Source organism: Rhinolophus hipposideros (assembly GCF_964194185.1).
Source record: "Rhinolophus hipposideros genome assembly, chromosome: 4".
Classification (NCBI taxonomy): Eukaryota; Metazoa; Chordata; class Mammalia; order Chiroptera; family Rhinolophidae; genus Rhinolophus; species Rhinolophus hipposideros.
In genome coordinates, this window is record NC_138050.1 from 48,633,072 (window position 1) to 48,874,116 (window position 241,045).

Genomic DNA, 241,045 nt, shown 5'->3' on the forward strand with positions numbered 1-241,045 from the left:
CTGGTCAGCTCTTCCCGGCTGAGAGATGCACCCTGATGATGGCAAACATTTGAGATCCATGAGACAAGCTGGACTGCAGGACCTTTTAGCTTCCTTCCTGGCCAATCCCCAAAGTCACATCTTGTGGCAGGAAATGCCGAGAGATGGTCTATGTTTTGTTATGTAGAGATTTGGCTGTATAGATTATTTTAAAAAGCCAATAGCTGACGATTGGAAAGCTTTTTTGTGAGATTGTCACTGACAAAATTTGCTGTAAAGGTTTTGACACCTTTTTATTGACATTAACAACAGCCCCAAACATGAATTTAGAGTGGCTCAACCACTGAGTACGGAACCAGAGCTCCCAGCTCAGAGGCAAGTCTGAGAAAGGGAAAAAATCTGGCTAGTAAAATGTTTTTATGACTAAACACTAGTTGGAACTAGTCCTTGGCCCTGCCCTTATGCAGGCCAGTGCTGCTGGCTTCTTTTCCATTAATATTTCGTGTGACATGTTAACAGGAGAAGGGCTTTTGAAGTGAGGATTGCTAGTGAGTTCAGCTAAGCATTTTGATGTTTTCAAACATGTTTAAATCCCATTTAAAAATGTTTTTTAAATGTAATGTTTTAAACCTGCTGCAAGTTTTCTCTGTTGTGGTTTGGAGTTCCTTTTCTGTTCTGGTGTTGGGGGTGGCAGCTGCGGCGTCAGGGGACCTGGAAGGGGAACAGGAAGCTGGAGAGCAGAAAACAAACATGACTGTCCTGCCCAGTTGGTAAGTATTAACGTAGGGGTTTTCTGGAGAGTGGCCCATTCTCCAGCATGTTCACAGTTTTCTAGAACATGAGTCACATCAAGTCTATCTGCATTTTACACATGCAAAATTCAAGTCCACTTTCAAGGTTAAACAGGAGGCTTTTGTTTCCCTTGGGGCTTTACCTCTAGCCTTTGTTAATTCTCCCTTACTCTGCTTCCCTCGTTCATATTCGTTCCACTCTGTTGTTAAGACTTTGGCGGGGAAGTTGGAATCATCATCGAGTTTCCTGCACTCCGCGAGTTTACTTGCGGTGATTTTGAGTCAAGTACATTAAACTATGGGAAAGGAGTGACTTGCTGTGCAGTTTCCATGATAGCAACTGGGTGGGGGGTGGGGTGACGCGAAGGGAATGAGATTGGCCTAAAGGAGTTACACGGGGCATTTGGACCACCATCCAGCAGGGACTGCACCACCTGTAGGTATAACTAGGCAGCAGGAGACCAGGGGAAGGTGGTCGGGAGGCTGTCTCCCCTGAGAGTAAGGGTGGAGACCTGACGCTTCCAGAATGGAGGATCTGGTGATTGTAAAGAGCTAGGACAGTGTGTTTACTTCTCTTGACCCCCTTACGGCTCCCAAAATACATTTTCATTGCACTTGAACTCCTTCACATATTGCAGACTCAGCTCTGAATGGCTGAAAATGAGGTCAAGGGAAGGTTAGCTGGTGCTGTCCCATGTGATCCCATCTGGAGTTTTAGGCCAAGATATTCTTCAGTGCTCTGTGCTCCCTCCCGCCCTGGTTTGGTGTCTGGACAGACATTTGCCTCCCTCGCTGAGGAGCGGCTCTGCAGGACTGGCCAGGGAAGGTGCCCCATGTCTCGGGGCCCCTGGTTTCTGCTGCTGTGGCACTAGTTTCAGGGAAAGGCCTTTTGGGGTCCCTGGTTCCTGCTGCTGTGGCAGGGGGCTCGGGGAAGGGCTGCTTGCAACTCAGATTGATCCACCAGCTGTGATTTGTCATTTCTCCGAGGCAGGCGCTGTTTTCTCTTGCTTCAGAAGGCCCCTTCGACACCTGCTTTATTTTTCTTCCTGCGCTGACGTGACGGGAGACAGGTGTTAAACTACTTAATCACTTTAAAATTGTTTTAATTTTCTGTTTTTTATTGATCTCTCCAGCACCAATTAATCAGCTCACTGGACCAGGCAGTTAGTACATTAAAAATTGTCAGAGAGGCCGTGCATCTTGCAAAATGTCTAAAAAATATTCAGCTAGCAAATTTCGCCTTTCTTTGGCAAGCAACAGTCCTCGGCCCACAGAACTCCCACTTGAAAAAGGGCCTCTGTGTCTGAGGTTTGCGTCCAGGCATATTCAGGGTACAGGAGGGACTCTGGCCAGAGAGGCTTCCTGTGGGAAAAATGGAAGCAGAAATCCTTCTCATCACAGTTTTGCCATCTTTCCTTCTAATTTTTGTTCCCTGCTTCCCACACAACCTTGGGTCTCCTTTTCCCAAGAGTGTTGGGAGTGTTTGAAGAAACGTGTGCTTGCTCTGGCCCAGGGGTGGGACTAGGTGCCCACAAGGGCAGAACTTCACCGTCTGTCACAGCCCTTGGGGCCATGCACCCAGACGGCAGCCAGATCCCCTCACCCTGGACATTGGCACTTTTGACTTCTGCAGATGGAGAGCCACCTCCCCAGGTTAGGAGCCCGCTCAACCTGGTAACTGATGGCAGGTGGCTGTGCGTCACACAGCCTCGTCCCTGGCACAGTGATAAGCCTGAAGCCCTTCCATGGAAGGTTCTGAACCACCCCATCCCACGGTCACCTGGTCCTGTGCTTTTGTCACCCCTCTTGAAAATGATTTATTGACAGCTTGACCGTACATTCTGAATTAAATAAAACATGGATAGAATAACCAGGGGCTTCCATATCATTTCTTGGGGGTAGAAATTTGGTTTCCAGTTTGCCTAATTTTCTGTCAATTCCCAACAGCAAGCCCCTTCATTTTTTTCTATGGCAAATTAAGTGTCAAGTAGCCTGTCTGCCTGGTCTGAGTTGTCTGTTCCTTTCCAGTGGGTACCACCCTCCCACCTTGCCCTTCTTCCTTCTGCTCCCAGCTGCCTACAGGACTGAGGGGAAGCTCCTTTTATCCTCCTTCCCTCTTGCTTCACATTCACACAGGTGCCCCCCACAGAGGCCCCAGACACTACAGGCCCTTTAGAATCAGGGAGAGCATTGTGGGGAAGTAGGGGGACAGATAGGTCAGTCCCCCCCATGCAGGCTGGATTTACCTTCCCCCGGCACCCAGCCCCACCTGCTCTGTATTAATTGGTATATGATTGAGCAAGGACATACAATCTAGTATTGATTTTCTCTCTGGACGCCACAGCTTTATTTGCTCACATCTGCCTTGTGTTTAATTGGTGCTTGCTCGGGAAACGAGAGATCTTATCGGCCTGTTTGGTTTCTTTTCCTGGGGCACACAGGCACGCACACACCCTCACACTCTCAAGTTGGTTGGCCCAGCCCTGCCTCTCCCTAACCCTCTTGCTGGGAGGCATTCCTGGGGGGCGGGGTGGGGGGGATGGAGAATGACTCAGAAGGGCTTTCTCAGAGACTTCCTGTCCTTACATTTGACCTCACGTGCTGTGATCCTAGTGTGGAAGTGTGTGTGTGATGATTATTGGGGGAAACGCCAGCTTTGGAGTCAGACTGGGTTCAAATCCACCTCTCCCTGTGTGTGGCCTTGAGGCTAACCTATTGAATTTTCCTGCATTGCAGTGTCTTCATTATCTGAGAAAAAGGCAAAATGCCTGCTTTGAAGGATTCTTAGAGAATATCAGTCAGCACACATGTGCCTGGCACTTAGTGGGCACTCAGTAAGCAGCAGCTCCTTGGTCAGTAACGCTCACTGCCCCTTCAGCCTGAGCAGCGCCATGCACTGCCTGCGAGTGTAAGAGATCGTAGCCTCGTAGCCTCGTGCATGGGAAAGAAAAAGGAGCCCCTGTGGCCAATGCTGCCAGTGGGGGAGCGTTGGGGGAGGGTGGGGGAGCATGTCTCCCTAGGGCTCACAGTCCAGTGAGAACCTCTGACCGCAAGGCACTGCTGTCACCACTCCCACTGTCTGAGGCCAGGGATGGCTCCTGCCCTTTCCCTGCACCAGGGAATTCACTCTCAGCAAGGCCTTTCCTGTCACCTGGCATCCCATCCCCAGAATAGTTCCGGCGAGCACCCACGTTGGGGAGTTCTATTTTTCTCTCTTCTGCTTATGGCTCTGCATTGGGGTTGGTCTGGGCTTTCTATAACAAAGGGAAGATGTAAAGGCCAGAGGTAAACACTAATTTCCTATTGACACAACATTAATTCTCTTGCCTGGACAGGTGAATGTGCTTTCACTCACTTTACCAAGATTAATGATATTTGTTTGCCTGCATAGAGAGGCCTAATGAGGGGCTTTTGAATGCATGCCCTGTGGGTTGGCTATGAGGAAACAGGCTGGCAAAGCCTCTTCTGCAGGAAAACCAGCCGTCTCCATCACTTCCAACATCATTATCCCCATTCAGGTGCAGATGCATTCACCCTGGAAGAAACGGGATGAAAGAAATATTGGTAAAAGAATGAAAGTTATCTGTGTCCTGTCCTTTCCTGGGGTTATTACTGACAAGGAGACCTTTTCCACAGACCTACACATGGGGATCTGGAGGGCAGCCTGCCCCTCCCCCTGCCTGATACCTGAAGCTCTCTTCCCACCTGTGCAACTGGGCTTCTCACCACATTTGTACCTAGTGCTGTTGCCAAAGGAAGAGTCAGTCTTTGCTTCATTGCTCTGAAGAGTGACAAACAGTAATGGAGGGGACAGATCGGGGCTTCCAAAGTGGGGTGCTGGTAGAGGAGCATCAGGGCAACAAAGGGTGCCCCAGGACCTCAGGATAGGAGACTCCAGGATCTGTGGGTGACATAACAAGATTGGATCTGTAAAGCTTCTGTTGTGTGACTCCACAGGTTCAGCACAGCTTAAATAGTGCAAGAAGGAACCAGCCCTACCACAGACTCTCTTCAGAACAGCCCAGGCAGATGGTAGAGGAGGTGCCAGGGGGTGGAGTCGCTCCAGCCCAAGGCCCTTCCACATCCATGGACTGTCAGTGTCTCTTGAGGCTTTCCTCGCCCCTGGGGGTGGGATCGGGAGACCAGGCCATCTCCCATAAGGCAGCGGGAGTTGGCAGTTCCCCCAAGGAACTGCAGGCTCACTCCCCATGCGAGCCAGCCACAGCTCTTATTAGGAATTTGACCAAGACTCAACTTGGAGATGGGAGGAATCCTTGAATCCAGTTCCTTTCTGTCATGTCTCTAAGGATGGTCCACTGTAACCTGGCCATCTAAGCTGAGAATAGAGAGCTGGGGAATAAACAGAGAGAGAAAGGGTAGGACCCAGCTCTCAGGTCATGGTTGCAAGGGAAGGAATGCTGGGGAATTCTAACCCAAGGCAGCTCTGCATGTTGGGGGCTCCCTGCCAGGGCCAACCTATAATAAACAGCAGGCTTAAATTTTTTTTTTTTTTACTCTGTTAGTGTTCTTTCTGTTATAAATTATACCAAACCAGACTCAAGACAAAGGGTTATTATTATCTCAGGCCTGGCTGAACTGGGGCCTGAAACAATGTTACCAATTCACTCTTGCTCTCCCTCCATCTTTCAGATCTACTTTTCTCTGGTTTGTCTCCCCTTCTCCAGTGGGTGTCCCTGACAGAGGCAAGATGGCTGCAGCAGCCAAAAAGAGCTCCAGGTAGAGAGGTAAAGGAGGCACTCCTGAGAACTACCTGGGTCCTTTGTTCATTGGCTGGAATTGAGCCTGGGCCCATCCATGGACCAATCCACCACATGACCAGAGAGTTGGCATTCAATGATTGGCTTAAGATTGTGTCACTCATCTATACCTGTGGATAGGGTTGGGGTCAGCCTGATCACATTAGATCAATCAAACACTGCAGGAGGGTTGCTTCTCCTTAGAAAAATCAAAGTGGCATTACCAGAAGAAGGCAAGGATCAGTGCCAGGCAAGCCCAAACCACAGAAGCACACTGCACCCTTTTACTACTTTTAAGGTAGAAGCAGCCATTCACTGAGCAATGCAGTCTACTTTACAGTTATCCTGCAGCTTGGCCACAGACCCCTCTGTCATGCAGGGTGTCATGTGGGGTCTCTAGTCCCGCTACCTGCACAAGAATGAAGGATATGGTGAGGCCAAAAAGGAACCCCAACTGAGCCATGGATAGGGGAGTCATACCACTATATTCTCGCTGGCGGCTGATTGGAGACACAGGAAGCAGGAGCCACACAATCCGCAATCTGCTGTCTGCTTCTGTGCCAACCGATCCCACTTGCTAACTGCAATTCGTGCTTGCTAGCTTAGCCATGGCAGTTATACCAGTGGCTAATGGCTAACCGGTAACAGCTGATGGCCAACTAGTCACAGCTGATGGCCATCTAATAACCGAGCCAGCACCTTTCCATGTGAGGCCGAGAGCCTGGAAACTGCTCTCTGGGACTCTGTCCCCACACCCTCTGCCCTGTTTCCACCTTGGCATGTGACAGTCCCAGCAAAACAGTACTAGAACTGCAAGCCCAATGTTGCTTTTTTTTCCAGAACAGAGCAGCAGTGGTTTAGCAAATTTGTTAGAGAAGGGTCTCTCCCAAGAGCACTTGGAAGTTTTATTATATTTGAACTTCCTATAAGAATCACAGTCACAGGGCTGATGAAAGTGGCAGCAAGAAACCTCAAAGGTCCTGCCACCACTCCCTCTTTCACTGGGAAGATTCAGACATTTTGTAGCTTTGCTTCCACCCCTCTTGCCTTCCCTGACTTCAAATCATTGTCACCTGGGGAAGAAGAAAAAGCTATAGAACTCAACGTGTCTTTATGAACAACTGCAGAGCAAGCAGAGAGCGTGGGTTTAAATTGAGTTGGGCTGGGCCAGCGCAGTGGCTCAGGCTGTTGGAGCTCCATGCTCCTAATGATGAAGGCTGCCGGTTCAATTCCCACATGGGCCAGTGGGCTCTCAACCACAAGGTTGCGGGTTTGATTCCTCGACTCCCGCAAGGGATGGTGGGCTCTGCCCCCTGCAACTAACAATGGCAACTGGATCTGGAGTTGAGCTGTGCCCTCCACAACTAAGATCGAAAGGACAACAACTTGACTTGGAAAAAGTCCTGGAAGTAAACACTGTCCCCCAACAAACTCCTGTTCCCCTTCTCCAATAAAATCTTTAAAAAAATAAAAAATGAAAAAAAATTGAGTTGGGCTTCGAAAATCACTATTTGCCAAATTTGTCCACTTCCAGGAACACTGTCCAACTAAGTCAGAATATCCAGGAAGGGCCCTGGGAATCTGTATGTCTGACAAGTCCTGTTGTCAGGCAAGCTTGGGAAAGTGCCTAAATAACCATCTTCTCTGGCGGTGGTATGTCTGCTCCATCCAGGGACACCGGCAGTCAATTACAAAACAGCAGAAACCACACCAAAAAAAATGATGCTTGCTGTAATCGTGCATTACAACGCATTTGATCAGTGTGTGGGCTTGTGCCCTCTGTAGCTTTGATCAGAGGACTTGTGCCCTCTGTAGCTTTCAGGTTTTCATACACCCAGGGAAGAGACACAGCTCTGGATTTAGAGTTGGAAAACAGGGAGTTTTGACCTTGGATAGGTGTCCTCAATGCTCCAAGCTTCAGTTTCCTCATATGCTTGTTGGGGATAAAACCTAATGGCCAGTCTGAGAATCAAATGGACTAATGTACATGGGAGTGGATAGAATGCCATGGTGAGCACAGTGTTATTGCTTTAAATAGGGATTTGGTTATTGCTTTCCATTCAATCTATAAATTCTCAACGTTAGGTGGTGTGGACACAGTGACTCTTACTGATGAAAGTTGCCTTTATTCTAGTGCTCCTTCTTATATGTTAATGGATTGTAATACTTTTGATGAGACATGGTGCTGTGTGGATCAACTGTGAATCGCATTGTTGTTAATATGCTTGTTCATTAACTAGATTCTCTCTTATTGTTAACCACTGCCTCCGGTGGGTCCTCTGTTCCCTGTGAAGACATCCTTCAGAGCACTAATAGCACTGCATTCCCTTTTCTTCTTGTCAGGCACTCTCCTTCTAGACTCTGAGCAGCAGGAGGCTAGGGAGCTTGTCCTATGTTTGTATTCTCAGCAATGAGCAGTGCCGGGCATAAAGCAGACCTCTAATGTTGATCGCATGGAGTTTCATTTATAACACATATAAATCTAATTTTCTTTTTAAACAGTTCACACCCAGGCTTACTTCAAATGGGCCTTTTCTCTTTCCCCTTTGATGGTGGTTAGAAGTGGAAGCTCCAGTGTCAATCTGACTTGGGTAAGCTGTGTGACCTAGGGCAACTTACTTAACTTCTCTGTGCCCCAGTGTCGTTGGCTATAAAATAGGTATAACAATTACCCATTTTATTTAGTGGGTTTTAAAAGTGCTCATTTTACCCATTTTAAAAGTGCTTATTTTATGTGGCTTTTTGTGGGTTTTTTTGTGTGTTTTTTTTTTTTTAGTTAAATGAGCTAAGTGAAGTCCCTAGAACAGCGCATGGCACTGTGAACGTTTAATAAAAACTGGTGGGAAGTAACAGCAGGGGTGGTGGTAGATATGGTCATTGCAACAGCAGTGTGGTGAGAGGACAGAGCATGGGCTGTGAAGTTGAGCAGAATCATTACTGACTATTCGTGGGTCTGGGGTTCATCAGTTCATTTCTCTGCCTTAGTTTCCTCATGTGGAAAATGGGGCTACCAAATGACACATAGCTGTTGGAAGACAAATGACTGGATGTGAGTAAAGTATTCAGGAGTCCCCTTTTGAGAAGTCTTCCCTATACCATGGACCTCCTGCCTTACAGGGAACAAAGAAATGCCTCTTAGGTATCCTAGCCTGAGGCCAGGTGGATCCTGCTGGAGCTCTGGGCCCTGGGGACAAGGTGACCTCAGGGAATCCATTAGCCTCATTCCCACGACCTCTGCCTCCTGAATGATGGAAATCCTTTCCACTGCAGGTTTGTATGAGATTCCTCCATAAACTCCCAACCCAACTTCTGAACCAGGTTGAAAGGACATGATCCAACAATTGGAACAGCAGATTTTTATTTGGTACAATTTTGTTCATCTGAACATCATCAGGGAGTGAATTGCTATAAGCAAAATAATTTCCCAATGAAAAATCTTTCTCAAATAGTATATTCTTCTGGCCAACTCATGCAGAAGACAAAGGTCAAAGTTTAATCTTTCTGATAACTCTGGGACATCGTTATAACATAACCTTCACTGCCGTCTGCAAAGACGTCTGCCCTAATCTGGCTTGTCAGTCCTACTACCAAATGCCCACAAAGGGTTGTGCTCCTGAAACTCCTCCTTCTCTTTTGTTGGCTGCTGCCAGCAGTTCCCTCTCTGAACCTTGGCTCCAGGCCTGTTGTACCTGAGGCAGCTTCAGCCTTGCCTGTGAGAGTCAGATGCGTGCCCTGTGGCCGCTACTTTCTTGTCCTCAGAATTTTCTCCCCCCCTCACAATCAGGCTCCAACTGTGTTTTACATGGTCACAAATGCTAGGACTCTACCTACATCCATCTATAACTGCCTAGAAATTTTTTACTGAACACCACATTTGGGCACGGCTCTGGGCTCTGGGAGAGGAATGTTATCCAGACTCACCCACACAGGCACACCCACTCTCCATCTTCTCACACCGTGCTGTGCATGCCAACCACTGGACAGCTCGTGAAAATGCAGCTTCCGATTCGATTCGGGAGGTCTGAGATGGGGCCCGAGAGCCCGCATTCCTAACAAGTTCCCAGGTGCGGCCACTGCTGCTGGTGCTGCTGGTCCATGTGTTACAGTATCAAGGCTCTAGCAGCATATGCAGACCCAAATGTCTTCAAGGCCCAGGCAGGTGACTTAACGTGTGCAAGTGCCAGGGAAGTGGTGGCGGTCGCTCACTGGACCAGGCTTGCCCTGCCTAAAGACTAGCTGAAACTTTCATAAAAGCACCGTTACGTCCCTGGAGAAACACACCTGCAAGCTGAATTCAGCCCTCCGCATCTGGTTTAGCTCCTTGCCCCAGAGTCCAGAATCTCAGGCATTTTGCAAGTTAACTAATTTGGTCACACACACATCCTTCCATGACCTCCTACGTAGCAGTTGACCTGTGGTTCCTGAAGACGTACAGGAGTAGGTAGTTTGTCCTCTCGTTGAGAAGACCTGTTTAGAACTGGCTTTGACGCTTCCCAGGAATTTGAGGTGGAAAGAGAGGATGTAAGTGCACTAATGTGTAAGTGCCCACACCATTCTGGCATTGTACATGATTTCATGTAATGTCCTCAGTCTTGCAGAGTTGGTCATTGGCTTCACTTTACAGATGAAGAAACTAGATTTCAAGAGGTTAACTGACTTGGTCACAATGACCCAGTTACTACTCGGTGGAGTGGGGACTCAAACTCAGGATTATGGGCCTCCGAAGCCCTCTCTGAATATATAACAGCTGAGTTTCTGTATATGCCAGGCACACTCATTAGATCTAATCTTACAGAGACCCTGCAAGGTATGTATAATTATTCCTGTCTTACAGTTGAGCAAACTGAGGCTCAGAGGCTTAACTCAGCCATGGACATGGTGGCAGAGCCAGGATGTGAGCCCTGCTCTAAAGGTCCTATTACACTATGCCCTGCTGCACACAGAGACTCGGGTTAGCTGGTTTCTGGGCTCAAATCCTAGGGGTGGCCTGAGTATGAAAAGGGGTTGCAAAGGTGGGATTTCAGTGCCCCATCTCCTTCTGGATAATTGACATCAGGATATGGCCTTTCTGAACCTGGTAAGACATTGCCATTCCTTACCTTCACCCCTGATCTGCTGGGCACATATCCAGGTCCTTCTAACATCCGAAGTCACAAATGTGAGGGCTGTGAGAGGTGAGGCAGGGTCTGTGGCTGCCTGTTGGAGCTTACCGGGCTGCCTGTCAGAGCAGGACTCGATGGCTATTGAGAGCACAGGACTGAGTTTCTTTCTTCATGTCTCATCCCTGAAAAGTTTGCAATGTGGTAGGAAAGGAGTTGCAAGAAGCATGAATATCTAAAATGTGTTGGTTTTTTTGTTGTTGTTTATCTCAGCATGTAAAAGGAGTCCCTTTTATGACCAGACATAAAAAAGGGAGAAGTGGTCTATGGCTTATGATTTTTTAAAAGAATTAGTTTCATGTATGATTTCTTTATGATGGATGAAATGAGAGAGCCTTGAGTTCTCCACAGCAACACACATGTGCACACACGCACATCTGTAGAGGGCAGGACTTGTAGAATCTGGACCATTCACTTTGGGCTCTTCTCTTCCTTCGCACTCTGAATCTAGCTTCCTGACTGGACCTGAGCAGGATAATGAGTGAAATGGGTGTTAAGTCACCTCCCTGGCTTGTGCCTGTGCTCAGGACAGGAGCGAGGGAGAGAGGACGCCGGGAAGGCGATGTCTTTGAGCCAGAAGGTCCAGTGGCAGGTGTGCCAGAACTTAGATTGGAGAAGGTTTTGTTTAGTTCAGCAAATGTCTCTGTCATAAGGGGTCTCCTGCAGGGTCTCAGCTCCCGCTCCCCACATAAGAACGCAGGATATAGTGAGGCCGAAAAGGAACACCCACGGAGCCATCGGTAGGGGACTCATATCACCATATTCTCGCTGGCGGCATCTGCCTCTCTGCAATCCGCCCTTGCTAGCTCAGCCAGCATCTTCTTGCTAGCCCCCATTTGCTGCTAGCGTAGCCACGGCAGTTATATTAGTGGCCAATGGCTCACTGGTAACAGTTGATGGCCAACTAGTCACAGCTGATGGCCATCTACTACCCGAGCCAGCACCTTTCCATGTGAGGCCGAGAGCCTGGAAACTGCTCTCTGGGACTGTCTCCACACCTGCTTCATGACTTCACACCTGAATCATGTCAACAGACCCCTCCACCCTGCAGGCCCCGGCTTCCCTGCAAAGTGCTCCGGAAATCCTGTGCATTGCCTGCCTCCCACAGCCACCAGAGGGTTTTGGTCTTTGTGGCTGTGCTGAGTGAGTCGTTGGGTCTTCCCAGGCTGCTGTCCTGCCTGCTACAGCAAGGCTGCTGAGTCTCTGTCAGGACACCCCCATCAGTAGAGGACTCCTCAATGGAGCTTGTGGCTAGGAGCACACAGAGATGGGACTCGATTCTTAGAAGCTGCCTTATTTCCTTCCCACTTTACATGGAGAAAGACCAAGTGTAAGCATCATCGCAGATTGAGGGTTACAGCTTAAAAGCAGTCTACGTTTTCTTGTCACGTCACCCTGTCTTCTAGGTTCCCTAGAGTTATTTGTGAAAGGTTGGTGCCTCAGTTTCTGAGCTGGGGTCTTCCTCCCACTGTCATTCCCACTTGGGCTGACTCCACCCATCAGATTCTCCCATCCTGGGGGTCCAAGGGACAAGCTGAAGGACTTGTTGGGACAGCAAATGCGGCAGGGCAGGCTGCTTACAGCTACTAAGGCCTTGTTGATGTTTGCAGAGATCATTAAAACTGGAAGGGTCTTGGAAGCTCATCTCATTCTAGCCTCTCATTTTATAGAAAAGCTCCGAGGGGCTGCCCCCTGCACCTAGGGAAAGTAGACATGAGGACCTTGGAATCAGCCCTCGGGTTGCCTCGTCCCATTTCTGTGACTTGGTACAGGCGCTTTCTGAGCCTGTTTTCTCAGCTATATAACAAGGATAATACTTACCTCCTGGGTTTCTTGTGGGGTCAAGTAGGATAATCCAGACCTTCTACATGGCAGGAATCAGTAGGTGTTCAGATAATGTTAGTACTTCTAGCCTCTCCCCAATCCTCTTTTCTGTGTGATACCTAGTCCCCAAATAGATAGTTTCCCACACTAGGCTATGAATTCCTGGAGGTCAGGGACCCCAATAAATACTTCTCAGGTTCCTCAGCACCTACGACAGTGCCGGCCATATACCAGTGAAATTTCAAGTTGACCAATGTCATGCATGACTTCCCCACTCCCAGAGCACTGACTGCCCCATGGGAGCAGAGAGACCGGCCCCCATGGACAACTGCTCACAGCCGGCATGTCTGGGACTTCACAGCCCGTTTCACAGAAGCACAGGAGCCATGGGGAGTTTTCTGGGACTTTTATTCTTACTCTTTATTTTTTAAAAGCCTGTAAAGATGGGCAAATGCTTGGTCCCCTTTGGGCTGCTCCCCTCTGGCCAGCCCCCACCCGCCTCCCCGAGCCCCTCCCACACGCCAGTAGCTCAGAATCACCTGCAGTGAAAAACACTGCCCTGCTGGCCAGGGCTCCCCAAGCAGCAGCACCAGTGCCAGGCCACAGGGCATCCCAGGAAAGGAAGGGCCGTAGGTCCCATGCAAGCCTTTGGTGCAGCCCCTCCCTGTCGGGGCCTCTCCCTTCCTGTGTGGATACCCCAGTTGGAGGAGCAGGGGGTTCTGAGATCCCTTCCAGCCCTTTCTGTGGGTGGTTTTGTCTTGCATCAGCCCCGAGGAAAGCCCAGGGGGGTGGCTTTGGGGTGCAGCATCGGCTGCTAGGATTCTCTCATCTTTTCTGTGCCTCTGTCTACAACCTGCCCCTTTCCCAGCAAGAGGGGTTCCTTGTCTCTTCCTGTCTCGGGGGAGTGCCCTCTGAGTGCAAAGTGGAGGAAGGAGGCCAGGAGGACTTCTCCCTCCAGGGGCGTGATCCTTGACTTTGAGTGTACCGGGTGTTTCTTATTCGGTGGGACCCACCTCCCCTCCCTGAGGTGGATGTCCTCCATCCTGGGTTATATATTTGGTTCTGGCCCCTCAAGTGGGATCCTTCCCATGCCAGGGTCTGAGGAGAGTACCTGGACATACCATCCCATGTCAGTCAGTAGCTGCCCTGGGCCCCGGACCCTGGTGTCCCAACTCCCAGAGCAGAGGGGACCCCCTTGCCAGGGCCAGCTGCCTCCCTGGGGCAAGGCCTCCCACAGCAGGATCACAGTGGCATGTCTGAGACCCCACAAGCAGTTTCCTGGCTGCAGAACTTGGTCGTTTTCATCTACCTGTGCACTTAGGAATCTGCAGAGCTGGCAGGGCACGGCCTGGGCCCTCAGAGGTGCAAGATGGCACAGAAGGGACTAGGCCCCAGGACGCGATGGTGGCTGTCTCTCTGCTCCCTCCTCCCTTAGCCAGGCGAGCCTCCTCCAGCACCATCTCTGCTCCCGCCTCCTCCCTCCCCTCCCCTCCCTCCTCCTCTTCCTCCTCCTCCGCAGCCCTCAGGCTTGCGTTCTGGCCCCTGTCCCCCCCAAGCAGCGTGGGGAGGGAAGGGGGCTGAAGGCAGGCCCTTCTGAGATGCGGACCCTGGGCGGCCGGGGCTGGCGGGGCGGGTGTCAGACGCCGTGCGCGCCCAGGCTGAGCACCGAGAAGGCGGCGCGGTGCTTGCGGAGCAGCAGCCGGATCTTCTCGTCGTCCGAGTCCGGGTCCAGCGGCTTGTTGTATTCGTCGTCCTCGTTCTCCGAGGCCGCGCGGTCCCCGCCCAAGCCCGCGCCGCCGGGGGCCCGCGGCGTGGAGGATGAGGGCTCCAGGGCGCTCTTCTTCCGCCACTTGGTCCTTCGGTTCTGGAACCACACCTGGGATGACAGAGACGGAGGGTCAGACACACACAGCACAGCCAGCGCCCCCTGTTTTTGTGGAGGGTGACTCCACTTGGTGGCAAGAACACTCAACCCTTATTTTGATAGTAAAATGAATGGCTCGGTAATAGAGTAAGCTGTAATATCCACGCTACTTTTTTTGTTTTTTTTTTCAGAGGCGCAATAAACTAAAAAGAAATGTTGTGAGTGTGGCAGTCCTATGGGCTTAGCTGTAACCTTCTCCGTGTGTCTTCCTTCTCCTTTTGCCGTCTGGGGCGCTTGTATGGAAGATGCTGAGCCGGCTCCCCGTGGGAGGGTTTAGCCCAGGTGAGGGCGTGTCAGCAGGTGCTTGAGGGCGGCCCCTGCTTTTAGCCCTACCGCCCCTCACTGAACTTCATGAAAAAAATTCCCCCTTAATTATAAAAATAATATATTCTCATTGCTTGAGATAGTTGAAGAGCACAGAAAAGTACCTAAAGCAGAAAAATATATGAGAGCCAAATCGTTTCCTTCCACTTCAATTCGGCAGCTCTCTCTCCAGTGGAGTGAATCCTGGGCTGAGCAGGAGGCTGCAGAGGTCAGAGGGTGGATATCCAGGGCCCTGAGCAGACCCCAGACCTGGGGGTCTCAACCTGGGTCTCAACCTGCCCTTCTATTTCCCGCTCTCCTCAAACCTGTTGCCATGTCACAGCACTGGGCAGTTCTGGCATAGCTCAAAGCTTTCTTCTTTGGTGCTGCCCACCCAAAGCCCCTCAGGAGAGATCGAACATTAAAGCTGCCAAAGTTGTGCCAGGGAACCTGAGGAGGCCTGTTTACCGATTTCAGGCTCTGGTGTGAGCATGAGAGGGACCTTTGCATGGGGCAGAGAAGCTTCCTACCTCTGGTATGCCATTGGAACTTCATTTGGATGGGTGTGGGTAGGAGAAGATGTTATCTTCGCTTTCAAGTTTGGTAAACCAAACTTTAGGCCAGCTCTGTCTGCTACCTAAGAGAACAAGCCTAAATCTAGTTCTAAACTGGCCCTGTGGCTGACTCCTGATCTGAGCCAGACGCTGTCATCAGCTCTTAAAATTTCTGGCCGAGACTATGCAGAGGAAGGGAAAGCATGAGGTTGGAGTCCCACAAATCTGGGTTTCACTCCCAACTGTACGCTTACCAGCTGGGTGACCTTGGGCAAGAGGCTCAGCTAACATTGTTTTTCCATCTGTAAAATAGGTAATAATCCCCACCTCGAGGTTGCTGTGAGGGTTAAATGAGGTATTCCACAAAAGGCTCTCAAAATAGGGCTCCGTCTTGACAGCCATTTTTTGGCTACAGTAATTATCAGGATCTCTAGGGCTGGCTGGGCAGGCAGTGCCCAACCAGCAGGAGTCCTCCCACTGAGAGCTGGGAATTACTAGGAGAGTGCAGCTACCTCGCTCCCACGTGCTGGCATCCAGTCCTGCAGGCTCTTCACAGCCAGGCAGACCCCTTCTCCTGCACAGGCTTACCTTGACCTGCGACTCGGTCATTCCCAGTGAGTACGCCAGTCTTGCCCTCTCAGGGCCAGCCAAGTACTTGGTCTGCTCAAAGGTCTTCTCCAGGGCAAAGATCTGGTGCCCCGTGAAGGTGGGCCGGGTGTGCTTTTTCTTGTGGATGCTGTCACTCAAGGGGTCTGGGGCTGGCAGGAGCAAGGAAGTGTGTGGTTAGCAGGATGAGTGGGGTGCCAGCCCTGCCCTGCCTCTCCCCCACGGTTAGCTCTCCACTACAGAGAAGCCACTGAAGTGGCAGGGGTTGCGACACCTCTTACATGAGCAGCATTCCTGACGTTCCAATAATAATGACTTTGACCTCTGCATGTCTGGGTGAGCAGGCACCTGCTGAGAAGGCACCTGCTGAGAAGGCACATACCCCAGGTTACAGCTACTTAGGGGCAGAGGGAGCTGAGAACCTGCCCAGGTCTCATGCCTCTCTGTGTAATGTTCTTACTCAATGATTCCGCCTTACCCAAAGCAGCAAGAAGAGTTTCCTCTCAGTCTCAGGGACATCAAGAAATGGATTACGCACCTTCCACCAACATCAGGGCTCTAGGGGCATAGGAATTCCTCCCCTTTTGACTTCCTTGTTCTTGGGATCCCATTTTCTAGATCACCAGAAACCAGAGTCTGGACACAAAGGCTCAAGACCCAACCATCTGCCCAGTTAGGGCAGCCTCCTCAGGAAGTTGCCGGGCCAGAGGGTGGCTGGGCTCAGGGTAAGCAGAATGTCCACGTGTTGGGTCTTGTTCGGTGCAGCCCAATGGCCCATGTCCAGTCTCCTCATGTTACAGATGAGGAAACTGAGGACCAGACAGGGGGAAGTGACATCCCGAGAGACCGTCACTTTCAGTCCTCCCTCCTTTTGTTAATCTACCCACTGACTCTCTTAGTTGTTTTCCTGTGTGGACATGCACCAGGATTGAAGAGCAGAGGTATAGAGAGGATGTGTGTTTGGTGTGTGTGTGGGGGGGGGGGAGAGGGAGAGACAGCTTGAGACCTAAAGCACCCCCAAAAGTGGGTTATAAAATAGGTTTCAAGAGATGAGACCTCCCCCCCTCCCCAGGAGCCCACTGTGTTTTCAGGTTGAGTGAGGGGTGGGCTACCAGGTAATGTGATCACCTGGAGTGTTGCAGTGGAAGATGGGAGGCAGTTGTGCTTCAGGGTTTCCTTGGCTGGCCCTACTGCAGTGGGCAGCCCCAAGTTCAGACAGAAATGGAGGCTCCCTCTGCCCTTGCCCCCGCCTAATCTAAGCAGGACCTTCGAGGCTCAGGAATGGCGCCTGCAGCTACTGTCACTCTCCCTGCCTCCCAGGTGAGCCTCACCTGCTTGTGCATGTCCTGCCATCTCCTCCACTCCCTGACAGGCCTCATGGGGACCCTGGATCAGTTCTTTTTTAAAAAAAAATTTTATAAGAGTTTATTTGAGCCAAACTGACGACATATGCTGGGAAGCAAGATCTCAAATGCTTTCTAGTTCTTTGGAAACAGTTTTGGGGATGGGTAGGGTGAGGAGAGCCCCCCTTCCCCCCACCGCTACAGCCAATCCGACCTGGCTCATCAGCTGCTCCTGGAGGCTGGGCAGTTGTCCCTGGGGAGGATGGTGGGAAACAGGGTCCCTTTTTCAAAGGTGGGAACTCAATAAGGTCAGTGTGCATTCTGTATCCTTGAATGGTGCCAAGGCATGAGTGGGCTCTCTGGGAAGGTGATGCTGTGGCAACTTCTCGCTATGGACAGCATTTGCCCACTTTGGTGAAGAAGTGGTAACATGGTTTCTGAATAGAAGTAAGGTGAGCTGCCAGATGGACCCTACACTGAGAGGGTGTGGGCTATGTGGTCTTCCTCAGACCTAGAGACTCCCAGGTCCCCTAGGAGGGCAGCTGAGATGGCAGCTAGTAAGTGTTGGGGGTGAGGAGCAAGACACCCCATCCAAACAAAGCTGGGCAGGATGGAGGGGAGAACCCAGTCCTGCACCAAGCTCAGATATAAATCCAGGTGTCTGAGCTGGGCTGTGTGATGGTAGCTGAGGAGACGTGGGCAGCAGGTGCGGGCCCCACCGCGGCGTCCCCTTCCCATGCTTCCTCCTCCCTGATCTGGGGGTGCCCGGTACTCACTGTTGTTGCACTGCCTCCCGCCTCGCCAGTCTTGGCCTGTGTCTGCCCAGCAGTTCCGGGTCCGGGTGACGTACTCGTTCCCAGTCTTGGAAAAATTCCCCACCTGGGGGCCATAGTAGACCCCCTGGGAGCCGAGTCCACCAAAACCTGCCACATGGGGGTAGCTGGAGAGCAGGCTGTTGTTTGGTGTGGCCACAGGCCTGCTCAGGATGTCTGTGATGCCGTGGGGGGTCCCGGCGGCCAGCTGGGGGCCCAGCCCCGGGGGGCTGAGCTTGTAGAAGGAGTTCTGCATGGAGTACTGGCACACGGGGGCCTTCATCTCCGAGAACTGAGCCAGCGGCGTGTTGTTCAGCAGGAACGTCCCTTGCAGGTTGGACTCCATGTTCCCTAGGTCAGGGTGAGGGAAAGCAGGAAGCCCAAATCCAGGCTCCTACACCCTGAGACCCTGTGCTCTGGCCCAGAATCCCATGGCAGGTTTGGAGGGTCAAAAGCGGCCCGGAGCCCCAGCCAGCCCTCCAATCTAAGGCATCTGCCTAGCCCCTGCCCAGGGACTGGCACCCACGTCAGCTGCTAGGAAGTCGTGCTCCTGGACAGGTGAGAGGCCCGCGCCCCTTCCCTGTCTCCCTGCCAGGCCTTGAGAAAGGCGGCTCCCAAGCCTCAGCTCAGACTCTCCTCTGCCTCTGAGTCTGGGGACCCTCCATGAGAAGTTTTAAGTTCAGAGAAGCAACATTTCCCTGATAAAGATATGGCCCCATTAGAATACAGACCGGAGACTGGCTGAGGAGCGCCAGCTGCGTCGCCATTGGTCGAAATCCACACGGGCCTCACATTGGCTTTCCCTAGACAAATTGCACTTTGAAAGATTGACTGTAAAATCAGCCAGGGTGTGTGTGTGCGCGCCCGCGCGTGCATGCGTGTGTGTGTGTGTGTGTGTGTGTGTGTGTGTGTGTGTGAAAGAGAGAGAGAGAGAGACAGAGAGCGAGAGAGGGAGCGAAAGAGAGAGAATGAGCTCTGGAAGCTCAGTTCATTCTCAGAGAGTCCACCTGCTCCTAGTCCCCCAACACAAGCATCTAGGAAAAGGTGGGTGCCTGGGGGGCCTCTGGAGAAGGCTCCTGAGGCAGCTGACAGTCACAGTTCCTCTAGCTGCTCCCCCCTGAGGGGAAGGCTCAGGGTTCGCTGTCCTGGGGTGCTCAGGCCCCTTATGTGCAGATACCCAAGACTCTAGGGGCGTGTGCAGTCTGAGCGTGGATGCTTGCCTTCCCTCCTCGTGCTGGGATGGGTAAGTGGGGAGGCTGGGCTTTGGGGTGGGGGATGCAAATCCCTGTGCCTGGCCTGAGAGCCTGGGGTGGGAGCCTGCCTGGCAGACTGGGGCAGCTCTGGGCCGACCGGGTGTGTGCTCCTCCTGTCCTGCCTCTGGGCAGCCTTCCCTGATCAATTCTGTCCTCCCTTTCTCGGAGGAGGAGGAATCACTTGTGTCTCTGCTGGAGCAATTGCCATGTTCTTTCTGCCTGTCTTGGCACCTGGGTTGGAAATCGTTGATGACTGAGATGGCTGTTGATGCAGCAGTGGGTCCCTGTGCCTTGCACTTGGTTGGTGCTCAGTAAGTATTTGATGGATGAAACTAGATTGAATCACAGAGCACCACATGACTTCTTTTTTCCTTTTTCGAATAAATTTTTAAAACATACAAAGTTCTACTAGAGGCTATCTCTCATATTACAAATGGGGAAACCACGGTAAAAATCTTGAGTTATTTTTCTTTTGGCCAGTGTCCTTTCTTGAAGTTGTTTGTTTGTTTGTTTGTTTGTTTGTTTGTTTGTTTTTAATGGAAACTAGCATGCCACTGGTCTGAACAGGCAAAATGACAGGAAAAATACTGACTGCCAGACGATGGGTTTCTGTCTCTCCTCTGTCTCTCCTCTCCCAAAGCCTCTCCTGACCATGCTGTAGGCTCCTTGGCCGTCTCACCACCCCATGGATGCTCTTCAGCAGGTGAGAGATAAAAAGAGCTCTTCGCTGGCCTTCTCCTTGGTTTCCAGTGGGAGGCCCAGGGCCAGGACTCAGGAGGGCTCCCCTCTCCCTCAGAGCGCGGCCCCTCACACTGCTATTATCTGTTCATGGTGGAATTGGTTTCTGAGCCATGCTCTCTGTAGAGTAAATGATGGAGTTTAATGCAAAAAAGACCTCACAAAGGCTGCACGTGGAGATTGTTTTTCTAAAATTTGGATTAAAAATAAGAAAAAGTTTTCTTATCCATTAGAGTTAGCTATGCTACCAAGCTGCACTTAATCTGAATCCCAGTGCTGTAGCCTGGCCCCACACAGGCAATGGTGATTCCGGACCTCTGTTCAAAAGCAGAGGGTTTTCTGTTGAAAACCCTCTGGGCTATTTGTTTGCACAGCTCTGACTGGCCCTTTGGCCTGGGTGGTTCTTCCGATACTGAGAAAGAAGCTTCAGAGTGAGGGCTAGGAGTGCTTCTAAGATCCTGTGACTGTGACTTGGTCACCCTTTAATGATGGGAACTGATGAGGAAGAAAAGCTGCAGCAAATGATTTGGCTCTTATTTGATGCCAAGCGTGACAAAGGCATTCATGTTTATGAATCTCAGGATGACAAACTGAAGAGATCTTAGCAAGTGCTTAATCCAGTTTCCCATTTGACAGATGAGGAAATTGAGGCCAGCTTGATGGCCAGCCTTGTATGCAACAGTAGGAATTAGTTGTTAGGAACAGGGTGATTTTCTAGAAAGTTCTTCAACTTTGAATGGCATAAAGTGCAGGGTCCAGACAGCTTCACAGGGAGCACTAGGGGTTCCCCTAAGTGTATGCCAGCCGTGGGCTCAGGCATGTACCCTGGTGGTTTATAGTGCCTCCCTCCCACCCACCTTAGACTTGTCCCCATCTCGTGGCAGTCATTAGGTGGGACAGAAATCTGCTCTACTATCTTAGGGGCTGGGGCCGCTTCTCCCAAAGTGAGTGGTCCTGACTGAAGGGCTGTCCAGGTTTCCAGGAGGTGGATACCTCCCGGGGGGCAGGTCTCTCTGCTCCCTGATCCCACCCCAGGCTTCACTCCTGCCCCCCCCCACCTCAAATTCCCCAAGGACAAGCCAGAAAGGACAGATCGAGCCCTGTGCCATGAGTCAATTTCTTTAATTTTGACATTTGTTCAGCTGGTGTAGGGAGAATGGTCGGTCTATACATCAGAGTGGGTACGGGGGATTCTCTCCCGATTACAGATCATGGTGGGAGAGAGTCAAGAAAAGATTCATTTCATAACAATTAGAAAAATCAAGGTAATTCCAAAACTTCTAAAAAGCGTCTAATGTGCAGACTGCAGCATTCTCTAGGCATCGTGTGGAGACCCCAAACTCCTCCCCTAACAGCTCCTACTAGCAACCGGAGCAGGCAGCCATGCCGCCGAGGACCCGGGGCTCCCCGGCCAAGCAGCCATGCCGGACGGAGCGGAAGGTGCCAAAGCATAGCCTGGGGCCGCGGGTCCACGCGGGGCTCCGAGGGGGGCTACGGGGGACGGCCGCAGCGGCGGACTGGGGCAGGAAGGTACAGGACCGAGGCGGGAGGCCGGCCCCGCGTGTCTTCCCTGGGCCAGCCGGCGGGGCCGAGGAGCCCGGGGAGGGGCGCGCGCCCCAGCCGAGCCGCCCCGCCCGCCGCGAGGAAGCCCCGCGCCGCGGCCCCGCAGGGAGGGCGGGGGCTGCGCTTGCCGGGTCACGGCCCTGGGGGCCTGAGGCCGCGAGCTTGGCCTTTCCCTCCCGGGCCTGCCCCTCTGAAAGCAAAAGCGAAACTGCCCGGATCGACCGGAGCGCCTCGGCCAGGCCGGCGAGGGCGCCGCGGAGCCTGGGTCCCCCACGCCGCGCGGCCGCCCCACGGCGCCCGCTCCGCCGGGACCTGTGCGGCCGGCACCAGGCCCCAGGCCCGTGGGGGCTCGGACACTGAGGGAGCTTCTGTGCTACTTGGAAGGTGTGAATGTGTTCCGAGGACACGTCCGAAGAGCGGCAGGGAGGAAGGTGACGACACCCACAAGCAGCGGCTCCGTGACAGCCAGCAGAGCCTGCCAGCCTTCCAGGCCCAGGAGGGCGCCCGCCGCGCAGGGCGGGGCCGGATTGTGCTGATTCGGGCCTCCCTCTGCCGGGGGCTCTAGTGTAACTTTAAGGCTCTTCCCTGGTGGCACCGAGGCGAGGAACAACCAGCCGTCTGTTTCCTTCCTGCCCTGACCGGGGGGCCTGGCCTACGAGGGTCTCTTTCTTAGCCCAGGGCCTCCTGCTGGTCAGCTGCTCCCCCGTCCTCCTGCTCAGGCTCTCCTCCCTTGGGCTTGTGATCAGGAGTAGGCCCTTCCCCCACCTGTCCAGGTGGGGCTGGGGGGTTGGTCAGAGTGGGGGCTCTGAGGCTGTCCAGCTCAGGCCCCCCATCCTGCGGGCTGCCAGGACTTAGAGCACCAAGTTCGCTCTGGGAGACCTTGGGGGGTGGTGGCTGACTTCTGAGAGCCCGCAGATACATTCACCAGCCCTATTCCCTTCCTTCCTCTTTCACTGAAAGACAGGCTGTAGCTCCTTCTCCTGCAGCCTGGAGAAGTCCTCAGGAGCTGAGCTGTTAGTGCTTTGCACATACTGCTAAAGTGTTTCTATTGGTTTGCATAGTATTTATTATTTTTCATATACACAAGGCTGATTACTGTACAGTTTACACTTTGAACACAGACTATGATATAAGTGCTTCAAGATATAGAAAACCTCTTCTCTATTGAACATGCTGGTGCAATCCTGGCACAGCCACCAACTGAGAGAGAAGACCCTTTCAGATGGGGCACTGGCTCCCTTTGAGCCCTGTAGCTAAGCCTGGGGTCCTCACCTCAGATTCTTAAGTCCCTAACACAAGGAACCCCGAATGCACTCTAAAGGTAATGATTTTCCATTGGAAGATGATTAATACTGAAACTGGGAAAGAGAGAGAGAGACAGAGAGAGAGAGAGAGAGGGAGAGACAGAGAGGGAGAGACAGAGAGGGAGAGACAGAGAGAGAGAGAGAGAGACAGACACACAGAGAGAGAGAGAGACAGAGAGAGAGAGAAAACATAAAAAATTCCAGTTTATCCACAGGAGATTCTATACAGCTTCAGACATCACAGTAAAATCTGTGTGTATACTGAGTAGAGGGGAGAGGTGTGTGTGTGTCCTGAATGTCATGTAGAGCGTTCTGGGGGGAGCAGTCCACTGGGGGGAGAGAGGGTACTATCACAAATGGAATGGAGATGTGTGTGGGTAGGGAAGGCTGGCAGATGAGGACACGGGAGTTAGAGGTGCTGAACTGATTTCATGCCTAGTTCTTTCCAGGAAGCCCACATTTTCTTTTGTTTTTCCTTTCCAGGAAGCCCACAAGGATTTCTTACAGATGAGGTTGAAAAAAAATAAGTACCCTGTAAGAAGTTGAAATTAAAAGGATTTAAAAATATATATCATCTCCAGCCACAAAGAGCCCTTGTTCACGTCTGCATTCATGCGCTCACTTGCATTTGTTTTTCTATCCCTCTCTCTCTCCCCACTTCTTGCTGCTTTTGTCCTGATTCCCGACAGAGATCCGTCGTCGTCGCTAGAGGCAGGATTGAGGACTGTAGGTCATGCGTCTACAGTCAGTCTTTCATGCGAATAGGAGACTAAAGGAAGTCCCTTACGGAGACCATGCCGTTAGCCTAGAGGAACACATGTGCCGCTTGTGGAGCCCTCCGGTTCCAGCTCTCCTCCTGTGTGCATGGCAGAGTGTGTGGAGTTCAAGGGTTGGGTGTTGAGGTGTGATCCTGAGGGACACAAAGAGAGAAGGAGACACTTAGAATTCAAAGGTACAGCTCCCAGCAAAACCCCCAAACACCGAGTTTTGGGCTGGTTGCTCAGGCTGTGTCTGATTCGGAAAAAGCAGCCTCCCCAAGCAAGGTGATGAGCTGAAGGGTGTTGAGCTCTGAGTCCCTGACCTTCCTGAAATACCAGCTATCCTTCCCCTGCTCCCCAACCCAAAGGTTGCCTCTCAGAGGTGGCTGCCTTGGCCCACATTATTTCCCTGCTGAGTGGATGAGCCCTCCAGAAAACTCTCCTGTGTGGGTGCTCTGTGCCTCAGGAGACAGGAGTTTCCCAAGCCCTTGCAGTCACCTGGGGAGAAATCTCCATGAGTAGATCTTGTACCTACAAAAGGGGCCAAGTTCATGAGCCAGGGCTTGTGCCAAGACAGGGGCTAGGCTAGGCAGCAGTACCCTCTGCTTTTTCAGTGCAGTCCAGCCAACATGCACAGATGTCTGCTATGTGCCAGCCCCGGGATCCCAGAGGTAGAGCAGACATGATTGTAGCCTCAGGAGCTCATCATGGCTTCAAGGGATGACAGCACTTCTTCAGCTCTGGTCCACAGCTCCTACTGTCAGATGCCTCTAGCACCTCTCCCCATGTCTCATGGATAGACAAGCTCTGTTATGGCCAAGAGATCTTTGGAAGACAGGTGCATTCTCCCTAGGATATTGTGTAGCTCACGCTGGAAGACAGTGCTTTGCCTGCAGAATCAATTCCAAATTCTGCAGCCTGGGATTCACAGCAAGACACCTCTCCTGCCACCCCTGGTGCCTCATCCTCTAACCTGGGGTGAAATTCTGTTTCCAAGACCAGCCACTGGGGGTTCTGTCCACAGAGACCTAGGGACCAACTGGAAAAGGAGGACACTTAAATAAAGAGGAAATGACTGACAATCTTCTGGGTGTAGTAGGAAGTGACACAGAAAGGGAGAAACCCTTTCTGAGGCAGAGCTCTCCCCACAGGGAGCTGTCTTGGGCCCTTTGGGAACAGGCTTGGGGAGGAAGCTGGCGATGACTAACTCTTTCTATTTGAGTGTTTTTCCAAGGATGAGAGGGTGGTGCTAAACTTGCCAAAGGCTGTGATAAAGCGAAAAACCAAGTCTTCTACTGCTATAGCTTGAAGGAGCTGTCACCTGGAGGGCAGACTCTTCCATCACTGCCTGGACCGCTCTGCCTTCAGAACCCCCAAGGCCTGCCTGTTCCCTGCCTTTGTTTGTGGCTGTCCTATCAAGAATGCCATCCAGTCTCCTCTGTGCTGAAGTTCTGCCCACCACCCTCAAGACCTCTGCTCCACGAAGCCTTCCTGATAATTCCAGCTCACTCTTGTTTCTCTCCTCACAACTCTAGAAGCTTTTCCCGTCTGTCACTCCCTTTTATTTAGAGTGGTCATAGAGTGTAGCAGTTAAAGACCATGAACTCTGAAGCCAGACTGCCTGAGTTCATATCCTATCTCTGCCAAGTTCCTGCTGTGTGACCTTGATCAAGTTAGTTACGCTCTCTTTACTCAGTTTCCTTTGTTGTAAAATCAGGGCAATAAGAGGTGGCACCTCATCAGATTGTTTTGATGTTTAGAAGAGCTAAGATATATAAAGTGCTTAGAAAAGTAAGTAGTACTTATGTGAATGTGACTGTAACTGGCTGTCTGGAAATGTGACTGTCCTGCTTATCTTTCCTTTTGCATGTCTGCATTCTTCCTCTGGCTACAGTATAAATTCTCGGAGGGCAAGAGCCGGGCCTTCCCTTCCCTGTGGTCTCCACATTGCTTACCCCAGTGCTAAGCATACCTGAAATAAGAAACCTTATAAAATCTTGGCCCCGGGGAAGGAGGCTATAATCTCTCACACACTTTTCTGCCCAGGCAGGGAGCAGAGAAGGAAGTTCAAGGCCAAGAGATCATTCTATGGTAACTGCTCGTTTCATCTTTGGGTAAAGTAATAGTCCAGGAGAAGCGACAGGTCCAGTGGGGGCACCCAGGCAGGGGTAGGACTAGAATGCAAGTCTCTTGGCTGTGTCCAGTATGTGCCTCTGTCCTGCACCTCTGCTACTGGGTGCCCTTCGAGAAAGGTCTTACCCTAATAAAAAGCTTAAACAATAGTCCCCTGCCATTCCTAGTGGTTATACTGCTGAGGTTCTTTTCCTCTTTTCATCTCTCTGAGCTGTGTCACCTGTTCCCACCCCCTACCCAGTGTCTGTGGCGCTTTCCTCTCCCCAGCCCCAGACTCCAACAACACCTGCCATGTCAGAGGAGTGAGGATGGACCAAAGCTTAAAACAGCCAAATAAAACAGGACCCGTTGCCTCCCTGCCTCTTTCCAATGAGATTATTGATTCAGTTTTAAACTCACTAAAATATTCTATTTTCAGAGCTAACGTAAGTCTTGCAATCATAGGGTCTGAATGGAAAGTGTCTCTTAAAAAAGAAAACAAAACAAAACCCCCAGCAGTCTTTAATACTGCAGCTTTCTCAGAGTCCCAGGAGGTTGAGTGACATAGATGCAAAGGATTGTTGAGAACCAGAGGGCTGCCCTGGCTCCTGGTACTGGGCGGCCCCTGTCCCCAGCCCTCTAGCTGCCCTGCTCCATGCTGTCATTCTAGTAGCACTGACACCCTAATTCTTGGACCTAAATACTTGGCACAAAGCAAAACCCACTAGCTGCTACAGTCTGCCCCAAATAATCAGACATTGACTAAACAGCAATTTTTTAGTTTCTTAGAAACTACTGGAAAGCATCCTTCCCCAACCTGCCAGACCTTAAATGCAAAATCCTTCCCAAGGTGGGCGTGATTGCGGGAGCATCAGAACGGGTGACTGGGATCTATTCAGTCCTCACCTGTGATGGGGGTATTCTGCCCTTTGGGGGTGTTCCGTAGCTCTGAACAAACTACAACCATTATTCTTTTCAGCTCACCTTTTAAACCTAAAGTCTACAACTGTGCTGTGTCACCTCTAGGAGGTTTGTAAGGGAAAACTCAAATCAGTCATCATAGCTCACTCTTCCTTATGCATACAAGTCACTTGAGGAGCTTGAGGCAGAAGCTTGAGTTCCAGAATTTTAATTCAGTAGGTCTGGGAGAGGCACCAGGAATCTGCACTTTAACCAGACTCTTGGAGGACTGACGTGCAGGGATGCAGTGACTCTTTGTGAAACAGTAGATTAGAACTTGGCAATTTCTAAAGCCCTTTAACAAACATAAACTCATCGATCACCACAGCCACCCTACAAGGGAAATATCGGCATCATTGCTATTGGATGGCTAAGGAATCTGAGGCTTTGAGAGGTCAACTGACTTGCCCCTGTCACACTCCAAATCAAATCGTCAACAGGTTGAGCACCAGAATACATATGTTCTCCTTGGCTCTTCACAATGGCCCTCACAGCTACCGTGATTATTTTTATGGAAGTGTAACACACATTCAGAAGGAACTATTTTCATCCTTGCTTGAGGAGACAGAAGCTCAGGGTAGTTAAACGACTCGCGTAAGATAACACAACCTGTAAATCAGGGGCAGCTGGGCCTTGAATCTAGACTCCCAAGCCCCAGGGTTCCCCCTCTGAAACATATACAATCGATTCTTGTTATCTGCAGTAGTTATGTTCATGAACACTGGATTAGCCAATACTGAACCACTGCTCCTAAGGAAAACACGGCATTAGGTTCCTACAAGCTTCTGTTCACAACATTTTTGTCAACCAAATACTACATAACCTTGTTTTACGTGTGTTTCTGTCTAAAGACACCTGATTTAATATATATGGTTCATTAACATTGAATTCATGGCCACCAACACTCCAACTCAGGCCTGAAGGAAGCTTATCGAACACATGTATTTTCTCCATAAGGCACATCACAGCCTTCCTGCACTTAAGAACACTACACAGCTCTTCAACTAGTCTTGAAACCCATTTTAAACAGCAAAATCACCAACAAATAGCCCCAAAATGCAAAACAAAAAAACATGGCATTAAATAGACTGCAAAAAAAGACATTTCTAATATGAGAGCAGAAACAAGAGGGCAGAGCCCAGCCTTGTTTGACTTCACCTGAGAGTGTGCACGAAAGGCAACTCAAATTTTTCATCACTGTGCACGTACGTGTCTGTGGATGACCACGAAAGTGCAATGAGTATAGGTTTTGGGGTTAAAATAAATTTGAGTCAGTAAGAGAATTTGCAAGTATAGAATCCACGAATAATGAGGGCTGACTGTACATGCTTTCGAGTGGGTGGTCGGGTGGTCGTTACGTATTAAGGACCAGAGAGGCTTCAGCCTCTTCACCGCCGTCTCTGTATCTGTCTTACTGGGAGGGTAAAGCATTGTAGGCCACCCGCCAGGCTTTCTGGGACCACGCTGGCTCCCTCACCACGGACCCCACCACACACTTCCCCGGCCTCTTCTGGGCAGAGGCCCCAGCACTGTGCTGGAGCCAGGCTGCTCTGTGTTCCTGACACTCACGCTCTGTGGTCTGGACTCACATCCCTGCGGAGGGTTCAGCCACTTTGCAGAAAAATCATCTATAGAAAATTTAAAAACAAAACAAAACTCCAGGGTTCTACCGTTCCCCCATAGCCTGGCTTCTGGCCGCCTCGCTCCTGTTCAGGAACGTCAATAGAACCCTAGCCAAACAAAAGCTCAAATTTAAAGCCCCTGCTACTGCTGCTGCTGCTGCTGCTGCTGCTGCTGCTGCTGCTGCAGACGCCACAAGGAAAACAGGACAGAAAAGTATACCTTTGCTTCCCCTCTGCTTTCTCAAATTATTGGTACCTTTGGATTATCTTCAGGACTGTTCACAGCGAATCTCCTAAACCAGCAGCCTGGTGGGACCTTCTGGCAGTGCCAGGGTTAACACTGTGACCTCCTTAAGCTGCTGAGGAGTCAGGTCTAATTTTATCCTATAACTGGATCCGCCAGTCCTCTTTTTTGCCCAAGTGCTGAGGTATGTTAGGAAGCCCCAAGTCAGCACTTCTGCTGGTTCGGGAGCAGACGCAGCGGCCCTGCTTTTTGCCCAAAGCAGAAAGTCGAAGCCAGCTTGCTGCTCGGCCCAGAGCCAGGCCCTGGGGGTTTAGATGGCAACCACCTGGTTAGTGCCACGCTGGGGACACAGTGCTTCCTTCTTTCCTGCCGACTCCCACCCCGACGCATCCTGTACTGAGCTGCCCCGAGCCGGCACCGTGAAGAGCCTCGGGGCAGCTCAGTACAGGACCCCTCAGGGAGGACGAGGCCAGAGCTGGCCGCTGAAGCCCCCAGCACTGCGCGACCTGCTGGAGAGCCTGCGCCGCCGTCGTCACAGCCCTCCCTCACTGCACAGCACCGCACACCCCATGCTCACACGCCATGCTCGGAGGCCCGGCAGCCCTCCTGACGCGTAGGGAAAACACCATCCACCCCGTGGGCTTGTTAACTTTACCCTTTCCTAGAAAGCAAGGGAGCGACAGGTTTCAAGAAACACCAGGGAGAATGGAAGCCTTGGGTTCGTGGGGACTTTTGTCGGGTTCCAGGTTCAAGCGACAGTTCAGTTCTAAGTCTGTCACTGTGGGAGCTCTTCCTGGGGTTGTGGATGGAAACAGCACAGCCTAGACAGACTCGGCTGCCCTCTCCGATGCCCTGTCCCCATTGCTTTGTTTCCGGGAAAGTAATATTACTGAGATGACCAAGCACTTTGCACTCATCAAAGCATGTTTTTCAAATCTGTATTTTTGCACTGCCTGAAACGTAGGTCAACAGATATTGTTGATTTTGCTTTCTTGACCAAGGAAATCAAGACTCAGAGACGCAGTTGAAAGGTGGGGAAATGAGAATCTGTGTCTCGAGACCACAGCAATGCTGTTCATCCTGCATCATGCTGGGGAGAGGGGACGGGAGTGGGCACATGAACAGCTCTTTCCAGGACCCACCATTCCACAAGGACCAAACCATGCAGAAAGCATGCAGAAAGACCTGTTACCTCCAAAGAGGCCATTCGAGGGCGGGGGTTTGCTCGAGATCACTGTTTCCCCCTTTTCAGGCTGGCCCGCTTCACTATCTGAGCCCCCTTCCTGCCCTCTATCAGGTCCGGAGGCTGCAGGCTCCTCCCTCTCAGCTCCACCTGGAGACAGCAGCAGAGACAGAATGCAGAACAGATGGCACAGAGAGACCGGCAACGATAGGCAAGAGAACGAAAGGCATCATACGGAGGTATGGAAAACACTGCCTTCTTCGGGGTAAGGGAGGTTCAAGTGAGAGCCCAGAGAGGTGGGCACGGTGCAGTCTGAAACCCAAGGAGGGCTGGCACAGAGGTGAGCAGCAGGAAGCGGTGCCGCCAGGCCCCTCGGAAGAGCGAGTGCCTCGGGGGACTGCGGCCACTGCAGTACCTTGGCGTGTTTCATAAAGTCATCAATATCAGCTTCCATCTCCCTAGGGTCCTCTGGGGGCCCCTCAATAATCACCTCCTCATGCTCCTGGGTGTCATCGGCACCAGACGAGTCTATCTGCCGAACAATTTTGCGAACGATCTAGAAAAGAGAGGGAAGGGAGAAATAGCTGGTGAAGGTGTCAAGACAAAGCTTGAGAAGGACAGGTCCCCAGGAATGACGTCGGGGAAGAGGCAATCTTTGTCCTAAAGTGCTCCTTCTTGAGAGGCAAAAATAGGGACAGGTCTCTCACTCCCATCACTGTATGGAAACAATTGCATTGAACAGCCTCAGAGGGACTAGAATTTACAGAGGGGTCTTAGCAGAGGTTTTTAATGACCAAGGTTGGACCACATGCAACTTCTATCTCTTATCCACAGCATTTCCTTCTGCCTCTTGGTATTGATGGACATTTACACTGTCTTTACTGTATGCCTATAAGCTGCTGAGGGCATTTCTTTCTCATCTATAGTAATTCGATGCAATCCAGCCATCCCTTATTCATTCCTCCAAATATCCTAACAACCATTTACTCTGTACCTACCATGTCTTAGGATGGGAGATGAAAACATAACTAAGACATGTTCCCTCCTGCACGTAGCTCACCATACAGAGGGAAAGATGGACATAAGGGTTCTACTCCAAGGTACTGTGAGCAGCACCACAGGGGAGAACATAGGAGTTTTTCCCTTTGTTCCTTCTTCTCCCTTCTGCCCAAACTCTTGACAGGCAACTTCATGTCTATTGAATTAAAATCTGCTACCGATTCAATGCCTTTCCACATTTTTTCTATTTTAGGAGGCGGTGGTAGTCTAGGGACCACCACACTGCTGTCTTACAGTTCTTTGCAGAGCTAGGCATCACGGGACAAGGTTTCTGGGCTGTCCTATGGGGCTTCGTTCGTCAGGAACAGAGTAGCAGGAGCCCAATTCAGGTTGAATCAGGCAATGCGGCTATGAAAAATGTCCAAATGTCATGTCCACATTGTGGAAGATAAGGGCTCCTGGCACCTGAACCGTCCTGTCTGAGCCCTGCTTATCCCTCTGTTAGGGCAGCAACGAGAAGCTGGGAGGTGGGTCCACCACCTTTTAGCCTCTGGTCCACCTGCCTCTCCCCAACTTGGGAGACTCCTTACACTCACCTTCTTGGTGACGATGTTGCCCTGATCATCTGTGAATTGTTCCTCAGTCACTTGCTCCCCTGGAATATTCTGAAGCTCACTTCCCTGCAATTAGAGAAAGGGAGGAAACTTGAGGTTGATTAAGTGGGAGATTAGGACTAAGAATCGAGGATGAAGAAATAGAAGAGCAGCAGCAACGACAGAGACAAATCCCCACCCCAGCAGGAAACTCCAACTCAGCAAGTAGCAGCAGCCAAACCACCAGCTCCAAGTACAAGAGGTGCCCCGTCGGGCCATGGGGCCCAAGGACAGGATGGAGCCCAGAGCTTGCAAGAGCTTTGTGTGCTGGGTTCCCGCGTAGCACCGGGAGCAGGCAAAACAGGGACAATTATGCAAGTTTTATGAAGGAGGCCCTGAGAGAAGAAGTGAGGCACCTAATTTATATTTCTACCGCACTTTATAGTGTAGAAAGCCCTTCCACAGACATCATCACACTGAGTGTGACTTGAGGACAGAAGCAAAATGAGAACAGGCCTGCTAAGTCCCAGAGCTGAGCTATCTCTGCCATCACACAGCGATGGTCCAAATGGGGGCCGCACACAGCTCTGGCTCCCAGTGCAGAGTCAGTCCCCCGAAGCCTTCCTGGCCCTTCTCTTCCAACATGTCTCCTGACCTGGAGTCTGGCGCCGTCCCCCAGCTCCTCCCCATTCACTTCACAGCACTGTGCCCGCAGCCCTGCCTCCTGCCTGGTGGTTACCTTCAAGAGGACCCGACGCCGGACCACCCTGGTAGAGATGGTCTCTTCGTCGTCACTCAGGCCCTCGTTCTCCCCCAGCTCCTTGTCCAGTTCCTGGTGGATGTGCTTCAGCACAAAGCACAGGGAGCCCCTGACAATGTGCATCACGTTCTGACAGCTGACCAGGAAGAAACCCAGCAGCACTAGGGTGACCAGGAGCTGGGTGATGAAAGTCCACATCCTCACCTCCTCACCAGCCGGGCCCTCCGGGGACCAGTGGAGCCAGGGCTCTGGCTGCTGCAGGGGTCCAACCTCTCATTCTCCTCTCGGACTCCAGAGTCCCCTGAGGACCCCTTTCATTGTTGCTCCTCAGTCTCCCACTCTTTTTCTCCAGGCAGGAGGCTGACCGGCCCCTCACTAGAACTGTCTGCCTGAGTGTCCTCCTCCTGCGGAGCAGCCCTAGGCTCTGCCCTCATGCCTGGGTGACGTCGGCCTTCGATAATTTTAGCTCCCAAACCAGCTGCTGAGGCTGTCCAACTGGGCTAGAAGGAAGCTGGCAGGTGCGCGTGCTCTGGGCTCTGAAATTCCATGTCAAAGTCACTGTGCGCGACTTCCACCCTGCCCCACAATGAGAGTCTGAAGAGGGGCTTGGCTTCTCTCCTTTTCTGCCTGCCTGCTGCTATGCAAGCTAAAGGCGGCTCTGCCCAGGGAAATCTTGTTCAGGAGCTCCAGAAAATAAGGCATCTGAAGAATGTGGCTACTTGCATTTCCCTGCGCTGCTATTGCAGTGATCAGACTGATGTTTACCCTCTCCCATGGGGACGGGACTGGCTAACAACCTGGAGAGTTAGGGTTTATTTCAAAACTAGCCCTGGGATGAGTGATTTGCTCAGGTCCCGCGCAGCAGTGTCCAGCATAGGTGGCGGTGCAGTGCAATTCCCGTCAGCCCCTTTAACGGGCACAACAACCCTAAACGTAAGCGTGGAACTGGTGTTGTCTATTTAAGGCCTGTCCTCAAAGGCTCTCTTCCCAGGCTGGCTGTCAACAGCCGCCCACGAGGAGCAGGAACCACGCACATTATACTCGCCTTTGCAGAGCTGATTCACAAATGCAGCTGTGGCTGAAAGGAATTTTACTTTCGGGATCAGGCTGTTCCTCTTTGAGTAGCAGCTCACATGGCGGAGAGAACAAAGACCTGGGATGGCACACTGACCCCGGATGGCACACTGACCCTGCAACGAGCTCACTGTGGGGGCTTGGGAAAGCTGGGTACCTTGTCTGGGTCTCAGTTTCCTCACCCCAAAACAGGGTAGATTAATGTGCTCTTCCCGCCCCATTCTCGAGAGTGCCGTGCAGACCCTAGGGTTCATGAGTACTACCACTATGAGTAATCATAGGAAACACTGACCACAGTGCACACTGTTCTGCAGGCCTTGTTCCATGTGCATTTCACGTATTAACTCAGTTAATAAGCCTTCCCACAATCCTACCATGCAGGTTCTATCATTTCCCACCAAGGAAAAGGAAGCACAAATAAACTTGCCTACGTGAAGGAGTAACTAAGTCAAAGAGTCAGATTTCAAATTCCTATCACGACACAACACGGCCTCATTTCAACAAGAAAGCACTTGGAAAACTAGAAGCCACAGCACATTCAGTTTCAGCCCAGCCAAGGAGAGTTCAACTTCAGATATTTTTCCCCAGGTCCTCAGAGAGGGACTGGCTGGCTTATAGTCATTTCAGGCCTGTTTTTGAAGCCCTAAATTACAAGGCATCCCTCTATCTCTCTATTACTGTTTCCAGAGACTCACTGGAAATACTAGCAAATGGGTGCTTTGCTAACCGGCACCTTAAATGATCACCGCCCCCCCTCTCCCCCACCGGCCCCTGCCTCCCAACCGGGGTTCTGTCAGATGTTTCGGACAACAGCTCATCCATGCCATCCAATCTTGTCCTAGGCTGGGGAGGTGTTAGTTGTACTGCTTGCCCCACACCCCACACACACACACTCCTACTGGAAAACAGGACATCTGGACTCTCCTGGCTCTGACGCTGGTTCACTGTGTGACCCTGAAGAAGCTGTCGGCTCTGTAGACCTCAGTTTCCTCCTGTATAAATGATGCAGGAGGACCATATGACCTAGAAGGTTTCTCCCTTAATTCCCTGGGGCGGTCTTGCTTCCTCCCCAGTTCTCCCTTCATCAGAGGCTGACTGCAGAGGACTGGTGGGAAATATTGCTCCTGGCATCCTTCTCTTTCCCCAGGAGTCAGGAGTCCAGACCTGGTTAAGAACTCCTGTGCTCTGGGCCAAGCACTTGCTACTGAGAGCAGTAGAAGTGGGCAACAAGAAATAGCCCGATGGCAAATAATGCATGGGGTGGGCTAGGGTTAAAAATGGACACAGCCGCCTGTCCTGTGTGAGGCACATACTTGGCAAGGACGCATTCTAAATAAAACCGTATTTAATTCCTAGCAGCTCTCGACAGCCAGCATCACAGGACCACTGTGGAGCTAGTTGAGTCCTGGGGTCCTCAAAGATGCCTGCTAGGCCTAATTTCAGATAGAAGTGAGGGGAGAAAAAGGAAGAAAGAAGCAGAGGAGAAAGAGAGGAGGAAAGTGGTTCCCGGATGAGGAAACGGTGCTGACTGAACAGTAAGAAACCAAACGAGACACAGAACACACTGTTAATGCACATAATTAAAAATACATATGCACATAACAGCAATGAACATCTTATAAAAACACATAAATTAAAAAGACACATTAATAAGATGTCTGCGATTTGCTTCACAATAATATGGAGGTGAGGTGGAAGAGAGCAGAGGGGGGTACAGATGAAACAAGATTGGCCATGAGTGCTCCCCCAGTGGTGCGGCGGTAGAATTCTCGCCCGCCAAGCGCGCAACCCAAGATTGGCCATGAGTGGGGAATTGTACATCCTTGGTGGTGTGTGCATGGAAAATTAATATGCTATACTGTCTGTTTTGCTGTTTATTTGCAATTTTTTTACAATAAAATTTTTTTGCAAAAAAACCACATTTAAATGGATGTCTATGGGAATGGGGAGGGGCAAGAGAATGGGAATGGGGCATGAAGATAAAAGTGAATAAATAAAAAAAGTAAAGTAGGGCAAACTGAAATGGAGGGAGGGAGGACTGAGAGAGGAAGAGGTCGAGGAAACTGGGAGGAGAGAGGAAAGCGGGAGGTGGCGAGAACATTCTCCCCATCCCTCTCCTGTTCCACTTGGTGAGCCTACCCACAGAATCACAGAATTCTCAAACTGTATGGACCTTGGTGATAATCCATTCACTCCTCCTCTACTAGTGAGGAAACTGAGTTGCCAAGAAGAAAGTGGCTTGTCTTACGGCCATGCAGCCCACGGTAGGACCAGAGTTAGCACAACACCCAGCTCTCTTGGCTCTAAGCTCTTCCTAAAATATGATGGAAAAAGAAAAGAAACAAAAAACCATGGCTTTGGAGTCAGCTAGACCTAGCCCACCTCTGACCCCGTGACCTTGGGCAAGTTGCTTAACCATCTGTTGTCAGATGGGAATAACCTCTTGTGAGGATGATAACACCACAGGCTGTGCCTGGAATACTCAGGAGCCCCATGCATGTCAGCCCCTCCCTTTCCTCAATAAGGATCAAGGAAGCAGACGAAGACCAAGGTAGACCAAGACCTTGTATCCTTCCTTCTAGAGAAAGTGAAGTCACCGCCAAAACGTTTAAAGAAAGCAAACATGCTCAGCTCTGGGCTGAGTGAACAAGAGGCTGCCTAGACATCAGGCCCCTTCTGGCACTGGTGCAGGCATCAGCAGGCTCCTTCCTACGGTTCTCACCTTCACCACCTGGGAGAATGTGCTCTTGGACTCCTGCACCCACTCTCGGTGTCCTTGTTGTCTCTGTTCCCTGTCAGCCTGTAGGCTGTCAGCCTCGGGCTGCTCTGGCTGCATGTGCTCAGTCGCAGACACCAGGACCTTCTCATACTCCCGAGACCCACTGGGTTCCAGCCCTTTGATGGTGGTGACTGTTCTCTGGAATGAGTGTGGGCCTTGCGTGACCTCCTCTTGCCAGGAACCTTGTGCAGCATCTTGCAGGTACGAGACAATGGAACCTTCTCCATCCCAGTCCTGCAGTCTTGGGTCCAGGAAGAGAGAAAGGACACCTGGTCACTCTTCAATCTCTGCTCTGTCTCAAATGCCCTGTCCTGGTTCACTCAAAACACATCCTGTACTGCCCATCCAAGGGGCAGGAGAGTGTGAGCAAATCACACAGTTGACTGCCCTGTCCAGAGAGGTACAAATAGGCCATCCGTGCTGTCCAGGTGGAGAGGGCCAAGGATACCAGTGCCATTGGTTGCTTCCCTGGAGTGGACAGCTTCACTCTGGGCTCCCGAGGCGCTTGGCTCACACCTGTGATACAGTCTACACCCATCACCACACCCACCTCCCCTCCAGCCCCCCAGGCTACCTGCCCTCCATAGACCTCATCTCAGTGCTCATCTGACGAGGTGATCACTGTCCCCCTTTGGAAACATGCTCTTCTGTGGCTTCTAGGACACCACATTTGTCTGCACCGCCTACCCCCCACTTCCCTGGCCACCACTGCTTGGTGTCCTTGGTTGGTTCCTCCTAATTTTCCCCTGACTTCTGAACATTGGAGCGCCCCAGGGCTCAGTTCTCAGACCTCAGCTCTATCTACATCCACTTCCTAAGGGAGCGCATTCAGTCTATGGCTTTTCACCCTATCCGAATGCTCTGAATGCTCAGATGTATGTCTCCAGCATCCATGAGCTGCAGGTGTGTAGCTGCCTCCGCAACATCTCTGCCTTTTCTAATGGGCATCTTGAGGATAGCATGGTCAAATCCACACTAACGATCTTCTCCCCAAACCTGTTCCACCCAGTCTTGCCCGCTGCAGTAAATCAGTTGACCTTTCAATTGCCAGGTCAAGGATACCAGTGAGCTCTTTGACTTCTCTGTTCCGCTCACACTCCACATCTTATTTCTCAGAAAACCCCTTTGGTTCAACTTTCAAAAATAAATCCCGAACACAACCACTTCTCGCCACCACCACTGCTACCATCTTGGTCCCTATCGCGATGAACGCTGGTCTCCTAGCTCATCTCCCCATCTACCTCTGGCCATGTCAGGCTGTTCTCAAAGCATTTGCCAGGTCATCTCACTTCCCTGCTCAGAACCCTCCAATGGTCCTCCATCCCACCCAGTAAATGCCCAAGTCTTTCTAGGACTCAAGGCCTGACATGTGTGGCCCCATGACCTTCCTGACCTCATCTTCCTTGGCCACCTTATCTATAATTTCCACCCCCACTCCACATACATACACACCACCTGCTCCCCTTCCTTGCTTTATTTTTCATTTTAGAACTTAATATCTAGCATTTCTCTTTTAATTACCTTTAATTTTATTTACTTTCTCTTGTTTACTGTCAGTTTCCGCACTAGTCTGCTGACAGAGACTTTTGTCTCTTGTTCAATGCCACATCCCCAGCACCTAGGTGCCCACCATATCGTGGGCACTCAACACATATTGTTGAGTGAGTAAATGAAATTCGTCTGTCCCCATCAGAAGATTGACCAAGGTCACAGAGCCAAAGTGTAACATACTGAAGCTCAGCACTCAGGCCTTCTGGTTCCCGTGCTGTTGCAATGGTGCAGTGGTCAGCGCATAGGTAAGTATTCAATCAATGCTTGTGGAACGAATGGCCATCACAGGTTGTTGGAAGATGGCCTCTCTCCACGGAAGGCCAGTATTTTACTTTGAATCCTCACAGGCTCAGTCTGTCCAATTCTCCCCACTAATCAAAGGATTTGTTTGGAAACTAACTAAATCCTTGCTGTCTTATTTTTTAAATGACTTTCCTTTCCTGCCTACTATGGTATTTGGGCCACGCTGAATGGACCCTAGGGAATGGCCAGTCAGCCTAGGCTTTTGAGTGGAGCAATGTGGGTGGGAAGAGGACATGAGAACAGATATCCCATAGCCTAGCCAGACCTGAGCTCTTTGGGTGGCCATAGCCTTCTGGGAGCACATAAACTGTGTTCCAACTTTAGGGAAAATTTAGGAAGCACAGCCATATGGAAGAAAGGGTCACTGTCACTTGCTTCCTGTGCCAGTTCAGGAAGGCCAAAGTGATACCTGCCACATGTCTGTCTCCTCTCTTTCTCACCCCACGCCCTCCTCCACACTCGGCCCCGTGATAAGAGTGTGTGGTGTCCAGTGCAGGACTACAGCGGGCCCATGGCCTGAGGGCTTTCAGAGTCTGCCTAACTGCCACTGCTGCCTCCCTCCTGCTGGTATAGCGCCAAGCCTTCTCATCACGGGGGCTGGCTGAGGACCGACCCACGAGAATATCCATCTCTTAACAGTTGAAAGCTCTGTTCTGCCCCAGATAAGCCCACCAGCCTCACTCTTTCAGAGGGGTAAAGCAGAAAGGGCACCATTATCAGCTCTGTCACACTCAGGCTGTGTGACCACACAAATAACTCCCCAGGCCCTGATGTTTGTAGGTTTCTAAATATGGTCTTCAACGATAAGCACACAACAGTGATAGGGGCCTAGAACACCTAGCCCCAGTTGCACTTTGGAGACATGGTTCCTCCAAGCCTTATAATCTCTCTCCTAAGTACGCTCCAACTTGTCATGACACCCCAAGCCTCTCTCCTGCTGGCCACACCCAGGGGGTGTCTTGCGGAGGGGCTGGCCTTTGCAGACCACAGCTCCATTCATATAAAACACGACAGAGGCGCAAGTGAGGGCTGGACGGCTTCAAATGCAAGGTGGAGCCTCCAGAATGTACTTTTGCTCCAGGGCATTTAGAACACAGGGGCAGGGTTGGCAGCAGCACCTAAGAATTCCCTCCGTACTCACTGCCAGGCAGCCTCACCCGGAAGCCCCGGAAGACGAAAGGCACCCCCCACGGCTGCCCAGCCCTTACCTGTCCTGGCTGGTGTCCATCACCCGACTCACGGTGGGGGATTCTGTGATGTGGGCTTGCACCCTCTGCTGGCCTGAAACAAGAGACACTTCATTCTCTGAGTCCTGCCCTGCCCCTGTCGAGTCTTCCTGCCTGTTATGACTTGGCTGCTTCTCTTCTGACCTCTGACCTTCCTCCTGGTCAAGCAAATCGATAAGGCCATTTGTGGCATCTGAATCCACTGTGTCGTCCTCCACAAGGTCCAGAGAGCCCAGCGTGGGGCCCTGGGGTCCCTCGGAGGATGCCCCCTCCAGCTTCCACTCGTGGCCGGTGGCATCAGAGTCCTCGGCCTTGCTGCACTCCAGAGAGGAGTCCTCAGCAGTGACCAGAGAGGGTGTGAGGCCCGCGGACCACACCTGCATGTCAGACATCTCCAGCATGGCGTCATGCTCCGTGGCCGCCAAGGGGATGGCGTCTATGACGGCCACCTCGTTCCAGTACTGGTCTGCACGCAGCGGAGAGGGAAGCGCGTAGTGCAGGGAGGCAGGGGACAGCAGCTCGTCCTGCAGCGAGGAGTAACCTGGATGGGCAGACAGAGGGCAACATGCTCCAGAAGCGATTTTTGTCACACACGCTTACGTGCAAGTCCACACACACACACACACACACACACACACACACACACACACACACGGGCACAGCCACAGATAGGCATGCACATTCCGGGCGAGGGGCTTTCCAAGCTTCAAGTCCATTGCTCAGGCCTTGTGGCTGCTGCCCAGGGCGCCTGGGCAAGAGAAACAAGGCTCTAGGTTGGGTGATGGGCAGCCAGGGAGTGGGGGCAGAGAGGAAAGCTCCTTTGCTGGACGGCAAAGAGAAGAGATTAGAATTCTTTCTTATCCAGTTCAGAGCACTAGATCAAGAAGCCTTGATCCAAAGGACTTGTGCTCCAATCTGTCTCCAGTGAGAGGAAAGCCCCACTTCTCAATGGCTGGGCAGAAAGAAATATTGCTCTTTCTTTGCTCAAAACTTCCCTTTAGCACAGTCCTCAGGTTATCTGCTAGGAATGTGTGTTAAAGGGAGGGAACAATCCACCCGGATCCAGGGTCAGAAACTGAACTGCCTTGGAGGGGTCTAACGGGGTACACTGAATACCCACAGACCTCAGGGCGGTGGTCAAATGGGAAACAATTTGGTTTGGGATGAAGTAACTTTTCCTCAAGTTGCAGATTAGTTCTAGAAACTCTGAATGGGCTAATGTGGCACAAGTAAGGGCTGTAAGCATTCAAAACAGGGGCCAGGTCAAAGGACACCAGGAGGGGCAGGTGCATTGGCTGCCACGTCAGCACTCTGCCCTGACGCCCCTCCCCCACAGGCCCTGAGCTATTCATGCCAGCTCCCAGTCAGCAGTGAGCCAGCGGGAGTGGAGCCAGCTAGCTCCGGCCCCAGTGCACAGCGTCGTGGTCAGTACAGTCTGTTCATACGTCTGTTCCTGGCTGAGTCCCTGCTGGCTTTCTGCTGGGCTCTGGTATTGGCTCCCTGCTGTTTAGAAGTGACTAGGAACCTGAGTGAGTGGCACGTGCAAGTGTGTAAGGAATTTGTGTGCCAGTTGAGCAAGCAGTGTCCTGTCAGGTGGCTCCTCTGCTCTCCGCTGGCCAGGAGTGGGGGTACCTGTGACAGGGGCAAGAGGGCCTCTACTCCCCTTCAGAGCAGGTGCCAACCTGTGGGTGGGAGAATGGACTAGAAGACAAAATTCTCCATTTGGCTAAGCTTGTCTGAGGAACTAGGGAGCAGGTGTATGCGTACAACCTCTGAAGACCCAGCAGAGCCCAAGGAGGGCCCTGGGTATGAGTGGGGCTGCCTCAGGCGAGGTCTATAAGGACTTTCCTGTGTCCAGAGAGGTACCTACCCTAGTGTCCAGGTTCTTCATTCTGTCATTCATCCCCCTCCTTTTGTCACCTCCTCCCTGGGTGTGGCTTTTCTTAAGCCAAATGGGTCCTACTCATTCACAGCTCTAAGCCTCAACTCTTCTCATCTCTTCTCTACTTCTGACAACACCATCTCCAGCTAACCTCATCCACTCACTTGTTCAACCAAAAATTATTCATTGAGGTCCAGTTACATGCCAGGTACCATGCTAAAGGGTTGGGAATTACAAACATACAACACACACAAACAAGACAGGTTCGCTTTGTCCTCTTTTTTCATGATGTTTCCCCAGCAACTTCCGCTCACCTGGATTTCCCCCATCTTTGAACCTGTCCTAGGTTCCCTCACTAAGCTGCTCATGAACTGTACACTCTTTGAGGGAAGGGATGGTGTTTACCTTTTCCTTCCACTTGCCTAGAACAGGACTGGGAATTCACTGGCCCCAGTGACTACTGCAGAGCTCTCCAGGTGGGTAAGGGGGACACAGGAGCCAGACAGGTGACTTCATCCATATTTAGTAAAACCACAGTTGCTAATGTTTACATTGTGACAGGAACCATGCTATGTGATTGACATACTCGTACATCCTCTCATAATCTTCCCAGGAGAGTTTTCTTCCTGACTGAACTCTACAAGTCTATGTAGTTCCAGATCCCAAAATTAGGAGGGAGACCATGAAGTGATAGGGTGGCTGGCAGGTAGGGCTATGCAGTGACAGAAACTACGGTAATCCTCTTTCTGCTCTGACCAAACTACGAACAAAGAGGAGGTGGGAGAGTAGGAGAAATGGGTGGGTCAAATTTTACTACAATGTTAACTCCAAGTCATTGTATGTGAAACTATGACCTAAGGAATTGGGAAACCAGGGGCAATGGCCTTCAAACCCTTCATAGACATCTCTCCAGATATATGCAAGCAGAACATTTTAGAGTCAAGTGATATTTTTCTTCTTGTTACTCTTGAAAGTGTTATTACATTAGTTCCATTACTAATTGAGCATCTATTTTGTATAAAACATATTTAACATATTATTTTAAATTATCATAGCAATCCTGCAAGGACTGACATTATTCCTACTTTAAAAATTAGGAAACTAGAGGTTTAGCAACTTGCTTAAGGCACACAGAGTGGTCTTTTCACTAGATTCTGCCATTAATATCTTTTTTTCTTTTCTTTTTTTTTTTTTATTGGGGAAGAGGAACAGGACTTTATTGGGAACAGTGTGTACTTGCAGGACTTTTTCCAAGTCAAGTTGTTGTCCTTTCAGTCTTAGCTGTGGAGGGTGCCGTTCAGCTTCAAGTTGTTGTCCTTTCAATCCTAGTTGTGGATGGCGCAGCTCAGCTCCAGGTCCAGTTGCCGTTGCTAGTTGCAGGGGGCACAGCCCACCATCCCTTGCGGGAGTTGAACTGGTAACCTTGTGGTTGAGAGGACGCGCTCCAACCAACTGAGCCATCCAGGAGCTTAGCGGCAGCTCAGCTCAAGGTGCCATGTTCAATCTTAATTGCAGGGGGCACAGCCCACCATTCCTTGCAGGACTCGAGGAGTCGAACCTGCAACCTTGTGGTTGAGAGCCCACTGGCCCATGTGGGAATCGAACCGGCAGCCTTCGGAGTTAGGAGCACGGAGTTCTAACTGCCTGAGCCACCTGGCCGGTCCCCATTAATATCTTTTGAAGATAGCTTTATTGAGATATAGTCGACATACAGTAAATGCACATATTTAAAGTAGATAATTCGATAGGTTCTAACATAGGTATACACCCATGGAACCATCAACACAATGAGAGATATGCATCATTCCTGAAAGGATTCCTTATGCTTTGTAATCCTTCTTTCTGCTACCCCATTCCCAGGTAACTGCTAATCTTCTTTTCATCACGATACATTAGTTTGAATTTCCTAGAATTTTACATAAATGAAACTAGTCAGAGTGTACTCTTTTTTGTCTGGCTTCTTTCACTCAGCTTAAACATTTGGTATCATCCATATTGTTGCATGTATTGATGATTTATGCATTCTTATTTTTGAGCTGTATTCCATTGGATGGATAGACCACAGTTTGTTTATCCATTTACCTGCTAATGGACATTTGGGGCTTCCAGTTTGGGGCTATTACAAATAAAGATGCTTATCAGTGCAGACACACACTTTCTTTTCTTTGGGTAAATACCTAGGAGTGGAATAGCTGGATCATATGGTAAGTATATGTTTAACTTTTTAAGAAACAACCAAAGTGTTCTCCCAAGTAGTTGTCCATTTTAGGTTCCCACCAGCAGTGTATGAGTCCCAGTTTTTCATATTCTTGTCAACACTTGGTATGGTCAGCCTTTTTCATTTCATTCTTATGTGTAATGGGATCTCCTTATAGTTTAAATTTTTATTTCCCTAATAGTAACTGATGATGTTGAGGGTCTTCTCATGTGCTTATTTGCCATCTGTACATCTTCTGGGTTAAGTGTCTGTTCAAATCCATTCTAAAAACTGGTTTGTTTGTTTTCCTATTATTGAGTTTTGAGAGTTCTTTATATATTTTGGATACAAGCCCTATATCAGATTTGCCAATATTTTCTCCCAATCTGTTGCTTGTTGTTTTCATTTTCTTCACAGTGTATTTTGAAGAGCAGAAGTTTTTAATTTTGATAAAATCCAACTTATCAACTTGTTCTTTTATAGATTGTGCTTTTGGTGTTGTATGTAAGAAATCTTTGCCTTACCCCAGATCTCTATGGTTTTCTTTTATGTTTTCTTCTAGAAGTTTTATAGTTTTATGTTTACTTCTAGAAGTTTTTATATTAGGTTTTACATTTAATTTATGATCCATTTTGGGTTAATTTTTGTATGTGGTACAAAGTATGAATCCAAATTCATTTTTGCACATGGATGTCCAATTGTTCCAGTACCACTTGTTGCAAACGTTATCCTTTCTCCACTGACTTGTCTTTGCACCTTTGTTGAAAATCAGTTGTTCATACATATGTGGTTCTATTTCTGGACTCTATTCTGTTCCACTCATTTATGTACCTTTATGACAATCCCACACTTTATTGATTACTATAGCTTTATAACAAATCTTGAAGTCAGATATTGTAAGTCCTCCAAGTTTGTTCATTTTCTAGGTCCTTTTCATATGAATTTTAGAAACACTTTGTTGATTTTTACAAAATGCCTTCTGGGATTTTGATTGGGATTGCATGAAATATATAGATCATTAAGGGAGTATTTACAACAATATCAAGTCTTCTGACCCATCAACAAGGTGAATCTCTACCTTTATTTATGTCTTCTTTAATTCCTCTCAGAAATGTTCTGTAGTTTTCAATGTATAAGTCTTTCATCAGACTTATCTCCAAGTATTTCAAATTTTTCAATGCTATTGTAAATGTACATTTACAACTAACATAAGTCCACTTTTAATTTCAATGTACAATTGATTATTATATATTGCAGTTGTATCTTGCAACCTTCCTAAATTCATTTGTTAATCACTTTCTGTAGATTCCTTTGGATTTTTTATATAGGTGATCTTGTGTCTGTGAATAAAGACAGTTTACTTCTTCCTTTCCAATCTGGCTGCCTTTTACTTGTCTTATTGTACTGGCTAGCGCTCCTAATGCAATGTTGAAAAGAGGCAGCGAGAGTAGACATCATTGTCTTGTCACTGAACTTAGAGGGAAAGCATTCTGTCTTTCACCATTAAGTTAATGTTAGCTTTAGGGTTTTTTTGTAGATGCCCTTTATCAGGTTGAATACATTCCTTCCTATTCCTACTTTGCTAAGAATTTTTAACAGGAATGGATGTTGGATTTGTCAAATACATTTCCTGCATCTACTGCGATGATCATATGGTTTTTCTTTTTTAGTTTGTTAATGTGATGAATTATGTTGATTTATTTTACGATTTCTATTCTTTTACATTTGTTAAGGTGTTTTTTATGTCCCAGAATGTCATCTATCTTGCTAAACATTCCATGTGAGCTTGAGAAGAATGTGTATTCTGCTGTTGTTGGAAGATGTAGTTTGTAGATGTCACTTGTATCTAGTTGATTAATGGTATTGTTTAGTTCAACTATGTCCTGATTTTCAGCCTGCTGGATCTGTCCATTTCTGATATAGGGGTGTTGAAGTTTCCAATTATGAGACTGGAGTCATCTGTGTCTCCTTGCAGTTCTATCAGTTTTTGTCTCATATAGTTTGACGCTCTGTTAGGTGCATACACATTAAGGATCAGTTTGTTTTCTTGAAAAATTGACCTCTATCATTATGTAATGCCCTTCTTTATCCCTAACTTTACTTGCTTTGAAGTCTGCTCTGTCTGAAATTAATATAGCTAATTCTGCTTTTTTATCAATTATTAGTTTCAGGTGTAATCCTGTTTTCTTTTGATTAGTGTTAGCATGGTATATTTTTCTCAATCCATGTACTTTTAATCTATAGGTATCTTTATATTTACAGTGGGTTTCATGCAGGCAATATACAGTCGGGTTGTATTGTTTGATCTACTCGAAATATCTCTATCTTTTAACTGGTACATTTAGACATTGATGTTCAAAGTAATCATTGACATAGTAGTTGGATTAATATATACCATATTTGTTACTGTTCTCTATTTGTTGCCCTTGTTCTTTGTTCCTATTTTTATCTTCTACTTTTTCTGCCTTTTGTGGTTTCAATTGGGCATTTTATAGGATCCCATTTTTTCTCCTTTCTCAGCATATTGATTATGCTTTTTTAAAACTTTTATTAGTGGTTGCCCTAGATAGTTTGCAATATACATTTACAACTAATGCAAGTTCACTTTTAAATGAAACGATACCACTTCGCAGGTAGTGTATCTTATAACATAACAATCTTAATTTCTCCTTCCTGTCCTTTCTACATAGCTGTTTGCTGTCATTCATCATTCATTTCATTTACATAGAAGCATACATAAGCAAATGTGTGTGTATGTGTAGGATATACATAAACATACATAATCAAATACATTGTTGCTATTATTATTTTGAAAAACTTATAGATCAACTAAGAATAAAATAAAGTTTTTATCTTCACTTAATCCTTCTTTGATATTCTTCCTTACTCTATGTAGATCCAAATTTCTGACTTATATTATTTTAAAACTTCTTTTAACAGTTCTTTCAAAGCAGTTCTGCTGGCAACAATTTCCCTCAATTTTTGTTTGTCTGAGAAAGTCTTTATTTTCCCTTTACCTATGAAGGATAACTTTTCAAGATACAGACTTCTTGGTTGGTGGGTTTGCTTTCTCTCAATACTTTAAATAATTCACTCCACGTTCTTCTTGTTTGCAGGGCTTCTGAAGAGAAGTCTAATTAGAAAATCATGTATATATCCATGCGGTTAACATTTTTGGCATTGTTCATTCCTTTATGTTGTTTCATAAACGAGAACGAGACCCTTATAGCATGGGTCTCGTTCAGCCTTTTTATGTCTGATGAATTCGTTCAGACTTTGTATATCGAAAAAAGTTATTCGCCTTCATTTTTTAGTTATTTTTGTTGAGTATAAAATTCTAGGTTTCGAGATGTTCTTTTTTTTTAATTTATTTATTGGGGTGACAATTGTTAATGAAATTACATAATTTCAGGTGTACAATTCCGTATTACATCATCAATAAATCCCAGAGATGTTCTTTAAAGATGTGGTCTGCTTTAAAGGTGTTGCTCCACTGTCTTCTCACTTGCATTGTTCCCAACAAGAAATCTGATGTCATCCTTATCTTTGTTCCTTTATACATACTTTTTTTCTTTGGCTGCTTTTAAGACTTTATCACTGGTTTTGACCATTTTTGTTTAAAACATGCTTTGGCATAGTTGCTTTCATGTTTCCTGTGCATGTGGTTCGTTGAACTTCTTGGATCTGTCTATATCGTTTTCATCAAATTTAGAAAAATTTCAGCCATTATTTATTTAAATACTTTTTCCCCCTGTGTTCTGTTGGAAACTCTAATTTCACAAATATAAGACCACTTCAAATTGTCACACAGTTCACTGATATTTTTTAAAACGTTCTTTTCTTTTTGTGTTTCATTTCAGAGTTTCTACTGCTATGTCATCCAGTTCATTAATCTTTTCTTCTGTAACATCTAATGTCTAATCCCATCCAGTGCATTTTTCGTCTTACATATTATAGTTTCATCTCTAGAAGATTGGTTAGAGTCTTTTAAAAATATCTTCCATGTCTCTACTTAACATTTTGAATTTCTGAAATACAATTATAATAACTGTTTTACCATTTAAAAAAATAGGTTGTTTTACCACTCTTGTCTGCTAATTCTAATATCTGTACCAGTTTTAGGTCAGTTTCAATTGACTGGTTTTTCTCCTCATTATGGGTTATGCTTTCCTGCCTCTTTGTATGTCTGATAATCTTTAATTGGATGTCAGACATTGTGAATTTTTTCTTGTTTGGTGCTGGATATTTCTGTATTCTTATAAATATTCCTGAGATTTGTTTCGTTATGCAGTTACTTTGAAATACTTTGATCTTTTTAAGTTTTGCTTTCAAGGTTGATTAGGCAGGGCTGCAGCACTGCTCAATTTAGGGCTAGTTATTCTCCATTTCTGAGATAGAACTTTTCGTTGTTCCCTGTGCAATATCTGTGAATGTTCAGTCTGACTGTTGGGAATAATTGATTAATACTGATCCAAAACTTGCAGGAGACCCTATGAGGATCTCTATCCAGAGTTCTCTGTCTGTGCAGCTGTCTCTTCCATAGTACTCTATCTTGGTACATCTAGCTGCCCCTAGAGTCTCAGCAACTTCTCAAACCAGGGAGTCTTCTTGGATTTCTCTTCCCTATGCCACTATCCAGGAACTAGCAATGGGATTCACCTCATGCATTTCCTATGTCTCATGGATCACTGCCCTTTGTTATCAGATGTCCAATGTCTTGAAACTGTTGTTTCATATATTTTGTCTACTTTTTGGCTGTTTTGAGAAGGGAGGCATATTTAGTACCTATTGTCTCTTCTTGGCCAGAAGTGAAATGCATCTTAAACAGCCCCTCAGATGCGGCCAGATGAATATTCTGACTCTGGGGAATCTTGATAAGAATTGGGAGAGGGTAGCTGTATTGGACACAGAATACCTGAGGCTCATTTTTGGGTATTCTTTGTGACTTTTCCACCTTGAAACTTCCATGGTGTTCATTTTAATGGAATTTCACCCTAATGAAAATATGCCCGTGAAGAGAACTCATGCACACTCTCTCCTACCTTGTGTTTATCCTGAAGCCGCTTCCCTGGTAACAGTATTTAGTGTCTACACCTCACTGCTCCCTCTCAGTCTCCAGTGGACTCCACTGATCCACCCACATCCCACAAGTTCGTATCTGAGGCTGTAGGTGTCCATACTAGTGCTGGTGGGGATTACTATTAAGTCAGAGCAATGCTCACTAAAGCCTGAGCACATCATGCTCAGAAACATCTCACAGAGGGGGACGAGACCAAAATAAGGTCTGCTGAGTCTTCTAGGTTGAATTTCAGAAGTATCTGTCTCTCTAGGAGTTTCACGTGGCCTTATCTGGGTCACCAGCCCAATCTCTCAGTCTAGAGGTCTCCCCTCTGGGGTTGCATTTCAAGGAAATCAGGTAAAAGGCAACCATACATACTGCTTTGGGGAAGAGAACAGTCCAGTTCTCCCCAGGTCTCTTGGGTAATCCAGACATAATGATTATCCTGTTAGCTCAATGTCAGTAGCAAGCTAGACAGGGAATGACAGACATCCTGGCCTCAGACAGGAGCCACATTCACCAGTTGTAGTCATTAACAGTTGATAGAAATAAAACACATTTTATTTCTAAGTAGATATTAATATGTGTTCTATTTATCAAACCAAATGGAGCTGACAAGTGTAGGTGTGAGATGTCCACTTTTTCCTTTCATATAAGAAATCTGTTTTACTTTTAGGAACATGTTACTTTTTTCTCCTTTTATGTAATATTTTCCCCTACACATTTATTACCCAAGGGCCTGGGGTAGGCTCCTCTTGTGTAGGAGAAGCAAAGTGGCCTTTTGACTTAAGCCCCCTTCTACTCTGGCCAGTCCAAGAGCATACAGCAAGAGGACTCAGGAAGGAAGGAAAAGAGACCTCATGTTTCTATTGCCCTGAAACCACGGAGCATCCAATCCCTGCCCTGAGTTGCCATGGCTTCACAAGGAGGCTCAGACAAGCAGAGAGATGAGATAAAGCACAGACCGTGACCATCAGCGCAGGGGGCTAGGCTGGCTCCAGGGCAAACCATCATTGTTCCTGCCCAGAAGAAAGCCAGAGAAATTGCAGGAGGCTGCTGTCTCCTACCCTTCGACCTCTGACTCCTCCTCCTCCTTCTTTCCAGGCGAGAGGGCACCCAGACTTGGGATGCTCTTCCTGGGACAGGGAAGAGGGCAGGAAAAACAAACAAAAGACAATTCTGGTGCCCATAAATGTAGAATGGACCAAGCGTGGCATCTGTTTCTGAGTGCCTGCTCAGGCTGTGGCGGGAGCGAGCACGCAGGACACACAACCTGTGTCTACCCAGAGAGCGGGGGGTTCGGAGGGGCTGACAAGGCTGGACAGAGAGGCCAGGAAGCACAGCAGCATTCAATCTGTCACTGTCTATAATCAACAAAGAGGAAATGGGATCCTTTGAAAACTCAAGTTAGATCATGTTCCTGTGTTGCTCCGAAGCCTCCATCTCACTGCAGGTGAGATGTCCTCAGGATAGTCTGTAAGAGCTGGCCTCCTGTCGCCCTTTGACCTCCACTGCTGCCCTTTCTTCTTCCCTCCCTCTGCCCCGCCTCGCTGGCCCCTCATTGTTCTGCGAGCACAAGACGCACCCCTCACAGGGCCACTGCTTGGTGTGCTTGTCTAGGAGCTCTTTCTCCACGTTTCCTTGACTCAGTCGGTCTCCTTCCATCCTTCATTCAATGTTACCTGCTCCCACCATTTGTTTATGCCCTTAACCCCAGCATGCCCATAACTCGTTACTCCAGTCTATTTACTTTCTACACCACTTATTGTTACCTGCCAGCACATTATATTACTCACTTTTCTGTCAAGTTATGGTGTGACTCTCCAAACAGAAGGTAATCTCCATGAAGACAGAGTTTTGGGGTTTGGGGTGGGGCATCTGTTCGAAAACTGATTTATTTCCCCTACCTAGAACAGCACGGGGCATGTGGTAGGTGTTCAAAAAATACTTGCCAAATCAGCTGACCAACTGAAACAGAGACTCTTCCACCAGTCATGGAGCACAGAGAGACCCAGCCCCACATAGGAATTTAGAGTTCAGGCATTAGAGTGTCTAGGCTGGACTGGGGCTAAGAGTGCTATGTCCAACAGGAGACATTTAGAAATACCTGGGTCTGTTACTCTATTTTATTATTTTATTTTATATTTTATTTTATTGTGGTAAGAACACTTACCATGGGATCTATCCTCTTAACAGATTCTTAATTATTGTAACTGCCTTGTTTATAGTCTGGTAATTCTATGGGCCCGTTGTCCTATAGGTACATAGTTGGGGCACAAAAAACCGAACCCTTGCTGACTTGAGTTGACTGAAACAGTATTGGGGTTGTTAAGAAACCCAACCAAGTGATGGCTTATCACATAGACAAGGAGAAGTGCTTTGTTAGTTGCATTTCCCGAAGATGGCCACATTCCTCAACCACCTTCCCATCTTTCCTCTGTGAAAGGGAGTGGATCTACTTAACGGTCCTGCAACGCTCCAACCAGGTCCCCTGAGGAACACGGGAGTGGATCGCTATCTTGGAGCCATTTATGCCGGATGTGAGCAGTGTGCAGCTTCCACCGAGAGCCAGAGATAAGCCCCTGTGCACGCATACACACATGCCCTCGCACACAGTCATGAGATGCGGGGCAGGGAAGGGCTAGGAGTCCCCCAGGACGTGCATCTGTGGAGGCTGATGGCTCCTGAACACCTGGCCAAGGTGGAGACAGTGGAGACAGGCAGTGGAGGAGAATGAGCGGACTAGAGGTCCAGATGAGGTCAGAGGCAGAAGAGAAAGGAGACAAGATGTGATCAACAGAATCTGAGCCCTGCACTCAGGGCTGTTAGGTGGCATGTTTCAGGAGATACAGGACAGGGGAGAAACATTTGAGGGGCTCAGCATGCACAGGCTAAACCTGGCAGAAGGAGGCCCTGTGCCCAGCCCAGCCTAGAACTTCCCCACTCGTGGCCTGTGCCTGGTGCCACAGGTGCCCATATAGGGAGCACGCTTGTGAATGGCCAGGGATATCCATTAAGCTAGGAGCTTGGGGAGCATAAACAGCGGGATGCAGCTGTCCAGGGTGACATGTTTGGCACCAGAGGATGATCGCGCACAGAATTAAAAATAGTTTTTCTAGGTTTGTAAGGAACCTTGGGGATGTAACTCAACTTGCTGATTTTAAAGCACAGAAGATGACTCAGCTGCACATGGAGTCAGAAGGAAAGAGGGCCTAGAACCCTGGCCTCCTGGCTCCCACCACAGAGTGGGGTTCTGCTCTGTTTCTGTGTCGACTGGTTAGAGACAGGGCAGACAAAGAAGAGGGAATGGGGGTCCCTGGCCGGCTCCTTCATGGGGTTAGCTACTTCCACTGCTGCTGCAACAATAGCGGTCCTCAAGAGGCAGCAGTGGGGGCACTGGGAGCACAGGTCAGCACCCACCAGGGGCCTGGTCACATTTGGAACTCCCAATCATGCTGAACCACATCAAAAAGAATGAGGGGAAAGAGATGGGGTGAGAAAAAAAGGGACAGAGAGGAAAGGAGAAACTGGACTCAAAGAAAAGTAGCCCACTTAGCGTCACAGAAGGGGCCCGATAGGACTTTTAAACAAGCACCCACATCAGATCCACATCAGATCTTCGGCCAAAGGCTCCATGCCCTTTGTTCCTCAACCACTGACTGTTTTACAGATGGGGACACTGAAGCCCAAAAGGGCTCCTGCCTGGCACAGAGCTACACAGAGCATTTGTGACCTGTAGGGGCAGGAATTCAGTGGCTGCCTGAGACTAGATTCTGGATTCCAGCTACTCCACCAGGGAGCCTGTCCCTGGGAGCCTGTGGCTGATGGGAGCTGCAGGGAGCCTCTCTGTAGAGAAGGGCACACATGTCTTTCTCACCAGTGCTCTCCCTGCCCTCAGGGAGGGAGTTTGTAGAGACAGACCTCCCACCACCGGAGGAGATGGTTTCATAGTCTTCTGCAGGCACCTGGAAGACTAGGCTTGGCTCAGCCTCACTTCCCTCCAGGAGACACTCACCATTCATCTGGGAGGGTGAGGACGAGTAGTCCCGCTCCGTGCGCCGCCGGTCTGGTTTCAGGTTGCGGCTTTGTCTGCCAGAGCTTTCCAACATGTTCACAATCTCACTGCGGTCAATGTTCCTCAGGGCGGCGTACAGGTTCTCCACTGCCGGGAGAAGAGAAGAAGGTGCTTGCAGAGGGAATTCTCATTACTGTAGGGCAGGGTGGGAATGTCACTGGGGCTCTGAAAATTATGCCAAGAGGAAATGGGAGAAAGAAGGGAGATGACTTATTTTTTTCAGAACATGGAGGCATTGCTCTTTGGTCAGAATCAAAACAAACTTCCTCTTTAGAGAAGATTTCATTACCCTTCAACAGATCTTTTCCAAACTCTAACAGTGGTCAATTTCAAAGCATGGAAAGACTTTTTTTTTCTGTCATCTAAGAGGAATACTACAGAAAAGGAGACTGAGAATGACTGGATTCTATCCTTTTGAAATCCTTGGTCCTTGCCAGTTGATTTCAGATGCAAATGTAAACACTCAATTTCCTCTTGGTGTTTGTTACTATGGGACTTTGATTGAGGAGGATCTGAAAAGAGTGAGACAAATCTTCCCTCCAGATTGGAGAAAAAGATGTTGCTGAGAACGAGAACAGGCTTTGCTCACCCATGCGCTGCCCTGAGAGCACATTTCTCATTTGTTTGAGAAATTCAACAGGAAGTCACACACCCTACACACATGCTGTCATGTAGGGGTCCTGGTGCAATCGTTATATTATTCTGAGGATGGGAAAAGATGGAGGGCAAGATTCTCTGGTATTGTCTTCTGGCAGGATTGCCTAGAAAACTCAGTGACCCTGATAGGGGTGTGTGTGAAAGAGACGGAGACAGTGCAAAAGAGATTGGTTCCAAAGGTCACAGCACAAATGGAATTTGGAGAAAGAACTACTTTGGTGAAGACTATTTCCTGGCACAGACTTTGGAAAGAGAAGTCTTCTTCAGCTTAATGGTACTGACTGTTTGCATTTTTGCCTTCACGGATGACCCAGAGGTTCAACAAGGCTGCGCTCTGCTCCAACAGTGAGTTGGGGTTTTCTACGCGGATCCTGTTGATGTCTTCCACACTGAACTGAAGCTCCCGGGCCAGCTCTGCAAGCAAAGAACCAAGACCAGGTGTGAGCTAAGCCAGAGCTCGGCTCCAGCTCCCAAATGGGCTCTGTGGACTGGAACATCTGTAGGGGAGCACTGGAAGTCTCCCTTTGGATTTGGTCTTCCTGTTTACCAAGAAATACCCAGTGAAATGCAGACAGCTACATTTTTATATCTTCAGAAAATGGGGCAGGAGTAAGGGTGCTCAATAAATAGGTATTGAATGAATGAATGAATGAATGAATGCCCTTTCTTCCATCACTTCAAATATGAGATGAGGAGACAGCTTCTCAGCAAAGTTAGCAACTGATCCAAGGTCACAGAGCAAGCTGGTGCCAGACCGGAAAGTGAGGTTGAACCTGTTAATGCCTGCTCCAGTGCTGTCTGGGCTGTACCAGGATGTCACTGACTTTCCACTCAGAAGCAGTTATAATAGAAATGCATTTCTGTATTTATGTTTCTTCGGGGAAAGGCATTATTTACATTTAAAATGAAAATACAAGTTCCCATCTCAATGCAAGGCAATAACACAGAATGTTTCATTTTCCCCTCCCATTATTTTTTATTTTTCACAGGTGCTTTAGAAGGGAGAACAGCATCAACGTCTAATTTCAAGGATGAGGAAGGCCAGAGGGAGATTGATAATGAGATAAGAATGTGCATGTAACACACACACACACACACACACACACGTGCCTTCCCACCCAAGAAGTAGCAGTAGACCTTCTTTTTTGCCTTCAAATATGAACATTACTCTGAATTTCTGTTGTTGTGAACTTTTGTCACACTGCCTTTCAGAAAGCCATTGCTAAGATTTCTGAGTTTGTCTGAAGCCCTCTCTGCAGGGTGACTGAGTGATGGGAGTTCATTCATATAAAAGCTACCAGAAAAGAGGGGGAGGACAGAATCAAGTTATAGGATCTGTGATTGAGTAAAGCACATTTTGAGCTTTCTCTTTATTTTGCCCATTGCCTTTAAATAAGAGCAACCATTTTTTTTGACAAGACATCTGGTAGACTTCAGCTATTACCGGAGATTATAAATGAAAAATATTGAAACTTGCTCTTTAATTCCCCTTTTCCCTCAGCAATGCCATCCTGTGAGGAAAGGCATGTGTACAGTGTAGGGGGCAGTAGATGGGCCGCCAGATGACAGGTATTTTATTGAGTGTTTGTTATTTGTTTGCTGGCTTTTCTGGGTTCTGTCACTAACTAGCTACATAATTAAAGTCATGTTATTTATCTGGATCTCAGTTTTCCCATCTGTAAAATGAAGTGAACTAGATCAATTCTAAGGTCTCTTGTAATATCAAATGTTGATTCTTTCTTAACAAAGGAAAGCCAGACAGAAGTGTAGGATGGAGCGAGCTTCCCCCTTTCCATTGGCCCCCAAAGGCACTGCTTGGGCAACAGACCTATCTAAGCCAATCAGAACAGATACACAATGGATAGTAAAAAGAGGTTCAGAAATGCTTTCATCAGTTGCTCATTAGAGGGAAGGAGGAGTATGGGTAGGTAGGTGTAGACAGGCAAAGTGCTTTTCTACCTCAAATTCTCCAACTCACCTGCCCAACTGAAGCCAAGGTGTTCTGATATAATAGCCATCTTCATATCTGCTCGGTCTGTCCCACTGAGAAAACCTGGGGAGAAGCATTGGATTTCACTCAGTAGCCTCACTGGACACAAACTAGACAGGGGTGAGTAATGACCTCCGAATGGATGCTCAAGTCAGGTGGGGGACCTCACAGTACACCAGGTAGATTGCTAAACCTGTAATGGTCAGGTGGAGATACAAGCCAAAGGCTCCACCTGCTGTATTCATAACACATTGAGTCCATCGTGTCACATGGAGCTCTTGTCAGGGTGAGGGGAAGCGAGCGAGCTCACAAGCTCCTTGGGAAGGGAGTGAGCACATCTCATCACAAAGAGGTTTATACCCTGTGTCGATTCACTGAGTATGCTGTATCTCAGGGCCAGCGGTGTCAAAGTCCTTCTCCTGTCATCGGCTCCGCTCCCCTGCAGAAGGAAGACAAAGAAAGGGTGCTTGGTGTTTTGGGCTATACTCCTTCGTGGAGGTGATTCAAGCTTATAGACGGTGGGGTATGGAATGATGTCTGATCCTGGCAAACAGTAAGTACTCACTTCTTTGGAGCCTGAACACAAAGAGTAGAAGTGTGGGAGGAGGTAGGAATGACAGGGAGTTGATGAGGCTCATGTACTTTATTAATAATAATAATAATAATGGGAAAATCATGTGGCTCTGATCATGTGCCAATCCCTGTTTAATTTTTTTTTTTTAAAATATGGAATGCTTCACGAATTTGCGTGTCATCCTTGCACAGGGGCCATGCTAATCTTCTCTGTGTCATTCCAATTTTAGTATATGTGCTGCCGAATCAAATTAAACAATCCCTGTTTAATTTGATGCTCACAACTTCCTATATGTCAGGTACTATTATTATTCCCATCTCATTGATGTGGAAACTGAGGCATAGAAGGGTTAAACAACTTGCCCAAGGTCACTCAGCTAATAACTGGGGGAGCTGGGGTTTGAACTTAAAAAACCAAGCTTTTCTTTCTGGATTCTTTTCTGCTCAAAAGGCCTGTTTTTTTATACTGGCCTGAGATTTAACACGCTGGCCTTGTGGCAAAGCACCCAGATGCAGAAAAATCCTATTTAGAAAGAGAACTTGATTCACCCTGGTTCCCAAACAGAAGAGAAATTGAGCTGCAGATGTATGAACAGAACCTTGCTTCTTTTCTAGTTTGGCATGGAAGGCTGATAATTAAAATGACAATAGCAAAACAACACCAACAAAAATATGGAGACATATGATCTCTTCAAAGTCCATACAATAGGCACTGACTGATACTCCTACAGGTATCGATAAATAAACATACTTGGTCAAGACACCTTTGTTGAGCTCAAAAACCTGGGTGTTTGCAAGGGCTGAGACACCAGGGTTCCCTTCTCTGAGAGCCTGGGTCCCTGGGGAAGATAAGCAAATACATGAAAAAGAGGCTCAAAAAAAAAAAAAAGCTATCAAATAGTTGGGTGGCCTTGAGCGTTATATATGCATGTGTACCAGGTACTATTAAAAGTGTTTGACCTGATGCCCACTTCTAAGTCTCGGAAGCCTCAGACAGAGGGTTCCAGGGTGGATGCCTTTCAGACTCCTTTGAACCTTCTAGAAAGAACATCCTAGACAGCTCAGGCCCCCCAGTGAACATGAATATGAACACACATATTGCCATCTGACACTGATGTTTTGTTCTGAGCTTTGCAGAAAGGGCTAGGGCAGGCTCTCCCTGCCAGGTAACAGCCAAATGTCCAGAGGAGACCAAAGAGCCTTTCTGTGCGTCGGGGAGTTCAAAGGCATCTTTTCAACAGAAGGAAATGCTCGACTTAGAGTCTGTTTTGGAACCTCCTCCAGGACCCCATCTCTGGCTGAGGGTCCTCCTCAGGTGGCAGCTCACCTTGGTGCAGGGGGGCATGGTGATGTTCAGGTGGCAGAGGATGTGCTGGGTGTCCTCATACTTCATCGCCTTGCGCAGAAATGACAAAGCCCCTCCCGGTTCTCGACTGCTGTCCCTCACCTAAATGCAATCACACAAAAAGAAGATTCAGAGGGCTGTCCTATAGACCACCAGACTGGCTGAGAGATTTCTGCCTCCCAAACTTTCGAGACCCAGACGAAAGATCGGCACCTTTACAGGAATGGCCAAACGGTTCTCCCGAAATGACTGGAAGTGGAAACTCCGCTGCTGCGCAGCTTTTTTGACGGGTACCAGGTTCCCAGAGAGCTCTGCAAACAGGGACATTCCTTCTAAAACCTGTAGGAAGGGCAAAACAAATACAGCTTGGCAGGCAGAAGTGGCCAGATGGCATGTCCTGCCTTTCAGCCTTGGTCTTTCCTTCTCCACACACCCCCTTTCTACAGCGTGAGGCACAGTGGGTGTGCTCTGAGAAATCTCCCTAGTTGTATCGGAAAAGGTTGTTTCCCAGGTTATGCTTCCTCACTGAAAAGAGTTTATAATAAGCAGGACCCTCCATATATCTTTGTGTAGTTGATGAGGATCGCTGTCAGAGTATTCCAGAACTCCGCCAGGATATCAGCGCTTATTATCTCACATCACTGGGCCCACAGTGGTTCCTCACCTTAGGTGAAACTTCCTTAGGATGCTTCTCAAGAGGGGATCAAAGAGACACAACCTGGGACCCTCCGCCAACCCCTTTGCCCCCCACAGGAGGATTTTCTGACTGCTTTGGATCACAGTATCCTGGAGAAAACAAACCACGCGTGCCCTGTCCTGGCTCCAGGAGCTTTGCCTCACTGTGAGACAGGAAGGCCTGCGAGGGCTCAGCGTAAAGGGATCCAGGTGCTGTACCTCTATGTCCCTGCTCCGGGCCACCTCAACAAAGTTCTCGTGCTGCTCGAGGGTCTTGTCCACTTTATCATCTGTCATGCAGTAGCAGCGCAGCCGCCCTTCTCGAGGGTCATTCATCTTGGCGAAAATGACAAACTTGGCCATATAGGGCACTGCAGTGAGCTCCTTGTACAGCAGAGTGGCAAAGTTCACAGCTTCAGCAGTCCGAGGACAGTCTGACAGCCAAAACCTGGGAAGAGGGGATAATTGTAATCATGTTCCTAAATGCCCGATGGACAGCTTCATTTCCATCCAAACAGGAGCAACGTGTGACCCAGCATTGGCCCCTCTAACACTCCTGGTGGTCACGGCGGGGCTTTTAAGCGGAGAGGAGCCGCGGAGGGTGCTCAGGTCCCAGCCTGGGCTGGGCAGGGCAGGGCAGGGCCCTGGAGCCCCTGGGGCTGGGCGGGGCTGCATGTCACCTGGCAGAGACGTTGGTGGTGAAGGTGGCACACTCGTTGGCATACACGAGCTTGGTTGTTCCTGTTATATCTTCCCATTGGGCTTGATCTGTTCCTCCTGCAACGAGAGCAGAAACGGGCTGAGGACAGTCTTCAGAATGTAGGCACAGAGCTTGCTAAATAGTGAAGGCTAAGCGGGCAACAGCAGAGATGGGCACATCTTGATGCAGCCTTGAGCACACCTATGCTCCCATACTCTCCTCCTCCTAGCAACCTGGAGCACTCCTCCTCTAGGGAGCAGAGGGCTCTGCCACAGAGTGCGTGGACTCTACCGAGATGCATCCCCCTTCCGTCCATTTGAAGAGCCCATCACCAGGAGAGGCCAACAAAACCCGGGGTGATTGTTAGCTTTCCCTTCTTTCATCTCCCCCTAGTGTGGCCAGGAGGAGGACAGAAGATATGACAGAGGCAAAAGGGCACCTCTCACCAATGACACTGCAGAGCAGGCGCAGGCTGGTGGTGTCTCCCTCCCCACTGTCCCGTGGATTGTCCGTCCAGGAAGGAGGGAGCGGGATCCGAAGCCCGATGGGGCGGTGGAACTTCCGGCGCCGTGGCTCCACAGTGACAATGGGGCTGAACGTGGCTTGGTTGCCCAGGAGTTTGGTGACTAGTTCATCTGGTACAGGCTGGGCCTGCAAAGTGCCAAACGGGGGACACTCATCCCCAGAACAACTCAGCTCATGAACAGGAGATGGCACTATCCTCTAAAGGAGAGCGGGCTGTCTATGCAGAGTGAAAAAGCTCCTGGAGTAGGGGGGTGTCCCATGACAGTTGACCACAGAGCCTGCTCCAGGTCTGACGTCACTGCTTGGCCCTCGTTTCTGAGCACTTTCTCCCTGTTCCCCCACTGCTCCTCATTCCAGGATGGTACCATCTTTACTCAGCATTAGGTACCCATCCAGAAAGCCATGTGGATTAATGCATTATCTGGGGTTTTCTGAAACCCACCCAACTTTCTTTTGAGCTTTAAGATCAAATCTCTCCCTCAACTTTTCAGGCATTGGACAAAAATGGGGATGTCCAGCGGACAACGGTCCTTTTCCTGAGGCCCTGAACTCCTTGCACCTTCCATGAACTGCCTGAGTGGTGGTAGGGGCACCCCAACTGGTGAGGAGAGGAGGGCTGTGTCACCTGCAGAGCCAGCTTCACTTTCTTGGTGACAGCATTTTCTGGGAATGTCGCCTGCACCAGGGGGACCAGCTTGCTCTTCAGAGAGCCTCCTTCAGGGCCAATGGTGTCATAGTCCTGACAGAGCCGTGACATGATCACGAAGTACAGGGGGAAGTCCGTGGTGATGATGCGGCAGACCCTCTTCTTCTCCAGCTCTTCGAGACTCCCGAGCTCTGGAAGCACACGGCATGGTGGTGCCAGCCGGTCATGCTGCGTGCAGGCTCAGCCACCTCTCTGTCCCAGAGACCCCTCAAGCCCAGCTTCCAGGGCATGCCCCCTCCCCAGGCACCCAACAATGGGGCTGAGCTGCCTGGAGGGAGAAATCTCTGGATCCAAAAGGTCCAGCAGAAGGAGATGCAGATGGCAGTCAGGGGCCAGGTGCTCACTCAGATGCCCTAAGGACTGGGAACTGGACCTAATGGGGCCATCTCTAGTCTCTCAGGGCTCCCCAAACTCCAGGTGGCCCTGGTGGCCCACCCCAAAAGTGCAACCTCAAATCCCATCTTCCAGAAGGAGGGCACCTGCTCTGGGATCCCGGGGTCTCCGTTACCTTCGTCCATCCCGTTGAGGATCTGATCCAGGTAGCTTTCTCCATAGCGGCTCTTGTGTTCTTTCCACACAGAGCCATTTTCACTCCGCAGCACCACGAGCTCACGGTCCCCGCGGCCGTGGGAGGCAAAATGGGGGATCTCCACAATCACAGGGCTGAGGGGACAGAGCGAATGGTGGAGAGGGGTCTGCATGTGGGTGTTCACAACTTGCGGGCAGATGGCCAGTGGCAAAGGGAGAGAAGAGCAGGTGGGGCAGGGCAGTTGGTTCCTGCCTGGAGCAGGAAGGGGTACCGTAGCCACAGTAGGGGCCCCAGCTGTGGGCAGGTCCCAATAGTGGAACAGATCTCTGCAGTTTTCCTGTCGCTCACCACCAGGCCCCCATCTCATTCCTCAAGGCTGAGGCTCAGCCAAATAACCTTGCCCTTGGACCCGATCCTTGGAACTGGCCTGAAGTCTCTAGACAGGGGCCTGAAGCTCTCTGAGCCTCAGCCTCCTCTTCTATCAGTCAGCGGTAATGGCATGTCCTTTGCGGGCAGGCTTTGAGGAGTACATTTAAAATGGAAGATTAACCCGAAAGCCTTCTGCAGGCTGCTTTACAAATGGTAGATGAAAGCTCGGAGGTGGGGACAGGCAGTGCATAGAGATGGGAAAGCAGGGCCTCCAGGGTAAGAGCTGTCCCGACATGATAGCCATGGTGCCTGAAGAATAACAAAGCTCCTAGTAGAAGCCCAGCCTGCCTCAGACAGGGTGAGGAACGGGACTCTGAAGCCCATTGATCTTGCCGTCCTTGGGGGCAATGCTGTAAAGCTGTCCTCTATAAGACCGTTTCAGAGCTGGAATAATTAAACCCTTGGTGGCCCCCAAAGTAGCCCTGTCTTCTCCGTCCCTTCTCTGGTGTCATACAAGATTTGAGGGTATTAAGCTCCACCTGGCCTATGGACTCTTTGGTGTGCCGAAGAAAAGGCAGTGAAAAGGGGAATGAGAGCGCTGGGTTCTGTTCCTGTCAGGACAGTAACGAGGTGAGAGGGGCTCTAGCGCTTGCCTCACCCTCTGCCCTGTGCCTAGATGGTTCTGGGTAGTTGCTGCTGAGGTGGCAGTAATGGACCAGCAGGGCAGGGACAGGTTAGGGACACGCTGCACACGCACACCCAGAGAAAGAGAGAGCCCTCTTACCTCAAGAACTGGGCCCCTGTGGGCCCCAGTGCAATGATCCTGCTGGCCAGGCCTTCTTCCTCGGCTAGTGGGGGTGGTGTGCTCAGCTTCTGCGGCTTGACCAGGCGGCAGGTGATGCGAGTGGGTGCCGCACATGTCCGAGGTGGGATCACCACCCTCAGGCCGTTGTGACGGCTCCCCCTCATAGAGCCTCCCCGGGCGTCCACCATGAAGCTCACCAGAAACCTAGGGCACAGGCAGATCCATGTTGGGCTTCTGTGCACTCTCTTTGAGACAGGGAAGGTGTGGTCCTGGAATCCCTGTCACAGGGGTCACTCACCCTGTGTGGACGGGGCTGGCCACCGGGCTGATGTTATCTGAGGTCTCTGTGGCTGGGCTGCTGGGGATGAGCGAGTCTTCATCATACTCTTTAGATGCCTGAGGAGGAGACAAAGGCCAACTGTCCTACTACCTCCCAGGCCACAGGTGCTGGTCCAAGGCCAGCTGACATTGTGCCAGGCGGGGGAGGCTCAGGAGCTCTTCACTGCCAGAAACCATGTGGACCAATGGAGGCAGTTCTCACACACACTCACTACTGACCCTTTTGGGACAAGGCATGCCTGAAGTCTAAAAGGAAGCATGGGCTTTTGCCTGCCGTCATGGCTGCTCCTTGGCTCAAGACCCTGGGATAGAGTTTTGGAACACATGGAGCAAGTCCTCACTCCACTCTGGCTTCAGTCCTAGGTCCTACACCCACTGCTGACCTCCCCACCCTGCTCTCCAGCTACATACCTCAGCGTGAAACCTCTGCTCTCGGTGGCCTGCTTTTCACACTAGAACTGGCAATGGACTCTGCACCATAACCTACTTGCTGTTTAGTTTTGGGCGAGCTACTTGTCCTAGAGGCACCTGAGGTACAGGAGGTGAATGGAATAGATCCTCGCCCTTGGGGAGTTTCCTGTTTCCTCATCTGCAAATGAGATGGTACCCTGTCCCACAGTAGCATCGCAATTATCGGTCATGGGGCCGCCTCACACAGGGTTTTATACATTGCAGGGACGCGTGAAAATTAGCAGGGTCTGAATCTGGCCCGGGTCCCCTCCAGGTTTTTTCTTAACTCTGCTCTTACTCATCCTTTCCCATCGGTGCAGATGCCCTTCCCTCTCCTTCGCTTGTCCAATTCCATTCACTTTTTCCACATCTCTCTTCTTCCATGAATCTTTCCTGTTGAGTCTAATCTGGATAAACTCACACCACACAGTTGAACACTGATATTTATCCTTCCTGCATTCTGTGTTAACTGGTTTCTCATATCTGAGTACACCACTTGGACCATACGCCCCTAGGAGGCAGGTATGGGTCTCATGGGCCACATAGTAGGACTCCAGTAAACACCTGCTGAGTTGAGTTCATGATGTAAGTGAGGAGTCAAAGAGAATGGGTTGGTCAAAGGACAGCAGGACCGGTCCACGTGGCTGCTTTCTCATCTCTGTCTTTGGCAGCATTCAGGGAGTGTGCCTCTGCAGTACTGGGGCTGTACCTGACCATGTCTGCCAGATGCCACTCAGTGAGTCACACCAACATCCATCGCTATGCTACGCCCAGCACGGAGTAGCTGGCTGGACAGCTTCATAGCCGGCTTATCCCTGGACGCCATTTGGGTCCGGGTTATGGCTGCTGAGTTCCAACATACACCCTTTCGAGTGGCAGAGGAAGAGGTCAGCCTTTGCTGGGACACAGACACACTTATGTCAGTTATCAGGGCTTGGGCAGTCATTTCCAGCCTCCAAACACCACACTGCTTTCTTTTTATCCTAGAAAGCCCCCTCGCCCTGGAAAAAAGTGCCAAATGGCATAAAATTAAAATATGGGGAATTAATCTTTTTAAATCTCTTTTTGGGACAAATTCAGGTGGCATCCAGGGAAGCCACAAAATAGGATACTATAATGAATAACAGCCCCCACTGGGAACATTTTCTCTGACACCCTTTTCTTTCTGTATTAGCATTTTAAGCTTCCAATAATCCTTTGAGGAAGATGAGGCAGAAACTGTTCCCCTTTTTACAGATGTAAAAGAAAATGAGTGCATAGTTCCATGACTTGCCATAGTTTCTGGTAGGTACAGGCTACAGTCTCCAGCTCCCTCTCCAGCACTGCGACTCACTGCCCTCATGGGTACAGACCGTGTGGGTACAGGGGTGGTGGCCATGAGAACATGGGCTGTGAAGCCAAACTTCTAGTGTCAGTTCTCAGTCTCACTCGTTACTGGGCCAGTGTAGTGATGTTTCACAAGCCGTGGGCTACAAGCCGTGGCCTCGCTGAGACTCCTGTCAGTCATATCTGGGATAATGAGAATACTGACAGCACAGGGACTACAAAAAGCACATGAAATCACAGATCTGCAAGGCTTGGTAAATGTTACAAGCTTTACAACTCTTAGCTCCTATCATTCTGCAGATCTTCTCAAAGTAATTGTTGTCCGGGGGTCTCCATTCTCTACAAAAAGGAAAATAAGAGAAATTATGCTTCTTACTTGTTCTTGCTCTTCCGATCTGATCACCACTGTCTCGGGTGTGACACACGGAATCCTGGGGATGGCTGGAGATTCTACCCTGTGTGCCAAGAATATTGGGAAATCAAAGAGATGATCCTTCTAAGTAGCCCCCCATCTTCTATGGGAGGCCTACCTCTGTACCCCTGTAATAATCTACCCAATCTGCCCCTCTCACTGTAGCACATGCAATACAACTCAATCTCTACACACTGACTAACCTCTGCCCTTCATCTCAAAGCCTGTCCCCAGAGAGCCCTGTTCTTCACAACCTCGCCAAAGGACCTGCCTCCACCACAAATCTTCCCCAGCATTCATCACCCCAATTCTTATCCTGCCTTGCTATTCTGTAATCACCTCTTGGTGTTTGTTTGATCCTACCAAATAAATCTGCAGGTTCTTTATGGTCAGGAGCCAAGTCTCATATTTCTTTCTAATTGATGTTCAATAAATACTAATTGATTACATACTCTGGTCATTTCACCTCCCGCTTGTTCCACTGTCCTGTTTTGTATAAGCCATGGGACTAAGCTGGCACATATCTGTATTTTCAGAAAACATTGAGGTTCAGTGTTTCTACACAGTTGTCAATTTTAGATTTATGTGCAAAACATCCCTGTGTACTAATGTACCTATAGCAGAATAACTCACAGCATCACAGGGAAGAATGAGAAATATGTTCCAGGCAGATACAGACCCTTTGTGGGTTTCCCCTAATGGACTGTACTGACAGGGAGATGTGGTCAGTGATTGAATTTAGTGTGACAATGTGTATTTTAGAGTTCCTAATGTGTATTTTCCTCAGTGGATTTTTCTGGTGAGTAGCTGAGACTGCATGGAAGGGAGAGGAGGTGTGCATATGAGACGGTGGATGAGGGGAGGAAGGAAGTTGGGAGGCAAGGATACCGGAAGAGGTAGGGAGACATTCCCAGACAGCATGCTGTAGGGAAGGCCTCCATGTCCCCTCTTGGTGGTCAAGGACAGAGCTAATTTATCCTAAGGTGCTGGACCCACAGTCCAACCCGCAGCATTCTATCCTTGTCAGTGGCACACACAGGGTGGGGCCTTCTTGTGGCTTTTCCTGGCTCTGGAATCCTCCTACTCTGAGTTCCAGGGCTGGACCTCAGCCATTCACGCTGTGAGCACTTCTTACACTTGGTCTAGCTTCGGCACAAAATCCAGCAGCTCTTTCTCTTCATCTATATCCCTGGATTCCTGCTTCTCAGCCTTGGAGCCAACAAGTTCTTCCCCTGAAACCACACAAGTTTAAGTGAGTGACAGGATGGAGATTTCCTCTTTCTTTTTAAAAAGCTTTGCCTGGTCCTCTCAATGCTGAGGAGTAGAGGAAGGTCTCTGATGCTTGAGGGAGATCATTAGCAACGTCTTTGACTAGCCCTGCTCCTCTAGTCCTGGCATACAGAGCAGGGCAACCAGTTCCTAATATCTTAGTCTGTACCAGGTTTTGTAGAAGAAAAAAAATACAACCAGAAAGAACTGTCTTTGCTTGACATGTTCCAGTTCCAAACAGCCATTGAGGAGTATGCAATGACACCGAAGAAAGGATTGTTTTCATTCTTTTCCACACCACACACTACAAAAAAATAAGCTACAAAGGAACTGAACCCGTTCATTTTGAAGGGTTGTAGGGTTCTTTGTAACCATGGCAGGTAGAAGTTCATTATTTCCTAAGCCCGTTACCAAGAAGTTCAAACTATGTCTGCATCCCAGACTGCCTCTTTGTTTCTCTCTCCTTGCTTGAACTGGAGTGGGAGCCCTCGACCTCGCAGTGTCATTTACTGTCACTTAGCAGTGAGTGTCCTGGATTTGTGATCTGGAGCTGACAGAATGGAATAACAACAGCTCATGCAGTTATGATCACAAACACAGTGGCATGGGCACAGACACAGAGATGGACAGGCAGGAGCTACCCGCCAGGGCATGGATCTTATGGGTGTACATTTCCTGTTTTAGTCAAGCTCCTGGCTCCAGATTGTTAGCCGTCAGAGGAGGGTGGAAAGCAGGAATGGATTAGTGAGAGCTTGGATTGCTTAGGGTGAAATGCACTTGTGAGAAAGGACCACAGGGAACAGAAAGTGTTTCATACCCATTATAGTTATATGAGCAGTTCCTGGAAAGCAAAGAAGAGTCAAGTTTAAGAAAGGACAGAATTGAAGTCAATTAAAGCAAGAGGCATATTACTAAAGGGGACACAAGCAGAGCTTTAATCATCTAGTTGACAAAGTTATTAAACCAACAGCCAGAGAGACAACCCAGTCCAACCGCACCACTTACACACTAAGAATTTCATTTAAACTTAAGTGAGGAGATAGGCTTCTCAGGGGCAGGAAAACTACTACCAGCACTCTGTGGTTCACAGAAGTTGAAACTATAGTAATTTCATAATAATGGATATGCCCCCAAACTTAATGACCCATTATGTGGTCAGAAAAGCAGCTTATTAAAAGGAATTCATACAAATTTTAAGCAAATAGCTTGTTATTCATTCAAAGCAGAAGGAAAGCATCAGGCAGAATTTTATGACAGTTCTTTACAGCGCTGAGAGTTGATCTAAGTAGAATCATATTCAATGCATAATATATGCAAACACATATATATTTATGAAGCATCATAAGATTTTTGTATGTTAATCTCCAAGCTATAGATTTTCCTTTTCCTAGAATTACATTAAAGGAGTAATTTTGGTAACAGACAACATCTTTAAAAAACAATTCTCTCTGGTTTTAATTCAGACCTGCAGACTTGGTTGTGCTGTAAGGACCCTTGAGTACAACATGGCAGCTGACAGAAAGCACTCAGGAGTGCTCAAAGCACCATTATGTCCCCTGACTTTACCCGGACTTCTGTTCATTCCCAGACTTTACCTTCATCTTCAGAGACATCCAGGATCTCATCTACTGTCTCAGGGAAACTCATCCGGTGCTTGTCACTGACCAACTAAAATAAGAAAAAGCAGAGATTTCAACCCAATTAGAGCAGTGGGCCCTTTCCCCAATTGGCAGTTACCTGGTCAAGACTGTGGAGACAGGAAGGAGGTGGGAAAGGAGGTTTGTCCCAAATGAAGACAATTGGAGCTAAGAGACTCTCAGCCTGGAAGCTGAGGCCGGACAGGAACCATAGGAGGGATGAACAGGAAATGCCAGCTTCCCATTGCCTAGTCCCTGCCCTAACCCCATCTTGCCCTCTGGGTTTAGTCACAACCCAAATTTCTTCTACCACTAGGTGGCAGTAAAATTCCTTCTGATGGAGGAAACACCCGCACAATTTTTGGTGTGGCTCTTTCTACCTGGTGTCCTCAGTAGAACCCCAGAAAACCTCTACTTTTAACTGAGAAACACATAGGGGCACCCTGTCTGTTAGGCTGTGTTTCGGGGTGAGGGTGTTGGGGGAAAAGCAGACATACCACGACACTGGGTTCATCCGTGACAACCTTGAGCACATCCGTTACAGAAATGTAGCCCAAACGCTTGGCTATTGCAAGAGGTGTGGTTCCATTCTAGGAAAATAGCAGAGAGAGGTGAGATCATGAAAATGGAGTCTAGAAGAAAAGCCTGCCCCCTTTACAGAATCCGAGCTCACATTCTAATTGTTCAGAAGGGTCTAAGTGGACAAACTGCACCTTGGAACCCAGAGCAGGACCCCTGCACATGAGCCCAGATGTGTGTTAGGTGTTAAATGGGGTATGGGAGAGAGAAAGGCAGTGATACTTTAAATCTGTATCATTGAGTGTGGGAGCCTTGAAATGAGAGCATAGAAATCTTGCCAGGACATGTCAAAAACTGCCAAGAGGGAACCAGCTGGGAAGGAATGGGTCAGCAAAGTACCATATGCAATTTAGTGGGGAGGACAGGGCAACACTGTTCCCGGCTCTCAATGCCAGCTCTTTGGGTATCAGTAACTCAGCATTAAAATTATTAAAGTCATCCATATACTTCAATGAACTCTTTTCAGGCCAATCAGAAATCACAAATCACCAGAAAGAGGGGAGGGATATATTTTCTAGCCTGATTTTAAGAGAAAGAGCGAAGTGAAAATAAACTGATATTGAGGCTTTGTTTTTCTTTTAAATCCTCTAGTTCTAGGATGTGCCCCAGACCCCATACAGGTTCAGCCCCATCCACCATTACAATTTTAGAAACCACATCTATAATCAAAGGCCCACACACTTTCTGAGCTGGAAGCAGCCACGGAGATAATCTAGTAAAACCTGCACATTGTCCGATATGGAAGTTCATACTCAATGATCACAGATGCTGCTAAAAACAACCCCGAGGCCCTGAAACATCGTGAGCCACCCAAGACATTTGGTTTTGTTCACTTGTACCATACAAAGCAGCTTCACATATTTTAGAAATGGTTTCAACAATATTTAAACAAAAATAAAAGGGGGAGATAAATGGCGCTTAAAAGGATAGCCTCCAGTTCACCAGAAAGAGAGACGAACCACAACACCCCATGTTACGGGCTGTTACCCAGGCAGCTGCGCCCTTACGGTACTGCGTCACGTCTAGGCCAACAGGTGCAGCAAGGGTCAAGTGGGCCTCTGTGCTTATGGGATGTCTCACAGGCCTTCCCAAAAGAGTGGTTTTCCGAAATCAGGAGATGGGGGGGTACTCACCGAGCTGACTTCGTTTGGGGAAGCCCCATTTTTGAGGAGCAGTGTCACAACGTCCGTATGTCCTTGTTGGGCTGCCTGGTGCAAAGGGCTGTATCCCAGCTATAAAGCGAGGTAGACATTTTGGCAGGATTAGCTAGCTCCAAGATAACTGCCCACACACTACAGAGCCTATCCATCATCTACGTGCAACATAAAAAAATGCATTTTCCCCATGTCCTCCTCCAGGGTCAAAGCTTACAATTGTGGCAGAGCCCCAGGTATGTGCAGAGCCACTCTGGCTGCATCCTAATTTGGCATTTAAGTAGTGTCAGTATAGAAGTCAGGTCTTAGGCATCCCGGTACCTTAGTCTTGGCATTGACGTCCGCATGGTGCTGTAGCAGAAACTTCACCAGCTTGATATTTCCGTAATGACTGGCCACGTGGAGGGGAGTGTAACCCATCTGAAAAGCAAGAGATGAGAGTGGGTGACTAGCAGGGCTTCCGGGAACACCAAGAGCCACTATGAGCTGCACATGAATGAAATGGCTCACTAAAAGAGAGAAGGGATGGGGAAACCCTGTGGAAGTTTGACAGCTACGAAGCTGTAAGCTATACCGCCGTGGCCAGTCAGATACGATGGGCCTGGAAAGGAACAGGGCTCAGTGTCAGACAAGTGAAGTTCAAGATGCCTAGGAGAGATCCAAGTAGAGCAGGTGACGAGAAAACTGACGCTGAGCCCTGTGAAGAGCTTTAGGTGAGGATGCCTATAGAAAACTGAAAGCCTTGGAGATGAGCGAGGTCACCGAGGAAAAACACAGAGAGAAACAGGTGGGCCCCACATACTGAGCAACACCTGGAGGGAAATCAGAGACAAGGCACTGTGAGGGAACAGCCACGAGGTAGGAGGAAAACCAGGGGGTCCGTGCTACGGACGCCAAGAATGATTTGTCCAAGGAAGGAACAGTCATCAAGCCCTTTGCTGGGAAAGGGGCTCAGATGAGGACGGATGGTGGCATGGAGATCCCTGCCGACCCCTACAAGAGCAGACTTATTTCTACTAGAAAGGTGAGAGTCCATTGTAAACCCCCCCAAAAGGCTGTCTGAGTTGCTGAGTTGTAGTGTAATGGAATTTATAGGAACTGGTCATTGCTTGAAATGAGTGGGCTTTGGGTATTTATTCATTTGTTTTTTGGCTGCAGAGTAGATGATTTTCAAGGAATCTGTCCTGCTGAACATTTTGGTGCTCCCTCCAAAGGCCGACTAGCCAAGGCTCTCTGAACCATTTGGTCCTAAGTGTCCTAGGGGAGCTGGTGCCAGATTCCAGACCTTGCGGGCTGAACCTCAAAGTAATGACATGGCTTTGGGACCCCCAAGTTCTAACCCGCAGTATACAGTCTCTTAGGGCAGGACCCCAAAAGACTAAACTGGGCCTAAAAACGAAGTCTTAAAGATCCAGAACATTCTTGGTTTTCAAACAGATTCCTGTTGAAGCTGCAGGCAGTTGGGGGATAAAATACAGTTTCTAGACCTTTCTCAGAGAGACTTCAACATCATGTTGTTGATTGGTGTTCCTGGAGGGGGTTGGGGTTAGAGGGGGTGTCACTTTGTCCTTTCCTTTTAATGCAGTTGCCTTGTGGTGAAAAGGAACAAAATGCCACTCCTTCTCCCACCAAATGGAAACACTCTCCTCTCTTCGTGCTCCATTTGCTTCTCCGGAGCCCCTCTCACACCAGAAATCACACTGGGCTGCCTCTTCCAGCTCTGACAATCACCTCCTCGCAAATGCCTCGAGCAGATTCCACTGCCTGTGCTGTGCCCTCGGTTCTCCTCAGCCACCTCACAGAGCTCCTTGCACACCAGAGAGGTTCAAAGAAAGCGGAACTGAATTTAACTAAATGTTAGAATAAAACGGGCTGAATTTTCAAGTGAATTCTGGGAAGCCTGACATCTTGACACCCTCATATAAGACAGGACTTGGAATCATGATTAAACATTCCTCTCAGTTTCTCGCTATAGAGGCCCAAACAAAGGTCCAGCAAACTTCAAAATTCCCCACCGGAAAGGAAGGTAATTAGGATCGGTGCCTTCAAAACTCTGCTGCCACCCCTAGGAAGTGGCAGAGACGAATGTGCCAGTGGGTCCTTGGGGTTTCAAGCACCGTGGAGGAGCCAGTTCTGAAGCATGGGGACAGGCACTGGGCAGGACGAGGGGTGCGCACAGGGAGGGAGGGTAGGGGAGCCCATGAGGACAGAGCAGCGGCTGCCTGCCTTACCCGGGTGGTGGCATCCACCGTGACACCGTGTTTCATCAGCACGTCTGCCACTGGAACGTGGCCTTCTTGTGCTACCAGATGGAGAGGAGTGAGTCCACTCTGGAAAGAAAAAGAAGTTCATCATCTTGTAGCCAGTAAAGAATTCCAGACCACAGTGAAAGAGCACTGATGTCTGGGAGCTGAACCTGGCTCTGCAGCCACCAACCAGCTATTTGACCTTGGACAAAGCTCTTCCAGCTCTGGACCTCCATATCGTTATCTAAAAAAATGAGGTGGTTGTTATTACTAAAAAAAAATAAATAAATACATAAAAAAATAAAAAAAATTAAAAATGAGGTGGTTAAACTAAATCACAGGTCAGCAACATTTTCTATTAAGGGCCAGATAGTCAATGTTTCAGGCTCGTGTCTATTGCAACTACACAACTCTGCAGGTTATAGTGAGAAAGCAGCTATGGCCAACACATAAACAGTTGGGGCATGGCTGTGCTCCAACAAAACTTTATTTACACAAACAAGTGGTGAGCCAGATTTGGCCCCAGGCTCTATGACCTCTGAACTACATGAGCTTTATGGTGCTCTCCAATTGTAACATTCCCTATTTCCAAGATTCAAGATGAGCTTCAGAGCCTTGGTTTCATTACTTAGAAAATAGGAATCATCATTGACTTATTTCAAGGGCAAAGTAGGGATCACTTGAGAAAACACTGATGAAAACACGTTGAAAAGCATGGTGTGCCATTGAAATGCAGCATGTGATTCGATCACAGTCAGTGCTGTATTATAAAAAGGATGGAGGATCTCCCTGGTACTAAAAACATAGTATTCTTGGAGTTCTCATCAGTGCTGTCTCATGAAGATGGAAGTGCCCCAGAGATGCTGTTTGATATGTACGTACTCCCACAAAAATATCAGCAAAGTCTTCTGTCCTCTGTATCCCGCCTCAATCCACTTTACTAACTGTGGGACAAACAGACCTGCAATTCCTCAGCAGTCAGAGGCAGTGGACAGGGCCTGTCCTGTCTTCAGGGACTCTACCTGCCCTCCTCTGCCTCCTGCACTTTCCCCCAGGCTGACCGAAGGCCCACCAGCATACCCCTCCCCAACTGAAGCTTGAGCCGGCAAGGCATCTCCCTCAGGCCTGGGGGGTTGGCCGAAGCGTGAAGCAGTTCCCAGGTCATCCCAAGTCTCTGGGTGCCCTGACTGATTCTTGGGATAACACAGTAATCTGCCTTGTGAGGGCTGTGAGAGGATGAGTGAGGATGTCCCCAGAGAATCGCTAGCATTCTTAAGGCTCCTTACAGACCCCACTTTAAATGGCACATGGAAGAAACCAAGAATCCCATCCAATGTAGGGGTCCTACCATAACACTTCTCTCCTGGGGGTCACCTGTCCAAATCTGTACAAAAAGAGCCAATGGATCCACAGGTTTTTAAGAAATCTTAAGTTACCCTTAAGATTTCTGACACTGTGTTGTGTTCATTTATCATCTAAAGAAGTGGCTCTTCATATTGTATGATTCCGTTTATATGAAATGTCCAGAATGAGCAAATTCATAGTGACAGGAAGCAGATTAGTGGTTGCCAGGGGCTGGAGGGTTTGGGGAAAATGGGAAGTGACTGCTAATGGGTATGAGGTTTCCTTTTGGGGTGAAGAAAATGTTCTGAGATAGTGGTGATGGTTGCCACTGAATAGTACAAAAACCACTGAATAGTATAATTCAAAAGGGCGAAATTTACAGTATGTGAATTATATTTCAATAAAACTATTTAAAAAAAGAAGTGATTCTTAGTCTTTCTTGGGTCATCTATTCCTTTGAGAAAATGATGAGAATGATGAAGACTTCACCTAGAAAAATGCTCACCTGCCTGTGTGCAACCTTGAAAGGTTTCAGACTCATATGCTAATAGTTCCTGGATTGAGAACTCCTAATTTAATGTATGGGGTGACATTTAAAAAAATATCTTCCCCAGAGAAAAAGAATATTTAGTACCAAATTACTTAATACATTCTTGAAAGTAACACTGGCCTATATTTGAAAAAGAAGTGTACTATGGATTTTAATATTGACTTTCTGTAGATTCTATTTAGAAAGATCTATTTAGAAAGAATCAGCAAAGGCTTTGGCATCAGACAGACTCAGGGTCATGCAACCTTGCAACCTTGGGAATAAGCAACCTCTTTGAATCTGTTATTTTTTTAATTTATGAAACTAAAATACAACCTACACAGGGCTGCTGTAAGAATTACAAACACACACACACACACCACCTAATTCGGAACCTCGGCACACAGTGGGTACTCAATATTCAGACATAATCTAGTTAGCTAACACTAAACCATTATTGAGACCACAGGACCAATCCAAAGATGCTGTGTGTACCTTGTTCCCCAGGTTGCCATTGGCTTGTTTGGAGAGTAGCAGGGCCACCATTTCTGCATGACCCTCCTGGGCAGCCAGGTGAAGGGGTGTCACGCCTTGCGCTGACTCTGTATTAGCCGATGCCCCATACTGCAGCAAACTGCGGGCCACCTCGATTTGGTTCTGCTTGGCAGCAATGTGCAAAGGGGTGTAGCCATTCTGAAACAGAAGAATAGTTCCAGGAATGTTGAGTTGACAATATGAGTGCATGTCTTAAATTTTAAATCCTCTGAGGCAGGTCTAGACCTTGTTCTTGGCCTACTAGACACTCACTGAACAGAGCTGTTGTCATCCAGGAGGGCCACTTAAGTAAACAAACAAACAAACAAACAAACCAAGTTCATGTAATTTGGAAAGGCACCCACACAAGTCAGCCAATGTCCTGTTTTCTCACCATCTATTTTCTGTTATCACGCTCTGACAAACTGCTGTGCAAGAAGTGCTGTCACCAACAGATGCTAGGATGCAATTAGGCTGCTTCTAGAGCAACTAGAAGGCTAGGTAAGCAAGAAAATAAAGGGTTCCCATTTCCTCCTTCCTGCATTAAGAACCAACCGCCCAACATTTCATAAAGGAAAAGGAACAGAGCCCGTTTTTTTTTCCCCTGTGCAATTGGGCCACGTGCTCCCCTGGGCTTGCCAGCTTTAGGCAGGTGGTATAAGAGGACATGCACCTAGTAAGGGACTTGGGGACGAGGCGAGGCGTCAGTCCTTGTTCCACTCTAACTAGCCATGCGATGGGAGCAAGATATTCAGCAACCTCTAGACTTCCGTTTGTATTTTGTAAGCCACTGAAAGTGGATAGTAAGACGCATCTTGTTCTTAAAGTTGTTGAACAGATCAAATCTATTAGGTGGAGGTGCTTTCCAAATTTAAGACATACACGTAATAAACCTTTGTATAGTTTTGCAGGGCACTGGTTCACAAGCTGTTTTAAGTCCATGATGATAGATAAAGGAGCTGGCCCCAAACTTAATCAGCTGTGTTACTGTTTATGTAGCTGGCTTTTCTTTTTCCTTTTAGTTTTGGTAGGAAGACTCTCTCCATGAGGGAAAGTGATGCATGGGTTTACATTCTGAAGCAAGCTCCTTATCCCACTGTAGACAGGTGACAGTGACTTTGGTCATCACTGCTAGAAACCATTTTCACTGACATTATCCATTTTGAGCTTCACTGCAACCATGTACAGCAAATAAGGCAGGCGTTTTTATTATGACCCCCCTTGGTAGGTAAAGAGGCCAATTCTTGGAGAGCCTAAGTGCCTTATCGAATGTCACATAGTAAAGGAAATAACAGATGACCCAAGCCTGGCCTTCCGACTCCAGATCCCAGGTTCTATCAGCTGGAACAGCGCTTCTCAAACGTCAGTGTGTCTAAAATCACTTGGGATCTGGTTCAAATGAAGATTCTGACTCACAAGCGCTAGGGAGGCCCGAGATTCTGCATTTCTGACAAGTGCCCCTGTAATGATGACGCGGCTGGCCTAGGGGCCACATTTTGAGTAGCTAGGACCCAAAGCATTCCGGGCTAAGGGGGATGCCAAGCTGCGGACCTCCGAGCAGGACCCAGGACTTTTTAAGCATATGCCCCCCAGCCCCAGAGCAGATGGCAGATAGCATATGGTTCCCCCACACTGGCCAGCATTCTTCTGGCTGTCCCAGAGAAATGAGTCTCCCTTGCCAGCCATTGTCTTATTGGGGAAACTATCATTTCTGATTCTGCCAGAATCACTGATCAGGAACAAGAAAGAGAAAAAGGGGGCTGACCAATATAGTAAAATCCCAGTTTTAGAGCACTGGGGGCACATCTGCAAAGTGGACTTTATGGGGAAATGAAAAATTTTCATATACCCAAAGAATGAAACCGAATTGAAACATCATTCCCTTTAAATAATTATGCAAGATAATTTGTTTGAGTGTTCCTCCTTTTTAATTTGATGTTATGAGAAAACATTAAATTTTTTGTAGAGTGTGTTCCCATAACAAGATTGGCATTTTGATTATAATAAAATTAATTAAACAAAATGATTTTTGCACTATATCAGAACAGAGCAAAGAAGAGAGGTGTGGGTCAGTGGATCAGGCCTGAGATTTGGAGCCATCCCCAAACGAAGATCCTTCTCTCTTAGTATCGGAGAATATCTCCTTCACAGTGCAGCTGTCAGGATGAAATAGGATGAGGCAGCTGAACACCGAGCTGCTCTCTGGCCCATAGCAGGCATTCGGGGCATAAAAGCAACGATTACTAGGACTTATTTTAATGTACAAAAGACTGTAGTAACTCGAGCAATTTGAAATATATTCATGGAAGTATAATCAGTAGTCCCAGGCCACTTGGGCAGCTGTGGATGTCCACGCTGGCAAGGATAGCACCCTGTCCCGCCAAAGGGCAAGCTGGCCCTGGGGGTGGCTGAGGTTGCCAGTTGACTCCGGTTGAAGTTCAGATATAACACCACCTGTCAGTACCCAAACCAGGACCTAAATGGAATGAATGACCTTCTGTAGGTGACAAAAACAAGGAGCAAGGAGGCAGGAGGGTCAGGGAGAGGTTAGAGAGGGCTAGGTGCCAGTTCAAGGCTCTGCTTTCCCCAGGAAATGAGCTCATCCAAAGGCATGCACACTGGAGAGAGATCTGCCTAAATGTTAAAACATTAGCATCCAAATTAGAAAGGGGAGGGTTTGGTTTGGGTGCAGAGAGATTTGCATGTGAAATTCTACAAAATTGCCAGACGACTTGGTAAACTATTTTTTGCCATGGAAACAAAACCCATCTGTACAGCATTTGTGCTTGGATAAAGCTCTCTTTAAATGCCATGGACCTGGCTCTGATTTCTTTTATATAAGGATGGGTGTGAGGAGGGGGGGAGTCCAGCTTTTTATTTTTAGAGGCAGGAGTAAGTCACATCTTAGCAGGGCCCATGCTCCATCTACACTGTGACGGTGACGGATGACAACGTGGGCTTTGCTACAACAGCAGCAGGGACAGGAGCCCACGGAGACAGGCGTCTGGGAGACGCTGCGTCTGCAGGAAAAGTGAGGCTGTAAAATTCAGATGAGCATTCATTCTGAGGAGGGAAGACACACTGAAGGCCCTCACTGATTTTCCCTGACTTGGCTGCGTCCCCATGAAGTCAGCAAGAGCTTGCTGCCTGTCTGAGCACTGGTGTTTGCTGTCCCAGAAATTAGCCAGTTTCTTCTGAGTCGTGGCTGCCCTACTGGATGGTGCACTCCCCAGTGCAGGGACCTCCGGTGTCCTTTGTGTCCAAGCCCCGCTCCCTCCCCTCACCCCTCTTCCTATGCCCACAGTGCCCCTAACCTCCCAGACAAACACTGCACACCCTCTCTTCCCACGGGGCAGCCTGTCCCCCAAAATGATTCTCTGTCTTGCTTTACCCCTACACCTTGTATTACCTTGCCCCTCCCCAGTCTGGTCTTACATAAGCAAGCCTGGTCATCTCCTTTTACTCGGGTTCCCTTAAGAGGCTATGAACCTGCTGCTCTGAGCAGCACATTTCAGAGGCCGGCACACTGGGCATATGTTTACCGTGTAGTATACATGCGTGTGCCTCACTGAAAAACACAACAATCTAAAAGTCTGAACTTATAAGAGGAATAGATTTGGGGACTATGGTTCGCATTCAGAAGAGGTTCCTTGATTCAAGGTTCTGGCAAGTTCATCCCCAGCCCTGAATATTTCTCAATGCGTGGCCACAGTGCTGGAAGCCGAGAATGAGACTGACCACTTGTGGAGATTCCTATACTTGCTGATCTTGAACAGCCAGTGTACAAAACTCAGCTGACATGCAGTGGTTTGGGGAACACGTTTGTTGCGTAAAAAGAATCCATCTCTGTGAGGTAACCTGTTGCTAAGAAGTGTTGCCCACTTCTTCCTACCCCACTCTTGATCCCCAAATGATACTACCGCAGATAACATTTGTGAAAGTGCAGTGAGGGTTCTGAGGTAAAAAGAAAAGCAAAACACAAAAAAACTCTTTGGCTTCTTTTGGAATAGCCGTCTCCGGAGGAGTGGCAGGTGTCCTGCTCTCTGGGAGCCCAGGCTGTGAGATGTCTCGGTCTGGCGCTCCTGGTGTATGGGCCAGGGCAAGCTTACCGAAGCGGGGCTGTGCGGGGAGCCGCCCCGGGGAAGCAGCAGCTTGACGATGTCCAGGTGGTTGTGATGGACGGCCACGTGCAGGGGAGTCAAGCCATTCTGCAGGGGGCAGGGGGGAGACGGACAAATAGAACAGCCTTCACTCATGTGATTTTCTATTAGTCATCCCTTTAGCTATAGGCAGCACCATTCTGAGATCTGTGTCACTTCTTTTATACAGGTAAAATCTGGTTAAAAATCATTCCCAAACCAATCTTGATTGGGAGTCACTCAAAAGCAGTACCAGCTAGACCCAGGGCCACCTCCTCATTCCTGAGGGGCCCGATGGGAGGGAACGATCAGCCTACTTGCTCAGAGTAGGCCACCCGTCTTTTTAGAAGGTCAAGGCCTGTGTCAGAAATATCAGTCTGCCCAAAGGCCACTATCGCTAGATGGCTGCCCATTCCAAAGATGGACAAAACAGACTTGTGTAGGCAAGAGATGCCCTTCACAAGCAGTAAAATTGACCCTTCTAAACGGACATAGGTAGAGAAAGTCAAACTCACTTTTCCTGCAGCATTTGGATGTGCGTCTCGTTCCAGCAGCAGCTCCGCTACCCTAACCTTCCCGTACTTGGCCGCCACATGGAGAGGGGTAAATCCTTTCTGAGGAGAAACACAGGCCATCAGAACCATGGGGAGTCACAGCCATTCTCCCAGGAGAAAGGGCCCATGGCAAAGAGGGATCCACCTTCATGGGCATGGAAACCCCAAACTAATAAAGGGCACAGGATTTCTGAGCCCTCCAAGAGCACAAGACCTCAGGAATCAGCAGGCTTCCTCTACCACCTGCTCCCTGCACCTCTTGTGATGAGCATAAAACCGTCTTGTACTATGATTCGACTGCTAGCTAGCTGAGGGCAAGGTTGAGTTTTAATCCCTCTTGTAACCCAGAACCTGTCTGATGTGTCTAGAGCAGGTGCCGAGCAGGTAGTTCTTCCATAATAAATTGTTGAAGGTTGGGTGGGTGAATGAGAAACTACAGTTCACCACATTTCTGGGGCAGGACAACAACACATCAGGCTCACAGATGGCGGCCAGTCCTGTGGGTGTTGGCCTTCCCAGCTGTTTTCAGCACAACTGAGGCAACCCAAGGGACCAGATAGGACCGCCCCTACCATGCCCCAGGCCCAGCAGTGACTGGCCTGCTCTAGTTACCACTAGAGAACAGGAGGAGGAAGTCTGTACCTTGGTCATGCACGCCTGGGAGGCTTCCTTTTCCAGAAGGGCCAGGGCCGTTTCCACGTGGCCCTCTCTGGCTGCAATGTGCAGGGGGGTGTGCCCAGCAGTGGTCGCCAGGTTGGGGTTGGCATTATTTTCTAGCAGGAGCTTCACCATGTTTGTGTGGCCAATGCGAGCTGCACAATGAAGTGGGGTCTGGTCATCCTGGAACCGAAAGTGAAAACAAAGAACAGGGAATACTAAGGTTACCTAATCCAAAGTTTCATTTCAAAAGAAGGAAAATGAGGCTTACAGAGGTTAAGTGACTTTCTCAAGGTCACACAGCTAGTAAGATGAAGAGCTGGGATTCAAATCATGTGTCTGAGTTACAGAAACCAAAATGCTGTCTCTTATTTAATCCTTACACCAACCCTTCAAGTTAGTTGTAATTTCTTCTTAGTTGCCCAAAAAGGCTCAGCCTTCCCATCTGGGAAACGGGAATAATAATATCGACCTCCTAGGACCAAGGTTAGGATCAGGCAGATACTATATATGAGAGGCTTCACACAGTGTTTGGTACATGACAGGCACTCAATTAGTTGTGGTGATGATTACTGCTTCCCAAGTTATGTCTGAATATACACTTGTCTTTTTGTTTGACACTACTTTTGTTTGCCCTATGCCAGGGGTCATGAGAGAGTCTAAAGAGGAAGATGACTTTTTAATCCCACCCCATCCCTTCTTGTTTGTGCCTGACGCTGGATGGGTTCAGTGGGTGAGTTCTCTGTGTTATGTGGCCATCTGGGGGCCTCCCTCATGTGACCCAAACATAAACAAGAGTTCCAACTCTAAACAGAGCCTCTGTTACCTGTGGGCTTGGAAAGCCTGATCTTGTCCAAAGCCAATCAACTTCCAAACTCAGCAGCTATTTTTCTTTTTCATTCACCCACTACCTTGAAAATGCCTTTAACAGCAAGGGGGAATCATCCAGTTTTAGATCAAGTCGTTTCTGACTTATTTTCACCGGCAATACTTTCTTCAAAAAGTTGCTTTGCTTCTTATACCATGACTGTAACACCATTAAACCCTTTCAGCCCAGTAAACACTGCAGACCAGCCGTGCTCTTTGGAATTTCATCATCTGATGCAAAAATGTCCGTAGCCTTCTCCGGAATCTGAGTGCTTAGTGCAACGGACATGGAATGACGAAGAATCTTTGTGACATCAGTACTGCAGCCAGGCCTCTATTTAGGACGGAGTTCTTCTCATTACACTTGAGGTTTTTTTTTATATCCCAGGATCCTTCCCACCTCCAGAACTCACCTTGGCCTTGGCATTGACTTTGGCTTTGTTCTGGAGCAAATATTTGGCCACCTCTGTGTGCCCCGCTCTGGCTGCCATGTGTAGCGGGGTCTCCACTTTCTGTAAAATGACAAAATTATACAAGTGTTAATTCATGCTGGGTTTCCAAAAGGACACAAGCAGAGTTCCAAAGTGGGAGCCTAAAGAAGCTTGGCAGGTTTTCGTCCGAGAGGTGGAGTTGCCCCAGCAAGCAGCTCTTTCAGCCTTTAGCCGGCTGATGCCTGGTGTGGGTGGGTGTGTGTGTGTATGTTCTAATTATACTTACAAGTAAACCCCAGAACTAATGAATGTTTAAAAATGCAAACGTGTTGCAAGATAACACTTACAGAATTTCCCAAATTATTGTCCAACATAAAACCCCAAAGACAAGTTTAATCAGGAAAGCGTCGGTATATATGGATGTTCTCCCCAAGGCTGAAGTCTCTGATATTCTGAGAATTCTGCCTCTATCTCCAAAGAGAAGATCTAGGGATCACTGGCTAAAGCATCCCTCTGAGCTCTTAGTGCTGAGAAAAGAGCCCTTGCTCTCCCCACAGGCTTACCACATTCGAGACATTGGGAGACGCCCCCCGCTGCAGGAGGTTCTTCACAATGGGCAGGTGCCCCATGAAGGAGGCCACGTGGAGAGGTGTCAGGCCAGACTAGAATAGGTAAGAGATGAATGAGGAGAAAAGGATCTTTCTTGCTCTTCCAAAGAAGAGACAGCCAGATGTTGCTAAGGCTTTCTTGCTTCTAGGTGCTCTAGACTGGTTTACCAAGGAACAGGAATTAAATGAGATGGATTCATTTCTAGGAAAATGGGTGGAGGGAGGAAAAATCACTGCAGGGTGATTCTGCGCATATTTACAACTCAAAAAATTGCATCTGATCTTGGAAAGCTCCCTGACACTTGACACATGTTTTCTTGTCTTAGTGACCCCCGATTTACTCCTCTGAGCAGTCTAGACGTGCATACACATGCACCCTTGTACCACACACAGCTACAAAGAATCACTCTAAAGAAGGCTGCTGGAGGGAGACCATGGGCGGGAGCCATCCACGCATCCAGAGTTTCTCTTACCTCGGTGACAGCATCGATGGAGGCTCCTGTCTTCAGCAGCAGCTCCATGACCCGGATATGGTTCTTCTTGCAGGCAATGTGTAAGGGGGTGAAGCCATTCTGCAGCCCCACAAAGGAAGACAGACAAGCAGGAGCTTATACATGAGCCCCAGGAGCACCCAGACCACCTTGCTGACTGAAAGGCAGCCTCTGCTCCAGCCTGTCAGCGAGTCCCCCAGATGAGAATGCCAATCACTGCAAGCCTTTTCAGAGGCAAGAGCCTCTGACTTAATACACAAGGCACATTCCGCAGTATGTTGTCTATAAACCTTTTTTAAAAATTTAATCATATTTTTGGATGTACGAAAAGATAAAAGAGCCTGCTGGTTAAAGTTTCCTTAAGGAGAAATCTTTCATAAAGAGTACTTTTGTGAAGCAAATCACGTTCTCTCTTTCCGGAAACTGACAATCATGTGTAGTAAAATGGATTTCTGTATATCAGCTCTGCTCTAAAGTGATATGATGGAATGCGAACTCCACAAGGGCAGGGACACTTGTTTATTTGCTTGGTTTTGTCTGTTTGCTTATATTTCCAGTGCGTTAGACCCCTAGGGCAGTGGTGCTCAAAGTGTGTAGGGGGGATTTTGTACCCCCATGCCCACCCTTGGGACCTTTGGCAATGTCTAGAGACATTTTTGATTGTCACAACTAGAGGAGGAGTGCTGTTAGAGGCTCCTAAACATCCTACAGTGTACAGGTGAGCTCCCTGCGACAAAAAAATGTCAGGCCCCACATGTCAATAGTGCTGAGGTGGAGAAGTTCCGACTGCACTAGAACAGCACCTGGCACGTGGTGAGAGCTGAATGAGAGCTTTCTGAGTGAATGAATGAGCCATGCTTGCAGTCCCTGGAGGCTACCTGCCTTCTCCATTCTCCTCCCCTGGGAACAGGCAGAGGGAAGAGGGTGGTCAGGGGCGGGCTCAGTGCAGAGATCCAACCGCACTATATCCCTGCGCCACCCTGGCTCTGACCTAGGGCGTGGGGAGGAGCCATGGTCCCAGGAGGGCCTTAGCTTTAGCCTGAACTCACCTTTACAGGAGCACCATGAACATTGTAAGCCCCTCTGCAGAGGAAGGATGCTTAGCTCAGGCCATTTCACTCGCCCCAAAAGCAGATAAAAAACAAGCCAGGCAGTCTTTGAGAAACCACCCTAGGCTCTGGGCTGGGGTCAGACGCAGTGATACCCCCAACCCACGTACATGGCGTGAACACTGCTTTCTTAGTCAGGTCTCTTGGGCCCAAGCCCTCCCCTGATCTCAGGCTATTACCAGGGGTGCAGGAGGTGACACCCAGCTGGATGTGGTGGGGAGTGGAAAGTTACCGTCCTGCCTGTGCACTGACATGCCTCCTGATCCTTCGCAGGCACTGACACTTTCCAGGCTCTGAAGCTCAGGAGGAGTTCCAGTGCCAGCTGGCGCCCCTCCCACAAGGCTCAGTCATGCAGCTCGGGTCCTGCCTCCCTTGGCCTTGCCCCTCTGGCACCTTCTCCAATAGCCACCCACTCACCAGGGCTCTGGAGTTTGGTTTGGCCCCTTTATCCAAAAGGACCTTGGCCACTCTGTGATGGCCACAGTGGGCTGCCACGTGGAGTGGGGTCAGGTGATCCAGGGTGATGTCATCTATCTCTGCGTTGTATTGCAATAGAAGTCGGACACAGTCAAGGTGGTCTCCCTGAGCCGCCATGTGAATTGGGGACAAGCCATTCTGGATAAAGGAGGGAAAGAAACAAATAATCGCAAAGGCACCGGGAGACAGAACATGGAAATTTAGGACATGATTCCAACCTCACTTCCTACTTCTTCCCTACACTACACTTTGTGTGGTTCCAGAGAGCGGTTGGCTTATTCTGGCCTCTTTGCTCACAATGACCTCTGACTGCACTCTTCCTTTCCACCTTGCCAAATCCTCCCAGCCAGCTCCAGCCAGGCCCACTTCTTCCAGGAAGCCTTCCCTGGACTACTGTGAGCTTTTCTTACCTGTACCATTCACTCGGACCTTATTCATATATTTGCTGACTTGTATTCATAATTAACTTTTCAGGTGTGTGTGTCTTCTCTCCTTACTTATAAGCGTCTTAAGATCAGTGACCATGCCTAATATCTCTTACAAGACTACAGTGCCCTGTGCAGGCATGTAACACACATAGTGGTCCTTAATTGATGTGGCTTTGAATGAATTAATGATGATAAAATGGAACTTGGATCTAAATCCTTCTGTTCTTTGACTCTAACAAATATACATCAATTAAAAATGTGCTAAGGATTCTCACTGTTTCTTAGATAGCAATTTATTTTAAAAACCATTAAAGACAGGGAGACGCATTCGTTCGTTCGTTCGTTCATTCATTCATTCATTCAACACTTTAAGTGATTAATATGTAGCAGGTATGGGTCAAACTCTGGGATAAAAGAAGAGAATAGACATAATCCTGGGCCTAAGGAAGCTAGTGGACTAGTAGGTAAAAAAAAGTGGAAACAGATACATTGTTGCTATTCAGTTGGTGACATCAGGGAAAGCATGATCAAAGCAGAGAGGTACACAGGAGGGTGGAGTCACGAGGGAAGGGACACATAGAGAGAAGGCTTCTGGGAGAACATGACCCCTGAGCCAGGACTTCACCAGGAAAACAAAAGGGGAAGAATCTCCCATCAAAGGGAACAATGTATGCAATGCCAAAGGCAACCATCCTAGGGAAGGAGGGCCACATGCAGGAGGGCCAAGTGTCAGAGGGGTGTGGAACTGGCCTAGAACAGCAGGCAGGAGCTGCATTGTAAGTCTGCGAGTTAAGGAACTAGGACTTCGGCTTTCAGAAAGTAACAATTGAAAGGATTTTCAGCAAGCGAGAAACACAATCAGGCTGCATGACAGCTGATATTAGTGTTATGAGTTGACCTGTGATCCCTCAAAATGCACATGTTGAAGTACTAACCTCCAGGACCTCGGATTGTCACCTTATTTGGAAATAGGGTCATTGTAAATGTAGTTAGTTAAGATGAGGTCATTATTGTGGGCCCTATTCCAATTTGATTGCTCTCTTTACAAAAAGGGGAAATTTGGATAGAGACACACAAACACGGAAACTGCCATGTGAAGATGAGGCAGAGATTAAAGTGATGCTTCTACAAGCCAGAGAAAGCCAGAGATTGCCAGCAAACCACCAGAAGCTAGGGGAGAGGCCTGGGACAGATTCTCCCTCACAGCCCTCTGAAGGAACCAATTCTGCTGACACTGATCTCAGATTTCTAGCCTCCAGAAATGTAAGACAATCAATAACCTTCTGTTGTTTAAGATAACCAACCCAGTGTATGATACTGTTACAGCAGCCCTAGCAAACCAACAGCTTGTTATACTTACTTTAAAAAGTATTTTTAAAAAGTCATACCATATTTCCCACTTGAAAAGAAGGAAGTTCTCAGTAAAGAATTTTCATAATCATTCTTTTTAGTCCCATTGTAATAATCTGGATAATATAAAATCATTACTAATTTAGGAACGTGTATAAATTTAAATACAGGGCCTCTGTGGAAAAATGTTGAGAATTTCCTGACCTAATAATATAATTGGCAGTAGCAATTCTACTTTCACTTATCTGAGGATTTTTACTTTTATATATACTTTCAAAGATATTATCACATGTGATCCTCCCAACAACCCTGAGAGAAAGAGGAGTAGAGCTCTCCAGATGAGGAAATGGAGGCACAGAGAGAGAGTAAGAGACATGCTCAAAGTCACACAGCAAATCAGCCATGGATGGAGAATTAAATAAATTGGTTTAGTAGAGGATACCTTTATTCAACACACACACACACACACACACACACACACACACACACACACACACACACAGCAGCTTGGTACTGAAAATCATAACCCAAATTACAGATAGCACTGTAGAATACACGATAATTTGTCAGGGAATAAATTAGCTTTCACGGTTGTGAACCGTGCTACAATTTTATGACAGAGAGCTTCTCACAGAAAACCTCCACAGTATCCATGAATGGGCCTGGTTTCTGCCTTGCTCTTCTAAGTTCATTCCCTCTAAATTTACCCCAAAGAATGGGGCAGAAGGCCCGTGCAGCTCCAGGTGGTCTGATGGCCTCAGCCCCAGGAAGACTCAAGACTCCATGCTAGGACTGGAGGATGGGCCTTGGCTCTCGCCCCTAATGGACCTTGAGAACTGTTTTGTTATTTTATTTGTAACTTCATTTCAGTCTAGTCCAGGTTCTGAAGACTTCTCCAAGTGCTTAGCTCCTGTCTTTTCTGGAGCTAGGGTGAAATAGACAAGGGTTGGGCTAGAGCTATAGTAGGCACAGGACACATCTGAACTGCTGCCTGTGTTTGTCTGTAAATAAAGTTTTATTGGAACACAGCCATTAGTATGGATATTACCCATGGCAGCTTTCCTACTACAATGGCAGAGTTGAATTATTATGACAAGAGACCATGGCCTGCAAAGCCTAAAAATATTTGGCCCTTTAGAGAAAATTTGCTGACCCTGAACTAGATAATAATCAGGGTTGCACAGAGTGCCTCCTGTGTGACAGGCATTGGGGTAAATGTCACACACACTGCCTCAGTTAGTAGTATTAAGATCTCTGTTTCTCAGAAATGGGATTTGGTCCCAGGTTGGCCTGACCTGGACCCCTGCATAAAAGATGCTCCTCACAGAAAGGAAGTACGCACCTTGGTTTTAGCTTGGATGGGTGCCCCGTGGTCCAGCAGGATCTCTGAGATTCGCACGTGCCCATTCCGAGCTGCACAGTGGAGAGGTGTCAATTCATCCTTTAAAAGACAGAGTCACAAAGAGAAAGCCCCAAAGGCACCTATCAGAGGCCGTGGGAGAAAAGACTCCCCATAGCATCATTCCAGCTGCAGAAGTATGATGCTTCCTTGAGGACCAGCTCGACACCCACACCATCTCGTTATATCGTCTCCTGCTGCACCCTGGCTCTTGCTGTGGGCTGCTCTGGGAGACTGGAGGCCCACCACTCTGGTCAGCAGGAGCCCACCACGCTGGTGAGGCTCTGGAAGGCAGAACTCGCTCCGCGGGCCTTGCCAAGGAGCTCGCTGGCACCCACCTTGGTCCTTGTTTCTATCTGGGCTCCGCGGTCCAGCAGGAGCCGCACCATGATCACGTTCCCCCTGCGGGAGGCGATGTGCAGTGGCGTGATGCCGTTCTGGAGGGGAGGAACAGGACCAATCATGGCGCGGCATTTTTCTCTGGAAAGCAGCTGCTCTGCACCCTACTCCCCTACACCCCACTGCACCAGCCCTATAATGGCAGTAGTACCAGCGGCCATGTTAAGCCTACTGTTAGGACATTTCTCACCTAAGAAAGATTTCAAAACCTGTAAGGACATGATAGCACTGTGGTTAATCATAGTAATCTGGCTAAGCCCAGGTCACCCAGAGTCAATAGAATGGGCTGGAAGGAAGCCAGTCCCCAGCCCTCCAGGTTTCCCCTTCTAAAAAGGGCAAATGGAGACTGAGGTGTGCGTGATTAGAAACCCACAAATGAGGAACCTTAATAGGCACCAGGGCTGTCTTACCCACAGACTTTTGCAGTGCAGGGGAAATCATGGTGAGATAGGAGAGGTGGGAGCACCTAGATTCTAGACACCCCTGGGCCCCTGGCAAATGTGTGGGGCTTACCAGAGAGCCTTACCTGTGGTGTGAAGTTGACACTAGCTCCCCTGTTGAGGAGTAACTGGGCCACGTTGAGGTTCTCGTAGTGAGCTGCGATGTGGAGGGGGGTAAATCCCGTCTGGGGCACAACAGAAGGGGAACAACTTGTCACATGCCATGTATTGTCATTTCTAGCTCAGAATCAGCCTAGGGATTCTGAAAATGTTGGCAGGGCCAGAGGACCCTATACATAAAGCAGTTTTAGACTGATGAGAACATTTGCTGAAGGGGTCAAGAGATACTCTGCGGCAAATTATATTCAAAAGCTAGGTGCTGCCTCTGAGTGACCCACATTCTTTGTTTTGTGGTTCACATGGACACACCATGGACACACCAATGAGGAGCCTTTTCCACGTCTGTGGGGCCATTCACTTGAATGTTTACTTATGAAGAGATTTTAATTAATGAATAAAAGTGGTATGGGGTCCATGCTCTTGATTCTAGGGATTGTTTCAGCCCACTAAAAGGGTGTGGCCAAAGGCAGACCTTTGACCCCTTGGTGGGTCCGTTGTCATCTTGTTGTTCCATAACCTCAGACCATGCCTCACCCAGTCAGCAGTTTTTCAGACAAAGCCCAGTGACCATGGGCTGGGGAGACTGAGAATAACCCAATGTAAATCCATTCCCGCTATAAAGAAGAAACAGACAGCCTAAATTTATATAGAGTAGATCAGTCGTGACTGAAAACATCAGACAGTGAGCACACACTGCGAGCTGTCCAGGCCCCCTGGGATGATCCTCCATGTTCTCATCGCCACATGTGAGGTCACCTCCCTCCCTCCACCAGGGGGCGGCCAGAGAAAGACAGTAGGATAAAATTCTAGAACACCACCTGCTGGGATTCCAAAGTTTCACTCTGGCCAGAGACCCATCCTGCCCAACTGGACACTTTTCTGGATGGTCTGGAGCAACAGAAATCTTCCTTGCCCCATGCCAAACACATTTTTTTGGCGTTCAGCAGGGGTTTACAGTGAGGCTGTCCCCTGTGGCTCAGTGTGCATGGTTGGCACTGTCTCTAGTTTGGGTCAGTGTTTGGAGAAATTGTTGGGAATTGATGGTGCCTTGGTAACCTACAGGTATCCACGGTCCAGGCCCTAGAATTCTCCTGGTCCTCCGTTTGGCTGCCCTCACCTTGGAAAGCACGTCTGGGTTGGGGTCATTCTGCAGAAGCACCGCAGCTGTGCGGGTATCGTCATTGCGGGCGGCAATGTGCAGGGCGGGGAGACGCACCTTCCCCTTCGTCCCGTAGTTGATGAGGTGTGCCACTACGTTCTCATGGCCCTGCTGCAGAGCCACGGCGAGAGGAGTGAAGCCGTCCTGGCCAGAGGGGAGGAGGAAAGATCAGCTTTCTTTGACTGGATCCGACCCCTGGCTGTCCTCAAAGCAGGACACATGCTTTCACACCGCACGGTTCTTCTTGCTCATGACAGGCCCTCATCCTCCAATTCTCTGCTCTTCAAAGCCCACCTCATCCATCAAGTTTGGCTTAAATGCCACCTCCTCCCTGAAGCCTTTCTTGGCCCCACTTTTTTTCTCTGCCACCTTGCAGAGCCTACAGTAATTTTTCTTAAGCACTTATATAATTTGCCTTTATAATTTGCTCCCAATCTGAATGAGTACTATAAGAATATTTTTACTACCCTTTGCTTCTTTCCTCCCTCTCACCCCATCTATTGGTGCCCAGACAGTGCCTTACACATGGGAGATGATCATTCATTTATTCATTTCACGAATATTATTGAACACCTACCAAATACTAGAAATGATTCCAGGCACTGAGGATTCGATTGTGAGCTACTGTTATTAATTCCCTCAGTTGTGTACTGTGGGGCACAGGAGCCCATAAGCTGCCAAAGCAGAATGATAACAAAGTCATGTAATCGTTGAGTCTTACAATGTTAAGGGCCAAAAGAACCCTTGGATTTTAGTCCAATGTCATCATTTCACCAATGACAAAATCAGGATCAAGCTAAAGTGACTTGTCCAAGAGTGTACAGTGGGTTCATGGCAAGAGCCTTGCTCATGAAGGTCCAAGGCAGACTTGTTAACCATACACACCCACACTACCTTCACTCCTGTGCAGCCGTCAGTGTTGGTTATAGTGGGAATGACATGCTAGACTCTGATGTCATTTCTCTGCTATGTGTCTGGGCATTCCTCAAGACCCATGACTTTGTCTCTTACTCTTTGCAGAGTCTCACAGCAGCCAGGATTAGTGCAGTGATCTGAAGGTCAAGAGCACTCAGTGGCACACTACATTGATCATGACAGAGGATGCAGCTCGAGCCACATCCCAGGAAAACGTGCCCCCACAAACTTGTCCTACCCCCAGAAACTTCCAACATTGAGGCCATTTCCCAAGGTTCTTACTTCTGTGGCTACATTCTGATTAGCTCCATTTTCCAGTAAAAACTTAACCACTTCCAAGTGATTCTCTTGTGCTGCCATGTACAGGGGTGTAAAACCTTTCTGTAAACCAAGAGAAAAACTCATTAAAATTCACCCACACTATTGAGAGATGCTAAAACAGGTGCAAAATCCTCTACACTCTAGGACAGTCTGTCTTTATCCTATTTTCACTCAGCCCACAGAGCAATACCCCCCACCCATATCTCCAGTTATAAAAACTCATTGCCACTTTGAAATGGCTTGTGGGATTATTATAAAAGGCCACAAGGTGGGGGCGACACTCCATGGAAGTCTGTTTCTGCCCCTCACCATCATCAGTCAGCCTCCCGCACACACTTCTCTAATTTCACTCCCTTCTTCATCAGCCCCCCCCTCCCCATATCCCTTCATACAGTTTCTCCGCCCAATGAGCCATAACTAAATATATCGGTTGGCTGGTTTACTGAACAGGGAAGGGGTCCACAATGACCAACCACATCGTGCTTAGAACGTGTAATAGAAGAATGAAAAAAAGTAATAAAGGATGCCTTCTTCAGTGCTTGGAGACACATCACTAACAAATCTAGACTCAGCTACATAGTACGCGTACCACTGAGGTAGCCACCACGGACCCAACTATGTAACAGACACACAGGTGAAGGAGAAAGGCAGCGCCCTCTAGCGCCGGGACTGGAGCGAGTCATCACCTGTGACTGAGCGTTGACGTTGGCGCCATAGTTGACCAGCTCCCGGACCACCTCGTCCTGACCAGCAAGGGCTGCAATGTGCAGAGCCGTGTTCCCTTTCTGAAACACATTGGGAAGCAGGAGAGGAGGTTTCCCATTGGGCCTGGGTAAGCGACTGCCAAAGGGACAGGAACAAGGGGGGGATGGGCAGTGGCTTTCTTTACAGCCAAAAGGGGTGGATAACACACATGTATATGTCTGACCCATCATACATCTTGAAATAGTGCTGGAAGCACAAGGAGGAAATTAATATCAAAGACTAAGAAACCCGACTCCTCAACACTAATCAACTGCATACAGGCGCAGCATCGTGTCACCAGCTGACAGGACACACACTGAAGGTTTGCCAGGCAAGCTGGCCTCCTTAGGACTTCCAGCTCCTCCCAATCTATAATTCTGCAGGATGAAGCAGAGCCCCCAGGAGGCCTGGAGCTCTGCAGAAAAGGAGGCTGGCAGGTCCCACAGGCTCAGCTCCTTTGATGTTGTTACCGTGATACCCACTGAGCAAACGCTGGTCCAAAGCGGACAGAGGGAATGAGAGGGGAAGAGAATGAGTAAAGTATCAAAACAAAGAAAAGGGGGGGGGGTAGAAATATGTATAGGAGTTGAGGGGGGGTGTAATTAAATGAGCTATATAATGTATCCAGGGAAGAGAAGAAAATATGGAAGTAAATTGGGGAAAATAAATAGAATAAACCTGGCAAAGGAAAACACAAAGAAAGTATATTTGAAATATTAATTAGTGACATGTCACCAAATAAGAGAGAAGAGAAAAGCCAGAAAAAAATAAACACTAGAACAAAATGAGGTACAAAATTGTTTTCAAGTAAATTTTTTAAAAGCTAAGAACTGATAACAGAGACTAAGAAACCAGGCAGGTTCTGAGAAGGTGAGTGGAACATGCAGGTTTTCTTGTATGGATTCATCCTAGGTATTTATTACACGATTCCTAGACAGGGTTTGGGCCTAGCAGGCTTCTTCTGCCCTAGGACGCCAGTTTCCTTGTGGCTCCTTCTTGCCTCCTGGATGGCCTGGGTCTGGAACGTCAGCACTTTCTCCAAGGGTGACTTGCCTCCATGACTCCACTGACACCCGTGCTCAGTGAGAGGCAGGCAGGACAGGCCCCGCCTGACAACTTTGGGCAAATAGGACAGGTGGGAACAACCCAGACTACAGCTGGAGCCATCTGTCCCTCTGCTACTTAAGGAGCAGAGATCTCAAACGACCTCATTTTTTCTAGTTCACACGGTATATGGTTTTTAACTAAACTACATAAACACTTACTAATCCATCTCAGGAATCTCAAGCCCTGACAAGCAGGGACTTCAAACCCTTTCCACGGGCATTAGCCATCTGTCACCTGCAAGAAAAGGGTCCTTGCCCAGGCGGAACTGAGAAGCATGAGGTCTAAGCTCTCTGGCCACCCCATCACTGTTGCCTCAAGAGCCCGCAGGTGGGTGAGGTGGCCCCCAAGGAAGGCACCCTAGGGACCAGAAGGGGCTCAGGTCTTTGCCTCTAAAGCATGGCCTGTGTCAGGCAGCAGGGTCCTGCTCGTTACCTCTGGACTTGTCATTTTGATTTCTCCTTAAGTTCCATTTGATAAACAAAAGGGTTCTTCCTCAAATATCTGTCAGAGAGTAAGTGCCAGAAATGAATGTATAGATGCTAATTAATCATTTTTCATAGAAGTCCAAAGAGCCTACACTTAGAAGCCTTGGCACTTGGGTTTGACTCACGCTGTGTACAAAGTGGAACAGGGCTGTTGGCACCAGAACCTTCTCTAGAAATCAGGACTCAGAACTCCAAGTCTCTCCATTTAGAAGAAGGAGGCGCGCTATGTCCATTCGTTCGTCACACACTGAGCACACGTGTGTGTCAGGCTCTGGCTCAGGCCTGGAGGTACAGAGATGATTGAGACTCAGACTCTTTGACCTCAAGAAGCTATGCTGATTGCTTCTTCCATCTGCCCCTTCCTGCCTGAAATCACACTACATCAGCGCTCTCCCTGTATAAACCCTGTAAAGGGAAGCGGGTCAGCTGTGGAGCCCTGGCTGTAGATCTTGGCCTGTGCTGTCTTCTGGGTCTGGGCTGAAGGCAGCACTGGTGAGCAATCAGAGCCAAGGGAACACCCTGGGAAACAAACTCCCCCATGCCCACTGATACACAAATGCCCACAGCGTAAGGCTCCAGAAGAAGGTCCCCTGGCCCTGGGGCAGGAGTCACAGGGAGAGAGGTCCTGGGCCTCCGTTTTCTCTGCTCCTCCCTTAGCATGAAGGAACACACCCTCGAAGAAGCAGGAAAATTTTCTTAGCTACATTTGATCAGCAAAGACCCAATTTCTCCATTTCCAGGGAGTCCAAGAGCTCATGGGAGGGAGGATGGTTGCAGTAGGGGCTGAGTGAACGTGAGTGTAGGGATTGAACTTTTCTCCCTGTTCACCACCAGTTTGGATGCTGAGCTCTGGCCTCTAAGTAGTGGAGACGGGAGGATGGGTAGAGAACGCATTTGTTTTGTGCTTTTAAAATATCTAAGCACAGTTTAGGAAACTATATTGGTTTTGGCTTTTTACTCTTTTCCATTTTTAATCTTTCTCAGGCTTGCGAGACCCATTACAATTCCCCAATCTGTTATGACTCTTTCTTAGCCCATGGTTTCAGTTTCACCTTTTTTTTTCCTCCCTCTGCATGGCATTCAGAAACCATGCTGGCTTATAAAATTTCTATAAATAACAGACACTCCAAGTGTTCACTTGCAAAATAACAATCAAAGGGGGAAATTCGGAAAGAGTAAAAGTGCTGAGCCATAATATTTTTGCAGCTCTTGGGGGAATGCCAGGGGAAGAAAATCGGCTGTGGCCCACACAGAGCCCGTCAGATGGCACGCTGCTTGCAGCCAGGTATGTGAGAGCACCAGGAGAAAAATTAATTGCATCCCTGTACCCACAGAAGGATCAGGGTGGAAACAATTGGTGTTTGTCGTGGGGTTAGAAGAACATGCCCCATATACACTCAGAAAGAGCAACGCTGTCTGTTTTACATGTGAGATGTTTTTCCCTTCGGGAAATGACATGAAAATTACAGAATTTTACCTCAAGAGATGATTCTACATTCACAATATTTTGCTAGTTCACTTCATAAACATAAATTATATCTGTTCTCTACATAGTGTTCTGCTGGTTCTCTGCTTGAGAGGTGGCAAAATATTTCCTACATGGAACTGAAATTGAGGCTGATGTGAGACCATGTTTAATAAATAGCAAATGGAAAATAAGAGACTGGAGGGAGAAGCCCAAGAGGAAAACCATGGGAAGTAACAAAGGAAGAAAGAGAAGAGGAAAACAGGACTTGAGTTAGTAAGCAGAGGTGACTTTTTGTTTAGTTTAGTTTAGTTTTGTGTTTCAAAGCTGGCTGCATCTTGCTTACTGAGCAAATAAGATGCATGGATATAAGAAATAAAACTGTCTTGCAACCTGTAGATGAATCAGTTTCATGACTGTGGTTTCTGGACGTACGCCACTGGTGTTTATAACCTATCGCTATAGGGAGAAACAGACCGCTGTGAGAGGTGTGACTCAGCCTCTGCTGAGTGCCTCCTAGTGAAAGAGAAGGTTGTTCAAGGTAATCAGAGGAGACTGGTGTGGGGTTGACCAAGGAGAAGGATGAGTGAGGGCGGATCTGGACTCTTCTGCAGCCCTCAGTAACAACAGAGTCACCAATAATCATCGATTCCTTCCTAGGTGCCAGGCATTTTTTATACACTATCTCATTTCATTTTCATGTCAATCCCGCAACTAAGCATTATAACCCTCATTTTACAGATGAAGAAATGGAACATTCTCATTGGATGAGCAACTTGCTTCAGGTCAGAATATGACTATCTCAGGAGCCGGACCCCAAGCACCTGACTGTGGAGCTCACAGTGGTCTTGTTAGTCACTGGGTTCGAGCCAAGGACCCTGAGGAAGTATGAAGCCACTAGAAAAGAGGTTTGATTTTCAGATTTATTGTCTAGTGACAAGGATCAAGGAAAGGCCCACTGAATCTCTGTGGAAAAAGGGTCCTGTGTTTTAAGGTGACTTCAGCGACTCAGAACGAGAAAATGATTGGAAAGACAAATCCAGAAGCAAGTTCGCGTTTCTCTCATGAATGGCTGGCCTTCATGCCAGGGCTTGGGATACTACGTGAGGGACACACACACTTGAAGTTTCAATGTAAAGTTCCCCCGCTCCCTAAGAGACGTACCTTGGTTGTTGTTTCTAGAATGATTTCTTTGTGCAGGAGTTCAACCACCATTTTCACATGGCCTTCCTTAGAGGCCAGGTGCAAGCCGTTCAGCCCATTCTGTAAAGAGCAGAGAGAGAGTGTGTGGTTAGGGATTGTGTACCTGCTGATCCGAGTGGCTGGAATGACACCCTTTCCTACAAAGGGCTGGGAGGGAAGAACTGGCGGGGCCCTGGGCGGTATCACCATAGGCGCAGCAGAGCCAGCCCAGCCTCTTCTAGCAGCTGTTCTGAAGGAGCATCAGACAACAGGAGAGCACAGAAAGGAAAATGGGGTGATAACAAGACTACCACCCTCAGACATGAATTGAGTGTAGAGAAGCTCTCGCAAAGCCAATGGGGTAACCTTGAAATTCAGATCTTGGTCAGGCTTTAGAGCATTCACTTAACTGAAAAGGTATAGCTTCAACCCCCTGATTAAGTTTCGCAGGAGCAACCAGGAGAAGCAGAGAGGCAATACTAATGCATCCTAAACATTTGCAGAAATAGATGTATATTTAGTAAAATAATAAATTTTGAAATAAGGTCATATGAAAACTAAATACCACCAACAACTCAGCTGTAAGATTTCCTCAGCAGAAGAATTAGTATTAAAATAGCCTTTTTGTCACCTTGTCATTTCAAATGTGACCAAGCTTGTCTGACAGTTAAATTTTAGGGGCAGGGTTTGTGTGTGTCTGTGGAAACAAATAAACATTGGCCACATCCAATTATCAGTCCACAAAAGCAGAATGCTCACTAACCAATTAAAGTTTCAACTGTATCTGGCGAAGCTACTCGTGTGCCCTAGAGAAAGCAGCCTGGCTCAAGTTTGACTTATTACCCGCCTGCTTCCTGGTTTTCTGATCCACGCACTTCAATGCCTTCAAACTTTCTGGCAAAAGCTGACTTCCAAGAGTGCCACGTAGAGCCACAAATAATTCTGACAATGTGATGGAATTAATTTCAATGAACTAAATTTCACTTCCAATGGATGAATAGATCTTGGCTCCATATAGAAAACGATTTTAGTCTATAAGCAATCTCTCTATCCCTGACGTTTGTGTCTTGTTCCTCTCCACCTTCTTCCCCATCAGCAATTCTCTTCTCTTTTCCCATCCCTCTTTCCTGTCTCCTGTTTTGGTCCATTATGTTCTACAGTGTTCCTTTCCAGGGAATGCCGCAAAACCACCACAGCCTCTGGCCAATAAGAAAAACCTTCGTTACCTATCCTCACATAGCTCCGCAGCCCCACCATGGATGCCTGAAATTCCCATTCTCCCTTTGTGTCAGGACAGCATTTCCAGTAGATTCCTTGTTAAAACCAAACATTCTGCCTGGGAGTGGTAGTGCACTAACCCTTAACAGATTAGTCTTATTGCTTTGCTAAAACCCCAGAGGAAAGTAATGAGTAATTACTGAAGTAAAGAGACACAGGACAGGTATCCCATGATGGAAGAATGGAAGGTGTATAAAACTCTCTTTACATAGAGGCCTCAGACAGGGCAAATATAACAGATGCCTTGGATGTCAGAGAAAAGAGTAGGTTCCAAAGGGTACTTTACCTACTTCCTCCTTAGATCAGGTCCAGCCTGCACCCCAAACATGAAAAGTGCAGTTGGCCAAATCTTTGCACATCAGCACAGCCAGCCTCGCCAAGGTGCGTGTGGTGGGAGAGTAGAGGGTGGGTGATGGGAGGGCCTCTTCACCCAATATTTCCACATGCAAATATCTGAAAATCTCCATTGGATTTTTTTCCTCTTGCAGATTTTGAACATCATTATATGTAGGGTCCACAGCGGTATGATTTTAAATGAATTATTCACACCCCAGTGTGAATGAGTTTATCAGAAAATGTCTAGGTTTTGATAACAGAAAGGGAGACAGTGATTAAAGGCAAGACAGCAGTCTTGTTAGAACAGGAATCTGGGAGAGGAGAAGAGCATTGGGCAGAAGGAAACCAGTTCCCCTCAAATCAATTTGCAAAACACAAATTCTCTGAAAAGTCATTTGTCAACTGACAGTGCTCTGGGAACCTGGAGCCACTCCTTCCAGCTCTGCATCCTCGGCTCTACTCTGGAGCAGGTCTGCACAGGAGTCTCACTCCTTCCAGAACACTGCGATCTGCAGTGGCCTTGTCTGGAATGTTCCAGCGCTGAGCGCAGGCACCCCGTGATGAAGGTGATGCGGCTGTGGGAGTCTCTGCCGCGGCTGCAGTTGGCTTATCTCTGGGGACTCAGCTGTGGCAGGATCGAGTGTGTGTGTGTGTGGGGGGGCTGACTCGTGGGTGTTTGTGCTTATTTGTACCGCACAATCACTTCCCATGAGTATTTGTTGGTCCCAAATGCCTAAAAGCCGGGAAATTGGCAAGGCTAGAAGGAAATCACCTCCTGTTTACTGCTACTGCTCTAGGGGTTGTCTCTGCTATTTGGAGCCAGTGTCAGGATCTTAGTTCAGAGAGATTGTAGACATATTGTCTGCCCAGAGAATGCTGGAGTCGAAAGGGCTATTAGAGATCCCTGACTGCTGAGGAAATCAAGGGCCAGAGTAGTCAAATGATTAGCTAAGGTCACACAGCCTTTTTAGGGCACGGCCACGTGTAGAACCAACCTGAATTTCCCAGGAATAAAAAAGGGTTTAAGATTTATTTTCTTCCTAGGAATTGGTATGTTTCTTTTTATCAGATGATGAAAGTACATTTCCCCTTTTGTGATTACCAAGCAGCTCAGAGCTAACGCTCAGTCACCATCATCATCCATAGAGGTCTGGTGATGACCGCTGGAGGTGGTTTCCAGGATCACACTCCTGGCCCACAGAAAGCCCCTGTGCACCCCTCCCTGTGTCACCTCCTTCCTCTCAAAGCTGCACTCTTGGCGGAAGGTGATGCTCTTCAGCATAAAAGGCACTGTCTAAACGTAACTGCATCTCCAATCGTTTCACTTAGTTCCCATTTTGATCCTGGTTCAGTGGATCTCTTTCTTCTTTATGACTTTTTAATTTTTCTTACTTTATTTTTAATTTGTTTGTTTTCAACATACTCGCCCCAAGTTCCTTCCAAGTCTGTTACTGTGATGATCTGAGTCCAACACCCTCATAAGAGCTACAGAACTAGCCCATTTTGGCATAGCTGTGACAGGTGTGTACAAAGGCCCAGGAATTTAATGCAGAGCAAAGTCACACATGGCACGTGACTATAACAAACACTCATCTCACCTACACTTATAGCCACTGCAATCACCTCCTGCAGAGCATTGACTTAATTTGATTCAGCAGATGTTTATTGAGAACCTATTCTGTGCTTGTCACCAGGGTACAGGCGAATAAAACACAAACCCTTACCATTAAAGAACACGGTTTAATAGATGCATAAAAATAAATGCAAAATCATGTGAAAATGCCCCACATGGCATGTATAAGAGTAGAAGTAGCACAGAGGAGAAAGGAGTTGTTCTGTCAAGGAGATCAGGAAAGTTTTACAGAGACCTTGCCAGGCAGCCAGGACACAGCCAGGGTTGCAAGTTCACTAACAATGGCAACATGAGAAGCCCTATCTGAGTTTAAATTCTAAACCCATGAGGCAAAACTTTAGAAACTATGCTCCCAGCAACCCTTATCAAGTGCCTTCCTTTTCCTTGCAGGAAGCACCTGAATTCGAGGGCTGCACAGCATCCAGACCCACTGCAGAAAGTTTTCTCCAGCAACTAGCCTCAGCAGGTGGATGGCTGGTCGCTCATTGTCCAGTAGCTGATGTCACTAAATGCCTGAAAACTAATTTACTGCACATATACACTAAAGGAATTTTCTTATCAGATGCATAATTAATCTATACAGGAGACCACTTATGGTATCCAAAAGAGTGTTTTGTGGATAAATACCATATTTAATACTTTCTTTTTCTTTAAACAAAATTTTTATTGCTAAAATAAGAAGGGGCAAGCGATGAAAATTCTGTGAGCGACTTTTTTCTTAGCTATAACTATGGACAGAGATGAATTATTATATAGCACTCCTTCAAAGCCAGAATCCGTGTGTTTTATTTTAGTTAAATCAAGTTTAGGTTTTTTGCTAAAAGTAAAAGGAAGGCTGCTGAATCTTGTCTTGTATCTTTTCAGCTACACCATCTAACCTTCACAGCCACTCTTCTTGATGCAGAATACAGACTGAAGAGGAAAATTATGGGGGGAGATCACACATTTCTTCCCCTAAATGGCTGGGTATAGAAGATAAGCAAGAAGGAGATGGAGGAATCTGAGCGTAAATGCTTCAGCTAAAGTGGAAGCAGGGAGGCAGACAATAACTACTTGTGGCCATTTTTAAACCACGTGCCTTTCTCAGGAAAACACCAACTTGCCAGATTCCTCTTCCTAAGGACACCTACTTCTAGGTCTCCAATTACATGTATGTTACGCTACCTGACATTGTGCACAGCTTTTGGCTGCTCTGTTCTAGTTTTCTTTTCCCACTCTTTTTTTCGCTTTTGATTCATTTCTATTGATTTATCTTCAAGTCATTTCTTTCCTCAACTATGTCCAGTCTACTGAGGAGGCTATTGAAGAAATTCCTATTTGCCAAGGAAGTGTTTTTCGTTTTTTTGTTTTTAACTATTTCTAGCAATTCATTTGACTCTGATAGTTATCATCTCCTGCTGAAATTCCCCATCTGTTCATGAATGTTATCCACTTTCCCCTCTAGATGCTTTAGCATGTTAATCATAGTTATTTTAAAGTCCATCTGATTGTTCCAACACCCAGGTAATCTCTGAGTCTGGTTCTGTTGATGGATTTGTCTCTCGACAATGTTTTTTACTTTTTTCTTATGTGTGTGTTGTAATTTTTAATTGAATGCAGACATTATGTGTAGAAGAGCAGTAGAGACTGAAGGAAATAGCACTTACATATAGAAATGGACATGCCTCTTCTTCTGTGAAGTTGTTAGCATGGTGGTGGTGGCGAGCTGAGTCAATCTAATCAGGAGCTGACCTAGGCCTGGGTTTTGTTGTTATCTTCAGTGCAGCACAGCCTTCAAATTCCTCTAGAGGTAGGCTGCTGTTAACCTTAAACTTAGTGTAGTTGCTGGGTGAAGGTTTTTTTGTGTTCTCAATTTCCCCTTGGTTTTCAGCCATCCCTGAGTGCCTGTGTCTCAAATGGGGTCTTTTTCCATGCTGTCACCCTTCTCCCAGTAGTAGTATGCTCGTTCTTGTTACAAGATGGTGAGCAAGTGGGAGCATGGAAGTTCTCTTTTGTTCTGGTCCCACTTCAATCTTGTGCAAGCTGTGCAACTGGATCTCAAAGGTGGGATTTGGGCTTTTTGTTGTTATTGTTGTTGTTTGTTTGTTTGTTTCAGCATTCCTTCCCCTCTTCTCCGAGGCAGCCCAACCTGCCTTGTCTCTGTACTTGGTCTTGGATGGGAGTTTCTTGCTCCTCCTCCAGCAGTAGCAGACCTCTGCTCTTTATTGGTGTAGGATCCTGGTCTAAGACTGTTTCCTGCCCTTCCCCAGAAGTAAATGGTTCTGCCTCTACCATTCCTGCAACAGCACTGGATCTCTGCCTGTGTCCTAGAGCAGGACTGTTTCATACTTCTCCCCAGAAACAGAGGCAGTTTGTTTCTATTCCTCCTTGTGGAGAATGGATTTTTGCCTGTAATCTAAAGGTGAGAGGGTTTGATTTTGCTTCACATAAGGGACGATTCTGGGGAAGCAGGCAAACTCCCTTCCTCCCTCCCCTGCCTCCGCAGCCACCAAGCACCTCCTACCCTCCTGTGCCACCAAGAGAGCCTCTCTCTGGTCTCCTGACTCACGTCAATATTTCTCATGAGCATCTGTGGAGAAAGCTTGTTTCAGACACACTGGCCCACACAGTCCTCTAAGAATTCGTAAGAATTTGGTTTGTATGGCCACCACATCTTTCTCTTATACTCTGCCAAAGCTAAAATAGTGGCCCTCTCCTAGGAGGGGCTTGTCTTTTTTGGAATTCAGTTACCTTGGTTAACTTGGTAACTCAGCCCTCTGATGGGCTCAGGAAAAATCATAATTTTTTAGAATAGCCAGGCTTTTTTCATTGTTAGGGTATGAGCAATGTTTTTTGAAGCTTTCTACATTTTACATACTCCTTATACTGAGCTTCTAAAACCACCTGGCCCCATATGGTCTCATTCCACATGGTCCTAATATAGCAGACGTTTCTGGTCTCTTTTTTGGGCAAAAATATTTATGCCAAGCACACACCTGGAGTTTTTCATCTGCTTTTGCTCTTTTTCAGGTAAAATGTCAATTTAGAGGATCTTCTGAGAAGCAATCTGTCTGATGGGAGGGGAAGAAGATCTCAGCCAGGTTGTGTTTCTTCTAACATTTTTAAGAAGAAGAAAAAAAGTCATATTCAGCCTGAATGATTTAATTTGGAGTATTTTCTTATACCAACTGTGAGAAATTCCACTGGCAAAATACACAATTCCAGACATTTGTTCTCAGTAAATTATTCCTCTGTTTAGCATAGCTGATTGCCCCAATTACACTAATTGATTTCTAAATGTACAAATACAGTCGACATGTCATAGGAAATTTAACTCTTATCCCATCCAGAGTGCAGGATGTTTTCAAATAGAAAGGCTATGGTGTCCTGAAATTCTATATATCTCTTTGGAAATTGCAAGAACATCTCAAAATCTGATGCTTACATTCTTGGGCGGACACACGACCCTCCCATTCCTTTTCTCACAGCCATTTATTTTACCCACAAACATGGCTGACCCCTGTTCCCACGGAGCAGGCAACCTCAAGCTGTGTGTCCTGAGGACCTCAAAGTTCATCTGCCCCTTCAACCCCACATACCTGAAACTCATTATTTCCGTCCTCTATTTCCTTTCTTTGAGCCACGCAGTGCTCAAATTTCCAGAGGACTTAAGCTCATGTGCTAATGCTGTCTCTAGGAAGTATGACCCTTTTATTCATAAACACCTACAACCATGTTATTGGTTCAGCTTATTCAATTAGTTGGCTGCCATCTAGCCAGGTTCAGAGGCATTGGAACACTGGCCAGGGGAAACTTTTATGGGGAAGTAAAGGACTGGAGTCCTGGGAAGAAAAAACCAGGAGAATTGGCAGAGAATGTTAAGAAGTCTGAGGGCCCCAGAGTGAACAAAAAGGGAGATGAGGGAGGAGGACATCTAGATAACTTTGCCTTCGTGCAACACTCCTCTTTCCCCATGCAGTCAGTAAAGAACCAGTCAGAAGATCTTGCACATAATAAGTATAAGGATGTATATGAAGACGGTCACATCTATAGGTTTTAATATTTAATATCCCATTTTTCCTATTCAATCCAGATCCTCTATTAGTTTGTTATATCTGTCCAGAGATGACAAATATTACATTCTATGCTACAGAAGTTTAATTCCCCAAGTGACAACCAGACTGTGCATTTGAGACCTCTAGCATTGCTCTACTATTGGTCCCTATTTGTGGAGCAAGATCACTTATATTCTGTATCTGCAGGTCTACAGCCCTAAAACAGGAGTATCAAAAAAGAATTAAACAGATCTTATGGAGAAAAAAAAATTTTTTTAAAGGATTGAATGGTTGCCATTCCTACTCAAAATCCTGAAATTGATGGGAAAGAGAGAAATGGTAAGGGAAGAAAAAAAGGTAAATACCATGGAAACCAAAGAAGGCAGAGGAGATGATGAACAAACAAGAGATGATAGGAAAGGAAAGAGAGAGTGTCCATTACTATGGATTGACTAGATGAGGAAATGAATTGAACAACTAGCAAAAACATTACTAGAACAATATAAAAATTTATTTCCTCAAATTGCCTGGATTAAATTTTCAAACAAAACAAATTAAATCAAAAGTGCATGGGAGTTTTCTCATCTTACCTTCTGTTCCTTTTCCCTTCCCTCCACATCCAGATCAGAGATGTCAATACCTGAGAAGCAGGGCAGTGAACCAAAAGAGGTGCCCTACAAAGGCATTGTCAAAAGCATGTCTGTGGTCTGAAAAAGGAGGGAGCATTCTGGCGTGGTTGGGAGATTGTTACATCAAGCAAATAAATAAATATGTTGAGGATGGAGTAACTCAGTGGGAGTTTGGTTTATCATTGAAGGGATTTATAAACCTGGAAAGAGGAAAGGCTAGAAAGAACCCTGAAGTGTGGAACTAGAATTAGAAGTACTGCCATGCTCTCATGGATTTTTAAAATATTTAGACATAGAAAAGTGTAGAAATAGTTATAGATGTATGTATACACACACATGTATGTACAGCAACCAGTAGCAATGGGCACATCAAGTGACCAGATTTTGGTATCTAAATACCATCTTCACTAAAAGGAACCTTGAAAAATGGCTGATCCAGGGGTGGAGCAGGGAAAGTAAAAAAATCACCCGGGAACAATATGTGCCAGAACTAAGAAAATGCTCAAAGAATGATGAGAACATGCAAAGAAGCCATTATTGAAAGGGCTCCTATCAGCCTAATTTAGATTTGAACCTCAAAATAAATCATGAAAGTGTGAGATTATACCCATCAAATAAAGTAGGAACCCATGAGTCTGTACAGGTATAAATAAATAATGAAAAAATAAATCAGTGAGGGAGGAGGAAAAGCGCCTCCCTCAGTAGAATGTTAGGTAATAAACACAGAAGAAATGATGGAGATGGAGAATCACTCTTTGGAACTGCTTAATGGTAGCTGAAATAGGCAGAAGTCATCAATGTATGCCAAGGTTAGTGGCTGAAAGTTTGATGAGGAACAGGGTATTGGCATTATATCAGAATATGCCCCCTCCCATGACAAAATACTGATCAACGATAAAGGGGAAAATCGATAATTTTATAGCAGAAAAGCCCGGCAGATACCAACTTCACCAGGTGATCAACGTTAACATCACCGCGGTGGAAAGAGAGCATGATTTCTGTGGTATTCCTGCCAAGAAGGCACTGCCTTAGTCTGCTGGTAAGGAAACATCAGCAGACGTAACTGAGGTTCAAATTACAGAATAGAAGACTGTGAAAAACATGAGACACAGGCAAAGACTGAGGAAGTGTTTCATATGGAAGGAGACTCATGAGACATGATAACTAAATACAAAGTGTGTTCTGGGAAGACTCCTGGTGCAGAGACAGAGAGACAGAGATAGGGATGAAAGATAGAGACGGAGACAGAGATAGAGCTAGGAAGTGGGTGGGGGCGGGAAAGAAGGAGAGGGAGGGAGGGAGTGGGGAGGTGTAAAAAGGGAGGGAGGGAGAGGAAGAACAATTTCTCATTGTTGGGACACTTAGCAAAATGTTATCGGGGTCTGGGGATAGTTGTGACGCATCATTGTTGATTTCCTGATTTCTGGCAGGCTTGTAGGGTGGTTATGTGGGACAGGGTTCTTACGTTTGGGTGCGTGGTGCACACTAGAATGTTTAGAAGTGATGGGAAATTATGTCATACTCGTATATAGTGTATATAATTAGGTAGGTAGGTAGGTAGATAGATAGATAGATAGATAGATAGATAGATAGATAGATAGATAGATAGATAGACAGACAGACAGATAGATGATAGATAGAGCAAATGCAGTAAAATGGTAATCTGGGTGAAGGAAATGTGTGAATTCTTTGTACTGTTCTTGCAACTTTTTTATAGGTTTGAAACTATTTAAAACTTTAAAAATGAAAGTGGGAGGCGGGAGAAACTGGAAGAGGCTGCCGAAGAAGCAGAAGCCGAGCTGTGGGTCACTCGGGACTCTAGCTATGGTGGTAGAGGATGGGTACCCCAGAAGTTTTCTGCTTGTGTCAGAACTAAGAGCCAGTGTGAGGACTTGAGCACACACATCCCTCCTATTTCTAAATAGGAGAGGTGCAAGTCTTACCAGAATTCCAAGATTGTTCCAGGATAAAAACCCTGGAGTGCCACCAAACGACGGGAAGAGAGCAGGCTGCAGCCCCGCATGGGAACCAGCTGATGGGGAAGCGTCTTGCCAAGAGCAGGTATCAGTTCCGCAGGGCCGTCCCACCTGCAGCCTCATCCTGACCCAGATATCACATGGCTCCCCAGAGACCGCTTGGTGGGATAGGTCTGCTAAAAATATGTGATCCTGGGATCTAATGGATCAGAAGCCAGACAGAACCGAAGCAATGGCAATAACCTGGTGGAAAAATCACATCTTATCTCTTTTGCCAACCTGTCTCTTATCCAGGGATGGGGAAAGGAGAATATGAGCAGAAACAGAGGAAAGGGCAAACTCAGAAAGAAAGAGGTGGCACTGATGGAAAGGTATCAGACGGGCTCTAAGCACTTCACCTCCTTTATTTCATTGCAGACTAAACTTAGTTCTCCCACCAAGGCAGCTCTGAAGAGTCATAGTTTATTAGATATTCATGAGGAAGAAAAATCCTTTAAACCTTTTCATGTTTTGGAAGGAAGGAAGGAAGGAAGGAAGGAAGGAAGGAAGGAAGGAAGGAAGGAAGGAAGGAAGGAAGGAAGGAGGCCACAACTATTTCAGAACTCTGTGAGGAGATGAATCAGCCCCAGATCACCTTTTCTCTACTCTAAGTAACAAACATGCATGGCCTCCCCGCTCTGCAAAGTCCCATGGCTCAGAGCAGATCAGCTGCAGGGTTTGAAGGCCCTTGGGGAGACTGGAGGAGGAAGTGTGAGCTCAAGTTAATGAGAGAATAAAACTTTAAAATTCAGCTCAGCAGCTAAGAATATCTCCTATGGACTAGAAAGAGTTTCTATGTCCGAGATCTTGTCATTCCTTTAGAAGAGAAAAAGAGCCAGATCTTCAGAAACAGGGCAGAGGAGTTTAGAGCAAAGAACTGGATAAGGGCTTGAGGCCTCTAAACTGTCCTGCTGACGTGTCACTTCATTTCCCTGGGCCTCCATCTATCTGTCTTCAAACTGTTAGAACTGCTCCATCTCCTAGATTCCTCTTAATTCCATATTTCCAGAATAAAACAATGTAACAGCTCTCAGAAAACAAGGTACGCATGCAGAGATGCATAGAGAAAGGTATGATAAGATTCACACCAAACTGTCCACAGAGATTTGGAGCACAGGGGGAGACTTACAGAAAACTTTATATATTTCTGTATAGTATGAATTTGTACATAACTACCATGTGAAATTTTGTTGTTAAATTAAAAATCACAAAACAATTGAGATCAGGGGCAGGGTTGTCAAAAATGACCCCAAAAGTTTGTATCAAAGAATTCATAATCAACTATAAATAATCTCAGGCTAATTTACATGCATGGTCTATTCCAATCAGAAAGAATAGGAATTGGGTTTAGCATTTCCTCTAATAACCAGAGAGGCAAATCTTCCTTCAAGGCCCAAATCAAATGCCATTTTTCTCTGTGACTTCCCCTGTCAGTCTCTCTTCGGCACACCATAGCCTATTTCCAGCCCTGCAAAAGTGAACCGCTCTCTCAACTATGTTCCATGGTACTCGATGACAACGCTAGCAAGCCCCTGTGTCACATGGAATTGCGTTTCTCTGTGCTTGTGTCTGTGTCTCTCAAAGGAGAGGCCTTTTTAAAGTTCTATGTTTTCCTCTCCGTTGTATCTTAGGTCTTAGCATGGGGCTTGGCACATAGTGTGCGTTCCATAAGAGTTTGCAGAATTGAATGCTCATTCATGAAACCTGACCCACACACAGAGCTATCTTTTTTCTTAGTCTCTCAAGAGTAAAAATATCACATCTGATCTTCATATTGTAAATTCACAGCAATCAAACCATGAAGGGAGTTTGGAGGGTGCACTTTCCTTGCAATATATTCCAGATCATTCTTGAGGATGTCATTCACACTTATCCTAGTCCCTAGGATCCCAGAGATGTCCCCATTGTGGCAACCAATGGACATCTTTATGTGACTGAATTGGTCAGTTAACTCTTCCTTCACCAAGAAGGAAGGGGAAATGAAACCAGTACAGGGAAGGTCTCCCAGGGGAACTGGACCTGCTGCAGGTCTCAAGTCCACCTGTGGGGTGCAATGCACAGACACTCAGGCTGGGAGTTGGGAGACGGGGCTCCAGTTCGGGAATACTCTTCATCTCTGACAACCTCACTTGTCAGTCATCTGCTCTGTCCAACTCACAAGAGTGATGTGAGCCTTAAAAGTGGTTGTGCCTGGGGAAAGCAGAGACACCGCAGAACTGGAATCTGTGATTATTAAACACTTGTCTGACTCAGACAAGTAATCAAGTTACTTTAAAACTGTATAATGGTTATATAATTAGCAAGATGAACATCAAATAGCTTATTCTGTTGAAATGCAAAAGTAATTTACCCATTTAAAATAATTCAGGGATGGAAGCTTTTAAGTTTCATCTTTTTTCACTAACACTTTTTCTAGTAAGAATGAGAACTTCAGCAGAATGCATGGTCCCAGGCCTGGGGCATCTAGTTGCTTTTCTTGTTGAACTGCACACCACACAACACCAATTTCCCATGTAGGGGCTGCAAAAATATATTCTTCTCTCTCCTTCATTGCTATTCCAGAGCTGCAACAAGGCAGCAAGTTTTAAGACAGTTTAGTAATGCCACATTATCATATTAGGAAGGCTTTCTGTGTGAGTTTGGGGAGTGCAGGTAAAATTAGGCAACTACATATTTGAATGCCATTTCTATCCTTGTCAATAGTTCCTAAGAAAAAGATGACAGAGAAAAGTAACAGGCTACTGACCCAGACATAACCTCTTTAGCCTGGCTGACCACCATCCTCCCCTTTTTTCATTTCATTTACCCCAATCCCACTGGACTCCCTGATGCCCATGACCTTCACCACTCCTGCCTTTGCATAATCTATTCTTCCGGCTGCATTTCCCTTTTTCCAATTTCTACCTAAAAAACTCCTACTCTTTCTTCAAAGCCTTTCTCTGACTCATCAGCATGTTAGCCACTATCCCCAGGCTAGAGAGCGGGCACTGGGACTTACTCACCTATGAGTAAGCAGCACGTGGCCTATTATAGCAGTTCATTAAATATTTGTTGAACGAATGAAAACATCCTCTGTGCTCGTTCTGGATGGCACTTATGACACTGAGTTTGTAACCTTCTATATACAAGCTGTATTTCTTCTATATACAACCTGCCTCTTAGTTCGTTGAGACCAGGGGATGAATGATTTAGTCTCTAGCAAGGTGTGTGGGTCACTGTAAGTGCTCAGTACATGTTTGTGGACTAAACGAATGAGCAGAGAAAGTTTAGGTGGTCTTCTTAAGCCCATGCCACCAAATCCAGAGTCATAAAGCTCAGAAGAGTTTCAGAAATACCCTCTACTCCTCAGCTTTCTGAACTATACAGTGAGAGAGTTGAATGCCATGATCTCTAAGCTCTAAGATTCTATGGTTTGGAAAGGTAGCAATTACCACAATCACCAGAGCCCAAGAAACCCTGATCAAATGACTTGGCATTTGGCTTCTGTAGTAAAGATTGCAGCAGAAACTTTTGTTATAGGTGCTCCGTTTATTTGAAATGCTTAAAATCCTTGACCTCCAAGATAAACAAGTCCCTGTAGTAATGGGGGACATGTGGAGTGTACATGTGGAAATTTAGGGGCCATCATTGGAACTAGCAAGGCTTCACCTGGTTTCATGGGCTGTTTTAGCATTGGAAGTCATTTGTGTTTTTGTGATCATTCAGATGGTTGAACTTCTTGATACTGCAGCAAATATTGCCGTGTACTTGACAAGTGGGGCTAGTGCCAGAATCTGAGCCACCAGAGTCATTATCCTAAGAATGACTATTTCCCAATGCTCTTAAAAGTGACAGTGCTTAGATCAAGTTCCTAAGTGGGCTAAGCACCAAATACATAAACTTTGATCATCAGTGGGTAGCAGGCTTAACATCTACTAACTGAATCGATGAGCACTTGCTACGTGGCTGGCAGGTGACAAGGGGCCTCCAATAAAACCAAGTCATCTCCCCTCGAAGTGCCTACAGTTTAGTAGAGAAGACAGAGAAAAGAGAAGAGACTCAGATGCATCATACGTCAGGTAGTAAGAACTACTAGAATGGAGAGAAATAAGACAGGCTACGTGGATAGAGGCTGCCGCGGATGCCGCAGAAGACCTCTCTTCTAACTCGGTGTCTTATGCCAGCACCGCAGACAACAAGGCTTCTCCTTTTGGTGTGAACTTTTCCGCCAGTGTCTCAGGTCTTTCCTATGAGGGAGGCCGAGTGAACCAGTGGCTGCTAGCACTGCAAGAATAGAACAGAAACTAAAATAGTGAGGTCTTTTTGTCCCTGGAGTCACATACAGCTCGTGGTGCCAGGGCAGCGTCCACGCTGACCTGACAATTCCAGGAATTCAGGAGACCAGAGGTTCTGAGCACTCTCCTCTTGTTATCTTTTTTATGTGGCTAACCAGTAAACATGTAAGATCAATGAGTTCCTCCAGAAAATATTTTTTAAAATCGCTATGTGTTCCATAATAAAGCATTTTGATCTCATTAAGTAATCTAGCAATAATTCTGAAAATGGAACACACGAAGCTGATAGTGGTATGTGCATAATTATGTAGCCATTTAGTCAAACAAATATCGAGCATTTACTATACAACAGCCCCTAATCCGCGCACTGTGAGGAATCAGCAGTCCTGGACTTCACCTTCAGGTGGCTTAGCATCCACTGGGACAGACAAGATAAACTCAACGTTACCAAGCTACATGGCAGGGCAGGCTGAGCTGCAAGAGAGGTACCGATCACTTGTAAAGGCAGAGATTACTTCAAGCCCTGGGGATCAAAGATGTCTTCACAATGGCTTTTGAGCTGAGACAAACAAATCATCCCATTGCCATGTGGATCCTGTGGTAGCAAGAATGACACGGTCCCAGGAGGAGTAAAGAGACCCTGGCCTCTACATGCCCTCGTGTCATGTGTGCTGAGACCACCATAACCAGGGCAACAACACCGCAAGCCCAAAGAGGCAAGTCCACTGTCCCCGCTTATTTAGAGTCACAGCAGGGATCCACCAAGTCCCACTGTCTTAGTCTCCCGACCTGTCTCCCTGCTTCTGTCCGTGTCCCGAGTCTTCTCCACACAGCAGCCAGGGTGATCGTTTAAAACACCTACATCAGACTGAGTATCTCTTGTGTAATACCTTCCAATGGCTTCCCACCACCCCTGGAGTAAAATTCAAGCCTTCACCATGGCCCATAAGCCCTTTAAGATTTGGCCTTAGAAAATTCTCCCACCTCCATTCGATTCTCCCACTTCCCCCTTTGATCATTCCAGTGCAGCCACACTGTTGTTCTTGCTGTTCTCCAAACAAACAAAGCTTACTCCTGCCCCCAGGGCCTTTGCATATGCTTCCCCCTCTTTCAGGAACGCTCTTCTCCCAGAAACCACATGGTCTCATTTACTTCTTTTGGGTCTCTTAAAAGTCATCTCCGTAGAGAGGCCTTCGTTAACTACCCCATCTAAAATACCTTTCTCCTCCATGATACTTCTCATTAGCTGACGTTATGTATTCATTCTTTTTCTTGGTTATCGTCTGTCTTCTTTACTAGCATGTAAATGCCACAAGAGCACAGACTTGATCTATTTTGTCTGTCTCGCTCAATGCCTGGAATAGTATCTGGCACAAAGTGGGTGTTTAATAAATACATGGAAAATGACCCCACAAAGACACTGGTGGGATTAGATTCAACATGCCTCTCGGCCCAGTTTTTATCAGCCAACGCCAGCATTTGACTTCCTCGAATGTTGAATGACTTCCAAATATCTATCTTTGGGTTGGATCTCTTATCTACATTCCAGGCTCAAATGTTTAATTGCTTATTATATCTCTTCACTTAGATTCCTCTAAGACTCTTTAAGAGGCTCTCCACACAGCCCTGTTCTTGTCTCCTCACCCTGTTTCCACACACAGTTCTTTCCCAGGGTCTCCTGTCTCAATGAATGTCGTCTCCACCTTCTGCATAAGGCAGACCTCTGAGGGTCATGCTTACAGTCTTCTTTCCTGCCCTCCTAATGTAGGTGATGTTGGATCTGCAGGCAGTTTCTGAGTGTGGGCCAGGATCGTGTCTCGTGAAGCCAAAGAATGGAAACACAGACCAGGGAGAGGCAAAAAGTTTTAAAAAGAGGATAGTTTATTAGAGGCAGGAGAAGAGCAGCTCCCGAGTGGGAGGGGGTCCCGAATGGGGGGTGCCCCATGACTGAGGCAAAAGCTCTTACTTTTTTACCTTCCCTTGCCTGCTTGGGGAAGGGGAGCTGTTTGGAGAAGGGAACTTGTTTGAAGAAGGGAACTAACGCCTTCTAATGAAATTTGTCTACCAGGTTTGTTCTGCTTGCCCATCCTAAAGGAATTAGCAAAGTAACCCACTCTATATTTGTCAGGCCAAAATGAATTTTATGATTAACCTCAAGGGCTTGTTACATTATGTCCTGGAGCGAAGGAGTGATTTTAAAACCTGAAGTTTTAGGATATGGCTGTCTGTGTTTATTCCACCAGGGACCTCCCTGTCTACCTAGGGACATGCTAACTCTCCTGCATCACTCCCACATCCTATTCATCACAGAGGGTGTTAATTTTATTCCATCTCCACGCCCACGACCTTTACCCAAGCTACCGATATTTCTCTCCCAGACTAATGCAATAGTTTCCTACCTGACTTGCCCATATTCACCTCTGGGCCCTTCCATCTGTCTTCTACACAGTAGCAAGTATGATCCTTTAAAGCTCAACTCTGATCATGTCACTCCTATGCTTGAACCTATGGTTTCCTTTTCTCTGCTCTTAAGATAAAGATCAGAATCCTTAACACTACTTCTGTAAGTAGTGTTATTCTATTCTACCAGGACACACTGATATAGGTTGTTAAATGCTAAAAAACCTCCATTCCTCTTGGTCAATAGCCATTGCCTCAAGCTCTTAAATACCCTCCACTGCTACTGCTCTGGCCACTCTGTCCCCTCCCCAGATCCTTCCCCTCAATCAGCAATGACAGGGTTAACGTGTGGGGCAGCAGGCAAACACACTCTGATTCACACAATAGGCATAAACGTGCAAGCACACACGCACTGCTCAGGTGTGTGTCTGTCCCAGTTGGAGACTGTTGTGACTATTTCTCCAGCCTCATGTGGTCCAGTCCCTCTTGCTTTCTGCACTGCAGCCACTCTGACCTTCCTTAAACTTTCCATGCTTTTCCCTGCCTCAGGGACTTTGCACAGGCTGCTCTCTGTGACTAGAATGTTCTCCGCTTCCTTCACCTCACTCACTCCTCGTCATCCCTTAGCTCAATTATCTCTTCCTCACAGTAGCCTCCTCTGACCTCCATCTAGGTCAAGTCTTTCTTATATATATTCTCATAAAATCCTGTGCCTTTCCTTCACAGTGTCTAACATAGCTTGGTTTGCATATCTATTTGTGTGATTATTTGATTAATATAGTTCTCATTACGGGTGACTACAGGTCAGAGAGGATGAGGACCAGGACTTTTTTTTTAACTATCAAATCCCTAAAGCCCAGTACTCCATATACATGTAGAGATGTACAGGAAGACATTGGCTGAAGACAATGGGTGCAAAGCATGACCAATGCTTGAATAAATGAAAGAATCATATATTCATGTAAAGATATGGTGCACACATGTGTACATGTACGTCCTTATGGGTAAATTTGTTCTTTTCTATAAATATCATGATGATGATGATGGTGATGATGATAAAAATGAGTAGACATAATCTATGCAGTAAGGAAACTGCCCTGAATATTCATCTGTCTCTTATATAAGCCAAGAGTTCCTCTTTTCACACTACTTACAGTAATTACTTCCTATTATGGCAAGCAGCACATATTCTTTCCACACAACATACTATTTGAAAGTGTGTTACTTATATAAAGATCAGCATTTGCTGTATTACTGCTATCACGGTCCACCAGCTCAAAAGATTCAAGCCAAAGCACATTCTCAAGCCATGACCCCAGGACAAGAGCCTGTTTTTATCTTCTCAAAACAACAAATGCATATTTTAAAGAAAAGAAAGCTGTAGCGCTATTAGGAGGCTAGCTCTGTGAACATTATCAAGCAGCAGCATTGTCCCGATGGGTACACTAATGTGTTTAATGAGGGCGTACGTTCAGCTACTATAGTCCTTCCCACATTAACCATACTCTCCACTCAAGAGTAAAAGCCATAAGACCCCATAAAACCAGAATGAGGCTCAGCAATGCTGGCACCCTAGGGCTAGCCCATCTGCAGCCCCTGCACTGAGGCAGTCACAAAACATAGGACAAAGACCAGCAGGGCCCGAGATCTGGGGAACCAGGACTCAACCAGCAGGGAGGGGCTTTGCACGATGGCGAATCCTTCCTTTTACTCCCCGGCCATTCATTTCCCTGCTAGCAGAACTTTTCTCTTTGAAAATCAGAGGCTGGTCTTAGCCAAGACCAGTCTGCACTCTGAGGTTGGAGTCTCCCCTCAGTCTCTAGCAGGGTTAAATGTGACCTGTCACTGGCACTGAGCCGATGGATCCATCGATTGGAAATGGTGTCAATAAAGTGCGAATAACACTTGGGTGCCTGCTGTTCTCTGAGCCTCAGATGAACCCAGGAGGTGCTCTGAGGAGAGACAGAAGCGGTGCAAGCCAGTTACACCCAGGGCCTCACCAATAGGAGACCAATCAGGACAAAGCCATTCCCCGGGTGTCATCAAAATCTTCCAATTTCACACCGAAAATGAGCTTTGGCTCAAGGCTTATGAATGCTCAGTTGTCCCCATTTCTGCTAAATGGATTCCTTTGAGAGCTGGCATCTTAACCCTTGGAAGGCCTCTGGAGGTTTGGTGTTCCCCAACACGGCACTGCAGTGCAGAGAAACGTGCATCTGGATCTCTGCAGCCCAGCTGGAACAAAGGAAGCCTCAGAACTGGCCTGTCTCTGCCAAGAATGCATCCCCAGTGGGGAGAGATAACAATCCCCTCACCTGGGGGGCCTGGGAACAATACAACTGTAGCTCCTACAGCTGTTTCCAGGGTGCAGTGGTCAACCAGTCCCTGGGACCCCTCTCCTGGGCAACTCTGATCCACCCTTTGCCCATACTTTGTTCCTACTGCCTCTTCCCAAGAAAGAAGTGGGTTCAGAGTATTAATCTGCTATCAGTTTTACCTCTGCATGTCTGGTAAGAACTACCACAAATGTCCTTAGGCCCATGTTGGCCTATTGGGATGGAGGGACAAAAGAAGAGGAAGAGGGCCTGCTTCTCCTCATCCAGTTTGGGACCTCAAGTCCAGTCTACATGCTTCATCTCCCCTCTGAAGGTCACTGCCATGGGCGTCTGCTTCATATCACACACCTACTACTTCTGTTTCCTATCAGTCACTATCCGCTCTGTCCTCTCTGATCTTTTAGCTGTGAATTTACACCACAGAAGACCAACTAAATCCAAATGGGGTCTTGGCCCTGGGAGAGAGAGAACATGGTATTTTACATTTTAAGCAGGGTGGAGGGGGCAGAAGGACAGAAGCACATAACCAGTGGAAAAGTTAACCTTCATTCTGGGAATTTGCCCCTGCTGGCTTGTAAAAGTCATCCAGCCCACGGCAACATGGATTAACTTGGAGGACATGATAAGGTGAAATGAGCCAGTCACAAAAGACAAGTACTTTCTGCTTCCATTTATATGAGGCACCTAGAGTAGTCAGATTCACAGAGATAGAAAGAATGGTTGCCAGACGCTGGGGGAAGCAGGAATGGGGAGATATTGCATAATGGGTGCGGAGTTCCAGTTTTGCATGATGAAAAAAAGTTCTGTGGATGGATAATGCTGATGGTTGTACCACAATATGAATGCACTTAATGCCACTCAACTGTACACTTAAAAATAGTTAAGATAGTAAATTTTATGTTATGCATATTTCACCACAATGTAAAAGATTTCTTAAATGGTTAAAAAAAAAAGTCACAATTGGTAAATTTATTCTAAATTAGAAACTGAATTAGCATGTGCACATGAACAACTTAATTGGCTGGCAAAAGAAACAAACAAAAGTCATCCAAGCCACAAGCCCAAGACACACCCCTGTTTTCTTTCTAGGGGAGTGATTTCCTCTTTATTCAGTCAGTTCCTAGAGCTTTGGTCTGACTGCCCTCCAATCAATCCTGCATACATTCAGTTTCTTAACCATCCCCTCCTGAAACCAAGGCCCTGTCACTTAGCACTAGAAACCTCCAGAGAGGCCTTTGAAGCCACACTGTTTTCCAACTTGAGCCAGACTTGCCTTTGTCAATACCCTGTGAGCCAGCCCTCACCACTATTTCCTTCTCAGCCCGCAGAGAACCCTCAAAGGCTGCTGACTGACAAAGGAGATTTAATGTCACCACTGACACAACATCCTGCAAAGGCCCTTCTCCTGTGCCCACTTTCAAAGGCCACATATTCTAAGACCACAGCAGGGACTAATAGCGACTTCTAAGGGAAGAGGCCCCAGGGGTGGAGCTGGGCCCAGCCCACACTGCTCAAGCACCAGCCCTTCTCTGTGGGGCCTTGGACTGGAGCAGAGATATGAGCACCAAGGTTAGGGCCTTCAGCTGGTGGGAGCCCTGGGGGATTTTTGAGGCCACTGGGAAAAGGTTAATAGAAGCAGATTAAAACTCTCAGGGAATAGCACTAGGCAAGAGCCACTCTTCAGAAACCACATGCCTGTCCCCATCCCACTTACCTGGTTACAGGTATTAATGTCTACCCCATTCCTCAGGTGATCCAAAGCTTTGTCCAAGTTACCTGATCTTGCTGCCCTGAGAAAGCTGGTAGCAGCATCGGCCTGTGAGGAGAAACAGCAGGCTGTCAGTGTGTTCTGTGTGGTAACACCCTCACGATCCCATTCAAACCCAGGGCTGTGAAACATGGGCAGGGTCATGGCGGCAGCCTTGCACCCTCCCATTACAGCGCCCTGGTGCCCACCATAGTACCCAAGTGTGGTAAGGACCCTAGAACCCCTGGCAGGACCCCTCTGGGGTCTGTAATGTGAGGCTGCCTTCAAGCCCTGCCTCCCTTCCTTTTGGTATTTTTATGGGCGAGCATTTTTGGCTAGGACCCAGAAGGGACCAACCAGCTTTTGAGAGGGACCCCATTCTAAAGCCTGGTATCCTACTGCTTTGATGTTTCCAAGGGCTCTACATCTTTACTAAAGAGCCTATATCAATCACATAGCCCCTGGCCTCCATGAGTCATGGATGCAGGCACTACAGGAACCAAAGGTGCTCTCTGGTGCTATTTTGTGGTTTTGTTTTTTAAGTAAACAGCACATAGCACTTACTGTGCGCTAAGAACCATTATCAGCACTTTACATATAATATAGATTTATACACACACAGATATGTATCTAATTCTCATTTTTTTTAAAAAAACCAAGGTAAGTACTATTGTGGTCTCCGTTTTACAGATGAGGGAACTGAGGCACAGAGAGCTAAAATGATTTGTGCAGGGTCACACAGCAGGTAAGAGGCACAGCCAGGACTACAATGCTGGCGGTTTGGCCCTGATATCAGTTAACGTAACCTCCTTTCTCTGTTGCCAGCTTAACGTGAGCTTTACCTGGCAGGTGCCCCTCATCTTGAATGAGAGTAAAGCACTTCAGTTCCCTAGCCGTTGCTCAGCCACCTACACCAACATATCAAGATGCTGCTGCCAGGAACATTTATTTGTATTAAGGATAAATGACAGTCAGAAAGAGTGAGAGCTAAGGACAATAAAATAAAGTTAACGAATGCAGACAAGTATAGTGGGAGAGCACACGATTACAGAGGGGTGAGGTGGTAGAGCAGCTCTCCTGTGTGTAGCTGAGAGCCCTACATTCTTAGGCACCTTTACACATGTTTCCTTATCTATAAGCCAGGGAGGGTAAGGCCTTTCTTATTGCTGTGAAGCTGAAAGGAAATAATATATATTATTAGGTTGGTGCAAAAGTAATTGCGGTTTCTGCAATTGTTTTTAACCTTTTAAACTGTAATTACTTTTGCACCAACCTAATATTATCATTATTATATTAGCACAAATGCTGAGTATGGTGCTTACTCAGGTTGAGTCTGATAGGTATGAGTCACATGACAGGCCATAGGTGAAGCGTGTGATGCCATTCCTCCAGAAGTCCCATCCATACATCATGTTTTTTCCTCCTGTCCCCTTCCTTCATGCTACCTCTTTAGAGAATATGTTATAGTGGGCTGAATGGTTGTCCTAAAAAGCTATGTCTGAGCCGTAATCTGTGGCAGAGTAAATAAATGCTGTGCTCACCTCCTCTGAGGACCACATCAATTACAACTAAACCACAGAACAATTATTATTGAGACTCGCCTGTAGTCTAGCTGAACTGAAGCCCTACAACTATGGACATACAGAAAGCCACTTCAAGACTGGTAAGAGGGGCAGAGACCCGGAATGGGCTGGTCCCACACCTGAGTGTGGTCATTAAAAATCAGAAGAGATGTCTCAGCTACGGAGGTCGCCCCCTGTGGAGCAAGGGATCCCAGCTCCTCCTCAGCCCAGGGCTTCAATGCCAGCAAGAGAAGTCCCCATAACTTCTGGTCCCCATAACAACAGCAAAGATTGTGGCTGAGTGAGACAGAGGTCAGCTGCACTCCCAGGCACTCATCTTAAAGGCGCATGGATTTACTCACTGACAGACTCATTTGCTCTCAGCACAAGCTCTGGAGCAGCAGCTTGAAAGGCACCAGAGACATACGGAGAGGCACTGAGTTGTCTAACTTCAATGTGAAGGGGCAGCTTTCTCCCTGATGGAGAACTTATGGAAGTCATTGTTTCTTTGCTTAACCCTGCCCCTCCCTGAGTGCAGACGCAGGCAGACACCCCCTCTCTGAGTCTCCATCAAATTAGCCCCACCCTAGTGATTCCCTGAGACCATGCTCCACCCAACTTTCAGGCACACCAAAGCTGTTTCCAGTGGCTTTTCCATATAAACGACCTGTCTTGGTTCAGGCTGCAGACTTTCCTAAAATCTCTCAAACATTCACAAAACTCAATCAAGAAGCACTTGGCTTCAGCATGTCCCATACCTCTGGCTGAGCAGCCATAAGCACAGCACTAGCAACAGTTAGCCTTGGTGGCTTGGCCTCTCAAGACACCTCTAAGCAGAGTGCAGGTGGCGGCCATCTCTAGATTGTTTTGTGGCTCATGCCAAGTGGCCCCAGGCAGGTCATAGACCGTGGCTGAACTTGGCCTGCAGCAGGTCCCCTCCCGGGAGGCCCTAGGGCTGGCAAGCCCAGTGGGCAGCTTCAGCCTGGGCTGGAGCGTCACCAAGCCACCTCCAAAGATGATACACCCAAAGGACAGACTAGGCAGGCACCAGAGCCCTGATAGAGTGGACCCTGCTCTGTAGGGTCAGACACTGCACAACAGCCCCTTCACTCTAGTCACAGCCAGTCCTCACAACAAATCATCTTGCAGGTCAATCCCTCCCATTGATGTGCAAATAGCAATCAAGTCTCAACTACAACAGGAGGGCACACACAAGAGACACACCTGGAGCACCCAGCTCTGGTAACCACGGAGACTGCATCACTGGGTCCCACAACCCACCTACTACATTAGGCCACTCTAGTAAGACCAGGAGGCATAGCAGCCCTACATAGAAACAAACACAGGGAGGCAGCCAAAATGGGGAGACAAAGAAACATGTCCGAAATAAAAGAACAGAACAAAGCTCCAGAGAGAGAACAAATGAAATGGAGACAAGCAATCTACTAGATGCAGAGTTCCAAACATAGGTTATAAGGATGCTCAATGGTCTCAGGAAGAGCTTCAACAAAGAGATAGGAAACATAAAAATGGAGATAGAAAACATAAAAAAGAACCAGTCAGAAATAAAGACTACAATAACTGAAATGAAGACTACATGAGAGGGAATCAACAGTAGCTTAGATGAAACAGAGGAGCAAATCAGAGATGCAGAAGACAAGGTAGCAGAAAACACCCAATCAGAACAGCAAAAAGAAAACAGAATCCAAAAAATGAGGAAAGTTTAAGGGGCCTCTGGGGCAACATCAAGTGTACCAACATTTGCATCATCGAGGTACCTGAAGGAGAAGAGAGAGCAAGCAATTGAAAACCTATTTGAAGAAATGATGACTGAAAACTTCCCTAACTTGGTGAAGGAAACAGATATATAAGCCCAGGAAGTGCAGAGGGTCCCAAACAAGATAAACCCAAAGAGGCCCACACCAAGACACATCATAATTAAAATGCCAAAGGTTAAAGACAAAGAGAGAATCTTAAAAGCAGCAAGAGAAAAGCAATTAGTTACCTACAAGGGAGCTGCCATAAGACTGTCAGCTGATTTCTCAACAGAAACTTTGCAGGCCAGAAGGGATTGGCATAAAATATTCAAAGCGATGAAAAGCAAGGACGTACAACCAAGATTACTCTACCCAGCAAAACTATCATTTAAAATTGAAGGACAGGGCGGATGGGTGGCTCAGTTGGTTAGAGCGTAAGCTCTGGACAATGGGGTTGCCAGTTCGATTCCCACATGGGGCCAGCGAGCTGCACCCTCTGCAACCAGAATGAAGTCAATGAGCTGCCTCTCAGCTCCCAGGTGGCCAGATGGCTCAGTTGGTTGGAGGGAGTCCTCTCAACCACAAGGTTGCTGGTTTGACTCCTCGACTCCCGCAAGGGATGTTGGGCTTCGCCCGTCACAACTAAGATTCAACAAGGCACCTTCTGCTGAGCTCCCGGATGACTCAGTTGGTTGTAGTGTGGGCTCTCAACCACAAGGTTGCCTGTTCAACTCCCACAAGGGATGGTGGGCTGTGCCCCCTGCAACTAGCAACTGGCAACTGGACCTGGAGCTGAGCTGCGCCCTCCACAAGTAAGACTGAAAGGACAACGACTTGACTTGGAAAAGTCCTGGAAGTACACACTGTTTCCCAATAAAGTCCTGTTTCCCTTCCCTAATAAAATCTTTTAAATAAATAAATAAAATAAAAATGAAGGACAGATAAAGAGCTTCCCAGAAAAAGCTAAAGGAGTTCATCACCACCAAACCAATATTACAAGGAATGTTAGAGGGACTTCTTTCAGACAAAAAGCAAAAAAATAAAAATAAAAAATACAAACAGTAAAATAGCAATAATTATACATCTATCAACAATTACTTTAAATGTAAATGGATTAAATATTCCAGTCATAAGATAGGGTGGCTGAATGGATAAGAAAACCAGACCCTTACATATGCTGCCTCCAAGAGACTCACTTGAAGTCAAAAGACACACAAAGACTCAAAGTAAAGGGATGGGAAAAAGATATTTCATGAAAATGGAAATGAAAAAAACAAAAACAAAAAAGCTGTGGTAAAACTACTTATGCCAGACTTTAAAACAAAGTCTATAACAAGATACAAAGAAGGACCCGGTAATCCCACTTCTGGGTAATTATCCGAAAAAACTCAAAATGCTACTTTGAGGGGACATGTGCATCCATATGTTCATTACAGCATTGTTTAGTGGCCATGATGAGGAGGCAGCCTGGGTGTCTGTCAAGGGATGAACGTACAAAGAGGAGGTGGTACATATATATAATGGAATATTGCTTGGCCATGGAAGGAAATAGGTTCTTGCCATCAGCAGCGGCATGGGTGGACCTGGAGGGAATTGTGCTGAGTGGAATATTATATCAGACAGTCAAAACAGATGCAATGTGATTTCACTTATATGAGAAATATAAGGAGCAAAATAAACAAACAAACCAAACAAAACAAACTCATAGACACAGAGAACATTTTGCTGGTTGCCTGATAGGAGGGGGGTTGGGAATGGGTGAAAAAGGGAAGGGATTAAGAAGCACAAATTGGTTGTTACAAAGTAGTCGTGGGGATGTAAAGTAAAGCATAGGGAGTACAGGCAATAACATGGTAATAACTATGTGTAGTGCCAGGTGGGTTCTAGACTAGTCAGGGGACCACTTCTTAAATTACACAAATGTCTAACCACTATGCTGCACACCTGAAATTAATATAACATAATACTGAATGTCACCTGTAATTGAAAAATTGAAAAGCGGGGGAAGATGAAGGGGAATAAAAGGTTCAAATTTCCAGGTATAAAACAAATAAGTCATGGGGATGTCATGTACAGCATAGAGTATATAGTCAATAATGTTGTCATAGCATAATACAGTGTCAGATGGTTGCTTACTTATGGTGATCACTTCTTTAGGTATATAAATGTTGAATAACTATTGTGTACCCCTGAAACTAATATAATATTGTACGTTAGCTGTATTTTAATAAAAATCTTCAAAAAATAAAATGTATTTTACATACATCTTTCTCAAGTTATTTGATTTGTGCAAGTCTTGTCTCCCCAGCCAAATATTTGCTTCCTGGGTTAGGGACCAAATTTTCTATTGCTTTTGAATCCTTCAAAGCATGAAGTGTCTGCTAGGCCAAGACCTCCCTTGGCCTAAAACACAGGGCACCTAATATTCCCAGGTTCCTGGGCAAGACATCTGTGGTGGAGGAAATATTTCAGAAATGAGGGTCAATCTGTTGGTTCCCCATGAGTTGTATTCTCAGAGAAATCAGATGCGAGGTTTTGCCCCTCAGGGGAATGTGTGTCTGTGCCTGCTGATTCAGAAAGACTGTCAACTATTATATAGACAGAGTATTTTCCTATATCCAACTATTAGGAAAAAACACTATATTTTTCCCTAAGAATAAGAGTGTTAGAGAGACATACCTCCAGCTATCCCCTCTACCTAAACTACCTTCTGCAGCACAATAATAGAACTTAGGATGAAAACCTGAGAATGGTGGGTAAAAACAGTTGCAGTATCAACTGATACTGTTTGACTGTTAAAAGTCCTGAATGTAGAAAGTGAAGGAGAGTATTTCTGACAGACAGACACGCAGATAAATAGAGAGTAAGGTATCCCCGTTTAGACTAGGCTGAAGAGTGCTAAATAGTTTCTGCAGTTTGTATAATAATGGAATTATGATACTATTACTAGTCATTGGGCAGGTTTATTGCCAACATGATATCTTTTAATCATCATAACAAGCAGTGAAGTAATATAGTTATTATCCCCATGTTAGGGGTCATGAAACTGAGATCAGGAGAGGTTAAAAACTTGCCCAAATTCTGCACTTAATTAACATTTAGGGAATCAGCCCCGAACTCCCTGTCTAAAGTCTCTGCCTTTTTATTGCCCTTGACCCTGAGGTGCATTCTCAGCAATTTCAAATCTGAGGGTGTCCCGACAGACTGTAGGGGCTGGGAGGAGCCACATACCTTTTCTGATCAAACAGCTAATCCACGGCAGAGAAAGGGTCCCCGCAGATCCCAGCTCTGAGCCCTGAGCCCTGTGTTAAAGCCAAGTCAGGCCTCTAAAAAGGAATCATCTTGTCCCAGTCCTTCCTTTTGCTGGTGACAAAATTGATGGTAAAATAAAGTGACTGGCTGAGGTCACCAGATAGTTAAAGTTCAGTGGCTAAGACTTATTCACTTTCTTTTTGGTCTTCTCTAGGCATAGAGTAATCGGCACATAAGCAGGATCCTCAGGGTATGTTATAGGTGAATTGTAGATAATGGTGTCACTCTCACTCTGCATTTCTCAGTTTAATTCTACCATATATTTACTGAGGTCCTCTTTCAAGTCCAGGATCCTGCTAGGCCAAAGGGAGAGAGAATTTAAAAATCAGAATATTGGTCCCTGCCTTCATGATTTAAAAAATGAAGTGACTTTGTTATAAAGGGGTCATTCGTGCATGCATGCATGCACCCATTGATTCATTCCACAAACCTTCACTGAACCCTACCTAGGTTCCAGGGAATACTTAAGCTCCACAGCAAATGGCCCTTGTTGGAATATTAAACCCATTCTCACCATCTCGTTCTTCTGAGCCCATACTGTCCATCTATCTAATCCAATTACCTCCAATTCAATGACCTATCCTAGGGGCAATTTCTTGATGCATCTAGGAACAGTCTGTGTGATCCAAGATGGCAGAAAGAGAATCAAAAGAATCCAATATATTCCATTTAGCATATTTACCTAAGAGTAAATACTAACCAAAGAAACAACAACAACGACAAAATACTAACCAGAGTATCTCTGGGTTAGGATAAATTAGAGCAGAGTCCCTGGCCCTCTCTGAGCCCCACGGTCCCCTGGGGGCAGCGTCAGAGAGGCACCTCCATGAGAGGAGAACAGAGATGCTCAAGGAAGCTGCTCCTTGTGTGCAGAAAATCAGTCCATAATGACCCTAAACCCTGATCACCACTGAGGAGCCGTCACCCTCTCTGAGCACCTCACCAAGGCTGCCCACTTGTGTCTTTGCCCCTTCCTTATCTTGGGCTTCACTTTAATTTTACCTGTGAGAAAACTGCTCGCGCTTGCATTGAGGGGAAGAGGGGGTGTACACATTTTGTTGTGTCCCCGGCCCACATCCCTGCTGGTTAATCCATGTGATGTCCCAGAACTTCCTTTCATAACAAAATAAGTTTGCTTTTATAAAGCTCTTACTGTGTTTTAAGCACTTTACTTAAATTAATTCTCTCCAATAATCTCATGAGGCAGGTACTTTTATTGTCTCCTTTGCACAGAAGAGGTAAATTAGTCATAGAGAAATGAAGTGACTTGTCCAAAGTCACACAACTAATATGTGGCTTGGCCAGGATTTGAATTTAGGTAGCCTGCCTCCAGGGTCTTTCTCTTAACCCTGGTGCTGTACTGCCTCATGGGCCAATAATTTTCTAGTGCCCATAAGATTCTTCTCAAATTCAGCTTCAGCTAGAGGAAGGCTTCCACCTGCACTCAGAGGCTGTGCCCATTTCAGCCCTCACTCCAGAAGGAAGTAAGGGGAGGGGAAAGGAAGGAAATGGAATTCCTTCTGGGACTCAAGTTGTCATCAGGGCTGCTCAGGAAAAAGGAGGTGAATCCGTGGTTACCTGAGACACCCAGACTATTATTAAACTTGCACTTCCTGAGTGGGGTGATACGAATATAGCAATATATAAGCAGCTGAGGGGGCTCCAGTGTCCTGGGAGGGAAAGGCCGGAAGCTGCTAAATGTCAGCATGCTTGTAACACATGAGCCGTGAAGGCTTCAAAAACAGAGGCCAGGAGAATTTTAGTTTTAGGCGGGGTAAGAGAACCCTAGGGCCTCTTCATAGCTTCTCTGGGACCTGAGACGGCCTAAGTTTTCCCAGGACAAATCATGACTTACTTTTCAAGGTCTTTTAGTGCAACATTCTTATCTCAAAAGATGAATGGAAACTGAGCTATTATCAATTTCTATAAACAGTGATAAGACAGTTTCTTTCCCAAAGGGTCCTGTTTGGGCAAAATACAGTTCCTTTAACAAAGTCCTCGTCAGAACTCCCAGGAAGAGATTCCAGATCCCTTCCTGCGGGTACTGCAGCACATCCAGAAGAGTATAGCAGGCAGCGTTCTGGATGTGAAGCTGTCTGCTTGGCTGTTGGGGTTGCCCTCTACCTCTGAGAGTTCCTTCAAACTCAGCACCTCATATTCCTTGCAGGCCACGTCAGGCCTCACAGAAAGGACAGTTTCAGCCAGCTCACACACCTGTGTGGCCGCTGCCTTTATCCCATCGACTACAGAGAAACAGATGTGAACCCTGGGTCACAGTGTGTTTATAACAGGTTTCTTTCCTTTTTCTTTCCAGAAAGTTCTGCTTTTAAAGCTTTATGAACTGTCTCCTCCAGGTGCTCCAATCAGACTACCATTGGCAAAGATAAAATGAACAAATCAAAGGTGTCATTAGGGAAAAGAGATGTGTTAGCAGGAGTCCTGGATTCCATTATCATCTCCCAACACGACTGCAAGGCCTTGGGAAAAACCCTGTCCATGCTTGTGCTCTTCCTGAATCCTGCCTCAGAGGCTGGGGGATGCCCTGATGTGTAAAAAGCCAGAGTGGACCCTTTTGTTGGGAAGACCTGGCGTAAATTCCTGCTCTGCCACTTGATGCTGTGCCTCTCACAAGTTCCCAAACCTCAATTTCCCCATTGCCATCATGGGGATAATACCCAGCTTGCTGGGGTCTGTGACAGGGACAAGGTACAGGGAAAGCACCAGGCTCCCGAGCACACAACAGGTCTGCCTTCCTCTCGCCCCCATTCATTGCCTGCTACCTCCGGACCTCGGGGCCATCGTGTTGCTAAGGTTTAGGGGTCAGGCATGCCATGGGCGAGGCGGTCCCTTCTCCGGCCAAAGGCCAAGGCCGTGGCATCCCCGCTGGTCCGGCTGGGTCCTGGTGAAGGGCAGCTGGGCGTCCCCACACCAAAATCCGCTAGGCGGGACTCTCCTCCCGCGGTGAGGGGGACGCGGCCTCGGCTCGGGCCCCGCGCGCCCCGGGTCCCCTCTGGGAACCTGAGCGACGGCTCCGCACTCCCGCGTGCGCCGCTCCCCCGGGCCGCCTCCGGAACCAGCCCCTCAGCCAAGGCAGCCTCCGGGCGAAAGGAATTTTCCTCTGGATCTTGCTGGAAGCCGTGGCCGCCCGGCGCGCGTCCCCGCACCCTCCCGAAAGTTGGCGCCTGCGAAGCCCGCAGCCAGGGGCCCGGCGCCCCGCACCCCGCACAGCGGCCCCCCGCGCGCGGAGCTCCCCGGCCGAGCGGCCGCGGGCCAGTCGTCACTCACCGCAGGGTCTGGACCGGACCTGGCCTGTCTCGCTGCCATCGTCCGGCGCCCGCGCTGCAATCCGAGCCCGGCTCCCTGCTCCCCCTCCCCCGTTATCTGCTCGGCGGCGCGGGGAGCGCCAGCAAGTTCCGCGGCATCTGGCTAAAAATACAGGCTCCCTGCGCCGGGCTCAGGCTCCGGCGCGGACTCTGCGCCCGCCAGCCCTCCTCCGGCCGGTCGGCCAGCCGCTAATGGGATCTCTTCATTTTCGCTCCATTATGTCAGATAGGAAAGTTAATGCGAAGAGATCTCAGGAGGGAAAGCACCTGCTGCCAAGCCCCGCGGAGGGGGGAGCGCGGAGGGTGCGGGTGGGGTGCGGCCCGAGCTGCAGGTGCGGGCCCGGGCGGAGAGCTGGCGTCCTGCCTCTGCAGAAGGGAGGCACACACGTCCAATGGAGGTGAGGAGCTCCAAGCTGCATGGCGCTCCCGCCCTTCCTCCTGTCACCCGGCTGCCCTAGTGAATGGGCTTCGGGGCCTGTAAAGACGGCCGGGGTGAGCTCAGCAAAGTCTATTTATGCCCCATAACCAATTTGCGTGTTTTGAGCTTTTACATCCTGTCCTGAGATCCCAGCTAATCAGTCTATTCCAGATTCTGCCGGAGAGCAGAGACGCGAAATGAAGCTGAGAGGCCGGACGCAGGTCTGTTACTACGGCCTCCCTCATCCCTCAGGTCTGCTGCTGTTAATGAAATGTCACCCAGGGCTGGAGTACGCTCCCAGTTATCTACTCTGGGACAATCCTCACCTTTTCATGAGCTCATTTCAGGGGCAGATATCAAAACGTGTTGGGGCAGGCAATGTATTTGGGGTGACAGCAGGGATTGTTAAGAGCAGGCTCAACATAGCCATGAAAAATGGTCAGCAAAAGCAATGCCAGATATCTGGGCCCCTGACAATATTGCTTGTCAAATCATAGATGTTCTATATTATGAGCCCAGTTTCATGCTCTCTTCAAATAGCTGTCCAGACACAATACCAAATGCTCTTTTTCCACCCCTTCTGCCCTGACTCAGGAGAAGAGTAGAGCTGTGTGCTGGTGAGGAATTATTAACACATTGATCACCTTGGGTGATGGACGTATTGCATTACCTCATATAACCCTCACAGCCACCCCATAAGGTAGCCAATGGTAGTAAAGTTGTGTGGATGGAGAAACTGAGCTTGGAGAGGTTAAGAGTCAGGACCAAGGTCACCACTGATAAATGGAGGGTCCCACTGACCCAAAGCCCTTCTGTGAACAGCACTGGCAGGATTCCTCACAAAAATGTGCTCAGAGCCAGAAGAGATAATGTGGAGGATGTTCCTGAAAGGTAGAACACACTCTGAGAGTGTTTTCCAAAAGAAGGTGTTCTTCAAGCCCATTTCACAATTATGGGAAAGTCCCAAACTAGTGGGATAAATAAAGATCAAGAGAAAATATCAGGATGTTGCCAAAAAAAAAGAGTGATCTGAAGAATGTAATGCAAATAACTCCTCCCTATGTGGGTGAAAGAAAACAACTTGTATTTGAAGACAGCGTCAGAACTCTGCAGGCCAAGAACCTCAACATTATCAGAGAATGAATTTCAGGACAGGCAACCTCTGAAAGGCGGCTGAAAACCCCCCACTCTGCTGTACCAAAGGGCAGGGTGTCTGCCGGGTAGTCATTGCAGCCCCTTCGCTCCCCATGCACACTTTTTAAAAGTACAAGTCATGCTACAGGTCTCTTGCCCTGTGCCTCTTAAAACTGCTTCTCAGATCAGCTTAATCCTCTCCACCGAAAGCTTCAATTAATAAATGATGGTTACTGGAACAGCCCTGATCATAGCCCAGTGGGACATCTCAAGGGATTCTAAAGCACTGTTCCAACATTAATATTTAGAGAGAGAAAAAGCTCTACGCAAATGAAAGATGAATAATATGTACAATACTTTCAAAACACTGATACAATTGACTTGCACAATAAACTGAAAGAGTATTTTTAACAGCTATATTGAATATTGAAGTATAATTGACATACTATAAACCACATATCTAAAATGTAGTTTGGTAAATTTTGATATTATGTATGCCCCCATAAAACTATCACTACAATCAAGATAATGAACCTCCAAAAGTTTCCTCTTGTCCCTTAGTGATCCCTCCCTCCTGCCAGGTGGTCCACGTGAGTGCCAACACCTGGTATGGTCAGCCTTAATTAAGACATTCTAATACATGTGTACTAGTATGTGAGTATGGTCTTAATCTGTATTTTCCTGATAACTAATGATGTTAAACATCTTTTCAGGGGCTTACTTGCCATCCACACAGGTATTTGTTTTCTTTGGTGATGTATCTGTTGAAATCTCTTGCCCTTTTTTAAATTGGGTTGTTGGTTTTTCTGTTATTGAGTTTTGAGAATATCTATTTAAAAGGTGAGATAAACTGAGATCTTGCAGGTAAAGTGACATGTTCAAAGTTAAATACAAAAAAAAAAAAAATCCCAGGCCAACTTTGGTACCCAGATCTTCTAACTCCTAAGCCTGGTACTCTTTATACTATACAATGCTAGAGGTTATAGACAATCACAAAGGAAAAAGTAGAGCTACTCATAGGGGACCAGAAGCTGAATACAATCCATAGTACTGTGAGAGTAATGGGAAAGATGCTAAGGTATTATCAGAGGACTTGAGTACTCAGGACTGCCAAGAACTCTTGATGTTAGCCATGACCTCATTAGGGTTGAGGCTTTACAACTTAGATATGCGAAGAGTCAAGCAAGGCCCAAGAGGAGAAGAAAAGAAATGACTACAGACATGTTGCTCAGTAAGGTTTGAGGTTAAAGGAACTGAGATGGCAGACACTGAAGATGAGGAAGCTAAAGGACATGGCCCTCGAGATGTAAAGTCTACGGGGACTAGAGCCTGGAACCCCAGAATGGGACTAACTACAAGGTGCCCTCTCCCAGGTGTGGTAGCCTGGTCACCATGATTCAAGTATAAGCTGCTCACAGGCAGAGACAGCTTGATTCACATGTTCTGTGTACCCAGCCCCTTCCCCTTGCTATCCCCACTAGCTCCCATGTTCTTAGCATAGTGGTGGGCAGTCGTGCCAAGTAAATGCTTACGGACAAATGTTTAAAGAGGACATAAGCACCATTTCTAGTAGTCATAAGGAAACTGTAAATCATGGGTTTAAATTGATGTAGAAAAGATTTAGATTATCCAGAAAGGCCTGAATCTTTGCTGAGGACCCTTCAGATAGCAGAGAAAGATAACTCCCCATTTGATACAGCGTATAAAAGCACAGGATAAACAAAATGACTTGTAGGGGTCTCTTTGGGTTCTAGGGATTCGGAAAGATAAGCCATTATTTTTTCCCCATTAATTGACTGTCCTTCCTCCACCTTCTATCACTATCACACCCTTCAACAACAAATATTCATCCTACTCCTTGCCTGTTTCCTGTTTTTTTCATACTTCAAGGCTGCATTTTTTATTGCAGGTATTTAGTGTGTCCAAGAGATCTGCCAGTGAGAATCACCGAAACTAAAGCAAAGGAACAGGAAGGGATTGATGGGCTAAAGAAAAAACTAGGGGTTCTCAGGGAGGACACCAGACCACTTGTTCTATCCTCCAGATTCACGGCATCCGCAGGTTTTTTCCAGTCTTGCTAAATATTTTACCAACTACCTCCGCAGTTCCCTCCGCAGACAAGCATAATGAAGTGCTGGAGGCTTTAGCTGCGGAGTTCAGTCCTCTAGGCCACTTTAAGCTACGTCAGGAGGAGACAGTGCAGGAAATAAAAAGAGAAGAAATTCACTGTGCAACACATAAAATCCCTAGGTAGAATGGGAGCCTGGGACCGCTGATGGGCCCCCTGCCGCGAATGCTCCCATGAATCTTTAGCTCTTCCAAGAACTGGGAGAAGACTTCTTTCTGCTCAAAAGCCTGAAGCAAAGAATCCCAGGGGTGTGGGATTCTCAGCTGACTCTGCCTCTCCAGAATGCTTTAGGGAAACAGGAACAGGAAGCTTCCCGTGGCGGCCAGCCTGTACCCAAGCTGGCTCCCCTCTAAAGGAACATCAGAGCTAAAATTCAGGGCAGACCCAGGATTCCAGAGAAGGGCCTCCTGGTACCTCCCGCCCTGGGCAATGACCATTCCTCTCCCCTGCAGTTAACTGGAGGACAGATGTGTCCCTCCTTCTCCTCGTCCTGCTTTAACCATCCTCTGCAATCTACTCAGACTTGGAACTGATGTAATAACAAGAGCTTTTCTGGGAAACCTTAAAACAATTGAACTTATTAGGCCCACCCACTACAGTTGAGCTGAGTAACTTTTGATAAGGGAAACAACTTTTCTGAGCCTTGGTTTCCTCATCACTAGAATGCAGATAACTTGGCCCACCTCTCCAGTTGTTGTAAGAATAATGTGAAAATGCCTTAGCACCACTTTGAGCACATAGTAGGTACTCAATAAATGACACTGGACACTCTTTTTCCCTCCTTCCCTTCCTTCTCAGCCAAAGCATTTGCCAAAGGTTAACGACCCCCCACCCCACGTATGGGGTGTTACTGATCTTGTTTCTACCCTGGAAAATTAAGGCCTAGTCACTGCTTATCCAAGATCAAACATCCACGTCGGAGAGCAGGAGCCCAAGAATCTCCAACTCTCTGCTGTAGCAACTAAACCTCTTGGGCTTATAAAGAACCATTTTCAATTTCCATTTTCTCTGCAGTGAGGAAACAATTCTCTAGTAATATATACAGCTGAAGTCCTGCCCACCCACCCCCTCCGGTGACTGACAGCTCCTCTTGCAGCATTCCTGCCATTGGCTGCATCGTGGCCTACTGACAAGTACAGCTTTGCTCTCCACCATTCTTCTATCTGTCCTACCCCTCACCCACACAGGGAGTTGCCCCAGATCCTAGAGTCTCTGGGCCCGGCTGATAAGGGTGGGTACCGGGAACTCCACCCTTTACGGAGAAAGGCAGGTTAGGTTATCGCCACTGGGAGCCAGCCATCAAGTACCCTGGGCATTTGTAAACCATCAAGAGCATCATTGCTGGAAAAATGTTATTCTTCATATGGACACCGCTGCACCCTCCTGCAAGAGGCCCATCCCCAGTTACTTAGGAAGGACGTTTATAGAACATACACTACAGCCATTATGTTGAGTGGATTAAGCAATCCAGTCTGACTCCTTTCAGACCTTGTAATTCCTCCTTAACCTTTTTAGTAGTGAGAGAAGAAAGGCAGAGGAGAAAAGAGAGTCTTGGCTGTTTTGCTAACTTTGTGTAGTGAGTTTCCAGTGGCCAATTAGGGTGCCCTGCCTCACCAGAGCAAGGGATCCCAACAGCAAGTCTATTTAGGGAGATGATCAGAGCAGGGTATCAGGTCCCACAGTGCTGGCACTGATCTCTATTATGTTCCTTTTAAGAGGGTTGGCCGGCCTGGAGTCTATTTTTAAATCCATGAGAAAGGTGTTACATGGATTCCAGAGAGGGCCGACACTGCAGGAGAGGTGGGAGAGAGTGAAGCTGAATCTAGGATTTTCTCTGTGTGGGGACAGAGCCCCAGAGAGTAGTTTCCAGGCTCTCGGCCTCGCATAGAAAGGTGCTGGCTCAGGCAGTAGATGGTCATCAGCTGTGACTAGTTGGCCATCAGCTGTTACCGGTTAGCCATCAGCCACTGACATAACTGCCGTGGCTACGCTAGCAGGCGACGGAGTATGGATTGCGGATCGTGTGGCTCCTTCCTGTGTCTCCAAAGCAGCCGCCAGCGAGACTATAGTGGTATGACTCCCCTATCTATGGCTCCGTGGGTGTTCCTTTTTGGCCTCACCAGGTCCTGCGTTCTTATGTGGGGAGTGGGACCAGAGACCCCGCATGACACCCTGCGTGACACTCTGTATATACACATAGGGTTTCTCCTTATTCCTGGGACCAGATATTGACTGTCGTTCCAAAGGGATCTCTTTAGTTGCAGGCCCACCTTGACATGACCTCAGTGGAATGTGACTCCTCATATGCCCTTGAATTAGAAAAGGATTTTGCCCTCTGGACTTATTTTTCAGTATTGAGATTTTTTTTTTTAATATCCCCCTTCCCAGTGTAAAACAATTAACATGCTTTTTTATATGTCTGTCATCTCCCTCTCTTCTCCAAATCATATGCTCTGGACACACCTTTTCCTGCTATCCCTACCTCAGCACTGCAGAGCCCACAGTCAAGACTTTGCCAATGGGAGAAGCTAAGCAAATCCTGAGGTCCCAGTGGTCTTTGTGCCCAGCACCCCAGAAATCCTTTCCCTGTGCTGGAGAGAAGCATGGGGACAGGATTCAAGTGGCAAGTCAACAGGGGACAGGATTATTTTCCCAGTAGTGAGAAGCAAACAGGCATCCAAACATCACTGTTTCTCATCAAATAACCAGATGAAAAGAACAGAATGTTTTATGTACAATAACAAATTTTAGCTTCGGTATCCATTTCTCTTTTTGGATCAGAAATAGAACCAGATCTGATTCCTAAAGAACTAAATGCCTTGAGAACAAGCAAATGCTTCGGCTAAGCAGTTCTGGGACCACCCAGGACTACCAAGCAGGGAAGTATGAGATGAGACATCGTCTCATAGTCATTCGTTTCAGAATCCCCATGCCCAGCACAGAGGAAGCACTCACGTGAGTTGAATAGCATTGTGTTCCCCAACCAAATGGGAGCTTCAGCGAGGCTGGGTCACAACAACATTATGTGAGTGTTAGCATAATACTGGCCACACACCAGAGTCTCAAAAAATGTTAGCTGAATTGGAATCCAAAGGAACCCAATTAACGCAAATTTTCAAATGAGTCACATCAGTGAAAAAAACAATGAGATGTTTGGGGTTGACCAAATTGTTCATTTCCCCACAAGCTATTATGGCCCCTGTGGGAACAGCCTTGGAAACACTGTCTTTTCCTAGGTAGGAAAGTTACAGGCGCTGCCCATCCCAGAGGCCTGGGCTATGCTGCAGGAATGGATCCTGCACCCAATCCACACCTCCCGCCTTTCCTCCACAATCTCCATTGGCACTAAATTGCCAGTCCAGGCCCAACTCCCAAGGTAATGAGGCAGGCAGTTCTTCAACAGTTCATCTCTCTCTACTGAGGTAAGAAGATGTTGGGATGTCATGAGGTGCGTACATATAATTCTGACAGCATCCCCCATCATCAAGTGTACTGGCCCACGTTGCCTCGCCATGCTTCATTTTCCCCACTGTGTGAGGTGCTGGCTACATTCAGAACTAACACTTCAGAACATATTGCCTAGCGGCTGACTGGGGAACCCAGATGCAGGGTGGAGATTACACACATTTTGGAGAAGATGTATGAGACGTACTGCCAGAATGGTCCCATTTAGCAAACTACATCCCGTGCTTTCATACATTATGGAAAACTGCCTCTGCAGCCTGCTGGTATGGGAAGAAGAGTCATATACATTGGAGAAACTGCAAAATCAAAGTCACTTCTCACTGGGACATACTAATATGGAAAACTTCTTGTTTTTCAAATTGCCAAATGGGCTTGATATTGGCAGTGAACCCCATGACTCCAGAGTTTCTGAAGGAAGCCCAAGTGTCAGTTCAGACAGCCTTGCATTGCTAGCCAGTAGATATGCTCAGACCTCTCCTTTACTTGAACAATTCTCCCTGAAGAGACAGAGGCAGGATGGGTGACCCATCGCCAGCCTGACCCGCCTGAAGAATTCAGAGGGGACTGTGTTCCCCAAAATTTGTCCAGCCTCTGGAGAGAGGTTTTCCCAGCTTAGGGGAAATGGCCTTGGGACATCTACTAGGAATAGGGGCTTGGGAATATCGTGCTGTGTGACCCCTCCAGTGCCCTCTGGCCCATAATAACTCACTGGAGTGACAATGAGATACAAATGAAAGAGCAGAAAGGAGAAAGGATTTGAAAATAACAGTTAAACTTTACATGCCAGGCAGGTACTTTTCTAAGAATTTTAAATGTCTTAACACATTTAATCTTCACAACCACCCTATGAGGTAGCTGCTGTTATTATCCCCACTTGACAAAAGACAACCAAGGCACGAAACATTAAGTAATTCACCAAGAGTCACCCAAGAAGAATACTACGATGCTTTGGGTGGTGTGTGCAGCAGAGCGAAGGGAGTGCTCTGGCTTTTGCTTGATCACAGGCGCCTCACATATTTTTAGGGTCAGTGAGAAAAGTGAAATTCAATATTCTCTGGGAAGAATTGGTCAGTCTTGGAAATCTGAGTGCCTGTAAGTCCTCTTTATTAATCTGGCCATTCTCTCTAGTCAGAAAAGACCTCAGCCACTGACCTGAGGCAGGTTCAGTGCAGAAATGTTAGGCCGCTATTGATACGAACCCAAGCCCTCAAGTAGTTAATGAGAGGCGACTGAACTGAGACCGTCCCTTCCCACAGGGTTGGGGAAATGGAGTCTTGAAACACTAAGGTTGATTTTAATCCCAGTCTACTCCAGTTGAGTTCTCTAGAATTATAACAGTAACTTCAATGAAACCCCCTTCTGAATCAGGTAAAAGCAGCTCCAGGAAGCAGGTGCTAAAACTTCCAGCGTGGTCCTGGATCCTCAGCCTCAAGGAGAGACAATGAGGTCATGAAGTCTTTAGGGACCCTGTTCTGTGGTACCAGCTTCTTACCCCTTCCTTCGGGCCCTAATGGTCAGGGGCAGACCCAGCTGGCCAAACGCTGACTGAAGAGGTTTCTTTTTTCTTTCTGCGGCCCAAACAATTAAATTCAATTACGTTACTACCTGGCCTACCTACCATCTCCAGAATTCTGTCATTCCTCACAACTTGACAGCAGGATGACAAGCTCTTTCTTTTGAGATCCTCTTAAACTCTTTTCAAAAAGGTACTTAGCAGCCACCACTGAAGAATACCTTGGCATCGGCCTTCTGCTCCCCAGTCCTATTTTCTCTTTACTACCAAGGCAACAAGAGCAGGTGCCACACATATTTCACACAAGGCTCATTATATCCTTAATAACTGAATGGAGACCATTATCTTTCTATATAATCCTCTTGTGAATTCTGGCGGGCTTCTCTTTCAGATATCTTTTCATGCAGTATTTCTATCACCCTTTGATAATTATTTAAATAAAAAAGGTGAGGAAATAAGCTATAATTCATCAGCCACCTCCACATTTCTCTCCATCCTGCTTATCTGCAGAAACTGCCCCCTACACCGGGTGAATCCCAAGGTATGTTACTCGTTTAAACATTTCTAATCTGCACAGCGATGAAGCACATCTGATGTTCCCTTTTTGAAACCTTGGCTTCCTATTTTTTAAAAGAAATAAAATGTGATAGATGTATTGATGTTCTTTCCATCTCTAAAATGTTATGACTTTATGAAGTGAAGACCTTATTTCTACTCTAACATTAACCTTGTAGTCCACTTCCATAAGCTGCTTTTCAACATGACCTTTTTCAGCACCCCAACCTTGAACTCCTAAACAAATGAATGTTAAGTGTTAGAGAACGAATGAGAGAAATGGGCAGTGTACCAAGTATCACTCAAAATACTACTATTGTACTACTGTGTCTGTAACGACTGCGGCGGTGATTAGGCTCCAGAGAGAGACATTTCCAGGATTTCTGAAATAAGATACAAAGATGATAATCAACAATTCCCGAGGAAAATCATTGCCAATATCCACATCAACCTTCATCCCTCAAGTGACGTGAGGGTGAAGGCCACAGAGATACATTATCCGTATAAGACTTCATGGTATAAACAGGTCAGCCTCTCATTCATTCATTCTTTCATTCAGATATGAACTTGTTGAGTTGTCATGTGCAGTTTATAACCCAACAGCAGACGTAAGTAAGTATATTCTATGGTTCCAACCCTTGGGAAGATGGCAAACTTGTAGAGGTGAAAGAGATAGCCATACAGAAAATAAAAAAGAACAACGATTCACTGAGACAATAACTCAAGAGATGCCCCATGGCCATGTATGATTAAAACAAAGTGAGAGGTTCCAACAAAATGTGCCAAGAGTTCAAAGGAGGGGTTGAGCTCAGAGGAGGAATCTTTTATGGAGCAGTGAGGTTTGACCCAAACTTTAAGAACTGCCAGTTTTTAGGAAGTCATGAGCATCAATGTCAACATGACCAAAGCTTATTCGGAGCCACCTGTATTCCAGGCGTTTGGTTATAGAAGATCATCAAAGGGCACACATGCTTCCAACAGAATGCGTGGATCCAGAAACAACTGCTTGCAAATTAGTAACATATATATGAGGCAACAAAATAAATATGCCTCCTCTAGGGAATTATGTGATTATGCAAAAGAATGATTTATTCCTAATGATAGTACAACTTTTAAAGTTCTAAATGTCCCCTATCATGAGGTTGAAGGGAGTTTCCATCCCTCACAAGGATGTTACACAAAGAGGAAAATGAGATGATGGTTGTTTGAATCATTCGTTCATTTAAAAGATATGTGTGCGCCTCTTCAGTGCCAGACGCTGTGTAGGATCCAGCAGCACTGGACAAAAGGACAAAAATCCTACTTTCGTGGAATCTGTATTCTAATAGGAGACAGGGAAAGTGGCTAGATGGGCAATGAAATATCTACCCTATGGGAAGTACTAGTAAGTGCCATACAAACTGAACAGGGAAAGGAGATGGAGTGATGTGGGGTGCAGTGTTAGATACATGAGGCCTCTCTGAAGTGGTAACACTGGAGCAGAGGCCTGTGCAGGCACGGAGGGACCTTGTGGTATCTAGTTGTGAGAGGTAAACTTGATGAGGTCAAGGAAGACTCTAGTACCCTCCTCAATCCCTTCCCATCCCCAAGATATGCCTCCTGCTCGGTCTGGAAGGACCTCCTCTGTACCTACAGATTCTATGCATCTTTTGATGCCCATTTGACAAGAAAGAATAGGAACCAAAAGAAAGAATGAAAGTTATTTTGGGGGTAGCTGGATGGCTCAGTTGGTTAGAGCACGAGCTCTCAACAACAAGGTTGCTGGTTCGATTCCAGCATGAGATGGTGGGTTGCACCCCCTGCAACTAAAGATTGAAAACGGCGACTGGCTTGGAGCTGAGCTGCGCCCTCCACAACTGGATTGAAGGATGACTTGGAGCTGATGGGTCCTGGAAAAACACACTGTTCCTCACTATTCCCCAATTTAAAAAAAAAAGCTATTTTGGTGGGTGCTTACTGTGTGCGAGTCACTGTTGTAAGCATTTTATAAGTGTTAACTCACTTAATCCTCACAGCAACATTAGAAAGTAGATGCTCTAATTGTCCTTATTTTATGAGTGGAAAACAGAGGCACAGAGAGGTAAAAACACTTGCCCAAGGTCACATTGCATATAAGTGTTAGAGTCAGGATTTGAACTCAGCAATCTGGAGCCAAGCCTGCTCTTATGAGCATTCTGCTCTAGACAACAATGAGACTGCAGAAGGATAGAAAGCCCAGGAACTCTGAGGAAACAATAAATAAAAGAGACATCAGGCCTGGCTGGGAAAGAGACAAGCCTGAGCAAATCTCTGTTCTCTAAGCTCTGTGTGTTCTACAACACGGCTTTGTCCAGGCCACTTACTCTAATTATTATTTAGTGTTTGCTAAGTCCTACTCTGTCCTGAGGCCAGTCAGGGAAGCTGAAGTCACATACAGCTGAAATAGACCTCCCAGGTCCTCCCTGGGGCTCCCCTGGAAGGCAGTTGGCCAAGCAGACCAGATAGGAGGCTCACATTCACCTCTTGATTTTGAACCAATAACTTTCAATTATTACCTCTTAGACTCTGATTCAATTTATGAACAACATTAATATTTTCCGAATGTCTGTAGGGGTTTGTTGAGTTAACCTGAGTGACTCATTATTATAGCATCAACTTAGTCTCATCTCCTTGACTGGGATGAGACACCCTCCTACACCCACCCAAAGGGAGGGGAGAGGAGCAGCTCGACTCCTCTCTTTTACTAAATGCTTCCCACCCCAGTGGGTTGATGTTTCTCAGGCCTGCAGAGTAATGGTTTTCCTGGAGTCTGAGGCCTGGGTGGCTCTAGTACTTGCCTAGGCCACTTTGAGGGAGTGTGTGAGTGTGTGTGTGTGTGTGTGTGTGTGAGAGAGAGAGAGAGAGAGAGAGAGAGAGAGAGAGAGAGAGAGAGAAGGTGTCAGGGCAACTTCAGACAGTGAGACAAACAAGGGTGGGTCAAGAGTGTTAGACTCTGGGGTCTAGGAGCTGGTGGTGGGGAGGGTTGTGAGGATAGCAGAGGATTGCTGGATTCACTGTCTTTTCTGCAGGCTAATGTATTATAGTTTACTAAACAGATTACTTAAAGCGGATACAGGCAGTTGGGGGGTTGGAGGTGGGGGAGAAAATACCACAAACAAACAAACAAACAAATCAAAAGTCATTGAGCATTTAACTTCTAATAGCATTGCACTAAGAAACTAGTGAAATCCTGAACGGGAATGCTAAAGAGAAGGATCTCTGCCCTGTTCTTTTACATTTGTGGGAAAAAAGTCATACCACTTTCTGTTTTAAATGGGGCCTGCAGTTTGGAAGGTTGGAGAAAGGAGATAAAAACCAGCAGGAGGTTTTGTTGATGATGGTGGTTGGATCATCTGCAGCTTTGTTCCTTACCCCGAATCTCCTCAGTCACCTCAACCTCCCCCTGCCCTCTGTAGTTTTCCTAGACAGTCAGCAAGCTCCGGACTGTCCACAAATCCCCAGCCAGCACCCGCAGCCTAGTGGCCCTTCCCTACTTGGAGAGGCACTGTGTTGTGCAATTTGAGAGACTCCTTTTAGGCAGGTACCACATGGGCCACACCCACCCAGCAGTTGTGCCAGGTGCCTTCTGCTTCGGTACCACACCCCAAGGATCATGGGATGGCCCCGCCTTTCCAGGCTCTCTCTGAGCCTTGGGTGCTCAAGCTCTGATCTTACCACATTTCCTACCACCCTTCCTCCTTTTATTTCTAAGTTGTCCCCCAGCCCACCCCAGTTCTGGGAAAGTCTACCTCTGCTGCGGGGCTGCCTGATGGAAAAAGGCATATTTCCAAAGAAAGCTTTCAAACATTCCAATCTCAAGGCCAAGACACAAGGCCAAAAAGAAATCGGGCAAGTTGTAGAGAAGCCCATCTGTGTTGCGTGAGAATGTTCCTGGCATTTCTTGGGTGGGGATTTCAAACTGGGGGAGCCATGCTGCTGTCCTTCAGGCCTCCTAACATCACCCCTCCACGTGTCTCCCTTTATTTGTTCAGCACTAACCAGTGAGTGGCTACAGCCAGTCACCTAACCATTCTGTTCCCTAGTCTCCACCTCCGCAAAATGAGGACTTATTTCCCAGTGGGAGCTGCAGACTGAGTGAGTCAGTTCTATATCCTGCAGGCCGGTCCCTAAATATCTCTAAGGCCCTCCTTGCCCCCCAGGTATTTCCTAACACCCATGGGGGAGAGGTGCCACCTGTTGAAAACCACCTCAGGAGGTCTTGGATTCTTGGTGAATCAAACACTAAGCTTTATACATGAATCAAGATACAGTACACTACATAAACTGATTTTTATTTCATCTTGCTCATTTGGAGTTAGGACCTCTCTAAGCACCTATGCAAATCTAAACAAGATGCAAATCTGGATCCCAAATTAAATGAAAGATTCCATCCTATTCAGATTACAAAATTTCATGTATTTCATTGACTCGATCATTAGATACCAGCTGATCAGAAAGTCCCAAAATTTCTAACTACTATATATACTAAACGGTATAGGCATTCCTAAAATATCCATACCGGAAAAAGCTTCTTTGCTCATCCCAAATCCATTTCCCCTGATTAAATGATTTTCTCATTTTGACAGAGAGCTGTTGAACCAACCATGCAAACGATCCAGGCCCCACAGACCCAAGAGGAGAAAGCAAGTAGATGACATTTAGTAAGTCAACCCCTAGCAAAGTAATTGCGCCAGAGTGAATGAAGCCCACGCAGGTTTTGTTAATCAAACCCCATTGTCTCTTTGAGTTGTATCTTATAATCACATCATTCAAGGTTGTCGTTTCCAAGATCATCCTGGTCCATGCAACTGTCCTTCCTTGGAAATTCTTGACAGGCCAGATCAGATACTTCTATAACTTTCAGAAAGTTCTTTCTCATAAAAATTGGAATCTATTTTCCTGTGATGAATCCCTTACCCTTTACCTGATGCTGACCTTGGAAACACCATGGGGTGAGTCTCTGCTCTTGCCAGTAGCACCCTGGTGATAATTAGGGACTATCTGTCAGCCTCTTTAGTCTGGCTTATTTTTCTTGTTTCTTCAAGGTTTCTCCTAGCCACAGTTCCAGACCCTTTTCCTTGCTGATTCCCTGCCTACATATGTGCTCCAGTTGCCAAGGTCTCTCCAAAACGAAAATCTGAATACTCTCCTCTCAACGTAGCCTGATACTACGTTTCCCAAAGTGAGTTCTCAGGAACACCAGCCCCGTTCAATGTCACCCAGTCCACCCCTAAAGGGTGCATTGGGCAAGTAAACATGGGAAAACAAATTTTATCCTTAGAGATTCTCAAAACAAGGGAATATGTTAGAGCTCTGAGCAGTCGTGAAGAAAACCTGATCAGTGGTGTTTAAGCCAATGCCCCTGCACTGGTATTTGACTGGAAGACTCTATTTTCCCCCACATAACACAATTTCGGAAAAGGCTGGTCATTTTCACCCTGACTGACCTCCAGCTAGCTAAAAGCCTCATACCACTTCATCGTATTTCTCTACCCGACTCTCTTTTACCTTACCTACTCTATCCTACCTCCAGCCTCCTTGACCTCCAGGATATAATAACATAAAGACAAAGGACTTAAAAAAAATTAAAAAGAACTTGAATGCAATAGCTAACTGAATTTCGTAAATTCCTTCTTAAAGCAAAATATCCTTTTGAGGTATAATTAACCAATGCCATAATTTTCCTGTTTTGTACATGTGAACTTTAGTAGATTACACTTGCATTTCTTCAGTAAACCCTGTAATACAATTAATTCAATGCTACCACCTATCACAGGGATTTTTTTTTAGGCAATTGATGTTTGTTATTAAATTGACAGACAATTATGAAAAGCAAGGAGAAAAATGGAAACATTTCTAGCTACTTTTAGCATGTACGGTGTACCCAAATCTATTCTGTGAAAGCAATTTTTTTTTTTTGCCTTCCACCAAAGATTTTATGTATAATACTTTTCCAATGCACTTGGGAGCTAGCTACTTAAAGAAACCCCATAGCGAAGCTTTTGCAAATTAAGTAAACATTCTGTCATGCATCTATTTGGTGGATTCAGATGCCTATATACTTATTGAGGGCATTCTGCTCTGGGTTTTTAAAGCACAGGGGACAGCCCTGTGCACAGTGGGTCCAATAAGACTTTTTAAAGAAATGAGCAGAGTGAGTGATATGAAGCGTCCAAAACCGAGCCTGCCATGATCCTGTCACAGGGCCAAATATTTGTACCCCTGGAGTCAAGCATTTGGGGAGTGGGCTCCCGGGAGTTCCATGTGAAAACCCACAGCGTGACAAGGAAGGAGTAATGCCAGTCCTTGCCAGCCCCTGCTTCTCTTCCCAAGTCTCCTGCTCTACCACTCAATGAAAGCAGAATAAGGTACTGGGGGTTAAGAAGCCAGGCTCTGGGCTAGTTTCCTGGCTCATATACTAGTTCCACTGCTTACTAGTTTTCTAACCTTGAGCAAATTAAATCTCTCTGTGCCTCAGTTTCCTTATCTGTGACATGCAATGACCTCATAGGGCCATTACAGGGATTAAATGCATGAATAACTGCTTGGTTCTTAGAACAGGGCCTGGCACAGGGCTCAGGAAGTGTCAGTGAGGGCTCTCACAGTTTCCCTTTCTCCGTGTGAGCTCTCACGTCCACCCACTGCTTTTCATTTTAATGCTAACACTGCAGATTGGATCTCCATTCCTTCTCATCTGAATCATTCAACATCCACCTCCAAATCTTCTCCACCTCCAGGCTCCCTCCCATCAACTGTACACAGTGGTGCAAGAGTCAGCGTCCCAGAGCATTTTATCCCTTGCAGGGGCTTCCTTCCTTCGTTGGGATCAGAGTGATTTACGGGACGCGCCTCATCTCCACTTCCAGGCTGAAAGTCCTTTAAGAGCACCCCAGGCTGCTTCACATCTGCAGCCCCACAGGACTTTGCCCATCTCAGATGCTCAGTAATTATATATCAGCTTGGGAAATGCTCCAGAGCAAGACTCTGAAGGAACAGGAGTGAGGGCCAGTCATGATGGGGATAAGGAAAACTTCAGCGGAAGGCCTCCACGTGTGAAAGGCAGTGATAGAAGAGAGGCCGCTTCTGGGTGCTGCCTGGGGAGGAGCCGCACTGAACTGCGGGAGCCCCTGAAGATGGACAGCTCAGTCCAATTCTCAGCGGTGTCTCTAAATAGGGTGCATCTCTCTTGTTACACAGTATTAGATGCAAACAAGCAAAGACCCTTAATCGGCAACTTCGTTCTGCCCCATGCACTACCTGCTAGTAATATTTCCCATTTGTTCAAAAGCTAGAGATGAAGTTCCTGACGGTGCAAGTGAATGGGGGAGAGAGAAAGAGCTTGGTGTGGTTATCCTAATCCTGGAGCATCTGCTGAAATGTCACTCTGTGCCTGCGACATTCACAACTACCTGCTAATACGAACTCAGCTCTTGACACCAAACTTCTTTGGGGTTGTCAGTGCCAAGTGTTATTATATTAGCATTTTTTTCTGATGGAGAAACAGGACGTTCAAAATTAAGTAATTTTTCAAAACCCCACAGGAAACGATTTAGATGGCGACTGCAAATTCAAACCTGCCAACTTTGGGCAGTTCATCACCCCATCTGCAAATGTTGTTTAACCAAATTTGAGAAAGACTGCAATTCTCATAAGAGGCAGTTTCCATGAGGGATCCATAAAAAATAAAGTTCCACACTTCACACACACACAAGTCAGACTTAGTGTTCAATGATCATTCACTTTTTTAACTCCACAAGTATTCATTTAGTGCCAGAGATATCCCAAAGCAAAGCTGGATCAACTGGTAGCTGAAGGCCAGGGCTTTAAGGGGACAGGAAGATGGGAGAAGCTATGACAGCTGGAGAGGATGGTGGGCGCTTCTCTGGCCCAAAGGATGAGTAGCATTTGGATTGGCACAGAGAGATGGAGGTGGAGGGGCAGGCCTGGCCGGGAGGCCAACAGTAACGGTTTGCTGGTGATTCTATCAAAAGCTTAAGGAAGTGGGGTTGGAAAGCTCAATTCTAATGTGTGATACTCAATGGCAATTCACACACATTTTGCAATGAAAAGACCTCCACTGTTTGTTGCCTGTGTCTCAATGCAGACACTACCACTTCCTGGCTCTCTGGACTGAATTTAACTCCCCCACCCCCTCCCAGAACCTGATAGTGGTAGCTAGGAGAGATAAGGAACTTGAAATATGCGATATAATATTGCCTGCTGAGAGGCAGGCAACCAGCTAAATCAACACATAATGCACAACACTAGCTTCAGAAGTCTCCTTGAAAGATTGGATGTCTCTCAAATAAACAGCAATCAGAAAGAACGTGGCCCATCTGATTAAGGCTCAACAGAAGAAGAGACAGAAGTAAAAGAGAAACCACAATGGCCTAGAAATGGCTACTATCACACTCCCACCAATACACCAGCCTTCCCCACTAGACCCAGCAGAGGCTGCTACTTTATCACACGCTCTTACCCATATGCCTAGAAAGGGCTCCGGAATTTTTCTCAGCACAGCCTCCCAGGCAGGTGCTACCGACTGGATTGGAGCTGACACAAGCAATGAGGAGACTCATTTTCTATTTCAATGTTGTTTAATCAGCAATTTGCAACAAATGAGATGCTCTTGGCTATGGGGCATGAATGGTTCATCAGGCCTTACCACAGTTTTGATGACGTATTCTTCAAGAATTTCGCCCGCTGTTTCTCTGATTGCATGTTTTCCAGAACAGTGTTATAACTGACTTGCCATTTAGAATTTTTTAACAGGACAGAGTTCACTGACCAGAGAACACAAGTGAACGAGAACACAAGTGAACAAGAACACACACACAAAACAGAAAACCAGAGGCGTCATATTTCTCATTGTAAAGTTGGCAGGTTGATGTCAACACCAGATTCCTGTGAGTTGGATTAGTATTCAGTTAGTCACCAAAACCTGCTGTCCAAAAGCTGAGGACCAGATCCCAGACCACAGGGCTCCCTTATGAGCAGTCTGTCAATAGCCCCAGACAACAATCTTATTTCCTCGCTCTTCCTGACTGCAACAAGACTCAGTTTCCTCATCTGTGACGTGGGTACTAATTCCTATATGGCTGCCGTAAGCATTAAATGGACTGAGATACGTAAATCACATAGCACCATGGTTGGTACACAGTAGCTACTCAGTAATGTTAATTGTCTGCCATTCCCCTTAAGTGGGACCTCATCAATTCTCACCTGGAGAGCAGTAATATTTTCCCAACTGGTTTTTACTCCCTGCCACTCCAATGCCCCTCTGCCTCAACCCTGCCAGAATGAGCTTTCTGATCATGACCCTTTCCTATTCAAAACCCTTCACTAGCTCTGCGACACCTGTAAAATAAAGCCCAAAGTCTTAGGCTGACATCTTTTACAGTTTAGCCCCTGCCTACCTCTTCATCCTCATCTCCCACTACCCACCTGTCCCTAAACACCTGGATCATATGCTTCACCAGACATGTGAGGCACTTCTACATTTTCCATACTTCTGATCATGCTTTTTCTGCTGCCAGCACATTCCCAATCTCTGCTTTGTAAAATGCTATTGATTCTTCAAGGCCCATTCCATGTTCTCTTTCCCTCCAAAGCTTCCCTGACAAACTCCCTTGTTCAAAAGAAAAGTAGAATTAATTCTTCCCCATTCCAACCTCCCACTAATAGAGCACTTCCTGAACTGAAGCTATGAAAAGGAAGATAGTTTTTAAAATTTCCAAAGCTCTTAAGATGTTAAAAGTTATTGCTCCAGAGAAAAACACGCGATTCCAAAAAAATTATAATAACCAGCATTTCCTGATATGCTCATTTCCAATTTCATGTACTTCTCACGACACCCCTAGGACAACCACTGTTGTCTCCAGTTTACAGACGAGAAAATGAAGGTATGAGGATGGTTTATAGCTGGTCCACTGCGCCATCTAGAAAGTTGTAGAGCAGAGATTCAAACCCAGGTGGTCTGGTTGCAGAGCCTACCAGCTGGACCACTGCAGTCAGATTGTCAGCCCTTACCGTTGCTTGGGCGAGTGTACTTGCACTGTATAGTTTGGGCATTGGGAGTGCAGACTAGTGGGGAGACAGACACATAAAATAATTTCAGCACAACTAGCATGTAAGGTGAGGAAGATACATACCTGTGAGCATCAAAAAACAAACAATCCAATTAAAAAATTAGCAGACCATCTCAATAGACATTTCTCCAAAGAAGACATACAGGTGGCCGAAAGACATATCAAGAGATGGTCAACATCACTAATCATCAGGGATGTGTAAATTGAAACTCACACTGCGGGAGTGGCTATTATCAAAAAGTCAAACAGCAAATGTTGGCAAGGATGTGGAGAAAAGGAAACCCTAGTGCACTATTACGATTGCAAATTGGTGCAGCCACTATGGAAAAAAGTACGGAAGTCTCTCAAAAAATGAAAAATACAATCAGCATGACCCAGCAATTCCACTTCTGTGTATATATGCAAAGAAAACAAAAACACTAATTTAAAAAGATATATGCACCCCTATGTTCATTGCAGCATTACTAGTAATAGCCAAGATATGGAGGCAGCATAGGTGTCCATCAATAGGTGAGTGGATAAAGAAGATGTGGTACATATATGCAATGGAATATTACTCTGCCATAAAAAATAAAATCTTACCATTTGCAACAACATGGATGGCCCTAGAGGATATTATGCTAAGTGAAATAAATTAGACAGAGGACAAATACCATATGGTTTCACTTATATGTGGAATCTAAAAACAAAACAAAATAGAAACAGATTCATAGATGTAGAGAACAAACTGATGGTTGCCAGAGGGGAGGTGTGTAGGGAGATGGGTGGAAAAGGTGAAGGGGAATAAGAAGTACAATTTCCAGTTATAAAATAAATAACAGGGATGTAATGTACAACATAGGAAATATAGTCAATAATAACATAATAACTTTGTACAGTGACAGACGGTTACTAGACTTATTATGATCATTACTTTATTAGGTATATAAATGTTGAATAACTATGTTGTACACCTGAAACTAATATAATATTGTCTGTTAACTATACCTTAGTAAAAAAAAAAAAAGAATCAGTTCCTTGCATCTGTAAAATTCAAGACTCTATTATAAAGGCATAAGTGTATGCAATTAATAGAAGACTTTTAGAGATCAAAACCTTTAAGTATCTAAGGAATAATCTCTAATGGTGGAACTTCAGGCTTTCCAGAAGATTGGTGGTGAAGGTATTGGAGACCTAGGGGATTCTGCTGGTAACTTCAAATCACACTCTGTAGACAGAAACTAGCCAGCCCTGGAGGGACTTACAGAGGACACATCCGTAGCCATTCCCTCCCTTTGGAGAAAAAGAAAAATCACAGGTACAAATTATAACTCGACCTACCCCACCCTACCCCACTGGGAGGAGAGGTTGCCAGAGTGGGAAGATGAGTGGAACCTAGTATGGGCTTTCTGAGTAGCTGGAACCTGTTCCATTGTTTGCAAATCATCAGCAGCCTTGATCACTAGCTGAGAATGAGAAGGATTGGACCCAAGCCAGCTTTTTTCAACCTTTATAGTCACTAGCTTTCCAAAGGAAATTGAAACCAGGTTCTCTTTCTTACAGTCCACTCCTGGAAAGGGCACAGCAATATTCTGACCAATATCGTCCCAGGGAGGATCAGACAGGTGTCCCCCTCACTGCCTTCTCAGTCTCCTGGTGCTAACTGGTGCCCGCAGCTTCCAGGAGGGAACACATTCCAGCATACGCTCCCCAACCCCCCACCCCCAGGAAAGAAGGGCTGGGAGCAGGGGTTGTTGGCTTATTTTGTTTTTACTAAGTTGTCTGTAAGCAACTTTCCCCTTCAAGCAGTCTACTCTGTTTCCATTCCCAGACCACCTTCCACTCCAGGCTAACATTTCTGAAGCTGGTAGGTCAGGACCATTAACAGTGGAACCACTTCCTCCCTTGCTGCGCCTTCCTTCCTTCGTTCCTGTGCTATGACAGCAAATTCAGGGGATAAATCAGCCTCTACTTGAAGAGCAAGTCACAGAGGGATGGTGGTGGTCAAGGGGGCGGGGGAGGCCGGGGAGATGACTGTTCTATTTCTCACTAGAATTCTAATTGGTTGTCACTGCCTGTTGGAAAATGATGACAAATTCTGAACCTGGCCTGAGCAGGTTGACACCACCCTCAGTCCAGACTGGACGTGTCAGAGAAACCAGGGTGCTTGGCCAGCTGGGGCATTTAGACTGTGACTGCTGACTTCTGCACAGGGCCTGTCGGAGATTTATTTTCCAAATAAACAACCCAATAAATTCCTAACACTCAGTAAGTCAGTTCTTGCAGTTTCGGCAAGTAAAGGAGAAGCAAGAGCTCAGATTCATTCATGGTTTAAAATGACTTCATTTAACAAATATATTTTTTCAGCCCCATGTTTAAGACCTTGGTCAATGCCGGGGAAAATAGAAATGACTCAAAGATGAGTCAGCCGGGGCTGCTGCCCCCAGCTTGCAAGGGGTGACATAGATGTAAATAAGTGTCAAGATGCAGAAAATGTGAATGGCCTTAAGGGAGATTCCAATAAAGTACATGGAGAGTTCAGAGGAAGGAGACACGATCTTGTGGATTTAAAAAAAAATCCCAAGAGCAGAGTGTCTAAAAAGTCATACACATGGACCACTAGAGACGTTCATTTTTGACTGCAGATTTGTGACCAAATTAGTGAGAGGTAATCATTTGTGAATTGTTTAGCAAATAGTTTGTTGATCATTCATGCGTGCAGCTGATACTTGGTGAGCACCTACTCAGTACCAGGCTACGTGTCAAGGATACAATCGTGAAAAGACAAGCACAACCAACCAGGTATGGAGCTTACAAATATAACATAAACATTTCCAAGAGCAGCCTGTTGAAGGAACTGACAGGCGGGAGCAATTGTCATGGGAGCTCAGAGTAGGAAGCAGGGTGGGAAAGATGGGCAGGCCAGGGCAGAATGGCTCACTGAGAGGAGTCTGGACTCTATCCCAAGAACAACCGGAAGCCATTGAAGATTTAAAGCACGTGAGTGACACGGGGAGATTTGCTCTTCTACAAATCACCTCAGTTGTGTGTAAAGAATGGATCGTAGGGAACCCGACCACCTATGGGAAGACCATTAATACCTTATGAAACTTAGAGCAAATTCAAGACCCGCCCCCTCCGTGACAGCTCTGCTTTCCCATGCTTACACCTGATAAACTTGCTCGGCAGCTAGTGTCCAAAGAAAACAAAGAAGGATCGTCAGCAACTATCATTACAAATTACTGTACTGCATATGAATTGTGATTTCATAATAGCTCTGTTTCCTTTTCAATTTCACCCATGGTCATTTTTTAAAGTATAGAGCATCTGTGGTACTATTCATTTTCTCATTAAATTGGAGAGTAAAGGAGAAGGGGATTATCAATACCAGGGTATGGCCATGAACAACAATATTATGCATAACTATGTAAAAAATCTGCTGTGTACCCCCAAAAAGCAGGCTGAGTTTGGGGATAATGCCACTTGCCACACTATGTTTGGTAGCTCGTTCCTGGGATTTTTGGTTTCAAAGACATTAGGAAATCACAGGTACAGAGAGAAGTGAAATCATACCAACTGTCTAATCCCAAGACTGTCTAATGCTTTTTGTCCTGCTCAGGGCAGAAATAACGTCTTTACAAGGATGTACAAGGCTCTACATGTTCATACCTCTGTCCCCTCCTCAATATCTCGCTTCTGCCACCTCTCTGACCTCAGCCTCTCCTACGCTGCCCTCCTCCCTCTGCTCCCACCACGCTGGTCTCCTGGTTCTTCCCACAGCACATGCCGGCCTCAGGACCTCCGCCTTTGTTATTTCCTCCAGAGTTGTGCATGGCTCTGTCCCTCACCTCCTTTAAGTCTTTGCTCAATGGTGTTTTTTTCAAGAGATATAAAAAACAATATTCTTTATTCTCAAGAAAGCCGCTAACCAAGATCATCATGTTTGTCAGTGCCTGTAACACATTTAACAAGTCACCTGACAAAAGTTTCCAAAAAAATCAGAATAGACAAATACAATCATCAGCAGTATGACATAAGAAATCCTGGCTACCCAAAAATCAGAGGACTAAGATGTCATCCAACCACTTGGGTCAGCCAGAAAGAAAAGCTAACGACCCACTACCGTAAGAGTCTGACTCAGACAGCATAGGCAAGTATCACAAATTCTGTTAGATTCGAAAGGTAATCCATCTCAACAGTGATGATGTAACAGAAATCTGTAGCTTCTGATAATCAAAGCTTAATGGTTAAGATTCTTGACATTAAATTTTAATCCTGATTAATGGTCATGTGGAATCTAACTTTGAAACACAACAGCCAAAGTAAACCGCATTGAGGCTCTCTTAAAGTGCCTTATTTAAATTGCACAACTCCCCACATTTCTTATCCCCCTTGCCTGCTCCCTGCCGCATAGCACTTCTCATCTTTTAATAAATGAGCGCTCATTTATTCTGAGCGGTATTGAGTCTGTCTGTTTGTCCCGCTGGAAGGTAAACTCCACAGGGCAGGGATTTGTGTCTTTGTTCAGTGCTGTATTTCCAGTGCCTACAGCAGGACTGGACACAAGCAGGTATGTGATAAACGACTGTTAAATGTTAACAGACCTTGAGGACAAAGATTTTCAGTTACTTTACCTTTAGGAAGCACTATTTTATCTTTCTTACTTTCTCTCTTTTACTTTTTCAGTAAGAAAAACAAACAAAAAAACCCAGTCTTTCTAAATGTTTCACTTAGATTACACTCAAAATAAGCTAGCTGATTTGGCAAAGACACTGGCCAAATCATGTTGGGGTGAAGGGTGGCAACCAGTTTAAAAACTAATTACGATTGACCCCTGAAATTAAGGGTCTGCTCAGTTTATATGATGCTGCTTATAAAAACAACCCTCAAAGCTTTTGTTTCCTTTTCTAATACTTTCAGATTCCACCTCACTGCAGACCCAGTTCCCAGATTAAAAAAACTGAGGCACACAAAAAGTGGTTCTTCCACAGCTATTTGGTTGGTGAAAATAATCATGGTAATGTTAAATATTTGGTTCATAAACCATTCCTTATTTCTGCAAAACACCAGGCTTGTTTTGGGGTCTGGAGACAGTTTCTGAGTCCCCATGTACCACTCAGTCGTGGCCCTGTGGTCTGGGGTCTGTGATGCGCAACCTCTGAGACTCACTATACCTCTGTGGCCTGGGGTTGCCCAGGGAAAACAAAAGACTGACTTGAACTTAACCTAGCTCGTGCTGCTGAACTAAAAGCGGGAGTCCCGGGGTTCCTCCACAGACCCTACACCCTCCTGGGGGAAAAAAATCAATCACCAGGAAGGCAAATTACGAAGATGTCAGACCACTAAAAGAAGTTCCCACTCAACAGTGCTTCCCTGCACTCAAAGACTTTTAGAGAAGCGGAAGAGTAGACACTCTGTCTGCCCATTACACTATGGTCCCTCGGAGCGTGTGGCCTGGGGTCCAACTCTGACTTCTGAATTTACCACCAAAATGTTGAACCTCACCCTGACACAGAACACTTTACAAACAGCACAGTGGCAGTGCTGCTAGACAGTGATATGTCATATCGTCACAGGGAGGGGGTGCGGGGCATAAGTAACCCTCTGTAGTGCTCTATTATCACTTTAAATATATCCATCAGACCTTATCTCCCAGAGCCACTCTGATGCTTTTGGCCCTTCTTTCTTAGACTTTTCTCCCTCTAGCTAGTTAGCAACATAAACCCAAATTTCAGGGTTTCAAGAACAGAGAAGAAGTGACAATGAGGTGACTGGCTTTTGTGGGTATTGGAGAAAACTCCCTTCCAAATGGGGGTGACCCAGGATCCCCAGCGGAGTAGCCCACTCTCACAGGCCTGTGACCCTTATTCTCTCCCTCAGGGTCAGTGGCCTGTGATAACACACCTGAAAAATACATTGCTCAGTAGAGTCAAAGGAAAGCTTCTAGAATCTCAATAGACAGATCAAAGAAGTATAATCCAAAACTAGTTCTTCTCAACCTTTAGAGAGAGAGAACATAATTCTGAGGCCCAGGAAGGTGGAACTCAATTTGGCAGCAAATCTCTTGCTGTAAAAACTATGAACTGGATTAATTGAGTCAAGCAGAGGCCACCTGCTACCTTCAGCGACAAAGCAAATGAGTGCTGATGTAATTATAAAGCACAGAGCTGCTCTAGGTGACACAGACTTTCAAGTCCCCAGGACTGTCGCAGCCCCTGTGTCCTCAGCCTCCCCGAGCCCCACCTGCTTCCCTTCAAGCAGCTGCTCAAGAACTCACTTTGTAGAAGCCCATCGGGCAGGGCATGCCGGCCGGTCCCTCACCAGATCCCTTCGAGGGTCAGTTGCGCTTTGCGGTGGGAACAGCTGGGGCTGCGGATGGCACCACTGCTCTGCGGGGACCTGGGATGTCTCGGGCTTTGGGACAGGCCTTATCGGCAGCAGAGGCGCGGGAAGAGGAGAGGCCTCTGCCTGGCTCGTGCAGATTACAGGGGTGACCTGGTCTGCTCCGGCTCAACCCGCTCAATCCCTCTTATGCACCAGGCCTAAACCGGTGCAGTCCCTGCCAAGGGCCCCCTTGGGCCGTGAGCAAGGCAGGGGCAGCCTGCACGGAGTCAAAGGGAGCAGCTGCCCGCTGCGTCTCCTCTCCGCTGGCTGCGAAGTTTGAGGGGCAGGAGTCCTCCAGAGGCCAGGCTACCTGGAGAAGGCTCCTGGGGAAGACAGAGCCCCCAGGTGAGGGCGGGGGGCTCTCTGGAGAGCCAACAGCCTTCTCTGCTTAACCCGCTCTGGCTCTGCAGGACACTTGGTTCTGGCCCTCTATTTTTCAGAAGCCATGTTCCTTGACTGCTGCTTTGCAGGGAATCTGGGCACAATCTTAATAACACTGGGGCCAAAAATAACGTTCCTGGGAACCAGAGGTAAGTTACCCCAAACAGCAGCTAGGAGAGTAGGGGGGCCAAGGCAGCTACCCACACCCTGCTGCCAGGACATTGGGGCTGCCCAGTAAGCCCAGGCTGGGCCCATACAAGGCCAAGCTCCTGCTGGCCTGGCTTGAGGAGGCTTCTTTTGCAATATTCGTCCATCGCACAATGGGATGAGGTGGCATCTGCCCAAAATGGCTTTATCCAGTGAGAACACTGCGCCCTGGAGTAGCAGCTGGTGGCTGGCAGAGGCAATGGATGTCCCTGGGGTCTCGGTATAGCCTCACCTACATGGGGGCTGCTGCTTACATGTAATGTATCCGTGATTTTGTTTCTTGATATGTATTGACAACAATGGGCTCCGTCCTGCCCGAGAAGGGTACCTCCAGCCTCCTTCACATGCCTCTTAACCTCCTGCTGGGCTGGGGCTGGTCCAGAGCCCCTGATAGGCAGCCATGTGCTTTCAGAGCAGTCCTGCAGATCCAAATGGGCCCTGCTGGGAGGACACAGCTGCAGTCAAAAATGCCAAGGGCCTCTCCATGACTCTCTATTTTCCACAGCAGCTGGAAAGCCCCCCAGTGAAAGGGGGCCATCTCTGAGCTGACCAGCACCTGATATAGTGTGCGGAAGGCAAAGCAGGGGCAAGGCTACATTTCTACCAAAAATAACCAACACAGTCATTATAGCACAAGTCCTTTTGAAGCACAAAATTCAAAACAATGGTCTTTTTTCTTTTTTCTTTTTTTTTTTTTTTTTTGAGAGGGCCGGAAAACTAAAACATAAAAAAGAAGCAGGTCATGGTAGGCATGATTTCAAACAACACTGCCTCAGGACAAACAGTCTTATTTGGTAACAAAGATCGGGCGAGGCTGGCTCATGATGGCAGGGTGTTGCCCTGCACCCACTCAGGTATAGGAACGAGTTTGGAATTAGAGCAGAAATGGTACATGGCAAGTGCTCAATAAAGGTTTCTGGAATGGATCCACATTTGTCACCAGCCGGGTGACAAGAACAAGAAGCCATTTCACCATTCAGGGAAGAGGAGAAACAAGATTTTTCTCTTTAGAGTTCCCAAGTTCTGAGGAGAAAATGCCAGCAAGTAATCATGGAGTGGAACAATGCTTTAGAAAATGCACTGTATGTAGAAACTGTATTTCAAATCTTCGGCTAGCGCAGATGGCCAGGCAGGCTTGATTCTGGGAGGTCATTGTAAGGTGCTTCCAGTGGCAAGACAGTCCCTCACATGTCCCTGAGCCCTAAAGCTCCAGCAGCTCAGCCGCTCCAGGAGCTAAGGCGCCTCAGAATGTAACCCCAGAACTGGGCCCTCCAGGCAACGTAAGGCTATTGTCCTGTGGATACATCAAAAAGGAGAAAAGGCCAGACGCATGAGGGACAAACCAAACAACCAGGCTACAGGTAACTGGGCCAGTCATACGAACAGGCTGATTTTAAAGAACTGGACTCGTGATGTGCTTGACGTCCCTAAATTCATCCCTCAGACAGTGTTTCCTGTGACAATCAGGCTAAGGATGGGCACATTATATGATGTGGGTTGAAGTCATATTTGTCACTCCCTTGTCAGCAGATTGCTTCCAAGAGCTTCCACAAGTTCTCTGATACAATTCTTTTTTTCTTCATTTCAGAAGCCACAAAAGCTGTCCCAACTCATGAAGTGCCAGGCCAGACTATTTCAGGATTGTGAGGATCCCTTGAAAATTTCAGCACTCCACTCCCCCTGCCCAGTCCTTCACAAGTCCCTCTCCTCTTTGTTTCATTTATTTATTTATGTAGAAGCTTACACACAGTGTTTACCATGCGCCAGGCACTGTTCTAATCACGTGGCATTCACTCACACAATCCTTTTAATTACTCTGTAAGTTATTCATGTCATTCGGCCCAGTTTACAGATGAGGAAACCAAAGCACAGAGAGATCACGAAACCTACTCAAGAAGAAGCAGAGCCAGTTTCCAATCCAGTGGTCTGGATCTTGGGTCAGGCGGCCAAGTCCACCATTTTGTTTTGGGATTAACACTTTCAGTTCACAGTTAGTTGGTCCATTTCCCTTAATAAGTATAGGACTCAACAACTGGTTGTTGAACGTGTCAAGTGTTCTTGTCTCAGTGATCTATGATAAATAAATAATTCGATAGAAGAGGTTTTTAATAGGTTTTTTACTATATAAATAACGACATCCTCATTGACCAAAAAAATGAAAAATGGAGGATATTGCATATAATCTCAGTCCTCCGCAATCCCCCCAATATTTTGATGTATTTGCCTCCAGCCTCTTTTTCTATGCATATTTCTCTTACGTTAATGTTTTTATTATGAAATGTTTCAAACAAAAAGAAAATTACAGCGACTATCTGTACAAACCCTTCTATGTCCACTTCTTAGCTTCATTAAATTTTGCCACATGTGTCAGGTTTTTTAAAGAAATAAAACATAGATACTGTTGAAGCCGCTGGGCAATGCATCTTGATTCCATTCCCCTCTGTCCTAGAGGTAACAAGTTACCTGAATTTGGTGTTTATCAGTCCTATGAATTTTCAATACAAAAAAATATCTATTAATCAAGCCTTTGTTACTTCAGGCTATGGAAACTGGGACATGCCACATACCTTTTCTGAGCCTCAGTTCCCTTCATCTATAAAATGGGTGTAACGTGCCTGCTTCCCAGGATTGTTATGAGGATCATAAGTGCTCGATTTAAAAGCACTTTATTATCATCAACAGGAACAATAGTCATGCTTCTAGATAATATATGTCAGGAGTGAGAAATGACCTGATTTATCTATTCCCCCGTTCCTGATAAATCAATTCAAATTCAATGAGGCTTTTTTTTTTTTTGGCAGTATTCAGAATGCCAATAGCCTCTGTGCCCACTTATCTCCTGGAGCATTCACAGATTTCCCTGAGTTGATTTCCCCATCCTATCCACTTGGTATAGAGACAGCTTACTTCTTTAAACACACAAGCAATGAGCATTTTTCATAAGATAAATGTTTTAAGTCAGATAACTTTAAAAAATGAGAAAATAACTGTGATCTCAACGAATAGAACCACTATTATGACTGAAAGGTTGTATCACAACAGGGTTATGAGCCCAGGACCACACCGCTGTGGCTCATCCAGTGCCTATACTGACCTGGTGACATACTTTCTAGAACTGTCCTTAGCTGGGGAATAGTCTTTAATCCCCACTGTGACCTCATTCCTTATAGTTCTTCTTTGTACATATTGTGAGTTAAGTGCATAACCACCTGGCCTGGCAGTTACACATGCTGGCTTAGCAGAGATTTATTTACCTAATTATCCCAATCTTTAAGGACCCATAAAACAAACACTGCGTTTACATCAAATCCACACCTCCGTAAGAACCTCCAAGCCAGCGGGAGTTTCCGTCTTATAATAATCATGGTAATAATGTACATTTGTAGAGCAATTGCAGCTTGCAAACATATTGACATCTCTATGGTATGTAATACTCAAACCAATCCTGGACTTCTTATTATCATTAAAAATTTTTATTATCATTTCTGTTTTCCAAAGTAAGGAACTGAAACTCGGAATCAAACTGAGTTGCCCGTGGTCCTATAGCTGATTAGTGACTGAGGCTAGAATCCGTTCTTCTGACAAAATCCAAGACTCTCAAGCCACACTGCTTCTCCTACTTTGTGAAAATAAATTAATCATATTGTTGAGGGTTAATTGATTACTGGTGCTCTCTCATCATCATTTTACAGTGAACCATAATGTCTGATGGATGGGGGAGGGTGTACTTAGGGGTGAAAAGTGGGGGAGGAAGAAATGAGACAGAAGGAGAGAATTTTGCTTCAGCTTCCCCCAAATTTTAGCTTTCCCCCTGATCTAATGATAATAACATTTCAAGTGTTGACTATTCTAAGGATCATTCACCAACTTGGAGTGCATTTAGACTCCTAAAATCTTCAGCTTATGCTTTCAGATATGGCATGGTTTATCTGATTATTTATAGTCTGGCATTTCCTAAATCGAGGCAGTGTTGGGGAGGAATGTCAGCCATACTGACAAGTGCTGAATGTTCAAAATTCAGCTGAATAAGTGAATGTAAAGTTTCATGCTAGAAGTTGTAAAGGTGGACGGCTATTTTTTACCCCCTACCTCACTCCAAAAGGCAAATCTTAGGTACTAGCAGCTCAGACTTGTTCCTTCCACTCCTCAGGTCATGGATCTGGCCTCTCTGGAAAGGAATCAGGTTTCCACAGTGAAGCCAGCCACCTGTGGCTCCTCCATGGACACTGCCCCGAAGCCAGATCAATGTCTCTTTCAATGGCTGGCAAACCCACTGTCTATACACAGCAACTGCAGGTCCATCACTTTACACAGGATCACAGAACTCGAAGAGGAAATAGACCTTAAATGTCATCTGGCATTGGAATCCCTCTTCCTACCTGGACAGGTGCTGCCTCCCCTAGACCTTGTGAAATGGCATGTACCAGAGCTAGAAGGTCCTTCCTCACACACAGAGGCTGCTGCCCTGTGACTCCCTCCCCTTGCTCCCAGCTGTGCCTGCCACCTCCTTCCTCTCAGCTTTAATGCTCACATAGGGTGCCGGCTGCCCCACCTCACTCAGGCTACCTCCCTTCCAGGCCACAAAACAGGTCCTTCACCCAGTCTTGAGTGGTTGGGCTGGCTTGGGCTTGAATTCCAGCTGCACCTCAGGTTGGGTAACCTTCCTAAACCTTACTGTGTCCCACTGTCTAGTGGGAATAACAATAGTATCTACCTTATAGAGCTTCTGTGAGGATGAAATGAGACATGCATATACAGTGCTCGTCATGGTGCCAGCACATAGTAGGTGCTCAGTAAATGTAACCATTATCATTATCTTTATTTTCTCCAAACATACTTTTAGTTTGTCCAAATTTCTCATAGTCTTCCATCTGGAGATCCTGGCAAAACACTCCAGTATGTTCTAACACAGGACAGACAGCAATTATGATCTCCGTTCCTCTGAATGCATTTAATGCTCCACCTTCCCCAAAGTTAAATAAACATGCTTGCTATATCTGCAGGCAAACTGGAAACTGGAAAGTTAAATAGTACGTAGCTAAGGATGGACTCCATAGCACATCACCAAAGCCCCCTCCTTCAGGCTGACATCGGTCCATTAAATAACCCGCTTATGGTTGTTTAACTAGTTTCAAGTCACTTAACTACTATCATCCAACCCAAATGTCTTTACTTTTTTTCATTTGGTCCACAAAGACATCATAAGATACTCTATCAATATAAAGCATTTACAAAATAGAAAATTGAGATACGATATTTAAAAATATAGAGAGAGGTTCCAAGTTTCCTTTCCTCACTGAAATGGAATGTCTTACTATCAGGAGTCGCTGTCCTTATAGCATTCTCCTTTTGCTGAATCCTGGTCACATTTGTTTATAATACAACCACGTTGTTTGTAATATAACCACTACATGGCGCTCAAGAAGTACTTAATTTTATTATGGTTATTTGTATACATGTTTGTCTCCTTTATTAAAAGGAAAGTTCTTTGGGGGCAGAGATTACAATACATTCATTGCTAGATGTTATCCAAGCATGGGGCGTTAAACATCATAGCTGCTCAGTAATTGCCTGTCAAGCAGACCACGATTGTACGCATGCATCAAAGAATGGATGAACGAATGGTCTCTCTCAATAAACTATTGTCGAGTATAAAGGAAATGAGGATAGTTGGGCATGACTCATTCCTGGTGAATCCATGTTAGCTGCCAGAGACCACTATTTTCTCCTAACTGGTCATAAACCATCTGTTTAATAATCCATTCTAAATATTTTTCAAGAATTTGGCATTGTGATATTGTTTTCTTAAAAAGTGAGATAGCTACCTGCCCCCAGTTTTCTTCTCCAACTCTTCAGGATTTTACCAACATTCCCAAGAGCGTCTCTGTGACCACATGTCCAAGTTTACTCAGCACCAGGAAGGACATGTGTCAGGACTAGAAAACCCGAGTGAATTTAGCACTCATGTATTAACATAATGGCTGATTGGAAACAAGATGGATCAATTTAGTTGAGTAGATTTTGCAAAATCTCACAAGCTTTTAAAATTGCATACTCCTATCAATAAAAATATATTTGAGCATATACCTTCAATATATGGATATTTTTTATCTATAAATCAAACACATGGACTACTGTGCCAATATATTATGTACATTATAACACAGACAACAAAATAGAAATTTTAAAAGGATGAAATGTCTTCTTCTTGCATTTTCTTGCACACCACTGGGGTACCTGGACCCCTCTTGGGAGACCAAAGGACCATCAGAGTTTACCATCAGGGTGATAAGCTAATTCCTCTTCAGGCCAGAGAGGTTCACTGCCCTCTGGAACGACCTAGCTTATATTCTTAACCTTCCAGGCACCTCCTAAATCTGTGTCACTGGTCACAAGGTGGAGAGCCAGAAAATGTGGCTGGACCTGTAACCCTTTATTTGAAGCACAACGCAAGAATATGGGCAATGGACGGTGGTTTGGGTGTCAACCCTCGCCATGGGTGCCTTATCCCAGGCTAGTTTCTGAGCACCACCATGCCATCATTGCTCATCTATAAAATAGAAAAGTTAATACCTACATTTCAGGCTGTTAGGAGGGTTAAATAAGGTAATATGTATACCATGGGCACAGAATATTGTATAATGTATGCCCAACCAATGGCTGTGTCCTCTCATGTACATTGCATTATCTTTTTATATAAATGGTGGTGTCTATAAGAAATGAAGTCGCTTGGCTTTCATCAAGAGCCTCCATATTGATGCATGGAAGTACTTTTCTTCTAGCCGGTAGTGGAAGATATAATTACTTAGAAACGCTGGAAGGGACAATCTAGGGAAAGAGAAGTGGTTGGTATAGATAAGAAAGGGAGTGGGAGTTAATGTGCAACATGAGAAAAAAAGCGCTCAATTTAAGGAAGAAACAGACTTATTTACTCAACTTTTCCGCCCTCCACTTTTTCTTCAGTGAAGCAATCTTGTATTAGAGATATTTTTAAATGTAATTTTATTTATATTTAAAATGTATCATGCAACATTTAAGACATACCAAAAAAAAGACAAAGAAAAATACAACGCATAGCTATGTATACAACACTCAACTCAGGAAATAAAACATTGGAAACAGTTAAATCCAACTTCTCCATCACCTCCTTCCCCCTCAATATTATGAATTTAGTATCTATCACCCCACACACTTCTACACATTTATGACATATATCTGTAACCCTAGGGAATCTATAGTATCATTTTTAATATACTTTTTACCTTAAAAATATGTCTTATAAATATATTATTATTATTGTCACTTTGGTTCATTAACTCATTCATGCAACAGATATTTATAACGTGCCTACTATGTTCTTTGTGCTATGATTAATTGTACTAATCATTTTTAAAAATCTCTTCACTTCCAAGTCCTGGAAAGATGTCAGCACAAACTACATGAAAAATGATTCCCTTGCGAAACCATTTTTGGGTTTGCAAATCTTTACTGCTTCCATTTCAATATTTCCACAGAAAATCCACCTTTCTGTTATTAGGCAAAGCAATGATGGATACTGCGATTCAAGAAATGGAGCATAAGGACATGTCACGAATATCTAAATGAGTTCTCCCCAGAGAAAGCAGGTGGATATCTAGGAAAGACAGGGAGTTCACCCCCACCTTCACAAGTCTGATTTTCTATCCAAGAGAGTTTTCTAACAGAGGCATCTGCATATGAGTTTATGCCAGAGACTACCAGTCCTCCCAGTTCCACTCACACTGAGCCAGTAAGTGCAGAGGGCTAGCGCCAGACAGGTCCACCAGTCTCTAGGGTCTGCCTTCCTTTCACAGGGTCCAGCTGTGTGTTGACTCAAGAGTGAAAACCTCATAGGCTTCCCTTCTTGCTTTCCACTGGTCCCAAGTGGGTGGAGCAAGAAAGTGAGGCAAACTTCACAAATTACTAGCAGGGTAATCCAACAGGACTCTTTAGCCCATCCTAGTTTTCTGTTAATCAGGCTTCTGGCTAAAAAAGATTTTTGACTTCATGGTGTTCCTTGCTCTTCTATGAATATACGTGATCAATATTCTATTATTCTTTCATTGCAATTATTGGTAAGTTGCAAGACTCCTGTAGTCCCTGTCCGCTCTAGACTTGGCCTCTGGGTCACGCCTTCACTTTGATCACACTTCCGCCACAGATGCTCATTGACTGCGCCCCTACATTCTGAGTGGGAGAACCGCCCCCTTCAACACGCACTGGACAATTCAGAGTGAAAATGCAGTGTTTGTTAGGTCCTTAGATAGTGCATCTCAGAAGAGCAAATGTGTCCCAGGCAGGTGAGCAGACGCATTAACATTGCTTCTGTCCTAAGCGGAATGTGGCTGAGGTTCCTCTTCCACACCTAGAAATAGCTATGCAATGCTGCAGAGGGTCCCTCCTGACACAGCCCCCCATGCTCAGGGCTACCCGTGCAGCCACTGCCTCTGAGAACCGTGCCCTGTTGACTGAGGTAAGCATCAAAAAGAACTAGTAGGCACACACTCCGCACTGAAGAGTCCCACCTTTACAGATGGAGATTTTGGACGGAGTGATGGGGTCTCATGTCCATCCCACTCCTGACCCTACCCACTAATGACAACATGCAGGATCACCGATCCCACAAAGTCCCAATCCAAAGAGGCCTGGCGACTTGGGAACTCTCAGCACTTGCTGATGGAGGGCATCCAATCCTCCACTGATGGGAAAGGTCATTTCAGGGCCCTCAGAGCCCCCAGCCTACCCACTGTTAGATTCTTTATCCTCCCTTTCCTGCCTGTGCAATTGCCCTATTTTCTAGAAAAGCTTTCTCTGGCCCAGGCTGTTATCTCACTGTCCATGCCCCTGCTGGGGCTGAGGGCCCATTCCCTTGGTCTAAATCACTCACTTGCCCACTACTGCTAGACAAGCCCCAAACGCAGCCCGCAAGGCACTGCCCAACTGGCCCGCTCCTCCTGTTGCCGGGTGCCAGGCTCTCCAGGCCACAGATGTGCCCTGGGTCTCCCCAGGCACACCCTCCCCCCCAAGAGGTCGTTTGCTCAGTGTCTCACCCACCAGTGCGTGAGCACATCCATCTCTCAATCAGGAACAATGGCTTTTGTTTTTCTCCTGGTTATGAGGATAAGTCACTTCATTATAAACAGTCAGAAAATACCAAGTAAAAACAGGAAACTAAAAATCACCCATAATCCCTCCATCGTGTGATAAACATATTTTGATCCATTTGTTCACAGTCTTTTTTGTTTGCATATGAATAAAATATATATTTTTTCAAAATTGGGTTTATACCATGTATAATAGCTTGTAGTCTGCAATTTTTTTCAAGCCTTACTATGACAATAAACACATCCCTCTTATTCAGCCTCTATCTCAGGCACACTGTTCTTCTCAACTTCCCCTCCCCTCCCTGCCACCCATCTAAATCTTCCCCTACCTTTAATTCCCTGTTCTGCAAAGCCAAGCCTAATAATGCCAGACTGTATTCATTTTGCTCCTGTCAATATGTTCAGACTTAGTTTATACAGGTTGCATAATTCAATGCTTGATCTATTGTCTTGTCTTTTCTAATAACTTTGAGAATTGGTTTTCTATTCCTGGAAGAGAATCCCCTAAAGGTCAGCAACCATGTCTCACATATAGTAGGGGCTCAGTAAGGATTTGCTGATTTTCATATTGCTTCATAGTTTTTAGATTCCATTACTCCTTCTGCCCTTTGTTGTTTCTATGCAAAGGTGAAAATTATCAGATAAAGCCACCGAAAGCTGGGAATAAATAACCAATCTCATGGTGAAAATGCTTTCGTAAAGTTTATCCTAGAAAAGCATGGGTCTCCCATCTTGTATTATCATAATTCAACACTTCTCCTGCCTGGTACAGACAGGGCATAGGTCGCTAAGAAGCACTGACGGAGGGCTAGAACCATCCTTGACCTTCCTGGGCTGTAGTTTATCCCGGGTGAGTCACCTTAGAGACAGAATGAGTGAAACATCATAGAAATAATGAGATACAAATTCTCCTCCTCACACTCTCTTCACAACTTAAAAATAAATAAAGTAAAAAGGTCTTTAAGAGAAAATTCAGGTTAGAGAGGATTGCAAATTAACGACAGTTATTTTCTAACATTACAGCAGCACTTTCTCTGACCCCATTTTGCAAAGGCGATTCCCTCTGCTCCCAAACACAAATCCACACACACATGCCCCCTGCTGGAGCGAGACAGCGTAACCGCCCCAATTTTTGCAACTCAACCTATTATTCATAAGGTACTGAGATTATTCGACTCCAGTTCCGTTCCAGGGCCACAGAAACTAAACAGGACACTTTCTCCCTAGCTCACGGGAAGGATTTTAATTCCAGGCTCTCAGCATCCACTTGGAGTTATCAATCCCCCATCAGCTACGTTTAACGCTGAATTTCACAGTAAAGGCTGTGTACAAGGGGAGGAAAAGCGGCCAGGGAGTCTAAGTGTTACTTCCCCTTCCTTCCGGACCCCCCACCATTCCTTCCCGTGCTCCCCTCCCCTGACCCTTCACTTGCTTGGCTGTTTGACTTTGACAAATCACTTTCCCTCTCTGGGCCGTGTTTCCTCATTTGTACAAGAATCATGACCTCCTTCTAGCACATCGTCTAACATTCTATGAAATACCTTCCCCACTTTCACCGTCTTCATATTCCAAATTTTAAAGTGCCAACTTGAGGTATGTGTGTGTGAGGAGGGGTGGGGGGGTGAGTTGTAGGTTCCATCTGTGGCCACCAGCCTCTATTTCCTGGCACGCCCCAGATGTCACCTCCTCCATGAAGCCTTTCTGTCCTTATAATTATCATGATCATCATCACGACTACCAATGGAGTGAATCCTCTCCTCTGTGCTCCAAGTACATTTCGTTTATTCCTCTGTGGTGAGCTTTATACCAAAAGTTCTTACATCCTTTAAACAGTAGCACTGAAATGCCCTTGGGTGCCACTGTGAATTGGATTATTCCTGCGTACGCTACAGTGACAGGGTTGGGGAGCGGGCTCTTGTAACAAAAATAGGCATCGTTGCTCATGCACGCTTCACAGTCCTTTACCTCTGGTGGGGGAGCTACTTTTTATTTCCCTGAAGATGTTCCATAGAAGGTTTGAGAAGACATTGAGGATGGGTATTTGCACAGAGTGCAAAAGCAGCAGAGAGAGGGAAGGTGATGGCAGGCTGTCCCTCCTCTTCGAGAACCCTGAAAACAGAGGGATAAGGGCCCGTTTCCATCGTAGCACCCGTGCTTTGCTTTGCTGGGGCTGAAGAGCCAGGGTCTCCTTCTCCGGTAGGAGGGCTGCGCCCCACAACGCATCCCGGTGCCGCCTGTCCTCTCTAGAGCGCTCCCTAGCGGCCTCTGGGCTGTCTTGATCCCACCGGCCTCAAACCTGAGGCCGACTCAGTCTAAAAATAAAAAAGAATAAATCTTATTCTGACCCGACTTTAGAACCGTTAGGGAGGGGTTATTGGGGGAAGGTCCCTTGCTCACTGCACAGTCTTGCTGATGTCCCCTCTCCAGCCTCCGCTGCCTCGGATGGAGACCACCATTTATACACCAGTGGCATTTGGGGAAGCTCCTTCCTGGATCTGTGAGTCGGTTTTCAGAAGCTTCCTCACAAGGTTTCAAGGAAAATCTCAATTGTGGCATTTCCTAGAAGAAAAATCTGAGATTTCTCATTGTGGCTTCATGATCTTAGCTGATGTTTCTGAGGGGCTGCAGGTACATTGCTTAATCCTCATTGCAACATTAGGAGATGGGCCAACACTACCCCCATTTTGCAGACGCTGAAACTGAGGCTCAGAGAGGCTGTGTTTCTTGCTCAAGGCTACACAAGCAGTGAGTGGAGCTGGATCTGAACGCAGGCAATCTGACTCCAGAGTCCCAATCTTTACCACTATGCTTTCCTTTCTCCAAGTCTAACCCACTCTATAAGATCTGGCATTTACAGTTCCATAAGACAGAATAAATAGTCTTCCAAAATTTAGATTCTCTTTATTTTCCATTTGAAGCGCACTAGAGGACCTCTTGTTTAAAAGATGGCCATCCCTTGTTTAAAAGACTGCCATCCCCTAACTGGACTTTTACAACTGACTTGGCAAGGTATTTTGGTTTTATAAGTGAAGTTCCCCTATCTTTGCCTAGATATTCCCCCAGATAATATAAATGAAAGTATCCTGCATGTTTTGCCTGGCACACAGTGAGTCCTAAATACCTGTTTATTGAATCTAATTTTGTGCCTGCAAGAATCCAACTGGAAACATCCACTCAGCCATGGCCTTTCTCTCCTCGACATGAGGGACACTGCAGGTCCCTGTACAGAGGGAATCGGTCACATTGGGACAGCCAGTGCATGCCTCCATGTGGGGCTTCCAGACCCAGTCTCCAAGACTAAACACCCCTCTCCTTTTCTTCAAAATACACGAATTTCTACAAAGTACACAGGCTACCAGATAAGCAGGCAGTTCCTCTCTGGGGTCATGTGTTCCTGATGAAACTTATTAAAATAGGAAACTATTTTTAAGCTAAATCATCAATCAAAAGTATTATCCATCCCAGTATGACTGCTTTCCACAGATAATGAAATCCCATCAACTGGCTCCAAAGGAAAAGTGACCTACATAACAATGACAGCATGAATAACAATGAATCTCCCACTGAAATGTTCAAAAGCTGGAATTGTGGTAAAGCCGAGATTCCCAGGGAGGATCGGGACCGGCTGTCTTCATTCTGAACTTCCATCAGATAAAGGAAGAACTGTCTGGGACTAGGACTTTCAGGCACCGGACTGACATCCCAGATGACAGGTACAAGGGCCATACAGTCAGAACTGAACGAGACAAGTAAACAGTACCCCGCGTCCAAGGAAAAACTCAGAAAACCAGTCCTGCCTTGGTTCTGCTTGAGAAGGTCTCCGAAGAATAATTTTGTAGATGAATCATAGAAGAATAATGTTGCGGATGACTCCATCATGCCAAACAACCAGAGCCAGGGCTGTGTCTACAATTCTCTCCTAAACCTGGAAGAGCAATTCAGCTCATCGATATGGCTGTATTTACACAGGACGTTGGTTTTCTTCACCAAATGGGTTAATCCTTTCGGTCACATTCCTTATCAGTGGAAGTAGAAGTTTAGTCGTGGCTACCCAATACGTCCCAGAAAGGGTCCCCATAGAATAAAGTTGCAGCGAAAGATGACAAAGGGAACTATAAGATACAGGCGGAAGAGCACTGCCCTGGGAGGCAGGAGACCAGGTTCTGGCCTGGACCTTGACGCTGACTTTCTTTAAAACTCTGGACTAGTCATTGACCTCTCCATCATCTGAAAAGTGTGGAATGGCTGTGAGTTCCCACGAGTGCCCTAACGGCAATCAAGTTCAGGGAGTTTCTTCTAATGTGAAATAGATACTTTGCACACAACCAAGCAATCCCACTCCTGGGTGGGTAGCCAAGATAAATGAAAACCTATGTTCACACAAAAACCTGTGCACAAATGTTTGTAGCAGCTTCATTTGTAATCACCCCACCTGGAAACAACCCAAATGTCCTGGGCAGGAGAGTGAATAAACAAAGCGCACATCCACGCCTGGATCACTACTCAGCCATGAACCACTGACATTTGTAACAACATGGATGGATCTCAAATGCTAAGAAGAAAAAGCCAGACGCAAAGGCTATATACTGAATGATCCCATTTATACGACACTCCAGAAAAGGCAGAACTATAGTGGCAGAGAACAGAACTGTGGTTGCCGGGGGATGGGGGTGGAGGAGGACTTGACCTCAAAGAGGCAGCATGACAGAATTCTGAGGGGTAATGAAGCTGTTCCGTATCTTCATTGTGGTGGTAGATGACCCTGCATCTGTCACAACTCATAGGACTGAAGAAAAGGGGAAGTCAATTTTACTGTAATTGAATTAAAAAATAAATATTAAAAATTATTTTCAAACTCAAGCCCAGATCCTCCAAGGCAGAAAAGAGAGAAAGACTCCCCGCTGAGAGGAGAGAGCCAGGGAAAGAGAAGTGTCCTCAAAGTTAGCTCAGGTCCTCCAGAACCCATCTCCCAACTGCCACTTCCTGGTGGTCCCCATGCAAGGACCATGCTATTCCCTCCATGTTCTCAGCCCCCCAGGCACCAGGCCAGAACATGTCATGGAACTTGACTAAAGGCTCAGGTCAACAAGGAGGAAATCAATCCAGAGATGAACGCCCCCTGCCTAGCTCCCACTCAGTGTCAATGAGGCAGAGGCCACTTCTACCATCAGGCTGGCCACCCCAAGAAAAGACCTGGCACCCAAAGAAAGTAAAGCCAAGAGGAATGACCTGGGTCCTTAGGCCCAGGTTCCCAGTTCCCCTTCTCCTGAAAGAGAACTTACTTCTTCTTGATTGACTGACACCGGGAATGCCCACCCCCTTCAAGGGAGAATTTTCTCCCAGGGTTACCAGAGAAAATAGAGGATGCCCAATCAATTTGAATTTCAGATAAACAACGAATTACATTTTGGTATAAGTTTTTCCCGTGCAATATTTGCATGTATTTTTATTTGCTAAATCTGGCAACCTTATCCCCCACCCATAGAGGTGTGGCTTTACCTGCCACACATCAGAAGATAATTTGTTGCACCTTCATCAATCTGGATCCAAACGTCCATTTTGTCTGTCTCATTGACCATCCCCTGGGGATTAGAGAACTGCGTCTATTAGGCAAATCTCTCTAGAAACCTGGCCCCAAAGCAGACTGGGGTGCTGAGGAAGGGGGAGAAAAAGCCAGGCAAATAGCATACCCTCTCCAACCTCTACTCCTTACCAGAATCTGGACTCCAGCCAAATGTGTGTGGGGTGGATAGGGACAGGCAAACCTATCCTGAGACTCTATGAGCAGGCTGGGGTGAGGGCAGCCCCAAGCCCATCCCAGGAGGCATCAGACCCTCTCAAAGGATATAAGGGGTCACCCACAGAGACCCCATCAGATGGATTCTGCAATCAGCCCACCTCTTCCAGGTCACCACCGGGTCACCACTTTTTGAGCTCCTGTGATTACAGCAGGTGACCGTGGGAGTCACGCACAATGTAGGGAAGGGGGTGGCTATTCCTTTCTGGGGCTTTTTATTTTGCTATTAACAAAGGAAAACCTGTCCAGAATTTATATTAAAAGCTCCAGCAGATGCTAAGCAGATGTTCTCCATCTGTAAGGTTGCTGCAACAAGGTTAAATGGAACCATCAGGGATTTAGGTTAGATAAGATATGGCGAGGGGAGTTATGACAAGAAACATGGTCCAAGGTGGGAATGGTCACTGCATGGGATTAGGTCATCTCCTGTTCCTGGTTTTCCAAAACATGGTATAAGTTAGCATTTGCCTAATAGAGGGTCAGATGGGGTCTCAAGTTCTCATTGCATCCTATTCATACAATTACTAAATATTTATTGAGCATGTCCGTGTTCCCAGCGCTGCACTAGTGCTGTGGTTACAAAGATATATACAAAACATTGCTGGCATCCCAGGAGGTCACATTCTGGGGACAATCACCAGCACAAAGGGCCAAGGTGATAACAGAGCTGAGTCTGGGGATATTGGAGCATAACCGGGTTGCAGTAGAAGGTTCAGGCTGGGTTTCCTGGAGGTCATGCCTGAGCTGAGTCTTAAAGGAAAAGCAGAGGTTAGCCAGGAGGGGGGAGGGCTGGAGCTTGGAGATTGGAGAGGGACAATGCTCCAGGCAGAGGGCCTAGATGAACAAAGGCATGGAGGTAAGAAACGGCTGAGGAACAGCAGTGTGGCTGGAGCATAAAATTGGAGAATGGCAAGAGATAGGAGTGGAGGGCCTGGTGGGCCTGGCATGACAAGTTAGAGGTTTTCCCTCTATGCTGAGCAGCCATGAGGGTTTTTAACATGTCAGAGTATCATGTCCAAGGTGCATCTCAGGAAGCTTAGTCCAGTAGCAAAGAGGAGCACGCTGGTCCAAAGACTGTCCAGCATTGGGGTACCATGGTCCCGCGCAGGTCATGGTAGCACAGTTGAGAACAAGAGACAGGTCTGAAGAACTCTTAGGAGGTGATCCAGCACACCTGAAGATTAACTGGAGCTGGGAAGCAAGAGGCAGGAGATGGTGAACCCCAGGTTTCTAGATTCCATGTCTCTTCAGGTCTCAAACACCAGTCAACTGGCTAGGATCATATACATGAAAGGACTGTGGCCTCAGGGGCGGTACTGTGGTTCCATTCCTGCAAATTCTAGGTACACACCCCACCCTACCCTGGCCAATCAAAACCCCATCCCCAAACCCATGACACACATCACACAAAGGCTGCTCTGCAATCTCCAGTCTGCCCCACCATTTCAGCCAGAGTTTCATGGATGTGCCTCGACCTGGATCTGCACAAAGAGGTAATCAGGCTCCAGAGCAGACTTTTAATGGTCACCATGGCAATGTCCTGAAGTCATACAAAGTACAAGAACATGGCCCAATCTTAGTGGAAGAATGTGGCAGGTGGAGCCCAGGTAAGGATTCTAAAGCACCTGCCCCCACTCTGGAGCTCAGTATCCCTGTCTGTCCAATGATGGGCAAAGGCTATACAGTCCTATTGGGTGTAAGGATCCTGTGGAGGGTGACGATAAGTAAATGCATCTCAGAGCTGCCGCCTACTGTTCCCCTCCTGCCACTGCCTACACTGGGCACCACGGAACACCCTCACTCTTCAGAAGCACCTCACTGCAAGGTGCTGTCCAGGATGGTCATTGCAGGCAGGACTAATTCCAGGCAAGTAAGTGTTGGAACTGAAGGCAACAAGAAGGGGGTGAGAAATCCAGTCGAATCAGCCACAAGGTGCATAGCTAGAAGGAAGGAGGTGACGTAGAGACCAGGGGCCACTTCTAGTGAGTCTTTCCACATCCAGTTTCAGGAGTAACGGGAGATAGGCTGTTGAAAGGACGTGCAGAGCAAGTCTGAATAACCACTCTTGTCATGGGGGACTTTGAGGAGATAGGAGAAGACCACAGACTAAATCAGGGATGTGCAAACTGTGGCCCACGGGTCAAATCCAGTCACTGACTATACAGCTCACAAGCTCAGAACGGTTTGTCCATTTTTATTTATTTATTTATTTATTTTTAATTATAGTTGACATACAGTATTACATTTGTTTTAGGTGTACAACATAGTGATTAGATGTTTATATAACTTATGAAGTGATCATCTCGATAAATCTAGTACCCATCTGACACCATAAGTAGTTATTACCGTATTATTGACTATTTTCTCTATGCTGTACTTTACATCCCCACGAGTATTTTTGCAACTACCAAGTTGTACCTCTTAATCCCTTCCCCCCAACCCTACTACCATCTGGATACCATCAACATATTCTCTGTATCTATGAGGTTGTTTCTATTTTGTTTTTTTCGTTTTTTAGATTCCACATATAAGTGAAATCATATGGTATTTGCCTTTCTCTGTCTGACTTCTTTCACTCATAATACCCTCTAGGTCCATCCATGTTGCTACAGATGGCAAGATTTCATTCTTTTTTATGGCTGAGTAATGTTCCATTGTATGTATGTACACTTCTTTATCCATTCCTCTAACATGGAAACTTAGGCTGCTTCCATTTCTTGGTTATTGTAAATAATGCTGCAATGAACATATAGATGCATGTCTTTTTAATTTAGTGATTTGGATTTCTTCAGATAAATACCCAGAAGTGGGATTACTGGGTCCTTTTTTGTCTCTTGTTATAGCTTTTGCTTTAAAGTCTATTTTGTCTGGCCTAAGTATTGGTACACCAGCCTTTTTTGTTTTTCATTTCCATTTTCATGAAATATCTTTTTCCATCCCTGTACTTCAACTGCATGTATCTTTCTATATGAAACGAGTCTCTTGTAGGCAGCATGTGTAAGGGTCTTGTTTTCTTATCCATTCAGCCACCCTATGTCCTTTGATTGGAGCATTTAATCCATTTAAAGTAATTGTTGAAAGGTATGTAGTTATTGCCATTTTACTCTTCATATTTTTTATCTTTTTCTCCCTATTCTTCTTAAAGAACTCCCTTTAACATTTCTTGTAATCCTCGTTTGGTGGTGATGAATTCCTTTCATTTTTTTCTTATTTATCCTTTGATTCTAAAGGCTAGCTTTGCTGGGTAGAGTAATCTTAGTTGTAGATCCTTGCTTTTCACCACTTGGAATATTTCATGCCAATCCCTTCTGGTTTGCAAAGTTTCTATTAAGAAATCAGCTGACAATTTTATGGGAGCTCCCTTGTAGGTAACTAACCACTTTTCTCTTGCTGCTTTTATGATTCTCTTTGACTTTAACTTTTGGCATTTTAATTATGATGTGTCTTGGTGTGGGCCTGTTTGGGTTCATCTTGTTTGGGACTCTCTGCACTTCCTTGGTTTGTATATCTATTTCCTTCATCAACTTAGGGAAGTTTTCCATCATTATTTCTTTAAACAGGTTTTCCATTTCTTGCTGTCTCTCTTCTCCTTCTAGTATTCCTATGATGAGAATGTTGGTGTGCGTGATGTTGTCCCACAGGTCCCTGAAACTATCCTCATTTTTTTCAGATTCTTTTTTCTTTTTGCTGCTCTGATTGAGTGTTTTCTGCTAGCTTATCTTCCAAATCGCTGATTCGATCTCTGCTTCGCCTAATCTTCTGTTGATTCCCTCTAATGTATTCTTTATTTCTGATGGGTTCTTTTTTCTATCTGTATTTTTATATTGCCTATCTCTTTGTTGAAGTTCTGAGATCACTGAGTATCCTTATAACCAGTGTTTTGAACCCTGCATTTGGTAGATTGCTTGTCTCCATTTTGTTTAGTTCTTTTTCTGGAGCTTTGTTCTGGTCTTTCATTTGGAACATGTTTCTTTGTCTCTTCGTTTTGGATGTCTCCTTGTATTTGTTTCTGTGTATTATGTAGAGCTACTACATCACCAGGTCTTGGTAGAGTTGTCTTATTTAGTAGGTGTCCTATGCAGCCCAGTCAGTCTTCCTAGTCACCTGCCTTCTTTCCATGGCAGGAACCCTGGGCTGGGGAGCCTCATGTAGGGCTGGAACCCCTCATTCCTCAGGGGGGGACCTCCACAGCCAAGATATCCTTCCTGATTTAACTGCCACACGCGAGTGTGGGCCAGCCCATTCTGCATCTCCACCCTTCCGTACCAGTCTTGACATGTCTTCTGTATGTTATTAGAGGTAGGATTTGGTTCAGCTAAACTTCAGATGATTCTTAATGACGGTTGTTCTGTAGTTCATTTGTAATTTTGAGGTGGTTGTGAGAGGAGGTGAGCATAGCATTTACCTACTCCACAATCTTGACTGGAAGTTCCTAGTTTTTACATTTTTAAATGGCTGGAAAAATCAATCAAGGATAACAGTTGTGACAGACCATATGGTCTGCAAAATCTGAAATATTTACTGTCTGGCTTTTTACAGAAATCTGCTGACTCCTGGACTAGAGGGCAGCTAAGGTTTCTCCCACTCTGAGATGTTGATTTGGGGTCAGGGCTACCCTGGAACACTGTCACTGCAAGGTCTGTGGCTGCTCTGCCAGACAAAAGCCTCATCAGTCCTGCTGGGACCCTCACATCCAACAAAGGCCTCCCTGATGCCGATGGCCAGTCTCCTGAAAGCCCATACCAGAGAAAGAGGAAAGGATCCACTGTCTCCTGAGGGTGGGAAGAACGGGGAGGTGCTGGAAAAAGTGCAGCTCAGGTCAAATGTGCTGATCCCCAGGCTCTCTCTGGGCCTGTGCCCAGCACAGCTGTTCCAATTAGGGGGGCCACTGCTCCCCCTTGGATCTTTATCAGGAATTATGTGGCTCTCTGAGGTCTCAGAAAAATACTTCAGCAGTTCTGGTAGGCCCAGACTTGCCAGAAAGTTCCCCTGTGCCCAGCGCAACTCACAGGACTTGTCAAAATGACCTCCTTTCCTGCTGCAAATCCGTTCTCAAGAAGGAAAATCTGCTGATGATTCAGTTCTTTTGTTATCCAAAAAAAGTTTTGTTTTTTTAAAAAATGGAAAAATACCTCAGTTCTTGCTCTTTCTGAAGGGAGAAGAATTCATTAGTAACATAATGAAATGAAGCAAGATTTTCACCCTCCAGTAATTTCTTGCTCTGTCTCCTGTCTACAAGAGCAGGTAGCATGTGATTAAAGAATAAGAATGCCTGATGACAACAGCCGCCATGCTGTGAGCACACCCCACATGCCAGACATTGTGGCAAGCCCTTGACTGATATTGTCTCAGCAATGCTGGCAGAGTTCCTGCCTTCCCTGGGATTGTGGTGGTCTTAGGGGGGCTTGAGTATCTTGGGGTCCTAGTAACATTCCATTTGCAGTGCCCTGGCTTCCAACTTGCAACTACTCAGCCTGAGCTCAGGGCTGTGAGGGCAGGAGCCTCTGGAAAGGAAGGTGGGAAGTATTGGGGGCAGCGGGCAGCACATGGGCCTGGGTCTGGACGTGGGGGCCATTGTTCTGGCTCTGCAGGCAGCAGCTGCAGGACACTTCCTCAAAGACTACATGCATTAATGAAATGAGGCTATACCAACAAAACATCTGCTTCGTAGAAAGCCCTCGGTACATGTTCATTTCCCTCACATTTCTTTGGCCCTGAAAATGGAGATCGTATCATCAACTGCCTTCTCACAGGGGAGTTTTAAGGCTTGGATGAGATAAAGAATGCAGCACAGCTGTAAATTTCTATAGTTATACATTCATTCAGCAAATAGTTATTAAACACTTATTAGGTGCCACTTCCTGGACCAAGTTCTAACATGAGAGTGAAGCAGACAGAAACAGCCCTTGTCCTGGTGAGATTTAAGTCCACTTTTCATGAATAAAGATGGTATTTTGGTTTTCTTTACATTTCTCGAGCACGTGATCCTTGTGCTCCAGAGATGGGGAGCTAACACACTGGCCATAGGGTCACCATTCCATGGTCAATCGTCTCACAACCTGAGAATGGCTGTGAGCCTTCATTTCTTTACCTGTAAAATAAGGTACTGTTTGTGAAAATCAAATAAACTAATATTCATGAAAGCTTTTGGCAACGTCTATGGCACATGGTAGACCTTTAATAATATTAATTTAATCAGATGACACCAATAAACAACATAAGGGGACATAAGCGTAACTGCTTGGGTACCCTGAGTCCCTGGGGGGGGGGGGACTGGACCTCAGATGTCACCTCGTCCACACATTCACCCCCTCCTGCCATTGGTGATCTCCCCCTGAGCCCCTAAACGATACCTTCCACAAAGACAGTGCCCATGGATGTATTAATAACATAAACCACTACCATTTATTGAGCGCTTACTATATGTCCACCCCTATCATCTCATTTATTTCTCAGAATAATCCCATTAGGAGGTACTACTGTTACCCCTATTTTACATATGGAGAAAGTGAGGCATAGAAAAGTTTTGTAAATTGCCCAATGTCACATAGCTGGTGGTTAGAGAGGCCAGGATTTGAACGCTAGTCCATCTGACTGCAGAGCCCACAGGTTAAACACTAGGTGATATGACCTGAATCAGCTGGCTGGGTCCAGGGGATGGCGATGAGCCCAGGGTGCTTGTGACACATACTATCCTGATAATAGCTAACGTGTGTTAGCCACTTACTATGTGCCACACTCCTATACTGTGTCTGACAGAGATCTGAGAAATATAATAACAACGATACCAACAGTGTCAGTAAGGAACTCTGCTGCAGAAAGAGGTGAACTGTTTTATCTATGTATCACAATTTCCAGTTATAATTGGTACTTTTATATAATAATAATAATAGTGCTGACTCTATGCCAGGCATATTCCAAGTGCTTTGCAGATATGAACTAAGATGGGTACTACTGTTATCTTCACTTTGACTGAGATAAGGCAACAAAGTCACTTGGCCAGGGTTACCCATGCTGTAAGTGGCAGAGCTGCAAGCACACCCAGGCAGTCTGTACCCAGAGCCACCCAGTAAGCTCCCTCCCTGAACTGCACAGGGATTCAGGGGGACATGGTGAAGCAGGGGTCCCTCCCACAAGACAACTGTGGAAGGAATAGTGTTCAGCAGACAATAGGCTCGGCCTCCCCAGGGCCTGGAGAGGCCTTTCTATCTCTGGCTCACTCAGATGGGTGGGATAAGAATTCCTTTGATTTAACTATTGCTCAGGAAAGTGGTGTGTTTAGCCCCAAATCCTCGTTAACTATGGGACCTCCCCAGACAGGTGGGATAAGATATAAGGCTTGGGCACCCCTGATTGGGGCATCACCTTTGTCAACGACTGGTAACAACCAAATCAGCCAAAATTATAGCCTAGAAAACCAGTGGCCACCAGCACCCCTCAAAACTGTCAAGGTCATCAAAAATAAGGAAAGTCAGAGACACTGTCACAGGCAAGAGGAATCTAAGGACACATGATGACAAAATATAGTATGGCATCCTGTAACAGAAAAAGGACATTAGGAAAAGATGAAGGCAATCTGAATAGAGTTTTTAGTTACTAATACTGTATCAACACTGGGTCATTAGTTTTAACAAATGTATCATACTAATGGAAGCTGTAGTAATAGGGAAAACCAGGTGCGGTATATATGGGAACTCTGTACTATCTTTGCAATTTTTCTGTAAATCTAAAACTGTTCTAAAAATCAAGTGTATTATAAATATACATACATACATATATATACTCATTAATGATACTACTTAGTAGCTTCACAGCGATGCCTACTTTTTCACATTTTAATTTGTCTTAGTCAGCTCAGGCTGCTATCACAAAATACCACAGCCTGGGGGGGCTTATAAAACATACTCTGACTTCGGCGAGGCACACGCTGTGGGACAGGAGCAGTACACATCATAGGCACAGGTCTCTCTCAGCCAGTGCAGCTCTCACACTGGAAGCATCACTTCCAGAAGAAATCGCCTGATGGTCCTAGAGTTGGTGGTACAAGTAGTTTGTTCAAACCCAGAAAACAGTGCTTGACTGGGAGACAAGGGGCCAGATCGGTCTGTTTAGCAGGTAGAAAGCCATGCTTTGAACGGGTAGAAACTAGAGCTGGGGTGATCACTCAGCAGTCTGCACTGGAAGCCAGAGAATGACACTGGGGATGCCAATAGGGCAACAGGGCTCCTGGGGACACTGGGAAGAAGCAGAGGCCACTTCTTGCATAGCACTGTGGCTTTCAGGTAAAGAGATCTGGAGTCAAGCTTTCGTTTGGCCATTTCCCAGCTCAAGTGACCCTGGGCAAACCATGTGTCCCCTTTAAGATTCCGTTTCTTCATCTATGAAGTGTAGATAATAGTACCTACCTCATGTGATTGCCGCGCAGATTAAATGAGAGCATGAATTAATGTTTAGATAAGAAAGTAACTACCAAAAGACTGAAACGGAAACAGTTAAAGTAGATTTGCTTAGGACTGGGTCCAAGGAGTGGAAGGGATGGCGGAAGGACCGTTGCTTTCGTGTAACCACGTGCATCCATTATCTGGATAAAATAAGTGAAAACATGTTTTAAGAGAGATTGTGCATGTAAAGCTCTCAGCCCTGTGTCAGCACACAGAGCAGGAACACGGCAAGTGGTGCCAGCTGCGCAACTGGGAGTCCGAAGATGCGTTCTCTCTCTCAAGACATTCCCTGGGGTTTCCTGGGAAGGCCCAGGGGATGACAATGATAGGAGTCTAGAAAATCTCCAGGAGGTGGATTGGTGGACACGAACTTGTTCACCAAACCCCAGAACAGCAGAGCCAGAAGATCTCTCAGGAAACTTGAAGGAGGTGATTTGAGAACAAATTACAGCAGCTTACAAATGTATGGAACTTGTTAAGCCAAGAGATGGGGAAGGCTGGAAATCACAGAGAGGGAGGTCAGGAAGGGCTTTCCTAAATCTCATCATGAAACCATACATTTATCACTGAGGGGAGACCAGGAGGCTTGGGAGTGTCCTTGGCCTTTTGAAGTTGGAGTCTCGAAAGGCAGCTCCTGTCCAACATCTACGCCTGGCAGACCTTGGAACCCTCTCAGGGACATCCATAGGTGAACTGTGATGTGACCTGTTCTAATAAGGACAGCCAGACAGAGGCGCAAAGGTGGAGCAGTGGACATACAGGCAGACCAGATCAGGAAGATGGATGGATGGGCCTGCAGGTCTCTGCACGAGCCAGTACAGGTGACAGCCTCCTCACCTCCATTACCACTGCATAGCCCCTACCTCCCTCCTACGCACACAAGCACATACACACACGCACACACACAGGCACACACACACATACACTGCTGCGGAGGGGCAAGCATAGGATATAGTCAGAGGCTCTGGGCTCCAGCCTTACCACCTATCACTCCTGATTCCAGGCACGCCATTTCATCTCCCTGATCTGCGGTTTCCACAACTACAAAGAGAAATGGCAAAGAGCAAAGAGGAAGAAGTCTGTGAACGAGCTGTGTACATTGCCAATCAGTTCACAAATGTAAGCTACTGTTATTACCGGGTCATTTCTGCTTTAGATTATAGAAAATGTAATTTCCTCATCCAAGGAAATAATAAGGGGTGGGTGGGGGCAGGCACAGAGTTGGGAGAGGAAAGGCAAGAACCAAGAGCCTGAAAAGTACCCTCTGGGATGAACTTTCTGGACCTGTCTGCACCTCCATGGGGTTTGCTCCAACTGTAGCATCTCAAGGAAGGCAAAAGGTATCTTTGTTCAGCTAACTGACCAAGTTCATTTTTATTCTGGAGGAGATACTCCACCCCCCACAACAGCGGGTTAGTAAATCTTCTCACATAATTATGTGAATTTCTGACCCAAGGGACTAGTGAGTTCTTCATTCAGTTCTTCTCTCATTTCTTCAGTGGTCTCCTGGCAGGGCTGCCTGCCTGTGGGGAAGCTGTATTTCACAGCAGGGTCTGTCTGGAAGACTTAAGGGCAGCCCCCTGGAAAGTGTGTCTTTGGAGAGAGGGATTTGAGACTCGGGAGTTTTGATTGTGAAACAGTGAGTCACTCCCTTCCTGCTGCAGCTCCACTCACTCAGTAAGTGGGGCAAGGAGAAATGAATAACTCTAGGAAACTGGCTCAGTTGCATGATCATTTGCGTAGAAGTACATAAATTATGCCTTCCAATGAAATAATCTGGCCGTGCGTAAAGGCAAAAGGAAATGTGCCTTTCTGTTCCTCTTCCCCATCTGTTTCTTCTTCCCTTCTCACTACATTAATAAACACACAAAACGATTTCAAGCTTCCGCAGGCAAAAAATACGTCAGTGCATCTATTACACAGAGATTTGCAGAATGTTTATACATGGGAATCACCAAAAAAATCCTGCTTCTGTCCATGTTTTGCCCCACTACCTCATCCGCAAATTCATTTTTACTACCTTCTCTGCAAAATGGGATGCTTCAGTTTTCAGTGTTATTGTCACCGAACCTGAGAATTCTTGAGCATGGAGTGGTGAACCAGACTGGAAGCTTCATGAGGGCAGGGATGCTGTCTGTGCTGCATTGTCTCCCAGGGTCTATGATTGGACTAACAAGACTCCCTAGACCACTGAAGAGAGGAGAAAACTAAGTCCCAGCACGTGGTTGTGGCGGGGCCAGGTTCACACAGCTTGTTATGGATTACACCAAAACCTGAACCGAGTCTGGAGTTCTGTCCAAATGACTACGCCGACCCATTAGACTGGCAAAGTGGCAGATGAGGCAGACTCACCTTTGTGCCCTTAAGCCCCCTTCCAGCAGTATTCACTTGCAGAACAGAAGCACCAGATGACCCGGGCCTAGAGCTAGGACAGAGTCCTGCCAAGGCCTATATGAGCTGCAGCACATGCAGGTACGTGTCACCTGTCCCCATCTGAGCCGGCTCCTGAGGCCGGCAGCTTTGAAGGCTCACAGGGGCTGGCATGCATCCCAGGAACAGGGGCCAAGGGCAAATCACTTCTTAATTACTGCTTACAGTGCAAGTTTTTGCTTTGGCCTGGGTAATGGCCAATTCCCCAAAACACACTGAGTCTCTTATCAGCCTGCAGTGAATTGATCCTTGGAATTGATCCTTGCCTGATCCATGGGTTCCATTGTAACTAGAGAAGCTTGCAGCAACCACCTCCAGCCACAGGCTCCTGTCTGCAGCTGGGGCATGCCCGAAGGCCCTCCTCCCAAGCCCTTCTCCTCACCCCACCACACCAGCCCTTCAGACAGTCTGAGGCCAGGCCCTCCTTATTAGGGGTTTCACCTATTCAGCCTGCTATTTACCACATGGCCCGCGGGATTCCAAAAGGCACACTTTCTAAGCCCTCTACCCAGTCTGCCACAACCCTTCAGCAGCCACAGATCAGTTTCACAATCAATCTCTCATTGCGTTTTCACACACAACCTTCTGAGGCAGGCAAGAAAGGCCAAACACCAAAAATGTAACTTTCCCCACCTTACAGTGAACAAAATGAGATTTAGACAGTAGAACAGAGTCACAAATTCAGAACCAAAAGAGAGGATATATTAATACACCTAGCATTGACAACAAATAACCCCCAAATCTCAGTGGCTTGACACAAGAACTTCACTTCTTGCTCACATCACGGTCTAATGTGAGCTAGGTGGCTTTTCAGGTGGCTGTCCTCTAGGCAGACACTCGGGGATGGAGGCTCCTTCCATCCTGGGACACCACTACCTCTAATGTTTACCTGAGGAGATAACTATGAGGAGGATGGTGCAGGTGGATTTGTGGCCAGAAATGGCATACATCACTTCTACACACATTTCATTGGCCAAAACTAGTCATGTGATTACTGCAAGGGAGGCTAGGAAATATAGTCTTCCATGGGACCAGGAAGAGGAAATGGACAAGTGAGTATCCAATCACTCTGCTACAGCGGGGACAATGACACTGGCTTTTACGGAGTTCCATGTGCCAAGCAGCTATACAAGAATCATCTCATTCAGTCGCCATGACAGCTCAGTGAAGATGACTTATCTTCATTTTACTCATGAGGAGGTCCAGAGAGTCCAGCACTCTGGCTCCAAATCCTCTGCTCTGACATATGAATATGTTCTCCTTGGACAAAACTGAAACATTATAGAGAAGATATAATCCTTTTCGGCCATCGTACCTCTTATCCCAGATCTCTCCCAAACTCCCCCTGTTACCAGTTTGATGTGCATCCTCCTGGGTCTTTTTGTTCATACATTTATACTCATGTATGTATTCACAGTGATTATCCAATTGATTTATCATTTTCTTGAAAAATAGAACTATACACATTATTCGGCAACAAACATCTAACACACCACGCTTCCTGACAAATATCCAGTGTATTTTCCACCCGATCACACAGTCTCCCAGATTTCCACCAGAGTAATTCCTTTGTAGTAAGGTATAGCTAGAAGGTCTTGGCTAAAATGCAAATACTGCACAAGGCAAGTGTAAAGCATGAAGCATTAACAGTCATTCACACCTTAGCTCAGTGTCATTTGTCTCTGTAGAGCCAGACCCAAGGGCTGATGTCTTCTCCAGCAGCCAGCCCTGGTTCATTGTCCACTTTGGGGACACCCTCATCTGTACCCTCAGACTCTCTCCTGTGTAGACAAATGTCTCAGCAAACCACCCAGGATGTTGGGGGTTGAGGGAATGGATCCCTGAAGGTGAAGAAAAAAACTCATTCTTTCTGAAAGTGGGATTAGATGAAACTAACTTGAAGACAGCACAAGTCTGGGCAGGTGAATATACTGTACCCTAAGGTCATCTCATGGCATCCTCACAAACCGCGTTCAGAGAGGTCAGTATGGTCATCTCCATTTTACAACTAGAAGCCCCAAGTCCAAGGGAGGAGGTAGAGTGTCCAAGGTTGGCATGCAAAGCCATTCCCCAGCATGCCTTCCAGGTCTGGGGCCATAGCCCTGAGTAGGGCCTGCCCTAAATCCCCTAAAATCTGGGGCATTATTTTTTGAGCTTCTACTCTCCGGTGCCACACAGAGCACCAGAGATTTGAATCAAACCTAAAAATGACTCAAAAATCACTGAACTGTGTGAAATTTGAACCAAGCGTCAACTTTATTTCATTGATCTCCGAACCAAATTTGGAGGGACCCACTGTATATCTCCTACCCATCCTCAAAGACCTAATGGAAACCCCATCCTCTAGGTGAGGCTGCTCTGATGTCTTTGCCTGAAGTGTTTTGCTCTTCTCTGAAGTCACGAGCACTTAATATCTGTACAATTAATGGGCCAATTAAGCAGCTTCACCTCTGTCAGCTCTTCTTTGATGTTGGCCTTTTATTTAAATAATTTGTTGTCATAATTTATTAGGAGCGTCTGTAGTGTCTCCCTCAATAGAGGACAATCTCCTCAAAGGCAAAGGTCAGGCCCTGACCATGACCGTGAACCCCACAGAACTCAGCCCCGACGCCTTGCACATGGAAGGTACTCAACACACTCTAGGGGTTTTACATCATTTCATCATTTGAATATTTTCATATTTGATATTTTATTATTTTCACCTAACAGGATGCCTTTTCTAAATTATCTCTTCAGTTCCTTTCATTAGCACATATCAAGTACAATTTTCTCTCTCATATCCTCTTAATTGTTTTTCACCCGTCATGCTAAAATCTGAGAAAGCTTAATCTCGTTACCATCATCACCACTGTCGTCATCCTCTGTCAGGTGCCTGCTATTAGCCGGGCACTTGCTATAAGCAGCCAGCAGCACCATAATGGTGCCCATTTCCTTATCCCATTGTTGCTACGGCACCATCATCACCTCACGCCAGCAGCTCTCCATTCTCACTGAATCTTCCCAAACAGCCATATGACTGCCCACATGTGTGAGGGCCACACACCCTTACTGTCACTGTCCTAGCACACTACATAAAATACATCATTTAATCCTCTATACTGCTCTAAAAGGTAAGTACATGTTTTCCCATTTTACAGATGAAGAAATTTAGCCTGAGAGAGGTCTATAACTTGCGTAGGGTCTCAGCAACTTCCTTTAGCTCACAGTGTACTGTAGTTGTTTAGTCTACTGGCTAACAGCTCTGCCCAAATGCTTAATAATTATTTAAATTGGGTGATGGTTAAGTGGGAGGTTAGTGAAAACTCTTCATCTGTATTTGATACTTTTCATAATAAAAATTTTAAATAAAAAGTTACCTCTCCAAGCAAGAACAAAAGAATGTTACTAAAACTGGTATAAGTCTAACTTACTCACTGGGATATCCCAAGTAACCAGTGTATAGTAAGCGTTCAATAAATAGTTATTGAACAGAAAGGTTCTGCCCTGTGCCTGATGTCCCACAGCTAGTAAAGGGACTCAGTCAGGAGTCAAAGCCAAGTGTGTTTCACTTAAAAGCTCACTTCATGTCACCAGGCCAAGCTACATTTCCTCTTTCTTAGGCAGGGGGAATGAATTGCCACCAATGGAAAGTCCTTTAAAGAGATTTCAGTGGTCTCTGAGAAAGAAGACCCCTCCACAGAAATCTTACCTGTATCCTCTCACTCAAAATTCACTTCAGCATCTGAGCTGGCCAGCTCATCTGACTTCTGACAATAAGATACCTTCCTATTTGATTTTAGCGCTGAGAGATCAATAGTGGGGCTGCAGAGTTCACGGACAGAAATTGGTTAAATCTTGATCAATATGAATAGCATGACATGGTCATCAGCTCACTCAGCTGCTTCCCTCTCTGTCTCCCTCTCCCTCTCTCTTCCTTTCTTTCTCTCTCAAAAGCTTCACTAGGCCCCGCGAACACCAGATACTATGGGAGGGATGGAGCAATGGCATGTTGCAGGGAAAGCCGGAACCGACACTACCACCAACCAGATCACTTAGATCTAAAGCCGGGCGAACCAGAGGCAGGGGAAAGGGTTCTCGTGAGATGAAGTCAACTCAAAGGGCCCAGCACAGTGTCTGGTATAGATCAGGCACTCGATAACGGTCACTGCCTCCCTCCCTCCTGCCTGCCTGCCGGCGGAGCTTTCCACTACCCCAGTCTGCCTCTGGAGACCACTCCTTGGCATCTAAGTATTGAAAGTACCCGCTCAATAAATGCAAATGTGTTAGCGGGCTTGGCTATTATTCTTCTACCACTGGCCCCCAGTTCTTAGTTCAAACAGGCTCCTAATAATAACCCATGACAAGGGGCTTTCTGTGTATTATCCTTGATCTTCAATACTTATCAGTCAGACATCATCACTCCCATTTTGTAGCTGAGGAAACAGAAGCTTCAGGATGAGAAGTAGTGTATCAAGACCATACAGCTAGTAGGTGGTTGAGCCCTGGTTGCCTACCTAAATTCAGATGGAGGGAAGGAGAGCAGAGTTCGGGGTGTGAGCCTTGAAGGAGAAGCAGGAGGGCACGAGGCTGCTTTGGGAAGGCATCTGCAGTGGAAGGAAGGAGGTGAAGTGCACAGATCGGTGAGGGGTGGGGGTGCTCTGAGGTATTAGCCATGAAACAGATAGTGGGTCAGTAAGAGGGATTGGCCCATCCTAAGATTGCCTGGGTGAGGGGAGATGGGGCAGCAGCTTGATATAAAAACTAGATAGCAACTGTAACATTTTGACGTCACCACTTGCCTCTCCGCTAATTGGTCATGGTACTCTCAATGCAAATCACTGAGAGAAATATCACCTTTAGTAGACTATAAGAGCAGCACAAAGTAGGAACAGGAATGGGGTATGTAGAGACGAAGAGGCTGGGAGAAACCACAGGATATTCCAATTTGGTCAGGGGCTCTGCACCGAAAGACCCCAACCCCTCCCTAAATGTGGCTATCATTTATTGAGCATCTGCTATTTGTCTGGCACAATCTCATTTCATCCCTTAAGCAGCTTCTAAGAGAAATAGCCTCAGTGTGATAGAGTTGAGGAAGTGCAGTGCACTGCGGTCTGATGACTTCTCTAGGAGGACATAGCTGGTGGGAGATGAAATCAGGAGCCAAACTGAAGTCAGTCTGTCCCCAAAGCTATGCCCCACCCCCTCCTCATGCCCTGGCCACCAGGGCACGTATGATTCACCCTGCTCTGGAAGGTCTTCCAAGAAGAAGCTGCTGACCCTCTGAAATGCTCTCCAAGCGCGAGAGACGGGAACTGGGACAAATTATCCTGCCTTCTCTTCCCTTCATCCACAGGTGATTGATACCTTAAAACAGACAAAACATGCAAAAATCCAGACTTAAAAAAATTTTTTTTAATTGCAAAACAAGAGAGGAAAGTATTTACTTAACGAAAAGGCTTCTTTGTTTTTATGGGATTTCCCTAGTACACACAAAATAAGACTCAACTTACAAAACTCACTTGACACTCAACTTTTCAGGAACATAACCACTGTCAATTTATAAGAGAACAAAACAGTTCTCTCTCCTGGCTTTTCTCCTGATATTGACATGCCAAAGAGAGTCAGAGTTTGCTGAAAAATGATTTGCTCTACAAAAATATTCTGGCAACTTTGCTTACAATGTCTCTTGAATGCAATGTTCAAATAAACTTTGGGAATTCCTGCATTGCAAAAGCAGAATAGTGAGGAAAAAATATCAAACTTAAAAATGCTGTGACAAGATCAATGAAATATGTTTTAGACTTTCCTTCTTCTAGGGTTCTGAACACTTAATGTTTTTCTTCCTCTCAGTAATTTTTCAACTTGAAATTTTATTACTGATTTTGCTCTAGGTTATATTGATGTACCGCTCCTTTTAAAAATCAAATTTATTTTAATTTTTGTGTCTTAAAGACAGCAAAAAATGAGACTAGAATAAACTGCTTCTTGTCTTCTCTAAATTCAGTCCCCTTATACCCCGACCCTCACCACCTTGTAGCAGACACTGACATAGGATGGACATTCATAAAACACAGGGTCACCTTCCCTTGGGTTTATGTTGTATTGGTTAGTGAAGGGCTGCTATGTTCACCCTAGGCATAATATACATCCTGACCATTTTCCCATAAAAGACAGAAGTGCTTTCTCTTTATCAGGCTAATATAGTATTTATTTACTAATTAATCTTAAATTAAATACTTGGTTCTTTATTATGGCTCCCAATCTTGCCAATTAGTTAAATGGCAAAAACATCTCCCTGCAGAGGGTCACTGCTCTGGATAATTTCAGGAGAAAAAAAACATCTTTCATAGAAAAACTCACATGAAATAGGAAGGAGAGGAAAGAGGGGAAAGGGAGCTGAGCTTATGTAACTGTCTGATCCAACTCTGAATCTAGACTAAAACTTGAATCTTCTGATATCCATGTAGCTCAGCTTGGCCCTCAATTCCATTGAGCCAATCGAGGGGCCACATAACACATCCAACAGAAACCATCTACATTCCCTAATGGTCTGGAGACCAGAAAGAGTACATTGCAAGAACACACATTTTATTTGACACGTACTCTGCTTTCCTAAAGTATCTTTATATACATTAACCCACAGGATTTTCACAATAATGCTGAAAAAACGGGGGAGATGATGAGGACCTTGAAGCTACTTGCTCCTCAAAGTGTAGTCTTTGGGCCAAGCAGCATCAGCTGGGAGCATTTCAAAAATGCAGAATTCTGGGCCCTCCCTTAGGCCTACAACTCAGAATCTGCATTTTAACAAGATTCCCGGGTATTTACGTGCACATTAACATTGAGAAGCACTGTTCTAATATCTAGAGCTCAGAAACTATGTTTTATTCATCTCTGCATTCCCAACTGCAGTGTTGATTAATAGCTAATACTCAAGAAATGTTAGCTGAACAGATGATAGATAGATGATAGATAGATAGATAGATAGATAGATAGATAGATAGATAGATAGATAGATAGATAGAAAGAAACATGGACAATAAAATAAATAAATGAGATGCATTGTGATGGGACAGAAAAATGTTAAATGATAAAAATCACTAGAATCCAGGTCATCTCTAGACTCGTTCACTTTGCATTTTTTATTTCAAGGTGAAGAAAGCGGGCTGCAAACCTAATATGAGTCCTCCCATTTAGAATATGCTTGAGTGAAGGAAGATATATAACAAACCACATTGCACAGAAGCCATTCATCCTCCTTCAGTCAACATTGCAGATCACTGGGTCATTTTTACAGTATTTTTCACAGTCCAATTCAATTAAAAAAGCCACTTTGGAAAACACTATGGAAAACAGTATGGAGGTTCCTCAAAAAAATAAAAATGGAACTACTTTATGACCCAGCAATTCCACTCCTGCATATTTATCCAAGGAAATCCAAAATACTAATTCGACAAGATATATGCACTCCTATGTTTACTGCAGCATTATTCACAACATAAAGAAATCGTGGTACATTTATACAATGGAGCATTATTCTGCCACAAAACAGAATGAAATCTTACCATTTGCAACAACATGGATGGACCTAGAGGGTATTATGCTAAGTGAAACAAGTCAGAAAGAGAAAGACAAATACCATATGATCTCACTTATGTGTGGAATCTGAAGAATTGAATAAACTAACAAACAAAATAGAAATAGACTCATGGATACAGAGAACAAACTGATGGCTGCTAGAAGGGAGGGGCTTTGGGGGATAGGTGAAAAAGGTGAAGGGATTAGGAAGTACAAATTGTTAGTTACAAAATAGTCGTGGGGATGTGAAATACAGTACGGGGAATATAGTCAATAATATTGAAAAAACTATATATAGTGTCAGGTGGGTACTAGACTGATTGGGGGGATCATTCATAAATTGTATAAAGGCCTAACCACTATGCTGTACACCTGAAACTAATATAAAATAATACTGAATGTCAACTATAATTTAAATATATATATAGTCACGGAATGTAAAGTACAGCATAGGAATACAGTCAATGGCATTATTATAGTTACGTACAGTGTCAGATGGGGTTATCACTTATTGGGGTTATCACTTCGGGAGGTATGTAAATGTCTAGTCACTGTGTTATTTTGTATACCTGAAATCTAATAAAAAATAAAAAAAGAAACCACTTTAAGTATGGAGGAACCAACAGATTCACTGTGATGTGTTTGTTTTTAACCATGTTGGAAATCAAATCATTCTGAGTAAAGAAAGTCAGGAAGAAGGTCTCTGCCTACCCAAGATAACGGACCCTATTTTTATAACCCTTTGGATTATCTAAATCTGGACTTTGCCTTCAGTGCAGTCTGCAGCCTGCACACATCCTCTCCTCCTTTCCCCTGGCATCAGCAAGAATGCCGGAATGCATTAACCCAAGAGGGCAGAGCGTCACTCAGGACCTGCCCTTGCCAAGTGAAAACTCCTACAGCTTCTGGCTCCCGTACCACCCACCTTCTGTCACATCTAATTCATCACCTACTGTAGGATGGCCCTGCAGACGGCAGTCTCCATGGACTTAGAGCCATGACTCTAAATCTAGAGCTCCAAAGAGGCTTTGAGAGATCTTCCGACTGACTCCCTCCTGAAGGCCTGTGAAATTCTGTCAACAATCCAGGACAAACTCTCCTCCATCCGAAGTCTGCACATGAAATTTCCTTTGGGCATCTGTTCCTTTAAATTGGAAGCCCTTAACCCTTTTTTTTTTTTTTTTTTGAGTCAATGGACACTTCTGAGAAACTGATAAAAGGTTTTGCCCCTTCCTGTCTCTCAGGGAAAATGCACATAAACACACTACTTGCTTTCAATTTCAAGGGAATATCTTGGGAGCTATTCGTAGGGTCCAGAAGGTTTAGGTTAATAATCCCTCAAAACCTTGAAGCCTTTGCTCTAGTCTTCTAAATGTGTCTATACCTCATCTAATGTTAACATCCACAAGATTCATTTTAATCATTTGCCTCAACGTGGCTTAGAAATTAGAGGAGAGAGGCTTTGTGCAGAGTGGAAGCTGCATGGCTTATGATCACAAAAACCTGAGTTCGAGTTCCCATTCTTCATTTAATATCTGTGTCCTTGAAAAATCACTTAATCTCTCTGAGTCTCATTTTCTCATCTGAAAAATAGAAATGATAATACTACCTCAGAGTTTTCAGACAATGCATGAAAAGTATTGTGCCTTGGTGCTTAGTAAATATTATTTCATTGTCCCTCCTCTTTTTCCCTTTCCTTTAATGAGACCTGGCAGATTCCCCAAGCAAGCTTCTAACCCTAAAATACTTTGTATCCCCTCTTTAACTCATTTCTTTGTGTTAAGACATTGATGGTCTCTGTTCAAAATCTGTTTAGGCCAAAGGGTGTAACACCCAAATCATCTGTCAAGAAATATTTATTTAGCACTTCTTTCCACATGTGAGACACTGGGGGAAGTACTATGGGATGTTCCTCAAGTTGTTTTGAGTCCCAAGAAATGAATATAACCCCACAAAAAAATAATGACATAAGTCGTGCATACTAAGTGCCAGGTGAGCCACTCAGACAATAAGGATAGATGTCGAAGAGCATCTGAGGGCTTGGTGATCAAGAACCTGGGCTCAGAAGTGAGGCAGATCTAGGTCTCAATTCTGGTCCTTCTACTTATCACCTGTAAACACAGGGCAAGTTCATCTTACTCTTCTTGTCTGAAAACAACACTAACAAAGAACGACAGCACTAAAACCTACTTTACAGGGCTGTTGTGTAGATTCAATGACGTACTTATGTCAAATACCTAGCATAGGACATAGTATACAGAGCATTTAATAAATTAAGGTCATTTTCATGACCTGTGTGGAGTGTGGTTGACTAGAGGAAGCTTCCGAAGAAGGGCAGATAACGGGCATTGAAGAGTGGAGAGAATTCAGAACAGGGAGGGAAGTGGGCAGTGAGAACAGAAACGAGGGCAGAGGGGGTCCCATCAACCTCACCCATTGTTGTCACGCACATTGCCATGCTCAGAGACAGTGCCCTCGGGCAGAAGGATACTGAACAGAGGACCAATGGAATCGGATCCTAGGAGTTATCCATCCAGAGGGCAGGCCTGGGCAGTTCCATGTGGGGTCTCTGAGGCCCCAAAGTATACCATGAGAACCTAGAATAGAGAGCAGGTATGGGTGCACCACGGGAAAGCAAGCTCCCTTGGACTGGGGTTGGGAAGACAATGAGCCCCACAGCACCTACAAGAATGTTCCTGCGGCTTGGCCCTCTGACAAAAGTTTAGTTTCTTAATTCCATATTGCTTTAGTGGTGACTTTTTTGACAGTTACAGACTGTGTGCTCGATAACTACTTATTGATTGATTGATTTCTTCCTTGGCTAATGTTGCCAGGAATGAAACTATTTGTGCAGTGTTTCAAGCACAGGGTTATGAACTGCATGTTCCCCAACTTCTAAGGGGACTGGAGCATTACAAATCCAAGCAGGGGCTCCAGTGGTGGCCGCAACAGCAAAAGGCAGGTTGACAGGCGACTCTGGCCCCAATCAACTAGAAAAATCAGTGTGCCCACAGTACGGATTCTCTAGAAAACAGCCAATCCTCTGATTGACCTCTGCCACCAAGCGCTTAATCTCACTTAAAGAAGAGAAAATGAGGAGGGAGACAGGGTCAGAGAGAAGGATGTGGAGCAAGACATCACCCTCTGGACACCTACCATTAGCAAGTAGAACAAGACAGATACAGACAGAACCTGCTCAAACATTTATGACATCAAAGTGGGAGGAGACAGCTGGGGTGAGGAAGGTGGGAGCCTAATTCTGGACGGACACTTTAAAATTCTGCTAAGTCTCCCAAGTCCAGAGGAGACAGATCATTAGAGTCTTGTCTTTGTGGGCCAAGAATAGCGCAAGATTTATGCTACACGCTGGATAGTCCTGCTCCCCCTGGATGCTGCCTCTGAGCAAGTGGTGCAATCCCACCATGACTTAGACCAGCTCCATTGCTGGGGTTCACAGAAGAAAGCACCCCACTCTATAAAGGGGTCAAATCAGCTTTGTCCAAGGAAATGGAGCAGTCAAGGAACAGTCAAGGCCAAATCGCACACCCTTTAAAAACGTACCTGGGACACCCAGGATATGAGACACCCAGATGTGAAGGGCCTCACTCCAGGCTGTAGGTGTGGTGCAAACTCTTGCTGTGTTACGTGAGCAGGTCACTTAACCTCTCTGAACCTCAGGTTTCTCAACTGTAAAATGAGAGTAATAAAAATACCTACCTTATTGACTGTTGAGGATTAATACAGGAAATGTTCACAGGATGGTGACTGGCACGGAATAAGCATGCAACAGAATTGGTGTTTTTAAGATCAGCATCTCTCCCAAATATGGGGAAAATACCGTAAGTGAAGGAGTCTACAAGTAACTGAGAGCATTCTCCAGGAGATGGCCCTCTTAGGGTTGCTGTGGGGTCAAATAAGAAACTCTAAGGGGTGAAGCAGGCCCTGGAGCACCTCTCCTGATGTGCACAGAGCAACATCTAAGGACAAATGAACAGATTTCTAAAACTGGGCTGCAATGCTGCCAATAAAAACTACGTAAAGCGGTCAAATAGTCTCAAACAACTTGGGACAGAGCAACTGCTGCTTCCAGAAACTCCTGTGCCATTTTATCAACCTCAGAAATACTTCATCCTAGAAACCCTGGCACAAGTGATCAAAATACTAACAAGGTCCCCCGAACCATGGTTTGGCAGGAAAATCAACAGGAGGCAAGGCTTTCGAGTGTGGCTGAGGAGGGCAATGGATCCTCGAAAGTGACAGACTGACAGATACCAGTCCTCAGATGGAATCAAATCTCACGAAGTACAGTCACGTGCACTGGATGGAGCTCTCTTCCAATGAGGTGGTAGCTGACGATCCTGTTTAATAGGATGCAGAGTTTTACAGTCTTTCACATAATCCTAGAGAGTAGCATTTCCCAAAGTGTATTTCATGGAAACTAGTACTGCAACATGCTCCATTCTTAAAGAGTTCCATGGTCAAAAGTGTTTGGGAACACAGCAGAACATAACCCCTATAGTACATTTGCAAAGCACAGAGGAAAGGCACTGAGAGGTCCTACAGTAAAGAAATACCAGACAGGTTGGAACATGGAACCATATTTCGTTTTTTGGTAAAACACCATGGGACACACTTCGGTGACACCATTTTCGAGCTCGGCTACAGAAGAAAAAAAGCCTTGTTTGAAAGTCCCTACTCTGCTGCTAATTCAGTGGTTAGTTCTTATTCGGTGCCTTCATTGTCCAGCACTCCTCATCCTGGTCTACCAGACCTCACCGAGTACATCAGAGACAGGCAGGCCTGCGCCCCGCACTGCAGCAGAAATGATTGCAGGAGCACAGCCGAGCCCTCCAGACAGATGGCCACACCGGGGAGACGCTCAAGACCTGGCATCTGGGAGGATAAGCAGGCGAGGAGTTTCTCCACCTCTCCCTGGATTGACCTCTCCCTGGATTACTGCTTTCCTTGCTAAATCTCAAAGGGGACTCTTACTTTATTAGCATGCCTTCTTAGAAAAATCATCATAGTCTTACGCGCTAAAGGTAATTTCAAAACAGTATACAACTTGGTGATTGTCCTGGTTGGCATTTTTGATAAGCAAATATTTATTTTCTGGCCAAAATGACATAATACAACATGCACTCTTAGTCATTTGCTTTTTTATTAATACCTATGAATATATGCATTTTATTATGCATATTAATACAAAATGGACATTAACATTGTTTGCTTTTGATAATGTTTATAGAATCTTAGGTTTGGGTGGGTTAGGGCCTTGGCTGGACTGGTTGAAAAATATTCTGAGTTTTGCCCTTGTCAGTGAGGTATTGTTAACCCCATTTTTGCAGATGAAGCAACTAAGGCCCAGAAAGGGACTTTAGGAAAGTCATACAAGGGACTTTAGGAATGTCAGAAGTGGACTGCGGCCCAGAGCTGAGGTCTCCTACCTCCTGGAATAGGAATATTCTTTCTTTGGGCTGTTCCTCTGAGTCTAGAGATGGAAAAAGCACCAAAGTCAGTTCATATTTGTTCTCATTATATAACATCAGGTACCAGAAATGAGTCGGCTTCATTTTAAGTGCTTCCTTTATATTTAAGGGTACCATTTCCTCCTAAAGCCAAATGGAATATTATTTCTCCCCATTGGATTACATATGAAAGGCTTATAGTCAAGTGTCCTTATTTAAACGCCTGGGACGCTTATCAGTGGCCATATGGGGCCGTGGACAATCACTCCTGCAGAAGGGAGCTGCTAGAGCCTGCGCCTGGAGAGCTGCTGACGGCGTTCTGCTCGGGTGACTCTGAAGGAACCAGTCTCCACGGCCCTCCCTGCCCATCGCTCCTCCTTACGTGTACAGGATTTACTGTCTGGTAACCACACTCGGGCTGCACTGTAAACAACAGCAAACCTCATCCGCTCCTGCCACAGTAATTGCATCATAAACCAAATAAATGGAAGAATTTAAGGAAAATTAAGCCCCGCAGAGCGATTAGCACAGAAGGGGTGAAAATGATCAGAAGGCGGAAATGATCACTCCGGCCACCTCATCAGCTAGTATCTGTCATTGAACACGTGATGGGGGGGGTGTGCAGACCCCTCCAGGACTAGTGACTCAATCTCCCCCCTCTGCCTTCTTCCAGGGCCCCACAGCTCCCCTGATCAAAGCTGTGTGCACATGAAGCCAAACACCTAGATTTTTATACTGTTTCCCAATAAACATTCCGCAGTCCAAGCCACTCAGCTTATCCCCCCAGGAAAGGGGTCTCTCTGACCAGCCTGATCACAAGATGACAAGAAGGGAACCCAGCAGTAGCTGCAGCCTCCTTCAGGCCGCCAGCCCTGACAGGAAGCCTGGCACACTCAGGGACCCAGCATACCATCCCCATTCCTGCCAAGCCAGCTGTGGCCGGTCCCTGCTCTCGCGGTGTGTGACTGGCTGCAGACATGATCTGGCCTGTGTTCCTAAGATCCTCTAGCCTCCCAAAGATGTTGTGAGCCTCCGATCAATGGGCACAAAGAGCCGAATGCATCCAGTTTGGATACACAGGCTCAAGGGCCTGCATTCGGGTTAACTGGGGCACACTTTCCGCTTTAGTCCTGGCAAAAAGACAAACTCACGAGGCAACTGAACACTGCTTGTGAGGGTTAGCAGATTTCACTCCCATAGATGAAAGCATTAAAAACTTGGCCAAGAGCCCCGGAGGGTTTTGCTCATTTATAGGAACAACATCGCGAATTATGAGGGAGCCACCACTCATTTAAGTTGCTATAAACCCCACAATTTCAGGGGCTGGGTTAACTCTGTAGGCGCCCCAGGTCTACCTTCTCTGAGTGAGTCTTAGAGGGACTTTAACCAACTGCTTAAAAATGATGGTTTTGAAACAACAGTTGCAGGACCTGCACAGGGCTGAGCTGGGCCTTCCTTCATCTTCATTCCTAGCAAAGTGCCCAGTCCACACAACTTACTACTCAACAAATCCCACTGAGCTCATGACAAAATGAAAAGTGTGTACCCCTGCTCTGCCTAGCATGGTGTTTAACTGAGAGTCGGGGCTCAGTGAATACTTATGGAATGAGTAAATGAACGACTCTCCCTCACTTGCAGCTCCATCTGTTAGTATCTGTGCTTTGACGCCTCCCAAACCTGTACCTCTGGCCCAGCTCTTCCTCTTCAGTGCCAAATCCACACACCCCACTGGCTGCAAGAGCAGATGACCCTGGTCTGGGCATGTCTGAGAGAGAGCTCATTTACTTTCTCACTGACACCTATCCACTTTCCTTGCTGCCCATGTAAGACCTCAGAAATAGTTCTCAAACCATTTCCCTCTTTCCCATCCACCTACACTACTTCCCTCGGGCGTTCATCACTTCCCAGTGGATCATTTCATCACCTCTTAATTGCCTCCAGCCTCCTCCTCACCACTCTCTCTTTCCTACCCCGGCACCAGCCTCCGAAGCCATGGCCCACAGTGACCCCAGAAAATCTTTCTAAAATGCAACCGTGAAAGTGCCACTCCACGGGGCTCCAATATCACTGGACTACAAGCTGCGTCGTGCCCAGCCACGGTCAGCCTCTCGCCCTCAGCTCTCCCCTCTTCTTCACAGCAATACCCACTTCATTGGAACTTGAAGGAATTCCACTGACACCTCTTAGGTGGAGGGGTCTGAAACCTGCCCTCTCTTTTCTTACTTTTCTTTTTCGAGTACACAGGGTCACCCAGTGATAACCTATATTGTCTTCTGTCTTAAGACATCATGCCTTCTTTACCTTTTCTCAAATGTAACTTTATTTTTTGGTGTGGTAAAATACACATAAAATTTACTGTCTTAACCATTTCTGAGTGTACAGTTCAGCAACATTAGGTACAGTCACATTGTTGTGCTGCCATAACCACCATCCATCCACAAGAATTCTTTTCATCTTGGAAAACTAAAACTCAGCATCGATTAAACAACTCCCCATTCTTCCCATCCCCAGCCCCTGACCACCACCATTCTACTTTCTACCTCTATGAATTTAATTTAGGTAGACCTCATATAAGTGGAATCATACAATATTTGTCCCTTTATGACTAGTCTAGTTTACTTAGCATAATGTCCTCAACATTCGTCCATGTAGCATCTATCAGATTTTTCTTCCTTTTTAAGGCTGAATAATATTCCACTGTATGTATATACCACATTTTGTGTATCCATTCATCTGTCAATGGGCACTTGGGTTATTTCCATGTTTTGGCTTTTGTGAATAATGCTGCTATGAGCATGAGTGTACAAATATCTGTTCAAAACCCTGCTTTTAATTTTTGGGGGAGTTATACCCAGAAGTGGAATTGCTGGATCATATAGTAATTCTGTTTAATTTTATGAGGAACATCCATACAGTTTTCTATCCAAATGTCATTTTTATATCCATCTAACAAATTTATTCTGAGCAATGGGGGAGGACAGACCCCAACACCCAGAGAAACAGCTAAGGTGCAATTTGCTAAAAGCTCATTAAGAGGCCTTAGAAAGAGACGTCTCCGGACAGGAGTTTCAGAGAGCAGAGTGCGTGCCAGGCTCACAACTCCCATAATGCTTGTCTTAGAATGGCCCTGTTCCAATGTTGAAGGGGAAAGGATCTAAGAGGGAGCTATGATGTACTGCAAAGGGTGAAGATACTTGCTCATCAATAAGCCACTTGAGAGCTCAGTGGACAATGCCCACCCCTGTTTCTCATGGTGTCTAGCTGATACCACAACATCAATACAAATCTCTTAAAATGCTGAGCCAGGGTTTCTGAACCCAGCAACACCCCCAACCCCCAGGTGCTCTCCATTTCACATGTGCTGCTCTCCTGCCTGGCACACCCTCCCCCACCCGTGGCCACCTATCAGTCTCTTATTTATGCTCGAAGATTCCATTCAAGCATTACCTTCTCAGGGAAGCCTCCCTGATCCCCAGGCTAGTTGTGCCTTCCTCTGTGCTCCTAGCAGCTTGGCATGTCTCCATTGCTATATTGCTTGGTTTTCTTTTTCATCACCCCCGCTAAACTGTATGTTCCTTTGTTGAAATGACAGTGTTTCTGATCTCTGTAATCCCCAATACCTAGCCTGAGAACCAGCACACAGTTGAATCTCTGCAAATATATTTGGATGGATGAAAGATATTTCTAAAGCAAGTTTTGATGACAGTAGCATTGGTAGTCGTACTAAGATAGGGTTTTTCCCCCTGAAACATTTGGGGCTGGAAAATTCTTCGTTGTGCGGACTGCCCTGTGCACTGTAGGATGTTTAGCAGTATCTCTGGCCTCTACCCTCTGGATGCCAGGAGCACCATTTTTCCTAGTTGCAACCACCTAAATGTTTCTAGGATTTGCCAAAAGTCCCCTGGCAGAGGGCGGGGCACAAAAATCATCTCAAGTTCAGATCCACTGCACCAAAATGAAGTACAATTATTCAGGCAGGGTTTGTCCTCTCAAGAACCTTCTGAAAGTGCATGCATATTCCAGACAATGTATGAAATCTCATCAGAAATATTCACATTTGTTACCTCGTGAATGCTTTATAACTTTATATACCTTGTGAATAATTAAAAAATGTGCCTGCAAACGTCTTCCAAAGATCATCTGGTAGGAATCTTAAATCATTTGCTATAAGATATTGACCCTGGTCTGATGCATTATTTAGAAACCTCGCTGAAACCTGGGTTGAGGAAATGCTGCATTAAAACTGTTCCATTCAAAATCTTTTTTAAAGAGCTTAGAACGTTTGGGGAAAGGGGAGTAAAATCCCTGGAACAAACATTTATAGTGGCCAAACTTTCAAATGGGAGAAAGTCCATCGATGGCCTATTTAACGAAAGGGAAAGGAATGAGAAAGGTGAGGTTCAGACTGGGGAAAAAGAAAAGGAATGGCCAGGATTTCAGTACCCAGGTAAAGTATGTCCTAATGAGAAAGGGGCAAGGGAAATATTTGCCTAAAACTATTTCATATTCTTTGGAGCGGTTAAATGAGATTAGAGGAGCAAAGGACATAGCACAGGAACGACACATAGAAGTGCAGTACATAATGGTCTCCCTTGTGAATCTTCCTGTGTTGAGAAAGGAGGGGAATCACAAATCCAGTGCAGGGAGACATCAGAAAATGAGCTCTTCCTAAACTCTCAAGACTAGCAGAAGGTCCTAGCACACCCATACCATCTTTAAGGTCCCAGGCAGGGAGGTGACAACTATGGTTCTTGAACTTTAATGAGCAGAAGACTCATCAGGGATCTTGTTTAAAATGCAGATTTGGGGACCCCATCCTGAGATCTTAATTCAGTCACTCAGCAGCAGGACACAGACGCTGCCTTTTCAGGATGGGCCCTGCACACTGACACGGGTAAGAGAAGGCCCACACTGCAAAATGCCCTCATTAAGAAGAACAGTCTGAGAACTTGCAGAGGCTGCACCCACGGAGGCCTGGGGTGCTCTCCCACACCTGGACACTCTGTAGGCAGCTAACAGAAGATTCTGAGTTGGTGACACCACACTCAGTAAAAGCTGATGTCCAGTCAAAATGGTAGGAGTTATATGTATTTCCCATATTGCTACAAGTCCAAATGCTCAATAACTCATCAATCATGCTGGTCTCTTAGTGCGATAGCTCTCAAACTTTAGTGTACATAAGACTTACCTAAGAAGAGATTTAAAAATTCAAGTTTCTGGAGGTCTAGACCTAGAGAATTCAATTCAGTAGGTTGAGGAGGGCAGGACTCTGACACGAACAGCATGACTGGGGTTCAGGTGGTCTGAAGACCATCCTGCAAGAAACACAAACACAGCTGGAGGAGAGGGTCGCCTCTTTGTGCCCTGTGAGAAGGTCGTCTAAGGGAGAAAGCTGAGAGATCCAGCCAGATAAGGAGAGTCACCTGCCCCTCCCAAACCTGCCTTTCTTTACCAAATGACATTGAGATCATGTAGGTGAAGACAAAGCAGATAAGAAGAAAATTGGCTGGGCTAAAGTTTCTGCTGAAAACAGGAGAGATTTTGATGGGCACATTCTTTTTTATGCAAACATACCCCGGGTCCCTTCTGAAAACAAGGCAGAGTCACCTTCTCTCATTCACTCACCTTCATTCATTCAAGCCACAAGTACTAAGCTCCAATCATGAGTCAGATCCTGTGCTAGACACCAGGGAAAGCAGTGTCACTCCCATCCTGAAGAATTCCCTATACCTTCACTGTTGTTACTCAAGGATTCTCGACCCCACAATATCAAGGGGTCTCTTACTAACCCCTAACTCCACGGATCATGGAAGGAACTGCACAAAAATAGTTATGCACTCGGCAAGGCTGCCAGCTGCCAGAGAAACATGTGGCCCTGAGCAAGAGCACCTCTGAGAGGCCCATTTTGGGGGACGATGAACAGACACAAGTTCTAAGAAAGTCAGTAAAATAAATTCTTAACCTGCCCAGAGTTGAGCTGGAAGAGACTGAAGGAAGGGGTGGGCCTGGCATACACTCCGTCTGGATCCTGGGACTTCGGCGGCAGCAGCAGCCAAGTTCATATCCACAGAGCTTTTGGTCCTGTTGGTGAGGCTCTGACCCGGGTTCTGCATCCCAGTGCCAGGGGTGCACATGGCAAGGGACACAGCTATAAGCAGAGGGGCGGTGCCTCCATTTGGTAAACCCCTTCTAAAATCAAAGACAAGTTACTTCCTAGCCCTCATGGCTCTCACATGATCATGCAGCCTGTCTGTCTCTTCCCATCCTTTTCTCTCATTGTCCTCCAAACTCATGCTCCAGCTAATCACTGTCCTCAAGAAGTGGCCCTCTATGAAGCCTCCATGTCCAATGGAGCAAGTCCACCCTTCTCCTCCCAGACCACACTCATTCAGGTCAGTCCCTCCCACCAGACAGACACCTAACCGACAGGCCCTTAGCTACTATTACCCCTCCCCGGGAATGTCGGCTGAGACCACTCCCTGTCTATTCAGACCAATGTGGACCTTAACATAACTCTTTGCTGTTCTTTGATTCATTTATGAGTCTGAATCTTCTCTCCCTAATTGGATTGGAAGCCATTGAAGGATAAGACTGGACATGCCCTCCTGACTTCCCCGTAGAACCTAGGCAGGGGCGGGATCCACAGTGAGTGTTTCAACAAATCCTTATTGATTTGACTTGCTCTACGACCCTCTTTCAAATCAATCATTACCGTGTTTCCCCGAAAATAAGACTTCGCAGGACAATCAGCTCTAATGCGTCTTTTAGAGTAAAAATTAATATAAGACCCAGTATCGTATCATATATCATATCATGTAATACTATAAGACTGCATCTTACATTATTTTTGCTCCAAAAGACTCTTTACAGCTGATTGTCTGGCTAGGTCTTATTTTCGAGGAAATACGGTAGATATAAGCCACTACTTCTAAGGCAGCACACAGTGGAAAGTAAAAAGAGAAAGAACTTTGCTCTGGACGAACTGGGATCCTAATTCCAGCCTTCCATCACCCACACACTGCAATTTTTGGCCAGTTACCTAATTTCTGAGCTGTGATTGTCTCATCCTTAAAATGGGGATGGAAACTCAACAACAGCAACACACCCAATTCAAAAACGGGCAAAGGTCTTGACTAGACATTTCTCCAAAGAAGCTATATGAATATGGCCAAGAAGCATAAGAAAAGATGCTCAATATCACTAACCATTAGGGAAATGCAAATCAAAACTACAATGAGATACAACCTCACACACATCAGGATGGCTACTATCAAAATAAAGAAAACAAGTGAGGATATGGAAAATTGGAATCCTTGTGCACTGCTGGTGGGCATATAAAATGGTATAGCCACTGGAGAAAACAGTATGGTAATTCCTAAAAAAAATTACATATAGAATTACCTTATGAGATAGTAATTCCACTTGTGGGTATATAAAAGAACTGAGAGCAAGGAACAGATATTTGTATACCATGTTCATAATAGCATTATTCACAATAGCTAACATGTGGACACAACCCAAGGATCCATTGATAAGCAAGATGTTATATATACATACAATGAAACATTAGTCTTGAAAAGAAATAAAACTCTGACATATGTTACAATATGGATGAACTCTGAGGATATTATTTATGCTGAGCAAAATAAGCCAATCACAAAAAGACAAATACTGTATGATTCCTGTTATATGAAGTACCTAGAGTAGTCAAAGTCATAGAGACAGAAAGCAGAATGGTGGTTGCCAGGAGCTGGGGGGGAATAAAAATGGGGAGTAATTGTTTAATAAGTATAGAGTTTCCGTTCTACAAAATAAAAAGAATTCTGAGGACGGATGATGGTGATGGTTGCACAATGCAAATGTATTGAATATAACTGAACTGTACACTTAAAAATGGTTCAGGGTGTCCAGTTGGCTTAGTTGGTTAGAGCACAGTGCTTATAACACCCAGGTCACCGGTTCAATTCCCACATGGGCCAGTGAGCTGTGCCCTCCACAACTAGATTGAAAACGACTTGACTTGGAGCTGATGGGTCTTGACAAAATACACTGTTCCCCAATATTCCCCAATAAAAAAATACAATAAAAAATAAATGGTTCAGATGGTAAATTTTATGTTATGTGTATTTTACCACAATAAAAAAAAAAAGGAAAAAAAGGGGGATGGTCATATGCAGCATAAAAATTAAATGAGATGTGACTATCTGGCACACATGAAGTGTTGCCTTCCCCCTTTCCCTTCCCTTCCTTCTGGTCATAGAAACACATGCAGTCACACCTAACAGTTCCAGCAGGGGAGGTAGAGTGTGGCAGCAAGCCGACTGGCCTGGGATTCAGGCAGCTGGCACTCTGACACAGGGTCCACTCTGTCAGAGCTTCAGTTTCCTCATTAGAAAATGAGCGGGGGCCCCTACCAGCTCTGAGAGTCTGAGATTCCAGAGCCCGGGCTCCTCTCCAAGGACAGACAAGGGTTTCAGGGTGACACTGTCCAGCAAACCACCAGAAGCTAGGTTGACGTGTGTTGCCCACACTACAAAAAGATACACTGAAGTCCTAACCCCCAGTACCTGGAATGTGACCATATTTGGCAATAGGGTCTTCACAGAGGTAATCGAGTTAAAATGAGGTCCTTAGGGTGGGCTCTAACGTAATGACTGGTGTCCTTGTTCAAAGGGGAAATACAGACATGGAGACAGCAGCACACAGAGAAGCCATGTGAACATGAAGGCAGAGATCAGGGTGATACATCTATAAGTCAGGGAACGCCAAAGATTGCCAGCAAACCCCAGAAGCCAGGAGAATGGCCTGGGACACATTCTCCCTCACAGCCCTCAGAAGGAACCAACCCTGCCAACACCTTGACCTTGGACTTTTTGCCTCCAGTACTTCGAGACAATAAATTTCTGTTGCTTAAGCCACCGAGTTTGTGGTACTTTGTTATGGAAGCCCCACAAAGCTAATACACCATGCATCTAAGATCCTGAGAGAAAACATTTGTTTAAAATCTGTGAGGTTCCAAAGAGCCATGGAGCAGAGGGCAGGGACTGTGCTGGCTGTGGATCCATGGATCTTAGAAAGCCCAGTGAAAGCAGCCCCGGAAGCCCCTCCCGTGGGTTTGAGCTTGGAAGGAGCAGCCCCTGGGGTGGGGAAGGGGGAGAGTCCGGGAGAGAGAGCCACACTCCAGGCGACAGGGCCTCGGCAACCCAATAGGTTTATTATTTATAAGCTGCTGTCATCACTTGCTCAGTCTTACTTCAGAGCGTTTTTAATATTTTAGAAACAGATGAGCCTAGCGTTGCCTAAGCTATTCGTCGTCTCAGTCATACCAACTACTTCCTCCAAAATGATGCTGCAAAATGACTCTGACTAAAACGGCTCACAGTGGTGCCGAGGGAAGACGCTGACCCCCTAGAGGCTTCAACGCCCCCAAACAAAGCTTGAACACATCAGTCAAGATGGCCTCAGCGGAGAGGCCTGGCCTCATGAGCCCAGACATCGCCCTAACATCCATCCTCCACCTGCCCAGCCTGCCTCTGCCCCATTTTCATTTGCCACTCCATGTCCCGCACTGGACCAAACCCTCTGCGCACGTTATCCCATTGACTCCTCCAGGGCTGCTCGTTCCCCCATTTTGGAGAAAAAGAAACTGGGGGCTGAAGAAGTGCAATAGCAGCTACATGCCATGTGCTGATTTGAAGCCAGCATTCTCATGTAGTTCTAATTCCCAAACCCCCAGCTTTTCCCTACTAATAAGCCATATTTCTGGAGGGTCATTCCAGGTGAAGGTGAGAGGGAGAGCAAAGGGCCACAGACCTGAAAACCATGTGGGGTACACCCAGCAGTGGATGAATGATCAGTGCACCCGGGGTGTGTGCCGAGTGGGGTGGGGGCACACGTTTTATAATCCTCAGCCTGGGTTATAAAGGGAACTTAAGATTTTTTGTGTTGTTTTTTTTAAATGTGACATACTTGCAGAAAGGTTTAATAAAGCCTTGAAAGATGAGAGGTTTGCCCAGGTGTTCCCCTGGAATGATCTTTATGAGACTGGCCAGGGTCTCCCTTCCACCTCGGTTTCCTACTGCAAACCCTGAGATTCCCCAACTCTCAAAGCACCTCCCCTGCCATGATTCACCCCCAATTGTGAGGGACTCGTAAGCCCAACCTCTCTGGTGACAAAGGCAGAGCTGTTTGGGGCAGAACCACCAGTAACATGGCTCATGGAAACACAATATTAAAGTCTCAAACCTTTTCCACTGAAGAAAAATCTCACACACGAGCACACTACAGAGGATGAAAGCCTGACGCCATCAATGTGAAAAGGGTTTTGTTTTCTGCGACTGCTCATTCTCCCTGAGTGCTCTCTCTCTCTCCGTTAGAGTTCACTTTCTTTAGAAAAAAAAAAAAATTACTATTCTATTTAAAAGATTTGATTGATTTAGTCTGTGAAGAAACAAGTGACTAAATTTTTTCCCCATTGCCTCAAAGTTTCATTTAATATCATTATCTCTAACCATGTTTTGAGTGCCTCTCAGAAAAACGACTTTTAAAGTCATATTTGATCCATCACAGCCCGACAGTGCCACTCTCTCTTTGAGATAGCTTCTCTCTCCAGGCCCCAATTTCCCCATTTGTAAAATTAAGATAATATCAATGTCCATAAGTTACACTCTGAGCACTTACCATGAACCAGACACATTACATTCATGATTTCATTTAATCCTCTCAATAACCTTTCACAAGAGAGGTATTATTAGTCTCATCCCCATTTTGCAGATAAAAAACTGAGGCTTAAAGAGGTTAATTGGCTCATGGTTACAAGTAATGGAGCTGGGATTTATATCCAAGCTAGCCCTACTCCAAAACCCAAACTGGAATCACAATGCCCCTTTGAGGATTAAATTACGAGAGCAGACCAGAGCCCTTTATAAACCGGCAAATGTCAGGCCCAGGTATTTCTAGGGGTGGGAAGAGCTACTACCGGATTGGACAGCTCTGGAACAGAGTCTTGTGCCTTGCCTGCTTCAGAGCTAGGCAGTAAAAGACGTCTGAGGCCCTGGACATCCTTCCTTGAGAGCCTCAGATCTTTAAAAGAAACCAGGCCACGAGTATAGCAGTGACAATGTCTCTACCTCAGACCTTAGCAGGACATGTTACTGTAGGAATCAACAGATCTAGCTAAGCTCCCCCTACACACACAAATACATATGGGCTTTCAGTACTAAAACACCGTTGGACACACAACAGGGAGGGGTGGGGCCTTGAAACAGCCCAGATTTTGGACATCCCACAGGTACGGGGAAGGACAGCTGCATTCTGGGGTAGGTGAGGCATGGAAATTGCACCCTGAATTTTCTAGGGGCACCCTTATCTGACTGCAGCTATTGCAGAAATAGAGCATCTTACGGCTGCCTTCAGAGAAAGGCCCACTGCCAAGTAGCCAGGACCAGCAGGATCTTGGAAATGCCTTTATTTCTTGTTTTCATATCCATTAAAATTCATGTCTACTACATTAAATTTAATTTTGAAAGGTAGTGGGCCCAGGAAAATGATGGGTTAAGGTAAAAATTGTTTAGCAAAGGAGTAGTTTCCTAAAGTTTACCTGCTCACCTTTGTGGCACACCTGGGTCCTGTGCCCTCCAGGCCCTCCAGCCGGCCTATTGTGCTGTTGGGTAAATATGCATCTCTCTCATGTACCACAGCAGGGACATGAGGTACAGGACAGTTCTCTCTGCCATTCCCTTTATCTCCAGGCAAGGTGTGCTAACAAGAAGGTGACAACAAATGCCTTCATCACCCGCTGACTGGTCTATGATAAGAAGGCCCTTGACGGCTCCGTCATAGATGCCCACTCTTTAGCACTGACCAAAAAAAACTTACAACTGAGAATTTTACTTCCTGAGCTCTGTCCTTCTCATTTCACTCTGCTTCTCCTTCATTGTCACAACTTCTTGCTTTTAAACTTCCCATTTCTCCAGTATGACTGACCCTCCCTGGGGCAATTCCTCCAGGCATTTGCATGTAACCATGGATGTCTAACTAGGAGACAAAATGCTTCCTCCCAGCTGCCAGACTCTCAGGACAGGAAGTAGCAGTACTAGGTGGTTCAGAAAGGAGGCATTTTCCATCCCTGGCAGACCCTCAGGACACTCCTTCAGTCCATTTATGGAGCCTCAAAAGGCACAGAGCTGGGCTGGAAGGGACATGGGGATGACAAGGTTCCCCTCTTCCTGCTGCTCTTCTCCCCTATCCTTAACCCCAAGCCCTTCTACCCGCTTGTCCAGGCCCTGGTAGCCCAGAAGCTGGGGCTCTGCAGCCCATTGGCACACAGTGTCAGCCATAACCGGTCCAGCAGTCAGGTCCCAGCTCAGAGGCTGGCAGCAATAGGCCTACACTGAAGAATCTGGGGCAGAGAGGAGGGAGGTAAGTGATGCAGAGCATGAGTCAGAATGGATGAAGACAAACTCCTCAGCTCTGGGTGTCCAGAAGTCCTGGAGAGAGCAACCACTGGCCTCTCCACACCACAAGTTAGATGCATGACCTAAACACTAATACCGGAGAACTGACAAGGTAAGAAAAGAAAAGCTACAAGTGACGTGGCCAGGTGGAGCCTAGTTTGACTCCAAATCCATCCAAGTCCAAAACTCCGACTCTTTCCAACAGGCTACCAAGCTTCAGTGCCAAAGCTCCATAGTGAAACCCATCTGCACACATAGTAGGTAGACACTTCCAACGTCTAGTTCACTTTGTCCATTATTTCAGGTGTTCAACAACTGCTGATTGAATAAATGTCCATCCACCGGCCTCTCTTCCTAACTAAGCGCGCAGGGTAGCACGGCACATGCAGGAAGGCAAAGACGCTGCAGGGCGTCTGACGGATGCCCTCTACGACCGGTTCACGGGGGAGGCCCTTTCTCTCAGAGGGACAGAAACATCTTTCCATGTTCTTTTTGCTATGTTTTCACATGATCTAATGTTGCAAGGCCCAGGGCCAGAAGGCTGCAGGGTGTGAGAAGGGAGGCCCAAAGACACCTGTTTGGCTTTCGATACTCAGCTACATCCAAGGCTTCCCCTTGGGCCTGCGCATGCCTGGGCATGAGCACAAACACTCTGGCTCCCACGCCTCGCCCCAGGACCTTGAGCGTCTGCTTGGGCCGTCACCCTCACCTGATGCTTGCTGCCCAGATGGAGAAGCCCTCCTCCTTTTCTGCAGACTGCGAGTGGCAGCCCCCACTGAGCTCCTCCGCGTGTCTGCAGATGCTCAGAGAAGACCAATCCCACCTGTAAGTGCAAGGTTCCCAGCCACTGCAGGTCGGCCGGCGTCACCACCCTGCACAAACAGCACTTAGCTCTGAGGTGCTGCAGCCCTGCGGGGATGTGCCCTCACCTCCAGCTGCCTACCCCATCCGTGACGAGGGATAGTGCCCTGCCGCTCAGGGCCACCGTCCTCCCGGAAAAGGAGTAACACTGAACACGATGGAGAAATGGGGCAGAGGGAAGCACACACACTTAGTATTTCCTTTCAACCTCCAGCCACAAGGAGAGGTCAAGGAGGGGCTGATGACCTATGTTATAGGTAGAAAAACTGAGGTTCAGATGGGCTAAATCAGCACCTAGTACGTATAGCTCAGATCTGAGCAGAGGTCTGCCCAACACCACTTTCCTTTAACACCACTAACAGGTCTGACTTCCAACCTGAACGCTAAAGGTGCAAAAAGAAACCTCTAAAATCCCCTAATCTGATCCTCATCGTATTGATCGATTTTATTAAGAAACCAAGACAGCAGATGTGTCGGTAATGGAAATCCTCCCATTTCTGTACCACTTTTAACTTTTCCAAGTATATTTGCATAGTTATCTCATGGTTATAGGAACTATCCACCAGAGGTTCAGACGGGTTTCATGGAATACTTTCTTTTCAATAAAGGCCATTTGATCAACGTAAAACTAAATGTGATTTAATGTAAAGACTTGTATTTAAAACTTAGCAAATCAAAATCATTTCTGTGTCCAATTTTTTTAGAAAAACAAAGATATGTTATGGAGTCCCAAGGCCAGGCACAGCAGAGGTCAGAAAACTGACACCTGAGCTGTAGAAGCACACACACCTCTCCTGACCAGTGACCTCCAGGCTGGGACCGGGAGCAGGGTCCCGGAGAGACAGGACGGCATATCTGTGCCCTTGGCGGAAGAGGAGCTGGAGGCTGACCTGCAGGTCTTCTCACCAGAAGCCATGACGGAATCTTGCCTTTAGACAGGTTTGAGGAAAGTTGTTTATAAAAAGAAGCTCTTCTGGACATCCCAGCTGCATAGCCAAGATCAAATTACATCCAAGGTTAACTGGATAGAAAGATACAAGTGCTAACCCATGAAGACAATCTGATGGCCACGACTGGCTACATAATTTGCATGGCCCAGTGCAAAACGAAAATGCGAAGTCCCTTGTTGAAAAAATAAAAGATGCATTATTTCAAAATGGCCATAGCAGAACATGAAAGCAAGCTCAGGACCCTTCTAAGGGCAGGATCCCGTGCAGCTGCCTGCAAATGAAGCCAGACTTGCCTACAGCTCAAAAAAAAGGGGGGAAGGTGGGGGGACAAAGGTTTTAAACTACAGCAGTAGTGGAATGGAGGCCACCTAGAAATCAGACCTGTGCGACCTGAGGAATGTAACATCACCATCCGGGCCTCGGATCCCTCATCCAGGAAACAGGGATCACGCCTCTGGGCTGCTGCCCTCCTGAGTGTATTGTGACAGAGAAAATGAGATAATGCAGGTGCAAGTGCCAGGGAATGGGAGGCCCGACAGAAATATAAGGGATTACTATTACTCACCCAGACCACAGAGCTCTGGGATTGCTGGAGAACATTGACATTCCCCAGCAATTAAGTCAAATTAACATAATTCAAACAAAACATCTAATTTTAGCTATGTGTAACAATTCCCCCTCAACAGAACACTGCCTCTCATTCGAGGAGTGCAATGCCAGGGATGCAGGAAGGAAACCAAACCATTCTGACACAAGCCTTTTGACCCAGGCAGGCACCAGACTATTTCTGTTTTCATAGCTGAAAGATGTGCTCCTAGATGGCTTCTACTGCATCCAGCAGCAGAGCCTTCCTGCTGGCCCAGCTCCTCAGAGCTTCCCCAGAGACTGAGGAGGACGCAGCAACCCTCCAGGACCAAACACACAGCAAATCCCCTGCTGGACTGGGAGTCAGAGGCCCCGAGGTTCTAACAGGGCACCAGACCTACAGCCTCAATCTTCCTGTCTGTGAAATCGGAGTGTTCATGCCTCTCCTGTGTCCCTCCCTCAAAGGGCTGTTTAAGAAGTTAGTGATCGTTATTCTCTGTGGATGTGTTTAATGTAAATTGCCAGCTTCATTCATTCAACCAACAGGTTCTTAGAGATGCAGAGATGACCAAGGTCCAGCCTCTGTGCAAGGTCTAACAAGGAGAACAAACGTTTAACCCAGGGGTTGGCAAACTGTACCCAAAGGCCAGATCCAGCTTGCTGCATGTTTTTGTATAGCCCACAAGCTAAGAATGAGTTTCACATTTTTAAGTGGTTGCAGGAAACAAAGATTAACATTTCGTAACCTGTGAAAATGAAATGAAACTCAACTTTCAGTGTCCATAAATAAAGCTTTATTGGAACACAGCCATGCTCATTCATTTGTGTGTCTATGGTGCTTTTGTGTCACAACGGCAGAGTTGAATACTTGCAACAGAGACTAAAAAACAGTTACCATATGGCCTTTTACAGTAAAAAATTTGCCCACCTCTCACTTAAATAAACAGTGAGTGTTGTGATAGTGAGATTAGCAGTGCTAACGGAACACAAAAGAGGGAGCACTTATTTCTGCTTAATGAAATCATGGAAGACTTCCCAGAAGAGGTGATTTTTTTTTCTGGATTTGAAAAATGAATAGGCGTTTACTCGGTAGCCAAGGGCAGAGAGAGAGAGGTTTCAGACTTTGTGTCTAGCGCTGCCAGTAGATAAAAGGCATGGGGAGTGAGTATGGCAGCATGTAGGAAATGGCTCAGAACATATTGAAGAGATGAAGAGAAGGAGAGGAGGGAAGAAGACAAAACTGAAAAGACAGGCTTAAGCCAGTATGAAGAGTTCACTGTACCTACAAAGGAGCTTTTCTTATTCCCTCTTTCCCCAAAAAGCCCAATAAAATAGTAGGCACACAGACTCTGTAACCCAAGGGGCAACCAGACCTTGCATCCAAACAGTAGTCAGAAATCTCAGGTTCAGACCCAGTTCAGCCATGAGCCTTTGGGAGGCCCCTGCCCCAACCCTCAGTTCCTATCTGTAGAATGGGCAGCTTGTACTTAATGAATATGCCCCAAAATCCAGAGATGCAAAGAGCAAACTAAGTACCAACACCAGGCCATGGCTGGCAGCCCATCAGCCTCTGAACATGCCTGAAGCTGCACGTGACACCAAAGAGCACTAATTAGGAGAGTGAGATGAGGACCAGATGGGAATAATCTGTCCAGGACACATTTCCCTCCACCAGGCCCAGAGAGGGCTCCAGCTTCTAGGCCCAAATCGAGCTCCCTGACAGCCTTCTCCCTGGCATAGGCGCCCTGAGGCTCCCAAATCATTTGGCCCCTCCACCCTCGGCGCGGAGGCCACATCCGATTTTTGCACACTCTTCACCTTTACTTGGTGGGGCTGTTTCCACATGGAACAAAAGAACCAAAGTCCCTTCCCTTCTCCGTGTCCTTCTCACCATGTAGTGCTCAAAGAATCATAGCCTGTAAGGGCTGGAATTTCTTACCAGGCACAGAAAAACCAAGCCTGGAGACCTGCTTCTAGTATTTGCCTGGCCACTAAAAACAGCTGCATGGTCTGGACAAGTCATTTCCGTTCTCTGGACTACAGTTTCCCCATGAAGGGAATGGCGTAGGGAATCTCAAAGGTCCCCTCCAAGATGCTATGTCAGCTAGCCAGGCTCTCCATGTGACAGGTGAGAACACAGAGGCACAGAGAGGTGAAGTGATTTTCCAAGGTCACCCAGCCACTTCCTAGGGGCAGAGTCTGGACCATCCTTAGTTTCTAATGTTCCCATTCTAAGGCAGTGGCCATGAACAGCCTCGTATGCATATCTGTATCTGTCTCTCTGTCTATCTGTATGTCCATCCGTATCTTTAGATCCATATCTATAGTGGTCATTCTTCTAATAGGAATGCATGCCTTCTCTCCCCAAGTGGGTATGGTATTTTATCTTACAAAGTCAAGGGAACTGATATGTAGAGTTCTCATCCAGCTCTAGGCTACATTAACTATTTTTAAAATGCTTTTTATTTTTTGCCCCTCATCTCTCCCCATTTAGGCACTTTATCTATTTGATTTTAATCTTCACAATAGCCCTAGAGGCATTAAGGTGAAGGTTTTCAAATCAGGCAGCTGGTGTGAACCCCAGCTCTGGCTCTGATCAGATGTGTGACCATAGGCAAGCTACTTAACCTTCCTGAGCTCTCCAAGGTCCTCACCTGTCAAATGGGCTGTTCTCCCAACCCCTCAGGCTAAGAGGGCTCCAGCGAGTTGTGTGAGGGTCAGAGAAGTCCCTTGCTTTCTCTTCTCTCCTTCATCAGCCAGCCACCCATGACTGGGCCTTGCTGTGTTCCTGCCGGTCGCTGGGTAAGTAGTTGATAGATGAGAGAAACAGAAAACAACATGAATTTCAATTCCTACACCCTACATCTGCTCTAACCTGCTTATTATAAAACACCAGGACTTGAGAGAGAGAGACAGTCCCAGGGTTCTCTGAGGCCTGAATACCCAGGGGCTCGTCTTCCAGGAGATATGACCACTGGAGAGGGTTCTAGCTCAACAACGGCCTGGACCTGGCTGTCCCCTTCCTGGGACAGTTCTCTTCTTCCCCTCCCCAGCCCCAGCAGAGCAGCCACTGGAGAAAATGTGACAGGTTTTTAGCGCCTCGGGCTTTCATTAAAGCCAGTGAATACTGTATTCCACGGAGAAAGGGAGGGCCAGTGGGGCAGAGACTGGAATCAGAAAAGCATTTCAGTTGGGGCTGAATTGGGGTACTGATCTCTCCTGAAAACAATGACTCCTTGAAAACTCAATAAGTGATGAAGCTGGGATTCTCCCAAAATGTGCAATTCATGTCTAAAAGACAAGTCGCTAAAAAGCCAGGCTTGTTTGACAAACCACATCATATATCCCATAAGACATTACCTGATCTTTGGGCTGTGGGTTTGCCTGGGTCTGCTTTCCAGGAAAATGCAAGAGAGGGCTGCTTGAGCCCCTCCCCCTGCTGGAGTCAGCCTCCTGTGCTTCTCCAAGCTCCACGGGAGGAGGCCTGCTTTGCCCATGACCTTGAAAGCAACTCTGCGTGTGACAGACCCAGACACCTTGCACTGAAAATAGAATGCGCTCTGTCTCCTGCATCCACTCAGTTCACCTGCATCAGGTACTCTGACCTCTCAGAGGTTACTCTTTGTTACAGAGGTAGAAGGGGCCTTACTGGCCTCAGCAGAGGTTTATGGAGTCACAAGGGCACGTGATTACACAGGCTCTCCAAAAACACACACCCCAAGGACCAGAGCTGCTAACCTTGCGCATGGCGACCTTCCAACAGCCCGCGTGGCCCCCCCACTTTATCAGCACGCCCCTCCTCTCCTTAATCGACCTACAGTAGTGTCAGAGCTGTGGAAATAATACGCTGGCTGGGATACGTATCAGTGAGCTGCACCTGGACCCTATTCTAGGTGACCTTTCACACTTCTGCTAACATCCTGTGCCTCGCGGTCTGGTCCCCATTAGAGCTGGACCACCACACAGGACAGCCCGCTGTATCCACATTTCCCTTCTGGCCCGCCGCAGGCCAGGGTAAGCTAGCCGGCACCTGGGAACCATTCTGCCCTGCAGCCTTGTAAAGTCACATAATCACAGAATTATGAGTACCTCCAGGAGAGGCTTCAAAGCCCTCTAAACCAATCCCCTTAATTTAGAGATAGGGAAACTGAGGCTCAGAGAAGTGTCCAAAGCTACACAAGAGAGTGAAGAGGACTAGAACTGAACCCTGCTCTCTCAACCCCAAGGTCTGTTCTTTTCATTCATAACCACATGTAGTTAACACCTGCAAATCTGAAGGGTGGCATGGGAAGGAGAGGCTCCCACAATCCAGTCCATAGACAGGCTCTGTTAACTGAGAAACGCAAGGTGATACACTGGTTTCATTTCCTGCCTGGGTCCATAATCCTGTGTTGTCCTAGGACTTATTTGAAAGTGCCATTAGCGTTAAAAGACCTGAGAAACTCCCTGGGTCCACACACAGTGTCCAAATGGACACAATCTAACCAGCCTCCTTTCAGGTCAGGTACCCTTGACCCAGACTCAGGAGAGCTTCTTGGAAAAGATGAAGCTGGGCCTTCAGGGATGAGTAGGGATTAGACCAAGTTCCAGAGAGCATGTGAAGGCGCAGGAGCAGCAGAGCACCACAAACTGGAGCCAGGTGGGGGCTGTGGGGCGAAGGGGTAAGACGCAGGCATAGGCAGATCCTGGACAGCCTCAGACGCCGTGGGAAAGGGTTTCACTTCATCCTAAAGGCAATGCGAGCTAACTGAAAGATCTTATGAAGGGAAGTGACACCTATCATACTATTTGAGAAAAACAGGACTCTTGCTGCAAGATAAAGACTGGATTGGAGAGTAAGACTAGAAGAGGTTACTGCAGGAATGCTGCTTGGACAAAAGCAGTGGAGGTGCAAGCGGGTGGAGAAAGTGAATTCATGGGAAGATCCATCAAAGCGCTTCCTGAAGAATCTAAAGATGGTATAGCTTTTACTTTGGTACAGAATCATAAAGAATATCTTTTCCATCTGCCTCGTTTCAGTCCTATTGTGTGTGGGGGGGGCGGGGGGTGTACGATATTGACATGTGGGTTAAAGTACTCAAATTCAACCAGTCCAGATGTCCTTCAAAGGCAGATCTGCTCAAGAAAGAGGTCCACACCTCAGAGATACTGTGGATGCCTGATCATGGCATTGTACACCAGAAGCTAAACATTAATGAATGCCAACTATAATTTTATATATATAATGTGATGGCTGGGTGTGAGGTCGGAGGGATAGTGGATGGGGGGAGGTGGGTTCACAGTGTGAGGGATGTAAATGATGGACGTTTAAGTATTACCTTGTCTTGTACACCTGAAACTAATAAATTAAAAAAAAATTAAAAAATTAAAAAATTTAAAAAAAAAAGAATGAGGTCCAAAGGCTATGAAACATGTGACAAGCTAGAAGACAACGTTAAAAGAAAGACAAACTGACTAGGGTTTACTCTACCTAAAGCAGATAGTGAACCCCAGCTGCTCAAGAACTCTACCATATATCATGGCTCTTAAGACACTGCTCAATGTCAGTGGACAGGCACCGGCCCTTCCATTGTGTGCTGCAGCTGTCCTAAAGCAGAGAAGACTCTCGCACTGAATCCACTGCACGCCTGGCCCGCCCAAGGCATTCCCAAGCAAGATATAACCTAAGATCAGCAGGGCAGCATTTTTGTTTCCAGAATGGCAGAGACCAAAGCAGCTCTTTCAAACGGCATTAAAATGAATTTGCCAAATATCTACGCCAAAGGAGAATCTACCGTGTTTCCCCGAAAATAAGACCTAGCCAGACAATCAGCTCTAATGCATCTTTTGGAACAAAAATTAATATAAGACCCAGTATTATATTATATTATATTATATTATATTATATTATATTATATTATATTACATGCAGTCTTACGTTAAAATAAGACCAAGTCTTGTATTAATTTTTGCTCCAAAGGACACACTAGAGCTGATGGTCTGGGTAGGTCTTATTTTTGGGGAAACACGGTAACATCTTCATAAATTCAATACAACTCTACAGACATTTCAGACATTGAAACTTTTCTGACTTGGGCTGTTTTCGATTCTTCATTTTAATTGGAGTTTTAGATCAGGTTCACATTTCTCCAGTCTTTCCTAATTCATTTAAGAAATTGGCAGCAATACTAAGTGAGTACGCTCAACCTTGGGATATAACCTTCACAGCCATCTCTGGAAAGGAATTCACTGTGTTTGAATTATACACAAGGTGAGAATTTAGCTAAGTGGGCCCAGACTTTCACCTTTTAAATCTTATTTAGGGTTAAAGAGGAAACCTCCAGTGGTCACATTTTTAAAACTCTTTATTTATCCATTCAGGGCTCTGGGTGCAAACATGTGTTTCTCTCTGTCGTCCTTCCCCTTCCCCCATGTCCACAGCCTGTGTCTTGATTTTATTGGTTGCTCCAGGGTAGGAGACGGATTTGAGTGGGAACTGAGGCCAGGTGTTTTACACGTATTAACTCACTCAATCCTTCCAACAACCCTGTGTGGTTGTACAGTAGATATTTTTCTCCCCACCTTACAAATGGCTCAAAACAGAGACTCAGGGAGAGTAACGGAGCAACTTGCCCATAGTCACCCAGCTAGTCACATCTGAGCCAGGACACCAACCCAGCACAATTTGACTCCATCAAATTCCAAAGCCCACATCCCTTCATGGCAGCTTCACCATCACAATCAAAGATGACCTCCTGTCACACACTAAAGTCCTTTTAATTTTCTGGTCACCTTGCCCACAAGCATATCAGAATAATATGGGGCAGGGTAGCTTAACCTCATCTAGGACTTGGGAGGCAACGTTTAAACTCAATTCTGACAGAGGAGTCAGCGGTAGTGTTTGAAGCGAAAGATTCAGCAGACAGGAAGATCTAAAGGCAGAGAAAGAACACATATCCAAGGTACTAGTTCAGAATACAGCTGAGTGCAGCACGTAGGAAAGAAAGGGATGGGAAAGGCGGCTATGGACTAGATGGGGGTGGGGTAGCTAGGAAGCCAGAGTAAGGAGCCTGGACTTTATTCTAAAGGCAATTAGGAAGCCACTGAAGAAGGATCTAAAGGAGGGAGTATCAAGATCTGATTTGCATTTTTGGAAGATCAGTCTGGCGGCAGAGTGGAGTATTAGACCCAACACACACACATTTTCAAGTTGGTTTACAATGGACGGCTTCACATGCCAAAACCCAGACTTTTCAGACCACACTCCAGCTCCACTTTGAGCCAGTACGTTCTGTTACCTATTTGGCTCTATTCCACATCACCTTGGAATTCTTAATTGGGGATATGATGTCATCTATAACTTCCAGCTTTCATGTCCAGAAGACACACAGGCAGAGAAGGACCTGGCTACCCTCGTTGACATTCTCTGTCTTTTTTGTAAATTATATTACATTTTTTAAATGACGTTACAGCTAAGCATATTCCTACTCTTTTATTAGACGCATATTCTTTAAAACATATTCTTTTAAGCACCTTGTTTAACGATTGCGTAGCATTTCACCATATGGCTGACGGTGCCCAAGTCATTTGTTTGAGCAGGTTAGTCCTGGCTCCCTACAGCCCACCTCTGGCCCGAGGGGCCCGCTTTCCCTGCCAGCAGGGGCATCCACAAGTCAGATTCCTTAGTCCCGCAAGGCCCTAACTGCTCTAGCACATGCTAGTACTCTATTGAAAGCAATCACTCAGAAGATTAGCAGTCCAGGAGAGCTCAGACTTGAGCTGACTGCCTCTCCTTCGAACCACAAGCCTGACAGATTCCCCGATACTTAAGAACAGTTCTCTCCCTCTATCAACTGAGAGGCTCAGGAAGCTACCTAACAATATATTACTGAGAAAGGACTCATCATTGTCTTCCTAACCTGTTCCCCCTCCTCTTTCCTAGCTCAATGAAAAGCACCACCAACTAACTACCCTAACACCAAGTCAGAAATGAGGTCCTGTAGACATTTAATCACACACACACACACAGAGGCAAGTATGTTACATATGTCAAAATGAAACATAGCATCGCCCATGACTACCTCCTTGTACCCACTTTATTACTCACGAAGACCAAGTTTTCAACCACCCAAATATCTCCAGTTTGTCACATGCTCTCCATCCCCATCAGTCACCCAGCCTATCCCTCTGTATTCTAGATGCCCAGTTCACCAATTACCCCACCCCACACCCCCATTTCTGCACTGAAAGCAAAGTAACTTTTCAGGCTTCTACCCGGAGCCCCTCAGAGCCGGGCCTGTCTCAGCTCCTTCTCCAGCCTCATCCTGTCCTCCTTCACTCTGCTTTCTTTGCTCCTGCTCTTGGGCCCACAGTTCCCAGTCCACTTCCTCCTCTAGACCTCATCCACCAGGCTGACCCCTAGCAGTCCATGAAGACCCAGCCTCCACTAGGGAAGCCTGCTCAGGTCCCTCCCCTCCCCAGGCCCAATCCAGGGCGCTGGCCGGGCTTTCTTCCCCCATATGACTGGCCACAGTGCTCAAGTCAACTTTTTACTTGCCCTCCTCCTTTCGGGAGTTGGATACAGAATAAATAATAAGTGAATACAAATCCTCTCCTCCTTTACCTCTTTCCTTCATCTCCTGGTTTGATTCTCCCTTAGTTCTGCCACATTCCATCAACTTGTTCCTGTCAGTCTGCTAGCACAAAGGCTTTCCAATGAGCTCTGTGCAAGCTTCACCTGAGAGGCCTGGCCCCACCTACCCCAGCATCAGATTCTGCAGTGAGAGGTGCAGCAGGTCTGCATGTAACAAGCTCTCTCCCCCCAGGTGGTTCTGATACTAGCAAAGCTGAGGGGCTACTGGGCCATCTCTCCCTTCCCTCTTCCTGCAGTCTCACCTTGAGTATTTGGGCTGTCCCTTCAATTTCAGAATTGGGTTTAGGGGTCATAACTCTGGCCAGTCCATAATTAAGTGCCTCCTTCCCTTTTCCTATAATGCTTTGTCATGTGGGAACTCTGGTCGCGCTCCCCACATAAGAACGCAGGATATGGTGAAGCCAAAAAGGAACACCAACAGAGCCATAGATTCGGGAGTCATACCACTATATTCTCGCTGGCGGCTGGTCGAGACACAAAAGCAAACATACACCAGGACCCCAACAGGGGGGGTCTTCCTGCACCCTAGTTTTGCTGGCGAAGCATCCTACAGGAAGTAGGATCCACACGATCTGCAATCCACCATCCACACTTGCTACCCACAATCTGCCGTCTGCTCCTCAGCCAACCAACCAACCAACCCCTTAGCGTAGCCGCGGCAGTTATATTAGTGGCTAATGGCTAACCAGTAACAGCTGATGGCCACCCAGCCACAGCGGATGGCCATCTGATTACGGCTGATGGCCATTTAATAACCGAGCCAGCACCTTTCCACGTGAGGCGGAGAGCCTGGAAACTGCTCTCTGGGAGTCTCTCCCCACAGCTTCCTCTCACTCCCTCCCCATCTCTCCCAATTCTACTTTAATGATATTCTGTGCCTTCTAATCTCCTGTGCCTGTTTTCTCCCTGACTGCACTCCTCTTTGTGGGCATTCCTTATCCCACTTCACTTCTTAGGGGCAGGAAATGAGACCATAGGGATCCCAGGAATGGACACGGGAACTTGGGGCAAGAGTTGCGTCGTGCTCATCTTTTACTCCTACATGTCCCTAACGCACTGAACCCCAAGTCCGGTTCCTGGCAAGCACATCATGTAAAGGCCCAGGAGCTCAGAGGTCCAGAGGTCTGTGTACTAAGTAAAAGTTCCAGATCAGAGCAAGTATAGATGACAATAGCACAAACGCTGTTTGTCAGTATCTTTGTGTGTAATGTAAGCACAGTATTAAACAATTATATGAAAGATGCTGACTGTGTCATCGGTAGAGAAATCTCCAAAAGAGAAAATAAAGGGGGAAATAACCATTTTGTGAACAGAGCAGGTAACCCCTAGGACTCAGTTTTCAACCACTCTTTTATCTGGCCTCGTGTCTTTACCCAGGTGCCTGGTCAGGGTCTTCACCATCACTCGGGCTGCTCCTGAGACGTCCGGAGGAGCCTTTGGACAGCCCGGTTGCATCTGGAATCCGGACACCAGCACTTCTGTCCTGCGCCCAAATCACCTGCCTCCACTCTCTGCCTTGGGTTACTTCTTCCTCTGGCAGCTTTCCCACTAGTTTGCAAGTCCTTCACATGAAGGCAAGAAAAATATCATCAGTCCACCTCCGCTTTCAGTGCCTAGCATAGCCTTGACTCTCCTGAGAGGGCAACAAATACCTAAGAAAGCAGCTTAGTGCAGAAGCATGTGGATAAGCTTTGAAGCCAGGTGGATCTGGGTTTGAGCTACGGCTTTGCCCTTGTTTGGAGGGTCCAGTGAGGTAATGCCTGTAAGGCATGAGGCTCTCAATAAATACAGACTCTACCTTTGATAAACAAGAAAGGTCGCTTTGCAGCTAACATTGTCAGTGATGCTCTGACGTGAATAAAAATGTGGTAACTGAAACTGAAAATGTATCAGCACCTCAGCAAAAACATGGGGAATTTTTCTTTCAGGGGAAGCACCCAGTCACGTTGGAAACAAATAAGAAAAAAAAAGTGTTTTTTAAAAAAATTGGCTGGCCATTATATCTTCTTTGCTTTAAGTGTCCATAACACAATTTCTCCTTTCTTAAGGATGTGTTATGCTTGCACTCCCAAGATGCACAGAGTCTCCCTGGAGGAGTCTGGTCTGCCCATGACACCATGTGTCCCATTATCTGCGATATTTCACACCCTGGATATATCAGCCATGGCTCTCCTAATGACGGGATTCTCAGAAAATGTAGGAACCACTTTTATGTTCCCATTGTGAAATACAGCTCCAATTGCCAGGCAGAATTTTGGTAAAGCCCGTCTCAAAGTTATAAACTGGATCCATGTAGATAACTAAATCTGGAATAATAAATCTTATCAAAATAGAAAATTCATTCCTTTCCTGAAAATGAAATGAAGAGATGATTTAAAGTATCCCCTTCTCATTTCCTAGCACCGCATTAATAATATGCTGGCCTACCCAGGCAAGCATCAAAATGTCACGCCACCACTGGAAGGCTGGCATGAGCTTTGGCGTTGCATTTATTAGAAAGAATAAGTTAACTGACAAGACAATCATGTTGTTCACTATAACCTCTTAAATATATGGGAGTTTTAAATTTTACAAAGCACACCCTCTTTTGATTCTCATCCCTATTTTACAGATGGGCAAAGTGAGACTCAGAAATTCAGAGACCTACTCACACACATGTAGCTGATAAATGCAAGAGCTGAAACTGGAACCCAGGCATGACTCCTAGCGTAATACTCTGTAAGAGGTAGACTTTTGAGCTGCTTTTTGAGAATCAAAAACGGAGATATGGAGCCAAGCAAAGCTTATTTGACTTTTTCCAAAAAACCAAACATTGATGACAACAGACTTTGGTTTGCTCAAAATAATTCAGAGGAAAACAATATTTGCTTCCAATTCTATAGGGCCAACTCTTGCAAAATCAAATAGAAAGACTAAGAAAAAAAGTCTGAATCACAGTTAAATGTAGCTTCTGAATCAATTCGAGCCATAAATATTTACTGAGTGGTTATATACAAAGACTCAGGCCTTGGTGTCAGGGAGCTTATAATCTGGTAGAAGGGATAAAACAAGAATGAGTCTCACACATGCACAGAACGAAGGCCAGGCTGACATAAAGCAGAGTAGAGAAAGAGTGCTGGGGGTGGAGGTGAAGAGGAGACATTCACAATGGGTTTCCTGAAGAAGAGAGTGATGGACTTTGACGTGGAAGGAGGAAGAAATGAATGATAGATCAGCCATACAAAGGCATAATGGGGACAAAGCATGGGAATGAGTTAACATACATGGAAAGTGCCTGGCACACAGTATCCACTTACCAATGCTTGCTCATGTTTATTAGAAGAAGGGGGAAGGAGGCCTTAGACAGGTTTAAAAAAAAAGCAGCATTGCCATATTGAGAGGAGATAGGCCGTACTGGTGAGCCAGCAGTTTGACGGGGTGAGCAAGAGAACAGAGAGGGCCTGGAGGCTGGCTCGAGGTCCCCTTCACAGGGAGGTCACTTGCTTCAGGCTCTGCCACGCCTATTTTGAACTGTGGCTGTGGGAAGCAAATGATGTGCAAACTATATAGGTCTGGACGTAACTGAGGGTATAACATCTTCTCTGCCCACAAAAACCTGCTCCTCTGGTCTAGCAGATAGTTGGGGGGGGTGGTGATGGAAGCACCCTGGGAACAGCCCCCACCACCACTGCCTCTGCAGCATGGAGGGAAGCACTAGGCTGGAAAATGGACATAGGGCAGGCTGGGAAAGTTCCCCTGTCTTCAGCTACTGCCAGCACCTCCCAGAGCTGGAGAGGGACTGGGCCACTTCCATTTTCTGAGGCTCCCTAGGTAATAACGGAAGAAGAGATGCCAAAGTAGGGTTACCAAAGTTGTGCTGTGTTTTAAAGGTTTGCAACTAATAAATTAACATGTTTAATAATTAACATACAATGCAGCATATACTATTCAAAAGCCAAACAGAGACTTTATATACAAATATCAGTTCATATTGCAACATATACTAGTGATGTGGTTAGCAACAGGACATAGGTTTAAAGAACAGGACCTACGTTTAAAGATATGTGATGAACCTCGTTCTCTTTCTATCCTGTCAGTTATCTCAGATTAAGTGTATAAACTCATTTGGAGATAAGAGCAGAAGTGAAAATTCAAGGCCCTTTACAAATGAATGACATAGGCCCATATGACCCTCCTGCTTAATTTTCTTCTCTTCATCCCACCCTCATCCTTTTCCCACCCTCACCCTCCATTGACCATCCTGATGATAAGCCCTGGCTGGACCACTCCAGTCTCATGCAGGTACCCCAAAATCAGCCCTGTGCTCCAATCACTGGATCAACAGAAAACATCTCCGCAGTCCAGACGCAGGGCCCAGGCCAGCTGTGTGAGGAAGGCTGAGGGCTCTTCTGGGAGAACTGCACAGACGGCCTGCACAGCAGAGTGGTGATGGCTGCTTTCCACTCCTGGGCTTGTTTTTTTCTTTCTGTGCCCTCCTCTGCTTGGCTCCTTGGGCCCCTGTGCAAACGCTGCTGTTGTTCCAAACGGCTAAAACCACTTGACATTTAGTGCAGCAGAGACCCTGCAAGGAACTAACTATATGCTCAGTGGTAGAATTCACTGCACCAAAAAAAAAAATAAAAACAATGGTTCCACTGCCTGCCTACGATTTTCAATTACTTCGTAAATGATTAGAAAAGAAGAAATTATCAGGCTTTCTTCAGATGCCCCCAAAAGACAGCCAATCAAAGAGTGTATTGTTCACCGAACACATGCCTTTGTCCAAGAGAACACCTAGGCAAGCAGAGACAAATACATGGATCTACTCATTCAACCACTCATCCCATACACATTTCTTTATCGCATGCCCATTGTTTGTCAGGTACTCAGCTAGGCATTGGGTAAACAGCTATGAATAGGACATGAACTTTTCCTTCATCAGCATCGGAAGATGAAGTAGCCGGACAAAATGAGGGACAAGGAGAGAGCTCGGTACATGCCATCCCGGAGTACTTAGTTACTGCAGGCTTAGTGTTACCCTTAAAGTAAGGCTGAGACGCCAGCCCCTTTCCTTCCCGCTCTGTCTCCCTCACCTCTTCATCCTCTCCTCCTTTCTTTAATTCTGCCCCCTTCCTCCCATTCATCCTTAGCCTCACTTTCTCTCCTACCTCCCTGTCCTTTTCTATATTCAAGCTCTGGGTAAACATAAAAAACACTGGCAGTCTCACGCCCAAGGCTTCCTCACCCTAGAAAACTGTCGTTTGAATACAACTATCTGCTTTATATACGCTTTGCAATTTATTTATTTCCATCCAAACCTTCAGAAGCAAGGGGACTTATCAGTAAATGTCATAAATACTGGATTTTATTCTTTTTTGAAAAGCTGCAGCTCTACCAGCAAGCATCGGACCAGGATGTGTGCTACACAAACAGAAAACTGAATGGAGCCCTAGAAGAATGCAGGCATTTTGGGAGCTCCAGAGTTTTCGCTCAATTCCCTGTGTCGAGGTGGTTTCTATCTGTGACAGTCAGTGCGTCACAACATGAGCCTCCCTCCCCCGTCGCACAGCACCCCTCAGCAAGCGCCTTCCCACACTGTATCATCAACTGTAAAACTGCAACCGCCACTGAAGTTACAACCGTGATTATTTCTACAAACGGGGAGGAATGCGGTTCGGCTCAGTCAGTTAGGTTACCCGGGGGACAAACATCTTTCCTTTTAGTAAATTCAGAATGCCCTTGGCTCAGCCACACATTCACATGAGTTTCCGATTCACTGGAACAAACTGTTTATTTGCGTGTATGAAGTTCTTTCTTCCTGCTGATGTCAGGATGGTTCCACAGCACTCCCACAGTCTGTAGTGACCAAATGTAAAGTCCTCAGCTGCTGGGTTTTAATACACTGTCTTTAAACGTTACTTCATTTGTGAAAAATGGGTCTTAGACTTCACCTTATATTTAGCCCCCCAGCCATCTGCTTAACCAGGACCTATATGAGCTTCTCCTGCCTGCTCTAAATATCCTCTCTGCATTTTCCTGCCTCCCTCACCTTTTCTCTTTAGGGTCTTCTACCTACCTATGATTCTGTATTTTGCTATAAATTTTAACCCTATTCAATGAGATGGCTTTCAAGGCCATGCCAATGTCTAACAAACCTCACAATCATGAAATACAAATGAAGGACCCCCCCCATAACCTTACCCTGTAAAATACCTACCCCTTACCCAAAAATTCAGCTCTAGGAATTTATATCATCGCTGTCACTTTGAATTAAGCTTTCCTTATTATTGTCGTATCAATCATAGCACCCAGGATACTGCATAAAATAATGAAAATCTGTATGGAAGATTTTTGAATGCTATTGACGCAGTATGCTGTGACCAGCTAGTAAAACGACATAACACAAGTCAGGGGGAGGGGAATATATTATCATCTAGCACAGAAAATGGAAATAAAGTTGACTAATAATGTAAACGTTAAGACCAAAGGAGTAAAAAGAATATTGAAATTGCACTTTTATATGCGTGTGTTACGTGTAGTCAGGATTTGGAGTTACATTGAAGAGAGTGTCACAGAATGAAAGGAAATCAAAGAAGAAAAGAAGAGAGAGTATTCCTTTGACTATTGCTCAAAAAAATGATTTATGGTATCAGGAGCATCCAGGAAGAAGCTCAAGAGCAAAAAGTGGGATAAAAACATAGAGTGAGCAGTTTGGGAGAGAAGATCGGCTTGGCTCCTAAAGCAATAGGCAGAAACTGAAATCGAGAGGACGCCTTCCTAATAAAAGTTTACATTCATGCCAAGAAAGTGGGTGAACACCGTCACATATAACCAGACGTTCCCCTGCCTGACTCACAGGATGGGCTCTGGTATTTCAGACCCTAGCAGCAGGACTTGATGAGATTCTCTCTGTAAGTGGCACCAACCCAAACTCTGATTCACCACCGGTTTGGGGAAGGCCTCTTTTTTGGTCCTGCTAGAGGGGTGGTGTTTTTGTGAAACTACTAGTTACACATAAGATGGCAATCCCTTGAGGGAAGACAAGCTGTCTTTTGAAGGAAGGGGTGTAGGAAAGCCTGGAGTGTTGGTTACATCAGTTACAGAGAACCTCGCTGTCCCTGTGTGTCACCTTTAGGAAAAGGTGGGATGCTGGTCCTCCTTACCCACTGGTAAGTGGAGTGGAACCCGCAGGCAGCCTGTTTCCCACACTCTGCTGTCAACCACAGGCTCCAAACTTCTTTCTCAGAGTGAGGCAATTTCAAGAAAAAAACTGTTTCCTTCTCAACTAAGGGGCCCTGAGGGGCCCCATTCCCTGGCAAGGAGGCTTGCAGGCCATGCTCCACTTAGACTTCTTCAGGTTAAAATGGCTTTCCTGAAGCTTTCCCTATCTTCAAGTCCCAAAACTGCACCCTCCTACTCCTGGCATCCTCCATGGTGGTGGGGGGAGGGGGGAAGGGTGCTCTAAAACACCTCTTAGCTGGAGCCCTTTGCTCAGTTAACTGCCCCCTCCCATCACAAGCAAAGGTGTTCCTCATTATAGGTGCTTTGAGTCAGGGGTAGGAAGACCCCAGACCCAAAATGGAAGTGCTGAGCATAGCAACATTTGCCCTAAAGTGTCTGGGTCATTGTGGGGGGAATAGCTTGTCTCCACACTCTTCCACGAAAAGGCAGACCTATTCTCCGACCAGGCCCTTAGGCCGGGCTGGACAGCACCCGTGTCTGGCTTCCAAAGGAACTTCCGCTTGGCCATCAGTCGCTCATCTTGAGTGACCCGAACGGAAGACGTTGCCAAATGCCCTGAGGTCATGCCTTTCTGCTGCCGACCCAGAGGGTTACGAAAGGCGCTTCCTGGGCTCGAGAAGGGTTCGGGAAGGGCGGGAGCTCCACTCCTTTAGAGACCTGGGAGCGATGCTCTCCGCGCCAAGGACTGGGTCACCGCGGGAGGCGCCGGGCAAAGCCGCCTCGGAAGCCCGGTGCTTCCTTGGAAAGCAAGAGAGGCGGCGAGAGGAGCGGAGCAGCCCACCCCGCGCCCGCCGCCGGGAAGCGGGAAAAGTTCCTCCCGACCAGCCGGGGCCTGCCGGCGTCTGTCCAGGGTGCTGAACGGTGTCCGCGGGCGCAGGCGGGCTGGCTGCCGGGAGCCCTCCGCCTCCGGCCGCCCGCTCTGCCCTCCCAGCCTCCTGCCCTGTCCTCCTCCCCGCCTCCCCCGAGCCTCTTCCTCTGCCCTCCTCTCCTTCCGCCCCGCGCCCTCCGCTCTCGGCGGCAGCAGGTCCGCGGGCGCCCGGGCCCGCGCCCCCCCCGCTCCCGGGTCTGCCGCGCATCGCCCCCGGCAGCTACCTCCAGGGCGCCTCTGCGCGGGTCTGTCGCCGCCAACCCCCTCTTACCTTCTTCTTTCGATCACGGGAGCGGTTCCTCCGCTTCCTGTTGGATTCCTCCTTCTCCTTCTGCTCCTGGAGGGCCTGCGCCTCGATGTCTTTGATTTTCTTCAGCTGTTTGGCCGCTTGAGCCATGGTGGGTCACGGTGCTCCGGTCCCCGCCTCCCGGACCCCGAACACTCGGCAATCCAGGTGGCGACAGCCTCCCGGGAAGGAAAAAAGGAGTCTGTGCTCCGCGGAGTGGGGCGCTCCTTTCCGCGCCGCGGGAAGGCTGCGGCCGGGTCGGCGCGGGAGGCGGCTGCGAGCCCCGCGCAGGGCTGCCCTGCGGCCCCCGGGTGGCGCCTCCGCCGCGGCCGCAGCGCACTCGCCGGCGCCGGGGACCGGCTCTGGGCTCGGCCCGCCGCCTCCCTCCTGCGCCCCTCCCTCCCTCCCTCCCTCCCCTGCGGCGGCGGCGGCGGCGCGGGCGGCGGGGGCGGGGGGGGCGGGGAGGCAGCCCGTACTGCGGCGAGCGGCCGGGAGGAGGCGGACCCCCGCAGTCAGCGCAGGGGGGCGCGGGTGCAGCTCGCGCTCCGGGCGCCGCGCCGGCCCCACGAGGCTCGGGGCGCGGGGCGCCCGCGCTGCTGCATCGCGAGCGCTCGGCGGCGGGCCGGCGGGCTTCCTCCACTGCAGTGCCGCCGCGGCCGCCAGATGCGCGGGCCCCGCGCCGTCGGGTCCCGGGTGACGAAGCCGCCGCGCTACCCGGAGCCGCTGGGGCGCCGCAGACGATCCTGCGGCGCGTGGCCCCGCCGCGCCGGGGGGCGACCGGAGGCTGCGGCGGGCGGCGGGCCCCACGCCGAGGCGACCCTGCGGACCGGCACGCCTGGGGGCGGCGGCGGAAGCGACGGCGGAAACGACAGCATCGCGGGGCGCTGAGGCCCGGCCCGCGTGGCCGGGGGGGGGGGGGGGGGGGTTGACCCCGGGCGGCGGCGCTGCCCTGCGGCCACGCGCGGGGCCGAGCCTCGCCTGCCCTCCCGCCGAGGCGGCCCGCGGAGGGGCGCGCGCCGTGCCAGGGCTCCCCGGGGAAGAGCCGGGCTCCCCTGTCGCTGTCTTAGAGCTTGATTTGCCCCTTTCAGACCATGTGGGCCTTTCATTTGCATATTTACCAATTATAGATAGAAAACGTGTCCAAGATGAAGTAATCAGTTTCCTTTCGATTCTCTTTGAAGAGAGTGGAACGAGGTCTCTGCACCCGGAACCTCCCACCCCCCATTCCCAACCCTCACACACCCCCTCAATCGGCAACGCAGTCTGTACCCGTGTTCAGCTCTAAAGAACCTCACACCTGGTTGTGTGGGTCACGCAGCCACAAATCCAGGCTGCGGGAGAGGTAGGGGCCCTTAAGGTTACCTAAGCACCCCCTCGCGTGACAGGCGGGAAAACTGACGCCCCAACTTGGAGACCACAGCCCCTTCAGTCTGGTGCCGCTTCCAATCCACTCTTTCCCCATATGGTGGGATGGAGCTCTTCATCTACACAGGGCGAAAGAGGGATTTGTGGAAAACAGTTATCTACGAATTCGTGAAAAGTTAAAGAGTCTGCTTCCTTTGGCCCTCCTAAGCTAAGGGCTGATGCATACATTTAACCAGCCACAGACTAGAGCCTAGAAAGTATCTCCACTCTGCTCTGGGGAAATGACTCTCAAAGGGCTCTGATTTGGGCACCCCATTTCCATACAGTACACCCTTGGGGAGTGGTTGAATCACCCACATGCTCTCCAGCCTTCATGCTTTCCCCTTACTAGAACCTTCCTTCTGCATCTCCCTATCCCTTCCAACGCTCTCCACCTAGATACTTGCCATTAATTATGGTGCTGGCTAAAACCGAGCTTTGAACATGTTCTTTCCCAGGGCCGTCTTGGACCCCTCTCCTCTTCCCATCTACCTCAGCCTTGTCAAACTGAAACATCATGGGAGCTACAAACGCAAATCCTGGATGTTATTTAAATTTTCCAGTAGGCACATTTTAAAAAGTTAAAAGAAACTGATATAGTTAATTTTGATAATATATTTTGATTTAATTCAATGTATCCAAAATATGATCATTTCAACGTGCAACTGATATAATATTATTAATGAAATAGTTCACATTCTTGTATACCAAGGCTTCAAATTTTAGTGTGTATTTTATACTTAGAGCACATCTAAATTCAGAGAAGGCACATTTTCGTTGCTTAAGAGCCACATGTGACTCGTGGTGACTGTATTGGACAGCACCGTTGCTAGCTCACCATGACCTTGGCTGTCATCAGCCTGCCAAGGAGGCACACATTTTATCTCAGCTCAGAGCTGTCCTCTGAGCATCAAGCTATGTGCCTGTGCTCCTCAGCCTCCTACCCCTCACGCCTGCACCCCTTCTTGCCACCCACCAATCTATCCCCACACTGCAGTCACACAAGTCTTTTCAAAACACAGATCTGAGCATTGTCACTTCTGAGCTTACCATTTTTCTTTTTTGCTCCTGGGATGAAGACCAAACTTTTATAGGGCCCTGCGTGATCAGGCTCTTCCTACTTACTGGTCTCACCCCAGGTCTGCCCTGATCCCAGTGTTCCGGCCTCAGTGGCCTTTGAACATGTCAGTGTTGTCCTTCCACAAGGCCACTGTCTTCTCTGCCCCCTATCCAAACTGCTCTGTCTCCGCTCCAACCACCCCACCCTCAGTCTGGCTCATTCCAACTCACTCATCAGACATCAAGGTGGTCTTCTCTTCATCATGGAGGTTCCTCCGGAGCCTCGAACAAACTTTCCCTTCTTCCTATAACTCCATCTGTGTCTCCTGCATGGCACCTGCTGTCCACACAATTTTACGTTAGTGTGATTGTGTTGATTGATGCGTGCCTCTCCCACTAGACTTAAACTCCATAAGCGAAGGGATGGTGTCTGATTTTGCTCACCCTATGTCTTCAGTACCTTGCATGGCTCCTGGCGTACAGGAGCTCAATAAACATGTGTTGAAGATACCAACCAGTCTCCTGTGTTCTGGTTTAAAGAATAACAATGAAACTACCTGACACTTATTAGCATTTCCATGGCCCCAACCATTACCATTTTATAGATTAGGGGAATGGGCTTCAAGTGGGTTCAGGAACTTGCTCCAGGTCACAAAGCTCATCAAATGTGGAGCCAGAATTTGAACCCTAGCAGTCTGTCTCCAGAGTACATACTCTAAAACATCATGCTGCACTAAATAAGTCAATTTCCCTATCTATGAACAAGGATATACGGATTTAAAAAAAAAATCCAAGAGGACCAGGGAAGAGAGTGAATGTGGAATGATTCAGTAAAACAAAGTGCTGTACCGAGCTTCAATTTCTTGATGCAAGGAGTGAAGAAAATGGAGAAGTTGGTGTCTAAAGCCCCTTTCAGCTCCAGAATCCTGACTTCTCTTATATATCTAAATCCTTATGGGAACCTTTTTAAGATCCAAAGAAAAACTCATAGACACAAAGGGGAAACATTATATTTAATGAACAGTGGGTGATGAGTACAAAGGTCCTGCCTTGGTTCCCCCCAAATTACACCTAATGGTGGCAGCTTTGGTCTTGGATTTCCCAAAACTCAACAGATGGCAAGATGAAAGTTCTGTTCATGTCCATGGTTCACTTGTAAGGTAGTACTTTTGGATCCTATTGTATATTAAGAAGATTGCAAGCGGAGAAAGAGGAAACAGAATTGTGCTGTCTGAAGGCATTAGCTCCAACAGACTAACCTGGATGCTGGCAGGGATACTGAGGGGACAATAGCCGCTCTAGCTGAGTTTCTGTCAGATGACGAGAGGGGAGAAAACAGACACCAGCCGTCTCAGCGGCTGGAGGGGCTTCCTCCCTCCCCATCAGAGGATGGACAATGTTGGGTATCTATAGGGTTCAGAAGATAATCCTTCTAGACACTCCATGTCAGCAGCCAATAATCACCACTTACAGTATTGACAGTTTGCTATGCCCTGGGCACTACTAATTGTTTACATAACATTTATTTCTCACAACAAAAGCTTTGTTTTCACATGAGGAAGCTGAGTGTGTTTATCTGACTTCCCTGAGGTTACACATCTAATGGGATGGAGTATGAATTCAGATCCAAGCTGCCTAACTCCAAGCCTGACACAAAGGAAACCATCAGATGACACGCGTTTTGGCACTGGCTCAGCAGGCTCTCCTGCGGTGCAGAAGTAATAGGAATTACTTGAGTTAAACACATACAATAATATCCCCAGGCAGGCAACCAAAAGGCCAACCTATTCCTCTGAAGTTGTAAAAACAAAATTCATAGCACTCTGCACAGCATCAGGGTTGAAGAGACCGCCCCTCTGCAGTCAGCAGCTGCCACATCTGCTGCTGCCACAGCCACTTGACCAGGTGCAGGTCTTAGGGCTCTTCTTGTGTCTTTTTCTTGTACCCCAGAGTCCTGTGTGCACCCATGGTGAGGACGGGCTGCTCACTCAGACATACAGGAAAAGGGCCCTGAAATGCAAGTGGAAACCCCAGCACAGCAAAGTCTCTAGAAGCCCCTCTTCTTTCTCTTTCCCCATGAAGCGATTATTACTCAAGTAAATTCTGTACGTCAGTGGGGGCCCTTTTAGTCAGCTGTTAAGTAAAGGGAAAGGGATCCATTTTTATATTTTTGCCTCTTTCCCTAAAATTTCCAACTGGTTCCCCCAACCCCATTCTTTTATTATGGGTTTATGCAACTTGACCGATTTGTGTTCTTAAAAGAAACATTATTAATAATTAATAAAGCTTCCGAAGGTAAAAGCTGCCTCCTGCACTACATAATATAAATAGCTAAAATATATTGAGTGTACCATACATTCTTCTGAGCATATTTAACCCTAATAGCAACTCCATGAGGCAGGTGCCGTTATCATCATCACCATTTTACAGAGGGGGAAACCGAAGCACAGAGAGAACGAATAACTTGTTCACAATTAATGGCTAGTAAGTCATGGGACCTAGGATTTGAACTAAAAAGTCAATCTTTATAGAGTCTGTACTTTTACTACAATGCTGTGCTCTTGGTCCCTTTCAGGAAGAAAGGAGCCAACCAACGTCCACCAGCACCTGAGCCCTCTGAGGACAGAGGCTGTCCCACTCCCCTGTGGGTCCCAACCATCCAGCCCAGTGCCGCACCTGCAGGTGCTTCGTTCAAGTTTCAGCCAGGAAAGATCATTCATGAGGCATGAATGTTGTAGGTGGAACAGGAAAGCAAATGGAAAATCAGAGAATCTGAGGATCTGAAGGAATTTCCTTTCCATTTCCCAACCAATGGGAGAATTGGATTCCTTCCTCTGCTCACTCTCACCTTCCCAGGACATATCACGCCCTGGACAGCCTACCCAATGGGCCGATTCTCTGCTCCGCATGGAGTCCAAACCCTCTTCCTAGAGTGTGCACACATCAGACCCTGCTCTGCCCTTGGGCAAGACACAGAAAGTATTCAAACCCTTTCTCTGTGTGATAGCCCTTCAAATATTTGAGAAGAGCTTTCACTTCTCCCTTATATTTGTCCAAAATAATTTTAGGAGTCCATAGCAAAGGTGAAAATGAGCTCGAGAATTGTTCATCTCCGGTCCAAGGTTTAAAAATGAAGGCAACATATCATTTTAATCATTGCGTTTTCCAGGGTGGAATTTGAAGAGGTAAAGAGCATATAAGCCAAGGTGTTCAGAGAAAACAGAAAAATAGAAGATGTTTTACATTTGGATTCTTGGGAAACGCTGGGATAAAATTCATTTATTCTCTCAACCTGAATTAGGTCCTCAGGGTCCATAGGTAACCCCTGCTGCTACTCTCCTATCTGCTCTCGGAAATCTCAAGCCCTACCCCCTCCTCTCTCCTTTGTCATTCTCAATAGATGCCATTGTCTTAAACTTCATAGAAGAAATGGAAGCCACCACGTTGACCTTCCCCAGCTTCCTGTCATCCTCACCATTCACACTTATTTACACTCTCTCCCTTGACAACACTTTTCTTTTGGTTTATCCTCTGGATCTCATCCCCTCACACCTCCTCAGAAAATGCTGCCATCAGGGATCCCTTCCTCCCCCGATCTCCGCTACATGCCTCTCCACAGCTCATTCCACTCAGCCTGTAGGCTTTCCACCCACCATAACTATCTCACTTTCCTCCACAGCCAAGCAGCCAGAAAGAGCGTTCAATGCTTCCTCACCCCCCTCGCTCCTCACCCTGAATTCTGTCCCCACATCGCAGAATCTCGTCACATGTCCATCATTAATTTAACTCCCTGGTGCATTTGACCTGGTTGCACACTGTTTTAGTTTCTGAGACTGCACTCTCTCCTGTTCTCTTCCTATCTCCTGAATGCTCTTTAAAGAGCTCGTTAATAAAAACTTCTGCCCTGGCCCTTTTTCAGCTTATTGCTTCTCCTTCAATAATCTCAACATTGGTTTCAACCAGCACCCACACGCCAGTGACACTGACTCTGTAACTCCAGCTTTAACCTGTCTAAGACTGAGGCCAGTCGTGAGTCCCAGGGCTGCAGAGACAGCACCATAAGTCACGGCTTCATCCCTCTCCTGGCATCTCAGTTCCCACTTAATGGCACAACATTCACCCACTCTCCAAAGCTGGATACCCGGAGTCACATGAAACTCCCCACTGTCTCTCCTTTATACCCCTAATCCCACTGCCCATTAGATTCCATTCTTTCTTCAAACTAGTTCTCAAATTTGAATGTGCATTCAAATCACCGAGGGATCTTATTAAAATGCAGGTACTGATTCAGTAGGTATGGGTGGGTTGCAACAATGGTCCCTACTCTCCGTCCCTACACCCTGTGTAACACCACCCAGATGAGATAAAGACCCATTTCAGCACCAGAGTGTGCTCCTTTTTGCCCCCTCCCTACCAGTGCTCCTCCCCACAGCTAAGCACTCTTCTGAGCTAGATAACCTCAGAATTAACTTTGCCTACGCTTAAACTTCATGTAGATGGAATCATACAATGTATATCCTTTCTTTCTTTTTTCTTTTTTTGCTAATGCATGTCATCCACATTAAGGCCCCAGTCCATTGAGAGGGGACCCAGCTCCTCACACCTACACTACCTCTAGGTAGAGCTACTAAAATCTAACTTCTGCCCACACTGAAATTACAGAAGCCCATACCACCAATCTAATATTATCAAACATCTTCCTGAAGGCAGACATGACTCAAAGCTGATCCCCAAGAGTCTCAGCATGGAGGAAGTGAGGTAAGAAGGGCAAAGGCCTCCCTCTCTCTAAGGTGGGGGATTGGGAAGAAGGGAGGAATGTTCTCAGTATAAAAGTCATGCAGGGGCATGATTGGTTTCACATTGCTTTTGGAAGAAGTGCTGACCAGTGTACAAAGATCAGCTCAAGAGGAAACACCAGGAGAAATAGTTCACATAAATCTACCAACATTTGTATGTGTCTACATTTGTAAGTATTAGTTTTCTGTCATAAAACCAAATAAAATGAAATCATTTTTTATTTCAAATCCAGTGGGCAATGAATGATAAAGTAAAAATAGGAAATGCTTCCATGTTAAAAGTTATTTTTCCACGCTGAATTTTAAACATTCATTGTCCTAGATACTGGTGTATGTTTTATGTTCACACCGTAGATGAATAAAATAAATTTCAGTAAATTTCTGGTGGTTAGTTTTTCTTTTTCTACGTTAGGCCTTACTTGCTCATTTCTATCGTCTCCTGATCTGTATAGGCTATTAAAAAACAAAATTCAACTGAGTAAATTTAAAGACCTAATTGGCTGTATTGAATGATTCATGAATTGGGCAGGATCCCATTGAGTAAATAGAAAAGTGCTCCCGATACGTACCCTTTCATCCAGGTCTTCTTTCACTCAACATTATGTCTATCAGATTTATCTATGGTGTTGCATATGTCAGCAGTTTGTTCTTTTCTAACTCAGAAGTTACTTTCTCAATGAGGTCTTTGTATCTCTGTGTAGTATCCCACGGCATGAATATACGATCATTTCTCCATTCTCCTGTTGATGGACAGAGGTTGCTCCAGACATAGCATTCCTGTGCATTTCTTTTGGTAGAGGGAGGCTTTTAACATGCCCAAAGCTGAGTTCCTGACACTTCCTCATACTCTGCTCCGCCATGGTCTTGCCCATCCTGGGGAATGTTAACTCCACTCCTCCAGGCATTCAGGACGAAAGCATTGGAGTTCTCGTGATTCTTCTCTTTCTATGGCATTCCACATGCGCTTGATCAGCCCATCCTACTGGCCCTGCCTTCAAAATAGATGCAGAATTCAACCACATTTACCACCCCCTCTGCCACACCTTGTCCAACACACTTTCGTCTCTCATCTGAAGTACTAACTCACCCCCTAACTGGTTTCCCTGATTCCGCCCTTGTCTTCCTGATATCTATTCTCAAGTCAGCAGCCAGAATGTTTCTGTTAAAATACAGGTCAGACAATGCCACACATCTCTGTTCAAAGCCCTCCAACAGTTCCCATCTCAAAGTAAAAGCCAGAGCTGCCCGCCCCCCACACACCCCGTCACCTCTCTGACGCTCTCACTGCTCTGTTCCAGCCACGTGGGGCATATCCCTGTCTTAGGGCCTTTCTCCCTGCTGACCTCACCCCCTTAACCCATCTGCTTGGCTCATTCCCTCACTTTCTTCTGATCTCTCCTCCAAAGTTACCTTCTCGATGGGGTCTTTGTGTTAGTTTGTTAGGGTTGCCATACACAGACTGGGTGCTTAAACAACAGAATTGTATTGTCTTACAGTTCCAGAGGCTGGAAGTCCGAGATCAAGGTGTTGGAACGGTTGGTTTCTTCTGAGGCCTCTCTCCTTGGCTTTGTGGATAGCCATCTTCTCCCTGTGTCCTCACACCACCTTCCCTCTGCCTGAGTCCTAATCTGCCTGTAAGGTCACCAGTCATATTGGATTAGGGCCCTCCCTAATTATTTCAGTTTAATTTAATTATCTCTTTAAAGACCCAATCTCCAGTTACAGGAGTATTCGGAGATACTGGGAGGTAGGACTTCAATGTATGAATTATGGGGGTGACACAGTTCAGCCCCTAGCAGTCTTCCTTAAACCCTCTATCAAAAATCTTCTCCCCCTCCACTCCACATTCTCGTTTCCCCCTTTCCTGCTACATGTAGCTCCTTAGCACTTATCACTATCTGTCATACTGTGTGTTTTAATTACGCACTGTATATCTCCTCTGTCTCCCCTACTAGAATGTAAGCCCCGTGAGAGCAGGGATTTTTGTCTGCTTTGTTCTCTGCATCATCCCCAGTGCCATTAACAGAGCCTGGAACAGAGCAGGCATTATGCTGATATAATTTACATACATAATTAATATATATTTAATTAATTAATGAAAGCCACAACTGTTTTTGCAAGGCCTCCAGAGAGTCCTGGTGCTCATATTTCTTTCTTTGATTATTTTTCTGAAAGATTTCTTAATGAGCTTTGAAAATGGACTTAACATTTAAAACATTTGCCATCATTATTAATGGCATGCTTTTGCTCATTTATTAGCAGACTGTTTTCTATCTGGTACCTTTTCCCCCAATCCAACTGTAAAAAGCCTTTTCATTTCTTAACCTCTTTTTTGGCACCAGAAGGCATGTGATTTTTTTCCCTCCTGCCCTTCTGTTTGGTATTTAAAAACATACCTCAAGAGGCATAAGTGCAGCTTTTTTCCTCCAGCGAGTTTTCTATAATTGTGGGCTTTGCTTTAAGAAGGCTCAATATATAAAAAGTTTAAAATGCCAAAAACATCAAATAAAGGGAAGGGGTAAAAAAGAAGGGTGATTCCTTTACTAAAAGAACCTTTTTTTAAAAAGTATTTTCTTTTTAAGGATTTACTGTGCATTTCCTTAGTAATGGTTTTCCTCTAGTGCTTTTAAAATGTGGATGGACTTACATATTTTCATTCATATAATACTAGTTAGAGCGCTTGTATGCATTAAGTTAGATAGAGCTGACCTGGTATTTCTTTGGTAAAAAGTCTTTTCTTCCTTTTTATTTTTTCTTCCTCAAATTTCTAAATGGCTGCTCTGGGATCCCATTTTGGAATCAAGGGCTTGTGTGAGAGTAGGGCAGTAGGGCGGTGATTCAGGGGAAAGTGGAGGAGTCAGGGGCAGGAGGCCTGTCCACACACACCTCTGTTCCCCAACACCTGGGGGCCCTCACGGCTTCAGTTGATTTCCCTTGCAACCAAGGAGCAAGGCGTATCACAGAATGGGCCTTAAGAGATTTCACAGACAGTTCCCCTTGTTCCTCGGGATTTTTTTTCTTTTTTGTTCTGTTTGTTTGTTTGTGCTTCTTTTGTTCCTTCCTCAGGATTTCGAAGTCGTAAGTGAGGGCTGTGTCCAGAACCCCAGGCTGGCCGATGCAATCACAGGATGTCAGAGCCAAAAGGCACTTGCAAAATCCTGTGACCCACCATTGCAGAGGAGGAAACTGAGGTGCAGGAGTGCATACCTGAGACCATGCAGGGATGACTGGAGAGGCCAGGAGAGATGGTCGGGTTTTCCAGAGACATCCTCGGATGGCAGTTCCAGGGAATGTGGAGCTCAAGGCAGGAGACAGAACTCTGTAGGGCAGCTAAGGGGGTGTGTGTCAGTTTGAGGGAACTTTTAGCTCATGCGAGCTGCGTTCCCCCAAGTGGAGTCACAGCCCAGGGACCCACCTTAAACAGAGAGCAATGCAGGGGGTGAGAGAGGCCTGGCTGCAGGAGCCCTCAGCCAAGAGTATCCCATTCTACAGGTGGCTGGGAGATGGCCCTGGCACAGGGAGGGCGCAAGGAAAAAGAACTGTGGTGAAGGGTGAATGAGCAGAGGACAGCAGCCATCCCCAGGCAGTCTGGAGGAGTCCAGAGCAGGGGACGACAATGTGGTCTCTTCCTAGCAGTGACCGCCCAGGGGTCGGCTCTGTGACTTGGACAAGTGAGTCACTGAGGCTCAGCAAGTGTGGGCACCATTCACCTGGTCTCTCTTGTCCCGTCACTGCTGTATCTTCAGCCTCGTCCAGGGTTTGCCAAAGTAAAACACAGTGTTTGTTGACTGACTGACTGAACGAGACATATTTCCATATACACAATCACATGCAGCCTCAAAATGACAATCCAGTTGTGTGACCACAGGCAAGCTGCTTGGCCTCCCCGGGCCCCAGCTTCCTCATGCTAAAGGCAAGTGCTCTGTAAGGTCCCTTCCTCCGCAAATGTTCTCAGATTCTATGAAGTTCTCCAAATTAAAAGTACATTTCTCATCTACCAAGACCAAACATAATTTCCCAGTACTCTAAATGTAGACATCTACAGAAATACATCAACATGAAGAGTTTAAAATTCATCTAAATATAAGTTGTGCAGTATTCCATTTAACCTTTTTTTTAAAATTTATTGGGGTGACAATTGTTAGTAAAATTACATAGATTTCAAGTGTACAATTCTGTATAACATCATCTAGAAATCTCACCACCCAGAGTCAGTTCTCCTTCCATCACCATATATTTGATCCATTTAACCTTTAATTGTAGGTTTGGTTTTGTTTCTAATCAAGCAAAAGGTGAAAGGCTCTCTGGGTGAACAGGAGCCCAAGTGAGAAAAGAAGTCAAGGCCAGTGAAGGTGGCGAGGGTGAGGGAGCGAGCCATCTCCTTGAAGGCATTTCAGAAGAAAAGATGCAAGAAGCCAAATAGGGTGGAAGAGAGAGAAAATGAACAAGAAGAAAAACCCAAGTGGAATGAAAGCAAATGTGAAGGGCGGGGAGACTTGGGACCAGAGAATTTAAAAGATTTTCACAGGCAGAGAGTCACATCATTCCTTCAAGTGCTTACTGAGCATGGCTACTGCAAGGCCCCTGCAGAGAAAATATCACATGGCATCTCGCATCTGTGCTCCAGGTAGCAGCTGAGCAGCAAATAACCTAGAGGTCACAAGAAAAAGTGAAAAAAGGGCTTGAGTTAGCTTACAGGCATAATGGAGCCTTTAGGAAAACAATGCAGCCTTTAAGGAAAACAAGGCAATTCCAAGTACACGTGGGAGGTCTCCAAGATGGAGTAAATGATAAAAATAAGAACAGTATTGACCAAGATGGAGTAATTGATAAAAATTAGAACAGTATTGGCTTTCAATAGGGAAATAAAACAAGAAAGCAGAGCGTTATATGAGAAAGCCACACACATATTTGCAGGCAGACGTACCTGTCTATGCCTAGATGTGTATAGAAAATGTCTGGAAAGATACAAGGAGAATTCTTAACTAGTCTGCCCTTGGTGCAGGGAACAGAGGATTGGGGAAGAGAGGAATTTAAGTTTTCATTGCATACATACCCTTCTATGCAGTTTTATTTCTTTAACTGTGGATATCTTCTTACTTTACTTACTATCAGTTACTTGTCAATTGCTGTCAAAAACATCATTTTTAGGTTCTTCTTTGGTTGCTCTGGGTTTTTCCTGCATGTCTCTCTGTTACCTACTTGCAGGACCTGATGAAGGACTCGTGTTGGCGTCAGTGTAAACGTGGTGAAGATAGTTCTATTTCTTTTCTGGTGTTCCATATTTATCCTTTGCGTGAGCACTGTCAGCATATGGTACGCTCTTCTTCATCAGTCATTTGACCCTGTTCTGCCATGTGGTAGGTCTACCTTCCTGCTGGCACAGGGCCCCTGAGACACACCCAGGCGTGTAAGCAGGGCTAGCTCTCAGAAAATTTACAAAGAAGACATTGGTCCCCATCCCTCCCTTGTTGGGTCTTTCCCTTCTCTTCTTCTTTTTTTTTAAAATTGTAGTAACATATACATAAGATAAATTTTACCATCTTAAGCATGGGGTGTATATAACATGTTTTGTTTATCCATTTACCCATCAATGGATACTTAGGTTGCTTCCACTTTGGGGCTCTTGAGACTAATACAGCTATGAGCATAAGTTTTATCTTTCAATCAAATTTAATGAGGTATAATTTACATACAACAACATTCACCCACTTTATGTGTGCGCTTTGATTACTGTTGACCAGAAGTAGAATACTTCCATTCCCTCAAATTCTTTGTGCCCCTTTGCAGCCAGTCCCTCACCCCACCCGTAGGCAACCAATCCCTGATCTGCTTTTTGCCACTAGAAATTAGTTTTGCCTTTTCTAGAATTTTATACAAATGGGATGATACAGTTAAGTACTCTTTTAAGTTTGGCTTCTTTCGCTCAGTGTAGTGTGTTTGAGATTCCTCTATGTTGTCATATATCAGTAGTGTTTCCTTTATTGCAAAGTATCCCATTGTATGGATATCGCACATTTGTTCTCCCATTCCACAGCTGATGAACAATGGGTTCTTCAGTGTTGTACACTTGTGAGTATTGGTGTATAACTCTTTGGGTGGACATATGCTTCCATTTCTCTTGGGTAAATACCTAGGAGTGGACTTGCAGGGAAATGTGTGGTAAGTGTATGTGATTATGAGTCAGAACACAGAGTCCAGAGAGAGACATATGCATATATGGATACATAATGTAGAGCAGTGGTGGAAGAATAAGTGGTGTTAGAACTGTATAGTCATATGGGAAGAAAAGGAAACTGGTGCCCCCTACCTCGTGCTATGAACAAAAATCAATTCCATATATATTAAAGCATTAACTATGTAAGCAAAACAATGAAGCTGTTAGAAATTACAGAGAATATTATTATAATCTCAGGGTAGGAAAAGACTTTTTAATCTGGACAGAAAAAGCACTACCCATAAAGGAAGACATTATTGAACTGGATCACTTTAAGAACTCGGTTCATCAAAAGACACCATTAAGAAAGTGAAAGGGCAAGTTATAGGATGGGAGAAGGTATGTGTGATACACATAAAATGACAGAAGACTCATCCAAAATGCATAAAGCACTCCTGCAAATCAATAAGAAAAAGACAACTTAATAGTAGTACCGGCAAAAGACTTGAACAGACACTTCAAAAGAGAGGAATTTCAAATAGCCAACAAACATATGAAAAACGTGCTCAACCTCATTAGTAATCAGGAAAATGCAAAACATAACCACAAAGAGATTCCACTACACATCCACTGGACTGACAGAAATTGAAATAACTGAAAACTTCAAATATTGAAGAGAATGTATAACAGAAATTATCATACACTGCTGATAGGAGCAAAAACAAATGTTATGGTTACTTTTGAAACTTTGGCATTATCTAGTATAGCTGAAGTTACACCTCCCCTATCAGCCAGCAATTCCTTCTAGGAATATACTAGTCATATAACAGGATATTATGGATCTTATGCAGTGAAAATTAATGAACTACAGTACCATGAATGAATCTCACAATCACCTTAGAGGCCAGTTGCAAAATGCATGATTCCATTTCCATCACGATCAAGGCCAGGCAAAATGATACTATGGTGTTTAAGCATGCGTACGCAGGGAGTAACTTTTTTTTTTTAATTAAAGGAAGCATTTACTACCCAACTGGTGATTACTCTCGGTTGGGAGAGAAGACTGTGATTAGAAAGGGGCCTTGAGTCAGGGTAGAGGATTTCTAGGCTGCTGTTCCACTTTTTGAACTGCTTTATTTTTACAGAAGTATTCACTTTATACGGATTCATTAAATTGTCCGTATTTTCTGTACTCTCTGTGTACTCAATTTTCACAATAAAAATATGGGCATAAAAAAGATGTTGGGGAACAAAGTCCCTCTTCTTTTCTGAGCATATCTTCTTCATATCTCCGCATGATGCTGGAGCCCACAGAGGAAGGCAGCTTGGGCAGGAGCCATCGGAACGCAAAGTCGATATACCCAAGGAGGTGGAATAGATTGACGACAGACGTTCCCTGAGAGACCCAACAAAATGACTCAACAAAGAGGCCGTAGTGGCTGTTTTGGGTCTGTTTTGCTTTGTTTTCCTTTGTAATTTTAATGGAATTATTGCTTGGCTCTCTAAAGTTGTTCTTGCAACATTTCATATTATTGTTTTCAGATTACAACCTTCAATTAAGAACCCTCTGGGGATGTCAAATTAGGAGTTCTAGTCAATTCTAGTTATTTTCCTTAAACAGGAGATAGACAAACTTTTAAAGAATCCTGTAGTTAGGGGCAGCCGGTGAGCTCACTTGGTTAGAGTGCGGTGCTCTTACAACAAGGTTGCCAGTTCGATCCCCACATGGGTCAGTGAGCTGCACCCTCCACAACTACCGTGTTTCCCTGAAAATAAGACCTAGCCACACCATCAGCTCTAATGTGTCTTTTGGTGCAAAAATTAATATTAAGACCCGGTTGTATTTTACTGTAAGACCTGGTCTTATATAATTTATTATAGTATAATTACATATTATAGAAAATTATAATTACGTATTATAGAAAATTAATTTTCTATAAGACCGGGTCTTATATTAATTTTTGCTCCAAAAGACGCATTAGAGCTGATGGTCCGGCTAGGTCTTATTTTTGGGGAAACATGGTAGATTGAAAGAACTACTGGAGTTGGAGCTGATGGGTGCTGGAAAAACACACTTAAAATAAAGTTAAAAAAAAGAATCTTGTAATTATTCTATTTTGCAAGAGGACCTTGCCTTTTGTAAAGCCTTCATTACTGTCTCCTAGTCAATATATAATTGTTTGCACTTTCTTTGGAAAACTGATCAAATTCAATCATTTTGACATAACTGACTGTAACTGCTTTTCTTAACCTTTTAAAAAGAAAATTAAATCAATCAGTCAATTTTAAAAAATGTAATACATCAATTAAACAATTAGACCTTGTTTGTACGTGGAGCAGAGCCTCAGTCCTAGTAAAGAAGTTTTATATATGAATGTTTTTCTTTACTTTGTTCACAAGAGACTTTAAGCTTAGGATATCAAGTACAGTGTTTGGTATCCTAAACTAGAAGATTCTGGGACCCAAAAAGCTCTTTAAGGTCTTAAATAACTCAAGAGGTGATCTGAATGGCTTGTGTCTCCCGACATGAACCGGATGTCAGTGTTTCAGTGCATATTCATAGAAATCCCAACGAGCTATACCAGCACTGTCATTTCATATACATTAATTAGCTTCTTTCTCAGGTCATCTGCTCATCTTAGCTTGCTCATTTTGTGCATGTATAAACTAAAAATGGTTAGCTAAAAATGAACATATCCCAGGGAACGTTTAATATTTTTTTGAATTTTAAATGTGGCTTTCAGAAAAATCTATTTAATAGTTAAATGTTAGAATATTTTTTCCTGCTAAGAATGTACATCTCACTAATGTATATCTCAAAAAGTTTATTCACAACAGTCACAGGAAACAATTCTCTATGACTATCTCTGTCTAGTGCTTTAAAAGATCTCAAAAAACCAAAGTCCATCATACTCTAGGGCTTTCCTTATTTCAGACAAAAATTACAACCACCACCTTTTTGAGCTTTTAAGTAATCTGTATACCAATATTTAGGCTCCTTATTGGTATCTCAAGTAATCTCAAGCCCAATTTATAGCTGTCACTCTGGGAAGAAAATCCACGGGTCTGTGCTGCTGTAACCACATCAACGTATGTAAGAAACCCATCCTGCCCCTTAACAGGGATTTATTAAGGAATGAGTTGGGTTTTGATCTGGGGATTGTCAGCTTTTAATCGCATGGCCATGCTGAAGAATTCCAGACATTGGCCAACATAAAAAAATGTTATTCTATATGGTGTTCTGTGTTCATTTACAGAAAACATGTCACTTGAATTTTTAGATTACTTGAAAGTCATCACACCAAGGATATGGAGCTCTCCCCCCAACTCTTCTTCTCATAATAACCCTGCTTATTTGGTCTACCTACAAGGACAGTTATTTTTTGGTTCTCTTTTCACTATGTCTTTCCATTATCATCACTGTACATTATGGAAAGACAAGTGCAAAAACCACCACGCACTGCCCAGGTTGTTAATACGGAGAACCTGAAACAGTAATTCTCACCTAAAGAGCTAGAATTGTCAATCTGACAGACTCCGGCATTCAATGAATACACACACACTTGTTACCATGCTACAAAGAAAGCTGGGCACCCCCTGAGATACTCAGAGAGACATTATAGGAAATGTGATTTCTGGAACCCTAGTTACTGAATGGATGGCAATAGTCTAAATTGGTAGTCCGAGGCTCTCAGTAACATACACATTAATCAAGGGCATTACCACCTCCCTCCCACATCTACTTTCCCATGAAGAATGAAAAGGTCAGAGGGTGGTCTAAGCGCTACCTGTCATTACAACTGTATTTGCTTTCTTTGGTTGGGTGAGCCACAATGCCTTTACAGGGTTTTCCAGTGGATTTCCCTAAAAAATCCGAAGTGAAATCACAATACCATTTTCCTTGGAAAGGGGAAAACCATCTATATTGTTGGCATTTATATAAATTTGAAAACTGAAGTTTCAAAGCAAAGGTCATGAACTTATACTTGCTGTATAAAGAGGAACATGAAAAGGTTAATGTATTTAAGTCTCTGTGTAGAAAAAGAATTGGAGAGTTTGAAATATTTGGGAGAAAAATTCCACATGCAAGACAAACATCCAAAATGGCTCAACATAATTTATTTTTTTATGTTAAAATGTACAGAGTTCTTTTGAAAGTAGTTGCTAGAAAGGGGAAAAAAAAGCGATATTACATACAAGGAGAGGAAGGGACACCGACTGGCCCAGGAGCGCGTGACATGGAGAAATACAAAGGCATCTAGGTATCCCTTCCCCTTAGCTTACAAGTCACCATGAACAAAGTACAAAGAGGTTACAAAACAGGAAAAGCAAATATAAACAGACAGGTATAGACTTAGCTTCATTTGTACATGCGGCTTTTAGAGGCATCTGGAGCTCTATTCACACACTCTAGAGATCTCTTTAAAGAGAATTTTATCTTTCTTAAAATAGTTTTTAATATTCTACAACAAAGATAAAAAATTTTAAAGATGGAATGAAATGAAAAAGCTCTTATTTTAAAAGGCATCAAAGTCACTAACAGTGAGTTTTTAAATTTCTTTTTTAGAAGATTACCCAAGTTATTTTGCTAAAAATACATTTTTTTTAAACAGAAGTGAAAAAATGACAGGTACCAATATTACTGTGTTGGATAATTTCTTTTATAATATAGAAAAGAACATTTTTTCTACAATAGTTCTACAGTCACAAAAAGGCTTGTGGAAAAAGGGAGCTGCCCGATTGAATTTTTATTTTTTTAAAGAAATAAACAAAACCAAACACAACCGCAAACCAACAGAAACTGAATTCACGGCCCTCATTTCAACAGCTTCTCCTTCTGCCTTGACCCACCCTCCTCCCCATATACTTCCCTCCCGACCCACCCCACCCCCACCCCCACCAGGAAGCAGTGACACAGCTGAAGATGTAGGGAGAGGGCAGCACAGTGCACTTTCTACATAGATGATTGGGAACCGGAATAGTATATACAGAGAAACTGGGTCCTACACAGCCTTGCACATGCTCAGAATTGATAGCGGTAAGATGTGAATTCTGCTTTTTTTCTACCTAACACATTTAATTGAGAAAGTCAATTAAAGTGTATTAAAAAAACCCAACAAACCTGTGCATTTGAAAAAATTTAATGCCTAATTAGTACTTCAAAAATTTATCTATATAAAGTGTACAAATAAAGGAGAATTTAATGCTTACAGGTAATTCTTTAAGCAGTACTTCCCCCTTTTGGATATTTGACTGCACATACCAAGTGGTATAATAGTTTCCATCTTCTAATGATGGAATATATATATATATATATATTTTTTACCTATCCCTGGAGCAAGTAACAAGAAGAGAATGGGCAAACCGGCTGCATAAGAAAAGAGAGTGGAACTGGGAACAACATAGGAGCCTGATAAAACCCTGCTGTCCAGGTTTGCCCTACTTTGCTGGTGGTTGGTTTATCCCTCCTCTTCAGCCACTCCCAGGAGAGGGGCTGGTGCACTGATTCACAGGGGTGAACTCAGAATGGCAGAAGACAAATGAAGACTAGAGGTATGTATCATGTAAGTAGCTATAAAACACACGCCACGATCTCCTTTACGACAATACGTCCTGTGTCATCCGTTCCAACATAAAACAAACAGTGTCAAAGGTTCGTCAGGTATTTTCAAATCACTGACATGTACAGTCATCCACCAACACTGTGTAAGAAATGTAAGAGGCTAATCGCTGGGGACTGCTGCTTGAGTTTAATTAGAGTCAAAGGCTCAAAAATCAAGACCCTTAGCATCTCAAAGTACATACTAAAAACAAGAGGCTGCATGGAATATGGGCATTATGGCTGATTCACCAGGTGGTAAAAAACAAGAGGTTCATTTCCTCTTTTTGATTGTTAGTTGATCATCTCTACTCCTCCAAGGCTGAATCAGGATTGCAAACAGCCTTCCTCTGAGATTCTGCTGTTAATTGAGACTTACAGTATTTTTGTGTCTCTGAGTGCTGAGTGGGAATAGTAAAAAAAAATTATATTACACTTGATTTAAGAAAGACAAACATTTCGATGAAGTCCATCTATAAAGAAACATTCTTGGGGAAAGGTTTCGAGGGTGTGTGTGTGTGTGTGTGTGTGTGTGTGTGTGTGTAGGGAGTGGAGGGGATTTTAAAAGGAGAAGCATTTTCCTGCCTCACTTTATTAATAATAATAATAATAATAATATTAACA

At 46.3% G+C, this 241,045-nt stretch overlaps 2 protein-coding genes across 6 annotated transcripts; both read right to left on the reverse strand.

Annotated features, from left to right (window-relative positions):
- Window positions 1-12,901: 12,901 nt before the first annotated feature.
- On the reverse strand, window positions 12,902-18,520 carry NKX6-3 (NK6 homeobox 3). The gene is made up of 3 exons (XM_081046079.1): window positions 18,017-18,520; window positions 15,880-16,049; window positions 12,902-14,386 (listed from the first exon to the last, which is right to left on the reverse strand). Exons 1-3 carry the CDS (start codon window positions 18,396-18,398, stop codon window positions 14,147-14,149), a joined length of 792 nt encoding a protein of 263 aa, XP_080902205.1. The 5' UTR covers window positions 18,399-18,520; the 3' UTR covers window positions 12,902-14,146.
- Window positions 18,521-22,643: 4,123 nt separating this feature from the next.
- ANK1 (ankyrin 1) lies at window positions 22,644-221,647 on the reverse strand. 5 transcript variants are annotated; one of them, XM_081047064.1, is made up of 44 exons: window positions 221,392-221,647; window positions 114,477-114,578; window positions 93,810-93,908; window positions 89,531-89,629; window positions 88,806-88,904; window positions 87,567-87,752; window positions 86,416-86,514; window positions 85,829-85,927; window positions 85,434-85,532; window positions 82,254-82,451; window positions 80,710-80,808; window positions 80,192-80,290; window positions 79,611-79,709; window positions 78,316-78,513; window positions 77,635-77,733; window positions 77,090-77,188; window positions 72,942-73,139; window positions 70,559-70,657; window positions 68,649-68,747; window positions 68,307-68,405; window positions 67,092-67,184; window positions 66,553-66,625; window positions 65,775-65,798; window positions 64,824-64,920; window positions 63,653-63,731; window positions 61,460-61,557; window positions 61,141-61,365; window positions 59,967-60,121; window positions 59,378-59,589; window positions 58,674-58,878; window positions 58,208-58,304; window positions 57,747-57,975; window positions 57,066-57,191; window positions 56,835-56,954; window positions 55,295-55,373; window positions 54,923-54,997; window positions 53,227-53,358; window positions 52,228-52,374; window positions 39,057-39,615; window positions 35,938-36,235; window positions 31,385-31,468; window positions 30,280-30,345; window positions 29,799-29,939; window positions 22,651-23,820 (listed from the first exon to the last, which is right to left on the reverse strand). In XM_081047064.1, the coding sequence occupies exons 1-43, from the start codon at window positions 221,515-221,517 to the stop codon at window positions 29,838-29,840; spliced, it is 5,769 nt and encodes a 1,922-aa protein (XP_080903190.1). In that variant the 5' UTR covers window positions 221,518-221,647; the 3' UTR covers window positions 22,651-23,820; window positions 29,799-29,837. The 5 variants fall into 5 exon arrangements, with proteins under 5 accessions (XP_080903194.1, XP_080903190.1, XP_080903193.1 ...); XM_081047067.1 differs by having other exon boundaries at window positions 114,539-114,578; window positions 221,392-221,531; XM_081047065.1 differs by lacking the exon at window positions 221,392-221,647 and adding an exon at window positions 124,426-124,540.
- Window positions 221,648-241,045: the final 19,398 nt, after the last annotated feature.

Excerpts from the sequence above, each read along its gene's own strand:
- NKX6-3 (XM_081046079.1), bottom strand. The coding sequence starts at position 18,398 with ATGGAGTCCAACCTGCAAGGGACGTTCCTGCTGAACAACACGCCGCTG. Across the intron at positions 16,050-18,016 it reads CGGGAGGCAGTGCAACAACA|CCCCAGACCCCTTGAGTGAC; the intron begins GTGAGTACCGGG and ends TGCTCCTGCCAG. Across the intron at positions 14,387-15,879 it reads TGACCGAGTCGCAGGTCAAG|GTGTGGTTCCAGAACCGAAG; the intron begins GTAAGCCTGTGC and ends CTGTCATCCCAG.
- ANK1 (XM_081047064.1), bottom strand. The coding sequence starts at position 221,517 with ATGGCTCAAGCGGCCAAACAGCTGAAGAAAATCAAAGACATCGAGGCG. Across the intron at positions 65,799-66,552 it reads GGATGTCTCTGAAGATGAAG|GAACTGCTCATATAACTATA; the intron begins GTAAAGTCTGGG and ends TTTGCTTTCCAG. Across the intron at positions 57,192-57,746 it reads CCCGGAGCAGGGACATAGAG|GTTTTAGAAGGAATGTCCCT; the intron begins GTACAGCACCTG and ends CCCTTCCTACAG.